Source organism: Anguilla anguilla, chromosome 2, assembly GCF_013347855.1.
Source record: "Anguilla anguilla isolate fAngAng1 chromosome 2, fAngAng1.pri, whole genome shotgun sequence".
NCBI lineage: Eukaryota > Metazoa > Chordata > Actinopteri > Anguilliformes > Anguillidae > Anguilla > Anguilla anguilla.
Window position 1 is genome coordinate 39,521,229 of NC_049202.1, and position 287,298 is coordinate 39,808,526.

At 42.3% G+C, this 287,298-nt stretch overlaps 14 protein-coding genes and 3 long non-coding RNA genes across 27 annotated transcripts; 10 read left to right on the plus strand and 7 right to left on the minus strand.

Annotated features, from left to right (window-relative positions):
• The first annotated feature begins 5,969 nt into the window (after window positions 1–5,969).
• On the plus strand, window positions 5,970–23,531 carry LOC118220885 (LIM domain-containing protein 2-like). The gene is made up of 4 exons (XM_035405295.1): window positions 5,970–6,156; window positions 19,107–19,151; window positions 19,552–19,688; window positions 20,005–23,531. Exons 1-4 carry the CDS (start codon window positions 6,154–6,156, stop codon window positions 20,156–20,158), a joined length of 339 nt encoding a protein of 112 aa, XP_035261186.1. The 5' UTR covers window positions 5,970–6,153; the 3' UTR covers window positions 20,159–23,531.
• Window positions 23,532–26,816: 3,285 nt separating this feature from the next.
• Window positions 26,817–31,950, plus strand: LOC118218158 (translational activator of cytochrome c oxidase 1). Of its 3 annotated transcripts, none has more exons than XM_035400599.1 (6): window positions 26,817–26,954; window positions 28,256–28,568; window positions 28,711–28,817; window positions 29,294–29,427; window positions 29,742–29,904; window positions 30,677–31,950. In XM_035400599.1, the coding sequence occupies exons 2-6, from the start codon at window positions 28,274–28,276 to the stop codon at window positions 30,884–30,886; spliced, it is 909 nt and encodes a 302-aa protein (XP_035256490.1). In that variant the 5' UTR covers window positions 26,817–26,954; window positions 28,256–28,273; the 3' UTR covers window positions 30,887–31,950. The 3 variants fall into 3 exon arrangements, with proteins under 3 accessions (XP_035256490.1, XP_035256499.1, XP_035256508.1); XM_035400608.1 differs by having other exon boundaries at window positions 26,895–27,059; XM_035400617.1 differs by lacking the exon at window positions 26,817–26,954 and adding an exon at window positions 27,080–27,944.
• A 726-nt stretch (window positions 31,951–32,676) lies between these two features.
• On the plus strand, window positions 32,677–58,176 carry map3k3 (mitogen-activated protein kinase kinase kinase 3). Of its 2 annotated transcripts, XM_035405394.1 has the most exons (18): window positions 32,677–34,523; window positions 38,238–38,318; window positions 40,101–40,176; window positions 40,255–40,378; window positions 41,221–41,261; window positions 42,743–42,842; window positions 42,966–43,079; window positions 43,899–44,019; window positions 44,883–45,016; window positions 46,862–46,935; window positions 47,341–47,408; window positions 47,531–47,626; window positions 47,892–48,059; window positions 48,776–48,924; window positions 50,997–51,128; window positions 53,321–53,450; window positions 53,625–53,802; window positions 55,298–58,176. In XM_035405394.1, exons 2-18 carry the CDS (start codon window positions 38,315–38,317, stop codon window positions 55,524–55,526), a joined length of 1,938 nt encoding a protein of 645 aa, XP_035261285.1. In that variant the 5' UTR covers window positions 32,677–34,523; window positions 38,238–38,314; the 3' UTR covers window positions 55,527–58,176. The 2 variants fall into 2 exon arrangements, with proteins under 2 accessions (XP_035261285.1, XP_035261287.1); XM_035405396.1 differs by lacking the exon at window positions 40,255–40,378 and having other exon boundaries at window positions 40,101–40,222.
• Window positions 58,177–66,013: 7,837 nt separating this feature from the next.
• gfap (glial fibrillary acidic protein) lies at window positions 66,014–76,273 on the plus strand. Its single transcript, XM_035405248.1, has 9 exons — window positions 66,014–66,518; window positions 70,005–70,065; window positions 70,199–70,294; window positions 70,467–70,628; window positions 71,212–71,337; window positions 71,715–71,935; window positions 72,582–72,625; window positions 73,242–73,327; window positions 74,442–76,273. The coding sequence occupies exons 1-9, from the start codon at window positions 66,034–66,036 to the stop codon at window positions 74,481–74,483; spliced, it is 1,323 nt and encodes a 440-aa protein (XP_035261139.1). The 5' UTR covers window positions 66,014–66,033; the 3' UTR covers window positions 74,484–76,273.
• On the minus strand, window positions 74,126–82,374 carry LOC118220872. The gene is made up of 3 exons (XR_004764023.1): window positions 81,245–82,374; window positions 79,029–79,100; window positions 74,126–78,083 (listed from the first exon to the last, which is right to left on the minus strand). It is a non-coding gene; the product is annotated as an uncharacterized LOC118220872 (long non-coding RNA).
• Window positions 80,639–135,785, plus strand: LOC118220870 (potassium voltage-gated channel subfamily H member 6-like). Of its 3 annotated transcripts, none has more exons than XM_035405245.1 (16): window positions 80,639–81,278; window positions 91,436–91,666; window positions 95,351–95,503; window positions 95,835–95,947; window positions 98,348–98,645; window positions 99,541–99,734; window positions 120,700–121,125; window positions 124,089–124,488; window positions 125,836–126,035; window positions 129,213–129,465; window positions 130,836–131,029; window positions 131,325–131,424; window positions 132,261–132,560; window positions 132,962–133,142; window positions 133,395–133,596; window positions 134,111–135,785. In XM_035405245.1, exons 1-16 carry the CDS (start codon window positions 81,203–81,205, stop codon window positions 134,390–134,392), a joined length of 3,603 nt encoding a protein of 1,200 aa, XP_035261136.1. In that variant the 5' UTR covers window positions 80,639–81,202; the 3' UTR covers window positions 134,393–135,785. The 3 variants fall into 3 exon arrangements, with proteins under 3 accessions (XP_035261136.1, XP_035261137.1, XP_035261138.1); XM_035405246.1 differs by having other exon boundaries at window positions 80,640–81,278; window positions 132,261–132,545; XM_035405247.1 differs by lacking the exon at window positions 80,639–81,278 and adding an exon at window positions 87,316–87,512.
• On the minus strand, window positions 116,927–117,617 carry LOC118220873. Its single transcript, XR_004764024.1, has 2 exons — window positions 117,534–117,617; window positions 116,927–116,993 (listed from the first exon to the last, which is right to left on the minus strand). It is a non-coding gene; the product is annotated as an uncharacterized LOC118220873 (long non-coding RNA).
• A 1,056-nt stretch (window positions 135,786–136,841) lies between the features above and the next one.
• On the minus strand, window positions 136,842–142,356 carry dcaf7 (ddb1 and cul4 associated factor 7). The gene is made up of 7 exons (XM_035406451.1): window positions 141,301–142,356; window positions 140,626–140,784; window positions 140,383–140,494; window positions 140,115–140,233; window positions 139,655–139,864; window positions 139,399–139,516; window positions 136,842–139,190 (listed from the first exon to the last, which is right to left on the minus strand). The coding sequence occupies exons 1-7, from the start codon at window positions 141,436–141,438 to the stop codon at window positions 139,018–139,020; spliced, it is 1,029 nt and encodes a 342-aa protein (XP_035262342.1). The 5' UTR covers window positions 141,439–142,356; the 3' UTR covers window positions 136,842–139,017.
• Window positions 142,357–145,870: 3,514 nt separating this feature from the next.
• Window positions 145,871–153,866, plus strand: ccdc47 (coiled-coil domain containing 47). Its single transcript, XM_035404160.1, has 13 exons — window positions 145,871–146,005; window positions 148,413–148,696; window positions 148,955–149,047; window positions 149,367–149,541; window positions 149,931–150,052; window positions 150,508–150,573; window positions 150,669–150,770; window positions 151,199–151,309; window positions 151,527–151,612; window positions 151,713–151,771; window positions 152,224–152,333; window positions 152,443–152,610; window positions 153,410–153,866. The coding sequence occupies exons 2-13, from the start codon at window positions 148,421–148,423 to the stop codon at window positions 153,488–153,490; spliced, it is 1,449 nt and encodes a 482-aa protein (XP_035260051.1). The 5' UTR covers window positions 145,871–146,005; window positions 148,413–148,420; the 3' UTR covers window positions 153,491–153,866.
• Window positions 153,867–154,936: 1,070 nt separating this feature from the next.
• erbb2 (erb-b2 receptor tyrosine kinase 2) lies at window positions 154,937–184,428 on the minus strand. Its single transcript, XM_035404159.1, has 27 exons — window positions 184,100–184,428; window positions 171,796–171,947; window positions 171,484–171,652; window positions 171,141–171,278; window positions 170,961–171,029; window positions 170,349–170,461; window positions 169,934–170,075; window positions 168,423–168,551; window positions 168,194–168,320; window positions 167,546–167,619; window positions 166,593–166,683; window positions 166,247–166,449; window positions 165,814–165,946; window positions 165,160–165,250; window positions 164,914–165,068; window positions 164,497–164,544; window positions 164,215–164,353; window positions 163,822–163,944; window positions 163,617–163,715; window positions 162,172–162,357; window positions 161,845–162,000; window positions 161,513–161,588; window positions 161,197–161,343; window positions 160,380–160,477; window positions 160,099–160,284; window positions 158,750–159,104; window positions 154,937–158,591 (listed from the first exon to the last, which is right to left on the minus strand). Exons 1-27 carry the CDS (start codon window positions 184,170–184,172, stop codon window positions 158,245–158,247), a joined length of 3,819 nt encoding a protein of 1,272 aa, XP_035260050.1. The 5' UTR covers window positions 184,173–184,428; the 3' UTR covers window positions 154,937–158,244.
• Window positions 184,429–187,156: 2,728 nt separating this feature from the next.
• On the minus strand, window positions 187,157–197,671 carry pgap3 (post-GPI attachment to proteins phospholipase 3). Of its 2 annotated transcripts, XM_035406228.1 has the most exons (8): window positions 197,219–197,665; window positions 195,796–195,893; window positions 194,807–194,959; window positions 194,478–194,540; window positions 191,067–191,128; window positions 190,645–190,781; window positions 190,270–190,474; window positions 187,157–189,955 (listed from the first exon to the last, which is right to left on the minus strand). In XM_035406228.1, exons 1-8 carry the CDS (start codon window positions 197,424–197,426, stop codon window positions 189,892–189,894), a joined length of 990 nt encoding a protein of 329 aa, XP_035262119.1. In that variant the 5' UTR covers window positions 197,427–197,665; the 3' UTR covers window positions 187,157–189,891. The 2 variants fall into 2 exon arrangements, with proteins under 2 accessions (XP_035262119.1, XP_035262120.1); XM_035406229.1 differs by lacking the exons at window positions 187,157–189,955; window positions 190,270–190,474; window positions 190,645–190,781; window positions 191,067–191,128 and adding an exon at window positions 191,366–193,333 and having other exon boundaries at window positions 197,219–197,671.
• Window positions 197,672–216,304: 18,633 nt separating this feature from the next.
• Window positions 216,305–230,816, plus strand: LOC118221781 (3 beta-hydroxysteroid dehydrogenase type 7-like). The gene is made up of 6 exons (XM_035407152.1): window positions 216,305–216,611; window positions 220,386–220,541; window positions 223,015–223,123; window positions 228,051–228,150; window positions 229,481–229,643; window positions 230,292–230,816. Exons 1-6 carry the CDS (start codon window positions 216,455–216,457, stop codon window positions 230,702–230,704), a joined length of 1,098 nt encoding a protein of 365 aa, XP_035263043.1. The 5' UTR covers window positions 216,305–216,454; the 3' UTR covers window positions 230,705–230,816.
• Window positions 230,817–232,965: 2,149 nt separating this feature from the next.
• Window positions 232,966–251,938, plus strand: LOC118219809 (TBC1 domain family member 10A-like). Of its 2 annotated transcripts, none has more exons than XM_035403250.1 (10): window positions 232,966–233,505; window positions 234,662–235,701; window positions 239,307–239,409; window positions 239,947–240,054; window positions 241,044–241,150; window positions 241,269–241,383; window positions 241,498–241,563; window positions 241,729–241,918; window positions 246,022–246,176; window positions 246,538–251,938. In XM_035403250.1, the coding sequence occupies exons 2-10, from the start codon at window positions 234,680–234,682 to the stop codon at window positions 247,444–247,446; spliced, it is 2,775 nt and encodes a 924-aa protein (XP_035259141.1). In that variant the 5' UTR covers window positions 232,966–233,505; window positions 234,662–234,679; the 3' UTR covers window positions 247,447–251,938. The 2 variants fall into 2 exon arrangements, with proteins under 2 accessions (XP_035259141.1, XP_035259140.1); XM_035403249.1 differs by having other exon boundaries at window positions 232,967–233,505; window positions 234,658–235,701.
• Window positions 251,939–252,251: 313 nt separating this feature from the next.
• On the minus strand, window positions 252,252–256,756 carry LOC118219812 (myosin regulatory light chain 2, skeletal muscle isoform type 2). The gene is made up of 7 exons (XM_035403253.1): window positions 256,607–256,756; window positions 255,528–255,623; window positions 254,044–254,119; window positions 253,759–253,863; window positions 253,543–253,621; window positions 253,212–253,260; window positions 252,252–253,063 (listed from the first exon to the last, which is right to left on the minus strand). The coding sequence occupies exons 1-7, from the start codon at window positions 256,607–256,609 to the stop codon at window positions 252,962–252,964; spliced, it is 510 nt and encodes a 169-aa protein (XP_035259144.1). The 5' UTR covers window positions 256,610–256,756; the 3' UTR covers window positions 252,252–252,961.
• Window positions 256,757–258,171: 1,415 nt separating this feature from the next.
• Window positions 258,172–261,514, plus strand: LOC118219813. The gene is made up of 2 exons (XR_004763847.1): window positions 258,172–258,486; window positions 261,275–261,514. It is a non-coding gene; the product is annotated as an uncharacterized LOC118219813 (long non-coding RNA).
• zgc:153733 (uncharacterized protein LOC556313 homolog) lies at window positions 259,786–264,328 on the minus strand. Of its 2 annotated transcripts, none has more exons than XM_035403252.1 (4): window positions 264,002–264,328; window positions 263,034–263,143; window positions 261,376–261,679; window positions 259,786–261,268 (listed from the first exon to the last, which is right to left on the minus strand). In XM_035403252.1, the coding sequence occupies exons 2-4, from the start codon at window positions 263,112–263,114 to the stop codon at window positions 260,838–260,840; spliced, it is 816 nt and encodes a 271-aa protein (XP_035259143.1). In that variant the 5' UTR covers window positions 263,115–263,143; window positions 264,002–264,328; the 3' UTR covers window positions 259,786–260,837. The 2 variants fall into 2 exon arrangements, with proteins under 2 accessions (XP_035259143.1, XP_035259142.1); XM_035403251.1 differs by having other exon boundaries at window positions 264,023–264,327.
• A 4,560-nt stretch (window positions 264,329–268,888) lies between these two features.
• Window positions 268,889–282,746, plus strand: LOC118221276. 3 transcript variants are annotated; one of them, XM_035406196.1, is made up of 7 exons: window positions 268,889–269,074; window positions 269,662–269,781; window positions 273,592–276,855; window positions 278,032–278,161; window positions 279,788–279,900; window positions 281,231–281,299; window positions 281,707–282,746. In XM_035406196.1, the coding sequence occupies exons 3-7, from the start codon at window positions 273,650–273,652 to the stop codon at window positions 282,023–282,025; spliced, it is 3,837 nt and encodes a 1,278-aa protein (XP_035262087.1). In that variant the 5' UTR covers window positions 268,889–269,074; window positions 269,662–269,781; window positions 273,592–273,649; the 3' UTR covers window positions 282,026–282,746. The 3 variants fall into 3 exon arrangements, with proteins under 3 accessions (XP_035262087.1, XP_035262088.1, XP_035262089.1); XM_035406197.1 differs by lacking the exon at window positions 268,889–269,074 and adding an exon at window positions 269,126–269,418; XM_035406198.1 differs by lacking the exons at window positions 268,889–269,074; window positions 269,662–269,781 and adding an exon at window positions 270,236–270,332.
• Window positions 282,747–287,298: the final 4,552 nt, after the last annotated feature.

Here is a 287,298-nt window from a genome sequence, read left to right on the forward strand (position 1 = left end):
CAGAACCTTTCAATATCCTCAATATCTTTAGGTCTGCACTAATGGAGCCTTCTTCAGTTAAGAGCACAAGTTTTGTATAGCATTTAAGTCTGAGATGGCCATGGCAAAGAACCGAAGCACAAAACCACTTGCAATGATTTTGAGGTATACTAGGGCTCATTGTCTTGTTGGAAGTTTTACCTACAGCGAAGCTGTATTATTATTGTCTACTGGTATGTCCAACCATTTATGTCATTTTTTTAAACATTATCTGATTTGTGGAGGTCAACAACCATTTGTCTCTTGACATTTTTTTGCTTACCCCATGGTAATATAGTTGATGCGTGTTCTCATTTTTATACCCTAGGGAAACAGGAAGCGATAAAAGGCCACAATAAAGTTCCTTAAGCTGAGATTTCTTTAAATTATCAGGATTTTATTGTCAATTTAACTTTGTTAGATTTTATTTGGGGTACAATAATTTTGACATCTAGATTTTTGAGACAAGAAAACAGTACTACTCAACAGAACAGCATTTAAAAAAAATAATAATTGCATATATAATCAAAGTAGTCTATAATAGTCCCGTGTGTGAGCATAAAATATAGCTTATTATCTGCGCTAATGTTATGAAGCCATTTTCTCATTTTCATTAAGGGCACTAATAGTTCTGGGCCTGACTCTCTATATTGTTTCATACGGTGGCCGACAAGTCTTTTACAATATTATAATACATTTGGCCTTAGTCTTTTACAATATTATAAAAGAGCAACAGATTTGTTTCTGAAGCAGCACGTTTCTCCTGATAGAAATGTTTTGGGCCGTTGCAGGGCCTTTGCCCTTGTCGGCCACCGTAGTTTTAGGTATAAAGTTAGTTATGTAGTAATTCTGTCCATCTGAATATTGTGAAAAACAATGTATATATGAGATTATTTCGTACTATATTCGTGTTATTATTAGCCCCTTCCATAAACCCTTAAAGCTTAATGCAGTAATTGATCACTACCAGAAAAGAGGGGAAAGAACAGGAAAGACTGCCTTTGATTATGTTGCCCTCCTGTGGTGAACCAGAATATGGCAGCATTTATCTGAACTACTGACTGCTGAATGTTTCAAATCCACTTTTAAAAGCGTGGATGAATTTACCCTCATGTGGTAAAAGCATGAAAAGTGTCAGACTACAGCCCTAGTACTGAGGATTCCTACTTGCAATTTAAATTGGGCCCCATAGATCACTGTGTCACTGAGAAATGGGCATACTTTTTTTTCCCACCACATCTATGCTTAAAGTGTTAGTGGCTGCACCATGAGGAAAAGAAAATGAAAGTAAAACCAGAAAGAAAAATTGCAAACAGTTCCATTGTCACGTCTCTCGTTTGGTTCAGTACCTTTTGGGTCATTATCTTTTCTTCGTTAGTCTTTGTTTTCAAAGGGGGAACGGGTAATTTTGTCAGATTTTTCTCTGCCATTCTGGTTTTGTTTTCTAGACATACTATCTCAGCGGTATCTCTGCTTTGACAGTGCTGGGAGCTGCCCTGATTGGCCTCCTTGCAAACAGCTGTCCTGATTGGTTGCTAAGATTCAGGCACGATAATATTTAGTGCGGCTGATTTCATCGTGCTGACTTGTCCAGGCTATGGTGACCTCCTGTCTTGACTACTGCAACTCCCTCCTTGCAAGCCTGCCAGGTTGTGCCTACAGTCACTACAGATGATTCAGAATGCTGCTGTCTGACTTGTCTTCAACCTTCCTAAGTTCTATCACATCACTCCCCTGCTGAGGTCACTCCACTGGCTACCAGTTGCTGCCAGGATCAGGTTCAAAGTCCTGACACTGCAGCCAACAGGACAGCCCCCACCTACTTACAGGACATGATTCAATCCCACACACCAGCTCGACCACTCTGCTCTTCTGCAGCAGGGCAACTTGAACTCCCTGCCATCCGGGTGAATGGTTCTTGCTCATCCCTACCACGAGGCTTCTTCACCCTAGCTCCCCAGTGGTGGAACGAACTCCCTGTTCCTCTACAAACCACTTCCTCATTGCCCATCTTCTGCCGTGGTCTGAAGACTCATCTGTTCAGACTATACCTGGATTAAAATCTACTTTGTTCCTATAGCACTTTCATGTTACACATGTAACTCCAGTAACACTCATGTTACATGATTCTCCATCCAGCATTTTATTGTCATTTGTATCATTATCTGGATGTTGTAGCTTGTCATGCTTCCTAGTTTGACTTTGCATGGGTTAGGTCAGAGAGTAATGTTTACTGTGCGAACTGGACTTAATGTGTTCATGGCTATGAATAACTGTGACAAAATTAGTATTGTACCTTGTTATGGCCCGGCTCTTGGCCACAACAAAAATGGAGACACACACAATATAAGGGAAAAATTATCAAGAATTTTATTGTTTAAAAGTATATAACTAAACAAAATGCAATGGGAAGTGGCAATAAGTAAATCAGTAATGTAAGTGAGTGGATGCAATTGGAAGTATGGTGAGGTGGGTGTTGTATGGTGGAAAATAAAAAATACGGTACGGAATAAGGTACTTGGGAGAGAGGAGCCCCCACTCTGTGAGACAGGTAGGCTTTTTAAGGCTATAGGGCAGGAAACCCAGGCCAGGTGTCCTGGATCATCCTGATTGTTCTCTGGCCCCACCCACCAGTTACCTGCTTGGATACAGAATATAATTAAGTTTCACACAGGCCCTGACAGACAAAGCCAGAGGGCCGTCACATACCTTATCAGACCTGTGTTTTGTAGTTGTTTCAATGACCTTTGGTATGCACATCACTTTGGATAAAATAAATAAATAAAATGTAAAAAATAAAAATGTAAATAGGGTACACACATTAGAGGGCTCTGAAAATGCTTAATTTTCATTTTCATTTCAGCCACAACTGCAATCCCTGAAATATAATGGGCTGTCAATTGTAAAGTCGGTAGAGGGAAAATAAGGCCACATTATGTCAGAAATAGCCACGTTATGTCATGGCCTTCTCAGTCACCACTTCTGAATATATTGATTGAGTGACAGATTGATTTACTCTTGTGTGGAGGAGTGATGTTTAATTCCTCATGCACAAATCCAAAGACTGGTAGATGCTACTCCATGAAATATGAAGGCCATTCTGGCCACACACAGTGGACCTACACCCCATTAAATAAAAGATTCTGAACCTCAAAAGTGTGATTCATAGCAGCCATTTTGTGAGACAAGGATGCTTTTAGACAATTCAAATGAGAGGTAATTCTATCGCCAGATTGAGAACTTTGAGAGGACACGGGGAATAGCTGAGCTGTGGCCCCCTGCTGGACTACCTCACATGTACACACTGTGCTGATTATGGCAGGATCACCCTGAGTATGGCAGGATCCAGTATGGCAGGATCCAGTCCACTCAGGAGTGCTCCCAGTTATTGTGACCCTGACATCAGCCAGACCTGACAATTCCTGTCATGTCCAATGAACAGAGAGCTCTTACTGGCTAAACACTACACCTACATCAACAGGCTTACTTATCATTGGCCTAAAAGAGACCAACATCTGCAGTTTCAATATCAAAGGCTGACCCTCTGACCCACCAGTGGAACCTTGCTTATCATGGCCTCCACTTCTGGGAGATCTGCGGCTGCCATCCCAGCCTCTGCATCCAGTCCACTGATGCTGGGAGCCAGTGGCATAATGGGATTTATAACCTTCCCATTAATAACCTGGCTGCTGAGTCCATATTCCAAGAGGAGGTTAAAGGGCTAGATTCAGATTCCTGCGGAAACAGAATGAACAGCGACTGAACAAGAAGCCATCCACAGGCACAGCCGTTCTCCTGACGCACTGACCACCTTGCACACTCTTGGTGTGTTAGCATGGCAGTAACCAATAAAAACAGGGGACTGTGTGTACTTCCTTGCTTGGTATCATTTACTGTGGTGCCATGCAAATCTTAGATCATATCTCTTTCAATGATACAATTTCCTTCTATTGTGTTGTATTTTACCCCCCCTCTCCTCAGAATACAGAAATATATCTGTTTGCAAATGATCTATGAAAGACTGAAATGCCATCTCGGAGTTAAATAACTGATTATCAATTGTGTCATGATGATTCCAGCTGCTCCTTTTATCTCATATATGTTTCTTGGGAGCAATAAAACACCCCCCCCCCCATGTTCATTGAAAATCTTTTGGGTTATATTAATGTAATTATATGTATCTCTGTGAAAGGTCCCTAATCAAAAGCTATAATTATAACTATGGCAGATATGCATCGTCATGACAATTGTCTGGGAATATGTGGTCATTTTTTCTGTGCAGTTTGTGGAGAGGAAAATTGAGAAAATCCAGACACACTTTTGTTTGTCAAGATTTTGTACACTGTAACACAGTATAACCATTGTTCCAAAAAATAAAAATCTTCTGAAATGGTATGGTAGTCAGTACTGATACAACACTTGACCATTTCCCTACCCCCACACTGGAATTTGCAGAACCTCTCCAGATGGTAGACCTTTCTCATACTCACTGATGACCCCTTATTCCCAGCACACACACACACGCCGACACATCCACAGACATACACACACACATGCATGCACACTCACACGCACACATGCACCCATGCATATGTGCACACACATACATACATACACTGACATACACCCACGGTCACACGCTCTTGTTTGAAAGGAGCACTGTCTACATCTGGTTTCAATGAGAGGATGCAAGGGTCAGGTCACCCCTGTCCTTATGGACTGCAGAGTAGCAGCTACTGGCACAAAGTTGCAGAACTCCATCTTCCTTAGGGTCGATTCCAGGATCTCTTGGTATATATAGCAGCCAAAGCACTAAAGCACAATGAGTGCTGTTCTTTTGCTTTCGCTTATACATGAGGTTGAGTCATGTTCACTGATTAGTTTACTTTCTATTCTCTTTTCCACAGCTTGTGGTCTGTTTTTGATCACTCAGATTTATGGAGGCTGAATTTCAGGGTGGAAAATCTGGAAGGATGAAATAAAATATTGCTGTTCTTCAAACCATCAGCATCAATAATTATATGTATATAATAAATATCAGCATTATGTATAATGGAACACAGATACAACAAGAAAGAAAAACTGAGACTAGAGAGACTTGGTTCATTGTTTATAATACAGCCAGACTTTATAACAGGGACTAAGAATACATAAACCCTGAATTGGATTAAATTGTCATGCAGGAATTAAGGATTTTGCGCTATTAAACCCATCAGGTCTGTCAGGATTTTCCCAACATCTGAAATCTCTATAATTTCCCATTGTATGTATGATAAAAAGGTAGCTGTACTGCTCGCACAAAATGATACAATTAAATTGGGTCACAAGTCAGAAAAACACAATCTGTCTGAATTCTTACTTTAAAATATGGATGACATTACATTATAACATGTAAAATGTACTGAGACACATTTGTGTCTTTCCTTACTTATTTGGGCCTTACAGCTAAAACAACAACAATAACAACAATATGAACGACAACAATATAATAATGTGTTGTAGTTATTATTATTATTATTATTACTATTACTGTGGTTGTAGTTGCTGTTGTTGTTCTAACGCATTAAGAAATCTTTGCGTGAACCCTTATTTAAATGAAAGTAGTCTACATGATTCATAGTCGGCCTTCATGCGTGCATTTTAAATAACGGTAATTCGAGGTAATAATTACTTGTAATGACAACCTAATACATCTGCCAAATTAGATCTGTGCCCTAATTTGGCTCCTTTCAAAACGATCGTTAAATAAACTTGTATATATCCACATGAAGCTAAAAGGTAACGTTTTACCACCCGAAACATGACCGTGCGCACGGAAAGAACCGAGCCTCTTGTAATTACTGCTGGTACCGCTGTCGACGTACGAGGGCACAGATTGCAAATTCGGGTGAGGTAGGAGGAGGAGAAAGGGGCTGTGACTGTGGCCAATCGCGTACAACATCCTGCTGATTAAAAAGGAGAAGAAAAAAACCCAGAGAGAAAGAACAAGCCTAAGAAGCCGGTTGGCACACAGACAGAAGTACAATCCCCCTTCATAGCCGTATTGTAAGTGCGGACGAGAAAGCCATCGACGAAAGCACATTGAGCTGACGCGTGGACCGTGCTTCTTTTTTAACCGTTGACAACAATACACAGATGGTGAGTCGCTCCTTTCTTGTTTGTTTCTACGCGAATAGTACAGTCAGTGAACCATCTACCCCCCTTGCCTCCTTTGCTTTTTTGTGAAAGGGGATGGTGTGCATGCATTCGGTTGGAAATCATTGTAGCTAGCTATTGTATTATGTTTTCGGTGTATAATAAACCCATGTCTGTCGAGGAAAAATGTATTCAGTACAGAAAGCGCGAAACAATATCTGCTTTGAATGCATTTAAATAAGTTGGCTCAAAGCAAAACGTCCATGTTTATGTACCTTCTTGGTCTTAAGGTATATCCTAATAAATTGTGTTTTATTCTCGAAGCTCATTTTGTATTTAAAGAGTTGCTTTTGGTAGACAAAACAGAAATTGCTGGTGGAAGCGTGCATTGCCAATTGGAGCTTCCGCTTCTATTAGCTTTGACTTGCGGAATGGAGTATGTGGTCCGTGTGATGCTGTGATGTACTTGCATTGTGGGGCTATTAGCTTATACTACCTGAGCCTGAGGATGACCGGTGTCAAAGCAGCTGCATCGTTAACGCCGGTCCCCCAGGTGGTTCGCCGTATTGAGCTCTGTCGTGAAAGGTGACACAAAGGCCATGCATTATTTAATCATTCATGCTGAACACCGCTCTACAAAGAGCCTGACATCTTTTCTCCTGAGCTATGTCCGTTACATAAACGGCTGGCGGAAATTTACTGAGGAGGGTCTCGCTAGCTAAAGCAAGTCTGAATATAATTGGGTCTGAAGACAGCGATAATAACACCAGCCTTAGACTATATCATCGAAAGTAAAGTAAATCGGCTGTTGCTGTGGGCTATGTTGTTCACGAATTCGAATCTTTACGCAGAGTCAACAAACTCATCAGCAAGATTGTATTTTTGGATATGATTCGTGTGCGCGATTTGCATCCCGCGTTAAACGGAGTGTTGTACAATACAGTTGCATGGTTTTCCCTGACTACTGTGTAATTTAAAATATGTACAACGATCTTTAATCCATGTAGGATGATTATTTGAGGATTGTACTCATTGCCAGGTGACAAGCAGCCAACTGAGCCTTAGTCTGTATGGATTTGATGTGGATTTAAAAACCATAATAATGACCTGTGACTTTGTCTTCCTCTCAATTCAGACACTAGCAGTTGGTATAAACACCTCACAGACACCTTAATTTGGCCAACTTCACAGTGACAGGCCTCCGTTCCACTCAGGCAGAGTCACTAGTGAACAAATTACAATAGAATGGAAAACAGCAAACTTTACAACCTAGTTTCCCAATTCGGCTTGCTTATGGCGCTATTTTTCTCTGTGTGTCAGTGGAGCTAGCAGTCAACGTGAACATTTGGACGAACAACAAGGCCAAATTCTTGTTTAACCTGTTTTCACTATTTGTCATAAAGCACTGTTCTCGGTAATTACAGTTTTTGCACATTACATTGAGCTCCCATTTCTTGCTGAGTGCTGAGATGGAGGACGTTTCCTGCATGGTGACTGGTCGGTGCTGAAGTTCACTGCAGCCGGGCTGCATATTAACATGTTGGTTTATAGCCTACATGAAGCATAAACTTGGATAATTTGTTTCATCATCATTTTTGTGTGCAGCAGCGTAGCATGTTGGTTAAGCAGCTTGGCTTGTGACTCAGATGTTGCAGGTTTTAGTCTTCGATGGGAGACTCTTGTTGTTCCCCTTGACAAGGTACTTAACTTGATTGCTTCTGTAAACTTTTAGTTGTATGAACGGGTAATGCGTTTTTAAAAAGCAGCTTAAATTCCTCTGGAATGGGCATCTGCTAAGCAAGTAAATAATGGAGTGCAATGTTTGCAAAGCCACCTTCTGTTTCTGTGTGAAGCGAAGGCTAATAATAATTGTAATTGTTCAAAAGAAGCTGCTTGAACAAGGTCTGCCTGGATGTTTAACAGGCATACAGGGACTGTGTGGCAAAGGGCACAAGGGCATTCCCACCGTACAGCCACCATATTCCCCGCCAATCGTCTGGCGGAGTAAGTCTAATTTTGTGTCGTGTTCAGCTAAACAAATGCACGATGCAAAGTAGGATTCATAGTATTAGTATTTCCTCGGGTGAGCTGGCAGGCTAAAGTTAAGGAAAAGCAGCTCATCAGTAGTTTAATGTTGTTCATGTAGTTCCTGTGCACGTAAGCACGAACATGCGCACACACACACACACACACACACACACACACACACACACACACACACACACACAATTACTGTTGCAAAGGGACAAACCTTCCTACTCAGACTAACACACATTCATGGCTTTGAGCAACTAACCAGCAAGGCTTTAGTCCCTGCTCAGCCAGCCAACACTCTTTTTCTTCCACTCAAATATCAGCCAGGAGGTTTTGCTCTCTCTCTCTCTTTGTGGTGAAGTCACTGGCCAGTGTCTTACTCCTAGAGAGTGATATTAAATTTAAGAAAAGCTCAGAATTTCAGCAATGGGGACAACCTTCATACAGCCAAAGGCATAGAATTTTATGGGGAGAAAGAACTTCAGATGTTTTGTGGCAAACAGGTTTACAAAGTGGCTAGTTTATTTTGGGGAAAGGCACTCCGACTGCACAAGTGAAAAGTATCTCCCTTGTAAATATATCAGCGCAGGTAGTCTAGTCTTGTTAAAGCCCCTTGACATTATAATTGCACTATAAACATAATATCGTATGCATATCATTCTGTGCACATCCATTTTGTTGTAATGATATAGGCCTAATCCCTTCAGCAATGTGAATGTAGTAACCTCTGCACTTTCTGTAACAATGTTTTGTCTATGAGTCATTATGAGCTGAGTGAAAACAATTTGACTGTAATGCAAATGTACAAGGACATGTACCTTATAAAAAATAAAATATTTGTGCAGCAAAGTTCTTGGAAAAAGCAAAGTTTTTTCCAGCATACTTTCCTCTCAGTGTGTTGTACATTTATTTCGGCTTCCTGCATACACACTTGGAACTTCCACTAGGCACCATTTAATTGTGTGGAGGTTCTGTACTGTCATAATGCGGTTACTGTACGCCTTTGAAAACCCTATTTAAAAGGGAAGCTCTGTTCCAGGTCAATAATATTATGTTTGCCAGTAAATATTGACGGATCTGTAAATTCATACGTCCTTGCTGGGAAAGCTCAGTGTATTATATATGCAGCATTGTTTTTCAGCCCTACATCTCACACTCCATTGCAGACTCACTTCTGCATATTCCGGAAAATTTGTTTTATTTCATTCTTTAGACCCTTTAATGTTGGTGTCCGTGTTGTGTATGCATGTGTGTGTCTTGAATAGTTACTAAAAAATTAAAGGCATTGTATATGTTTGTTTGTGCTGCAGGTTGTTGCCAGTAATTAAATTTTGACATTGAATAAAGAATTGCATGCAATTGTATCAAGTTGCTAGCTAGCAAATAGGCTAACACAGGTCCTTGCTATGAACACCGATTGAGGCTTAAAGCACACACATCTGTGGACTGGGTCAGGCTGTATCATTAGCCCACTGACTGGAGGTTCATTGTGGTGAGTCAAACCTTGGGTTTCTTCTGCATCCCCTACTCTTTTCTCCAGAAGAGTTTTTAAAAATTATACTTATAAAAATCTGTTTGAAGAGGGGCCTCGGCCAGAATGGAAAATTGCGGACCAATTTTTTAAAAATTGGTACCACAAGAAATGGGTTTATAGCATCCAGGGCAGGTGTGTTTATAGGCAAAATTATGAATTTGTCAGTGATAATGCAAAACAGAAGTAGATTTGCATTTCATATTCAGATTTTCAAGCATTCAGATATGACTGTATACTTGTTCATATGTCATCAAACATGAACATATTGACAGTGACCAGACTTATCCTGTAGGCGTGTTCATTTTCCCACTGCTTGCATAAAAATGTGTTTGCCAGTTGCAGCAGTTGCTGTAATAAAATATACGCCCGCCCCCCACCCCCCCCCCACCCCCCAGTCTGGATGATTATTTAGTCTTCCAGCCTCCCAAGAAGGTTAAAGTACAGGAAAGAACAGACTGGCTTTAGTTTTAGATTCCAGCATCTCATGCCAGATCACCCCTACTGGAGCTCTGCGTGCACAGCCTGTGTTTGTGGCACAGAGTGAAGGCTGTGTGTCCAGTCCTGCTGTCTTTCACCAGTAGGGGGTGCTATCCTGTATTGTGAGAGGATAATGTCCTGCCGGGTAAATGGGGAGAGGTTCCTCGTGTATTTATCAGGAGACATTCCTTTAGCCTGGCCGTGGGTCGGACAGGATGGAGCACGTTGTCCTTAAATCATCTTAAATCATGGCCCTGAGACAGCTATGGTTGTGAAATACAAAGCAGTGAGAGATAGCATCAGTATTTCTGCTCATGGCTGTTTTCAAATTTCACATTAGAAAATCAGAACTGCTGCTTGCTGTGTTTTTACGGGTTTTAAGTCAACACTCTGTCAATGACAACCTCTGTTAAATATTACCTTTTGGAAGACGACCGATGGCTATTATGCTTTTGAGCAGCTAATGTTCTGTCTTGCTTTTTGATTTGGCTCACTGCTGGCATTCTTTCATGCTTTTGTGTGCTCGTAGTTTATTGTTCCTTCTGAGATTTGCAGCCACACTGCACAGTACAGGTTGATCAAAACCAACAGTGATGGTATGAGGTTCTTACTTTTCATTTACAACTCTGGTTGACTTCCCAAACCTGCATTTCAGACTGGCTGTGCAGCTGTTTTTTCAGTCTCTGCAGCATAATCTCTGTGCAGTTTCATATTCTTTGGCTTGGCCATGTCACATTCTCAATGGGCACATCAACTTGCTTGGCAGGAAATTGCATTTAAAGTAAAGAAATCGTTTGAAGACAGTTGTGGTTATAGTGTTTAATAGAGAATAAGCACAATGACATGACACATGTTCAGTGAACTTATACTATGCAGCCATACTTGGTCTTAATTCAAGATATGCTTTAATCAGTTTTCTTTTCTCAAAGAATTAGTGTCCCTTTTTCAGACTGTAAGTGGGGTTACCTCATACTAGCAGGCTGTTTTGAATTACTGACTCAAAACTTTATGTTCTGGCCTAAAAACAAGGAAAACATTTGTTGGCTCCAGTGACCTTATTCGCCATGTATAATCATCATCTTGAATCTTAAAACTCTTTTGGTTTTCGTTTGTTTTCATTACCTCCGTTTTAAATTGTATTCATAGCTGTGTAGTATAGCTGTGAATACCCTTTATTATGGACAGGGCAAACTTTATTTTCAGGCCAGGTCCATTGAATGCACTGGAGTCTGAACATAAAAGCATCCTGATTCTGTTGGATTTAACACGCTCTTTGTACTGAACATGGTGTGTGTGGATCACTGGCCCCACTCAATGTGACCGGGCACACTTTAATATACCTGGGCCACGCAATACTTTCAGAGGGGCTTAGTGCAGCCAATTCCCTTAGACTCTTAAGCTGATTCACAAGCCCTACGATCTGAATTACCAAGAGATGATCCTGCTACCATCCCCCCCTGCTCTCCTCTGCTGTGTGTCTCTGCATGTTGACCCCCTGGCTCTGGCTCCCGGTGTGTTCCTGCCAGTGAGGAGGAGCACGATCGCATCTCCAGCGACGTGTCAGGACACTGACGACTCGGGGCAGATTCCTCTCGCACCCTCTCCCGTTTCTTCACAGGCCGGGGGGGAGTGTAAATATCTCGAGGGCATGTTTTTCTTGCTGCTAACTGCACCTCTCGGTGGAATGCGATGTGGGTATCGGAGGAATGTTCAGGTGAAGCGACGTTGTTTGCAGTCCGCGTGCTGTCGGAACAGGAGGAGCTATGAGCTCGTCCAACCCTTCTTATGTTTCCTGTTTCTGCCTGAGGACCCGAGGACCACGCGCTTTATTCAAATGATCAACATCAGCCGTGGGCTAAGAGATATTCACTGGTATCGTAACCACGGTGCTCCTCAGCGTTTGACGTACTGGCGGAGAGTGGCTTTGAACTTGCCGTCTGAGAGGCATAACAGGCCAGCGAATGCCTGGCGTTCCGGTCATTGATCTCGGAGGCCCTCAGCCAGGTGTGAAGAACGGCGTTACTGTAAAACAAACCACTACAGCATATGTTTCCTGTGAACACTACCACTTAAGTTAATTTTGAACACTGCCATTTATGTTCACTTTGAACACTGCCAATTAAGTTCAGGTGGCTCTGTCGAGAGGCATTGGAAAATGTTGATGTGATTCTAAAAGCAGGAGTCACCGTATTGGAGAATGATTCTTTCTCGTGCCTCCTGTTGCCCTGTCTTGTGGCAAAGCCCTGTTATCACAGTGGCTGGTCAACTGGTTTGTATCATTTTTTTCAGATTTTGCAATGATACACATTTTAGTGTCCTGAATTTCTGGGAGGAATGCTGTTTTTGCAATGAACCGAACCGCCATTTACAAAGTCACCTGCTCCGCCATCTGTGTCAATGAGTCTGCTGGCAGCAGCTTACTCTTAATCAATGGCCATACCCACCCGCAGATTAAACTGGCAAGATGATTCATTATTATTTTATGCTAACTGATGAATCAAATTAAAACCCGGTGGAAATATTCTCTTCTTCAGTGCTGAGGACAGCAAAACATAGGGGATTGCGGCTTGTGTTTTGAAAGTAATTTTATTCTCAAGCATGTGTTCATTTGTAATGACCAGTTTTTTTCTTTCTGGTGTAATATGTGTGTATTGCTTTTATTTTTTTAACTGTTTGTTTTACTGGAAGTGATATGTTGGATGTACTGGAATTCCTACACTGCATTCTGGTAGGGCTGTGGCACTAAACTTTGGGTGAGATTTTCCTCAGTAAAAACATTAGCGCCTGTTTAAGTGCTTGGGCCAGTCAGGGGTCAGTCATGAATGCCCTGTGAGGGAAAGCTACTCATACATTAGGGGCAGTTGCATCACTTGAACTCTTCGTTGTTTCTTAGAGTTTATGATTGGCATGGGGAGGGTAAAATTGTTTTCTAATTGTTAAACTCTGATGAGTGTCCCAGAGGACTAGGATTACCCATCCTTAAGTTATCAGTACTGCTGTTGGCCTGTCTGGGCAGTACATTTCAGACTTATTCTAAACTAAGGGTAGGACATTCTTCAGTTTTCTGTAAATGATTACAGACTAATTTGTCTTTGCGTTTACTTTTTTGTGCCCAAAGCTCATTTTATAGCAGCAGACCCATTGAAAGATGTCGCAGAACACTGTTTCTGGTGTAGGCTAGCCTGCATGACAACGCTGCTTGGAAGGGGGACAAGGGACGGGGGCTGGAGGGGCTGGGGAGTGTGGTGGTGGTGGTGGTGGTAGGAGCAATGGTGGTTGTGGGATGGGGGGTGGGGTGGGCCTGAAGCACAAGATGTAGGCTATATATGCTTTGACCGGTTGCTATGGCAATCAGTTTTGAAAGATGCAAAAAAAAAAAAAAAAAAAAAAAACGACTTCCGATTTTCTGATTGCATTTTTTCTAAACGTTTAAGATTCGTTCCCACGTCTGGGCCCATGTAGCCTAAGCACTCTGTTTGACCAGCTTGATGTCCATGCGAGTGGAGTTGCTCTGTGCTCATTCTGCTTTCATAGCTCTTGCAGAGCAGTAGGTGAGATTTGTCCCAGCAATGGCATTACAGGATCTTCCCTCATATTCTCCAGGGGAGGGAAAGTTTAAACCTGAATCAGAGGAGTGGTGAGACTGAGCCAATCAAAGTGTGTAATTCAAAAGTATATGTCCATCTATTTCTGTGATTCCTCACAGGAACAGTTTCAGTCTCATAACACGGTTAGAATCAGGAAAAAAAAATCTATCCTTGAAGTCAAGAATTCAAGGTGTTTCACATAGAATGCTGAGACAGTCATTGGGTATATAAAATGTGGCCTTCTACATTTGAAGTTGGTATCTGAATACAACCTGTGGATTTTCAATTTCAGGGGGCACAATTTTGGTATATTTTAAAATTTTCTTTTTTAAAAAAAAATTTTTTTTTTTAAACTTAAAAAAAAAAAAATTTTTTACCCAGGGTAGGTTCGCTGAGCGCGGATGCTCATTTGCAAGAACGCCCTGCTTCACACTCATACACATTCACACTTGGGAGCTGCCCAGTACAACCACAATCCTCTGTTTGTTGGCCACTGAGCAGCTCCACCAACGAGTGATCTGGTCATGTGTATTTTATTTAAAATTATATTCTGTGTGAGCACTGAGAATTGCTCTATTTCAATATATGTGATCGTGTCATCAAAAGTTGCTGTACCAAATTCAATCTCGCATGAATCAAAAATCCAGTGAAGTTTTTCGATGTTCTGGAGTTTTGACTTATGGGAGTGGTGATGCGCCTCTCGGAGGAGTCTTGGTAGCGGAAATGCACTGTGCCTGGGCCTGGACCATCCCATGCCACACCTCTCCCCTTTAGGCATGTCCGGTGCGCCCATCGCCCCACCACCCCCCGGCCCCCCTCACACGTTCATATCCAGTCTCCAGTCATCGGCAAACCCCATTAAGCCTCTTATATGGCCCCACATTGCAGATAACACTCGTGCTCTCGACTTCCTGTTGGGGCTCCAGGGAACCACACAGGAAGTCAGATTCGTTATCGTAACTGTCAGCCGTCTACACGATACCGCGACGCAGCTACGAGCGTGCTTGTACAAATAAGGCAAAGAGAGAAATACTGTGAGTTGGCACCAGCCAGAACGGGACATTGCTGTGTGTGTGTCTATATATCCATGCACATGCTTGTTTCAGAAGAACCAAATGACAGCTGTTATTTAACCATGAAGCAACTTTACATTTCAACCCCGTTTGCATTTGTGTGTTGAAATGGCCTCGTCCTGTTTCATAAGGCAGTACTGTGCGTCCTCATTTCTCAAGGAAAAGCAAGTTCACAAATTTGCATGATGCAACTTGCGAAGCATGTTGAATTTTTTAAATGTTGTTTGGTGATTACTTTCAAAATGCATTACAGTATTGGGGAGCGCCCTTGTGACCAAGTATGGAATGCTGTCTCATGGACATAATTAAACCAGATGTTACTTGTGATCATGCATTTTTTTTTTAATTATGTTTTTGCATAATCATTACTGTTCTTCACAGTAGGCCTTGTGATAGGAGTCACACATTTTCTGTAAAACTGTAAAACTAACTACTCACGGTGGTCAGAGTCACAGGAAATGGGTGACTACACTTCTGCTTGCAGTATCTGTACTCTTCTTTTCCACATCTACAGGAAGCCGTAGTTCTCGAAAACGGTTGAGTCCTCGTTCATCTCTTACATTCTCACAATTACCTGTGCCACATATGGAACTAAAAGGCTCACCGTTCCCCTGAAGTAACTCAAACTCACACGCAACACCGGACATGCGGTCAAGTTATTGGTGTCAGATTTGAGCATGGTTTAAGTCTGTTTCATCATCTCTAATTTTGAAAGACTGTGCACCTGCCTGCCACTACTGGGATAAAATAAGAAGCACAAAGATCATGTTAACAATTGTAATCATTGTAGGTAGGTAGGTAGGTAGGTAGTTTATTTATTTTTTTAAAAGCGAGTGGACAGTCTGAATTTTGTCCCTTTACTCAGATGGGCGGAAAGCAGAGCAGGTTACTGATGGAGATGGGATGGCGGTACCAGTGCCATGACGGTGAATCAACCGTCTGACCAGGCACATGGGAGGTGGTTTGTATGTGGCTTGAGAGTGTGCCGCCCCCCCAGTCTGCACCGCACGTTCTGTGCCGTGCGGCCTTCCCCGTGTTTTTCGCTCTGTGACATTTGCTTAATGCGGTCGTGAAAGCCGTGAGCAGCGGCAGCTGATGTCTTCTCCTCGCAGCTCGTTTTGCATGTGGGGGGTGGGGCGGGGGGGTGTTGTCTGCGACTCAGACTCCCTTGGGGGTGCTGTCCTCGCAACTGTCAAACATGGTCAAGTTGGACCGCAAATGGCTAACGGCATAGAAAGAGGGGAGGGGGGGGAGGGGGGGAGGGGCAAGACTATCTTAGGGCGAAGTCAGGAAGTGGCCGAAGCTCCCCTCTAAATGAAATACGACTCCAAATAAGGAGCGTTTGGAACGTTCTGGAAAGAGACGGTGTAATTGCAGCGGAGCCGAGGCCCTCAGGAGGATGAAGCGGTTCCCCCGGGGGGCCGGGTCGCGCTGACGCACAAGCTAGCCGCGATCCTCGCCTCGCCGTCTCCAGGGAGGGCCCATCTGTCCCCGGCGACACGTTCCCCGACGCGGCGGCCGACTAGGCCACCGCTAATCGCGCTCCCGCCCCTAATCCCCACGGCCCTCCCGCCCGCTCCGTATGTCTCCCCCGCCGCGTCCCGGCTGCAGCCGACGCTTCTGACGTGGGGACTGTGTGAGATGAGCCCGAACGTGTGCAAGAAATGGGGTGGGGCGGCGGGGTTTGGGTTAAGCCCAAAAAAATCACCTTTTTGATGGCTACTGAATGGCCCGCCGCTTTAGATTTTATATAGTTTTTTAATGTTGTTGACTATTTAAGAGTGTGTGGTGTGATTAAAGAACAGTGTTTTGTTTATGGTTTATGTAGTCCTTTTTTTTTCTCCCAAAGACCTCCATTCTCTCTAGAGAATGTGCCCATTGAGTCTTAAGTGATGGTCTGTTTTTTTTTCAGTTACAAAACAATTTTCAGTTTCGGGTGAAGTCTCAGTTCTCCAGCAATGTGCATTTTCCCTTTGATGGCAGGAGAAACCACCCACTCTCAGCAAAGGGTCTTCTTTGTCAAGCCTGTCAAAATTTGAATCATTGGTCACATTTGATGTAGTTCCCTAGTGTCAGAGTGCAGTCCAGATTCTCAGACCTTTTCTCAGACTTTTTTTTCTTTTATTTGTTTTCATATGAGGCTTGCCAATATCTCACATGAAGGTAGATAAATTCTTTGAGAGGTTTTGTGTTGAGAGACAAGAGTGTGTCCCAGCCCAGAAAGGAGAGGTGCAGCGAGCTCAGAAACAGTGTGTGTGAACAGTATGTGTGTTTGAGTTGCCTCGTTTGCTTGTGTGTGCATGTAACTATAGAACACATACTGTACGTAGAACTGAAGTGACAGAGAGTTCAATGACTGTGCTGATGGAGGAAAATTAACCAACATAATTCTGCTTGCATGTCAAGTTTCTAGTAAGTATGGTATTCTGACGTGTTATGGCCTGCTAGTTCATCATTTCCAGGCTGAAGCTTTCAGTGGCCTGAAAATAATAAAGGAAGCTTACAATGAGGCATGAGCAGCCTGGTTTCACACAAACGGTGCACTGTGTGAATGAGTGCATGTGCGGCAGGCGTGCGTCTGCGTGTACGTGCACCTGCGTGTGTGCATTTGCGCGCAGGCGTACGTGCGGTGGAGAGACGGCTCCATAACTTCATCTTCAGGGCATCGCTGTCAGCCTCATATCAGGGTTCCATAAGCTGTTGCCATGGCAATTTCTGTGTGAGTGTCAGCTTCTTGTTCTCAACTTGAGTTATTGAACACTGATCGATGACTGAAGAGCGAGAGAGCCGGTATCGGTTGCGTAATTATTTATTTCTATCGTTTGACCGATGATACCGATGCCATGCGTGTAAGTAAGTGTGCCTGCGTGTCTGTGACTGTGGCTGTGCAATGAAGCACCAGCTCCATCAAGAACAGCTTGCATTCCCAGACAGCTGGCTGTTGGGTGAGCTGCAGTCTTGCCGAGGCGTGCAGAAATCCTGGTGATGCAAGAACCAGATGGAGCATTCAGAGAGAGACTGGACTGTAATAATGGTGCAGATGGAGGTCTGGATAGGGCCTATATTTTTTAAAATGTTGCTCTTTCCCATTTTATTGCACCTCTCTGCCTTTTACAATCTAAACACAGCCCAATTTTTTATGTAACAAGGCAGACAGGGAGGGGGGAGAGGAACTGAAACGAGTGTGGGGGGGGGGGGGGGGGGGGGGGGGAGGCGGCTGGCTGTCACAGGACTTGGAGTAGAGGAATCGCCAACCTCAGGGATTTTATTTGGAAAGCAATTTCAGTTGACTACAACTCGCTCCAAGCCATTCTCCAAACTGACGTTTACTTCAAGGAACAAAATAAACGGCCTGCTTCCTTTTCGGATCCTAAGCTGCTGGGAACGGACTCGCGGTCTCCACAAATAAAACTGAAACTGTGATGAGAAGGAAGTGCAGTCGTCCAGACCTCGAAGCCCTTCAGCCCGTGCCCGTGTGATGTTATTCCATACCTCTGCTGTTGAGTGGCTCAGTCAGTCCCTGTGTGGATTGGGGGTGGTGGGGTGGGGGGTGGGGGGGGGCAGAGGGGGCAGCGGGGGCAGCGGGGGGGCTGCTCCTGAAGCACAGCAGTGCAGCTCCTTATTCCCCTGCCGCCCACGGGCCAGGAGCACACAAGCTCGCTCCCCTGACCCCCTTTAGATCACCTTTGTTTCTTTCTTTGGATTTACTTTTGGGATAGTGATATAGCTATTGCTGGGCAATTATTGGTTATCTGTCTAGTGGCGTTTTGTTTTCTTACTATAGTATTTGTTGTTTGTTAGGGTAGCATGACACATTGATTCTAAATGGGCCTCTGTGCCTTCTTGGTGATATCACATTTTTGTGTTCAAGAGACCAGCACTTCTGTATGGCACTCTGGATAAGAGACCTGCTAAGTGAATGTAATATAATGCACTGATTGGTTAATCTAAATGATGTTACCTTTTCACCAGTGTCCTTTTCAGAGGATGGTTTCTGTTCACATTGTTGCCCTAGGTCTTTGTCAACTGCATAAAATGGGTTTGTGCTTTTCTGTCACACTGGCCGAAATTGTGTGTCACCCCCTTAACACCATACTGTGGTCAGCCGTGTGTGAGCTGTAGCACTGTGCTTAAATATGACAGGAAGAGGAGGGCATCTCTCTCGCTTGTACTGCTCTCTCCAGCTGGTGCCCATGTGACAGGAAGTAGCTTTGGGTCCCAACATTCACATTCATTTCCTTACTGCAGGACACCAGCACGACCCCTGAAGACAAACCGGTGCAGCGCTCCAAGGTAAATGCCCTTCCTCTTCTGTTGCCCTTGCCACCTCCCCCACTTCTCCCCCTATCCTCTCTCCTGCTTTTTCCCCCTCTCCTCTTTCTCCACTACTCATCTCTCGGTAACGCTTAGATAGTTGGCATGCTTAAAGGTCAGGCACATCAACAATTGTTAAATATTTACTTAAATGTCTGTTTCATGCAACAAAGCCATTTCCATTCTCTTTCCACAATGTTTCCTCAATCATGAATTTAACACAGGACCCCTGGAGACGTGTATTATTATTTGTTATTGTTGAGCACCATTTCCTTGTGAGACATTCTGTCCTCCCTGCTAAGTGCCTTTATGTGTGTGTGTGTGTGTGCGTGCGTACATGTGTTTGCGCGTGCCCTCTGTGGTACGTTCTGTGGTACAGTCGTTCGGCTTTAAGGTCCAGAGGGAGCAGTGTTCATCCTGTGAGAAGACGGTCTATCCCATGGAGAGGCTTGTGGCAGACAAGCAGGTCTTCCACACAACCTGCTTCTGCTGCAAGCACTGCAACACAAAGCTCAGGTGGGAGGCTGAGGTTCTGTCCTGAAGCACCCTCTCACCCACACAACCTTCACTCAGCCAGGTCACGTGCTCGATCCTGAAGTGTACTTCATTAGCTTGCCATCTCAGCGTGGCGAACATGTCAGACAGTGCAGTTGTTTTGATGGTAATTGGAAGGCGGCGAAACTGCTTCATGAATGTAACTTGCCAGACTTGTCCACAATTAAGATGGCTTTAAAAGAAGGGCTCACGTTTTGTGTGAACATCACAATTAAGAAGATTGTGGAAAGGAGTCCCTGGTCCTTCCTGTCCTTACACTATTTCCTCTTCTCCACAGCCTGGGGTCCTATGCAGCCTTGGAGGGAGAGTTCTACTGCAAGCCGCACTTCCAGCAGCTGTTCAAGAGCAAAGGGAACTACGACGAGGGCTTCGGTCGTAAGCAGCACAAGGAGCTGTGGACCAACAAGGAGCCTGAGACCAAAACTGCATAACCATGCCTGCCTCTCTGCCCCAGCCCCCCCGCGCCCCCCACCCGCCCCCCACCCCCGCACAACCGACACGCAACCAACACCTGCACACTTCACATTCCAGCACGAGGGGGCACTCTTCGCTTCAAAGGACTGGTCATCTGCTTTCAGTTTGTAGCTTGCTGAAATCAGGCTTTCATTTCTTAATTTGGGTTTTGTTGCACAATTAAGTTTTTTTTATTTAGCATTTTGTTAGAACAATACATGAACAAACTAACCTATTAAATGGCTTCCTTTTATCTTTTATTTTTTGAAATTATATTTTTTAAATCGTATAACAATAGTGTCAGATACTATTGACTATTATATATTTATCCACCCCCAAAAGTCATTTGAATGCTCAGGTAAATTTATTGTTGGGGCATCAGTTTATTGGTGAGCATACATTAGAATATTACCTGCAGCAATTGTGTTTTTATTGCGAGAAAAAATTGCTTTATTACAGATTTCAGCGCAATTTCTTGTTTTATACTCTCTTAACGGACTGTTTTATGTTTTTTAAAGGATAATTCTTAATCAGCCAATAAATGAAATAAGACAGGGTCTTCTGTGTAACAAAGTGTGCAGGGTACCTTTTTGGCAGGGTATAATCTGTGAAACTACAGGGTACTCTCTACATATCTCACAAATCTACTGAAAGACCTGGCTTGGTGCGCTTGGTGGGAATACTTGTCTAACTGTAGGTAAATGTGCTCGAGTGCGGGAGGGGAGTGGGTTAAACGGGTTCGCCCTCAGCGGTTTTGTTTTTAGCGTTTGTTCGCGTGCGATCCAGACGTCTGTACAGCCGACCCCGTCTGCCGCTGGCTCTCTGTATCTTTGCCGTAGTCAATCCAACTCTGCCTCCTCCGTCTAGTCTACATTTCTGCGTCATCTTTCAGGGATTTTCCGTGTAGCTGTTCTCGACTTGAGCTTGATTTTCAGTGCTGTCTTAGGGTTTGTGTATCTGAGGTTGAGTGTTGCATGCTTGGTGGAATGAGAGCAATGCTGGGGCTGTGGAGTCATATTTTTGCACAGGAGAAGTGTCACACTGATCTCAGCATGCAGCAGTAGCTCATGCTCAGTGAATGTACGTAATGAACTCTGCTGTACCAATGTCTTAAAGCGGGACCACTTGAAATGTTTAGCAAGGTAGAAAATAATATCCTCTTGTCAATGTACTAACCTGTATTGTTCTTTATTATCATACTGATCTCCATCTAAACGTTCAACAAACATCAATGTTTAAACTGAGATACACAGATTATCATGTTACTGTGTGTATTTCACTAACATCCTTCCCATTACACATCCTATTGATTTTATTCTTACTGGAACAGGTATGTTAGCTTGTCAAGGTACAAACTTGGTTTTATAGTACAAATGTGAATGGGGTGATCCAAGTACGGAATTGTAACCACACCTGGGTGTACAGGAGTACTTCATTGACATTCCTAGCCGGAAAAAGGAAACGGTTGATCCCTTTCTACCTCAGATTTTGCAAACCAGTGCTCAGGAATTAGGCCTGGTTCAGGATGTGGCTGGAGCGCGGTCTCGGTATCAGCAGGTTTCCGAAAGTGTTCCGTTTCAAAAATGACAACTACAAATGTTTTGTGTTGTGAAGCGGAAGTAGAGAGGACCAAGTTCCTTATTTGGTTTGCCCCATGTCACCATCTATGTGATTAGTCAGTCAAGATGCTGGGAATTTGGCACAGACTGTAAGAGTCTGAGAGAATGTACACCGTGAGTTAGAAATTCAGTTGATATACGAGTCAGGGGGCTAAATGCATTGTGCTGATGTCATTACATAAGCTGAAACATAGGTTGTGCACTCGCGCACAGCAGCCTCTGTGCTGTTATAGTCAGTATTGGGACAGGGACCTGCCCTTGCTAGTGCAAACAGGATCAACATTTTTTTTGTGGTTCAATGTTGGAAATTTAATAACTAGCCCCGTGGCTGTGAAGAGCAGTTCTTCTCCTTTTCACACTTGCATTATGAATATACTGGCTTATCTGACAAATTGGCCCTGGTTTAAAAGTCAGTGTTACTAGCCTGGTGGTGTCAAATATATAAATTATATATTATAAACATTTTTTAAACATGAGACCAGAATATGTGACACCTTAACAACTGCATTTATGCAGTTAATAAGGTGGATATCTAGCCTTTAAAGTGTCCCTTCAGTCTTCAGGATGAGACGTTCCACTGTGTCTAGTCTATTTGTGCAGGATTCCCTCTGAAAGAGCGTTGGAAGCTTGGAGACACGATGGAACATTTTACTCTGTGCAGATTCCTATTTTATTAACAAAGTTAGTCCTTTCTGCTTAGAAGAAAATACATTGCTAAGACTTAAAACATGAACATTGCAGGCCTTAGATGTAACATGCCTAATGTACAGAGTCATTTTGTTCAGACCTCTGACCTGTGTGAGAGTGCTCTTTGCATAGTTTATTTCTTTAAAAAAATATATCCCTATATTTTCCAACACCTGCTTTAAGATTGTAGGCCTTATCCAGGAACAAGAAAAAAAAACAAAACACAGATCAAGCTCTTCGCAGTCAGGCATACAAAATGGCTGTGTTTGTATAGACGTTCTTAATGTGACTGCCCATTTCCCTTAATAGTATGCAGTCATTTCAGGCTATCCCCTGATTCTCCTGACCATTTCCTATCACACTCCAGTGTCCATCCCCTGGTTTTCATTCCCTCAGAATGTACACTGCAGTATGATGTACACTTTACATAATTGTGTTGTCTTGCATGTGAATTTCCCCTTTTTTAAAAACTTGTATTAGCCTCTGAACTAACTTGTGTTTTTAGAATTCGCTAAATAATTGAGGGGCCATGAGATTTCTGTTGGATTGGAAAGAGCCATGCACAAAAAGTTGTATCATCATCACCAGTAGAAGGTGAAAACCTTACTCTCTCTTTAGTACCGCAGTACCTAGTGTACTGCATGGTCCCTGTACATGCACACTCTTTGAATACTTTTTCAAATATTGGTGAAAAATTGCATTCAGAGTTGCATCTTGTTTGCGTATAAAGACTTACTAAAGATGCAGAAAGTCAGTGTTTTCAGTGAGGATGAGGAGAGATGTGTCATCATTTTATTGTGTAAACCTTCTATAAACTTGACGTGTGGAATGATGTTGTGGCCTTATAGCACAAGGGTGTTTCTGTTTTTTCTTTTGTATTTTCTTTTGTTTTTATACTTTTTGTATTCTCAAGTTGAATTGTGTAGAAAGAAGTAATGAAATGTGAACAAGATGTGCAAATTTGTTTCATCCAAATGATGTCCTTTGAGTTCAAAAAGTTTTCCTTTTTTACATGCATTTGAAAAAATAAAAATGATTCTGCTGACTTGCTTCTCTTTAATGACTTGAGTATTTCCAGCTGTGATTGTAGGTCCCTGACATTTAGTTTTTGCAGGACTGTACAGAAAAACAGTTGTATTGAAATTAAATCAAAATGATTGGATGGTGCATACATGTGCGCATGTTATACTATGCAGTGGATGTGAACATTTTTATCAGTTCTGGAATCCAGATGAAATAGCTTGCACATTATTCAACCCCATCCAGTGACTAAAGTGAATAGAATTATTCAAATCTTCAGTGCTATAACGAATTATGGTTGAAAGAAGCTGAATATCTGCAAAACCTGCAAAGAAAAGTCTAAAAATTTGATTGGGACGGTAGAAGTTTCGCCTTGGTGGGGCATGCCCCATACTTACACAGCATCAGAGCTCTTAAGAACATTAACATCTGTACCTTCTGATCTCATGTGAAAACACAGAATTCAGATACTTTACATGTCCACACAATAAAGCTCCAAACAGGATTTTGTCATTACAAATGCTGCAGTCCCACAATCAATAAATTCTCCCCATTGAATATTTTGGTATGTCTGCCAATAACAACATTTGATTTATACCAGAATGTTGAATACATATGTTTAGGAAAAGTCATGAAGAGGGAGCCTCATGGTTTTCATGACCGTAGGTTCATCAATTTTCTTAAAGTGACAACAGTCTCAAACTGACCACTGTGGCATTTCTAGTGTTAACTATATTTTAACTAGGCTACTGTAGTTGAAATTGCAAGCACCACATTTTGAAATTAATGTTAGCTAGGCCTATAGATCACCTAGCAACATATAAATAATTATCAGGTCTATCATGTATACAACAACCGATTGAAAACTCTTACTGTAATCCTTTTAAAAAATATGACACACTTTCAAAAAAAAAAAAGACTGAATTTGCACTTATGTGTTTCTTTGGGCTTGAATGTATGTGTGTCTGTATGTATGTATGTGCATGTCTCTTTTAATTATCTTATGGTTCATAAATGTATATAAAATATCATTGTCAGTTACTCATTACACAATACAAAAAATTATAACTCAACAAAAAACATTTTCAACATACAAAAATGCCAAGTTACTCACGCATACGATGCACTGCACTTAAAACCTGCTAAATATAGGCCTGCTGTTCAAAGTATTGATATCAAAATGAGGCCAAGTTGCAACAAACAATATTGGCTATCTTAGGTCACACAAATTAAACAAGCTTTAATCCAAAGCAGTACAACAGAATGTTTTTTAAATGATTTAATTTTGATTTAGACAGTGACAGTGTACGCATGAGTAACTTAACATTTTTGTATGTTGAAACAGTTTTTTGTTGAGATTGCATATACGAGTCTTTCTGAAGACTTCACCAAGCTTGGTCAAGTTTGTTGGGTATCTTTGATGGACAGCAATTTTTCGCAATCAGATTGAGGCATTCATTTTTTGATAAGTTACTCCAGTTGTGATTTCGGTCATTGTCCTGCAGAAAAGTGACCACCCCATCCCCAGTTTTTGGGTCTTTACCAGACTAAAGCAGGTTTCCTTTAGGATTTTCCTGCACTTTTCCATTTTCCCCTCGATTCTAATGGGTATTATAGTCTCAGGTGCTCAGACACTTCCTCATAACATCCTGCAGCCATCAAAATACTTGATATTAGGGAGGATGATGACTGGGTATACTATGGTGAGTTTTTGCCATATGTAAGGCTTTGCATTTTGACCCAGAAATTTAAACTTTGTCTCATTAAGCTCAGTATCTGAGCTTTTTGTCAGTAATATCAGCCTGCTTACCATTGCTTTACAGGCCAGCTTTGTGGAGTGGCCGTGATGTTAACTCACATTCTCCCATTGACTTTGTAGTTCTTCTGGGGATGTCATTAATCCCAGGATGGCTCCCCTGTCCAGCTACCCGGTTTGATTATTCAGGAGGGACAGCCTGACACAGCCAGTGTGCAGATGGAGGATTTAGTGGAGAGATGAACAAAGAGACTAAAATATATTATTTTTTATTTTTATGTCCTTCTTGTGGCAGCGTGCCTTTTATCCCTCGTTTGCATTCTTTGCCTTTGCCTTGGCCGTGTGGAATAGATTTTGTACTTCGTGAATATCCAATTTAAAAAATGAAACGAAGCTTTACCAGGTGGTGAGTAATTTTGCAATTTTGCCATTTTGCCGGTCAGCAAGCTGTCATTGATCTTTTGACCATAAAAAGCAATTACATTTCCATCTCCTCCTTCAGTTGCTTAAAGGGGAACTTTTGGGAGGACAGATTTTGAATATGCCTTAGGTTTTGGAATTCCATATTTGCAGCAAGTGAGGACAGAGCTTTGCGCATGTGTATAGATGATGTACAGTCACAAAGCATGTCCCCTGAAACCAAGAAATCAGGCCAGGAAAGCAATAGAACCTGTCCAAACCTGAGTAGCGAGAGGGTACTGTGAAACTATTTTGGGGGAGTGGCAATAAGCCACCAGCTACATAGAACAATACTTGTGTGAGCTGATTATTCTTGCTGTTGCTGAAAATTCTCCAGAAGTGCCCCAGAGCAAAGGTGTGAAGAAAGGGTTGAGAACTGAATGCAGACATAGAAGAATGCCAAGTTCTATGATTTTTGCATGCCAAAATTGAGTTACGTTTTAATGATGTGGCAGTCACAGACTGAGTTTCTGTGAGACGATTTTTCCAGAATAAGCAATATACATTCCATTGGATATTCATTGTAACAACAGTATCTGCTTAAGTCCCCACCTAGAATTTGAATAAGAAACCTCCCGGCTTATGACTGATGCAAACTGCTTTACCACTGCGCAGCTACACTGTTACCGTACTTACAGATGTAAGGATGGCTTATGCTAGCATATGTTTAAAAAAATGTATTTACAAAACTACAAAGCAATTAGTCTTTCTGCCATCAGCGATGTCTTGTTTGAAAATCAACAGTCGGCTTGACCCGACCCGAGTGGATTGAATTTCCATCAGTAGATGGCGCTATGCCCATTTGGTGAAATGTAGGCTAATTTGATGTTTCCCAAGTAATTTCAAATGTGACAGAAAATAGCAGAAAACTGGCTGGATTGGTATTCATATTCCATAAAAACGTGATAATTATAAATAATAATTACAGTATACCCTATACATTTTGAAATATAATAAATAATTATACGCTATCCATGTGCATCATTTTAAGAGGTCGTTTGGAAAATACCCCCCCCCCCCCCCAAATAATGTTATATGTTGATAAAAGTTTGACAAATTTAACTTTATTACCATGAGGCGTTTCAAAAAAATTCTCATGTAAATGTTGTCATGTACATTAGTTATTTCCGAAAACTGGGAACAATTAAAATGTCGCACAAGTTGCTGACGGACTACTTAAGCGACGCACCCTACAAGAACGGAGCATGTTTCTCATTTAAGTTTTGTGAAATAGTGAGTTTGAAGATATCGATCAGCTGTTTATTCACAAGAACAAGTGCATCTGAATACTTTGAATTCATTTTTAATGCTAAATTTCACCCGTGGCTGGTTAACATTGTGCGTTTGCTTGTCAATTAGCAGTATAGCTACCTAGCATGACGCTGACCTCTATGAAACGAACTAGCCTACCCAGATAGCCAGTTCGTCCAGAAGTTGTACGATGGTCGTTTACATTCTAGCTACATTAAACATAATTGTGTTACTGTTAGTCAACTTTTAGGCGTAACCCTTGTTGGCTAGTTAGTAGTACTTTACTAAAATATTGTTACTAGTAGTATATGTATCGTCAGTGCGGGTTGTACAGGTGCATGGCTAGTTAGCCGTCTTGCTACCTTAGCAATATTGTGAACAGTGCCTGCATTTATAACACACTTATTATATTCCGAGTTTGTCTCGGAAAGTCCGACTATTATTTAGTGGGTGAAACTATGGTTGAGCGAGAGGATGCAGCTAGCTAAATGTAAACAAACTGTCATTCTGGTTACGATATGCTACTTTTGATATTGAAGTAAAATGGTTTTGACAGAAAAATAATCGAAACCGGTTGCATTGCACATGCTTTCTAGGTACACAGTGTGCTTATTCTGCTATATTGCAAACAATCACATATAAACAAGGTTTTATTGATCAGATTAAAGACTGAGTTAACCCGTATGCACCTAAGTAGGTGGTTGGACAAGTGCTTAAATTCTTTCGTGTTAAGAGAGGAAATATTCCCTCTAAACATGAAAAGCACCTAATTAAGAAGAGATAGCAGCTTGTTAAAATTCTGGAATTGAAATTGTGGTTGGACAAAAATACACAGAGATCCCACATGCCAGGGTTTGGGAACCACTGTTTTAGCTGACTCAGGGGTCTGCAGCCCTGGTCCAGAATGGCCACAAGCTCTGTTGGTTTTGTTTTCACCTTAAAATCAGCACACATCTAGACCCAAGTAACCAGGTGAAATGAGTTAACTGTGTAATCAACTGCTGTATTTGATTAATTAAGTGCTGAGTAACAGAGAAAACCAGGATAACCTGTGACTCTCCAGGACCAGGGTTGCAGACCCCTGAGCTGACTTATTAACTGACAGTACGCCTATACCGCATGGAAGTGAAAGAGCACCATTTCAATCAACGGACTGGCCATCTAAATAGCTGTTAAAGGCTATTTTTATCACTGCTGTCACGTTGCTTTAGTATTTTTTAGTATTAGTTAGCTAGCATATTGGCAAATGCTGAAACAAATTAATGTTCTTTTGTTGTTTGTAGGGGCTGTAGCACGGAGTGATGGCTGGGGGAGTGGTGTTTTTACGGGGTCTCTTACCCCGGTACTGTCGTTGGGTTACCTTTGGCAATGTGTTGCTACATCCACAAATAAGCTCAGTTCACCCCCCAGTGGCTGTAATATTGGGACAGTTTTCTCAAAGGACTCTCCAACCATGCTGTGCCATACACCACTGTTCGGTGATGTGTGCTGGCCACAATAAGTGGTCCAAGGTGAAGAACGTGAAAGGACCCAAAGATGCCGCCCGCAGTCGAATGTTCATGAAGTATTCAATGATGATCAGGGTAGCTGTGAGAGGTAAGCATGCAGGAGCACCTGTTAGCTCTGGTTAGCGCACCTTATATTTGCAGAGCATTACAGACCTGTATACCCACTCCTCAGTCTATTGGAGTTTAATTGGTGCCAAATTGTGTGCTAAATATTGTTGTTTGTTTACCAGAAGGAGGACCTAATCCTAACTTCAATGTCCAGTTGGCAAACCTCATAGAACAGTGCCGGGGCAAGAACATGCCAAAAGCTTCCATTGACGCAGCCATTAAGGGGGCGGTAAGTAAGGCTGCCACTTTTCAAACATAAAAATATCAAGCATTTTTCAATAAAAATGCAAAATTGTCTTAATTTGGAAATTTTCTTTATCTTGACGTTAGTGCTATTTCAGTTGGTCAAATTGTCTGTGTATTTTGTATTATTAAATTCATGCCCAATATTAAATAGTGTACTGAAAGGTAATCAATATATGATCTATTTTATCATGGTGCATTAAAGGCAAGTGATTCTCATTTGAAACTGAATTATAATGCATTAAACCACAACACGTGGTTGAAAACTGGACATTTTGGGTTCTAAAACCAGACACGTGAATTTAAAAACTGTCTGGGCTGAACCATGTATTTGCTCAAGGCCTTAATAGAGTGTTGACCATACTGTATATTGTCCTGAAAAGTTCATGACTTGGTGTGAAACTGGGCTCTGTAGCTCTTAGTTGTTCTGTGTCTTGTCTCACTCTTCTTCCTTCCTCTCAGGAAAAGTCAAAAGCAGGATCATACTCTTTGTACGAGGCCCGGGGACCTGGTGGCTCCTCGATGCTTATTGAGGTTCTAACTGACAACAACACACGGACCCATCAGGCACTCAAATACTTGCTACAAAAGCACGGGTCAGTGCAGCAGAAATCAGTCCCTGCCATAGATGCCATCACTCTAAGACTGTCTGCTCAGTGCACCAAGGCTTTAGTTCTGAGTGAGCTAATTGTGACTCAAGTCAGGGTTGTCCTGTGTGATTTGGACATTCTAGTTTTAGGTTCAGTCAGTGCTAAAGATTTGAATCATACATGGATTACCCGTCATGACATGGCTGTGAAAGATTTTATTCTCAAATGCAACAGGAAACCCATTTGAATATCATGAATCCTGACATTAATGATCATTAGTGAATTGGAATGTATGTATCTGTCTTTCTGAACAACTGCAGAGGAATGATGTGCGATGGAGCACGGCACAGTTTTGAGCAGAAGGGCGTGGTGCTGGCGCCGCGAGAAGGCGTGTCTATGGACCGCGCTCTGGAGCTGGCCATTGAGGCTGGGGCAGAGGACGTGCAGGAGACTGAGGATGAGGATGAGAAGCCTTTGCTACAGGTCAGACATAGGTCACTTCAAGCGGTACAAGGATTTAATAAGATATACAAACAAGATCTAATAAAAATGAGAAATTAGGAAAAATCATTGCAAATCATTATTACTGTTTTTAATACTCAGGATGTGTAGAGCACCTTGTGGCTATCTCAACAGCATTCATAGACTACTGTGTAACTCCTCTCTCCAGTGTAGCACAATGTATCCGCTTTAATATGTGTACAATATGCAGCATCAAAAATATTTTTAAAAATGTTTAAAATTCTGGCAGTTAAGGCTTTACTTGTGTGGTTACTTTCCTGTCAATTAAAAAAGAACTAAAATATGACACTGCACTGGATATCATCAACTGTTTATTTTAGCAGATAGATATATAGTGTTTATTAGTTTGCACACTAATATAAATTAGCTTCTGCAATTAATAATGGTTCACATCTGCTTCTCAATTTTTTCATAATGAGTAGTGAAGGTATAGCATGTGCCTTTACTAGTGTTTACCTCATGCAGAAATTCAAATACTCAAGCTGCTCCCTGCTGTTTTCTGATTGGCTCATTTGTCTTCCGATCTTACGACACAACACAAGACTCTGCATGTCAAAAACAGGGGAAGCTGTGCAAAGCTTTGTCCATTTGTGACATAACTGTCATGGCATCTTTGGAATATTTTCTGCGCTTACCGTGTTGTTGCCTGCGGTTAGCTTTGAGAGGTCTTAAATGTGCGTGTGTTTGATGTGCAGCCCTTGCTCAGTTTTGACGCTTGTCCATCTCTTCTCAGTTTGTCTGTAAGGTGTCAGATTTGCGGGAGGTGCGAAGCGCGCTGGAGGCTCTGGGCCTTCCCACGATCTCGGCCAGCCGGGAGTACGTGTCCCACAGCCCCGCCCTGCTGCCCCTGGCCCAGCTGGAGGATGCCTCGCGCCTGCTGGATGTACTGAGCGACAATCCCGACGTGATCCGAGTGTGGGACAACATTCAAGCACAGGACTGATGGAAACATGACTGTCTGTCTTCCAGGACTCTGAGGCTAAGAGACAGGAGCAGCCAAGCCCTGAGAGCTCATTATTAACCAGGCTCATAGTTTTCTGCTTCAAACGCGGCAACTGTCTAAATCTGCCTGAACAAATCACTGTTTCTCATGCAACAACTTGGAGCCAGTGGTCATAACTACTTGATTTCTATGTTGAATCTTAATGTTGAAGCAAACATGGTTTGATTTGTAATTAACAGGCTTTGTATTTATTGCACTGTCTGACTCCATGCTAGACCATGTGGAGAGCTGCTTGTTTTACATTTGCATGGCCATGGCCTAAGCCAAGGATTCCAAACGGTGCATTCCTGGGAGTCCATTAAAGTGTCCCAGAGGATCTTCAGCAAAATAGAAAAATTATTATTTTCTGTTTTAAGAATATTGTTTATATGATAATATATTTAGACATCCAGATGAAATAAACATTTATTATGGTTTACTCATTTTTGGTAATATTGTAATCTTCATATCTATAAATAGTTAGCATTAAAGGACAAGTATTAGGTATTCATATTGTAGTAAACAGAAACATAAATTGTGCAGTTCCATGATATAAGGACAACATGATTTACAAAGGCTTCTGTGTTGCTGTGTACTAGGGTGGTACATTGCCACTACGTTCCTGCCTATGGACGGTGTTGGATAAAGGTGTCAAATATTAATTGCATTATTGAAGTGGAGTCCTCAGCTAATAAGTTGTTAATTAAGGGGTCTTGGGAAAATAATTATTAACATGCAACCTATTACATAACAATTAATCGATATGTTTAACTATCAAAAATCTACAGTCAAATGCAAAATGAATTGGGATGGTGGCACAACTTGTGTTTTGGCTCTGTACTCCAGCACATTGGATTTGTAAAAAAACAATGAATATGACGTTAAAGTGCAGACTGTCGGCTTTACTTTTAGATAATTTATAACCATATTGGTTGATCTATGTAGGAATTATACCCCTTGTAAACATAGTCTGGCATTTTAAGGGAGCAAAAGTAATTGAACAAATTAAAATAATCTGAAACTCATCATATTTAGTGCTTGGTTGCAAATCCTTTCCTGGTGACTGCCTGGGTATCTTCCCTGGTGATGCTCTGGCTGGCCTGTACTGCAGGCATCTACAGTTCCTATTTGTTTCTGGGGCATTTTGCCATCAGTCTTGTCTTCAGCAAGTGAAACATGTTCAGTTGGATTCAGGATGGGTGATTGAATTGGCCAGTCAGTTACATTCCATGTTTTGCCTCTGGAAAACCCCTTGTCCCAGTACTTTTCAATGTCTCCGTACTTTTGCATTTAACGGTAATAATGCGGTTTATTTCTCTATTTTTAAATTATACAACAGTGTTCATTGTCATTGTTCATCTGGTTGGTGAACGTGAATTAAATTGTAATCACCTTGTATCGTTTCAGCAGCTCATACACAGTAGGTACAGTATAAACGCTGGGGGTGAAAACATTTTGTTTCTATGAGAAATACGTCACGAATGTGCGTGCCTGTCTAGTGAATGCTGCCATAGATGTGCAATGACTAGACTGGATATTCTCATTTAAAGTTACAATGCAAGAGCCTAAAGAAACAACAGATTGTTTTCTTTGTCTCAGGTAGTAATCGATGTTTTATAAAAACCCGTCATCTAGTTGATATCAATGTGTCCGCTTAGAAAGCGATTCTGAATACAGGCTGTTAGACAATTTTTTCTATATCTGTGCTTGTCGTCTCTGCGCGAGACCGCTACAAAGCGCGTAATTGGCTCAATGCGCGTTACCTTCAGCAAGAAATCTGCAGAGAAGCTGCGCGCCCCCTTTACGAGTTCGTTGTGGTTTCGCATTCTCGCTGCAAACAATGTGAAGTTGTGTTATTCGGTGCTTTTTTAATTGGACAAAAAGGAAGACGAGACGTCGCTGGGAAAACTGCGCTACGTTCGCTTACGTTGGAGTGTTATTTGGATTTATTTCGGAAACTGACGGATGGATTCCGGTGGCTAACGTTTTTTCAGTCAGGAAATTCACTGCGTTAAACTTAATTTTACTTTCCACTGTTGAGCATCAGGATCAAACCTTTTCGGAATGTTGCTTCCCGTGTCCTTCTTGTGAGTTTATCTACCTTGCTAACATTAAAAAATTGCGGGTGTGTCCAACTCCTGTTGAGTTTCAGCCTAGGCGAGTTTCGTGTCAGTGTATACAAGACAGGACCAGAAAAGGGGGGGAAGTTAAGTAATGGAACCGTCAAAGTTTCTGTGCGATGCTTTGTTTACTTAAGTTTCCGATTCTAATTTATGTATGAATAATATAGAAAATAGTTTGGAGTATTCTCACATTTTAAAACAACCCGATTGTTTTTACCCCCTCGTAAACTGGAGAGACGGTGGTTGAAAGTATTTTCTGAAAGATTTGGAGAAACTCCGTTCCTGCTGGTATAGCCTATAGCTATGTCAGTTAAGCGTTATATGACGTTTTAAATGTATTTTATTTTTATGACTTTTGCTAACTTGGGCTGTTGCTGTAATAAGTAGCATAGGTAATCATAGCCCATTTAGTATGCATTTTCCATAAGCTATTTATTAAAATATACTTGGTAGTGACTGCGATTAGCTTTATGCATAAGGATATGTAGGCTATAGCCTATATTGCCTGAATATCCTTTGTAATTAAATAATAACTTTAGTTGTATTTTCAGCACGAAGCTGATTGGGTTTTAGTCTGTAATAAATTAAGCCTGACATTTGATTTACACTTTGAAATAATTATCTATAGTTAAAAACATTTTTGTTGGGAATAGCCTATTTTGAAAACTGCTCATGTGTTCGGATAGAAGTGAAACAATAACAGTTTCGTGAGAAGTGGGGAAGAGACAGAAAAAAATCTGCAAACTTAGCAGGAAAAGAGGCCATCGAAATCACGGAAACCGCTTCGTCCGTTCCCTCGAGTGTACAGTTACAGATGGATTTCATAAAAGCCCCGCTGTTACTGCTACACCTTTTGTGTTAACTTTCTTTTATTATTTACATCGTTTGCCCTGGTCATCGAATGCAGCTCCGATTATTCACATTGTTTCCATTAGATAGCCTACGTTGTTTTGACTCGTTGCCAGCAAACGTGCTTGGATATTGCCAGTGGACATGTTTCCGTTTTTCAGTTTTCTGATCAACCTTAAGTTTTCCTAGTGAGTGAAATCTGGCACGTGTTTTTCTATTTATGAAGCATTTTATATCCTTATAAAGCATTAATTAAAATCGAGAATTGGCTATGTTTCCTTAGACGTCTTTGAATGCATAATGAGCCATCGTAATCTCGAGACAATCTGCATTTCAATTTAGAATCAATTGATTTTGTCTGCTTTCTTGCTCCTACGTAACACTGACTTCGACAGACACTGGAAGTGTTATGTCGCTGGAACCCATCTTTGTCGTACAATGGCCTCTTTGGCATCTAATTTTTGGAGTTATTGCCAAATGTTAATGTCGAATAAGCCCAGCAAGGATTATAACTGAGAATGCGCGTCCGGAGTTAGCAGGATTCTCTCATTTGCTCAACACCTCAGTTGACGTGAAGACAAAAAGGCACACAGAGAAGAGGTCAACGACCCCTCTACCTGCAACAGGTAAGAGCAATAATGCATAATACATTTCACAATTTCCTAGAGGTCGGTTGTCTAAAAATAACCTGTGAAAGATTAGCAAGAACCACCAGAAAAAAACACTGCTGTAATTAAATTGTATTGCTATCAATGATTAACTTTTAAAGGCATTTTGAAATAATAAAAAAAATGGAAATGAATCTGCATTGATGTAGCTCTGTGTTCTGACTCAGAACACTGGACACTCAGACCCTCAGTCCTGCACAGATCTACTTAAATTATGATATAAAACAGCCCTTTACATGTCTGGTCCCCCATCTATTCGTGCTGTAGACAGAGAACATGCAAGATGATGTAGTGAAGAGAGGCAGGATTGAGATGGTAGGGGGATGGGTTGATAACTGAATGCACATGGTACGAACAGCTCCTCTGAGGAGAGCTGTAAGTGAAGTGGGCAGGAGAAGGTGGGTGGGTGGTTGGGGGGGGAGGGGGGGCAGAAATAGGTTTTGGGTTGGGAAAAGAAGGCATAGACTAAACAGCTTATGAAGGAAAAGAAACTCAGTCTATTTTACAGGCCTTGGAAATGTGAGACAAGGAAAACAACAGGGCACAGCTGACTGGGCTGGTGGTGTTCCGCCGTTCTCCTTGGCACATTCCAAACATTCCTAAGGGAAGGTTATTAAAATCAGGGCAGGAGGGAGGGAGGGAGCGAGAGAGCACTCAATATTTAATGCGGAGGGATTTATTGGGCAGCCAAGTCGTCACACCTCCACATTATGACCACGGCGCTCAAAGGTCAGAGGACCTGTAATAATCTTCTGCCTCAGAAGCCTCGTGTTGTTAATGTCAGAAAAGGAAGGCACTTGTTTCTCTCCTCGTGCTCCCACGTGCATGAGCGTGGATTTGATGGACCTTTCTGTCATTCCCCAGCTACCTGCTGGGTACCCACTAGTGTACTGACTCTGAGCATAGTCTGACAAGACTCTGGCATGCATCCCTCCTCGTGTGTCCCCTGCTACACCTGACCTTTGGCTGCGGCGCTTCGTTTCGCAGTCGAACAGAAAGGCCAGGTTCTGAATGACTCCTCCTCCGACTGCTGTTGCGCCTGTGTGGTCAGAAGGAGTTGGAAGTGCCTCAGTGCAGATTATACCATTGGGGAGCATATTACTGTTTGTTTGCTTGGGTCGTTTCCTTTGGCACAGAACTTATCACGTTGAATTCCAGCCTGCGACTCCGCGTCAAGTTAATTTACCAGCGAGCGGAGGAGTTTGCTTTCGAAAGTCTTCGGTTTTATGACGCGATACACGTGTAGTTGGTTAAAGTCCACAGAAAACAAGTTGAACCAAATGATTTGTAATCAGATCAGGCCCCACTCGCGCTGGATTTGTGCATTACAAGAAGGCCCTGGTCCTGATTAATTGATTAGCTCAATTGAATTGTGTTTTTTTTTTTTTCAGCACTGTTGACATTTTTAGATTGTGTAGCATCTGAGAGGGTGACTCATAGTTAATAGTCCTCATTAAATTTCAATTGCACCAGTTATTCTAGAAAAGAACTGCCTCTCAATTCATGGCCTGTAGACATGGACTTTTTTTTTTTTTTGTAAGAGGAAAGTCCATCTTCAAATAAAATAGTGACTTTTTCATCAAAATGTTTGATGAAAATGTTTTTGTTTCCAGTTTTATTGTTTACAAGTTATCACTTTAATGTTAGCCTGCATGATAAACATTTTTGTAAATTCATATATAGTCCTAAATATTGAACTGGACCAACAGCCCCGACTAAATGTATTCGCAATCCAAAGAAAATATTATTTTGAGCTGTTCATCATGATACATTCAAGTCCAGTAAATTTAGTTTCATAATGACATCAACAGAAAAATACCTGTTTCTCAATATTAAGTCTATGTTTATTTCATTGCAAAGTTAGAAGCTGTTGTCGGTTGTAGTGGATATAAATGTGCTCCACTTCTGAAAGTTCTCATTTTTTTTGACAGCTGAAGCACACCACCTCCATCCTATAGGTGCAGGCCTTCTTTTGGCTTAGAAAATGTAGGCTACTTGTAGCGGGTTGTCTAGTTCAAGCTGTTCCACTGCTGAAACCCACTCTGCATTGTGATTTTGAAATTTGATATCGAGGATGAAACGTGCTGCTCCTCACACACTTTGGGGAACAGACTAACTTTGGCTTGTGTGGCTGTTGAGACTGTGGAGTGGCGCTTATGTAATTATGACTGTAAATGAGGAGATTTTGTGCATTCACTATTGGATCAAGATGGTTTGGACACCAATATAACTCTTCCACTCACTGGTGATGTCTAATTTTTGTAGGTACTCAGCAAGGCACCTTGCTGATCAGCATGATTTCTTTGACATCTTTTCCTCTTCTTTCAACCTGGTGTATGATGAATTTAAAACTGTGGGTTTCTAAGGAGTATGTGTGCACAGCCTAACCATTTAGGCTACTATTTGAGAGTTTGCAAGCCAGTGCAATATTCTGACCACAAGAAAGGGTAGCCTATATATAGTTGAATGGATAGCTATTAGAAGTTATTGTCCTTTTAGGCATGAATAAGAACGAAAGTAAAATGTTTAGGAAATTAAAAATAAAGTGAACCATTTGCAACATGATACTAATAATGTGATCTGCACAGCAAGGTATAGTACTTAATCGCTCCAGGATACAAATGACTGAAGATAGAATTATGACACACAAGGTGTCCTGCTGAAGAAAACATTGCACTCCTGATGAAGCTAGACAGTTTCCAGAATGGCATTCACTACTTTAGACAGCCAGCCAGATACTTTTATGCGGTCGAGAGCAGTCAGCTATCAATTAAAAGAAGTATCCCAAACTTTAGGGGGTGAGAGAGAACTTTGAAGGACCACTGTACAGTAACTGATACAGTAGATTTCTGCTTCCAGTGGAAGCTTCTGTGGGATTGATTGCTTCTTGCTCACCCTCCTGAGCCTTGGTTCCTACTTGGCGAACGCAAAGGTGTTTTAAATGCCTTTAATTTTTTCTTCTTTTTGTTGTGTAAAACAAAATCCAGCTGAAATATTTAAAAACTTTCAGGTTTACATGTTTCCGTATTTCTTGTTTTTCCATAAGACTTTTAAATGTACAATTAGACAAATACAGTAATATGTTATTCTTTCATTTGGGGAAGTACTGTCTTGATCATTTTGCATGTTAATATGTGAAAATGCATATTTAAAGTTTGAATAATGTGTTTGCCGTAAGGTTCATGAATATTTTCATAATTGCATTAGGCCTACATTGTGCTTTAGAGTTTATGAATATATGGTGATTGGTACCATAAATAAATCTGGTTCTGCTTGTGGGATGTGTTGCAATCATTTGCAGAATAGCTCCCATTGCAAGAACCTCAATTTTTCTACATCAAACTCATTATGGTTCAGGATCCTTGTTTTGGGAATGAACAGTCAGGTACACAGTCTGTGTACCTCCAAATATATGTGTGCCAACTGCAGGTAGGCAGGTCAGAAATATATTATTTCAAGTTATGTGCAGTAGTCATGTTTGAACTGAGGTTGGTTGTTTTTTCATCATGGCATGGCATCATGTGCATCTTGTGGTAATACTCCTTTGTCTTGAGCAATCCCTGCTGCTTTTAATGTAATTACTGAAACTATTGGTGGTGATGCTGACGATGAATTTGGTCCTGACGGAACTTATTCTTGTGTTAACTTGTATTAATTGGTTTTGTTCCTCAGTTCGTTGATGGGTTGCATTCAAGAGCGGAGCTCCTGAAGTTTTCCACAGTTCGGGAAGGTCGACACACTCCACCAAAATGAGTAAGTTCACCACGGCCGTGTGAGTGGACGCGTTGTAATTTGGTCTCAGCAGTCTTTGGTCTCCGTGTACACTGGACAGCATCGCCTGTCGGAAGTCATGTGACGAGGAGTGCACACGAAGCTGTGAAACCGCGATGAGAGCCGTTAGCAAGTACGCTACCTTTGTCACATGTTTTCACTCTACCTGTGGCCCTGTGAATGTGAGAATGTGTGAATTTTTTGTTTTGTTTTTTCTTAATTTTGGGATCATGTCTGTTAACTTTCAAATAGTGTGCTGACGTAGGGTTTTCTGTTGATTTGATGGTGATGGCATCAGGTTTACTAACAATTAGCCGGACTCCACGAATCCCTCTGGCGATATCAGCCCTGAGCAGAGAAATCTGACAGGAGTCATGTGACCTCCTCTGCTTACTGTCAAATGGGTTTCTGCAACCAGTCCTGGGGGGCGGGGCGGGGGGGGGCAGCTCCCTCCAAAGGCTGGAGTGGATAGGATTACTGTGTGCTGGAAGGCTTTTTTTTCCCCCTCGGCAACGACACCGTGTGATGTCTATCCAAATTACACAAGTGAAATATTTTCCCTTCTTCACAAGTGAAAGCGGGCCTCTCGATCAAAGGTGGGAATCAAAATTTAAAAACATACCAGAAGTAAATCTGCGTACTCGGCCCCTGTTACCAAACAGATCCACTCTTCTGAATACCGTCTCCTATGATGTTCTCGGACGCACCGCGGGTCTTGTTTGTAAAATGTTCTGAAGCTGTTCTGAAGGTAAATAGCCACCTTCATTTACAGAGAGAGTAGGTGGTGGGGAGCCCCCCCCCCCCCCCCCCCCCCTTCCTGACCTCTCCATGTCTCTCAGCAACAAGCCCGGTGCTGTTCGCCTGTCCTCTTCAGCACCTATACCAACAAGCGGCCTGGTATGCGCTAGTTCCTGAATGACTCAGTAACAGAAACAAACCACAAGCAAGGAGAGAAGGCCTTTCCTTTTTTCTCCCCTCGTTTTCCTGTCTGGCGTGCACAAGATGATTCAGAGAATATGCGCAGAGATTTGAGCGAGTTTTACTCTGTGGATGGGGGGGGTGCAGGGGGTGTGGGGGCTGGGGGTGGGGGTCATCTCAGAGTGGGCTGTCCTTTCTTTGGCCCTTAAAGTTTGCCGGGTCTGAGCTGGTCATGTAGGGCTTTCTCCGTGGCCAAAAATAGGTTCCAGTGCTTAAGCCACAGAAAATGTGCCTTTATTAAAAGTTTCCATGACAAATCTGAGAGCGGAGGGAACTTCTAAAAATTCTTCCCTGGTTGCTTTAGGGACACTGGCAGCTGGCTCGGACTGCGGTCTGGCTTGGAAAGAGACATTAAATCGAGGGGAATAGAGAAAATGTTGGTCTTCTTAAAAAGCCAAATGAGGTGTTAAATGGAGGAGGGGGGTGGGGGAGTCATATTAGAAATGAATATTTATTGGATATACCCATCCTTTATTAATCAGCCTTGTCAGGGTAATTGTCTGTGAACTTTCCATTTTAATATTCACATTTCCTTTTTACAGATTACTTTTAAATAAAAAATATCTTGCATGGGCATTGTTTTTTTTAACAAAAACGCAACTTTGAAAGGTACAGAATCTCGTTTTTTTGGGGAAATTTTCAGTACAGTACATCGTTATTACGCTTCATCCTCTCTCTTTGTTTCTTTGCCTCATCCCGTTTTCATCCTTCCATCTCCCACCCTCTGCCGTCTCTGCTCTTCCTTCCCCCCCCCCTCTGTTCTCTGCCTGGCTCTCTGCCCTCCAGACGAGCGGCAGGCGCTCCACTCCATCATGAAGGACCTGGTGGCGCTGCAGATGACCCGGCGCCAGCCCCTGCCCGGGTACGACACGGGCAAGCCCAAGACTGCCAGCCCCACCAACCGACAGGTGAGCCCCGCCCTGCGCCAGCCCCTGCCCGGGTACGACACGGGCAAGCCCAAGACTGCCAGCCCCACCAACCGACAGGTGAGCCCCGCCCTGCGCCAGCCCCTGCCCGGGTACGACACGGGCAAGCCCAAGACTGCCAGCCCCACCAACCGACAGGTGAGCCCCGCCCTGCCCCGCCCCGCCCCGCCAAGTCTGGCCCCGCCCCATCACTGTTTACCCCGCCCCACCCGGCCCTGCCCCATCGCACTCTGCGCCGCCCAGCCCCGCCCCACAGCAGCATTACAGGTCCTGCTGAGACACGGTACGGAGGATGCAGAGCGATCTTGGTTCATTGTTGCCTCTCTGGGAAGAATTAACCTGCACTTAATACTTATGTATGTCATGGACCGTGTATGTCCGTGTATGTCATGGACCGTGTATATCATGGACCGTGTATGTCATGGACCGTGTATGTCCGTGTATGTCATGGACCGTGTATATCCGTGTATGTCATGGACCGTGTATATCCGTGTATGTCATGGACCGTGTATGTCCGTGTATGTCATGGACCGTGTATGTCATGGACCGCGTATGTCATGGACCATTTTCACCCGGCAGTTCAGGTATGTTTGTGGAGAAGTGTTTTTCACTGCTAAGGTAAGGAACTAGGCAGGATTCGTTGGCCACAAAATCCCTTGAATTCGCTACCAACTGGGTTGTCTCTGTGAAAGAACACGGAAATCACAGTTGGCCAAACCGGTTAGATAAAGGTTAAGTCGAATAAGAGATGAGCTGGGGTTGCCGCTGATCCCCCCGCTGTAGGTCAGTAGCGCCGCGGCGCTGGTCTTGAGCTCGTTCATTGGCTGGGGAGCGGCGGCTGGGTTTCCGCGCGGTCGTGCTGGGTTCAGACCAGGCCACGCGTTCGTGGAGCGCTCGCTGAACCAGGCTTGCGGCCCGTGCCGTGCCTCGTCTCATTGGGCCGGGGTTGACCTCTTTTTTTCCCTCTCGTCTCCCTTCAGGATGATGTCAGAATCAAGTTTGAGTTCAGCGGGGAAAGAAGGTGGGCATTTTTACCTCTGAACTTTGCTTTTCATTTGTATGTGTGCTTGTGCGCGTGTGTGTGTGCGTGTGTGTGTGACGGGGAGTGTGCAGTGCGCTCCGGCTGGCCCCTCTCTGCGCAGAGGGCTGTGGTTTGGCTGTGGCTTTCTGCGTAGCCCACAGCAGTGCGAGGTGTGATGGGAAGAAGCCGTCTCTCTCACGCGCTCTTGTGCGTGTGCGCCAGTACACGCGTGAAAAAGAGCAGAATGGTAGTAGGGTGCAATTATCTGGATTGTAAGTTGCCTCGCCACAAAAACATAAATTATCACAGCATGCGCACAAACCAGCGGGTATTGAAACGGAGCGAAGAAAACAAACCACTATTGCAGCATTTGCTTGTGGAGCCACTCAAGTTTCTTGTATTGCTATGTTTTTCTACAATAGTGTAAAGAAATATGGCCCACATGAGGTTTTTTGAAAGTGAGGGTTTTTTTTACTACAGTTTTTCTGCTTTCAGTTTTTCCAATTTCAATTTCCCCTTCCTGTTTTCCCCTTGATATTCACTCAGGACTGCTGCAAAAAATATTATTTAATTAAAAGAAGAGTACGTAAAGAATTTATAACCACCCCGACCTCACTGTCTTGCTTCGTTTTGTTGGCAAGCGCCAAAAATGGGCCTAACTGTTGTTGTCATTTTGTAAGGCTGTGTAGAACTTTGTTTTATATGAATTAAAATCATTAGAATTTACTGTAAAGGGTTCTGTTGTAGTGGGTATTGCTTTGAACCGTTTCATGGTTGATGTATAATGGTTAATGTTTGTGTTTCAGTAGTAACTACGTTCTAATGTATGAGATATTATATGCTGTTAGAGACTTCAACATTTCTAAGTGAACCATTTTTATAAAAATTTTGTGTTTGTATTTTTTGGGGCTATGTATACTTAAATCTCACCGTTTGTGCCAAGCAAGGCTATTTACTGGAATAATGGATTGTATAAGTATTTTAAAATAATGTTATCATGGTGTATTTTGAAGGAAACACATTTATATTGTTATTGAGTGAGAATTTGTGCAGTAGTGTTTTGATTTTTAACAGGTAGGCCGTATGATTGGATAGATTGTAATACTTCTTGAGTTTATTTTCAGTATAGTCAGTTTCCTGTTATTGTATATTGAACTGCATGAAGCACTTTATTTTTTCACACCATGCAGCTGGTTGAGTTTTAATCCCATTGGCTTGCCTTGTTCCTGTTATGTGCATGCTGTGGTTAAGTGCATCAAGTCACAAAAGCCCTGATGAAGTTATGAGAAGTCTACTTGCATTAGAATATGCAGTATCTTTTATTATGGAGTACTGGAGTACTCAAGCATTGTTAGTGCCCGTGTGACAGTTTATGTTTGTGGCTCTTACTCCTCTGTAATTCTGTTTTTCTTGTCGTCCCTTCTTTCTGCCCGTTTCTGTCTCTTTGCTGTCTCTGCTTCCCTCGTCTATCTCTGACCCAGGATCCTGATGTTTGGACGGCCGGTGCAGTTCGATGAGGTCAAGCAGAAAGTGAAGACCGTGTTTGGCCAGCAGCTGGACCTGCACTACATGAACAATGAGGTACTTTTTTTTTTGTTTTTTGTTTTTTTTTACCGTTTTGGCGGTCGACGGCCACGTTACCGTGGCCACGGTGCGGTTGGCGAACCGAGCACGTCTGACCCCCCTCTCCTCCACCCCGCGCAGCTGTCCATCCCCCTGCGCAGCCAGGACGACCTGGACAAGGCCATCGACCTGCTGGACCGCAGCTCCAACATGAAGAGCATCAAGATCCTGCTGCTGACCCAGGAGCACAACAACGTGAGTGCCTGTGGCGTTGTGCCCACACGCGGCTGCGCTCTCCCCCCTCCCGCCCACGCGCGCGTCCGTGCCCCGGTTCGCACGCCGCCCCCCCCCGGCCGCCTCCCTCGGCCCGCGAGAGGGGGAAGACGCGGCTCCGGGGGCCGGTCACGTGAGCCTCATTGTTCTCCCGGCCGGGGCCCCGCTGCTCCACGTGTCGCTCTTTTTTAGCCCTGCTTTCCAATACAGGAAGCAGAGTGGAGGGCCCGGGCTGTTGTTCTGGGTGGAAGGGGTGGGGGGGGGGGCAGCATGGTGCCTGTCCTGTCTGTACGTCCCCTCATGCACCCCCCCTCCTCCCCCCCACCCCCGGTCCTCTTGACTTCTCCTAATAGCACAGAGTGCAAGGAAATGCTAACACTTGGTATTACTGTGCATGTTTCACTTCAATCTGTGCACACATTGGTCTACAATTAGCTGATTCTGGACATTCACTCCTTTCCAGTGTTCTCCTTTGGCCCGCTATTGTGTGATTATTGAAGTTTTTGTGGAGGACCAGCTGTGGATGGATGGAGTATTCCAACCCTGCCTTTATGTTTATGTTTGATGAGTTCAGTGAGAGCGGTGTCCAAATACACAGTGAATACATCAGAAAAGTCAAAATCGTATGCAAGTCTTTAAGACTCGAAGGCAGGTCATTTGGCGGAGGCTGTACAATGTAATGTACAATGTAAAATTAATAAATGGTAAACACTGCAAGCTGTTGCAGCAGTGTGAAGTTGTACAGGTGTGTCTACGTAAGGCTAAGGACTGAGAGCTTCCTGTGTCTCTGTGGGTCTCCAGGCCCCCTCCCCCTCCCATGGCACTGTCTGCAAGCAGGTGCGCATTAAGGCCTCTCAGTCCACTGGTGATGTCAACACGGCCTACCAGTCCTCCGAGCCCAGGGGGCGCCATCTCTCCAGCAGTAAGTGTTCACGGCACCTTCTCGAGCCGCCTCTCTCCTGATTGTTGATCTCATCTCCCATCTCAATCTTGGCACTGAAAGGTGCTCCTTGGGTGGCCTAAGTTAATGCCACTATTAATTTTCTGAAAATAGTCAAACTTTTTTGACTTCTTTCCCTCCATCTCTGTCTCTTTTGCACTCTCTCCCTCTCTCTCTGGCTTTCTCTCCTTCTCTCTCTCTCTGGCTGTTGTTCCTCTGGCTTCCTCTGATACACAGAGCAGCGGGTCCTCTTCCTTTTCCTGTCCACCATCACTGGCCTGCTCCACAATAGCCTCCTGGAGAGTAGCCAATCAGATTGTGATATGCTATTAGCTAGTCGACCCTATAGCCTGCTTCAGGAATGAAGGAGGGGGGGGGGGGAGGTGAGGGTAGGGGAGTGGAGAAAGTGAAAATTCTCCATTTACTGTAGTTAGGAAGGTTGCCCAGTTTTAAATGACTTTTCAGAAATGCATTAATCATAAGTCCCGGACTGCTGTTGGAGCGCGGTCAGGAATGTACTAATGTTGACGACGGCAACAAAGTTAGCCGTGGATTCCCTCCCCCGATCCGGGCGCCTGATTTCAGGGGTCTGAAGGCTGCAGCCTCGCAGGAAATGGACACTGCGCCAAATATGTACAGCAGGGTTTTCGGGGGCTTTCCTGCAGAAAGTAGACCTTTCAGGTCCTCGCAAACTGTTTGTTTGATTCTGCGAAAATGGTGCTCGCATTATTTCTACCGGCTGAAGGAAAATTTGCTGTTAGGTGTTCTTCCCTTCGGGTCTGCCTGGCGATGCCTGTCGTCCGTAACCCCCCCTTCACGCGCGCTCTCTCTCCCCCCCCCGCCAGGCTCCCAGAACACGGGGCGCAGCTCCCCGCCCCCCGGCTACGTGCCCGAGCGGCAGCAGCGCATCGCCCGCCAGGGCTCCTACACCAGCATCAACAGCGAGGGCGAGTTCATCCCCGAGACCAGCGACCAGTGTGTGAGTCTCGCCGCCGGGGCTCCCCCCGCACAGCGAGGACATTCCCTCACCCCGCCGACCCCGCTGATGTACCCGGTCCGCTTGGAACATGCCCTTCGGCAAAAAAAAAAAAAACATGCTCTTTTGCAAAATGCGTGTAAACCTGTGGTCAGTGGTCCTAAATTATATGGAATACCTACTTGAAAATAGACAGAACTATTAAAATCCTTTTTTTTTTAAATGAATGTATTGGTTGCATGGGTAAAAAAAATGGATAGCAAATAATGTAGGAGCTCTTAAGAAGCACTAGCGTCCAAACACGCTATCGGTTATCAGCCATTATGGAGGGGCTTCATTTCTTCCAGTGAGGTTATTATCTGTTTGTCCTTTTTGTGCTGTTAACATTACTCACACCTGACGTGGCATTGATGCCGTAAGTGTAGCTGAGTCCCCATGTTGAGGATGGCGGTAAGCATGCAGGTAGAGCACGTCCCAGTGGTGCACTGCGCCCACTACATTGTGTGTGGGATGTGCTGAGAAGGCAATGCAGCTGAGGCACTTTTAGTATTTAATGATGCTATTGCACACAGTGCTGGGGGAAATTGGGCTTGCAATTGCTCTTTGATGAGTTTCAGGTGCACTGAAACTGTGACTGTGCATCAGCCAATCAGGAGGCTTTCCACACCTTCCATTAAGTGAGCCCTCATGCCAACACCTACACATTGTTATAGACAAGGATGCCTCGGGTGTGCTTTTGAACTCAGAAGTTTTTTTTTTACCGCAGCACATGGAGTTCATGCAAGGGCACAAGCTGCATATTTTACTTCCTCACTTGTGCAAACATCTGAATGGCATTAAATGGCCAATAAACGATAACCTTTCATCTTCTTTTGCAGCGTCGCAAATGTTACTTAAATATTTATACCGGCCCACTCAATTCTGTGATACCGCTGGAGAGAACTGCGCTGGCTGTATTTACACAGCCCACGATACGTTCAAAATGCATTATTCAAATGCGTTCTTCTGTGTCATGCATGTCACCTAAATACCAAAGGTAGTACATCTGTTCATACAAAGTAATGCAGAAGCAACAAAAGCTCATGAGCAGAACTTCAGGCTTGCACTCCGGACGGGTCACTTACTGTAGCTCCCTCGAGCTAGCGGTACTTGAATACCTGAAATGCTTTGAGTAAATATCCAGTTGCCCATATGGATAATCTATGGCTTGTGTGTTACGTAGATCACCTTGAAAGGAGCTGACGAAAGGTGACACAGTTTTAAAGAATATCCAGAGGCAAATCACAGCAACACAAAACCGCGGAGGGAAAGAGCTTAATCAGTGTTGTAGTTTTTTTTTTTTTTTTCTCCCCCCCCCCCCCCCCATGCATGGCCGCTCAGCTTTTTCCTGTGCTTCCTGTGTCTAATGCAGGGCTGCAGATCCTATCTGTGACTGGCTGGAAATAGTGCACAGGCAAACCAACAGCGCAGGGAGAGAGAGAGACAGAGCCAGTCACCCCTCCCCCCTCAACTAACACACTTCCAGTCACATGACTTGCCCTCCCATCCCCCCCCCCACCCCCAAAACAGCCTAGTTATGTTTCCCTGTATATTTCAGGGGGAGAGTGAACAAGGTGATACTGTTAGCCAAGTTCCCCAAAGTTTTTGCATTGTTTCTATAGTAGCTGTGTGCAAACTTTGCCACATATTGCCGAATTGTGGTAGAGTTCTCAACTGTCAGCCATTGGGGAGGATGCCAAAATATTGTTTCATTATTTGTTCGGACACAATATAGATGATTAATTTTTCAGAAATGAGTGGGTAGAGGAAAATGATAAATATAATAATAATATTTGCCCTTCCCTTCAGGTGCTGGAGCCATGGAGCAGTGCGGAGAACTCTGTGTCAGGCAGCTGCCAGTCGCTCGACAGCAACTCGGACAGGTGAGCCGCTGGTGGGAGACGGATGCTCAGAGGGTAAACACAATTAAATAATGAGCCAATCACAGTGTGGCTCAGGCAGACCCAGAGCAGTGCGATTGGACGGGTGATGGAAGCAAGGGTTGTGTAGGTGGGGCGTAACGGACACACACAAGTGAAACTGATGAAAATGGCAGAACTAGACTGAAAAAGGCAAAAAAAAAAAAAGACGTGATCCCAGAAGTGAAACCAGCAGGTGAGTCTGCAGCAAGTCTGATATAGAGACAGACATAGAGGCTGTACAATAGAGATTGGGGGGGGGAGATGCAGTGCATCAGGGTAATGCTGCACGGTACAGAGGGACCAATAGCAGAAGCAGGGTGTCACACAGGCATGGTCGCACAGACGCTCCGCTCTGTTTCTTCACAGCCCCTCCTTCAGGAAATCCCGGATGCACAGGGCCAAGAGTTACCCGGACAACCGTCAGGAGTGTTCAGGTGGGTGCGGGAGAAGCTCGCACGGGACCGTTTTTGCGCGGGACGCCACGGCCCCCGGCCCGCAGACACGCGACCCAAAGTAACCCTCCCCCCCCCCCCCCCCCCCCCCCCCCCCCCCGCAGACCGTGAGAACCACATCTACGAAAAGGTGGTGGCCAAAGGAGGAACGTATCCGCGCAGGTACCATGTGTCCCTGCAGCACAAAGATCACAGCGAAGGTAGGCGGGATTCGGCTGCGCTGCGCTCCCATTGGTTCTCTATGCACTTGGCCATAATGACCTCATTCTACTGGTAAATGATAAAAGGCTGTTCTTCTATTGTGTCTTCCATGGATCTCAAAGCACCGCAAGTTTTAAATGCAGCTCTCATTAGAGAGTACGACAGTATGAAAGACGTGTCTGTGCACTTATGACTTGTACAATGAGGAATTGGGGACCTTTGACCTTTGAACTACGCCCCCTGACGTGTGCCGTCTCTCGGCAGGCCGGCGGACCTTCCCGCGGATCCGGCGGGCGCAGGGGAACCTCTTCACCCTGGTGCCGTCGCGGCGGGCCCTGAACGACAGCGAGGAGAGCCTGGGCTCGGGCTGGCAGCTGGCGGACGCGCAGGGCCGACTGCGCCCGCAGGACCGCGGCAGCGTGCCCCACAAGTGTGAGTCTACCCCCCGCCAGTCTACCCCCCCCCCACCCCCCCCTACCCCCACCCCGCCCCGCGGACACAGCGGCCTGGGAGGCCAGCCAAACTCCCGTCAGTCACAACGCGCCGCCCTTGCGCCGAGGTTCACTCGAGTTTAAATCGGGCGGCCGGGCGGACAATAGACGGCCCTGCCACGGGACGCGGCTCCACAAAAGCAGAACATCCACTCAGCCGTTTGCTGCGCCCCTACAATGGTGCCATTCGAACATCGGGCCGCGTGTTTTTTTTTTTTCCGTAGACCGGAGGTTGTTGGCATATTGCAGTTTGAATTTGTGACGTTGCCTTGAATGTCTACTCCCTCACCCCGTCATGCTACCGTTTAAAACTGTACAAAAGTACATCCTGGTCTTTACCTTGTTCAAAAAAATGTGAAGAGTCTTAACACTATGACTGTATTTTATCAGAAAGTACATATTTCTTCAAGAAATGTTCTCAAAATGATCTGAATACACATTTGGGAACAATAAGAATAGAAAAACAATACTTTTAGAAAATCACCGGAAAAGGTGGTTTGGCAAGAATGTGTAATTTAGTAAACTATTCATATATCAAAATCTGAATAAAGATGTTGGTTTAGTGGTTACCCCAATATTAGATAATCACGTAGTAATTTTAGCATGAATCGGTAGGGTTCTGTCTGCATGTTTCTGAATGACCATTTCCCCCCCCAGCCCCCAGTGCCCCTTTAACATGGAGGCGGGGCAAGCTCCTGGGGCAGGGCGCCTTTGGGAGGGTCTACCTGTGCTACGACGTGGACACCGGGCGAGAGCTCGCCGCCAAGCAGGTGCAGTTCGACCCCGACAGCCCGGAGACCAGCAAGGTGAGTAAAGCCAGGACGGAGCTGTGCTGAGGTTGTGTAGAACGCAGGCGTATGGGTGTGCTTCAGCTAGCCCTTTGGGCTAACATTCCTCACTCATACTGAATCTAATTTAATGGCATCAAATGCTAGCCTATAGCAGACAGGTCATTTCCTTCCCGTCGATTGTTCCTGTAACAGTCTAGTTTAACGGCGTGCAGCCTTGCGTTTGTACCGGGGGGGGGAGGGGCTTGGCCGGCTGGCTGTCGTAATCCCAGTGGTGGCCGTAAGAGTGACGTCTGAACTTATACAATCAGGTCATGCGAGTGAGCGCGCTCGAAACAGCCCTGTCCCGCACATAAGTGTGTTTATCCTCTAGCTGGTTTCGGGCAGAGCTGATTTCTGTGTTGCTTTTTTCTTCAAAGCTGTTTCCTGTCTACTACTGAGAAAAGGCGCATTGTCACTTCCTGTGTCAGAGTAAAGAGAGGGGGGGGGGGGGGGGGGGGGGGGGGGAAGGGGGTGGCAGCGGAGGGGCTTGAAAGAAAACTTGCTCCCCATCCATCTTTCCACCCCCCTTTTGATGATTATCTGACCCTGCTTTATCTGAGCAGCGACGCTGCGTGTGCGCGGAGTTTGGATTGGGCGCACGTACACATGTGAATTGAGTTCTCTCGACGCGAGTCTGACGCTCAGAGGTGAATGGGCCTGTTTGAGAAATGCTTGTAGGCGCAATAATGTACTTTCTGCTGGGGTGCCTGCTTGTCTAACTGTCTTTATAATCAACCACACGATGAGCCCTCCGCTCACAATCACAATTAAGACCGTCCCGTCTGGAGCTATTAGTCTTCACTTAACAAAGGGAAGACCATTGTGCAAGCAGGCATATTGCTGTTTTATAGTGCTATGTTCTCTATCTGTCTGTACACAGAGGATATCCTCATGTAAATTTGGCTCTGTCTAGTTTTATTTTTAGCCTACGGTGTGCTTTTCGTTTAATTTCTATTGTTTGGGTGATTTATCCGCAAAAATGGAACTTGTATGTTTGAAAGTAGTTCAACTGGGAAACAAGAAAATATGACATGACTTGAATAGCATTTATAATATCTGGGTGAAAACATATTTTAGAAAATATGGCTCCCCTTGGTATTGCAGTTACCTCTTCGATGCACATCTCAAACCTCTACCACAAAATGATGGGTATTTCGTAGATGACATAGGTTTACATGTTCTGTGAGCTGTATCTGTGATGAAGAAACCAATTTACTGTGGGAAGATGGAAATTACTGACAGCAAGCTAGTTGCGTCGGAATGGGTTTATTTTCATTTTGCTAGCAGGGTAACAGAACTTGTGAGGTAACAGTATGATGTGGCAGGCTTTTCATCTGTGTTATAAAAAGTTTAATTTTTAGAAGTCTCCAAATTCATTCCATATTTTACACTTTGTTGTTAAAAAAAACAAAGTTTGGGCCTCCTTTAGCAGCTGCGTAGTGAAGCAAAAATCCCATACAAATTCGCTTACTGTACCCTGCAGCTCTGACATAGCCGTGTGAATGCTGTCTCTGAAATTACCTTCTTTCTCATTTTACCTTCTGCCTTACGGGGATGATATGGCTTTTAAGCTGCTGAATATATTGAACGTGGTGAGTTCTTCAATAAACCGCAATTTCTAAAGTGAAAATCATGAGTTCTGCTGATTTCATTTAAATGGTCTCAAGGGAATCTGTATTATCACACACCTTCAGTAAGATGTTAGACTTCATACCCATGAGTTTGATGGCTTGCAGTATAAATACATTCTGTATTTACCTTGTTACCAATTCAGAAATGAAAATTGTTAATTGCATTAACTCTTGCATTAAACTTTCCAAGATCACAATTGTTCCTCTTAATTTGTGGAAAGTAATATATTTAACAAAATTGTTAAAAACAGAGAATGCTTTTTTAATAGTTATTTTTTGGTTTTAAAAAAAGGACTAATCAAAATGACCTCAGTGTTGCTGTGTCATTGGGCTCCTGACTGTAACTTGACTATGTCCTTGTAGACAGACTTGTGTGTGTGTCTGTAGTTGTCACAGTCTGCTGTCCTCTGCCTGCAGGAGGTGAGTGCTCTGGAGTGCGAGATCCAGCTGCTGAAGAACCTCCACCACGAGCGCATCGTGCAGTACTACGGCTGCCTGCGGGACCACAACGAGAAAACCCTCACCATCTTCATGGAGTACATGCCCGGGGTAGGTTTCCCTGCGGCACGTCAGACGGGCCTGTTAGGGGGACAGGCTGTGGGCCTGAGTCTGAGTCGCCATGGGGCAGCTTCTTGGATGGGTCTACAGAGAGGGAGATGAAGGGGAAGGTGTTTGTGCATCTGATTGTGTATTGGAGAGACCTTATGCAGCGGACTTCTACCATTGCATACACGTGATGCCTTAAACATTTAAAAAGATAGTAGAATATGGGCTCCCACCTGAAAATGTATGTTAAACTTTCCTGCAAAAAGGTACTGTAGAAAATCAAACTTGAGAATGGCTTTCCAAAACTGAGGTGCTCTGCCTACAATCTACATCCTTCCCCATCCAGGATCTGTCCATCACCCCTGGGAGGACAACGGTGTCTGAGAATATTGAAACTATAAGTCGGAGTTCACTTATTCACTAGTCCCCTTTGTGTCCCCCTCCCTAAAAGTGTCCTCCTCTCCATCTCTCCTCTCGTCTCTCTGTCTTGGTTCCACAGTGGTGTGATGAGTCCACCACTACAATCAGGACAGCAGAGCCACTGCCCATCTTCTGCCACAGACTAAAACACACCTATTTAAACTGCACCTTGGCTCACCTCATGCTAAGCTCACATTTCACATGGGTTTATTAGCCATACATATGCTAAATGTGAAACTATATTCCCTAAGCCATTTGCTTCCTAGTAATTCTGCCTTCTGTATTTCCCTCTAAGACCTAATATAGCGTCTAACTTCATAGTGTAAGTTTATTTATTAGCTGCTACTGTCATTTGTGACCCTAATCGCTTGGCATCAGTGCTGGTCAGTGCATGCATTTATGAATGTCACTTTGGATAAGAATGCCACTTTGCTGAATGCCTACATTCTTATGTAACTTACATGGCCTAGATCTGTTTTCAGTACTTTATTTCATTTGTGTGTTTTAATGAGGCCTAATGATTCAGACATAGCCCTCGATGTAGGCATCAGCCTGTATGTTATTATAAACGTCAGACACCAGGTGGCACAATTTAGCAGATTCTGAAATTATTTTTGCTGCTGCAAGACCGCAATGCTCATGGTTGCAATTTGCCTGTATGGTTTGAGACCATATGAAAGGGTCTTTAAAACGTGCTGTGGTGTTTGAGCTGCCAACCTGGAACAACTCTATGATATTGCTTCAGTACCCTCACTTGTAAAACTATGAGCCTGACTGTCTCCTCTTTCCAGTGTGATGAAACCCCATTAAACCAATGGTCAGTTACTATTCCTCAGTTTCTGCGGAAAAACATGTAGGAGTTATTACAACTGTAGGCAGCAGTTCAGAGCCAAAATTGGATCCAAAATAGGCATTGGCCACACTTCTCAAGTTCATAACTTTCTAGCTACCATAACGGCTGTTTTGCCTGAAAAGCCATTTGGATTACTTCACTCAAGAATTAAAATGAAATGTCAGCCAACTATTGAATGAAACAAGACTTGCCGCTAAAACGCTGTGATCTTCGTCCATGGCCATGCCAGCTGAACGCTGCCAGAATCCTGGAGTCACTATATTTTCTTCCCATTTTTCATAAACTCAGACATTTCTGCTTATGGTGAAAAAAAAAATGCTGAATTGTCCATAAACAATATGTATGTCTGATAAACTTTCCCTTTAAGCATCTCATGGTCCTCCCTTTCAGAAAATAAAGGGCCTATCATCAACTTTTTTCACACACCCCATTGCCAGGCAAAGAAACATCTTGAATCGAAGCTCCAGTTTTCAAAGTTTTTGAGCAAAGGCACAGTGGCATTGAAGCATGAAAGCGTAATGAATACTGAATCTGTTGCACAGTTAATTCAAAAACCAGTTGGTTCTTCATATTAGTGAATGATAAGGTTCTCATTCACTTGAGATCTAGCCGCCTTAAACTATCATTGCTGTTAATGAAAAATCAAGCTTGCTAATTATCAACAGTGTTAACACTGTGCAGTGGAAGCTTTATAGCTGTGTAAACTGCAATGCGGTTGAGGTGCTCATTATCAAGTTACTGACATGCAGTCACCTTCAGAATTCCAAAACGATGTTGTCTTCACAAAGCGTCTTGAGTATGCTATGCAGGCAAGAAAAGTTGTCAGTCTCTGCTAAAGCAGTTTACCCACGTTACTACTCTAACCCAAAATATCTCTTGCCGTGTCTTTTCATGTAATACATAAACTGTTCACTCTTTACAGGGGTCAGTAAAGGACCAGTTGAAGGCCTATGGAGCTTTGACAGAAAACGTGACCCGGAAGTACACCCGGCAGATACTGGAGGGCATGTCCTACCTACACAGCAACATGATAGTGCACCGGGACATTAAAGGTACAGTAACACCTATCATCAGGGCCAGCACACAGGGTTGGATTGATGCTGATCCTGGCCTGTTCTAACAGATAAGGAATATTCTGTACCAACGTACATCTTGGGCACACATGAAATGCAGGATTGCAGTTCTGGGCGTACATGCTGAATTCTTTCTGGTCTTGTAAACCCCAGGTGCCAACATACTGCGGGACTCTGCTGGGAACGTGAAGCTGGGAGACTTTGGAGCCAGCAAGAGGCTTCAGACCATCTGCATGTCAGGCACCGGCATCCGCTCCGTCACCGGCACCCCCTACTGGATGAGCCCGGAAGTGATCAGCGGGGAGGGCTATGGCCGCAAGGCAGACGTGTGGTAAGGGAACTGATCTGAAAGCATCCGACTGCATTGTGACCAGAGCAATGAATCTGAATAATGCGGAGCTAGAGCCATTTTATCTTTACCATTTAGGCATCAGATAGACTCTCCTAGTCCACAGGAATCTACATTACCTTGAGTTAAAAAGCAACTTTTCCTCTTTGTGAGAGCATTCCATAACAGTTAATATTCTTTCCAAGTCCTTCAAACTAATTTATATGTTAGCTAGTTGTTTAGATGCTGCAAAGTGAAGGAAACAATGATAATTTGTTTAATGTTTATTGATGTGATAGTGTAATGTGGTAATGTTTAGTTATATTTTTTGCAGGGGAAGAAACTTTAATGTAGACATATTAGCACTGTCATGTTAGACATAATGCTTTGAGTGTATACTGAGGTGTACAGAGCCTCAGTGCAGCTGGCCTGTAAGTTCAGCTTCAGATGTGAGCGCGTCCATTCCAAATATTATTAGAATTCAGTACGTTTGGTAGCGTGTACCAGGAAGTCCCATATTGGGTAAACGGCACAAGTCGTATACCGGAAGAAGTGGGAACATTACGTAAAGTGGGAAATGTCAGGGTTACATTAGTCTACCTTGGTTTATTGCTGTTAATAAAACTTCAGCGCTAGAACGTGAAATGTCAGACTGATGGTATGATATCAAATAAAACATTAACTATGAAGGGATAAGAGGCTTATGCTAAAGAATGTCGCCATGTACTTTTGAACTGTTCCTTAGATATCCTTTACTTTTGCTGTGGACATCTGTTCTCCTCTGGCACAACCGTACAGACAGCAGTGAAGCACACTGCGCTTTTGTACGCTGTACTTTTGTGTAATTGAGCACAGTCACATGCCGAAGAGCTGGAATGTAAAGGCCGAGAAAAAAGTCATATTTTAATAGAAAGTGGAAAAGAGCTCCGTGTGCCGACGCAAGAGCTCTGAAAGTGGGAGGGTTCCACCTGCCGCCCAGGGGTTCCCCTCTGCAGCGCGATTGGAGAACGTCCCATCAGGCGAGGGACGCGATTGGCCGAGGGCCAGCCAGCCCCTTGCAGCCTCGCCAGCTCTTTCAGGGTCTGGAATGTTCCGAGTTCCTGTCTTCCCCAGGGGCAGTAGAGCGGGGGGAGAGTGGAGGGGGGGGGGGGAAAGCGCTCAGGAGCAGGCCCCCGCAGTCCCCCTCGCTCTCACCGCACTGCCGCGGGTGTCCCGCGGCCAGCACAAACACGCTGCAGTTGTCCGTAGCGCACAGAGGAAAGTTTCCACCAAAACAGCCGCCGTGATATCCTGAAATGAAAAACCGCCCGATCTCCGCTTCCATCTTCTTGTGTAAGCTGGGGAGCCCCGTTCCCACGGACTTGGAGTCCGATTGTTCCCTCAGCGTTTTATGGGCTTCTTTTGCTAGTTTAAACTCTGTGGCTGTTGGTGTAACGTGTTTGCGTGTCCCCCCCCCCCCCCCTCTCTCTTTCCCCCTCCCCTCCTCCCGGGCTTGCAGGAGTCTGGGCTGCACTGTGGTGGAGATGCTGACGGAAAAGCCCCCCTGGGCGGAGTACGAAGCCATGGCGGCCATTTTCAAGATCGCCACGCAGCCCACCAACCCCGTGCTGCCGTCCCACACCTCGGACCACACCCGCGACTTCGTGCGCCGCATCTTCGTGGAGGCCAAGCACCGGCCGAGCGCCGAGGAGCTGCTGCGACACCCCTTCTCTCAGATCCTGTGCTGAGGCTCGGGACTCTCGCCTGTGACGCTCAAACCCCCCCCTGCCCCTCCCCCTCCCCCTCCCCAGGAACCACCGCAGCCACGCCTGCGCCGCTTCGCCACCGGAGAACAGGGGAGCGAAACCCGGCGGCGAAAGAGACACCGTGCGTCTCCAGCTGTCCACACAAGGGGGCACCGTGAACTTTCGCAAGCGGCGAGAAGCAGGTTGACAAACTTTACGTGCCAGAAGGGAGCAGTTGTGGCCCATTTGTCCCGGAAAGGCTGGATCGTGTCTGCTTTTGACAGACTCCCTTTGTGGTTTTCGAGGATGGCCCTTGCTCCCCTGTCCGTTTAAGTGCCTTAGTTACCCACAGATCCTTGCTGCTGGGGATGCGCTCGATTGAGGTGACAGCATCTGCAAGGTGGACGGTGTACATATGTACATATTTATATTTGTCGCTTTTCGTATGTATAAAATGGCTAAAGTCCCAAAGCTAGCTGTTTGGCTTCAGCTCTGTGGCCCAGGTGGGCTCAGTCAGTGTTGCCAGGTGTGCGGATACATACGCAGTCTCCGTTATGTCCTCCCGTCCTCTCACCAGTCAGAGACTTCCCTCGCTGCTGACACAGCTTTGCACTCCAATATGGCAGCCCTCTGAAATAATCTACGGATATACTAAACGTCGTTTCTTCTTTTTATTCATTCCTTTATTTTTTTTTGTTTTTATTCCTTTTCATTTATTTATTTTGTTACAATTGGCAACTCAAGTAGGATGAGACCCAAAGTAGGATCAAAGTAGGATTTTTCACCTCAGTCTCCCAAGTCTTTCACTTGTGTGCTATCCTGACCCCTGTATGACACGTGAGCACCCGACTGCATCGTCCTGAAGGTGGGGCTGTGGTTACTGTGGTGTACTGCGTTCAGCAAGCAGCAGAGGCAGGGGTCCTGAGACCTTGCCTACCACAGCCTTACAGCGGATGGATGACCGTGCCTTAAACCCCTTTTCTGTTCGGCATTCCTCTATCACAAAGAAAGACTAGAGGGGGCTGGGCCTGCTCGCCCCCTTGCAGTCCTCTGCTTTGTTTCTTCCTTCCTAAGCTCTCGGGAGTAAGGTTTTCTCCGCAGTCTTAAGTGCCGAAGAGTCTCACAGAAAGACGAGAGAGGGAAGCAGAGAGCACATTCTCTCCCCTGACGACCAAATGACCGGGAAAGGTGATCAAATACAGAGTCACGTTAAATGAGTGTTTGCTCTGTACCGAGAGGTTTTCTTTAAGGAAAAATAAGTGTTTTGAGTAGGCGCTTCAGAAAGCCACCTATGTACTGTCCATTTGATGGAAAGGGCTAGTTTATTGAGACTAGCCCCTCTCGTATCAACACTCCATTAACTTTATTTTGTTTTCCGTGTGTGTGTGTGCCTGTGTGTACATGTGTGTGTGTGTGTGTTATTTTGGTTTGAAATGCACTTTTTTGAGTAAATGAATGTTTCCCTTTTTTCATTCTTGTTTTTTCTGTTTCAGTCTTTTATCATTTAATGTGAAGTTTCATTTATTTATCTCCCCTTGTTCATTAAGTGGATTTTTTTTGCTATAAATATACATGTCTAAATATATTTTTTATATATTGACTCTAGACTGTTTTAAATCTAATGATGCCTCTAGAAAATGACAGAGAAATGAAATTGTTGAAGCAGCTGGTTTTGCAGAGATTCCACCATGGATTTATTAACAGTATAAAGGTCCAGGTGAGAACACACTCTGAATATCCTGTTCACTCTGTGTTGTGCACATATGCCATGGGTCAGTTATAATGGGTCTACTCAGCCCTGTAGGACTATATTTCTATATTGTCTACAGTCTTTTTTTTCACCCACTTCTCTCGCCCTTCTCTTGTTTGAACCATTTTAGCTCCCAATTTTTGAGTGCTGGCTAAAAGATGGAAAATAGATTATATTTTTCCAGAACCAAAAATCAAGTTTTGTTCAGAGCATTTCATTGGCAATACAGATGCTGTAATTCCTTGCGATTAGGGAGTCTCTGCTCTGTACAGTAGTAATGGCCAATTGATTCAGCAATACTTACCCTAAAACCAGAAGGATGTGGGCTCAAATCCTAACTATGTAATATCGGAGATTTCTTTTAATAGAGACCCACCACCACTCTACTTAAGTGTTATTAAAAGGGGACAAGAGTTCAGAAGTTGAACCGTGCAGAACCGTACAGGCAAAACCTGAATCTGCGGTCGAGTCCCCCGCCACAGTTTCCGACGGAGCTGAGCCAATCGGGAGATTTCAGAGTGTGCTTCCTTCCACCCGGCGTGACGATTTTGTTTAGCCCAGGGCTTGTGTGACGGAGCCCCTCCCACTCGGAGGCCAGAGTTACAGGGGCGGAGCAATGCGTCTGTCTCTGGGCTGAGACGCATCATCCCCTGGATAAAACTAATGTTGTGTGGCTGCTACATTCAAGGGCAAATGATCAGTATTACAGATGTTCCAGTGAAATCAAACCAAAGGAATGCCTTTTTTGCACAAGAAACCCTGGGGTAATCAAAAGAATATGAACCAGTAGTTTATAATGTAATATGAATATATGTATATATAATATGTATATCGACTGGGGACTTGCAGTGCAAAGTCCGGTGTATCAAATTTATTTACAATAAAAATGAATTATATGTTTATCAACATTGTCATCTATATTTTTCTTAATGTTAAATTATTGGGTTGTTTCTTCTGTCCAGTTACCTGTGTATCCTACACCAGTGTTTCTCAAACTTGGTCCTGGGGACCCCTGTGTATGCTGGTTTTTATTCCAACTACAATTGCAATCTCAGAATTTTAACAAGCTGTTCATTTTTCTTAATTATGTGCTTTTATGTTTCGAGTGATTACTTGACCTCAGGCTACGTTATGTCAGCAATAACTATGCATTCCTCGAAGAATACAAGTCATATATTCACGTTATGCTTATTGTGCTACAGACAGGCGTCAAATTAAAGGAAAAATCTGAGGAGAAACATAACAAATGCAGATGCTTCTATTCAGGTGGACTGCATGATACAATTAAGCAGTTTACATCCTATCATGCTCTGTGGCATGTATAAAAATGCTGAGCAGGCCCAGTTGACCTCGATTTTGGGTCAAGATGACAAGAGGAAAAGATCTAAGTGACTTTAAAAGAGGGTTCATTCGATGACCGTGATGCTCATGAGTTAGTCTGCGATATGTAAGGAAAAACAGAAGAGCAACACTTCCGCAAGTGACTGAGAACGTCAATGCAGGACATGTTCAGACTGTGTCAGTAAGAATAGTCCTTCGACAACTACATAGAGAGAGATATTATAGCAGGGTTGCAGTGCATAAACCCCTCATTACGAAGATGAATGCACTTTTGAGGGGTCACTGAATGGTTTAATGAGTATGAAATTATGTGAATCATATGCTATGGCCTTTACAGTCACCAGATCTCAAACCAATTGAACGCCTATGGGAGATTTTGGACCATCATGTTAGATGGTGCTCTCCACCACCATCATCAAAACACCAAATGAGAGAATATCTTTTGGAAGAATGGTGTTCCGTTCCTCCATTAGAGTTCCAGAGACTTGTAGAATCTATGCCAAAGCGCATTGAAGCTGTTCTGGCAGCTTGTGATGGCCCTACGCCTTAATAAGAAGACACTTTGTTGGTTTTTCCTTTAATTTGTCACCCATCTATATATTGCCGTTAATAACGTAAGAAGTTTAAAAATTAAACTTATACATTTAGAAAATCATAAAGTTTTAACTTTTCAAATTAAACACTAAACTCCTAATTGGTGAAAGTGTGGACATGTGGACACTAAAACAAACCATTTGGTAGATAATGAAGAATTCAAAGACAAATCAAATAAGCCAAATTATGTTGTTAAGTTTAAGGTAAAAATATGAAAAACGTGGATGTGTTAACCTTAATTGAGCCAGAGATTGGCTGTTACAAAAAAGCAGAAGAATGCACAGGGGTCCCCAGGACCAAGTTTGAGAACTACCACTCTATTCCTCTGTGACTCAGCTTGGAGCATTTTCCCGGTTGTTCTGCCATTGCTTCCAGCACTTTGACTTTCCTGTAAATGGCCCAGTGTGGGCTTCAGCGTCTCTTTTGAAACTCAACGGATATTTCGGACAGTTTTTGTAAAGCCCTGGGCATGAGGGCCAGATTATTCACAAAGGCACTGGAGTTTAGGCTCTACAGGGCCAGGCCTGTGTAGCTTTGATGGGAAAGACTGTTCCCTCTTGAGCTGGAGAGGTGAATTGCCTTTCTGAACTGCATCTACTGTTCTCAGTGCAACCCAACTAGAATTTAGAATTCTTCCACAGCTGCACAGCTAAATATCAAGACGCTAATGTCACTAGCAGCAAGTTCTAACCTGTGGGTAGAACAAAGCCACAATAGGATGTTGGCTAGTATGTTCTATTTCATCCTGGACAGGAGCAGTTATTCTATACGTGCCATTTCATCCTTCTTTACTGCCATAGGTTGTGCTTAACACTGAGAATCTTCTGCCTCACGTGAGGTTGAGAACTTACACCAACAAAGTCACACATGACCTAAGAGGAGGTAAGCTATAGAAGAACTATCGCTGTCATTCAAACAACTACTTTGCATCTTTGCACTATGCATTAGCAACCTTAGCTCATTGCTAGTAGTCTTCACCTCACATTAGAACAGCCAATTTCACTCTCCTAGGCTACAACGAGACTCAGGGTCCCCACCCCATAGAGCTCAGACACTTGCCAATACTGGGGAACTCGTCACCCCAGGACTATCACTGTCACAGATACGAGTTATTAACCTCACTCGCTAGCTGTTTAGTAGTCAGACCTGCATTCAGCTCTCCCTGCCTCTAACTTGTGGGCTGCTGTTGTTGCTCTCCGGATTTGTGCCCCCACGGGCACAACCTGTAGGGCCCTATGGCTCTCCATCAAGGACACTTTCAATCACCAGCCTGCCCCAGCAGCCACCTCAAGCTGCAGCGTCTTGTCGATAGGTAGGATCACCATCACCCAAGCAGCTTTGGGCCTGGTTGCCACAGGTCTTCAAAGGTGTGTTGAACTGCATATTTGCTCATAAGGTCATTATGACTATATAAAGTAAACCTTTTCAGGTAGCTCAGTGACAACAAGAAACTGCATTACATGTACAAAGTATGATCCTCCTGACCGTTTGGGGCCCTATGCAAAATTTTGTTTTGACCCCTCCAACCTCCAAACTAGCGATCATGGACCAGGGAGGAGGGGGCAGGTGTATGGAGTTTGCAATTCTCTCTTGGGCCCCATCAAGTGACAGGGTCCCATTCCCCCACTTATGTGTGGGCCTGCTCACTGTGGTGATTTTTGGAAAGATGTGAATACAATTAAGGTTGTGTATTGTGTAATATGGTAGATTGTGTTTTCAACCGTGTTTGAAATAAACTATAGGCAGTTGTACTCACAGGACAGAGAAAGAATGAGAAATTCCTTTGTGTGTGAGGATTTGCAGGGTTCACATTATGGATGACAACGGTTTGAATGTGCCAAGGGAGTCTGGGCTTTGTAGTCAAGCAGTCGGTTTCCAAGTCTGTACCGACAGTGAATGAAAGTACATCACTATGAATAGAGCTTATTGTGGGGAAGGAAAGAAAGAAAGAAGAAACTTGCTTGATTCCTTTTTACTGTCTGAAGCTCATAAAAAAGAGCAGAATGAAGGCAGAGAGGAAGAATACAGAGTGGGGACAGAGAGAGCAGCATTGACCTGCTAACAAAGAGCTACAGGAAAGCTATAAAAAGGATCCCTTGACGTGACTGCACTAGTGTTAAAGCACAATGTGGTAGTCAATGGCATTACTTTCCACCTTTTGTGTGTTATTAGTATATGCTGGATTGTTAGTTACTTAGTTGCTGGTTAGTTAAGGTCACAGTTGCATAGTTTAACACAGCCTTTTGGAATTTTAACAAATGAAGACATATCTGTTTCATGTTAATTGTTTTGTAGACAGTGAAGCAGTGGCTTTTTTGTAGAGTGTTGAGTCTTATTGTAACCTGGTGATTCAGAGCTTTCAAAAGATGTAAGTGCACCCAAATCCTGTCTCATTCTTTAAGCTGCTGGAAGAGAAACAATGAAAGTTGAAACAAAGTTTGACAGGAGTCACATTCGTTCTTCTACATCTGGCCTATGCTACAGCTTGTGTCAGGTTTTTTTTCCGCATCTCACACCACTGCTGTTGTAATGGCCTGAGGAACTCACACATTCCAAAGAGCCCTGGCAAACTCTTAGCACACTATTCCAGAGTGCAGGAACCTCACAGACTTCCTCCCCATACATGAGATCATCCCCTGGCTTATTCATGCTGATTTGTAGAACAGCTCACTCGTGGGACTCTGAAGCCATTCAGATAAATCAGCAGTGAATCCCAGGAGCAGGGCTCTATACATCCTCTCCACTTTAGGAGGCAGGGCCTCATTTGTCCTGGGGCGCCACAGGTCCCTCGCCTGACTCTTTTGGCCATTCCTCTGCTCGGAGCTGTGGATTCTCTCTTTTGTGTTGTGTCAGTCAACCGGTAAAAGATTCATTTGTTGGTTTCAGCTGCACACCCCGGCCTTACTGTGGGAGAGTTACTCACGGTCTGATGTTGATCGCTGCCAGGGGTTTACCATTAGTGCAGTTGATTATGTAAGTTCTCAGTTTTCTTATTCGCTTTTGATTATGGTTAGTTACATGAGCTGCAGTCTTCCCCAACATAGAGAAAGGAGTCAATTAACCTTGCCTGCTGTGTATAGATTTTCCATGAATATTTCTTGTATCAGGTTGCTTTGGACTACAAGCCCATGATATATTTCACAGCAAAATGTATGCCCATATATTACGAAATCTTGCAATATTTAAAAAATGTATTTTATTTCAGTATATTCAATTAACATAAACCTATGTAATCAGGAGGTGAACAATTGCCTGTATGTCCTACAAAATATGCCAGAGGTCTGTACATTTAACAAGGCTGGCGTGACCAAAGGAGTCACTATTGTTCAATGTAGTGGGAAATAAATGTGGTAATTATGGCATAGCTAACCAGATCAGAGCTCTACGAATCAATCCTTTTGCAAAATCCAAATCTAAAATACATAATAAATTGTGGGTTTGAGGTTGTTCTGCATTTTAGCGTTCAAGGACACGCGAAAAAAAAAGGTGTACAACAGTGGTGTCAAACTCGTGCCATGGAGGGCCGTGTGTATGCAGGTTTTCATTCCAGCCTCAGATCTTGATTATATAATTAGTTAAATTATTTGCTGAATTAGGGATGCAGGTTTGTGCACAATGGTGACCCGACGTCTATGGTGACCCGCATTGTCTAAATAAAAATTTTCTTATATTCTGTGCTTCAATGCAGTTAAACGCATATGGCTGAATGAGTAATTGGACTCAATTAAGGCAGCATTAATTGGTTGGAATGAAAACCTGCATACACACGGCCCTCCATGGCACGAGTTTGACACCACTGGTGTACAAGAAACTGATGTGGCTTGCTCGGCAGAGTGACTCTATGCACCTGACGCTCACTCCCCTGGTTGACAGGGTGACTCTGTCTGTTCCTGGGGACTGTTGGTTTGGCGATGTCAGTCCTGCCTGAGTCCAGTAATTAGTGCTGACTGGCAGGGTGCTGGACAGCCTCATTGTGGCTGGTGCACTTTGGGCCAGGCTCTGATGAGTCACCCGGCCTGTCTGTCTGTTCCAATTAGGTTCCTGGTATTCTCCACTCCCTCTGATGGGAAAACTAGACAACAACAACAACAACAACCGGGACAACAGTAGGACCCACCTTTTGTTCACAGCAGTCCTGAGGGGTCTGGTTCACCGTGACGCCCCAGAGTAAACAACCATTCACACAATGGAAGCTTTGTAAGACTGACAGGGATGGGGGGACGATGGCATATGCTCAGTGAGACACATGGATGTGTTTGTGTATGTCTGCCTTTTTACTTGGGTAAAGCCTTTGTTGGCATGCATGCAGAGAGCATGCAACACCTCCTGAGTGAAATTTTAAGACTGTCTTGAATTGTTTTACAGAAGTGGGGCTAAAGGGCACAAGAATGGGCATGTATGGGTGGATCAGAATTCTACCTGTGCTTACCCAGAAGCCTTTGCTCTATACTTTACTCCATTACAGGCATTACTCCATGGGATGTGCTGTGGTAGACATAGTCTGGTGTTCTCTGCAGACGGCCTGGTAGAGCTAAGAGATCAGCTCTTTGATCCTTCTTTGAAATAATGAGAGAGAAGAACTTGGACTGGACGGTGGTGACTGAATCCGAGTAGACTATTTGAAGTCTGAACACTGCAGCCTGGCAGAACCAACCGCCAGCACTTCTGCCAGAGCAATTGAATCAGCAGTTCAAATGCAGGGACCGGCATTGGGAATTCTCGCCTGTGTTTAAGTTCTTTCTTATGCTCTGCCCACCCAGCCTTCTTGCAGCTGACTTGAAGGCTTGAAAGGGGTAAAAGGGCGTCTTGGCTCCCCTTCAGAGACGCAGCCTTGGGCCCCAGGGTGAGATGAGTGCAATGGTACCTCAGTTCCCACTCCCCCGCTTTACGTCCATCAGACTCCCCCAGTCCCAGATGCTTCTCCTTCAGAAGGGATCGCCGCAGAGACCAGATCTGAGGCAACCACTGCAGCACCCCCAAAAATCCATTGGTGTCCCTATAATGATAAGGCCATATTTTTAATCCCTGGGGCTTTAAAAAGCAAACAACTGTAGTTTCCGTGATTTAGCTTCCTGTTGCAATTACGAGGGATTTAATTTGCTTTTCTTTTCTGAACACAGACCTCCACCCCCACCACACACACACACACACACACACACACACACACACAATGTAAAAGGTCTTATTTACTATCTCCTAATCTGCCAAGTTCCCATTTAGACACATGGAGGGTTTGACTATACATACAAGAGTCTCTTATTGGTCAGACATCATGGTTGGTTTAACAGGATGGCAGGGGTAATGGTAAATGGACTGCATTTATATAGCGCTTTTATCCAAAGCGCTTTACAATTGATGCCTCTCATTCGCCAGAGCAGTTAGGGGTTAGGTGTCTTGCTCAAGGACACTTCGACACGCCCAGGGCGGGGTTTGAACCGGCAACCCTCCGACTGCCAGACAATCGGTCTTACCTCCTGAGCTATGTCGGGGTGAACAGGACAAGCAATGAGAGGACTCAAGTAGAGACGAGAAGAGGGACGGTAATGTGTGAACATGGAAACTGACTTAAGCCTGGCTGGGGAGCAGTGAGTGAGATGGGTAGACTTTAAAGGGCCTGTGTGTTCCCTCAGACAGGGACACACTGATCTCTCAGATCAGTAAAAGACATGCAACAGTCACAGAGGTGAACACTAGTTTCAATGACTGTCCCTTAAACAGAGGTAAAGAGCTTGACATTTTTGCACATTGTCCTCAACACTAACATTCTTGTGAAGTGCTGTTATTGGGCTTTTGTACAGATATGCTATGCTTTCTCTATATAATACACATGGCTTTCATAACATGTCATTGGCAGTTTTGTATCCCTCTGATTGCAGGCACAGGAGCCATAAATTCAGACAACATTAATGTTATTTAAAAACATATGATCTTAATTTCACTGAGGATTTAGGACAAGACCTCTACACAATTTGTTGCTGAAAATCAGCTAGGCTTTTTTTTAGGATCATGGGCTATTGATCAGTCCTCTAATCAATTTACCCCACCTGGTCAGTAGCAGAAGCCTCATTGGCCATTTGCCACAGCTAATAGTAAAATGGTGATGCTGATGTTCCCACCAAGTAAGGATGGGTTTTCCATTAATGGCGCTTCGTCCCCTTTGTGGCTTTGTTATGTTGACAAAACTCTGGCCTCCATTTTCACAGAGGTTAAACTGGTGCACAAGTCTTGTTATATAATCATTTCTACAACACAGAAGGGAAAAGTTGTACTTCGGATGTTTGCCGCTGGCAGATATTTTATGGACACTAAACTAGAGGAATTAATCTTTTGTGCCCCATTCACCTGTGTCTCTTGTACAGCATTACACCCTTATTCCATTATTACAAACCTGACTCGATGTAAATGAATGTGCTTGTTCTAATTCTCATTAAAATACATACTTAAGTGTGCATCACAAGCTGTGAGCACTGTTTATCCATGAATTTGTTGTTGTTGATGGCAGTTCTATTTTATTTTTAAATATTTGAATATTATTTGAATATTTGAATATTTATATTTCTATAAGTGCATGTAAAGAGTTCTACCCTTGTTTTGTGTGTGTGAGTGCATGTGTGTGTGTGTGTGTGTGTGTGTGTGCGTCTTATTCACATACAAGTGGGACAGAGCCAGGAGACATTTGGGACTGTGTGTACGAGCACGAACAATCCCTGGCACATAGAATCAGAGTTCCCCCCGCCCCCCTGCCCTCCCCATGGCTGGCCCAGACTCCAGGGTGGTCTCTCCCTATAAAAGCTCCTGGCGCCCCATCAGCCCTCGTTCCTTAGCATGGAGAGCCAGAGAGTGCTGTCGTCCTACAGGAAGCGTTTCGGGGTCCAGGGGACCAGCCCTGGGGGGCGCATCAGCATGTCCTCCAGCCGCTACACGTTCCACAGCACCCCCCGGGTCTCACGCCTCTCCGCGGGTGCCTTCGTGCTGGCCACCGGGGCCCCCGACAGGCTGGACTTCTCGGCCGACTCGCTGCTGAAGGCGCAGTACCGCGAGACGCGCACCAATGAGAAGGTGGAGATGATGGGGCTGAACGACCGCTTCGCCAGCTACATCGAGAAGGTGCGCTTCCTGGAGCAGCAGAACAAGGTGCTGGTGGCTGAGCTTAACCAGCTGAGGGGCAAGGAGCCCACCCGCCTGGGCGACATCTACCAGGAGGAGCTCCGCGAGCTCCGCGGTCAGGTGGACGGGCTCAGCACAGGCAAGGCCCGTCTGGAGATCGAGAGGGACAACCTGGCTGCAGACCTGGCCCTGCTCAAGCAGAAGTAAGTGAGCGTATGCGTGTATGTGCAGCATAATGATAGGCCTTCCACGTTGGAATGTAGTCTCTCAGTTTTATTCTTTCCAAAATTATTACAATTGAAGCCTCCTCTTCTTGTTTGTAACTGAAGCATGGGCAACATATACAAAGTTAGAGCTTTGACTAGCTGCAGCAGTTCTAGCTAGGTTGATTTGAAGTTTAGGCAGTTGAACTGTTCATTTATAATGGTAATTAGAAGATGTGAATGGAGGATTTTCAGCAGCTGTGCTGTTGACATTGTGAAGGAGGGCCCCTGAGAATATTGTGGCGCAGTTCCTCTGTATGCATGCTGTGCATTGGCCATTCATGTCACACACACACACACACACACACACACACACACACAGGGCATGGTGACAAAGGGCCAATGAGGAGGGGCCAGGCTGTCTCCAGGCTAGAAACCACCATAAATTAACAATAGCAACAACCAGCTTTAACTTATTGTTATAGCCCAAGATTTAAAAAAACAGGATTTCCCAGCAAGCAGTTTAATATTTGCATTTATTGATTTATCAGTTCTGAAGTAGAGTAGGTTTTTGTTTTCCTTTCAAGTAACATACCAGAAAATATGTTGAGTAAGTAGGGGTTTTGCTTATGAGGCCAGTATAAACCTTCAGTTTAGATTATCTAGTTGCTTGAGTCATCAAATAGGAGTGAGCTGTGCTGCTGTTTCTCCAAAAAAACATTCTTTTTTATATACACCTTAATGAATAAAACAGATACACATGTGACTTAAATTGTTGTGACAGTAACATGCTGACCATGTATTTAATTGGAAAAACAGATTAGTTTAATGGGGGATGTGCTTTGACTGAATATTTGCATCTTCTTCTTGTTACCTTGAATTTAAAATTTACCGTTTGAATGAATACAAATAAATGCCTTGGAAGCCTATTGTTTGTTATTGGTTTCTACAAAATAATATTAACACAATTGTCATATGTGTATTTCTGATACAGGTGAAACATGTCTTTCTTGACATAGATATATGTACATAGGTATGTATGCTAATATTATTCAATTCTCATGGTAGATATTTTGAGGAATGGGAAGATGCCAGGCTAATTACATTTTTGATGCATAATATTCTCGTTTTTTCCTTCTTTCATAACGCATTATGAAAAAAGCTCAACTGAACTTCAAATGACCATGAAAATATAATTAATTTCAGACTGTCTTACAGTTGAATAGATATGTTCAAAAAGGTTTATGTTTGCAGTGATTTTACTGAACTCTTAAGAGCCAGAAGGCCATAATGGGGCCTGCAGTTGTAGGTGGCACTCTGGGGAGACAAGCAGTCTAAGCCGAGCTTTATGGAGTTTGACTTTAAAGCATGTTTTGATGACTCAAGGGACAGTCCATGTCAGGCTAAAATGCTCTGCTTCTAAGTGTCATATAATTTTACAAGGGGAGGGGAGCTTATGTAAAAACACAAAGAACACTCCATGTAAAGCCAGTGTGAGGCGTGTGAGGTGCATATGGCTGCCTTAACACAGAAGTCACAGTCCTTTTCAGAGTTTTAGGGTCTGGATTTGGCTATCTGCCATAAACTTTGACACTTTAAATGAACAGAGTTGACACTTGACTGGGTTACCCACAGCAAGGTGTGCGGTATTGTATATACTCAATGGATATGAGGTGTAGATGATTGCTGTGTTGTATTAGTGTTGTGTGTGCCTTGTGGTCATGAGGGGGATTTTCATAACATTCATGTAGTATTGTAACACTACTATACTTATAAGGTGTAATAGCAGAAGATATTTTATCAATCCCAGCACTGAAAATTTGTGACACCTGGATCCTATCGACCTAACAAAGCATAGCATCCACCAAACACCAATAAAACCATGTTGTTTGTGAATCATTGAATGCTTTAAGTATTACACAGTCATAGTAAAAAAAGTAATTTTTTAGCCATAAAAAATCTTCAGAATTGTTACTGTAAAATATTCGTATTGGGGAAATGAAAGTATAAGGAGAGGGGCCCAGAATTTGAGTTCAAATCAAAAGTTCACATCCCAGTAAGGAAATGCAAGCTATTTCAGTTTAGTTTTCATCCTTATCAAAAACCCATTCGCACCTGTAGCTGAAATGTGACGTTATTCAAGCAGACAGATGGCGTGGGAATGATCCACTGCACAATGGAGGACTGGAGTCTTTGTCCAGGCAGCTGTTGAGTTCACCATGGTTGTTCTGGGGTTGTTCTTGGTGTGGGGCAGTAATAATAGAGATCCTAGTGACACTGCACTTTGAATGGGCTGCTCTGCTTTCGAAGAGATAGAGGGAATTGAAGTATGCATGGTTTTAAGACATGCTTATCCAGAACCTGTGATTACACATCATAATCAAGGAATCTGTGCTTGATGCTTTGATGTCCGTTGCCCCCGCCCCCCCCCCCCCCCCCACTGTTGGCTATATATATATATATATATAAATGAACAGAGGGACAAAATATGGTATGATCAGACTACTCTGTGGCCTTATGTCAGGCTCCTGCAAAGAATCTGATCCCTGCAGGTGGGCTTCTGGGTATAAAAAAGATGCTAGTCAATAAGGTCTGTCAGCCAGGACAGCTTTACAACTTTATAGCTTTACAATCCTGAAAACGCTGTTTTTGTGCCCTGAGGCAAACAAAGAGCTCATTCAACCGATCTAAGTCCAGCTTCTGTTTGCCTCGCTGTATCAACCCTCTCATGTCTAAATGACCGTCTGGAAGTGGCCGAGAAACCATAACACAACCTTTACAGCCAGCTGCCTTCACCATTGTGTCCTCCTTGTTGAAAATCAGAGACTGCTGCATTTTATTAGTCAAAGGTGGGATGTCAGAAAGCACTAGTTTATTATGACACAAAATATAACGTCATCAAAATATAACATCATCATAATAAACTATGATATAAATGTTCATGTACTACAGTTATATGAACACTTATCTTTGCATTGGAAAAACATCTTCACTTGTATATTCATTTGCATACCAGAGGTAATGAGTGGCCAACACTCTTCTCTTTGACTGCAGATGAGAGCACATCACTTCACATGTCGCATCGAATCTCTTGTACATGGCCCTTCACCTTCCTCTGATCCATGTCCAGCTCACTTGTGACTCATGGGTATATGCCTGAGGCTTCTTTCTCTTCTCTTCTCTCTTCAGAGTGACAGAGTGCTTATTGGCTTGATATAGTCAGGGGGAAGCCTTGGGAGGAAACATCAGAAAGGAAACAAGCAGCAAAGAACTGGTTATGGTCTAGAACTGTATGCATGTGCATGTGCATGTGCATGTGCACAGGCAAAGGAAAAACTGGTAGTTTTTAGTGCTTATGAGGAGCTGGATGATTTCATTTTCAGAGCCCCCTAGAGAAGGATGCATCTTGGAAATGTGGCCAGACCAGAAAATAACCTGTCATCTGTGTTTCTTTCACACCACTCTGGTCTCGTCTCTCATCCTCAGACTTCAGGATGAGATCAACCTGCGCCTGGATGCTGAAAACAACCTCAACAGCTTTCGACAGGCGAGTCATACTTAAAGAGCTCCTTACCTTGCTGACAGGAAATAAACACCTGTGTGTGCATGCATAAGATGCTTAACACTACCTTCCTCCCTCATAACCTTGTATCTCTTTCTCTCTCTCTCTGTTTCTGTAGGATGTAGATGAGGCAGCGATGAATCGTGTCCAGTTGGAGAGGAAGATTGACAGCCTTCAGGACGAGATCAACTTCCTGAAGAAGATCCATGACGAGGTGAGTCATGTCTCTATGGAAACCTCCCTGCCTCCCTAATTGGCCTTTCCATCTACAGCACTGAGCCTGAGGCAGGTAGAGTGCATGACATGGAAACATGATTCTGCTCATGTGTAAAGACATGTGCTGCAACAGGATGTGCAGTCAGGCCCCATTGTTTTGCGCATGACAGGAGCTGCGTGAGCTCCAGGAGCAGCTCATGGCCCAGCAGGTGCATGTGGACATGGACGTGTCCAAACCCGACCTGACGGCGGCCCTCAAAGATATCCGGGTCCAGTACGAGGCCGTGGCTGCCTCTAATATGCACGAGACAGAGGAACTGTACCGATCTAAGGTTAGACACTCCAATACCAACATCACCCCTGTACACACATAGCAGCTCACACATATACACATACATTTATACCATGAACACTTACACACAGACACATACATACTGTACATACATGCATATGTCCATTCATACAGAGATACATACCACATGCACTTACACATAGATACATATCACACACACACAAAACACATACACATAAATTGACACCGCATACACTCTCTCGCATGCACGTGCACACACAGACACAAACACACACATATACCTAATACATACATTTATGCACGCAGACATACTGTATTTACACACACAACAAATGCACAAACTGAATTCTCATCTTATCCCAGTTCCTCAGTTGTCCCATACTGGTTGCCCAACCTCCTGTTCCCTCTCCCATGGTCCCTCTTCCTCTGTTTGGCCTCACACATTACCCTTCCTCCAAACTGGCTAGATATTATACACAAGGCCCTTTACAGAACTAGGGCATATCAGTCACCCATGTTTCTCATTGTTATAATTTACATTCTGTACTTTGGGACGCAGAAGAGAAGAAAACAGCACTGCCTTAATAAATGATCCTGTCCAGTTCGCAGATTTAACTGATGCGGCCAATCGTAATGGAGAAGCTCTGAGACTGGCAAAGCAGGAAGCGAATGAGTATCGCAGGCAGGTCCAAGTCCTGACCTGTGATCTGGAAGCCCTCCGTGGAACTGTAAGTCTGTCCTAACATCAGTTATTGAATGACCATGTTAGAACATGTTTCTAATTTAATAAGAAATTTTCCAAAACAATAGAGACTTGAGAATTAAGGCATCTTTACACTAGGAAGAAAATACATTGGGAATCTATATTCAGCAAGAAGCATATCCCACACCTGTTTTGACACTGAATGCAAGGGCTTGTCAGTGTGTTGAATGTTAACTGAATTCACAGAACACCACAGTGAACTGGTGTCAACAACTGAGATCGAATGAAGGACAGGGAGAGTGACAAAAAAAATCTGCACATCTGTCACTGAGCAAAGCTGAGCTTCCCTTTCTGTTTGCCCCTATGCCCCCATCTCTCCATCTCTTTTGATACTCTGGGCAGAATGAGTCCCTGGAGCGGCAGCTGCGTGAGATGGAGGACCGCTTCACTATGGAGACAGCCGGCTACCATGACAACGTGGGACGTCTGGAGGAGGAGAGCCAGGCCCTGAAGGAGGAGATGGCGCGCCACCTGCAGGAATACCAGGACCTTCTGAACGTCAAGCTCGCCCTGGACGTGGAGATCGCCACCTACCGCAAGCTGCTGGAGGGAGAGGAGAGCCGGTGAGGAGAGGGAGGACATGTGGGGAGGAATGATAAAGCAATGGAGGCGGTAAAGGGGGAGGGGAGGTGGGGGTGGGGGGGGTGGGGGTCGGTGGGGAGTGGGGGGTCAGAATGCCACGCACTGGACACAGGAAGTTGCACAAGGAGCTCAGTCCAGAAGTAAATGGGAGGTAGGAGGAGAAAGATCAGACAGATGGCAGACAGACAGACAAGAGAGGAGGCAGGGATGATAGATGGGAAGCGAGATGAGGAGAGAAGATGTGAATGAAAGAAAGCCAAGACAGAAAGAAAGTGATGGTGAGAAATGAGGATAGTATGATAGCGAAGAGAGCACTGAGGTTAGAGAGCAGAAGGGGCAAGTAGGTTTTAGACAATGGAAAACAGAAGAAAACAAGACAGGATAACATATAGAAAAAGAACATTAGGCTATTAGCTTACACAGTGGGAACTAGATACGAACTGTACAGCCATCGGCACTCCATGGCTGTAGCATATTGCGGGAGATGTAGAGGTGACATATGCTTTGCATGCGGAGAAAGAGCTGGGTGAAGTGGGGAGCAGATGGTCTTACTTCATTGTTATTCAAGGGGGAGAGGGACTGAGTATGGAATGCTGTTTAAATGACTGAGCTCCATTTCTTTCTCAGCATCACTGTCCCAGTACAGAGCTTCTCCAATCTCCAGATCAGAGGTGAGACATATATGGCCACATCCATCCTGCTATATAACTACTCCACCAGGGGGCATCAGAATACAAATGAGTATCTTTACTTTTCAAACTACTTCTTTGCACCGTTCTGTGAACTCAGTAACAACCACGACAGAGACAACCGGTTGCTTCAGTACTCTAGCATGTACACTTTAAAAAATGACAATTTTCCAAAAAGCCCTAATTTGTTTGCATATCTACAAACATTAACATAAAAACTGGTATTGAACCTTTTCCCCTATATAACAGCTTTTTTCCGCAAAGTAAACAGCTCTTTTGTTACTGCCATGTCAAATAATGCTTGCCACTGTAAAATAAAAAGTTCTGAAACATTTTTAAAAAATACAACTTTAATATCTTATAATTATGTAATGTTTTACACATTTTTAACCTACCCATGTCTGGCACAGTGTCCTACACATATGGCATTCAGGTTCCTTGAAGATGTAATTTCAGGTTCTCAGTGGATTATTTGATTTGATCACTTGCTCAAACAGCACACCTCCACATGCTCAGCTGACATTCTCCATGCACGGGAAATCAGGTATCACACTCACATGGGGCTACACCAAAGCCTGATAATCCCTTTCTGTCACAGAATCCAGTATGGACACCAAGCTGTCCCCTGAAGCCCTGGTCAAGAGGAGCATTCTGGTGCGAACTGTAGAGACCAGAGATGGGGAGGTACGTCAACTGGGCCACTTTCTTGAAATCCTTAGACCCCCGTCCATGATGGTCACCTGCATAGCAATCCCTCCATACATGTTTCAAAATAACATCAGTGACCCTCTGTCAAACACAACATTGGACAAACCTAATATTTCTTTCAAACCCACCGTGTGTACAGACAAACAGACAGACACACACACACATTGTAAATTTGTTACAGGCATCTTTGATTTAAACTCTTCTTCATGCACTAATCTGCAGTAGGGTCTTTACTGATATTAAGTACATGTATGCCATATCGTATGATGTTGATAACTAGCCTTTTTCTCTTGATTGATTTTTGATACAATATTGTGTAAGTATATTTTTCTGTACTAACTAAATCTATGATAATCTGAAACTCATTTTTCAGTAAGGACCCAAAATGTCCACATTGTTCCACCAGAGGTCGCCATAAGCCTACACAGTCGTTAGATTGAGTTTTAACCGGGCGGCAACTGTATGCACCAGACATGGAGAAAGGAGACAGTTTGTCATCCAGTTGTATAACAAAACTAAACCCTGTTGGAAATTTGACTATACATGTCCTGGGTATTAGCAGTTCTCAGAACTGAGATCTTCCAGCCCTCTCTTATGCGGTTTGGCTCATATGTTTTTACAATCTGGTGGAAATGTGTGATTGGCACATTTATAAATTATTTGTTTAAAACAATTTCTTTGCAATGGTCAGTGATACATTGATTTCATATGGCAGATATGCTGATGCTGAAATTGTGCATCTGACAGTTACATAATCCAGTGCTCGTGTTTGAGTATTCTCACTGACTCGTTTATTCCATATTAGCTTGAATAAAACTACAGGCTGAGGTAAATAATGAAAGCTGTAGAGCTTGGGATATGCATGTTGACAAGGTGTTTGTGCTCTCTCATTCCCCAATAAATTCTATGCATGCACAGGCACAAGAACATACATGCACACACGTAAATATTCAACATACATGAATACATGCACGGATACAGGCATGCACGCACATACGTACACACACACACACACACGCGCACACACACACACACACCTTCCTCATAATCCATCTTATTTATACACCGGCCATGTTTGCTTGTGTTTCAGATCATTAAGGAGTCCATGGCGGAGAGGAAGGACATGCCCTGATTCCTGGAGCACGGCGCGTGCCGCAGCTAACCCTCAGACGCTTCCCCGTAACACCAGACTGCTGTGACCTTCGCTGACCCGCTCCATCCCACCAATCATTCTGTCCGCTGATCTTCCTCCTCACCTGGGACCTTGATGATATCTCCACATCACGCACCCCTAACCTTCATCAAATTAGCCCCCATTTGGCACAGACACAGATGTGCACACACAGTTGCGGGCACACACAAAAACAGAATTTTCCGGAATGCCCCACAGCACAGCATTAATGGGGGAGGTTTATGTGAGGGCAGTGAGACTCAATTCCTGGGGGCAGCATGGCGAGGCAAGAAGGGCTTCGTGTTGAGCTGCCCCACTTCAGCAGGTGGCGAGTCGGATGGCGGCGATGGACGGTTCAGCCCATGCTGGGGAGCAGGCTAATGTAATAGGATTTTTTTACTTAATAAGCAGTGAGACAGGAACGGTGCCCAAACGAACCTCCGGCACCGACGGAGACTGGCATTAAACTTTGTAACCTGCACGTGTTTGTCAGTAGGTTGAAGTAGGGCTCAGGTAGGTGTTACTCCCTCACAGTTCACTTCCTATCTATTCTACCACTTTGTAGGATGAAAGGTGTAATTGAGTTTTGCTTGGTCCCAGGTCTTCACCCATTCCACCGGAAAAATCCCCTTCTCCAAAAACCCAGCTGTCACCCCTCAATCTTCTCCATCATTGCATCCCCTTCTTCCTCTTTCAGGCAGGTCAGGTCATTCTGTTTCTCTGTTCTCTGTCTCTGTGTGTCTTTTTCGTCTCTGAGAAAAACTCACTTGGGAGAGGGCGGAGTGATTTGTCTTGTGGAGAGCAGTAAACCCATGCTATTAACATCTATACAGTGGCAGCTCAGGAGCCTGGCGTAGGAGGATGGGAATTATGGAGCTGTGCTGACTAACAGAACTTTAAATGTAAGGGTGATGCCCCTGATGCCGACACCCCCTTTCCAGGCTTCCTAGCCTCTGGGTGAGTGCACAGTAGGTCCTTAAAAAGACTGTCCTCACACTGACGCAAACATTTTGAAGGCATCAGAGATAGGGGAATTCCTAGTAACAGGGCTCACGAGAGAGAAATTTTCCAAGGAAGTGAATGGTCGGGACAGTCCTGACGAGGGACGGCCTGGTTCCTTTGCAGGCGTGGTGTGTGCTGAACATGGGTGTTTATGTTCACAGGGATTACAGTCCAAGCACCAGTCCAGCCCTGAGCTAATGACTGAGCTCACTCAGGCCCATTAGTGCTGAGAGTGCCGAGGTAGCATGCTGTTCCATCACACAGGAGTGCAGTACGTCATCCTGCAGCAGGGTGCTCAGTGGAGGTTGATCTTGGTTTGGTAGGCGCTATGAACCTCCACCTCCGGTGCACCTCACGGAAAGTCAGAAAAAGATAAATAAGGGCTGAGCCACATATAGTTTCTCTTCACTGATTATACGTAGGATGTTTTTCTGCCTGAAGTTAGCTTTGTACTTTTTTTAAGCTAATCACACCTTCTGAGATGACTGTTTCTCTTTCTCTTATTTCCTCGACCTCAACCGTTCTGGCGTCACATCCCCTTCTGCAATTCACTCAGTCACAGCAATCTGACCCAGTGCCTTTACCCAACTCTAGGTTATTTTAGACTTCTGCACCTTCTAGCAAAGTTCAACAGAATCCAACTAATGTGTTTTAAAAACAGTAACAAACAGACCATTATACCATTCTTATTCTTAGGTGTGACAGCATTATAACCAATTAAACACAATAAAGCAACATGATGCAATTGATCTCTATATTGTACAAAATTCCTTGAATTTTTTTGTCTTTACCCAAATAGAATTGGTTTCATCGTCCCTCTTTCTAGTATTCACTGCAAGCAGAGCAAAGAACACTCTTGTACGAGCACAGCATACACCATGTGACATACACCATACATACAAACATAAAAATGTGTTATCTTTGAAAACACAACTATAATAAGAGTATTTCACAAAGTGGGATTCATGACTTAGTCGCATAACTTTTGCCAGTACCATGGAACAACTCTGGTTCAGTGCTATTCAAATGATAGGTACAGGGATAAATAAGTAGTTAGTCCTGAGGATATACTGTAGCTACATTTATATTTATCATTTTCTTGCTAACAACATGTATATTTATATTGAATGTTGTCTTGTACCTTTGTACAGTTTTTTACAGTAGATAAACCTTACCTGCTGACAGCCTTTTTGAACTGTAGGCAACAAGGTCAGTCTGTTCACTTCAATAGCTTCTGTCACTGTCAGCTGATTACAGCCTTTCAAAACCTGATAGACACCTGGTACTGGGTAAAATTAATATGAACATTATCAGACCTCACATATATTCCTTATATTCATTCCTCCACAGTGATTTACAGTGCCCCAATGTAAGAGTCAAAACATGGAGGGTTGTTAAACTTGCTGTGGCAACCATACACCTTCAAAGCTTACTACAATCATTTAATGGCCTATTTTGTAGAAAAACAAACATTGTTTTATAGATACTTATGTCAATTTTCAGGAGTTTTCATGGGCAAGGCAAACCATCCTTGCGTGTATGGGTGCTTGTTTTGTTCTGTTTAAAGGTAATCAATAATTCATAATATATTTAGGAAGTGTCCAGACCAGGCATGAAAGTTGGCTAGTATCACAACACCTGGCTGCACCCATTGTGGGTCACGGAAATCAAGGATAACAACACAAGCGCTCAGTGAATAATTAAAATGTTATTATGATTGCCCTTGCTGAAAATGACACGCACTGAGACCCACATGACAGAACTCATCAGATCTCTGCCTTCTGTGTCTCAGATGACAAGTACACACTAACCCCCGGAAAACAAAATAAGCCCACACTTCCAATGTTTTAACTGAAACTAGACATAACAATTTGTCAAAGACAAAACAAGGATCCATTTATGTTCTACCCTTCAGCTACTTCTTTCTTAGACAATAGATGTTTAGTTTACTGGCTGCCAGTATATGAGCAGATAGGAGCGTTCATGAGGATATTTTCAGGTAGGAGAACTTTGTATTAATGAGGCTTTAGAGAAGATAAAAACTGACAGGTGGCCTTGGACATAGACCTATGTCCTCGCTCTCTCATTGGTGACTACGGTGTCCTGTATGTACACCTAAGTGCTGTCATAAAAGGAACAGCAGCCACATTGACGCTTGAGATCTGGGCTGTAGCCATGGGCCCCATGTAGTCATGGCTACCAGTACAAGGCCATAATGCCTTGCAAGGATTTAACGATAGTGGGAGAAAATTACAAGTTTTAACATATACGTACGTCAACAGATTTTTGAAAATTCTAATTATTGATGGATGAATAATGGCAATTAGAAAACAGTATCAAACTATACAAATTAATTAGAAACTAATGCACAGTAGTTAAAAAAACAATGTGTGTATATGCGTGTGGAACTGCATGCTTGCCTGTGATAAGCTAAGTAATGTGTCACAATACTACTGACTCTGACCTTAATGATGAAGCTCTATACAGAGTTTTGATGTCTGGCCCACCAAGTCTTCCTCCTTGGTAATCTCCCTAGACAGAGTGTAGGAGTCTGCATCACTGAGAAGTAAGAGTAAGTAGAGCAAAGCATTGGATGGAGCCTCCCAGAATGGCCCTGGGCCAGCTGCACCTCTACCCTTGTAATTCACATAGTACAAGCCTCAGCACTTCTATTATCTAAAGAATAAATTGTGCTGTAATTACTATCATTATAAAAGGTAGCAGCGTTTCCTCTCCAGAACATTTTTCTCTAAGTGTCTATGCACATAAACCATATATAATAAAATGGCACAATTAATCATTTCAGCCAGGTAAACAGCGTTCGCAGAATATGACAGCACTTTTGCTGCTCACTCTTGAGCCCTATGCAGTGACAGGGCCCCTGAAAGCCTTCCCATTTCCCCCCATTATGTGCAGGCCTGTACATACTTGTGCATCTAAATGATTTTTTGTTGGAGGAGAATGTGTGGTTTCCATGCTGTTCAATTTAAGATGTTTTCTCTAACCATAACCTAATAAAACTATGTTTATGCAGAAGGCCTAAATTAAAGTAGCAATACTAATCTTATTTTACTGTCATCGCTGATGAGACGGAGTACAGGTAACTGTTGTATGCACACAGCATAATTTTGTATCAGAAACTATTTTCTTCAGGGTTTTTAGCCTTAAGGCCTCTTGTCAGGAGGGTGTGCTGAGAGTAAGCCAACAGAAGAGGCTGTAAGACTGCAGCAGATCATAGGGTCAACTACAGAGGTGAGCATGTGTCGAAATGAAGGACTTTGTTTCCTGAATACAGCCAAACAACCAGTATGACCACAAGCTATCTGCACAAACCTGCTACGCTGGAGCATCACCAAGTCATCAATAAATTTAACAGAAAGATCTCAGCAGCTGATGAAACTGAATCCCACCTCCTCCTTAGCAGGGAATCGAAATCCCTCCCCTCGATACATACGGGGAGAGACTAGTGCTAGGCCAAACATAACACTTCCTTATCTCATTTACTTTTCATCGATTAATGGCACCTCTTCTTGGCTTCTGTGTTCTTCCACTGCTGCTCGCCCACTGTGGGGATTCCTGGGGGTCAATCCACCAAATAAGTATACAAATCACCAGCAGTAAAAGCAAGTAAACAGTTCTCTAAAAATATAATTTAAAGTGATGGCCATGGAATTCTCCTTTAAATAGTGAACAAAAATAAAATATCTCTTTTGTATTCTCTTCTTGAAAATGAACGTTTAATCATCTGAGCACAATTATCAGAATACAAAAATAGCCTCTTAAATTTTTTTATTTCTATTTTTAAAGTACTGTACCAGTATGTACAGTATACATTAATACATTTTAAATGTAATTTACTGAGCCATATTTGTATAACATACAATAGCATTATTAAAGGCACCCTTAAATGTGTTATAAGATAGATATGTTATATGTTATACATCCAGCTTTCCATCTCTACCCCCCTCCCTGCAGGTCTAAATCAACAGTTCAGGAGTCACTGTTCTAATGGACGCTTTCTTGTTTGGAGCCATATATACCTGTGTCTTTCTACCCCTTTTATTATGTTCTGAGTGCTGGAAAGCATTACTGATGGTGGAAAATACATTGTAAAATGTAGATCATTGTTGCCATCTGAAACTGTTCTGTAGTTCTACTTTACTCAGCATAGGCCCCGAACCTTCAGAACCTACAATGGCCCCCTCGCATCCCAGGGCAAACACACAACAACAAAATAGTTAGTTTGACTGGATTCTTGTATACATATTCTGCTCCTGGCCAATATACTATTTGCATTAATCAGACTATTTCTGATGACTTTCAAAGCAGAAAACAAAAGAAAAAAGTAACTTCCGTCTAACTCACATAGCTATATTAATGTGAAGAGTGAGTATAGGGCTACCAACTGAATAATCCATCTGTTTTTTCAAGAGATTTTTCTGCAGGTCACGTAAGATAAATTACCAAAAGGAATGATACATTTACGGTATCATTAATGTTGGCGGGCGGGCGAGTCACAAAAATGTATTTTATCTTCTCATAAATCCTGTCAGCCTAGCACTAATACTACAGCCACAATCAGCAATTGTTGACAAAAATCATTAAACTGAGACTGTAGACTACATCCATTTGACTGTAGCATAGCAGGATTAGCATAGCCTATCTTGTTTTTATTGAGAGAAAATTAACACTCTCATAAATGTATAGCCTAAGCTAGCTAAACCAAGGCCCCCACTAATTCTCACTAGCCAAATAGTTGTTCTTTTTAGGGCTACCATTTACTATCACTCAGCACCCACCCTACTGATAATGGAAAAATAAAATTAAGCGCTTTTCAAAACCTATTAATAGGCTACGTATGGACTGGTTGCAGGCTAAATGGACATTAGCCTAATTGAACTTTAAAACATGCATTATCATCAACAAAAATCACATTTTATTAAAAGTGTCTATAAATCCAAGTTTCAAACGAACAATAGGTTCACAGTATAATAATGACCCACGCAAGCATGCTTAACGTGGGCCATTTCTTCTAAACACCTAGGTTTGTTAGCAAGAAACAAACGACGCAAGTGTTGAGTGGGAGAGGTGCTTGTGACGAATTAAATAAAACATCCAAGAGGGCAACAGCTCATGCCGCAGAGACCACTTCGAGCGGGGCGTTCTGTGTTACGCAGAGGAGTGTGACAGTGCCTCTGCTTTCCGTCAAGTCAAACAGTCGTGCCTGCTGATGGACTCTGGAAACTAGGAGGGGAAGCTCAGCTTTTGCGTTAATACGGTGTCCCATGAACACAGATGCTCGCTGTTTAAATCTGACTTTAGACTTTGTTAATTTACTTTAGTTTTACATAAAATGCTGAAGCCTAGTTAATAATCGGAACACGATGTGGTTACAACAGACACAATAACATTGTTAGTATTTCCCCACAATATAGTTAGGCAGCCTATATATCGACTTCCATTTCGCAGAATTTCATCTTTTCTCTCAGCTCGCGCAGGAGTACAGTCGTTTTAACATCGCCTTGGCAACCGGGGAGCGCTGAGATATTTATCGTCGCTCAACAATATCTTAAAGCAGTATACGATACTGTATTCCTCAGAACACTGGTTTCATAGTTATCTGAAACAAGCGGAATTATTAATGCGTGGAAGAAGACAGTTCGTTTTCCCTCGTCAAAATGCCAGTGAGAAGGGGTCATGTAGCGCCCCAGAACACTTACCTGGATACAATTATCAGAAAATTCGACGGCCAAAGTAAGTGCTGACTCTTTAACGTACCTAACGTTTCTCAGATCTATTCCACGTTGTTTAATCGGCAGGTTTTTACGTGTATGGGACGCGCAGGTAAATTACACATTTTAGGCGTGGAAGTGTAAGGCTACAGAGTAGGGTAGCCTACTCAGTTCTGTTTCAGATTCGTAGTTTTCTTGCTTTTCAAAACTTGTAGCTTTTCAAAAATAACGATAAGCAATTTACGACAGCAAAACTTCTTTCAGATGCATTTCCTATAATAGGTAAACCATGGTGTATTTTAGTGCATTTATGTTGGATGTTAAAATGAGTTTCTCAAGTATCGTTTACAGGTCTGCTGATGCACTCGCTTTTATGAAAACAATTTAGGCCGAGCATTTCAGATTAGGATCATAATAAATATTTTTTATTTATCATTGCCGTTTTTTAAGTATCCAAGCAAATAATTGATTTGCTAGTCCATACAGAAAATGTTAAGCTTGTGTAATTATAGTTATACTTATATCTGGAAAAGAAATGCAATTGTTGTGATTTATTATTTATAATTGGATGACATGTTTAAACAATGAAGCAACGAAGAGTATAGAACTTGATTTGAAGTTAATTCGCAATACTTGTTTGCCAGACAGGCCCAGTCCAATCTAAGAATAATCCCAGCACAAGTGACTATCCAATTAGGAATATTGCTGAAGATCAGATCTTGTAAAATGTGTTGTTTATATGATTAGGCCAAGTGTGGCTTGACAATGTTAGTGGAAAATGCATGGGGAGGGATGAAAGAAGAGAGAAAAATGGAGGAAGAGAAGGGGAAAAGAACTAGAGAGGCAGGGAGAGAAATATGTTGTGTACCTCAGTTTTCTCATTTTATTGGAAGGGAGCTAGATGTCCTTTGGGAAATGCATGTGTGTGCCTCTGCATGGATGAGCATCTGCATGGACTCTTTGCTCCGTCCATCATAGCTTGTGTGTAGAGCATATAAATAACACGAATCGTGAATCATGTTACCTTATGTGTGCCACTGAAAAGAAGTATCCAGGATCCTCATCAGTCGTCAAAGTTAGTGAAGTGTACTTTTGTTTAAATGTCTCTTGACAAGAGGACACTGGCGTTTCAGTTGAAAGATAATTATCCTCCATTAGGCAATCAGCAGTTGCTTTATCGTGCCATAGCTTAATTTGAGAACAGACCATTTTTTTCCCTTCTTTTCACTGGTTGGTTTCAGGCGGCTAATTTTGTGTTGTGAAATTTGTAACTTAAAATGTGTGCTTTCTTACAGCAGTTTATTTGTACAACAACACAGATCTATTGATACACTATAGGCTCTCACCTGGGTTATTAGAGGCAGAGAAGAATACACAAAAAATACATGATACAATGTCTCAATAGCAGATGTCTTGACATTTAGGATGCTGTCACACTGTACTGCTTACAAATTTCGTACATTTGTCATATGTAAGGAACCTCTCATTTCATGTATCACAAAGGTTTAGACAGCATCAGACAAATAGTAACCCAATCACAGATTAAATAGAATGCTGTAAATGGTCCTCTGGTTATAGTCCACAGTACACATGCTTAGCTGTAAATAAGGTGCAGCAGTCTGGTTTTAGTCTAGTTCATTCTGAAATGATGAAATGATTTCATTCTGAATGAGCTCTAAAGGAAGATGACTCTAAAACAGTTGAAAGAATCCCCCGTTTCCCCAGTTTAAATAATATTCTTCCTTCAACACTGAGGTATCCCCTTTAACCTGTACATCTCTCCTTTGCTGTGAGTCTCACTTCTCTCAAGGCCCCACAAGACTTCTCTTAGAGTCCACAGCTCTCATAGCCCTGTCCACTATGATGGGTCCACAGCTCTCATAACTAGAGCCCGACCGATGCCAGATTTTTGGGTCCGATGCCGATCCCGATTTTGGAGAGTCCTAGCCCACCGATTACCGATGTTTTGACCGATATTTTGTCAAAAAGTGCAACATTTTCAAATCAATTTGAAAAATTTATGTTTTATCAAAGTTTCTATATTTGAGAACATTTAACTTATAAGCAAACAAATAAATAAAAATAAACACACAAAGAACTTTCTGATAGATAAAAAAATGTAAAAGATTATATTAAATTAAATATACATATTAACACCATCTTCAGGTGGTGTGAATTCAAAATAACTCCACACGTTACTTTTACTCCTTTCTTTTCCAGCCATCTATAAAAAAATTAATTAAAACATTTTTTTTCCAAAAATTTTTTTTTTTTAAAGTTTTCCAGTTCCAAACATGTATTTTTATGAATATTATTATTATTGTTGTTGTTGTTATTAATTTGTTATTATCATTTCTTAGTATCTATTGTCAGTAAATGAATTATGTTTTCTTATTTCATTCCGACTACATGATCTCAAAGAGTAAGACTTTATCTAGCGGAGCTAATGAGTGAATAAAGTGTAACGTTAGATGAAACTAAATTGACTGTATGTAACGTGACGTTACGTAACGTAACGGCTTGTCCATAAGAATTCGGTGGTGAAAAAAACTACAATGCGCTTTCGTGCAGGTTACCGCGCTAAGTGTTGGTTGATTCACTTCTCCAACAGCAATCCTTCTCTCATGTTATCACGACAAAGCTAGATAACATGGCTTAAAATTATCCACGTTAGAAGCGTTTTATCGGCGTTTTTACTGTCTGGTTAGCTTGCTACGATGACGCGTGACTAGATGACACGTGACTAGATGACACACTCGCTTGCAATAACGCGTTGGCTATTGACACAGCAGCATATAGTAGCTAATATCATTACCTCAGATAAAAAACAAATGTGTGATGCATTCAATCACCATTTTATTTTGGCTGGTTATTTATTTGAGAATACAGCGATGTCCTCTGGAAATGTAGGCCTAGATCCTACGCTGCTTATGTGCTCACTGCCACTTCATAAAGGCTTGCTAGCCAGCTCGCTTGCTAAAGTGAACCAAATATGTTAGCTAGCACGGTCGCTCGAAAATGAGGATTGATAAACATAGTGGTCGTATAAACGCATTTAATTAAAAACTTTCACTAAATATACATACCTTTATTGCGACAATCGAATTTGTGCAGACAAGTCTTGCAGTGGAGAATACTGGATGAGGCACGAGTGACAAACGTCTTATTACAGAAGTAGCGCGTCAGCTGCTGCAGTTCACACTTGTATTAGAGCTCCCTCTACTGGATAATTCTAGTAAATAGCTATTACAACGTTTGAACAGGCAAGTACAGATAAATAATCAATGTTTTTTTTGTTTATTATACTTATTTAAAAATCGGGACACATCGGCTACATAACTGCCGATCCCGATGTTGTCAAAAAAGTCAAATAATGGCCGATATATCGGCCAAACCGATATATCGGTTGGGCTCTACTCATAACCCTGTCCATTATGGTGAGTCCACAGCTCTCATAACCCTGTCCATTATGATGAGTCCACAGCTCTCATAACCCTGTCCATTATGATGAGTCCACAGCTCTCATAACCCTGTCCATTATGATGAGTCCACAGCTCTCATAACCCTGTCCATTATGATGAGTCCACAGCTCTCATAACCCTGTCCATTGTGATGAGTCCACAGCTCTCATAACCCTGTCCATTATGATGAGTCCACAGCTCTCATAACCCTGTCCATTATGATGAGTCCACAGCTCTCATAACCCTGTCCATTATGATGAGTCCACAGCTCTCATAACCCTGTCCATTATGATGAGTCCACAGCTCTCATAACCCTGTCCATTGTGATGAGTCCACAGCTCTCAGAGTCATAACCCTGTCCATTATGAGTCCACAGCTCTCATAACCCTGTCCATTGTGATGAGTCCACAGCTCTCATAACCCTGTCCACTATGATGAGTCCACAGCTCTCAGAGTCATAACCCTGTCCATTATGATGAGTCCACAGCTCTCAGAGTCATAACCCTGTCCATTATGATGAGTCCACAGCTCTCATAACCCTGTCCACTATGAGTCCACAGCTCTCATAACCCTGTCCATTATGATGAGTCCACAACTCTCATAACCCTGTCCATTATGATGAGTCCACAGCTCTCATAACCCTGTCCATTGTGATGAGTCCACAGCTCTCAGAGTCATAACCCTGTCCATTATGATGAGTCCACAGCTCTCAGAGTCATAACCCTGTCCATTATGATGAGTCCACAGCTCTCATAACCCTGTCCACTATGAGTCCACAGCTCTCATAACCCTGTCCATTATGATGAGTCCACAACTCTCATAACCCTATCCACTATGAGTCCACAGCTCTCATAACCCTATCCACTATGAGTCCACAGCTCTCATAACCCTGTCCATTGTGATGAGTCCACAGCTCTCATAACCCTGTCCATTATGATGAGTCCACAGCTCTCATAACCCTGTCCATTATGATGAGTCCACAGCTCTCATAACCCTGTCCATTATGATGAGTCCACAGCTCTCAGAGTCATAACCCTGTCCATTATGACAAGTCCACAGCTCTCAGAGTCATAACCCTGTCCATTATGACGAGTCCACAGCTCTCATAACCCTATCCGTTGTTGCGGGTTCACACTTGTCAGTGCATACTATGCATCATTTTGAGCTGTATACCCCTGTATTTCTCTGCTCCTGATTTTTATGCAGTGTGTAGACAAACTGACTATGGAAGGAGCAGGTTAAAAATAGCTGCACCATGCTCTGTTTCAGCTGATGGTGAGGGGCTGAAAAAAGAAACCCCTGGCAAGCTTGCTTTTCCAAGTCAAGATTGCTATTATCACAATTGTTGCCTGCAACTGTCACCATTACAGAGTGAGATATTGTTGGGAATTTTAATTAAAAACCAGCTTGTAATATTTGCAATGTTATACGTTACATTACAGTCCCTTTTCAGACACTCTTATCCAGAGCGACATATAAAACTGGAGAACATCAGTTGTAGTTTCAGGAATACGAAAGTGTGATATCACCAAGAAGGCACAGAAGACCTATTTATAAACAATGAGTGTAAAGTTGACCAAACAGACAACAATTTGCACCATAAACATCAGTAAATACTACCATGCAAATAATCAGTGACCACTTTGTAAGGTGCATCTTGTAGGTGTCCATGCATCCATCTTGAACCAACAGGTCAGACTCATGTCATTCACATCATCACGCTGGAAAGACTGATCACATGGTGACTGAGTTCATGTAGGTTATAAATGTGAATTCCCTTCTCGGTACCTGTCTGTTATCTGATGGACAGGATGTCTAGAAGATGTGCGGCCGGCACAGTCTGTAAGGGCACCTCAGCCTAGCTAACCCCGCCGGGGACAGAAAGAGCTAAGGCCTGCAGGTGCAAAGGAACATGCGAGAGATGCAATCACTCTCTCTTTGCCCGTGATCAGTGGATTCTAACTCAAAGTGAACGCTTTATCCTGCAAGTAAGCTAAAGGAACTGATCCATGTAGACAAATCGGCAACATAGCAACAAGAAAATTCATGTAGCCTATGGACCTTCCTGCGACAGCGAACCATGGCTTCCACCTCCAGGAACAACAAAAATCCTTTCGTCATACCAGCAAAAAGGAAAACCAAACAGAGACTAGAGACGGCCTGATCCAAGGATGCTCTCCAAGCCAAAGTTTCCTTGGAAAAACCAGCAAGCGTCTGCTCACACGGACCCATCTGCGCTACATTAGTAAGACTGACAAACATTCAGGCATTAGCTTAGGAAACTAATGTGTGTTCTTTATTTTCAATGATGGATGTTATCGATTGTATGTAATGTTGTGTTTAGATTATATCACATTGCTTGCTAGTTAGCTACAAAACCTAGCCTCGCATAGCTAACGTATATACTGTATTACTACCACAACTCGTTAGATAGATGGTTGTATATTTAGAAATGGTCCGATAAACAAAAAGTATCCAGTGAGCAGCAGTTCTGTGGGTGAAAACATCTTGTTAATGAGAGAGGTCAGAGGAGAATGGGTGGACTCATTCAAGCTAACAGAAAAGCCACAAATGCTCAAACAGCTGTTTACAACAGTGGTGTGCAGAAGGACATCTCCTGAACACAGCACATTGAACCTTGAAGCAGATGGGCTACAGAAGCAGAAAACCATGCCAGGTTCCACTCCTGCCCGCTAAGAACAAGAAGATGACCCTGCAGTAGGCACATGATCACCAAAGCCGGATGACCGAATATTGGAAAAACGTGGACTGGTCTGGTCTGGAATCTGCAACATGTAGGTGGTTGGGTCAGAATTTCACGTAAACAGCTATTTCTGTTACATTATCCCAAAAGTAAATCCAAAAAGAAAGAAAGAAGATAGCTCAAGAAGGTCAGGGGAGCCATAGTGTAGTCTGAAGAGGTGGGTCTTCAGTCTGCGTCAGATGATGGGTGGGATTTCTGCTGTCCTGAGTTCAGTGGGAAGCTCATTGCATTACTGGGGTCCAGAACAGATGTGATAAATCAGCAGTTGAGGGAGATGAGAAAGGAAGTGACATGGCCAGGTCTGGGGAGGTTGTAGATCAGGTGAGCTGAGCAGCAGCACAGTGGATTTACCGCAAAGGTTAGAAGGCAGGGGGACCAAAGAGGAGGGAATTACATCTAACGTAATTAATTCTCTGAAAGATTCAAAGGGATCTACCTATGTAGCCTCAGGAGATGGACAGTGCATTAGGTTTTGCTTTGAGGCATACGGCAGCTATTTGGTGATATCAGTGAACACCTACTTTTATCAGATTGACCTTTTGGGGGTGTGGACCCCCATAAGAGTGAGTGAGCTTTGGACAGGAGATGATGGAGGCACAGTTTCGGCACACGTATGTGAGCTACCAGGAAAGTAACATTGAAGTAAGTGGGGAGACTACTCCACATTACTGCTGCTATCATCAAATAAGCACACGACCATATTATTTTACAGCCTGCATCCATGTGAACATGTCTTTTTGTGTCAGGAAGATAAAAGGGCCAAATGTAAGTTTGACAGCAAAAATGATGATTGCAGGGATGATTCAGGTGGGGAGTCCTTTTTTCCTCCTGTGTGAAATGCTGTGTGAGCTGGAATGGAAAACAGCTGGCTTCCTTATCAGCTGTATGTTTGTACCTCAGTATCATGCCAGGGTGCTTTTTCATGCTTCACACAGGATGCACAGACATGCTTTATTTAGTGTAAGGCAAACATTTGCACCACTTCTCAAAACAGCAACATGCACACAACGCATACCAACATCTACACTACAACCCAAAACAGTGTATAATAAGAGAGGGGAAACCAATTTATGCATATTGTGTCTTAAAAACTTGGTTTTCAAACCACAAGTCACTCTTTTGTGGCATTTTACTCATTTGAATTAGAAAGCTTCTTACTCTTGCAGGCAAAACCAGTACTTTGCGATTGTGTTGGAAATGTGGATGGAATTTAAACATTGCCCAGGCCTTCTTGGTGGTCAAGTAAAGATAACGACTCTTTCATGCTGTCACAGTTGCAACATGATCCGTTATGCATTCTGCACAGTTGTCACTTCAATGACAAAAGCCCTCAATTTCTCAGTTAAATAGTGAGGTGTTCCAAACCCCTCAGGCTGTACTGTGAATCAAAATTCCATGACAGCTGAGACTTAAGAGTAACTAGTCATAGCCCTAATTTGAAATGTTTCCCCTAACTGTAATTGACTCTGACTTTTACTATGAGTCTGAATCAAACTGAAGCCCTGACTCTCACTCTGACTCAGACGTAAGTTATGTCTTTGGTAATAGCTATGCTACGTTTTTCTGCCTGTGCAGTTATTCAACCCCTCGCTGCTTACAGCGTGGAAGGCGTATCGCTGAGATCTCTTTCATATTGGTGCAGATCGACACTCAGCTCAGTAGGCAGGAAACAGCAGTACTTGCTTGCATATCATAGCTGTCAGTGTACACCCTCACCACTTCCTGTATAGTCCTACTCTGTTGACTGGACATGGCTATGAGCCAGGGGACTGCCTGCTGCTGGTCATTAAGATGAAGGGGCCAAACTCATTAACACACTCACACACGCACTTGCACACTCAAATAATCATCCTCCTGGCTCGTTGTCTTTATCATCGCACCTGCTAGCACTTGATCAGTAAGATAACCTTGTTTGGTTTTTGTTGTTTTTATTGAATTTCCATAACTCATAAACCAGACTCATAAAACATAGGCTACATATATTTCCACACCCTCCCACACAATCCATCGTCACTTAATTAGGTTGTAGTTTGTTAGAAGCATGGAGTGCGTTTCATAGTAGCACCTTCGTGACATCACAGCACTGTGGACTGGGATGAGATGAATGCTTAAACCTAGTGCATAACATCCTCACCCACCAATGGGCTTCTGGCTCTGCTTCACAGTGGGTCTGCTGTCAGCCCTGCATTTCTCTTAGATACGAGCTGTCAATTGTTTTTTTAATTAACTGCTTTGTTATGATCCCTCATGATTCTCTGGTTCCTGCTATCAGGCAGTGCCATATACTCTGTATGTGTTGCTTCATTAGGGTAATATGCAATATGCTTCCTGCTTCTTTCTTTACAAGGTATGCAGCAGTGATAGCCTGGCACAGTGATTACAGTAAACGGGAAGACTTTTCAGACATTTGCCTTGACATACTTGAGTCCCAGAGCTGAGATTTCAGCATTTGTTTTGGGTTGGGTTTTAAAGGCTGAAAGACATTGTGATCCAGATAATTTCTTGGTTATCCAGCCTGAGCCTTATTGAAGTTTATGCGTAGCTATTGCATCTTTCAGAATTTAAAAAGTGATCTTGAATTGCAGGATGGAAGATTTTGGCATCTGAATAATTTTGGATCCAGATTACAGTATCTAGATCATTCTGGATCTGGCTCATTTCGATCCATTAGATGTTTTGAAAAGGCCCAGCTGAATATGGATTCCTGAGGGGGCGGGGGAGGTGAAGGGGGGTGGAGGGGGTGGAAGGAAGAATTGAGGTAACTGGAGGTCAAAATGTCCCATGCAACAAAATAGAAATTCTTGCCAAAATTTGAGTATTCTCAAGCTGTGTGGAGTCAGATTTTCAGTCAAGTTTCGTGCTGATTTTAATTGAGCAGTCAAGCATCCAATCACAAGATGGTAATGCGGGTCTAACTGAGAGTAAAAACTATCTGAGGAGCAGTCTGATTGCTGTCCATAGGCCTTAGTCTAGGGCTTAGTGAAAATCTAGCCCTTCCCTTGTATGTCTTGGTACAGTCTCTTAGGGTAGAATAAGAATGGTGGATAAACAGTACTTATGGTGGTTTTGCTTCATTGTGTTATACTTACTATTCTGTACCCATGCCCTTGTATTTGTAGCTCAATTTACACACAAGAATCTTTTGTTTAAATCATAGGTATTAAATAAATAGTAGCTTTTCCTATTTTGAAAAAATCATATACAGAGTCTGAGCTAAATACTACAACATTTTAATATGAAATGTTTAAAGAAATGTTTTATTTTGGCTTTTGAAAGTAGCAGTCCACTTGGATTGAGTTTACACTGGCATTAGCCTATAGAGTGTTCTTTGTTGGCTTGTTGGGCACTGTCCAGTGTAGGCTGATACCTGGATGGTTAGTCACACTCACCACTTATGTCAGAGCCACCATCTTCTCTACTGCCTCTGTGGCTCCCTGAGTGGAACGGGGAGTAGCTGCTTAGCAACAGTGTAATCAGTAAATAGCATCCCTACCGCCTGTGTGTGTGTGTGTGTCTCAGAGCTAATACCACACCAATTTTCCGACAACATATTATACTACAGTGTACCCTTTCACTTTTCAAATTTTTAATTGGTGACAAAGATTTTAATCTTTTTGTCAATCCCTATAGCCTGCTCTTGCAGTGAATCTCAGTCGTGGGCATCCACTTTAAGTTTTGGCATTCATTTTGATAGGACTCCAAATTGTTGTTAGGAGGTGTAGCCTAAATTATGTTGATCTTTATTTGACGCCTCTTAACAATGATCTGCTACGTGTCATCTGGGGGCTGTGCTGCAGTCACAGAAGTTGGGTTTTTACCGTCAAGCCTTGAGCGATGGCTCCTTACCCAGAATTCATTGTGTTGTGTCATCCCTCATCCCTTATGGGTGTTTATTTTATCCCACTCTTTCTCTGCCCTCACTTGGCCATTTTCCTTGTTTTCCTCTTTCCGCAGACCGCAAGTTCCTGATCGCGAACGCGCAGATGAAGAACTGTGGCATCATTTACTGCAATGAGGGCTTCTGCCAAATGTTTGGCTTCTCGCGGGCTGAGATCATGCAGCAGCCCTGCACCTGCCAGTTCCTGGTGGGACCGGGCACCATGAAGGGGGCCCTGGCACAGGTGGCCCAGGCCCTGCTGGGCTCTGAGGAAAGTAAAGTGGAGATCCTCTACTACGCTAAGGAAGGTACAGCAAAAACTGTCCCCCCTTACTGCAGACTTCCTCCAAACAAAACCCCCTCACTGCAGACAGACCCCCTCCAAACAAAACCCCCTTACTGCAGACAGACTCCCTCTAAACAAAACACCCTCACTGCAGACAGACCCTTTCTAAACAAAACCCCCTCACTGCAGACAGACCCTTTCTAAACAAAACCCCCTCACTGCAGACAGACCTTCAAACAAAACCCCCTCACTGCAGACAGACCTCCTCCAAACAAAACCCCCTCACTGCAGACAGACCTCCTCCAAACAAAACCCCCTCACTGCAGACAGACCTCCTCCAAATAAAACCACCTCACTGCAGACAGACCACATCCAAACAAAACCCTCTCACTGCAGACAGACCTCCTCCAAATAAAACCCCCTCACTGCAGACAGACCTCCTCCAAATAAAACCACCTCACTGCAGACAGACCACATCCAAACAAAACCCTCTCACTGCAGACAGAATCCCAATTATGGAGAAAGGACAAGATTCACTTGGTGCTTGTCCCTTGTGATTGAAGTGCAAATTTTGTCTGTGGAGAAGAAATTCACTTTTGTGTTTATTTGTTAAGGACTGTCTGTAGGTACAGTCATTGGACAAGAGCATATATGATGTAGGCTGGAATCAATCAGAATGTTTATAATGACAAATGATTTTGACGTTGGCTGTGAAGGACTTCTTTACATAAATGAAGGAATGGATTCTGCATATGACAGAAGCCTGAAGAGATGGACCTCTAGAGATGTCAGTTAGAGGGGAGAGTTAGGAGAAAGGTGCAGAAAGGTGAGCTACCAGCAGCTTTCAACTGAGAGGCTGACATGCAGGCAACTTCAGTGTTTTTCTTCCTCATTATGAGGTTGTCTATTCACCCGCTGTCTTCATCCATTTAGTAATGGAATGTAAATGTTAGGTGAGTCCTCCTAAGGATATATTTTGCCTTTAGTTGCACGCTCAGGGATTTATTGTCTTAGTGGAGATAAAATCCCTGATCATGTAAGGACAGTGAAAATTGAAAAATCCTCTTGGGACCAATCTGTAAATGATGTGGCACTCTTGCATCAGCCGAAGAGGCCTGTGTTTATTTCCTCTCAGTTCTCTCCTGTGCCTTGTGACTGATACAAGGGAATAAAGGGAGAAGGCATAGGAAGTCAAAGCTCACTGTACTGTACTGTCCACAGTCTGAACCTCCTCCCCCTCCCTGAACCACACGTGTGCACCCACACACACGCACGCACACACAAACACAGACACACACACACACAGACACACACATACACTACTGGCTGATGTGAATGACTTTCTGTTTTTGCAATGGGCTTCACAGTGAGAGAGTCCTTTTGTTCTGGTTTGGTTGACTTGGCACAAGTTTCCATTCTGACAGATGAGCATCAGGGTTGCACGGTTGCCCGTTGTTATGGAAATTTAATTAGTGTGACAATTCTCTTTCATAGCACACCTGTTTACAGTCCTTTGTATCTCTAGGCACATGCATGAACATGCACATGCACACAGACAGCCATGCCCTCAAACATAAATACAAATATAAATGCACACACACGCGCATGCACGTACATGCACACGCGCGCGCACACACACACACACACACACACATTTGTTAATTAATTTTATTTTTGAGACCAGACTAGCTGAACATATAATAAAGTATGCCACTTTTTCCATTACAGTCTGCATGTTTCCATGGTTCCTGAATTTGCCTGTTACATTTCTCCAAATTATACCTAAATATGGAAAGCAGAAAACCCACAGGACCAAACTGTGTTTGCTTATGAGTTCAAACAGCGTTATGTTCAGTTTCATTTCAGTTTTTTCTTTCTGCTGGTTTCTTTTGTAACATCTATGAAAATAAATGGAACAGAGTGAATTTAGTAAAAGTCAGGTGCAGCTATACTAAAGGTGTTTCCATGGCCAAATAACCAACACCTAATTAGCACCAGTAAATGGCAAGGGATTATGATTCATGTGGATAAAGAACAGAATAAGAGGTTCCTCCCGGATAGGATGCTATTTTTAACCTGTTAATAGGAGAGATGAGCCAGGGTGTGAGCAGGACTGACTTGCTCTGATCAGTGTGATAGAAGTCACTAAATGGTCTTCCCATTGCTCTGGCCTTTTCCTGCTGTTAGTCCTGCTCACCCTGTTACTGTATCTGTCCTGATAGGACTGTTTTAGTTTTACCCATGTCTCAGGGCCACTGGTGTTGCTTAAACCCATCTGTAATAATTGTAAATTGGAATAATTATTTGATATTTAACCTGCTTCTTTTTTTGAGGCTGTCCTCAGAGTCTTCAGATCAAACTTGACAGTCACCACCTGAAGCTTTTGCATACTAAAGCTGCTGAGTTTAGTGAAACTCAGCTCTGTGCATGCCAAACATTTGGCTTGGTTTGCTTAAGACACAGCTAAATATTTTAGCCTCAAGCTTAAGGTTTGTGCATTTAGACTTAAAGCCAAAGTTCACATCTGTGATGATGGAAATGAAAGCATCAGTCTGAGTTTTAAAACATTTAAAATTTTGGGGTTGCATAACCAGCTCCCACCTTAATTTGTAATATCTGCAACCGCAGCCACGTTTGTGTGTAGACCCCACAGGGAACTCAGGAGAGTTTAGAGAACCATGGTCTGAAACACGTGGTGTCACTGCTGCTTTTTGTTATGCTGCTGGCTACATCTAGGTTTGCATAGAGTGGAGTCGGAGGAATACCTGTCATGTGCGGCTTTGACATGCAGTCTAGGGGCGCCCTAATGGGAGTCACTGAAGAGCAATGAAGTGCGGTCTCCCAACCGACTAATCCCTCCCGTGCCCTGGGTGACGCAATCATCAATTACTTATCGCCCCATGGTGCAGCCACTTTGGGCACTCGATTTGATTTGAGGCTGTGAGGCTCATCTATGCACCACAGTGTGGTGCTTTAACTGAACGAGCCATCCAGCAGCTCTGTTTTGAAGTGTTTATTGTTGGAGACAGCAGAGTGGCTTGATATGAAAGCCTGCACCTGTCCCTGTTGGATTCTACTTGTATTTGAAGTGCTCTTTGCTGTATTTTCCTGTTTGAAGTTCTCTGTGATGCTGTCAAACTGGATTTCACAGCCCCCTGTCCCTCTCTGCTTGACCATGGCAGTCTCTTTCTGAATCATCCGTCTCTCACTCTCTCTCTCTCTCTCTGTTCCTGTCATTCACTACTGACTGTGGTTGACACTCCTTCGAGCACTGCATCTGATTTTCCCTTGAAGGACAAGATCCAAAACACTTTTAAAGACTGTCAATGTTTGAAAAACTTCTCTAAAGAAAGTTGAAACGAGAGGAGCAGTGGAAGAGCAGTGTGCTGCTCACCACACAGGTCCACAGGCATGCAGTCACACAGCGTTTTAAGTGTACCATCTTCTCTTGCCTGATTGACCGCAGTTACTGTCACATAGTCACCTCCTAAGCCCTATTTTTAGCCTGGAAAAACTCATTCGAAACTACAGCTCAGTGTAGGCAGGAGTGAATGTGGAGTAGCTACATGACAATGCATTCAGCTTTTGAAAGGGCCATTGTGGCCAATGCACAGAATAGACCGTGTGTCTTAATAAGAGGTTATAACGTGGTACATTTTGTGTATGTAAAAAGGAGGGGTGACTCAATGTGTGTCTCTCACCACAGGGACCTGCCTGCCCTGCCGCGTACATGTGGTTCCAGTGAAGAACGAGGACGGCGCCGTCATCATGTTCATCCTCAACTTTGAGGAGCTACTGGAAACCTCACACAAGAAGGGCGGACTCAGACAAAGGCTAGCCCAGGGCTGGATCAGGGCAGGTGTGTGTGTTTGTGTGTGTTTGTGTGTCTATGTGTGCGTGTGTGTGTGTGTGTGTGTGTGTGAGTGTGTGTGTGTTTGTGTGTGTGAGATAGATAGAGAGAGAGCGAGATGTCAGTCGATGTCAGTGTGTATCACTTTCAGAGGTTATTTGCACAACAAAATCCTGTTAAATCTGACTACATTCATTAATCCAGCAGAGGATTGTGACTTTGACTGCTGTGTGGAGGGGTTTTGAATGTTATGCAAATTCCCCCAGTTAAAATAACACAGGCTTATGTTGAAGTGACAAAGACAGTCTGATGTCGGTGTCCTGGGCTCATGGTCTTTCAGGTCAGAGCCGAGGGGCGAGGCTGAAGCTGCCCTCCCTGCACACCATCGCCCTCCAGCGCCAGCCCTCCATATCCAAGGACCAGTTCGAGGGTGTGGTGGTAGAGCACTTGCAGGTGACTGAGCCTTTTGACCAAGTGAACCTCATCCACAGAAGCATGTGACATGCGGATTTGAAAATACATATGTGTAACACAGCATGTTCCCTCTCATTTTAAAACATACTGAGCAAAGCTTCAGCACTGTTAGCCACTGGTGGGGGTGGTTGAATTTCAGTTTAAAAACATTCCTAATTTCAGTAGAAAATATAGTAATGTCTATGCTACATCTTTATACTGAAAAGGTGGCCAGTGAGCATTACATTTGCCCTCAGGTAGTCTCAAACATTCGATCAATCAATCAAGTATTATATTGTACACTTCAAAAGAATTTGTTCCAATACACTTCACAGTATGCCCCGTACTAACCCCCACAAAGCAAGCCAGAGGTGACAGTGGCAAGGCAAAACTTCCTTGACGGCATTTAGGAACAAACTTGGGAGGAACCAGACACAATAGGGGGAGCCCGTGCTCCTCTGGCTGGCACACTTGTCTGATGTGTGAGACTTGAGGTCTATGTAACAGAAATCTGTAACACTCTCATACTTTTCCAAACTCTTTAAACTGTTTCACTGTAAGTACTATACTTCAAAATATCACAACATGTCCAATTCGCTTGAAACTTTGTTTTATTGAATTTAGTTGTCTGTGAAAATTTGTATGACTCATTACAAATTTTTTGGGCCTTCAGAAGGGCACCATAAATGCCACAGAGCCAAGGTCAATGTACACATAGGGCACATTCCAAAGAGTAGCGGCTAGGGTATCACGGCAAATATTCTGTTGATTGCATAGACAAAACATCAACAGGTCACTATGACTACTTGGAAATTCCATGGAAAATCTTTTCTAAATTAAAATCACTTAAGGACTTTAGCAACATACAGTGAGCTCCATATTCTCTGGGAAAACAACATTTTAAAAAATTATTTGGCTCTGTAACCCACAATTGTAGATTTGTAATCAAACAATTCACAAGTGGTTTGACGATAACAGACCAAAAGTGTATGAAAATGCTGTTAAATGAAAGCTGAGAATGTGAACTTTAATGTGAAATTATTGATTACAATAGCTAGCTCTGCTGAACTTAAATCACTAGTGCTTTATCTCTAACTAAAATTTTCTTGTCTATCTTGGTACTAACTAATGTTGTCTTCCAACTGTAACATTATGTAGCTATCTATAGGTAGCTCTCTACTCAAATTAAACTACAATGCTCATTCTATTTAATTGAACCTCACCTACAAAACTACTGTGATGGAAGTAAGTAGAATTAATTGAGGTTAGCATACATGCGGTTGCTCTGGTCACTTGCCAGTTAGTTCCTGTAGAATGCAAGGTTTAATCTCCAAAACATTGAGGTTTACTCTCATACTATGGTGGCTTGGGAGGCTCTAAGGCTGAGTTGGGTTGGCACTACTTTGACCAACCCAGTGCCCAAGTGTTTATGATCAGTACGTAATTCTTCTGTGCCATTTGCTGTAACTCCTCGGCTGAAGGCTAGCACAGTAAATCTGTTCAGTGAATTTGTTGCTTTAAAACCCCGTTTGCAGATTGTTTTTACACGGCGTGAAATTTCAGGTGGTTTTACCCCCGGTCAGTTTGATTGCGCATGTGCACAGTTTGAGGGAGGCTGGTTTACAGAGCATGCCTTTAAAAAAGAGCAGCAGAAAAGGCAGCCCAGCTGAAGGTTAGTTTGATAAATATGACTTTAACAATGGCAGCACACGAGAGGCCGAAAGCCTGCACGCAGGATAAAGAGAGTTTACAAACCTCGGGTGACAGCCGCAGAATAAAGCGCTGTTCAGTCAGGGCTACTGCCGTAGATAGTTGTCTGGGTTTCTGCCCCTCTGTTCAGGTGAGATAACAGCAGCCCCCCACCCCCCCATCCCCCCAGCTCGGCCTGCCGTGCAGGTGCCATCCAGCAGTGCTCGGGTCACATGACTACACGTTCGCATAAAACCTAGAGAGGCCTGACAGCAGCGCTTCCGCCTGTGGTCAGTCAGTGGGGCCCCCTTGCCTGCTGCACAGCCCAAGGCAGATTCCATCTAAGCTGTGCTGTCACTTCCTCTTTTTCACCTGCCAATAAGATTATTTAGTGCCTGTCAGTATTACCGTTTAATGAAAATGAGTAATTCAATATCGGGCTGGGCCAATGGTACTAATGTCCAGCATTCATTTCATAGCGTAGTGTCTTGCATGGGCATTTAAAAATATCCGAAGTCCGCTTCAATGCTTATTATTCTTTTTATATGATTGCAGTGTATAACATTGTTTGATAAACTGGGGGTTAATGAACGATAGCTGTGAACTACACAGCCTTAGATGTCTATAGCTATTTGGTTGAGTTCTCTTGTAATGATTGATTGATGCAGGGTGCTAGAGCCACATGCATGATCTCCACTCTCCGCCTCTTAGCCCAGCAATGACCAGGTGCCCTTGAAGGATTTCCACATCCCGTCCAAGGAGAGCTGCATGCAGTCTGAGACGGAGGCCCTGATCGAGCAGGGCCGATCCTCGCGTCCCATTGGGCACTCTTCTCCAAAATGGCACCCCGAGCGCCTGGACCCAGACAGACCCTTCCACGGGGACGGCCTGCCCTGGAGCCGGTCCCGGGACAGCCTGCGGACCCTTCGCCGCGCCTCCTCGCTCGATGACATCGACAGCATGAGGACGGACTGGTGCGGCCGGGGTGGGGACCCGCGCCTGAACAGCAGTGAGTCTGTCTGTGCGAGAGTCTATCTTCATGCCCGCCCATTCACCTGTTTCTGCTTTAATCCTTCGTTCAACTCTAACAGAGATCCTGTTCAGTGTAATTTTTTAATCCATGGTGAAATTAAACTTATAGTCAGTGTCATATGTGATATTATATATGTGATATTCACTCCTGTCATGCTTTTCATTGTGGTTGTCCTGCACTATTCTGACCCTTGGAAGATTTTGAACATCAAGTCAAAACCAGTGCAGAATCGCAAATCAACTGCAGCTGTCTGAACGAGGCACCCTAAGGTCTTCAGCTATGTGCAAGATTAAGTTTAGACCCTTGGAGGTTATTTCGGGAAAGCTATTATAATCAGATGACTTTTTGCTTCCTCTTTACATCTGCTATGGCAACAGCCAGACTTCAGTGAGAGAAAAAGAGCGAGAGAGAGAGAGAAAACAGTCATGATGCATCAGTCAATGGCTTAGTAACCATGGCATTTATGACTACCTGTGAAGTGAAGTTTGAAATTGCTGAGCCTCTATTTAAATTAGCGGTTGTGGAATATTTGTATTTGGCTTACAAGTTACGACTAGGACAAAACAAGAATCCATAAAACTTAATTTCTAATGCTGAAATTGCATTGGGTAATTAAAAACAGCAAAGTTGTTTTTTGTTTCTGTGGTAAATCAGACAGAAAATGCTAATAACTGTATGAGTTGTGAGGTTATGTATTTTTAGTGGTTCATTTATTTTGCTTGATTTCAAGTCTTCTCAAACAGCTGTGAACAATTATTTGTTGAATACAAAATAATTAACAAAGTACACCACACACAATTATCGCATTTGGATTATCAATGTAGCTCTCCCCTGAATCCCTCTCTGATTAATCGCGTGGGTTTGGCCGTAGACCTAAAGCACAACTTGCTGAACTCCACCTCCGACTCGGACCTGATGAAGTACCGCACCATCAGTCGGATCCCGCAGATCACGCTCACGTTCGGGTCTGACCGCCTCCGCCCGCCCTCGCCCACCGAGATCGAGATCATCGCGCCCAGCAAGGTGAAGGACCGCACACAGAACGTTACGGAAAAGGTGACTCAGGTAGGACCCCTCAGATTGTGAGGTCATGTCAGCCTTTCTCTTATGTATTGCTGTGTTCAAACTGGTGCCGGTTGCTGCGCTAGGTGAATTAACGATTATGACCTCACAGTTAGTTTTAATCTGATAGTGGAATGTGTTGGACTTGACGCAGTGTCAAGCTTGGCTTTAGGACATCATGGCAGGCCATTTGCATGAGGTCAATGACTCCCCCGAGCCGTGCAGAATGGTAGAGAGTGTTGTGTAACAGCTGCTGTGCTCTTATGCAAAGTGTTTGTGTTTACGTCAAATAAATCTTTGTGTTTACAAAATTTCACAAAGAGTAACTGGAAATGTGCATTACAGCAGCAGACTAAACAGGGAACCAGTGGTTACACAAGTCTCATATACACCATGATGTTCTTTTTTTTTAGTTTTAGTTGTGTTTTCATTTTGATAGAGGTCAGCTGTATCATCTGTAAGTCAAAGAATCCAATGTATTGGCGTAGTGACCTAGATCCACTGCATTATTTTTGTGTGGATAACTGGCCTGTTTTTTTATGCATTTGGAGTGTTTTGTTTGCATGGATGAAGTGCTTTCTGTGCTTCATGGTGACTAATATCTGTAGGTTGCATTGGCTGTTAGCTGTGGGTGCCGCAGTAAGCTGAATATGGTGCTGAGAGTCCCTTATTGACACGCTAAGCAGATGGGAGGCACTATGGTCGCCTTACCAGTGGAAAAATCATTACGGGCCAACAGATGCTGTTACCACCCCTGGTTCGGGAGGGATTGTGTGCTGCTATCCAAATCCATGACTGCTGTGGCCTACAGCACAACGTTCTGGACTCATGCCAGTCAAGTGTGTCGTGTTATAACAGGGAACACTTCAAACAGTGCTTCGCATTCACTGAACAGTCCAAACAGTCGGGTCACTGTTGAGCGAACATTTGTTGAGATTTGAGAGGGAGGCAGTGTATTTCAGTTGGGTTAAAAAAACTTGTAGTACGCAGTTAGGATATCTGGGTCAGTTGACGTAGATGTAGCATTCAAGGCTTCTGGGGCAGGGGAGGCTCTTGGTGGTCAGATGGAATGCCAGCACGGTTCACCAACACAGTCAAGGTCCTTTCCCCCCAGAGAGATACACACATCCTGCTAGTGTAGTCACAACAGCATAGGGGACAGATGCCTGGGTTCACTTTATCTTCAGCACACTCTTTTTTTCTCCCTTTGCTGCCCTATCTTCTGCCTCTCCTTCTCTCTTCTCATCTCTCACTTCTCATCTGTCTGGCTCCCTGTCCTGATTCAATCAGTCAAATTTTGTATGACTAAAATCAATCACAATTTATTCGATACAGCACTCAATGAAATAAATGTCTCGGAGCATTTCACAAAGCATCAAAGCATCTCATCAGAATGGATATTACTTGAAAGGAAGCGCGGTGGTCCCTTCATAACAGAAGTTAAATCTCCTTGGGTGTTAAGTGGTAGAAACAATTTGATGTGACCAGCTACGTTAGATGTAAGACAGGCAATGTTAACAGTGACACAGTAAGGTATTCCTTTTTTTATTTGCTCTTTTGAAAAGTGATAAAAAATGCTGGCAGTCTCATCCCATGAAACATTCGATTTCAGCGTTGGCATGCCCCCATGGTCTGGTATTGACTCCTGAATGTGCCAGTGTGGACAGAAGCCAGCCACCCGCAGGGAGATACATTGTACACTGTAGCATCATCCAGGAGGGAAGGTGTCAGTTGGCTTCCTTCTGCAGCATGTAAGAGTGACTCCTTTGGTCAGTCGGGTACCAGAAGTCTCCCTGTGCCAACTGCACATGAAAAGTATTCCTCTGGTGCAAGGGGCCAGCAATGAATCAGACGAATCATTACTTTGTTTATATATGGTGTAGTCGTATGCCTAAGAACTGATTCATAAAATATGAGGCCAGCAAGTATTTGTCCATTGGGTTTATGTCGAAGAATCACACTTCATCATAAATGACAAGACTGCATCTATAAAAATCTTCAGTCACTGTCGAAATATCACCATTGCATACAGTAAGCAAAAAAAAGACATTTCTCTGAGGCTGAAATGTGCCACAAATTGTATTAATAAAGTTTTGGCAAAGAATTGTTATTTTCATGCCAGCATTATTGAAGACTAAGCTATTAATGTTGGCTACTTGTACAGTAAATAACAATTTCTACTTTTTTCCACCCATAAAAATACATTAATGTCTATCTCCGCTTATTATAATCTGTAAACTTAAATCTACAGTCTCCGATATGATGCTGTTTGTACATATACATACATAGCACATACAAAAACAAATCAAAACTATGGCTTGCCAACAAATCATTTCTGCTGTGAAAAAGACTACAGTTTTGAATACTGCAAGAAATGATGATGTCATCTGTAGGCAACTGACCATTAGCAAATTTATGATTGACACTGCAGTCCGCCAGTCCCTGTTTAGAAACAGTTTCTTCCTCCAACATCTAGCTCTGACACTGCAAAATCATTGTTGCTAGCTAGCCGATCTTGCAGTAATTCAGTCAAGCTGACTCCATCTTTTTTTGTTGTACATAGCAACAGTAGCTAAGGTGGGTGGGAATTGTGGATATTTTGCTAAGGTCAATTGGTTTAAAAAAAGGTTATCACAACACACTAATGGAACACAAAAAGGGACATGCTACATGTGCTACCTCTGACCACTGAATGTGAAAATAAGCCATAGCCTATTATGTGGGAGACGTCCGTCATTCGTGGCAACATTATGCAGCGTTAATATAAACATCGTCTAATGTCTGTCTGGAAGCTTCTACATATTAATTTAAAGACATAGCAGCATTAGGGATTATGGTTTGATTTATGCTGTGCTACATTTCACCGGCTCAGGCTAAAAATACCAAAATGTCCTACAGTGCTCCTTTTCTACCGCAAGGAATTGCGTGTCTGGAACAGTTGTTTGCGTTAGATCTTAATTATGTTCATGTTCATGTGATGAGTCGTATGTTTCTGTGAATATGTACACACTTTATGCACACATTCTGATCATTGCCAACACTATCATTGATAAATGAGGCCCAATGACTGCGCTGCTCAGCTAGTGAACTGCAAACTAGAAACAGTGACTGACAGGCGAATGCGTGCTTGTCGCACTCTCCCGAATTGGAGGAGGAAGTTGCGCCGATAAGACAGGCCTACAAGTATGACTGAGCATTTCAAGTTGTTAGAAAAGAGAAAAAGAGATTTCCTCCCAGCCCCATCATGGCTACCAAAGATAAACTTTAAAACTTTAAGCCCCGCTGCCTATTTTGGCACATCACAGAGCTGAACCATCTTCTAAATAAGCTGACCTGGAGAAAATGCACACAGTTTACACTGTTATCGGTTACTGCCAGCACAGGAAAGCGGACATGTCTATGAAGCAGACCAGTGTCTCTGTGCCATTCAGAGGCTTAGTCATCTAAGATAAATCCAGAACGGCTCTCCAGCAACGGAGGACCTGTGAAGAAGAACAAAAAAGAGAGGCAAGCTCTCAAGAAAGCAAGTGGCTTAGAGAGACTGTACGAGAAAGCATGTGTAATCTGCTTGTATGTTTTTCATAAATGTGGACATATTTGATGATTGATTGTGTCGAACGTATCTGTTCTTTACCAGCCTCTGGAGTAAGGCTCAACAAACATATATGTAGAGGATTTAGAAGTAATACTTATCTTGGTTATTTCAGACTTATCTGTAAGAGAGAATTCTCAAGTTTATCCAGGCCTAGTGGAGTGAGTGATCATGTTCTTATCTCAGAGGTTCACTGTTTGGGTTTTTTATTTAATATCTTTTTTTTTCATTGATGAGACAAACAAAGTCATTATTACAAGGTAGGAATCAGCCAGGATGGGTCTGATTTGTTCTTTCCAAGTTGATGTGCTCTTCCTAGCCTCAATAAGGTCCAAAAAGTAAGATGACCTTGAGGAAGAGAGTGATCTTTTGTATTTTGCAAGACAGCTCTTGCAAAATACAAAGGAAGGAAGGAGGAAAACTTAAAACATAGCAGCTCTCCATTAGCACTTCATTTTTCAATGCGATTGTTTTAGCAGACAGCATTTCTCATTGTGCCAGGAAGCAGGCCTATTCATTTTTTGAAGATGTATATTCCAGCATGTCTATCTGGTTCTACAGACCTTTTAGCTATAAAGGCCTCTACACAATACTCTATACATAGCTGGAATTTGCATTTTCAACATGTTTTAGCAGACAGCATTTCTTATTGTACAAGGGTGGTCTTATTATTTTTTCAGAATACAGTACTATGCAAAATTCAGAGACCACTCTTTCTTTTATTTACTTGCCAGTGAAAATAGCCATTAAGTGCAAGTGCAGAATATAATGCAGCTAATATATATTTAGCACAAAATTACATACCATCCTCCTCAACTATGTACAATATAATCTTTCAGTATTTAGTGTGTCCACCCTTTGCCTTCATTACAGCTTCCATTAATTTCAGTAGACTAGACTGCTTCTTGTAAACACCTCCAAAATTCAGTCGTAGTAGTCTGTTGCATTTTCTGCTTCTCTCAATCCATGTAGTCCCAAACACACTCAGGTCTGGGGTGGCCAGTCCATTTATTCTGATAACACCACCAGCTTGATCTTCTTAGCATTGTACTTGGTGTCATTACCTTGCTGTAAAATGAATTTGCCCCCAGTCAAGCGTTGTCCAGAGGATGTTGCATGATATGTTAAGATTTGTTTTATTTCTTAAAGTACGTACTGCCTTCTCTTTAGAAAATATCAAATTTAGACTAATCATTACATAAAACCTTACTCCACATCTCAAGTGTCCAGTTTCAGTGTACTAGTGCATATTTTCTTCTCTTTTGTTATTTCCTTTTTCTGTGGTGGCTTTTTGACAGCTACACATCCTTTCAGACCCACAGCATTGAGTTGTTTATCACAGTGGAAGAAATGACAGAAAAAGCTGTTGATTTAGTCAGATCTGAAGCAACCTTGAAGCTTGATCTTTTATCCTGTCTCTCAAAGATAAAAAAATTAAAAAAAACATTTGGCCACTGTCTTTGTGATGGTGTTAGTTTCAGTGATCTACCAGTTCTTGCATGGTTGTTAGGAGTCCCATTTTCTTTGTATCTTTTAAACTCCTGTTTTGGAAACTTTTTTTATTTTCCTTTGCCATTCACCTTCCTTATGCAGCTGAATTATTTTAGATCTAATCTCATGTCCTTTAGCCATTTTATACACACAAAAGAAATCTGCAAGGCAGCTAAAGTGTGTTTAAGTTCTAACATAACCTCATTGACACTTTCGGTAACAACATTTTTTGGGAGAGTACAGCTGTAACTTGTTTGTTGATAGGAAGGATGGAAGACATGTGGTCAGCCTGTTTAAACCTTCAAAATAGCTTGTAACCTTCAAGTACAACTATTTGCTACAGTAGCCTACAAACATGAACCTGACATTGCGGTTTGTGTCGATACATTCATTAATGTAACTGCCAACATTCGATCAAAGTAAACATCTCAGTATATAAAAATAATTTACTGCAGTTCCAGAATCCCGATGTGTCCGATGTCTGAAAATACAGAGTACTAATTCACCTAGATAATTAGGGCGGTCAAAAAATATTTGAAGTTCGAAAAATATTCGAAAATCTTTTTTTTTTTTTTTTTTTAAAGTTCGAACCTAAATTTGAGCATTCGAATATTAGTTTTGGATCCCGCGTTTTGTAATTAACATGAATGTAGGCTTTAATTTCAGACGGCGAATCATGTTCATGCACGCAAAGTTCATTTCCTGTGCTAACGTTACTTCCTCTGTCAACAAAAAACGTTTTGCCCTGGACCCAGAGCAAGTGGATCGTCTGCTTTTCCTTGCCAATAACCTCCGGTGATACTTTCAGCTCCATGGACACCTAACGTTACTGGTCAGCTAGCCTCGCGAGCCAGCCTCTTTTTTCACTTCGTTCAACAGATCTGGTCAGCTAACACTTTAGGCTAAATAATGTTCCCATGGCAGGCTATGTTTCCTTTCTGTTCTGAAGAGTTTGATAAAAAACTCTAACTAATTACAAAAGCTAATATTCGAACTCAATTTCATGGCACTTTTGACAGCCTTACTAGCTATACTGTGACCGCCTACATTGCCGGTTCATTCCATCTCACACTGACTATTTCAGAAACTTTTCTGTAGATTAGTGAAACAGATGTCGCTTCATATTTTTGTTATTGCTTTCCAATGTTCAGAGTTCACACTTAAAAACAATTGTTTTCCAATGTAACATCTGATATCAAATTTGTTGTTAATAAATACTTTCTTTGGAAAGGGTTGGTTCAATAAATGGATTAATGCATATCCGCGCACTGAAATAATGGTAGCTGCCATGCTTATTTATGTTTTGAGACATGCTCATTTGTGAAATAGGTAAAATAAGTAAAAATACCTAGGTCTAGTGATTGTGTATGTGAATAGATGCTGAACTGAGTACACATTGAACTTTTTAAACTAGTATTTTTCCTCTGTTGACGAATTGTCTTACAAAAATAAATGTCTGTTCAAAACTGCTAGATTTGAAAATTATCTCAAAGTTTGACAAGAAGCACCAAGCAGGGACAGTAATCAGCATAAGTATGAGCTGAGTCAGATTCAGCTCCTCTAGCTCAGATGAAGGAGAGAGAACTGAGGGCTTTGTGCTGAAATGTCAGTCTGTCCCAGTGATGGTAGCAAGGCAAGCTCTGCAATGGGTGAAGTGAGCTTAGCCTAGAATAGCTTTCTGGTGATGCTTTTGGCGGAGGCACATCTTCACCTTGTATGAAGATTTATTGCATTAATTCATTTATTAAACACTGCTTGCTTTTATAGCCAGGAGCCAAATGTTTTGCCTTTCCATTTGTTTTTTTTTTGTTTGTTTTTTTTCTTGTTATTTTGTTTTATGGTGTTCGGAACACCTTCAGTAAACACTCCACGTCTTCACTGTCATCAAAACGTCAATGCAAAGGCCACAGGCGAGGTCACAAAAGTCTAACATCCGCAATTAACCACAAGGGGTGGAGAGAGTCTCGGTGCGGCTAATTGAATTATTCAGGCTGAGACTAGTTCGAGCGTTATCAGGGCCAGCAGGCGCCATTGTATCCTAGACCCGTGGCCTAGCAGGTGCTCTGTGTGTGTCATCGCTCTCCTCTGGAGATGGATTCTCCCGTAGAGAGCCTCCAGCTCTCTGCCCCCTGTCAGTTAAGAGCCCATGTCTCAACGGATCTCATCTCCCACACCCGCCATAATGAAGAAACAGAACGTGCGGGGTTTCAACATGTAAAAATACGAATCGCTTCAATTTGAGCAGCGTGTCAGTGACACAGCGGAGCGCAGTATCTGTCCAATTTTAATTGGGATATTGGAGGCATTTCACTGGGGAGTTGGAGCGGGCCTTTTTGATGTGGTTTAAGGGTGTGCAGTATCCCTGTGTGTGCACTAGATAGCAGCCTCTCCCTGCCAGGCAGCGGTCCTCACCGTCCACTCCTGTTGCTCCGCGTCTCTCTTTGGCGATGCAGACTCTAGGGGGCAGCAACTGTGCCAAGGCCTGCCAATGGCTGATATTCAGTTGTGTTATTGCAACTGGAAGAATCCATATTTATTTTACTGATGCTATAATAATGCATACAAGGGTTTCAACAATAACGAGATTTGCCGGCTAAGTTCTAGTCTTATTGATTAATCGTTAACAAAAATAGTTTCCTCGCAGACAAAAAAAATTTCCATTGCAGAAGTTAATAAACTGATTAACACGCCTTCTCAAGAGATTATGTAACTGACAGATGTTTCAAAGAGTAATAATAAAAAAGTATTTGCTATTGTCACTCAGTTCCAGTGTAAAGGCTTCAACATATAATATTTTAATCATATTTTAAAGTGAATATTGCTCGGTAATGAGGTTACACTGCGTGCATGACACTCTTATTTTGTGACTGAAAGTTACGATTTGTGTTGGGTTTGCCCTTTTTTGCACATATTATGTTGTAGATCATTTAGCTAAATACCTGGAAGACATATAGTTTGTGCATCAACATACTCTCCACCCTCAACCCCCCTCATTAATAATGTCGGCTTGATTCTTGGTTTATCATCATTTCAAACATCTTATTATTACAGACCCTCAATGCTCACTACATTTGGTCTGGTAGCCTAACTCGAGGCATGTTTTCCCTGTTGCTGACAGCATTATTCCCACTGATACTCCCACCCTCACACTGCTTTTTGTGTTGGGCAAATTCCAGCCGGATCAAGGAGCATCCCCATATGCTGTGCCACTGCCCATTACTTCCCACAAAATAGGACCTAGCTGTCTCAATACTGAATTTACTAAAAAAATATGTCAATAACTGTATCAGTTAGATAGAGAAAATTAGATGTTAGTGGGTGGTATGTCTTTTGGTTCAGAGAATGATTCAGAATTGCCTAAACATACTCTTAAGATAGGAACGTACCCTCATGAGTATTTTAATCTGTCTAGGAATCTAGTGCTCTAAATATCTGCTCTGACTCACAAACCAGATATTTTGCTGTAGGTAGTAGTTCAGTTTATTTATTTAGTGTTTATCTGATAGGGACAGATCCATGCAAACATAGATTAGTATAATAATAAAAAATCAAATGCAATGCGGTACACCATTTGTAGCATATGGTTATTTCCAGTGCTTGTCCCATGATGGGTTTTTCAAACATTCATATATACAACGCGGAATAGAAATCGTAAATTACAAATACTACAGTGTTGTTAAAATTGTGTAAAGCTATCATATATATCTGTCATATCAAATAAAAGCCTGCCAATACAGGAGCATGTATGATTATATGACTGATTGTATTTTAAAAATTGCTTCAGTTTGAATGTAAAATTCTCAAAATTATGCTCAGTTTTAAACTGTGCAAGTGAAGAATTCCAAATAGTGACTTCCTTAATAGAAAAGGCTAAAAGAAGTCCTCCAATATGGATGCAGACATTTAAAAATAAGTTTGACATTGGCAAAGTTATAAATATTTAAAACACTGAGTTTTTTTTATTTAGAATGTGGCAATGGTGAAAACTTGTTGGTTTTTTGTCCAGTTGTTGCACAATTATAGTGCCTTTCAATGGTTTGATCACTGGGAGGCATACTTGCGACCAAGAGGTTACACAATAACTGAGATTCAAAAAAATCATTGAGTGCATGCATAAATTTGCTGTATTGAATTGCAAACCATTTCTGATTAGCCTAAGTGGGTAAAAAAAAGTTAACTTTTAGGGTTGTACAATCAGGCAGGTGTTCTTTTTGTTGTGCATTTTTAAGGGGTATTTTGTCATCAAAGGAATTAAGGCATGATACCAAAGAGGAAGTATTTTCATTAAAACTGCAGTATGTGTATGTTCCATACACAGTTGTATGGAACATGGTGGAGGATTTGTGGACAACCTGAGACCTGAACCTGAGAGAAACTAAAGGTTACCATGCTCTCTATGTTAAGGTACATTTTTTAGTTCTATATGTCCGTATGAGAGAGTGGCTGTTGTCAGCTGGGCTTTGGCACTGTGGGGTACCTCCTTTATGGAAGCCTTTTTGCGGAATATTATTGGATTATGGAAGTGTTGTATAGGGTTTGCAAATGGACTGGAATTCCTTACAGAGAAGATGAGTGATCTTGTCAGTTAGTGTTGAAATTACATTATTCCGCTAGCAAGATGAGAAGTATTTCTGACTGATCTGTATCTGAAGAGGCAGAGGAAGATAGTGATGACACTGAGGGCTCTTGCTGCTTGCAGACTTCCTGGTGCGATTGTTCCCAGTGCAGTTTCATGACTACCCACCAGGAGGAAATCTGATAGCAGGAGCTGCATTTGTGATAACAGGTATAACTCTGGTTTCATCACTGCCATTCCTTTGATTCTGTGGTTCGCTACCATATGGTTATTATTTTCCTAAATAGACTGCAAAAATGGGAAATCAGTGTCTACCAAAATATAAAACACTTCTCAGCTGACAGTATATGCTGACGTTTGCTACATCTCTGTTTGCTTTTGCGTTCACTGTCAAATGTAACCAGATTCAGAAAATTTCTTTTCAATACAAAATATGTAATTGAAATTTTGAAGTGCAATCCAGTGGACCAACTACAGATACCTACCAATAGTTTTCCCAACTGTCAGTTACAGGTAACTGGAGAAGGCATCGGTGTATGGGAACCTGATTTTATTATGGTCTGCTTACATTAATTGCTATATGTATCTATGTATTTATTATATGTGTGTTATATGTATATACTGTATGTATCTATGTAGTTATGTATCTATGTGAAGCCGCAAAGCAAAGCTGTGAAAACAAATTTCTCCTGAGGGACAATGAAGTATTGTATTGTATTGTATTATAGATCAAAATACGAAGAAAGAACTCTGCTACTGTCTGAAATGTGCTATCAGTATTAGAGCCATCTGTACCTAGCTAAGGCACATTCTTCAGTCTTCTTATTTCCTCTACTTAATGGCTGTGTTCATAAGTAAAACACATAATTTCCCTTCCAGCCCTCCAGTACTGATTACCTTCTATGTTAATGCAATTTATGTAATTTAATCTGCATACAATGCTTCCTCAGTGACTGTGAATTGACATGACCCTGTGGACTGTACAGGTCTGGGGGGCAGACTGGGCTGTAATTCAAAGTTTGTGGGTTCAAATCCCACCTGCGTTGCTGCTGGTGTACAGTTGAGCAAGGTACTTAACTTAAATTGCTCCAGTAAATATCCATATCCATAAATGGATTGTATGTAAATACATAATCTGTGTCAGTCGCTCTGGATAAGCACATCTGACTCTGATCGTGGACTTGCTCTGTGCCTATGGCAACTGCGCATGAAGTGTACTCATGACATAATGACTATGCAGCACAGCTTGTGGACTGTAGATTGATAAGAAACGCCATCTGGCTTCAGAGAAAGGCGAGTACTCTGCATTGTCCTGAATTGAGGGAGGTAATTGCAGCAATGCAATGGGCCTATAAATCCAGATTAAAAATTTGTGGTTACAAATTGTTTCCCAGAATGTGGACAGGTATACCTATCTTTATATAAAGTCTTTATATATAAAGTTGTGTACATTTATAAATCAGGGCTTATACAAAAATGGATAAACATTATCCATTTTTTTTCTCTTTTTTTCTTAGTATGATGTACTTTTTCTCTTTTTTCCTTAGTATGATGTATTAATTTTGGAGGACACAAATCGATGTAAGTGAACTGGAATCGGTGGAAGCACCTGCTCTCAGGGTCTGTGACAGAGGAAAGTGCAGTGATCTGCCAGTGTAGAGGGGCGGGCCATGTCATCCTCAGAGATGGTTCATTACTGCGCTCCCCCCTAATTCTTACCTCACCGCCCTGGCTTAATGGAAGTGGAAGGAGCCAGACAGCATGCACGATCTGTTCTCTCTCTCTTTCTCTCTCTCTCTATCTCTCTCTATCTCTCTAGCGGTCTCCATCTCTGTCTCTCTCTCTCTCACTCTCTATTTCTCTCTAGCGCTCTCTCTCTGTCTCTCTCTTCCTCGCTCTCTTTATCTCTCTCATGGTCTCTCCTCTCTCTCTCTCTCTGTCTCTGTCTCTCTCTCTCTCTCTGTCTGTCTCTCCATCTCTCTCTCCGTCGCTCTCTCTCTCCCTCTCTCCCCCTCTCTCTCGCTTCAGCTGTGACTGAGCCGCTGCCCACCGGTGCAGGAGCTCAGCTGCTCCTCGTTTCTGCTCCATTAAGGAGCCCGTATCTCTGTCCCTCCATCTCTGTCACAGCGTAATAGTGGCACCCGGCCCCACTCCGCTCGGAAGAATCATGGCCCCCGTCGAAATGAGGAGACGCGCCGTTCGCCCCCGAGTCCAGACCCACCGTATTAGGAAGCGCCGATTCCTTTCCATTACTCGCCATTTCCCTCAAATTTCCTGTCGCTGGCCTGTCGTGTCACCTACTAGATATAAATGAATTTCGCCGCCACGTCATTGCACTGAAGGCGCCGATGCTGAACAGGAGTTAGCCGCAAATTTATAGAGCGTTGAAGTCAGCGGCCTTTTCATTTGTTTCCCGCTGCACGATTCCCCCAGGTGTCCTCAAGGCTCGGGTAGTGATGGATGTTTAAATCGGGATGGATGCCTATCTGAGTGAATGCGGTGGGCACTTCTGTGTCAGTCTGGCTAGGATGAGTCAGGCTTATGTGGTTCAGGCTGCTTTTGTAAGTAAGATGCTAATGCTTTGGTAACGTGGTTCTTATGCATTGACATTTTTATTCCGACATACAAGGTGAATGACAATCGTGCAGTTTATGCAGCCTTTTCTTAACATGAATTGTCCTCCTTGGTTTTTTCAGTCTTCATTGCCCTTTGAAAAAAAACAAAAAACTGAAAAAGACTGGAGAAATATTCCCCTTAGACTCAGCAATTCATTTTTGTACCCTGTAGGGGACACGAGTCTCTGGTCTTCATCTCGAGAACCATATATTCTGTTATGCTGAAACCTACAGTACCTGGGATATGCTAAAACCTCTTCTTCTGCCTGTTCTCAGGAGGGCACGATTGACCTTTTTGTTACTGATTCGTGTCCATAAGCGCTTAGCACGTTCTGTGATGAGACGGCCCGCTGGCATCACGTGAAGGCCACGGGAGGGAAGGTGTACTGAAAGTGTTACAGAAAGGTGGCAGTGCTTTTTTTTTCTGATGATGAGATCATGGTTAAGTACTGCCCGAATGCGAGCGTGTGCATTTGTGTGCTGCGCACCTTATCCAGATACAACACTCCTATCGCCTATTTACTGCTGAGCCGGTGAGCCAGTGCATATGCATTAGGATGTTTACACACAATTTCAGTTTTGTGGAGATAGAGTATTTGTATATTTGTGTGTAGTTCATGTGTTTGTGTGTCCACAGGTGTGTGCCTATATGTAATATATGAGTTGTAATACTTAATGTGTGTGTCCAAGAAGGGCTAGACAGAATTTGGGGGGGGGGGGGGGTGCGGCTGAGGAGGGGGGCGGCGTTTGCCAGCATGATTCCTCTCGCTCTGCCAGCTCGCTCCCACTCTCTCTCTGAGATGCACCATTAGCTTCAAACAGAAACTTGTAGGTATTTTGTCTGTCTGCTTTCTCACCCCCACCCCAGTCTCTCTGAGGACTGAGTACTCATTGCTCATACACACCTTTACGCCTGGAATGATGCTTTGGTAAGAGTAAGAGACACAGAGGCTGCTGCATTCATTGTGCTCTCTGTTGAATTTGTCTGTGCTGACCTGGGTTATGTACCATTTCCCGATGAAACCAGAGTCATCGCGTGTGGATTGAGTGTTGAGCAGTGGTTAGGTATTGTGGCAAAAAACCTAAGGACAGTACAAAGTTCTTTTGGTTGTGTAGTTTAGGGACACCAATGAAAAAAAGTTAAATGGTGGATTATCATTATTAAAATGAGGGGTTTGTTTTTGTGATTATTGGTGTAGTAGCACTGTTTAAAGGGCCCATAATGATCCTTGTTGACAGTGAGTTGCATTGCATTAGAATATTCTACATATGGTGACAGATTTTAAAGCATATGATTTTTCATTTGAAATTACTGACTATAAGCAGTTGGCCACTAACCTTTTATTGAGAAGGGCTCTGAATTTGAAAAATGAAACTCCATTAAACTTTACATTTCACCCACAATTAGGCATTTAAATGTGCCTGTTGATTTTTTATTTTGAATATTAACGTGTCTACACTTACTTTTTCCATTTCGATGGATCTGGCAACAGTAGTTTAGGCTCTTGCTCTTTTGCTTTTGACATGCAAGTTCCTGTTTGAATATTTATCAAAATTGTGGCAACCCACACCACCAGTGGAAAATAGCATGTAGAGGAGCAATTACAGAATGCAAACACATTGAATCCATATTGTTACAAAAATGCCATTATGATAAGGTGTCCAATATGGCAGTTTTTAGTGTGAAAAAATGAAGTATTCACACTTAAGTAAAGTGATCTCTGCGATCAGCTATCCAGATTACTAGTATTATTGTATGCAGGAACAAAGCACATTGACAGCACTCAATCCATCATAAGCCTTGAATATCTTCCCAAGAAGTCTTGTTTGCAACTAAAACATTTATGGGGACCAACAGATACTGTTAAGCATCATTTGTGATTATAAAGCTATCAGGTATGAAAGGTCAGTATGTGTGATTATGAAAAACCCAGATCACAATTCAGCTTCCTGTAATCCATCTGAAGCACTGACAAGTGAATTGTGGGAGTAAACTAGACTTGGTCCATTGTGTGCTATGAACAGTTACAGCAGTAGATGGTCTGCAATGTATTTTTCAAATTGTGACCATCAGTGTTCTCAGTAGGGGTCAGTCCTGGCTGACCTCAGTTTGACCTCCCACTCTTTTTCCCCTGGAACAGTCTGGGGGGTTGGGCCCCTCACACAGGCCCCTCACCCGGGGTGAGTGAGAGGTCACAACGACTGCAATGGCCAGGGTGAGATGGGAGGGTGTGGTGGGATGAAGCCTTTGACTTCAGCAGGGAGAAGAGCGCTGACCCAGTGGGGAAAGCACAGGGCCCGGGAACGGTGGACGGGTCCACGCTCCCCTGCACCTCCGAAACTCTCCGTATGCTAATCAGCACTCTGCGGTGACAGCGCAATGAAATCCAGTGGGTGGTGGACACGGATGCAGACAAGGCGGAAGACTTGCTCACTTCACTCCACTGACTCCTTTCAGCAGCTGAGGACATGTCTGACACAGACGGGGGAGGAGAAGAGCAGAGAGTGGGGCTGTAGTGAGATGACACGGTCGGTGCTATTTTTCGGGTTCGGTCACGCCCCGTCCAACTCCAGCGGCCCGCTCCAGCATCACGTGGTTACCGTGGTAACAAAAGCTTCCACAGATGAAAAAAAGTTGCATTGCAAAAATCTTAAAATCTTGCTTCAGTCCTGCCAGCTGAGAATCCTTGGAAATATCCACTGTGTGTTATGGCCAAAAATAATACAGTTTGTGCCAGTTAGGAATCTGGGTGTTCTTTAGTTTCTTTTAGGAGCTGCTCATCTCTGCTCAAGATTTTTCGGATGGACTTTGGACGCTTTTGACCAGTAACCTAAACTACAGGCTCTCTTTCTGTCCTCGGCTGCGAATGAAAACGGGTCCCGAAAAAAAACGGCGATGGCTTTTTTTGGACTTGCCTGTAAATTGGTGTGATTAGCGTCCCTGGCCGCTCGCGGAGCGGAAGTGTCACACGGAGCACCAGGTGCGCCGCTGATAGCCGTATAAAAAAGGGCAGGAGGCGCGGGGAGGAGACGGGGAGAGAGCGGCAGAACGGGAGAGCCGTCCTCTAGCGCGCGCGTGCGTGTCGGTCCGGTCTCCTCAGAGGAAGGGGGCGAGCGGCCGGCGGCGAGCCGCGGAGAAGGGGGAGAGGGAGGGCAGCGCGCGGGTCCCGGGTCCTGGGCCATTCCGCCACGGAGGGACACGCCGGGGGCTGCTCCCGTCTCCCGGACATCAGACATGCAGGCTCTAATCATGATTCCGGTCAGTGCTCAACTTCAGACTGCTACCCACAGCGTGCTGTGTTTCATGACTGAACTGTTTGCTGTAAAAGAAGCGTGTGTTATTTAGTTTAAGATTTGCGTTATGCTCGAGAGAAAAAAAGTTGAGATGGTCTTGTTGCAAAGAAATATCTGCTTGGGCTAGCTTGAGTCTTTGATTTTGGTATTGGATTAAGCTAATTCTTGAACTGAAGTGAAGTTGTGTGAGATGATTAGCATTTGGGATGTTGGTGACAACAGTGTTAGATGATGTTGGAGTACAAATACTAAAAGGGAAACAGTTGTTCAACTTAATTGTACTGACTAATTTAATTGTATTCAAATTTGGTCCAAAAAACCACCCACATAAGGACAGCTCTGTAAAAATGTACATATTTTGTTGTATAATCAATTGTAGGAATCATAAGTAACAATTGCATATTTGCTCAGATTTGCTCAAAAACTTTGAATCAGTGTAAAATATTTTCTAAATGAGAATGAATCCCTTGTATGAATTCACTCCAAAGGAAAAATGCTTCTCTTGTAAAGAAAATGTACTAGGATAATTATACTTAGCCTTGTAGATAATTGGACTCACTGTGACACTTGCATTGTATTTATTTTTAGAAATACATTTATTTTTCCTCTATTGTGTCATATACTTAATTATTTTTTTTAAATCTGACTTTTGATATTCTTTCATGAACTATTGACCAGATTTTAATTCCAAACAATAATATAGTCATTCAGAAGATTTATTTACAAAAACGGACAACTGGAAAAAATACAAAAAATACACAGTGTTGTTATGCATTGAATAATGCAAACTAAACAAGTTTATACCCGTAAATACAGATAGCAATGTCTGTGCTTAGGAAGGGCTCAACAATCAACGTTTGGTGTAATAACGATTATTCAGAAAATAAGGGGTGGTCTCTTAATTTTTTCCAGAGATCACCATAATATACATTGAAATGTGATAAATGTTGAGACTAACATACATTAGTTCTTCACGTATTCACACACACACACACACACACACACACGGACTGTAATTACCCCACTGCAAATTAAGGCTGACTGATCTGTGACATCGTTAGGAGAACGGAAACCTGGTGGGAGTTTTGTGGTTGCTCCTGCTGTGGATGGGGGAAGCCTGCTGGAAGCTGTAAATAGGCGCTAGAAATCGCTGGTTACACACTGAGCACATAGGGGCCTCCACAGGGGAATGAGAGGACAGAGCGCGCGGCGGGGAATGGCGGCTCCAGCCACAGCTCCGCGCGTGAAGTGGCGCTCTCCTGTGGGGCCTGCTGGCCTTCTTCGCTCTTGTCTGTGAAGTACCCTGCGTGACCTTCTCACTTGAACAGCCTGTCTCAGGAGTCGCTTTTGTTCAGACCCCTCCCCAAGGAGACCAGGGTGTTACATGGCATGCATCAGAATGGAGCTGTGTGTCTGTGTCACACACACACACACACATACTGTATACACACCTTCTTAGAGCCAGGCACAGATTTCATCCCTAGAAAAAAAAAGGAAAACAAGTTTTTGTTGTATTTCTAAGGATATGAAAAATGTAGTTTTTAAAGGAGTCACACCCTCCTTTTCAAAGTATACCTTCATGCGTCTAATGTGCCTCTGTTCCTTCAGTCTTCTGCTGTTTTATTTCTGTCATTCTTCTCAGTTTTTGTGTGTCCGGGGCAGGAATCTCTTTAATGGCATCGTGTTCCATCTCCCTGCGGGGGCAGAAAAGACTTCAGACGCAGCACACGGCAAAAAGAGAGCGCTAAGCAAATATAAACAGACTGTAAGCCATCCTTGAAAAATGCTACGTCTCTGTGGTAAAATATGCCATTTTCACTTTGATGTTTAGTATTCATTCAGGATTCTAAACAATTGTTTTTTTAACTTAAGCATCATATCCCTGTAAAAACAGGACATAAACATTCATTCAGGCCCTTGGCATAGCGACTGCAAGGGAGATTTAAAATATATGCTAGAAATGTAAAGAATTGAAAGTCTTTTATTATCTACCTTTTTTTGTCTGAATATGAAGACTTCTCATTCATATAGTATTGTAAATATAAAGGTGTATTGTAATTATTACGGGTGGTCGGTCACAGCCACAACATAGTGGAGACACATAATATGTTTTATAAAAATGGATAACAATTTATTAACAAAATATGGAAAAAACGTTTTGGTTTTTTTTAAACAAACAAAAACAATCAGGGTACATAAACAAGTGTCAGCCCAACAATTAACTATGAAAATACCTGGTCCTAGAGCTAGAAGCCTCTCCTGGTGGCAACCCAAGCCACTTTCTGGAACACGGACGGGTGCTTCTAATTAACAGGTCACCCTTTTGGCCTCACTTCGACCTGTAAGTCACCTGTGAGAGAACCGAACAGGAGAAAACCAAACAGGAGCGGCAGCCAACCGTAAAATAATATTGGAATGGCAGGCAGGTACTACCCTATACCTATTCAGCATAGAGTGCTTTACCTTTTTGGGTTTCCCACAGAAATAACGACAATGACCACAGAAACTCACTCCTTATAAATATCAACCTCTATACTGTTTAACCCTGTGTAAACCCAGAATTCAGGTTTCACACAGTAACCAGTATTTTCTGTTTCTTTGTTTTGTTTTTATGCTCCTATTTCTTCCACTTCTTCATAACACTAGAAAGTTATTCTCATGAAAAAGATTTGGTGTGTGCAGTGTGACCCATTTACCACGCCATAGTCTTAACATATGAACATTCACTTACATATTTCTCACCAAGTTCCACATTGATGTAGCAATGGATAAAATTATGTCTGATAAAAGAATGCTCAATATGCACAAAGTCCAAATGATAACATTTTGATAAAATAATTAAAGGAGTACCATGGTGATTTTCACACTTTCTCGGTTTTATGTGCTATTTGCACAAGAGGCATTGAAGAAACACAATGAGTAAAGTATTAAATATGTCCGTTCTGTATTTTTGGAGAAATATGCGTTTTAAATGTATCGTCCTATTTTCAACCGGTTGAGAAAGTTGTCAACTTGGTGCGTCACGAACACAGTAACCACTCCCCTTTCCACGCCCCGTAAACCCATGGATAACTCGAGACCCATAGTTTGCGCCTCTGGTTTACAGGCAAGACAATGCAAATATTTGACTAACGTTCACTTAAATTAGAGTGCCTTTTAAGGACTATTAGATTATTTCTGGTTATATTCATTTAGCTAGCTAGCTAACGTTAGGTAGCTAGGTAGTTTGCTTTCATAAGGCAATGTTATCGATAACGTTAGCTAGCTAGTTTGCTTTTATGAGGACGTTATAGTTGTGCTTTTATCTTAACTTGGCTAGCTAGATAGCAAAAATTATAATTGGATATAAGTCAATGTCCTTACCTTAGCTATCTATCGATACTTGATATACTACTAAGCTAGCTAGCTTGTGAGAAGTCTCCCAAAAACAGCGCGTATCATGTGGGTAGCTATGGTAACGGGGCACGGTCTGTCAATCACAGAGACTGTAAAAAATGGTCAATCATAGCTAACTGACAGTTCTCATTACCATGCCCAGACGGTTCGGGTGAACTTTTATAGTGGGAAATTCAGGCTTAGAAAAATACGTTTTAAAGTACATTGAAATGACTGAATAATAAAAAGATTATGCACATTTGTTTTGTTGTTGCCTAAAGACAACTGGGAAGTGTCACGTTCAACCACCATGTTACTCCTTTAATAGCCAAACATTAGGTAGGCTAATTTGTTTTGTGTCCCCTTTTAAATGGTATGCAGTTTGACCTGACCAGTATTTTTAGTATTTTTACTGACAGAAAAGTTGTCTGTGCTTGGTAAAATATCCTGGCACAGTGTACAGACGTTAACTACTGTTGGCTGTGCATTTTCCTCAATGTATTATTATAATAATTATACAGTGCCGTGAAAAAGTATTTCCCCCCTTCCTGATTATCGCTATTATTGCATATTTGCCACACTGAATCATTTCAGATCTTTATACTAATATTAGACAAAGGGAACCTGAGTAAACGCAAAACATTTTTTGAATGAATTAATTGAAATTAAATAGATTTTTAAAAATTATTATCATTTATTTAGTGAAAAAAGTTATGAAACACCCATATCACAAATGTTCAAAAATAATTGCTTATAATAATTACAGGTTGCACCACCTTTAGCAGAAATAACTGCAACCAAATGCTTCTTATATTTTAATATCCATCTTTCACATGCTGCAGAGAAATTTTAACCCACTGTTCTTTTCAGAACTACTTTTATCCTAACAAATTGGTAGGTTTTCAAGCATGAACTGCTTGTTTCAGATCCTGCCACAGCATGTCAATTGGGTTCAAGTCAGGACTTTGGCTCAGCCAATCAAAAACTTTCATTTTGTTTCTTTTCAACCATTCAGATGTGGAATTGCTTTTGTGTTCTGGATCATTGTCTTGCTGCATAACCGAATTACATATCAGTTTCAGCTCACACACAGATGGCTAGACATTCTCCTTTTTTCTGGTACATTCCTTCAATAATGGCCAGTCGTCCAGGTCCCGAGGCAGCAAAGCATGAGCTGTTGATGTGCCCTTGGAGAAATTCTCTCAGGTCGACCACTCCTGCGAAAATTCACCACTGTTCCAAGTTTCACTGTGGTCGCAGAGCTTTAGACATGGCTTTGTAATTCTTTTCACACTGATATATTTCAAAAACTTTTTTCCTCATCTCTTCTGTAGTATTCTTTGATTGTGGCGTATTGTGCTTGTTGAAACTTTGTAGTGACTACTTCACTCTGATGGTAAGGTTCAACATGAGTAAGGTTTAAATACATTTTTTCAAATACCTTTTCATGGCAATGTACTTTCAGATTTTTCTATCCAACTTGGCTATATTTTGCCTTAGAGTTTTCTATTTTTCAGGCCTGGTCTGCTATCCTCTGAGGCAGTGCACTGTGGGGTATATCTGTGCTGGCTCAGCTGCTTCTGTTTTTGCAGAAGTCTTTGCTCCACATGGGACAATGTGTTAATTGAAGCCCAGCATAGGAGCAGATGATGTTGGCTTGCATTTGTGGTGCTGGAAATCCACGCTGCATTATTCTCGGTCCTGAAATTCTCTCAAAAGCCACAGGAGACTTTCCCTGCTGCACAGTGCCCTCATTTCCTGTCATTTTTGTGATTGGTTAATTTAGTTGTGGAATGCCCATATTGCCCAGGGGAAGTAATCTGCCTAGCTACCATTTATTCTAGTGCCTTGACAAACAAAAGTGTGTGGGACAGACCCTCTACCCCAAGCTTTGGGCACCATGGTCAGGTTATGGTGTTGATTTCCTTCTGGTTGGAAGTCCCTCAAAGGACAGGGCCATATCTGAACAGTGCATACATGGTTCATTGGTGGGTTTTTAAAGATGTTTTTCTGATGTCCCCCTAGGTGCTGTCCCTGGGAGCGGACGTGCTGCCAGAGTACAAGCTGCAGGCGCCGCGGATTCACAAGTGGACCATCCTGCACTACAGCCCGTTCAAAGCCGTGTGGGACTGGATCATCCTGCTGCTGGTTCTGTACACCGCCGTCTTCACGCCCTACTCGGCCGCCTTCCTCCTCAACGAGCAGGAGGACGAGCGGCGCCGCACCTGCGGCTACACCTGCAACCCGCTCAACGTGGTGGACCTCATCGTCGACATCATGTTCATCGTCGACATCCTCATCAACTTCCGCACCACCTACGTCAACCACAACGACGAGGTGGTCAGCCACCCGGGACGCATCGCCGTGCACTACTTCAAGGGCTGGTTCCTCATCGACATCGTCGCCGCCATCCCCTTTGACCTGCTTATCTTCCGCTCAGGCTCGGATGAGGTAGGGAGAGTCCGTATCTGATCTGCAACGTGCTATTATAGTGGACATTGACTTATTGCATCAAATGTGCCATTTGAGAGAATTTATGTAACTAAGTATGGGGTCTGTGAGGTAGTATGTGCATGTGGCATTGATAAATCTTATGGTTAACTGAAGAAGAGGAAAAATCTTTAGATTTACTTAAAACTATTTAGGAAAATTTGGGTAGCATTGCTTTGGAATACAGCTTGTTTAATTTATGTGAGGTGAGATAGCCAATGTTGTTTCTTGTAACTTGGCCTAATTTTGACATGAATACTTTTAATGGCAGGCCTAGATTTTGCCAATTTGAATTAATGACTTATTGATAATGCTTTTTATTTGTGCGTAACTTGGCATTTTGTTACGTTGAAATATGTATCCAAGACCAGACATGTGGCACAGTCTGTGGGGCAGCGACTATTGAGCCCCACCAGCACGGTCCGGGTTTTGGTCCCTATCGTGGTGCATTCTGGGCTGGCATTCACTCTGTGTGTTACCCGCTCTGCTTTCTCCCTGAGTAAAGCAAAAATATGGAAGGAGAATGGACCTCTCTTCTCTCCTTTAAATAAATAAATATATCAATAAATAAGGGCATCTATGTTGCAGCTTAAATTTAGAAAAAAAGGGTGCTGGTCATGAGCAAGAACATATGTTAAAGGCAAAAGCAACATGATGGAATTCCCTCAGAGAACACAATTTGTTTGGTAAGCCAGGAGGTGAATGGAGGCAGGGTAGCAGCTGGCTTGTTGAATCCCAGTCCCTGCCCAGACCTCTCACTTAGGCCATAGTCAAAGCCAGTCTCCGGATAAAAGGGCAGAACGGACACATGCTGGAGCTAGTGATGCAGCAGCAATGGCAGCGGTGACTACAGAGCCCTGCCGCCCACTGAGTACCCCTCAAAGTGACAGCCTGTGAGATCAGCTTTTCTGGCAGAAAGGTCCCAAACTCACTTCTAATGGCAGACAAAATTAGCTGGAGATCATCTCTTCCAAAGGTCACACGGGCCCCACGGAACGGGTAACAGCCGTGGGTGGCAAAGTCACAAGAGGTCACCCGTCAAAATGATCTAAAAGCTAAACTGATAACCTAAATGTGGCCCCCATCTGGTTGTATTCGGTTCGGCCGCAATGGTCGTCTCCTGCACACAGGTTGTCCTGACGATGATTTTCCTGGCTGTCACTCACTGAGCTGCATAATACCCATGGCAATCGGTCGATTAGCAAGTTGCGGGTGGAATCCAGGGAACACGGTGTTGATGTCGCTGTGTCATTTCAGCAGTCGGAGCTGGGTAAGAAGACTGTATGGGACTTGACATTGTCTGAAGTAATCCTCATGGAGCGGAGTGTTATTTATGGGATGCGTCGGGACAGCTTGTGTGGGATGCAGTCTGGCTGTGTTGTCTGAGTCCCGCTCCAGGGAGGCTTGGACCTAGCAGGGTATCTGGTCTCTGTCTGGAGAGTGTCTGCTAGCTTTTTTTCTGACAGTTCTGAGTTCAGCTGTCCCCTTAAGATTAAAGGAGGCTCTGCCTTTACTGAGAAGAAATGGTAATCTCAGGGCTGTAATAAGAAATTCAGCAGAAATTGCTCTCAGTAGAAATTTTCCATCTATCTATCCCTCAACCTCACTGATGCCAGAACTCTTATACATGCATTCATATCTGCTTAGATTAACGCAGGGCAGTTTTCACCTGCCTCCCATCCAAAACTCTCCGGTATGTCCCAAACTCAGCTAAAAGGCTTCTTGCACACCAAGAAATTGCTCACAAGAAAGTCTGCTACACTGGCTTGCTATCGCATCATGTATACCTTACGAACATTCAAAGATCTTCATGGGAGGAGCTCATGCTGGGCTGCTGGCCACAGTCAGCACTGGCACAGTCTGGAATCCAGACTGTACCATGGAGCCCATCCATGCATTAGAACCACCCACCAATCCTTGTGTATTTTTTTCAATTTGTTCAGATGGAAGAAAGCAGAGAGAGATGGGATCACAGTGCAGAAAGTGGCATGGCAGGGAATCGAGCCCCTGTCTGCATGAAGGGAGTCATACATAAACCTGAAGTTCCCAGATGAACTCATTTTACACTGCTCTGTTATTACATATTTTGAGTAAAAGGATTTTTGGTCAAAACAATATAATGAATTCCTGTGTATTAATTTAATCAAATTATATTTTGAGGCAGAGGCAGTCTGCTGTCATGCGTTTTATTTTGAAATAAGCTATTATCAGTGCATGCAAGCATAAAATGATTCAGAACGAGGTGACGCTTCGCATTGCTGATAGGAAAAATGGAAAATTACAGCTTTACAAGCTCTGCAGTTGAGTGCAATTTTGAGGTGGAAGATTAATCTCAATGGGAGAAGACAGCGTTTACTTGCAGCAGTGTACGTCTGTTCATTCTACTACTGGCAATGCACTCAGATGCACTCAGGAAATGACAGCAAAGAACAGGTTACACTGGGAAGGACAAATGATCCAGAACATTTTCCAGATGACTTAGTAACTATCAAAGACATTCTTTCAAGAGTTAATAAAGATTTGTAGTTAATTATTGCTATAGCACCCAGGTGACACATTTTCTCAAAGGCATCAAGAACAGATTGCAATCCCGTGTAAGGATGGTGAGTTGTCATGTCACTTCTGTAGGTGATTCCAATTACAGACTGCCTAGCGGGGCATTCTCTTATGCAAAGTGACTTTTTATTCAGATGTCCTCAAAAATCTTTATAGTGATGAATATCGCCTTTGGGCTAAAACACAATGTTCTCTGCAGTGGGTCTTAAAAGGCCGGGGTGGGGGGGGGGGGAGGTTAGCCTAAATGCCGTCTGAAACATAAGGATGCAGTCTTTATGCTTCCATCATTTTGCTTATGTGCTGTAATGTAAAACAGCCTGTAAGGATTTATAGTTATTCAGTCCCCTTTGTTTTTCCCCACCTCCCAGCCTCAGACGACCACACTGATTGGCCTGCTGAAAACGGCCCGGCTGCTGCGATTGGTGCGCGTGGCGCGGAAGCTTGACCGGTACTCAGAATATGGGGCGGCGGTGCTCTTCCTGCTCATGTGCACCTTCGCCCTGATCGCTCACTGGCTGGCCTGCATCTGGTACGCCATCGGCAATGTGGAGAGGCCTTACATGAAGATCGGCTGGCTGGACAACCTGGCCGACCAGATCGGCAAGCGCTACAACGACAGCGACTCCAGCTCCGGCCCCTCCATCAAGGACAAGTACGTGACGGCGCTCTACTTCACCTTCAGCAGCCTGACCAGCGTGGGCTTCGGCAACGTCTCGCCCAACACCAACTCCGAGAAGATCTTCTCCATCTGCGTCATGCTCATTGGCTGTGAGTCTTTCTCCAGGGCCAACACAAGCCCCTCCACAACCGCCAACATCTACCAAGTTACATGTATTTATTGAACCATATTAGGGCTGTCAACAAATATTCGAAGTTCGAAAACTAATCGAAAATCTTTCTTTTTTTTAAAGTTCGAACCTAAATTTGAGCTTTCGAATATTCGTTTTGGATCCCGCGTATTGTAATTAACATGCAGGCTTTAATTTCATGCGGCGAATCATGTTCATGCATGCAAAGTTAACATGCAGGCTTTAATTTCATGCAGCGAATCATGTTCATGCACGCAAAGTTCATTTCCTGTGCTAACATTACTTCCTCTGTCAACAAAAAACGATATGCCCTGGACCCAGGGCAAGTGGATCGTCTGGTTTTCCTTGCCAATAACCTCCGGTGATACTTTCAGCTCTAACGTTACTGGTCAGCTAGCCTCGCGAGCCAGTCTCTTTTTTCACTTCGTTCAACAGATCTGGTCAGCTAACAATTTAGGCTAAATAATGTTTCCATGGCAGGCTATGTTTCCTTTCTTTTCTGGAGATTTTGATAAAATTGGATGATGAAAGAAGTTAAACAAACTAAACGGAGTAAGTAATTTATGTTGTTTTAGGCTACAGGTATTAGCCGTTTGAATAGTTTTTGTGTTAAGAAATAAACGGCTTTCCTATAAACAATCATTTCCCGATGATTAATAAATGCCGATGTGTGACAAATTACATCCACGCGAAAGTGCTTTATTCATTTGCGCATTCGGCTATAGAAACTGCAGGGGGCTCATTTATAAAATGAACTTGCGTGCATACGTCAAGTGAAGACCTGACGTAGAGCGATGACCGTTTCCGCGGTAAAATCGAGTCATGTTGAAATTTTTTAAATCACTACTTTGACGTGATTTTCTACGCACGCCTCACACAGTTGATCTAAAATACGTTTTGTAAATGAGGCCCAGATGTAGTAACTTAGTGTGAAAGTTCACCGATGTCCTCTATTCTACTGCCCGCTCGTGGAAAATAAGGCGTAGGCCAGTTTAGAGGGAGCGTCACGTGCATATTGCGCCCGACAATAAGCAGCTTATTTTTGTGAATTATAGGCAAATGATATTCGAATATATTCGAACTCTAACTAATTACAAAAGCTAATATTCAAACTCAATTTCATGGCACTTTTGACAGCCTTAAACCATATGCAAAGTTGCATGGGAAAACTTCATTGGGGAGCACATTCATATGGATGTGGTGTGTATGTCTAAGTTTGCTTGTTCACCCAGTGTTGTGAGTGCTCTGCTTGTGTGGAGTTGTATGGGATTTAATAGCTCCTGCTCCCATCTGGCCCCTCTCTCAGCGCTGATGTACGCCAGCATCTTCGGGAACGTGTCGGCCATCATCCAGCGGCTGTACTCGGGCACGGCGCGCTACCACACCCAGATGCTGCGGGTCAAAGAGTTCATCCGCTTCCACCAGATCCCCGGGGGCCTGCGCCAGCGCCTGGAGGAGTACTTCCAGCACGCCTGGTCCTACACCAACGGCATCGACATGAACGCTGTGAGTCCCAGCACATAGGAACATCCTCACTTAGACATACGATATCCACATGAAAGCTGTGAGTACCAGATCACACAAACATGCTCACTTTGATCTACGATATCAACATGAACACTGTGAGTCCCAGCACACACAGACACACTTAGACATGCGATATCAACATGAACACTGAGTACCAGCACACAGAAACACGCTTACTTATACCTACAATATCAACATGAACTCTGTGAGCCCCAGCACACAAACACACTCACTTAGACCTACGATATCCACGTGAACACTGTGATACACCCACAGGAACACTACCTCACTGCCAGGTAGAAATGCGTAAGAAAGCAGCTGAATATGTTCTGTGTTAAGGGAGGGGATGTAAATAGAATTAGGCACACATACTGTACAAAACTTCTTAGCACTCATGGAAATTGCTCTGTGTTTGGCCTAAGGAACAATAAGAAAATGGTGGTAAAATCAGCAAAATGTTTTTCTTTCAACATTCAAACTATGCCTAATACGCTAAAGTAATTGTATTCACCATGTCGATGCAGTTGCACACAGTGAGAATCATTATTAGAACTGGGTTCAGGTTTGTTATTAGTATTATTGATTAAATGGTTAATCTTTAACATTTCAAATGGGATAACCAATACAGTTTTACAATCTTTTTCATACAATTCAATGAAGGGCCAAATCGAGGAGGAAAATGAAAGGGACTATAGTGAAAGTGGATGGCAGGTGACATGAATTCAAAGAGTGCCTGCCATCAGACCCTTCCTGATTTAAATGGAACAGGGATTGACTGCCGGGGTCTATTCAGAGCAGGCTCTCTGAACACTCGCCATCCCTCCTACAACAGAAGTCGTGTTGTGACTGGCGGCCATGTGCCATCATCGACTAACCCTCTCTGGCCTCTCTGACCATTAACCTCAGCGACACTGTTCCTGAACCTCACTGACCCCTTTCCCCCCACCCCTGCCACACACACACACAAGCACACACACACAGAGGCACATACATGTATACTGCTCTGTGTCTGGACTCACACTACATCCTGAGTTGATCCTGAATGTTCCCAGGAACATTGTGGTTCTTTACTTCATACTGTGATGTCATGGAAAGCTCCAGGGTGTGCGTCTCTTCTCTATTCGGTGAATGTCTGTGTAGTCTGCATCACAGACAAATGTATCTGGTTCACAGAAGACTGTCATCTCTAATAGCTTCATCTTTTTTAGCCTAGGCCTGAAAATCCTAAAAGGACTTTTCCACACATAGAGATGCCAGTATAATACAACATACATTTACATACTGTCTCCTGAACATGGCCTATAAGTTAAAGGCTAAAAAAAACAGTTGTTACAAACATAAGTGACAGACTTCCATGTATGGCACGTGCTTCATGATTAAGTACAATCATGCATAAAATGTATATAACATGCTATACAGTGTAAATTGGTGTTAGGTTCACATGATCTATATCATCAGCTGTTCAGTATCCATATATCCACAGGCCAAACACATGACTTCGGTAATTGTTTTAATTGGTATAAAGGACAACATAATCACCCTCCCACAACACCATTGATGTAATGTTTGATGCCTGCATGTGATTGGCTTCAGGGCAGAAGCAAGAACACCCTTGAGAAAAAGGTTACTCTCCACTTCCAGAATTTTAGAACCAGTGCATGGACTACAGGTGTTCTTTTTCACACGATGAGCTGTGCTTGGAACTCCCCCCGTCCCCCCACCTTTAGAGGTGTGACCCCTGGGTGTCTGACGTAAGGGATGGATGCAGGCAGTCGTCCTTACAGTCACGCTTCCTCTCGGACCCATCACTAGCGCACAGGCTAATGGAAGAGGGCGTTTGGAAGTGCGGGGCTGGTCTGTCAATTCCATGTAAGCGGAGCCCATCACAGCCCAGTGCATCTCCTGCACTCTCCATACGTTGGCGTAATTGGGCGCTGGGCCGTGACTTCCGATAGCATTGGCCCGGGGGGCAAATCCAGTGGAGCGGTGGCTTGGCGCGCGGATATTTAGCTGCTAGCTGTGCCGCTCCTGGGTGCTGCTGCTGCTGCTGTCCCTGTGCCAGATCACTCACTCAAGAGGGAGTGCTACATGTCACCATGACCAGAACTTGCTGACATGTATCTGTGTGTGTGGAGCCTCATAGCTCTTCACAGCCTGGCTGACACACAGGCTTTTATACTTCAATGTATTTACCATTATAATATGCTCTTAGTCAGTGGACCTCAAACGTAGTCCTGGGGACCTTTGCGAATGTTGGTTTTTATTACAGTCAATCTCTTGCTCAGTTAAGGTTGCTGAACACATGCTTATGTTCTTTCGTAATTTTTTTCCTTAAACTTATTAACACAATGCAGATTCAGCTTATAATCGTTTGCTTTATCTTTGAATTTTTTATTATCTACCTAATGGTTAGATTTAGTGGCCAGGTGTCCACACTTTCACTAAATAGAGGTCTGTTGTGTCAACTGTCTTTAATTTGATCAGTTAAAAAATTATGTTCCTCTTTATGTAATTGTTTCCAATATAGCACAATAAGCACAATGTGTATGTGACTTGAAAAGTGGTTGCTCGGTTTTACTTTGTTTTATCTCTTATTTCAGTTTGTTGTTTTAGTTTAATGTTTTCTTTCCCGGAACCCGTGAGGTGGAAGGGTGAAGATGTTCATTTATTTTATTTCGTGTTTGTGTGGGTGCGCTCTCTCTCTCTCTCTTCATGCGGCAACCAACGGTGTTTCCCAGAACTGCCGCATCTCCCTCCCAGGGGTGTCATGCTGGCGTGTGACGCATACATAGCTATTTCTGACATAATGTGGCTTAAAAGGATAAATAATCCCTCAAATTATGAAGTGTCTAATTAAGAAAAATTGTGATTTTACGAAAATTGTGGGATTACAATTGTAGTTGGAAGGAAAACCAGCATACACAGGGGTCCCCCAGGACCAACTTTGAAAACCAATGCTCTTAGCACACATTGATTAATGCACATGTAATTAATATTACTTATGAGCCAGCTCATTGTCAGTTTGCTTGCTTTCTGTCTTCTCTTTTCTTCCCATTTTCTCCCTTTAGCCTTGAAATTGATTCCTTGATCTTTGATCCCTCTCTCAACTCTGTCCTCCGTCTCTCCATCTTTCTTTTTCTCTCTGTCTCTCCGTAGGTGTTGAAGGGATTCCCAGAGTGCTTGCAAGCAGACATCTGCCTGCACCTGAACCGCAGCCTGCTGCAGAACTGCAAGGCGTTCCACGGGGCCAGCAAGGGCTGCCTGCGCGCCCTGGCCATGCGCTTCAAGACCACCCACGCCCCGCCCGGCGACACCCTGGTGCACTACGGCGACGTGCTCACCGCGCTCTACTTCATCTCGCGTGGCTCCATCGAGATCCTGCGCGAGGATGTGGTGGTGGCCATATTGGGTGAACATCCCCCTCGTGTATTTCTCTCTGCTCTTGTCTCCAGGGCTCTTTAGCAGTGCTCAGCAGGTCAGAGGTGCAGAGTAAAGCACATTAAAACGCAGGTTAGGCTAATCCATGCCTGGAGGACTGGTGTACAGGCAGGTTTTGCTTCCACCAATAACCATGACTCACTCCTTTGCTGTGGGATTCACGTGTTTAACAATAAAATGTCAGATCACGTATGTAATTTCGATGGACTCGCTAAATCATTAAAAGCAGACATTGGTATAAAATCCAGAAACAGATATGGCTTTTCTTACCCACCCCTGTTCTTTGAAGCAGTCTACTGCTTTTGAAAAAAAAAAAAACATTTAGAAGTAGATTCATATATAAATCGCTATGATAGCTAAAAAATAACCGTCAGCCGATGCTAGCTAATGTTTAAGTAGAAAAAAGTAGCCAGATTAAATATGGTCTTTGAATATCAATTAGGTAAACTAGTCATAATCTACTTATAAATCAACATAATATATAAAATAACATAATATAGTCATATAACCATTACGTTTATGTAAAATAAATAAAATAAAACTAGCTAACGTTACCTTTACCTCATCTTCAGGTGACCTATTACAGCAGTTGAGAGATTGATTGAATTGCGCAAGCTTCATCGACTGAAAACGTGAAATGGAAGATAGTTTGGTGTAATCTGAAAAGGGGGGGGGGGGTTACACCCTCGACTAAGCCCCAGGAACTTGACCGTAATGAATTTACATTTAAACTGTAACTGCAATGAATTATTTCAAAATATGAACTGAAGATGTACCCATCCTGCAAAAAGCTCATTTGGTATGGACACTATTTGGGATGTACAGAACCATCTCGGAAGGGGTTCCCAAAATTTCATACCCATGAAAAGCTTTTTTGAAGTGGAAGTGAAAATGAAAATGGCGGGCTGAAAAGCACTAACATATCACCAAAAGATAATAATGCTTAAAAAATAACATACCCAAGTGATGGACTATAGGTCACTTATTGTTAACCTCTTTCGATTATGAGATATCAAGCCCACTATTGAGGTACATGACCCAAGGGACATGTGTGGCAAATTTCTTGATTTTATGAGGTCATTTACATGCCTTTTAATTCAATCGGCAACCAAATAGGCAGCCATTTTGAGTTTGTTCTTACTTAACTTACTTACTTCCTTACTTGTTTACATTTTTTTTTTTTTTTTTTTTTGGGAACATCTGGAATATCTTTGAATCACCCAAGGGACATCGGTACCCTTTTTCATGCTTTCATCTGCCTTTTTATCAGCTTTTTTCACATAATTCCCCTGGCTACCTGTGCTTTGACCCTGTCCCTCCTCCTCCCGCACCCCCCTGTAGGTAAGAATGATATCTTCGGGGAGCCCCTCAGTCTGTACGCGCGACCCGGCAAGTCCAATGCAGACGTGCGGGCGCTGACCTACTGTGATCTCCACAAGATCCACAGGGATGACCTGCTGGAGGTGCTGGATATGTACCCAGACTTCTCTGATAACTTCTGGATCAACCTGGAGATCACTTTCAACCTGCGAGATGTGAGTGCCACTGTCCTGGAGATGACCATTCATTCATAGTGCTCTGTACTTAGTGTAATCATACAACCTCATGCACACACACACACACACACATGCACACATCCAGTCATGACAAACAAGAGCAAATGATTCCTCTTTGTATTGCTAGACTTTGTATTGCTACAGGCAAAAACACATGAAGCCCACACATTCAAACATTGCTCCCATTATACATGATCGTGCACACTTTGAACTACGGTTGTGAGTCTGTATGGCTATCTCAGGCTGTTGAGTTACTGAGGCTGATGTGTACCAGGTAGATGGAATCTTCCAGTCGGTGCCCAGTGAAGACTCTGAATGTGGTTACCGGCGGCCAAGGAGAAAGAGAAACTCCCTGCACCGCCGCAACCGGCCCGGTGAGTGATGTGGGCAAACACATCCCAGTCTATAAGACAGTTATAACCCACACTCTACCGATTATTATCTACACTCTACCGATTATTACCCCCACTCTACCAATTATTATCTACACTCTACCAATTATTACCCACACTCTACCAATTATTATCCACACTCTACCAATCATTATCCACACTCTACCCATTATCACCCACACTCTACTAATTATTACCCACACTCTACCAATTATTATCTACACTCTACCAATTATTACCCACACTCTACCAATTATTACCCACACTCTACCAATTATTATCTACACTCTGCCAATTATTACTTACACTCTACCAATTATTACCCACACTCTACTAATTATTACCCACACTCTACCAATTATTATCCACACTCTACCAATTATTATCCACACTCTACCAATTACTACCCACACTCTACCAATTATTACCCACACTCTACCAATTACTACCCACACTCTACCAATTACTACCCACACTCTACCCATTATTACCCACACTCTACCAATCATTATCCACACTGACAGTTATTATATACACTCTACCATAGTGTAGAACACAAGAACAATATTATAATTAAAAAGATCATTATAATACCTATTACTTTCCATGTCTGATCATGTAGAACATATTGTACCTGAACTATGATTAATTATGAACTTCCCACACACTTCCAAAATCCAAAATGAATCATACCTGGTTCTTGCAATTATGTTAAAGTGCTACAAATTCATGCCAAATGAAAATACCAGGCTTTGCACTGTACTAAAGCAAATACGTATTGTGCGGTTCTCAATGATGATCCTGCTCATGTACTGTAGATGGGATGGATCGGGAAGAACCCTACTCCAACCAGCCTTGCCCTACCATGGCAAACCACCAGGGGGCATCACTTGGTCCACAGTGGGATGAGCTCTGCAGCACTGGCAGTTCCTGCTCTCAGTCCAGCCAGGAAGAAATGAAGCCCCTGGCCCACAGCCCCGCTGAGCTGTACCCGCCTGGAGGTGACAGCTGTGACTACCCCCCCACTGTGGTCAGCCTGCTGCCCCCTAGCAGTGCCACAGCAGGCACGGGGGGCCCCATGGAACGAAATGGCACCTATACAGGTACTGGTGAGAGAGGTGCGTACGTGTATGTGTGGTATGTGTGTGTGCGTACGTGTGTGTGCGTGTGTGTGTGTGTGTGCATCAGACCTGGGTCAAAATACGTATTTGTTTTGGATTCAAATACTTTTCTGTGCTCTGTTGACCTTGCCTGGTGTAATTGAGCCTGCCAATATGACCAGAAGGCAGGGTTTGCACTTTTTGAGAGTATTTCATTGGTTCCAATACATCAGACAAGATCAGTAAAGCGTAGAAAAGTATTTGAATCCAAAACAAATACGTATTTGACCCAGGTCTGGTGTGCGCATGTGTGTACGTGTGTGTGTGTGTGTGTGTGCGTACGTGTGTGTGTGTGTGTGTGTTGCAGTTGATACCTCTTCTGAGTTTCAGTTACACTTCCTCTCCCCCTCCCTCTACAGTGGCCGCTCTGAACATGCCGAGTCTGTACAGGTTCTGTCCCGACCGCCGGTCCAGTCAGTTCTCAGAGAGCACGCGCCGCTCCTCCTCCGTCAGGGCCACCTATCACCCGCCCCCCTGCGCAGAGGACCGGCCCAGCGAGCTGGAGTCCCGCCTCGAGCTGCTCCAGTCCCAGCTCAACAGGTAAGGGGGTGCGGTCAGGGTAACGGACAGTTCTGCCGAAGACTGTGGGAGAGGTGTGACTGAGAGGGAGGTGGAGTAACGGAGTAGACAAGATGGAGTAGAGAAAAGTAGACAAGATGGTAGACAAGATGGAGTAGAGAAAAGAGTAAATATCCAGTTTAGACAAAAAAACAGCAAAGCCTTTCCAGTAAGAATGAAAGGAGAGAGGTAAATGGAGGAGTGTGGCCCAGCTGCAGTCTCCCCCCTCCCCAGGCTGGAGACCAGGATGACGGCCGACATCAACATGATCCTGCAGCTGCTGCAGAGGCAGGCGGCCCCGGTGCCCCCCGCGTACTGCGCCGTGTCGCCCGGCTCCCGCCGCCCGCGCCCCACGCACCCGCCCCGCCCGCGCAGCCCCGGCACACAGGCCCCCGTCACGCCGGCGCGGACGCACAGCCGGCCCTCGCCCCCGCAGGTACGCCCCCCCCAGCGGGAATGAGCAGGGGAAACAGGGGGGGAGATACAGCGCAGCCTCAGCTGGCACTGAGGAGGACAGCAAAGATAAGGACCTCAGTTAACCCCCTGTTGTTAATTTCCATTTGAATAATTGAAAATCCTTATGTCAGTGTTTCTAATCTTCTATATGGCATACACTGTAAGAAGTGGATAGGCATGCCTTTGAAGAGGCTTTTTGGAATGTTTTTTTTTTTCTTCAAAATTCTAAGTCAGTGTTCTAGAACTCCGTTGCTTTCAAATACCAGTAGTGAGTGTTACATCAGCATGTTAGGTTAAGAGCATTCTAATGACATATCTGTGATGTTACACTTTAAAGGATTAAGGCCTGTCAGGGATGACAAAAGCACTGTTGTTGTATTTGACAGTTTGTGTAAAGAATGCGCAGACACAGAGGAGCCTGTTGTAGTCGTGTTTGTGTTAGAGACTGTCCAAAGTGCTTACTCTTCCTCCCCCTCTGCCTTTTGACCTGGCAGAGCGTGGAAGCTCCCGATCCCGACAGGCTCAACACGGACTCCAGGCGCTCCGTGTTCAGCGGCGTCCGCCTGGCCATGCCCCCTGACCAGGTCACGCCCCTTTCGCCTGAGACGCGCGCGGCCACGCCCTGCCTGAGGCCGTCCCCGGTCCTCGTCTCCGCGGGCGCGGGCGGACTGAGCGGCGGCCTGCGCTCCCCCTCGCTCCCCGAGAACCTGGAGACCCCCGCGGGGCCTGCTGACATACAGAGACACATCTCAGACCCAGTTCTGCCTGGCAGCTAGAGCCCCCCACCTCACTCAGCTCTGTCCAGTGGCACTAAGCCACGCACACATATTAGGACAGGAGCACGGCCACGCAGCTGGCCACCGGGTACCCATCGACCACCTCTGCGTCTCGGCCGCCCTCCTCTCTCTCCTTTCCAGCACGCACCCCATGGCCTGTGGGAGAACAGCGGCTTATCTACCTGGAGAACACAAGAGCACCTCCAGCTTCTCCTGAAGCCAGTGCAGAACGACGTATGGAAGTATTAGGAACTTTCTCTTAGCCGTACACAAGCCATGCCCTGTCTCTGTTGCCTACTGGACAGGAAAATATAAGCACAACCAAACTCCCATCGCCCCCGTGGCTTTGAAACATAGCTGGCTCTGTACACCTTTGCATATGTTGTGTTTTTGTGACTACGCACCTTCTCTGAGGAGATTTGAATCGTGTCTGAAAAGTAACGACACACATTTGCCAGGGCACACAGATTTTAATGATACCGTCAGTGGACTGTTAGTCTGTGGCCATACACCGTACAGTCTCAGCTGTGATGGGGCATAGATCAGGTCTGAATATGTGGGTGGACAGTGCACAGTTTAAGGGGGCTGTGAGGAGACATATATAGGCGCAACATGTGAAAAGGGTCACACAACTCCCCCCCCGCCCCCCCCCCCCCCCCCCGCCCCAAGCACCAATAATGGATGTGAGCTTGTCAGAGGACAGGATGAGTCTACGCACAAGCAGTAACTAACAGATGCCCCCAGATGCTCAGCTGTAGACATTTTCCAGTTAGGTACCATATCTATGTTTTTTTAAAAACTCTATTATGATCATTTTAAAGTAGATGCCTAAATCTGCACTTTTCATGCATTTTATGTCCACCAACAAGACAATGAAAGCTTGGGACTGGTTGCATGAGCATACCATAAGAGTTTAATTTGCACCCGGGTACAGGCATACCCACAGGTACAGATTCAGTTAGACTACAACCCTACCGGTACTCTATAATCAAGCAGCGATTTTCGTCAGATTTCAAAGAACAGTTGTCTAACCTCTGCCAAATGAAATTGTTGGCGCAATTTTGTATTGTAATTTATTTTGTCTTTCTGCAACCTTAACGTAATGAGGGGTGACGGGTGTGGTCTGGACACACAAGCACATGTAGCATACTTGAGCGTCTGGCGTTTCCACTGCTGTAAATCTTAGAGAAGCAACGTGGTGTTTTTAGGACATTTAGGACTGCTTGTTTCCAACGCGACTCCTTTATTGATGTGTTTGCATAGGCAGGTGAATGTAACAAGACATGAACCCTTCATTGTTTTGAAATTTTAAAAGGTTTCGTAAAGCATGAAGAATTATTTTTTTAGATTGAAGTGACCGATAAGCATTTCAATTAAAGTGTTTCAATTCTGTTTTCAGTCTCTTAAATATTTTTAAAAGGGCTTTTCTGTAGGAATGCAGTGAGTAAACAGATCATCCATCCATCCAACAGTACATTTATTCCAGGTTCAGCAAAGATAAGTATGTACGAATGTAGGTAATTAACTGACCAAGCTGGCATTGATGAAGGTCTTCTGAGTGAAAGCTTTAGCTATATTTAACTGACTTGTACTCAGTCCCAGTTTGCTGAAGTGACTTGTGTTCATGTCTGTAGAAACTTGTAGAAGCTCTGTAGAAGCTCTGCATCTTATGGGAATTCCAATTAACAGGTTCAGCAGGTGGTTACATAACCAGTCACATAACATTCAAATCACCCTGTGTGTCTGTTTTTGTGTTGTGCTAATACTGTATTAAGCTTGTGAATAAGACCTGTTGGACTGCAGTTTCAGCCAAGAAATTTCTGCACCAATTTCTGGCAGCAATTTCTAGTAGAATCACTCCCTATTGTCAGTATCAGTGCATGTGGATGCAAATTACACAAGGCAGAAATTGTGTACCAGCGCCCCCGTGTGGGCATGTAAATGTGCTGCAGACTGAAGCACACCAGACAACTGAGATCCCCAAGCCTCCTGTGAACTGCACAGGAAATCCTCTGGTGACATCCTCAAGACAAAAAAGAATACTCTTATGAACAAAGAATACATTATGTGTATTCTGTAATGTTTACAGCTGGAACATTTGGCCAGTGGCATTTTATACCAAGCTCCCCCATCTGTATATTAGCAATGACATCAGTGTGTTTATAATACCAACACAAAACTGGGAAGAAACAATATAAATACCCTACTTATTTAGGAGAGCATTTTCATGTGGGCTTTAATCTCTTGAACCTTTGAACCTTTTCAGAGCAGTGCTGTCCTTCAGTAGAACACTACATAATTTAATCCACTTGCAAAAATGAGAACATACATCAGCAGTAAGTTTATTAGAAACATTCAGTGGGCGCTCATTTCCCTTCTCCACAGCAACAACCTGTTGGGAGAAAACAGTAACGGAAAATCATTCAGAAGCTACAAAACACAGGCGGTCTTACGTAAGAAAAAAATGTCATTTATTTGTCATAGTAAATAGTTGTCACAAGTTATTAAATCACACTGCTGCAGAGAACTCACAAATGGGACAGAGATGGTGGTGAGGAGCAAAGACTGGGAGCTGAGATAGGTGCTGTAGATCAAATAGGACCACAGGACTGTCCAAACCCCAAGGAACTAAACTAGGGCCTTAGGATACAGTGTCCTTTAATTTTGGGGTCTGAAGTACTGAAGGTCCAAAAAAAAACCCAGGGTAGACTGTGCCTTATTGCACATTTAACCTTCAGAGTAGGTCAGATTAATCCAAGAATGGAACGATTTCAGCTGTCCTCTTCCTCAGAAGTACGACCAGGCCACGAGCACCTTGTGAAATGGTACTGCAGTTTTTTTTGCTGTGACCACTGTACCAGACTGCAAAGTTTAACTTCCACCTCACAAGAAACAAATACTTTGCAACTGCACATTTACAATAGTGTGCCAATCATAACCTGTTCTGCAGTCAGCTTTCTCCCTGCCGAGTTCCACAGCCATGCAGGGCTACAAGCTTATACACAGTAAGTAATAATATTCTACACACGATGACAAAAAGGGTTATATAGGGGAAAAAAATAACATGGACTGCCCAAATATGTCTATCGAGATTTCAGGAAAAAGAGAAAGAGAATTTATATTTATATATATATTTATTTCCCACTACAAACATGCTAAATTGTTCACCTTTAAATATTGAGCACAAGACGGGTGAGGACACAACACCAAGGAAAAACAAAAGGAAAAGTATGTGATTTGCAGCACTTGTCACAGGCGGGGCTAAGGGGCTTTCATGGTCCATGTGTCCAGCGTAAAGCCCCCCTTAGACCGCCATTTTAAACTCCGGCCCATCTAGGACTTAGTGCTGTGTCCTCTCCTTCATGGTGGCGAGCGAGAAGGACGCCAGGCTTCATCAGACGTCACGCATACTGGACTCCATTCCTCCGCTCACCGTCGGCGATGCCACACCCTCTCCAGTCCACACCTCCTACTGGTCAAAACCCCCCTCTTCAGCCCTTCCCCCCAGGGAGCCTGGGAAGTAGGGCCGAGTGACAGGGCAGTGGGGATGTATGTGGCTCCGCTCACACTGTGAACACTTCTGACACAGTGTGCTTCCAGTTTTCATTAAAGTTGTCTCACCCAAAAATGTCCAACTTATTAGTTCCAAGAAAACTGTTTAATTAGAAGGCTAACGATCTAGCCTCAGCGATCTAGCTAACACCCGACTGAAATGCCACTCAAAAATACACGTATCAACTCACAAAGCAGTCAGACTTCCACTCTTTCTTTAGTAGCCATTGTCAATTCTAGCCCCCACCAACATGTTTACCAAAAACTGCATCCTTAGTTGCTTGCCTTCACATACCATCAGTTTTCTATGGAATGAGAGCCCAGTTTTATCATTTTGAACCCCACTCCCCCACCCCCCAGCATTTTGACAGAATGTGTCACACACATTAACTCAACATAAATAAAAGAAAATGACTAGGTACGTATCACAGTTTACTACATGTGGAACTATGCGATTACACACATAGGTAGAACTGACTTGCTCTGTAATTTTATTCTCTTTTGTCTAATCCACATAAACTGTCCACAGACGTCAGATCCGTGAGGTTAAAGGGAGTAACATCTAAATCTCTCCAGCCGCACGTGATCAGTGTGGAGTATAAAATTTTCTAGGGAAGATCCGACTTCATAGTTACAAAACGGTGCTGACGTATAAAAGCTGCTATGCAGGGAATCCAAGGCTGAGAGACGAGCCGTAACAGTAACGCGAGTCGTCCTTCAGCGGCAGCTCTCAACTACTGAGAACCCCACAAATAGCCTGTAGACCCCCTTTCAGTCACTCTCAAATGCATATATGAAACTCACATTCACAACAACAGCAATAAAACCTTCCACGCACCATTATGACTGAGCCAGTACATCCTGTGTGACGCCAACACCAGCACCTAAAATTATGTTCCCACTCTCACCAGTGAGCGCTGAGAAACGGGTGATAAAGAGTCTTTTTGCCCTTTTTCCTCTCACACATTTATCCGTTGTCTTTGTCCTGGCCTCAACTGCCTTCATCCACCTTTCCCCACCCCGTCCCGACCCCACCCATGCCCCCCCTTCCCTGTTCTCCCGTCGCCTGGAAGCTACACCCTCAGGATCTCCAGGCAGTTGTTGTAGCAGATGGCGATCCAGTCGGGCTGCGTGGAGGCCCACTGCACGTTGTTGATCTCCCCCTCGGCGGTGTAGGCCAGGATGGGGTCCTCGATGGCCCGCGGCATCTGCTGGATGTCCCAGATCAGCGCCTGGTGGTCGTCCGCTGCGGAGGAGACAAACTAGCATCAGCGCACACAGCACCGTAAAAATCATCCTCACGCGAAAGCATCAAAGGGTGCAACTAAGTAACCACAACAACCTTCCTTCACTGATGGAAGGGCACTGTATCAGGTATCAGCGTGCTGGGGTTCTGATCCATTATCATATGGTGATACTGACACTGCGGGTGAGGTGAGCCAGCTGCACCTTACCTGCGGTACAGATGTGGCAGGAAGAGTGGGGCGCCCAGGCGATGCCGTTGACGCAGGCGCGGTGGTTGTTGAGCCTGGCGACCGGCGTGCAGGGCACACGCACGTCCAGGATCACCACCTGCGATGGAGAAGAGGAGTTAGAAAAGAGCGTCGCTTCCGACAGCGTGAGGAGGCAAGAAGGTCAGAGGGACACTGGGCGAGAGGGTCTGAGGGGCTCGGGGTCGAGAGGGTCAGAGGGGCTCGGGGGGGGACTCGCCTCCATGCCGTCCATGGCCATGGTGGCCAGGTAGTTGGGGTCCTGCTTGTTCCAGCACAGCCGCAGGAGGGGGTGGTGTTGGGGGTCCTCGTAGATGATGGTGCTGTGCTCCAGGTGCCTCAGGTCGAACATGCGCACCGAGCCGTCGGCCCCCACCGACGCGAACATGTCCCGGCCGCCGCCCGCCCGGCTGAACGCGATGTCGTACACCTGCACAGGAGCGGACACACGGTTACATTACCGCACACAGAGTGCGGCACCCACCAAAACGTAAAAAGTGCCAGGAAATCTGTTCACTGCCCTCACATCCACTGTAGCTTCCTCCCACATTTCTTCACTACCCCACTGGGACTTAATGGTTTAGGCTAACTGAAGCGCCTCTCCCCGCTGTGGCTTAGCCCATCGGGTCAAACAGCACTCTGACTCTACCCTGCCCCCAGGAACGCCGCGGCTCCCTCACCTCCTTGTCGTGCGCGATGAGCTGGGTCTTCACGTGGCCGGACACGAGGTTGACCCGCCCCAGCACCTGGCCCGTCTCCAGCCCCCAGATGGTGCAGGTCGTGTCGATGCTGGAGGTGCCTGCAGAGAGACGTCGCGAGAAAGTTAAACCCGAGAATGTCCGTACGGCTCTTCACAGCACACTTACTATTTCACTTCCGTGGCTGAATGTGCAACTCGTCCAACAGAGGAGACGGGCCTGTGGCTGTCCGGAGGGCGGCATCGCTCACCTAGCAGGTTGGGGTCCACCTCGTTCCAGTCGAAGGACGTGAGCGGGGCGCAGAAGTCGGAGTTCTTGTTGTTGTTGAGCAGGCACTCCAGACGGGTCTCAGTATCACTGACCTAAAGGAGAAAGTGGAAGTCATTTTGCCAGGAAGAAGAGCAAGAGAACTTGCAACGCACGCACAATGCTGGACAAGTCGACACCTTGTTGCAGCGTGGCTTCGGTGCACAGGCGGCAGAGACACACTTACCCTCCAGATACGCAGGTAGTCTCCGCTGGTGGCCAGGAGGTCAGGGTACACCCCTTTTGTGTCAGGGATCCACATGATTTTAGTTGTGGGGTAAGGATGGTCAAAGGTGTTCCTGCAGACAAATTCTGAGCTCTCCTCCTCCAGACCCACTAGCTGCACCTGAAACCACACACAGGGAAACAGTCGGTCTAAAGTTTATCACACTTAACACTTCTGCATAACCCAGGACCATAGTGTTTCCACTACATTTCCCCAAGTATAAATACACTTTAACCATTTTATTTTATGCATACTTCGGTAACTTAATCTCGGCTTAAATGAGTACGAGTCTGTAAGGCCGGGAATGTTCCTATTTTAAAAAGCAGCATCGTTTGGGGGTGCGGGGTTCTAGTTAAATGCCGTAAACACTAATTCATAAGAAAAACACTTCGTAAGAAATTTTGGAAGTATTGTTTCGCTACTTTTAAATGTCAATCCGCTGTCTTATTGTATGGTAATAACACTGTTCTAGAAGTGACGGAGAGGAGCGTAGGTTGTTTCAGTTCTCCAAAGCGAATCGACCAGCTCTCCCCAGAAAAGTTGGTGAAATAATTTCAAGCATGTAGCTCGCTGTCTAGATAACAAATTCCTTCTATCTGAAGGATAGAAATTACACTGACTTGGTAACTTACTCACCTTATTATTGTACTCTTCCACAAAGCTGCCTAGCGCCAGGCGGAAGCGTTTGTCGGGCCGAACACTCCAGTTCATCGCATACACAGTCCATGGCGCCTCGTATTTATAGATCTCTTTTCGCTTGCCGTGGAGTGACATAGCTGCGACGCTCAATAACCAAACCGACTATAACTAATTATTGTAAACGAAAATTATATATTTCTCCAACTGCATACAGCTTACCAGCTCGTTGCTATTACTAAATTGACCTTAGCTATAACAACCATACACATAATAGCTAACGCTAGCAAGTAATCAAAGAAAATAAAAGGCTAACGAGGTATGTTTTATTTTGAACAAGCTAGCTAACATAGTTAAACAAAACCAGCATGGCAGTGATTCATACAGCTAGTTACTTAGCTAAGACAGCTAGCTAACAAGCTTGGTAATAGTGAACACCCGCGGCCCCAGAAAGGCAATATCCTGGCTGTACAACTTAAAATCTCTAACGACGTCGTACAATTTGTTTTTGCTGAGCTGCGGACCCAGCTCCATTCAATTTCACGGGATAACGTTAGGTAGCTAACTAGGTAGCAAAACAAGCTAGCAAATCACCAAACGTTTAGTACCGCAATTCGTAACAAAAACAAACCTATGCGTGATTTTATAGTAGCAATGGGTTTAAACTGATTTAGACAGCTTGCTATAGACCAAGTTATGATCCTGTCCGCCCAGTAAAGTTACAGAAGTACAATTTCAGCTGAGACCATAGCACAAAGCAACGTTCTTCTTTGACTCATTCGCTCCGCCGAGGCTTCGCGGTATTCCTTTGTCGCAAAAACTGATGGCGGTGATGCGCGCCTCTCCCGCTTGGTGAACGGATTTGCCCCCTACAAAAGTATGTACAGATGTCCAAGTCATACAATTGGAAATCAATTTAAATCCTTTTAATTGTGTAGTTAGCAAGTTACAGTTGGCGGGGACCATATATTTCACACGCTATTAGTACACAACCTTCCCAAATTCAACCTTACTGGTACTTTCAGCTAGTTGAGGAAATATGATACACTCAAAGAACATGCTACCACTATTCGTCAGAGACGGTGTTGGATTTTAAATATTTTATTGGACAAAACAAGTGTCAATCATTTCATTGGCGCGGTACATTTTAATATCAATGTTACGATTGGTTCATCAAGCAATCAACCATTGAGGGGACTGGCAAAATACAGTTCTGTGGCGAAAACCCACAACGACTACCAGGGAGACGGAACTCAATTTGAAATGTATTACCTGGCTACTGACGAGAGACTTAAGTCAGACACCTGAAGAAACAAACAAACTAGCAAACAAATGAATAAGTCATCTTGGCATTGATGGAGATGCTTGGCCTACTAGCTCATCTAGCCTACAAAACTGTGGTAATGTAATAAAATCATAAGAAATGGGATGTTAAGGTGAAAGATAGCTTAGAAAATGCACGCTCATCCTCTTCAAGACATTACATTACATTACATTACAGGCATTTGGCAGACGCTCTTATCCAGAGCGACGTACAACAAAGTGTATAACCATAACCAGGAATAAGTATGACGAAACCCCTAGAGAGAAGTACCGGTCCAAGTGCAGGGAACAACCGCATAGTTCAACTTGGATCCTGATGGTTAAACTGATTAACACTAACAACGAGAACGGCAACAACGCAATCTATGGAAAAAATACAAGTAGTCGTTAAGACAGTTAATGCACCTAGTCACCTACGAAACAGCTGCCTAGTTACAACCCTAAGTTTAGTCATTTACAGGGGGGAAGGGAGGGAGGGGGAGAGGTGCAGCCTGAAGAGGTGAGTCTTCAGTCGTCGTTTGAAATGGGTCAGTGTCTCAGCTGTTCTGACCTCCACAGGGAGGTCATTCCACCATCGTGGGGCCAGAACAGACAGGAGACGTGTTCTGGAAACAGGTGACGTGTTCTGGAAGACAAACCTTCACCTATCAGATAAACATCTCTGTGTAAACTTTACAAGCCAATGTGATTTCTAGCTTACGAATACCTCTTAATGAACGTTTACTCTCTTCTTTTGCTCATTAAATATATTAAACTCTCAGTGACTTTCTCTTTGACAAAAATTAAGTCTTCAGTGTGAGAAAAGAGAATATGCATGGATGCATCCATCAGGCCTTTGTCTTAAAAAAAAAAAAAAAACAACTTCTTGCTCATAACAAATCCCTCAATATAATACATGCCCAAATAAATCTTACTCCATTTGAATTCAGCAACACACGTTTAACTATTTACTCTTTCAGAAGATATCTTTCCCAGTAGGGTCTGATTGCTTATCAAGTAGGTATGGAAGTCTATTGCAGACATAGGAGCCCACTCTGTCTTAATGATCGCTAGCTATTGAGCAAGATGCTCCTTAAACAACAGGCAAACGCAGGACACTGCAGTGTTGCCTAGTAACGACATGTGCACTGTCAAGTTACGTCATAAGCATGCACATTGGGAATTATAGTTTAAATTAGTTAAATAACTAGTTTATGCAACATACACAATATTATAATATTTATTTATATACCGTTAATAAAACAAATGGACCAAAAGAGATCCATATCCAGATGGATATTTTCAGTCCCAAACAGAGGACATGTCCTGAATAAAGAAGACTTCTGGCTAGCCTAAATAACATAAGATACAAGCAGTCACTACTCACCACCTATTCGGCCCAGCTGTTAGTCCAGCAGCTACATCTCACTTCTCCTCTTCTCCATTGGCTACCACAGCTTGTATCAAATTGAAGACTTTGGTGCTTGCCTACCAGGCTCTCAAGGATACAGCACTTCCATACCAACAATCCATCATGAACACAGCATGCACAAGTAGGAGCACTGTATCCTACTCAGCAATGTAGTTGTATTACTGCGTGTTGTACTGTCTAATTACCAAGGCCATGCATCAATTTTGGTCTCATCTGTCCACAAGACCTTTTTCTAGAACACTGCAGGCTCTTTTAGGTACTTCTGAGCAAACTGTAACCTGGTAATCCTGTTTTTTTAGATAACTAGTGGTTTGAAACAGAGTAGCCACTGCAATTTTGTTTGTATGGACAGTAATCACTGATACATCCATGTCTGCCCCCTGAAGAGTGTTTCTGAGCTGTTGGACAGGTGTTTGGTGAGAATTCTTATGTCATCATCTGTAGAGGTTTTTGTTGAAGAAATAATCCTTCATTGAAGAAATAATCCCAACAAACAGAGACTGCACTTTAATGCATAATATCATAGAGAGAAGGGTAGGCTTTCTGAATGTTCTCTAAAGCATACAGAGTTTCATGCCGCTTATATAGTATAACAGATGTGGCTTGTTTTGCATAATGGAATTACAGCAGGGACAGTTTGTCAAATACTTGACAGAGTTCGCAAGGCGTGTTTTCTGTCAGTGGTTCCAACACAAATTTTTGACACAAGATAAGAGAACTGTCTTCCTGGGTGGCCACATTTGGCAATATGTCCAGACTATTCAGGGATAGTGTGGGCAGGCAACAAGGTCTTTGCCTGTTATTAGATAACAAATGAAGCATATACAGAGCATGTGTAAATTTTTCTCCAACAGTCTTCCTTAGCCTACCAGGCTCTTTGTGATTACTGAGCTCACCAGTGCTTTCTTTCTTCTTAATGATGTTCCAAACAGTTTTTGGTAAGTAGAAGGTTTAGCACATTTTCATAATTTCTCAAACTTATAATGTCTTCCTTGACAATCAAAAGCCTAGAATCAAGACTAGATACTGAAAGCTCTTATACCTGCACCATTAAACACACCTGATTAATCAGAAACACACATGAAGCCATTTGTTGAGGCCACGTAATTAGATTTTGTTCCTGGGCGTTATAGTTCAAAAGACAACACCTTCATTCATATTTCCAAACCTACTAAATACTGCACCAATGACCACAAAAATGCTCAGCTACATGTAACTTGTTGCAACGAAGACATTCAAAAGCGCTTTTAGTCGCATATTTAACGTTGCCTATCGGTTGATCATGAGGACAACCATTTAAAAATCGCTCCATAGGGGCACAATTGTGCCAATGCTTGGACCCCTCCCAACTCCGCTTGCGGCTTTAATTTCTTAATATAATTTATGTAGGCCTAAATTAGTAATTTTCCTGTATGTGGGCTACTACATCTGAAGTTCCCCCTGGAAGAAAAGGTTTAGATAGATATTCAACCAATTTTTTGATCTGCTAACAACCTTTTAGAGTTGTGAATAATTTTTTTATTATTATTAAAAAAGAATGCTTATGAGCTAAAAAGAACCCTATAAAATGTACATTTTTTGGGCTTTGAGGCCACACAATGACGAAACTAAAGTGCGTTTTTATCAGATTGAACTGCAGCGAATATCTAGAAAACTCGTCACATTTCAGAAAATGGATCTGGATGGACAGGTACTACTCTGTGGAAGGGGAACCATTCCTTACTTCCAGTTTTGGGTAAACTGCCATTTAACGAGGAAATTAGGTAACATCATGAATATGTAGTTTAACAACAATGACGTCAGACGCCCCTTACGCATTTACGTAGTGTGCTGCCGTGATCTCGCGCAGCCTGATATACGAGAAACGGCACGAGCTAACGTTAGGTAGTAACGCTGGCAAACTAGCTAGCTAGTTTGAGTAGTAACTGAACATAGGAAATTATCAAACAAGCACAAGGAAGCGTACAAAAGGTAATTACACATATCATGGGAATTAGCGATGCTTGAATATAATAGATCCGGGAGCAGTCAACTAAGTTAACTAGATAACGCTTGCTGTTTTCGCAACACAGTGAAACGCACCCTAGCTAGAGCTAGCTGTATCGTTAGCTATTTCGTCGCCGGGGTTGGTGTGAGGCAGGGCATCTAGCTAAGTAGATCATGCTGATTAGTGAGCGTCATATGTACAATACTCAGCCGATGTTAACGTACGATATATGTGCCTTTGGTCGTTTAATATGCACCGCAAAGTATAAGTAAAAGTAACTAACTGTTTCAAAACTATGCCAGGACTATCCAGAATACCGGTGTGGCACTTCCTAATCAAAATCAGCATTTATCCCTAGTTAATGTAATCGGTTCAACTGAATTTAGCCAAGTGACGATAAGCAGATAACGTTAAACACAACGTGATGAAGGAATCTGAAGGGTTGGCTATAGTTCAGTAACGTTTCCTATTTTTGGTAGTAACGTTAACTAAGGTATATGTTGACTAGCTGAACGTTAGCCATGGTGAAACGTTATTGTTCATTGGCTAAAGTTAAATTGAAGCTGATTCTAGTCAGTTAGCTAGCTAACGTAACGTATGGTAATGTCTTGTTAGAGGTACGTTAAATAAACGAGTTAAAAACAAACAAAATTATTGTTTACAAAGTAACACCACCTTCTGTGTAGCTAACATTAGCAATCAGTGTTCAGCGTTAAGGATGGGAGCCAAGCAGTCTTGATTCAACTTGTCCTCTCTGGAAAGGTTAACGTTACCGGTTCCCGCATGCGCATTAATGGTTAACCTTTGCGGGTTACTAAGGGTATTTGTGTAGCTCGTAAAGATTCCTTTTGAAACCATATTGTATTCAGCACAGATCCATTCAATTGAAATTCACGCGTACCTTATAACACACAAAGAACCATTTTCACTCTAAGTGGGTTTTATGTTGGTTTCACATAGGAGTCAGTGTATACTTGCATGCCTGGATAGCTAGCTCGTAGCTGACGTTTTCAAGTATGTGATACTTCACACTAGTTGATTTTATAGGCTCCTGGAGGCTATTTGTGAGGCAATGTTAAAATATCAATTAGAACACATCTGTATTGTGCATACAGAACATATGCAGCAATGCAAACCTATAGTACATGGGTGGGTAGCTAACCCAGTAACTGAAGAGTTGCAGTGCATGCTGGTTCAGTGATGCCCATGATTTTGTCAATCAGTTAAAGCAGTTGATTACACACTTAACTCACCTTGCATAGTTTTTCAGGGCTAAATGAGTTGTTGATTTCAAGCGATAGAAAAACTAGTATAAACCTGCAGGGCTCCAGACTAATTTTTCAACTTCTGGCACCTCTAGCTTTTGGTGGTGCAATCACAGATTTTTCTTGTGCAACATTTTGCCATGGAATTTCACATTTAAGTTATTTTGCTACATTTTTAGTGGTCTGTGTGTCGATTTGTTGTTACGATGTACATAAAAGGCATTAAAAGCGGAAATAATGTACAACATTTCATTAAAGTGTAGTTTAGTATAACTGGTGCCGGTAACTTTTTCAGTTCATGAAATTTGGTCACACCTAAACATTAGCCACACAAAAGGGTATTTAACTCTGTCCTTTTTTCTGTTCCATCACATTTGCTATGTAGTCACAGCACATGCATGTTACTGTTAAAGCAGGAATAACTTAAAGCGGATCATCTGACTGGTGTTATCTCTGGCCGGGGAGACACAGGTGGAGCAAGTACTGTAGGCCCAAAATCAGTAGATTTTATCCCGAAAAAACAAGTCTATTGTACGCTTCATTTTATGTAGCTTTTGCTACTGATAGTGATGCTATCTTCCATCACAGTTAACCTGCAGTGTGCGATGTGTTGGTTAACTGTGATGTAGTCTAATGATGGGCATTCCGGTCCCTTTTAGTGAGTCAGATTGTTTGGCTCAGTTCACCAATAAGAGCCAGCTCTTTTGGCTCCCAAAAGGCTCTTTGTTCAGCAGCACTTCAAATTGTTCTAAATAAACCAGAATTAGGAATAGATATTCGGCACATAATTTCAGTTGTTCAATGTAATCTTACTCTACCTTCCAATTACCAAAGTAACATTAGTTTGTCATAAAACCTATTTAAATAAATGTAAGAACAGGAAGAAGCTGTTACACATGTACATTGAAAATAGGGCATTTTTATGTATTTAAATAAATCACGCAATAGATTTGTCTTGCTGATGTGACCAATGAAAATGTTTAGTGGCTCTAGGCAAGTTTTTACTCACATATGCAAGTAAAATGGTCACACTCTGGATCCTTGCCTTGGTTACACCTGTAGTTTATATCACGCTTCTAGTCTCCCTGTCTCAGTACTGAAAGACGCTGCCTCCTCTCTGTCCCAGGTTTGACCATGCGCGGCCTACTCCTCCCTGCATTGATGCTGCTTCTGGCCTTTCCCCTCACCTGGGGCCGGTATGATGATTTTGACGATGGAGAGGAGCTGGCGGAGTTCGACGACAACGACTTTGCGGAGTTTGAAGACATGAGCGAGGATGTGCCCACGGAGGCCGAGACGGCCCCTCCCCCCCGAGCACCCCCCGCCGCCGCCGCCGACCAGGACGATGAGGACGAGGCCACCGTGGAGCTTGAGGACGGCCAGGATGACTTTGAGGATTCGGAGACCCCGGTGAGTGGAAGGGGCTGTTTTGCACATAAAGTAGCTGGGTAGCTCAGGCTGGAAACATTAACATCTATTGACCTGATTTAGTTTCAGGTTGGATATGGAAACCCCATGATTAGATTAACACTGGAAAGTAATCCTGTCAGACTTCTTAGAGCCCCACACACACAGCAAAGAGCTTCTATAGAAGAGCATTTCTGAAAGGCAGAAGTCTGGCACCCTGTTGACATTTCCCATTTTCTTCTGCCCTTCTCTGTCTTGTAGGATGAAGATATGTACAACAAGTATGACGCCGAGGAGTTTGAAGGCTTTGAGAAGTCCAACCCCCCCTTCAAGGATCCCATCAACATCTTGACAGTAAGAAACTCATTTTACCTTCAGAAGCCAGAGGGAGTCTCCACACCCATTATGAGTTTGTTCAAAGAGATTAAAAGCTTTCTTCTAATGCCAAGTTTCTAAAATGGAACAACTGAGGTGCATTGGCCTGATTTGAACCTGAATGAAATACCCTCCCTTTTACAGCTTTTTGCTCTTGAGCTGCTTGCCTTTCTTTCTCAAGGCCTTTCACCGCAGCATGTTGGAAACCACCGCACTCTCTATTTATAATGTGAATTACATGGGCCTTCAGCACTGTGGAGTTAACACTGTCTTTATTTTTGTGGTCTTCCCTGCATAGGTGCCCTCCCATCTGCAGAACAGCTGGGAGAGCTACTACATGGAGATCCTGATGGTTACAGGGCTGCTGGCCTACATCATGAACTACATCATTGGCAAGAACAAGAACAACCGGCTGGCACAGGCCTGGTTCAACTCGCATCGGGAACTGCTGGAGAGCAACTTCGCCCTCGTGGGTAGGACATGCAGGGAGAGGGAGCGCTGGCGTGGGATGGGGCTCAGAATCCTCTGGAAGCTGAGCCTGGTCATTGATGTTCACTGGTTTGCGTAGTGCTCTCCCAAATTGAGGAGTGCATCCATTTTCCTGCTTGGAAGGGTGTTCTTTTAAAATCTGTAGTTAGCTCATGCTCACCTCATTTTGCATAATAATTTTCCTGATATTCGGAATTACTATTGCCAGTGGTTGTAGCACTGTATTTTCCTAGCTGAAGCCACCAGAGGGAGACTAACATGGACCAGAGGCTCTGTGTACTCGGTCTACTACGTTTACATAGCTTCTCTCATGAGGCTGGTTCTCAGGCCAACGTTGTCTGTGCAGCATGACCGATAGCGTGTGTGTTGGCAGGGGACGACGGTACCAGCAAGGATGCAGTTAGCACCGGAAAGCTGAACCAGGAGAATGAACACATCTACAACCTGTGGTGCTCTGGACGCGTGTGCTGCGAAGGCATGCTCATTCAGCTGAAGGTGCCAACCGGACGTTTACCTCCCTCCCTCCTTCTTACTGATCTGTTTGTTTGTACGATGGAACTCCTATGGGGAGGGAAAAGAGATAGCATCTGACTGCAGTGTGAAAAGAAGCAGCTGGCTGGCAGGCGCAAATTTCAGAGGAGAATCACGGATTGCCTTCGCTCTCCCAAGTTGGCAGCAGGGGCCGTATATGAGCATGCTTGTGCGTAGTTCCCAAATTGGGCATTCCAAATTCAGGTTAGGCACGCCAAATTATTATTGGGGGAAAAAAAAAAAAAAAAGATGGCTTCTGATGTGTCGGTGATTAATGTAAATATCAAAGACCCATACCATATTTGTTGCCAGTAGTCTTAATGATGACGGTAATACTGTCTACCTACTGAAGAAAGGATAGGAGCCAGCGGTGAGCCCCAGTCTGTCACTTAGCAGATGTGTGTTCCGCTGTGTTGCAGTTCCTGAAGAGGCAGGACCTGCTGAACGTGCTTGCCAGGATGATGAGGCCCGTCTGCGACCAAGTGGTACGTACGCTCGCCGCGCGCCAATCTGTGCCGCGAACGGATCCCGCGCTGTTTCTCCTCACCCTCTGGTCTTCCGCTTCCCCACGCTCTCGCAGCAAGTCAAAGTCACCCTAAACGACGAGGACATGGACACGTTCGTGTTTGCGGTTGGCACCAAAAAGGCCATGGCGCGAATGCAGAAGGACATGCAGGACTTGGTGAGGCACTGGGAGGGGCTGATGTTGTATGGTCCAGGATGGCTAACGGATTGCATGGGCTGCTCATTCATTCACTGAATGACGTGCAGCATAGAATTCCACTGAATCAAAGACGAGTATATCAAGTTTTGGTGTCAGTTTGATATTAGCCATCCATGTGTATGTACTGTCTGTCCTTAAAATGTTCACAGTAGTTCTGAATGGATGTGGTAATATCCGTTGAATTCACTTGTGTGAAACTGTGTTCAGAAAATATGTCAGGATTAATAGCATGTTTTTGTATGTGAATGCATCAGATCTTTTATTTTGGGGGAAAGTTTAAAACATAGTAATGCTTATTCCCTTTAATTGTGCCACATGCTGTTGGAGCTGCATGAACCCGGAGGTGCCTGTGCAGTATCGGTGTTGTGTGTGTCCTTCGTCCACAGAGCGAGTTCTGCAGCGACAAGCCCAAGTCGGGGGCCAAGTATGGGCTGCCAGAGTACTTGGCCATCCTATCGGAGATGGGAGAGGTGACGGATGGAGTGATGGACAGCAAGGTGAGGACAGGGCCAGTACACAGAAACATGCTTATTACTCAGATAAGACATAATTCTCTCACATTTTATTTGCTGCATGGATGAGACGGTTTAAAGAAAAAAATGGAGAAGGGAAAAATATGCTGTGAATGCAGCATTACATTGCATGGAATAAATAAGACACAGCAGAGCTGTTTGTATCCCCCTGATGTGGAGTTGCTGTATGTTTCTGTTTCAGATGGTTCATTTCCTCACCAATCATGCTGACAAAATCGAGTCCATCCATTTCTCGGACCAATTCTCTGGTCCAAAACTTATGCAAGAGTACGTGAGTCTGTTCCCCCTGGCACCGTTTACTGTTCTGTACCTGCTGAACGAGCGGAGTGTTTGTGACTCTGTTTCCTGTTGCGTTTCTTTCCCTCAGGGAGGGTCAGCCCTTGAAGCTGCCGGAGACTAAAAAAACACTTTTGTTTACATTTAACGGTAAGAGCCAGCTCCCTTTCTGCTTTGAACTTCCATTCACTTAAATTCACTGCATACTTCAGAAAGTACAGTATGTTCAGGGTGTCGGAATAGAATGGTCTTATTTGCAACTTCGTTACTACAGTCATTTGTTTTGGTTCACATTGTTTGCACAGCTCACTTCTTAAGAGGGCAGGTGTTTATGCTGATTTTTGTTCCAATCCCAGTTCAGTACTATTATTGTGTCAGGCCGTGGGAAAACATTTTTGCCAAGGGTACATATTAAGATAAACGATTGGGCTAGTTAAATAAAAGCAGAAGTTGGTATGAAATGCTGTAAGGAATCAGACTTTGTTGTGCACCCTTTTCATACACTAAAAATTGCAGTGTCTGATTTGCTTTTGCTACATTGAGGGAAGTGAGTGAGAGATGCATGTGGGGTTGTTCATAGATGTCCCTCTGTGTGTCTACAGTGCCTGGGATGGGCAACACATCCCCCAAAGACATGGACACACTGCTGCCACTGATGAACATGATCATCTACAGCATTGACAAGGTCAAGAAGTTCCGCCTGAACAGGGAGGTGAGTGAAGCTCCGCGCGCGTTTCTGCGCTTACCCGCCCTTCCCTGAATGCGTGTATGAGCGTTCCGGCACGGTTCCAGAACCTTCCATGTTTGGTCTGCGCTCCCAGGGCAAGCAGAAAGCCGACAAGAACCGGGCCCGCGTGGAGGAGAACTTCCTGAAGCAGACGCACGCCCAGCGCCAGGAGGCCGCGCAGACCCGCCGCGAGGAGAAGAAACGGGCCGAGAAAGAGAGGATCATGAACGAGGAGGACCCCGAGAGACAGCGCCGCCTAGAGGTCAGCTGTTAGCCTCTCTGTCGGTGTTCGACGACCCTTCGCACCCTCGAGTATCTTTACCACCATTGCATTCTGCAGTCACGTAACAGATCAAGTCTCTTTACTAGATGCAACACCCAATATCGGAAAGACATGTTGCAAATGAAAAGCCTGACAAAAAGAGTCCAACTGGTTCACATTATATGCGTCTAAAGTATTTAGTGTCCCTCTGTGGACCATATCAGCATAAGAGACAAATACGGGGGCAAGATGGTACAATATAACCCAATACAGTACGGCCTGTCCTCTACGCTGGGACCTATTAAGGATGGAGATGGCAGAACAGATGGTGCCTAATGAGTTCTTGTTAGCAAGCCGGACATTAAATTGCTCCAAAAATGTTCTGCCTATTAATTTTATGCATTGCTTCTGCAGCTGTGCCATGTGCCTCAGTGATTAGTTAGCAACAGAGGTATACCCATATGGTGAAACTTGTATAAAGAAAGTATTTGAATTTTGAGAACAAAATGCACACAATTCTAGGACGAAAGTACAACTGATGATTCTGAGAAAAGATTTTCACTCTCACAGCAATGCCTATTAAGGGGTACAGCCTCACCCTCAAATCAATAATCCAATCACCTTCGTACTTAACTGTAGATCCTCTATATCAACTGCCGTAGCTATCTTGGTCACCATAATGTTTTAAATGTGTGTTTTCATTTAATGAAGCACAGCATTGTCACAGGCACCTGTGTGTTTCTCATGTGCTGGTGTGACACTAGTTGACCCTCCCACCCTGTACGCGTGCTTATTTCAGGAGGCTGCTCAGCGCAGGGAGCAGAAGAAGATGGAGAAGAAGCAGATGAAGATGAAGCAGATCAAAGTCAAAGCCATGTGAAGCTCAGTCCAAACGGCCCCGGGCCTGTCCTCTCCCTCCCCCTCTCTCACTGCTGCACATCGTTTATCTCCCACAGTAATCCCAGCTCACCGGCTCACCGCACAATACACGCCGTTCGGATCTCAGGCCCTGCGCTGTACACCCATCCCTTCCGTTCTCTCGCTGTCCCTGTACTTCCTCTCTCCACAGTTACTTATGTCTGTGCTTCCCGTTAGGGCTGCACGGTGTATCCAATCACGGTTTTTTAAAGCATAATGAGAGTAACCGCAGCAGGGAATTAGGCTCATTTTTGTCTTTTTTTTTCTCTCTGTAATCATAGCTGCTGGGGTAGTAAACAACCAGAGACCATGTGAAATACTTCCGGGGGGGGGGGGGGGGGGGGGGGGGGAATAATTACTGATATCTATTGGGTGCTGATGACAGCCAATCAGCAGCAAGGCCTTGCAGCTTCCATGTGACTGGAAAAAAAAAACAAATCACATGCTCACATACTAGCAAATAACTGAATGCTGACTGTTTGTCTTATCAACACCCAGTGGAAATCGGCGATGTTCTTTTCCCCCATATTTCACATGCCCTCTGACGTTTGGTTGTTTACTACCGCATTAGGTATGATTTAAGGAAAAAAAAAAAGACAAAAGATTGCCTGTACGCCCAGTGGTGGCGTATATTATTTTAACTATGCTAAAAAAAAAAAAACCTCATGTCGTTGTACATTGTGCAGTCCTACTTCACATACTACACACTCCTTACCTGGCTGGACATCTGTACAGGAAGAAACTGACAGCTGCCACAGCGGCGGGGAGGTCCTAGGGGGCGCTGCAGTGCCCACAGACCAAACCCCTCCTTGCGAACATGGGCCGTCTGTCCTCTGCCTGGGATGTTCCAATCTGAGCCAGTCAGTGTAGGGAGGAGATGCGCATGGCGTCTGTGTGTGGTCTACCATATCATCCTTTCACCCAGCAGGCTTTGCTGGAAAATGGAGAACCTGTGGCCATCTTATTTATGCTGCAGAAGTTCATTTTTCTGGTGATATACGTGGAGTTGTTTTTCTGATGACTGTGCATGAGGAGCATTCGTACGAATCAGGGAGTGGTTGCTCGTTTTTTCAAGAAATTTGGTTAGAAGAGGGATTTCCAAGTTGCTAACTACTGTTTGTTAAAAAAAAAAAAAAAGGTTTTGTAAGATTGTCTTTTTTGTAAGAAGAAAATGTCGATTTGCTTTTGGAGAAGACGGTTGAAAGATCTTCCACCAGTCAGGATGTACTACATTGGTAAGAGAGCTTTAGAATATAATTTTTAAGTTGGTGATGGGCATATCCAAAACGTCCTCCAGGCCAATTGAAAAACTTTATATTAATATCAGAGTAAAGCAAACTGTTCATTATATTCTTGCTTCTAAATTATTGTTCGAGTTATTTAAAAATTCTATACGCATTTATGCAATTGAAAATATTTTAATCGAAATGCAAATCATTGGTAGCTTTCAGAAAACTTGGATGTCTGTATTCCACCAAGAGGCAAACAGAATGAATTTAATAAAATACACTAAAATCTTTATGAATGTTTTGACAGTATTCATTTAATGCACACCCACATCTTACTAAAAGCATGTTCATGGAAAGTTTCTTTACACAAGTACATGTATTAAATACCGTGCATACAAGCCATTTGTTGGACTTCACTTATTGAAATTACTTCATTCTGACACAAACCAAAAGGGCTTTATTTTTAGTATCTTGATGTGGGGAAAAATGACTTGGCTCACTGGTAGGAAAACTTTAAAAACAAAATTAATCCACACAAAACATCCCACACGTATACAATATACATCTTTTAAAAAAGTAAAAAATACAAATGTACAATTTTTAAAAAATCTCAACATAATTCCTTCACCTCTCCCTTGTATCTCACTGGCCTTCACCACTACCCCCTCCCCCGTCGGTTTTTTGCTCTGGGGGCTAAAAGAGGCAGAGATATCACTGACAGTGTCGGACTAGTGTGCTATTTGTGGCCAACACTCTGTGCCAGCAGTCTCAAAGGTGCTTGTGTAAAATATCATGTTGCCACATGGGGCTTGCACAGCACTGGTTTTATTTTTGGACACAATTTCAGGCTGTGTTCTCTTGGGTTTTGTCCCAAATTAATCCATCCCAATGCATCCTCCACATTCTGGATCGAAAAACCAGTATAGGTTTCCAAATTGACAGTTAGTTGGTTTAGGTTAAGTACGGCATGGTTTTCCAGCACTGCCAATGTCTACCCAGTTAGTAAAAAAAGAAGTAGCAGAAGTAGTAGTTACTTGGAATAATTCCAACCTTTGGAAATGTCCCCTTGAGCAAGCGCTGAATATTAGGCAGCTCCACAGCATGCGCACTGCTGTTACCATGCGGAAAACAAAACTCGGGGAATTCAATCTGTCCTCCCCCTCCCCAGCACACTACACTCATTGTTCTAGGCATTGTTAAAGGCAAGCGCTTTAAGCGTACTTAATAAAGATCAATGACAAACCACATCCACGTTTTTTTAGACTCTGAAGTGCATATGGCTGGGCTTCTAAAATTCTGCTCACATTTAGGTCTCATCTGTCTGGTCCCCGAGGTCAGGTTACAAAAAAAAAAAACTGCTAAAAGAAGCATGGTAATTACACATTACATATCGATATATCGGCTTTGGCATAAAATGCCCTATTTTAAATCAGCCATTTTTATCTTGAGTGCTGTTAAAAGGAAGATGAACAGAGCGCTGGTCTCTTAAACTGTCGCAGCCATATTGTACATACGCAAAGCACCGAGGCATCTGACATTCCCGACATGCCATACCCTTTCATTTGACTACGTTGTCCCTCTGTGTATTGTTCCAATCTTCACGCTGGCAGATCTGCCGCTTTAAAGCTGCTACACAGAAGCTCTATGAGGTTGTCGGTCGGGTGGCAGCGACCTCGCTTCCGTTGTGAACAATGGCACTATTCACATGGCACAACTGCCTTCAGCTACATCAATTTAAATGACAATCCCTCTCTTTAAATCTAGAGTTGAAAATTAACAAGTGGTTTCGCACTCTTGAGGAAAGTACGTGAACCTTCAAAATGATCTTCCTTGTGTTAATTTTCAGCTGATGTCTACGTGAATTGTGTGTAGTCTCTAGGTTTCTATTTTACACCCCATGAGCATTTTTACCAATTAGTCCCGGGAAGGAACTACACAGAATCTTGGCTCAAGGGTACAACAGCAGTATTACCATACAGCAGTCGGTTGTAATGAACTGAAGACAAAAGGATAAGTTGTGTCCACCAAACTAGCCCACTGGAACACAGGGCTTCTCTGAGAATAGTTTATGCGATTGGCGTTCAGTCCACATCACATTATCAGTGGTTTTCATTTTCAATTGTTTTTCATTAGGCTTTTTGAAAACGAAAGTACAATTACGTAGAAAAAAAAATTAAATCCCACTCAGCTGGCTTGCAAAGCCAAGTTGCTGCTGTGAAGAGAACTGTATTAACACATGACATTCTAACAAAGTTGCAGTGACATTAAACCAGCATTATCAGTTATTTTACACCGCTAAAAAAAGCCCTTGTTACTGCGGGTACACACAGGCTCAGGCTCCCTCCATTTTGGTTAGTACCGCTTTAAACACTTGTAAATAATACACCAAGTCGTACTGCAGGACTCTGCCCTCTGATGCATAATCTCGATTCATCACGTACCAGCAGGAACCAGATAGTTCTTAAAGACACTTTCTTTCTGGCAAGGACAGAAAGTTAGATGGTCTCTAAGCATTCGTTTGTTAATGACTGCACACTAGTTTTGTCTTGTCAAGTCGAAAACCCCAGATTATAGGTTATTTGTCTGCCAAAATAACCAACTGCAAGACTACACACTCACACACACACACACACACACACACATACATACACACACATATATATATTCCTGTATATATAGACGTGACTCAAACATTGCTAGCAACTGCTCTTCACTGTTCATCTTAATTTTCCAGTGTAAATATTTGGGTTGCAGTCAATAATAATAATCACAAAGTTTTGTCTAGTTTCTCTGACATCCCAGAATTAGTACAGTGGGATACATTGGGGAAACATTGCTACAAACAAATATGTTTATTTCATGAGCAAACTTTGTATTATGGTTCCCAGAGGCAGAAGTTTCCATCTTGTCTTCTGCTGAAAGTCTGTCCTGTATCGAATGCATACAAAAGCTGATTCTTTACAAGCTGCCTCAAGCTGTCCATGGAATTCCTCATGGAAATGCTACATTGTGTTATGTGATGAAGGGGGGTGGGGAGGGGGCTCGCGGGAGCTTGGGTAGCAACGCACAAGACACAACACGTGTGGCCTGTCTCTGTGCCCAAGTTGCCACAGTCCAGGTATTACCTCACAGGTTAAGGCTGTGGTGTTCCCCTTAGTCAAGCAGTGGCTTTCTCTCTTCTGTCTCAGCTTCGGTGGTGACAGGGTGAAGTTAGATGGTCTTGCCTGGCCTGCTAGCTCAAGGGAAGGTGGAGGCTGGGATAGAAATACGGCCTGATCAGAGTTGTCCATCCCCCCCAAACCTCAGTGAACCAAAAGGTGGGAAGAGAGGGCACAAGTGTAAAGGCAGAGAGGCATGGAGTTGGAAGAGAAGAGAACCCCGGAGCCCGCGGTAACAGAACAGTCGTCCTCTCAGCTCTCTTTCGCACACACATCTTTCGCTCTTCTTTCTCTCGCACTCTCACTCATCTCTGATCGCTCGGGTGCACTCAAGAGTGTTCTCTCTGTCCACTCCAGGTGTCCGCCAGCCCCAGGTATTCTGGGTTCTCAGCCGTGGGTGTGATGAAGCCATTGGCCAGCCTTGCGACGGGCGGTTCCCCCTGCTCTGTCCCCCCGCCCCCTGCACCAGCCTTGCCCCCCAGGTCCAGGTAGTATGGGTTATCGAAGGCAGGCGATATGCTGCTCATCGGGACCAAGTACTCTGGGTTCTCCACGCTACTTCCCGGCCCCAAACCGTTGGGTAGGCGCCGCACACTCCCAGACACCTTTCGAGGCAGGGTGCTGGGACGGTCTGCCATCCCGGTTCTGCCGTCTGGAACCCCCTGGTTTACGTACTCTGGGGAGAAGGGAAGGACCAGAAAGGCGAGGATTACAAACCATTCCCTTCACCCAGTACGCTGTGACACGTTGCCGCTACAGGATGACACACTCAATCTCAGTGTGTGCAGGTCCTGGTCTCATTAAAAACAAAATGGCAGACTGCAGGGGACTCACCAGGCTGCGTACGCGCTCCCCTCGGGAGGGTGTGTGGAAGTGGCGGAGCCGGCCCGTCAGTCTCCAGGTCGCTGTCGTTCCCATTGGCCAGTGTGGGATCCTCGCAATATCGGCCCGGACTGCTGGGAGGGCCAGGGCCCTCTGTCCCCGCATCCAGGAACACGGAGTCCGACTGGCCCCCAGCCGAGCGGTGGGATATGCTGCGGGCCAGGGCAGGGTACTGGGGCACCCACGGGCCGTTCCCAGACGCTCCTATGGGCAGAGTGGGGTACTGACTCCGCCCCAGGGTGCTGACTGATGCGTACATGCTCCTCCCCCCTGCCGAGGTCTCACCATCCAGGACCTGATCTGCACTCTGAAGGGACAAAATGGCAAAGATGATCATTTGGTCCTTTATACAGCAGCAACACCAATAGGTTCTTTCTTAGTTTTGTCAACTTTACTATGATAATTTGTCTGACAGTGTCCCTCCCTGATGTCTCAAATAGTTGTCTGCATAAGTCCTACCCATACCATCCCCCCTCCAGCATTATTCTATGCAGGTCTAATAATAGCTAATTTTTAAGTATGAAGTTTAATGACTTTGGAGGAGACCAAAGGATCACATAACTTCAAATTATATTAATATCCTAAAAAGTAACTGTACTGCACAGGTTATTTATACTTTCAAATCTAGTTCACTTGATGCATAATCTGTTTGTGACGTAGCTTCTTATTTATTTTGGTTTGATTTGCACCTTGAAAATTCAGTTGCACTGCAATTATTTAGGCAGATCTTACATTACCGCTGCATATGTGAGTACATAAGAAACATGCAGAGAACTAGGATACTGCTTTATAAGCCTAGAAATGCTCTCAGCCTACCAAGAGCTGCAGGTACCAAGCAACTATGGAGAATCCTTTGCACTCCAGAATACATCTTTTATTTATCGTGTTCTTGTGCATTTTCTCAGCTGACTGCTGAATGTTTCTGCAGCCCATCATCGCAAAAAGCAATTGATCTCATCTGTGAACCTCAGCATAATCCCTGATACTAATTTCCTTTACATGGCTAGATCATTGGCGCAGGACATGGAAGAAACAAGCTAGTGATGCCCTTAAGGTAAGTGTTTCTACCTGAATGACACAAAGCTGCAGTCAATTTGGAGTCAACCTAAGGTAATTTGCAGCTGAATCCTGTCTACTTTCTGGAGTGCACTTAAGTGTGAAAGACTGCACCTAATCAAACCTGTCAAAAGAATCCAAACTTAAGCAGTAAAAAGTAAAAAGCGTGGCCATTAATATCCTGTTCAGTCAAAGTGTGTGGAAAGTCCCCATCCGGTGTCCCGGGCGGTGTGTGCGGTGGTTACCCTGTGCGAGTGGTGTCTGGACGGGCCGTTCCCGGGTCCCTCCCCCTGCGGCCTGAAGAAGCCCGGCTGGGGCACCAGGTACTCCTCGGCGTCCAGCAGCTCGCCCACGCCGGCCCCGTCTTCCTCCAGCAGCATGCGGAAGAAGCGGCTGTCCACGTGATTGGACACGCTCATCTGCTCGTCGTTCTGAACGAGAGGGGAAACGGACACAGTCACGCATTCGCAGGCACGGACAGAGGCGCGGGCAGCGGGCAGAGGGGTCAGCTGAAGATGGGGCGGACCTGGATCACCACGTATCGGGGCGGGTCTCTGGCCATGGCGGTGAACTCCGTCACCAGCTCGCGGAACCTTGGCCGGCTGTCAGGATCAATCATCCAGCCTGCGGATGACGCACAAACCAGAAAGAGAGAGAGAGGTAGGGACTTCAGCGATAAAGCCTTCCAAAGGTACTGAAGTGCAACTCATAGCCAAACAAACCTATTGCCTGTACTTCATACCGAGTTGTGGTTTTATCCTTTTTTTGCTAACCTGTGGGTTGAACTTGGTGTATATTGTAGTACACCTGTTGGTAAAATCGCTCACGATGCAATTTCTGTGGCTACAGTAAACTACTGATATCGTACTGTAGTAAATCTATTCTGGGCTAAAAAGTGTTTCAATTTGTGATACTCCTATAATCAACAAAAAAGAAGCCATAGATGTTTGAAAAACACATCTGGGATTTCACTTCATTTATTTCCCAAATGTGTTACTGTTAAAATATAGATGAACACATTTTTGAGTATTTTTAAAGTATTTTTAAAGTATTTATAAGTGAATACATTTTGTGTCATAAGAATTTTTTGCAACATTTTAGGAAATGGCACTGTAGGTTCATGTTTTTCAGCAACTGACAAAAGTTTTTTTTTTCCCAATTCTGAGCAGATTTACAATAGAATTTAGTTCACTGATTCTTATCAAATATTACACTCAACTAACAGGAGCAGTCACGACCCCAGCAGGTGACAGTGACTAGACTGACTGTGGAACTGCGGAATGCTGCAGCGCTGTTATGTAAATGTGAAGGACAGCTCCTCCCCATCCTGTCCTGATACTCACACTTGACCATAATCATGTAGACATCAATGGTGCAGGTGAATGGCTGAGACAGCCTCTCGCCTCCTTCAAGGAGTTCTGGAATTTCCCGGGCTGGGATTGTGTCGTAGGGTTTGAGCCCGAACGTCATCAGCTCCCACACTGTCACGCCTGAGGACGTTGAAGACACATCACTTAGAACCAGTCTCAGGCTCCCAGCCATGCATGCATCAGAAAACACATGGATTAAGCCAAAAACACTCCACACTCTGTCAAAGAGCAGGTACTAATCAGAATCCAATACAGTTAATCCAAAACATAGATGCACACAGCAACTGACCATAACTCCAGACATCACTCTGATGTGTAAACTTCCTGTGAAGAATTGACTCCAGAGCCATCCACTTAATGGGCACCTGTAAACACACGCTGTATCACTACAAGTCAATTATACTGAACATTATACTAGTTCTAGCTGACCAACATGCATAAGATGAGAGTGGGATATGAATGCCAAAAAGGCTAAAAAAATCTGACATTTTGTAAATGTTAAACCACAATATTACACATGGAATAGCAGCACATGAAAACCCAAAACTAAAAACATAGAAGTAACAAAAAAAAACACAGAAAGTAACAAAGTGAAAAAACAGAAAAGGCCTATTTTCAAACCTTGCCCCCATCGGCATGGTACTCGGTCTCATCGATGTCCAGCAACCGTGCGAGGCCAAAGTCCGTGATCTTGACGTGGTTGGGGTTCTTCACCAAGACATTGCGAGCTGCCAGGTCCCGGTGAACAAGCCGCACATCCTCCAGATAGCTCATCCCCTATGAGTGCATGTACGCATATATAATAAATATCACATTCACACATATAACTATGATATTAACACAGGCCTTCTCACTCCTGATCATCTGCACCTCACTGTGAACCCTGATGAACTAGAATTAATCACTGAGTAGTGACCTCCTCTGGTTCTGGATGGAAGCAGGTCTCACCTTGGCGATCTGCACGCACCAGTTGAGCAGGGACTGGGAGCCGATGCGCCCCTTGTTCTCACGCACGTAGTCCAGCAGGCAGCCATAGGGCATAAGCTGAGTGACCAGCTGCACTGTGGAGGTCAGGCAGATGCCCAGGAGCCGGCACACATAGGGACTGGCCACACCTGCCATTACATAGGCTTCCTGGAGGGAAGAGTCACGAATCCTGTACATCAGTATACATTAGGATTGGAAACACTGTTAACTAATGAGTTTAATTTAAAAAATAAACACTGATTAACTGAGTTACCCATTTTGACCATGAAAAGCTAACTACTGGTTTGTTTTGCTGGAACAGACATAAGTTAAATATCAGTGAGATTTTGAAGTTTTTTAGTTACACTCCATGGCCAAAAGTATTTAGACACCCACACATCACACTCATATGCACTTGTTGACCATCTCATTCCAAAGCCATGGACATAAACATGGAGTTGGTTCTCCCATTGCTGCTTCAATAGCTGCCACTCTTCTTGGAAGGATTTCCACCAGACTTTGGAATTGCAGGGATTTGCTTCGATTCAGCCACAAGAGCATTAATGAGGTTGGGCACTGATGTTGGGCAATAAGGCCTGGCTCGCAGTCGGCGTTCCAATTAAACCCAAAGGTGTGTGATAGGGTTGAGGTCAGGGCTCTGTGCAGGCCAGTCAAATTCTTCCACAGCAAACTCTACATACCATTTCTTTATGGACCTTGCTTTGTGCATGGGGGCATTGTCAAGCATAAACAAGAAAGTGCCTTCCCCAAATTGTCACCAAAGTTGGAAGCACACAATTCTCTAGAATGTCACTGTATTGCAGTGCTGTAGCATTTCCCTTCACTGGAACTAAGGGGCCTAGCCCAAACCATGAAAAACAGCCCCAGACCATTATTCCTCCTCAACCAAACTTTACAGTTGGCACTATGCATTCAGACAGATAGTGTTCTCCTGGCATTCGCCAAACCCAGATTTGTCCGTCAGACTGCCAGACAGTGAAGGGTGATTCATCACTCCAGAGAACATGTTTCCACTGCTCCGGAGTCCAATGACGGTGTGCTTTGCGCCATTCCAGCCAACGCTTGGCATTGCGCATGGTGATATTAGGCTTGTGTGTGCCTGCTTGGCCATGGAAATCCATTTCATGAAGCTTTTGACGAACAGTTCTTGTGCTGACGTTGCTTACAGAGGTGGTCTGGAACTCAGTAGTGAGTCTCGCAACTGACAACTGGTTAAAAACATGTTTGGGCTCATTTCACACTTACCAACCTGCACCATGAGCAACTGTCATCACACATGCAAAAGATTCAAGGTTCAACTGAATGATGAACTAAATTCCGGCCCATAATTGTTAAGTCTGAAGGACAAATGTAGGGTGTGTCGCATATGGGCGGAGGTTTTTCAGGATGAAGGGCTGGAGACTTACATCCAGGATCTCCTTGTTGGCCTTGGGTGAGGTGTTCTCTCGCAACACCTTGATGGCCACCGGGATCTTCACATTCTCCCCATCAGGTGCCCACACACCCTGTAACAAGTGAGAGAGAGGACATAATTAGTCCATGTGCTGCTTTGCGAATGACACACTATGTACAGGTGTGTGTCAATTTTCAGGGACACCTCTCAGTACTGACCTTGTACACGGTTCCGAAGGCCCCGGAGCCAAGCACCCGCAGCTTCTTCAGCTCGGTCTCCTTCAGGATGCGCATTTGGGCCTGGTTGGGCATGGCACCGCTGGGCGTAAGCGGCTCCACCAGCTGAGCACGGGCAGGAGGGTTGGGTTACTCTTTCTACAGAATGCTTCATGCTAACATTCTAACACACATGATTCAAGAGCATCTCCTCTGTAGCTTCTACGTCAATGCTCAAGTGACAGAAATGCTTTGGTTGGCCTGAAAAAAAAGGATTACTCCAAGCCGAGAATAACAACTTCCTGCCCTCCTCATCTCCACCCTCCCTCCAAACCCCTGTCCTCCTCTGCCCTTCTGCTGCCACCCTCTCTTTTCCACTTCTCCCTCTTTCTGCACCTCGTGCTCCTGCAGGATCCTCCTCATAGTCTCCTTCCTCCTCAGGTGTCTCTGTCTGCGCAGGTAGAACACCAGCAGTGCCACCAGAATGAGGAAGAGCATGACTCCGCCCACCGCCGCTGCAATAGAGGTCGCCGGCCTATCACGGGCAGAGAGAAAGCAATGCTATCACATCAGTGGCTGAATAGTTCACTGGAATTTAACAGACCAGATAGAGTAATAAGCTCAGTATAACTGCACATTTCTACTTCTAAAGGTGGTCACTGTGGAGAATGCCCTTACCCTGTCTTCTGGTCAAGAGGACAGCCCTTCTCATCCATCAGAGTGCACCTAAAATCAAACCACATGAGTGTCATTGAGCTTAGCTTGGATTAGCCTGAACACAAGTAATGGTGGGAATGCATCAATCGTCTGTCTGTTCCCTGAATAGGTTTCATAGATCTATGACAGCATTAAAATAATTCTGTGCTCTCCAGTGTGCAAATACACAAACGCAGGAACAATCTTCGAGATAAGAATAATGAAGATACCCAATAAGCATGGACGCGTGAAAACCTCCGGCCGCCTCATAATTTAACAGCGTGTTCCGCTGTCCAGAAGGTGTAGTCATGCTGAAGCGAAAGTACTTAAGCACCTGGGTGTGACTACCCGCTATTCACTGTGTGCCTGAGTGGGGACAGGAGGAGGCTCTGTACTCACGAGTGTGTACAGTTGGTGCCACAGAGCTGGCAGTGCCCTGTGGCATTGGCATATTTCCAGATGGTGTGGTGCTCCTCCTTCACGCCGCTGGGGCAGCGTGGGACGCACACCTCTCCGTCCTGGAAATGAAGGCACTCCCTGCACTGGTGCGCCCCCTGCAGGCCAGAAACAAAACAGCAACAGGCATGACTTGCCTGGCCTTCCTCGCGTGATAACCAGCGCGGAAACACGTTCTTGATTTCTCACCGGGCCGTCGCAGGATGCTGAGCCATTCATTGGGCGGCACTCAGGGTGGCAGGAGACGCAGCGAGATCCATCGATGTACTCCCGCTCAGACCTGCGCAGTGCAAAGAATGTTCCGCTCCATTACCGCACTCAGCTCTACGGCTGCAGCACACACTGCATTCGCCACAACCCGTGATATGACCAACCGAGTCCTTTTTTTTAGTGGTTATATCACTTAAACTGTCAAAACAGTGGTAGTGGGGTACGTCCATATCATTTTATCGTGACATAAAATCTGACAGGAGCAGACGTACTGCTGACCGGTTGAAGATGAACAAACACAGATAAATGCCCTTATTTGTTATTAGTGGAGCATGAAGCACGTACAGCCTCCCTTTCTGTGGGCATGGTGCCGTCTTTTACGTCATTTATACTCGGTTGGCTTCACACTCGATATCTTTGGAGGAAATTCCATGGGTAGCGGTTACCATCTTGATTTTCTGCTGTGATGCAATCAGTGCTTGCACTGGCTGGATGTGCATGGCCCAGTGTGAGGGTGAAGGAGACAGACTGCAGTGAGCGTCTGTATACACCTGTGTCTGTTCCCCTCCCCCTGGCCATTTTCTCTACCTCTCCTCCATTCTCTCCCACTGTCCTCCTCTCCTTCTCTCTCACCCCTGCATAACGTTGCACTCCTCCACACATTCTGTCCCTCGCTGGTACTTCACACAGGACACGCACTGGCTCTGGCCAGGTCCCCAGCAGCTCTCATTCGCACACTGGGCGTGACAGACACGCCCCTCTGCATCTGTGAGAGATGGCAGGGGGGTCACAAAGGATGGAAAAAAAATAAAATAAATGATGCCGTGACCCACATAGAGTGTAGCAAGAAGTCACACACAGACCCAGAAAAAATGACAGTCACAAAGACAGAACTTCTAATCAACAACTATGCCCAACTCCAATTATACTCATATTGATATAAAGCTCACACGCGCACACACGCGCACACACACGCGCGCACACTCACGCACACTATTGCACAGTCACGCACACTCATGCGCACACACACACACACACACACACACACACAGAGCTGGTGCCGTACCACACTCCTGCGGGCTGCGGTTATCGGTGCCAATGAGGTGTAGGCCCTGGGCAGGGTACAGGAGCGTGCTCCAGGGCAGCGATTTGATGTAGCAGAGGCGGGGGTTGCCGTGCACAAGCACCAGGCCCCCGCTCACGCTGCGCAAGGAGCGCAGGCCCAGAGACTCGATCTCCAGCGACTGCAGGCCCAGAGAGAACACACCCCTGCGCACAGGTGAGATGGGGGTTTGGGGAGGAGGAACAGTTTGGTGGGGTAAGGAATGGCAAAGAAGAGAGTAACATTGAAGATTATCATTAACTTTTACAGCCCCTATTAAACGAGGCCTCAGTGACCCAGACAGTCTCACCTGTACAGCATTCTTCCCCTGATCACCTCCAGGTTCTCAAACACGCTCAGGTCAGTCCAGTTACTTGGCCAAGCCTCTATGTACACATACCCTGACACAGCCAGACAGAACACAGGCACAGTTACACAAATACTGGCATAAATGCACTGGTACAGTGTTTCCCATACAATTAATATATTTGGGACGCCCAACTAGACTTCCCCCTGCCCAAAAATACTTTTTGGTATTTAGTTGCTTATTTCTCGAAGCAACACACTATACTTTTGTATTCGTTATTTTTTCTTTCAAATGCCCAAGTGACATACAGTCGACTCCCCCCTCCCTCTCATAGTCTGCATATGTAGAGCAGGGCAGGGTGGACAATGCCTGAACGCTAACATAATTAGAAGGACCGTATCTCTGCTAGGTAGCAAAATATTTGAAGTTTTTCCAAATTTGTAAAATTTAGCCGTTGTTAGCCATCGTTTCTTCAAAAGAACGTGTCCTCTGCCCCAACCAAGACTGCAAAGTTATCAACATTATTTGGATTAATGTTAGCTAGGATTTAGCAATGTTTGTGATTATATTATCATCCAAATAATTCTGATAGCATAAAGGTTTGTCTGATTTAACTGAGACCATTACTGCAAAACTTGTTTTAGTTTGGTTTCTTTTGCATTCTGTTCATTCTCCCTGTCGCCAGTACAACTTGACGTGAAAAGTGCCATACAGATTTTATTTTCATCTGGAGACACAACTAAAATAAAAATAAATAAATAAAACTGCCCTAACACAAAATATAAATAAATAATGTGCCCAAACACAAAATGTGAACTCTTATCAAAATGTAATACTTAATAGTTACAATACAATTTAATAAACAGTACAGACAATCCACCCCCCCCCCCCCCCCCACCCTGAATCAACTGCCACAAATATTTGATAGTGTAGAACAAAGTATCTTAGAAAGGTACCGGTTATTTCACGCAGGCTTTTAAACACATCGAGCTTGCTGGGATCCAGCGCTGAGGTGTTGGTGGCTGGATCTCTGCAACAAAGACCAATCACAAAAGAAAAATAGTGTTTAGTATGCTGTAAATACAGGATTTAGGGAAGTTCACTTCAAGGAGAAAGTGATTGAAATCACTGTAATGGATCCTTTTAAGGTCTTCTAAACTTGACTGAAAGCAGTTCATACGAACGCATTCCACATTGACCGTTTAAACCTAGTATCTTCCTAGCATCGTTAGCTACATTTCCAGTGGAATGTCACATAAAATCTAAGTGAGACCTGTCTGTGTTTTACACTCAGTGACCATTTAATTAAACCTTTTGCATTTTTAAGACATTTTTGTCTGCAACTGTGACTGTTTCCATTTTCCTTACATTTAGGGGGGTAATCTTGCCACTTTCTACTTTGTGATTTAAATAATGCCAGCTTTCATGTTTATTCCAAGTCACGCAAAATTGCGATTCAACAAAAATATTTCATAAATATTTCAACTGCTCTAAGTTCTAACATCTACACTGCACTAATTATTAGTGGGAGAGAATTCATGGGTAGGGAGAGGTGGAGATGGAGGTGTATGTTGGGGTACGAGTGCTTGGTTGCAGGCCCTCACCCCACGAAGGTCTCAGGGAGGAACGCCAGGCTTCCAAAGATCTTCTTGCAGCCAGAGAAGAGGTCGATATTTGAGGAGTTGACTGCAAGAACACCTTGCAGATTACCCATCCCTAAACCATAACACACTGATACCAGAAAAAGGGAGAAAGAAGGGGGGTCAGAGTCAGTTCACATGGACATAGGGAGCTGAAGTAATGTTCAAGAAACACGTGCGCACACATACACACCTTTGGGACAATCTCCATCACACTTCTCACACTTCTGGGTCTCCTGGCCATTAGGCTGGATGACGATGACCTCTTGGTTGGCTTTGGGGCACACCATGGTGCAGGCCACCTCCATGGCCAAGTAGTTATCTAATATTCATTAAAAATGGTTAAAGGAGAAAAGTCAGAGGGAGAACAAAAGACATGTATTCTCTCATTGGGGAAAAGGAGAAAAAAGAAACGGTAAATACTGAGCCATCTGTTTGGAGTAGTGAGGAAGCTATTCTACAGTATTGTTTAAAAAATTGTCTGTAGAGGCAGATTAGCATTCTTTCAAAACACTGCACTACAAACCATGTTTATACTCAACATAATAAAAATCTACAACAAAAAAGGAAAACATCATGCAAAATTAATGAATATTAAAAAAAAATATGGCATGTAGTCTGTGAAACACTGTAGATTGCGCAGACTAAATAGAAAAAAATGAAAGATTTCTTCACACAATGGTGTGCAGTGAGGACAGGCCACAGCCCAACATTGTTCAATATCTGCATCAATCGGTTTTGGTGGTGTTACAAGATCTTCAGCTCCTAGCAACACTCTAAATGTTTAGTTATATATTAATAATATGACTCACTGACAATCATAACTTTAGCCTGACTATCAATTCATTAAAGGAAAAGGCTGCAGAACTTTCTAGGAAATCAAAAGATTACACATTATACACATTTCACATTATAATTTGGACAAAATATTTTGATAGCATTAGCCAGGCTATTGCACTACACAGAAGTGTACTATAGTGCCCACTCTTGGGTTAACAAATTCTACAGAATTCTGTGAAAACACCCTGAAAATACATAGAAGTACTTCTAACAGCTCAAGGAGGGCTAGGTTAGGCAAATACATTGCTCTTGTTCAAATCCACAATAGGGAATTTAATTTTAAAGAGCATGGCCTAAAAATAAGTCCAACAGCCTTTTTATAGAACAAAACTTTCAAAAAGCCAGGAGCTTGACTCACAAATGCGTCGAGCTGACCACAGTGAAAAATGTTAATGCTGAAGAACATCCAAACAAATATTCTGACAAAGTACAGACTCAGCGAGCACAGCCTGGCCACAGAGACTAGCCAAAACATGCAGACCTGGCTGTACAGAGGCCCGGCTGTGCTTACAGCATCAACATGATGCAGAGGCAGAGCTCCACTTCCTTCCAAATGATGGAAAATAGACATAACTAGAAAATAGGCATTAACAGTTTTTCCAGTTAAAACAGTTTTACCCCAATTACAAACTCTTCAAGAAAAAAATGAGTAGCAAAATACAACCTTCTGCTTCTTTGGTGTACCTTCTCTTTTTCGCGAACATTTTATGGACCAAAAATATTTATGTAAAGTTTGATTGTTTACTACCTTACATAATGTTGATGTTTTATAAAACTTTGTAAATGTATAGATATACGTCATGCCAACAAAGGATTTTTGAACGTAACTGAGAAATAGAGCGAGAAAGGTAGAGAAAAACTCACGTGGGCATTCCTTCACACAGGTGGCACCGAAGCTAAACTTTTTGTCCTTGTTCGGTCTGGACTGGTAGGTTGCAGAGTTATAGATGTTAGGCAGTGGGCAGTTGTCCTTGCATTGTCCACTGTCATTGAAGTGACGACAGGCCTAGATCAAAGGGGAAGAGATCGGATTTTGTTTGTGTTTCTCCACAGAAAGAGAAATATAACATTATATTACTGTCCACCCTGGAACATCAAGATCAGACTGGGGCAGAGTTTTCATCCATGCACAGGTGTGTGTGTGTGTGTGTGTGTGTGTGCGTGCGTGTATGTGAGTGTGGGTGAAGGTGTGTTTGTGTGTGTATCTCTCTATGTATCACATAAGTCCACCAGTCTGTCTGAATGTGCGCAGACTCAGTATCTGCGATGGCGTCCTCACCAGACAGTCGGTGTCCTTGGGCCCAGTGCAGCCAGCTGCACACTGCTTGTGGCAGCAGTCGTTGGGCAGCGGGCCCTTACAGCGCAGGCACCCAGAGGCGCAGTTATGGGTCACTGCAGGGAGAGAAGTGCTGCAGTCACAGATCTGCTAACAAGGCCAGACCGTGTGCCGCAGTCTGGAGGGCAACTCACGCTCAGCCAATATACCAATCCCCCATGCAAGCAGGGATTCAAATCCCTGACAAGGCACTTCCTGTACTGTGATCCCATTTCTATCGGTAACATTATCTGTGTTCCCCCTGTCTGAATAAAGCGAAAAAAATACTGTCTGCTCTCCTTTAAAAAAGAAATCTGGTAACAACAGTGATTCTTTACCATATAAAGACAGAGGACATATATATGTATATACACCAGTGGTGCATTTGTCCTGTGTTACAGTGAAATCTGAAACACATGGACAAAAACACAATCAGGAAAAAATGGCCAGCCAGACAGACAGACAGCCAGGTAAGGGTGAGGACAGGTAGACGCATATGCAGGTTAACAGACAGAAAGATACACAGGCAGAGAAACCTGTATGTCGTATGACAGCCGTATGGCCCATGAGACTCACAGGTCTGACAGTCCTCATTGGTCGGGCCCCAGCAGCCTCGGGACCCACATTCAGAGGCGCAGGCTTTGCCTGAGAAACAGAGAGAGAATCAGACTGACTGCACGCTGACACTGCTACAGAGAGCGAATGCGCATCATCACCACATCGCTCCACAGCTCTACACCGCAGATCTACACTCACAGCTTGGCGCTCTCTTCTGCAGGAGCAGGTGTCTCTGGGTGTTCTGTTCATCCAGGGTATCATTCCACAGGATCTTCTCAGGGTCTGGGAAGCACAGGTGGGGGTTCTCCCAAATGTACACCCCGCCCAGCAGGATCTCTGTAGGCCAACCAGAGACGCGGCGATCACTGACAGCACATCATTAAATCCAAAATTGTCCTCTGCCCACAATTCACTGGGTGCGACGCTCACCACCTTGCACCCACTCCTCGTCCTGTCCCCATGGCCACCCGGCCTCTCCTCCCTCCTCCCTCCTCCCTCGTCCCTCCACCCCCACCCTCCACCCTCCCCGTGGCTCCCTCACCGGTCAGGCTCCTCATGCGCAGCTGGCTCAGTCCGGTGTTGCCCACCACGGCCAGGGCGTAGCTGGAGTTGTACAGCTGACTGCCCCTGATGATGCGCAGGCTGTCCAGGGGCACTGCGGTCAAGGACACGTGGGCAATGAGGACATAGCCCTGCACCTCCACAATCCCCTGCACAGACAGAAGCAGGACTCCATCAGAGAAGCCACAAGGAGAAAGCAGATGAAGTGGGTGACGGGTAGAGAGCAGAAGGGTATGGCCAAGGGCCTAAACGAAACACCAGAGCAAACAGACAGGCCCGGTGGCGCACTTGCCTGGAGGAAGCTAAGGTCTGGTGCCCCCTGTAGGTGTGTAATTTCCAGATTGCCATGCACCACCTGGCATCCGCTGTAGAGCAGCCGGAGCATCTCATAGTGGTTTTCCAGGCTGGACGGTAGTGCCAGCTTCATGTCCGTGCCTAGGCACACTGCAAGAGCGAGACAGACAGCAAACGATGGCTTTAAAGAGGTTACCCTCAAAACTCAACCTCTGTTAGGCAGTCAAAAAACATCCCCCCAATTACAGGAATGCTATTTATACACTTTATCCTGCCATGAAACAATGCTATGAACAGAGAAAAACAGAACCTTGGTGAAATGTACAAATTAGAGAAGAGTAAGATGAAAAACTGAAATGTCTGGCAGTACCCTCTCATCACTGCTTCTGGAGAGCAGAGTGGCCAGGGACCACACAGACACACATTCTCACCTAGTGACCAAACATGGGTTATAATTACTTCCTCACTCGTTTCCTGTTGGCTTCCGGTAATTCCCTCAGCTGGCATGCTCCAAATATACACTTCTGCCCTCTCTTCTTCCTGTGCTATCACTTTCTCTCCTTCTTTGGAGAGGTGCTCAGAGATGCATATAAAAAGGTAAGGAATATATTCCTCTGGACATTCCCATTCTGGTTTTCTTACAATGAACATGACCAATATAATATAATGCTAAATGATTCAGTTAATGTAAAAATGTAGCTTATACTGTACCGATACCAATATATTGCAATTACTGCAGAGTGAATTATTTGAGTATTTATAATTAAATATCTAAAAAATGACAGCACTTACATACATAGCCCCCCCCCCCGCCCCATTTCAGGGCAACATAATGTTTGGGACATATGAATGATATGAAAATTAAAGCTGTCATTTTTATTACTTTGTTGCATATCCTTTGCATGCCTTGACTGCTTGAAGTTGTCCAGTGACCATGCTATGCTCTTCTGTACATCGCTTTGCATAAAAGCATCTGCTAAATAAATGCAATGTAAGTCTGTGACCCATAGACCTCACCAGGTGCTGCGTATTTTCTCTGATGATGTTTTAACAGGCCTGAACTGTAGTCATCTTCAGCCCCTGTTTGTTTTGGGGGCTAGTTGCTTTAGGTTTTCTCTTCAGCATATGGAATGTAGTTCAATTAGATTCATATCAGGCGAATGACTCGGCCAGTCAAGAATTTTCCAGTTTTTTGCTTCAGGAGTATGTTTTGGATCATCCTCTTGCTGTAGGATGAAGTGCCATCCAATGAGTTTGGAGGCATTTGCTTAAACTTGAGCAGATAAGGTGCTTCTGTACACTTCAAAATTCATTCTGATGCTGCTGCCAGCAATTACATCATCACTGACAACACGTGAGCTACTATCTGTGGCAGCCGTACGTGCCCAAACCATAACACCCCCACCACAGATGAGGGAGGTGCTTTGGATCATGCGTAGCTCCTTTTGGTCTCCACACTTTGCTCTGGTCATCACTCTGACACAAGTGGATCTTGATCTCATCTGTCCACAAGACCTTTTTCCAGAACTCTACAGGCTCTTTTAGGTATTTCTTAGCAAACTGTAACCTGGCTATCCTGTTTTTGCAACTAGCAAGAGGATTGTAGCCTCTGTAATCCAGTGCGTGAAGTATTCTGCAGACAGTAGTTACTGACACATCCATGCCGGTCTCCTGAAGAGTGACGTGTCAGATACGTGTTTGGCCTCAGCCTCATAATGGCTTTCTTGACTTTCATTGGCACAACTCTGGTTCTCATATTGACAAACACCAAAAACAGATTCCAAAGGCAATAAAAAGCTGAGAATCAAGACTAGATACTGAAAGCTCTCTTACACCTGCACTAAGGAAACGAATGAACACACCTGACTAATCAGAAACACCTGTGAAGCATTTGTCTCAAACATTATGGTGCCCTGAAATGAGAGAGCTATGTATAAAAACTGCTGTAATTTCTACATGGTAAAACCAAATTGAATTGTATGTATTAAAATCCCCTAAAATAAAAGCTGAGAATGTGCATTTTAACCACCTAAGAACTGTTTGATTACAAATCCAAGAATGTGGAGTACAGAGCCAAATCAAGAAAAAATATGTCCCAAACATTATAGAGCTCACACTATATACACATCAAAAGCCAAATTACTCACATGAGCATATAATCTATACTTCTCCCTCAACACACTCCCAAAATGTGCATAGAAAATTGCATACAAAACAGTTTCCTGCATACATAATTATGTAGGCTATATGGAAATGCTGCCAAGCTATAACGAAGCATTCAACAAAATCTCCACAGAACAAGTAAATCCTTTCAATATTGTTGACTGACACTTACCAACAATACATAAAATACTCACATTTAAAGTATATTTTTTTGTATTTTTCCTGATAGCATTACATTTATTGACACTAATAATTTCAATACGTATGAGGGTAAATTACTTTATGTGCTATAATTTTTTCTAATAGCCTTACTAGCACAAGCATAGCACTGATCCAACATGAGTATCCAGTATGTTGGTGTCATTTGATTTCTCTTGTCATATAACATACAAATATACTGTATATGCTTTGTGAGGAGAAATGCATGCAATAGTTTTTGCTGATCCCAGCCAAGACTGTACACACTGATCACACACAGACACTCGCACAGTCAGGGTACCATGCTTCTCCAAAGTACCCTACAGTCTTGCGACTATTTACATGCTAAAGGCCAAGCAGCACCACAGGATACAAGTAGCACGAATCAGAGCAGAGGCATATCTCTCAATGGTAATACATTATAGCAGTGGGGTATAATTTTAATAACATAATGAAGGAAATTATATCTTCATTATATATTAACGAAAGAAATGATATCTTATTTAAATACATGATATTCTTTAGTTATGCCATTTCTTTATAATTCTTTTCAATCAACATCCACATTTTTTCAACTCTGGGTAGGGGATTTAACCCCTTCATTCTATTTGTATCCATTCCATTTTTAGTGAATTTTTCAGTGTATCTGGTCACACAACATACTATTTGAAAGTGGTTCTATCGCTATAAACTACTTTACAATTTTCTTGCCACAACAGTTCCTTATTTTGTAACATGGGGAGGCAAAACAGGATTGGGGGGGCCTCACCTTCTATGCATTTAGGAAATCCACAGACAACATGAATCACTGTAAAGTCAATATCCCTATCAGCTAATGGCAAGCAATTACAATGATGACTGAGAAGCATTTTTGCCAATGAAATTAAGTTTCTAACAGTGTATAGGCTTGCATAAAACGACATGCATTGTTTCTCCTGTGTAAACAAACCATAACTTTTTCAATACACATGTTGAGAACCTCACGCCCCAGCAAAAAAGCTCTTGAAACTTTACACCTAATAAGGCAATAATACAATGCCTAAGGCTATACAGAAGACTTGGTATTTGGAGGCCTTGGAAGAAGTCATTTGTCTAAGTGAATATTTCTTAAAACAGTAAAAACAGCTTTGACTCCACAGCAGAGGGCATGTTCAGTTAAGAACTTGATCCCATTGTATATCAGTGAGCATGTAAATACATTCTCAAAATATTTTTTATTATCATGCAACACACTTATGGATAATGAGTAGGCCTGTTGGTTATTTCACTAAATGCAATAAATGTACCTCAATCAGTGGATTAGTAAACTAGATAGATAATAGTTTTTTTCTGCAATCTTCCAGACCTTGCAGCAAGAGATGGCAAGGGGAGAGTAAGGATGGGGGGGTGCGGGTGGGGAGGGGATGACAGACATGTGAAAAGGGAGCTAATTTTAGGACACTTCTTCCAGAAGCATATAGTATGCAATATATATACACTTTTAAAGAGCCATGGTATCATTTGGTAACCAAGTGCCCTTTTTGAAAACCTACCAAGACATAGCTCAGAAAAAACAATGCAGAATATTCATTTTTGGTGGTATTGTCATCATATTTATACTTGGATTTGTCCAGTGTTGTGGCTGTGGCTCCATTGTGTTTCTAAGCTGACCAGGCACAACCACAAACAAGTGTATTCACTCAAAAACATATTTTAGGTGAAAAAACTGCCACTTCCACTGTGTTTGAGCTTTTGTTACTTTGTTTCAGTAATATTTATAGTAATTCTGACTCCTGGAAAACTCCCAAGGGTTACCTTTCAGACAACACTGACATTATACCTGCAGTCAAAGGGGTTCAATAACAGTAACCATTTTATTTTGGGCATGTCATTTGTAGTCTTCTATTTAAAAAGGGGGCACTAAAAAGGGGGATACAGCGAAACTAAAAACAAAAAAAAAAACTTCTTCATGGATCTGTAAGAACTGAAAAAAACAGGATGAAGCGAACCTCACTACAACTGCATGGAGTAAGTGAAAAGCTGAAACAGTCTCTCTTTTACCTCCCCTCTTTCACTTCCTCTCTAAACCCCTCCCAGTCTTCTTTTTCCCTCCGAAGTTCTCAGAGGGAAGTCTGTGTGCGTGTGTTGTGTCCATTGTGCCCCAGAGGCCTTGCCTCTCATAGACAGGCCCCCCTTCCCCTCCTTCTTTCCCTCTAAGATGTGCACAAGTGCTGGCCTTATGCATGTCACTGTGTCACAAAGGGACCGCGCTGACACTCATGCACACACAGACAGGCACGCTAATGCGCTGTGGACACCATTGCTGCCCACTGTATCCTAGCAACTTGGATCTCTATGCCAAGCCGTTTCTGTAGCAACCAATCAGTGGAAAAAAGAAAATGTCACACTGGCCAGTTAACATTAAAATTAACTCAGGACTATCTTCACCTGGCATCTTGCACTCCTCTTATCACAAACTCCTCTCAGCACAGTTTTCAGCCCATTAAGGCCTCCATTCCTTCACTCTGCAAAATGAATGCCCCTGGTTAGCTTAGTTTTTAACATATTAGTTTACATGACAGGGTCAATTCACATAACATTTCTGTAAATGTGCCTCGGTTAGCCAGGAAGTCTAACTTTAATCTGTAGAACTGGGGAGAACATGCAAACCCCATGCAGAGAGGATCTGGACGGGCTCTAACCCAGAGCTTCCTTCTTGCAACGCAACAGTGTTAACCACCATGCCACCTGTTGTTCAATAATAAATGGTGCTATAACAGCCATTTCAAATATGACAACCCCACTCATTCTCGTATCTTCTGGGTGAAGCAGCAGGCTATAGACCCTTCCTGAGGAACAGAAGTCAAGGTGATTAATACTTTATTATCCCATGAAAGAAAATTCCCTTTTTTGCCATTTCCATGACTTATATATAATCACAATATGAAAGCAGGAAACACACATCAAAACGGCATTAAGTTAATGCTCTACTTCCACTGCAGGGTTGAATACTGATTTACTCTGGTTGGCTCCTTCATTCTGTATCCTGAACTGTGCTGTTCCCACTCTCCAGCCAAATTTAAATTGCAGAACAGGACAACATCAGTTCCTCCGGGTCCTGTTATGAACATACGCATCCACAGGCTAATCTCTGATGACCTGATATATATATATATATATATAACGAATGCAGCTGCTTCCATACAGGTGTACTGCACGATACAATTAAGCCTATCATCCTATCATACTCTGTGGCGTGTATAAAAATTCTGAGCAGGCCCAGTTGACCTCGATATGGCAAGAGGAGAAGATGTAAGGGACTTTGAAAAAGGGTTCATTATTGGAGCACAGACAGCAAGATCTTCAGTCACAAAGACCGCTCAACTGGCTAGTGTTTCAATAGGAACAGTGACTAAAGTGACATCTGCATTTAGATCTATGGGAAAGACATCAGGAAATAGGGTCGGAAATTGTGGTCAAAAGCGGACATTCAATAACCGTGATACTCGTGCATTAGTGTGATATGTAAGGAAAAACAGAAGACCAAATCAACGCAGGATGTGATCAGACTGTGTCAGCAAGAACAGTCAGTCGACAACTACATAGAGAGGTATATTATAGTAGGGTTGCAGTGCATAAACCCCTCATTGCAAAGACAAATGCACATTTGAGAGTTCAGTGATGCAAAAACCATAGGCATTGGTCCACAGAGATGTGGAAAAAAGTGATATACTCTTCACTATTCTTGACAAGTGGGCAAGTGCATACATCAAGAGAAAGGTACAGGCCTGAATGCTTGACCCCTACAGTGAAGGGTCTGTGTGTGATTACCTTTATTCTATGATGAAACATTTCTATCCTGATGGCAGTGGTCTCCTCCAGGAGGACAAAGTGACCCCTTGTGCCCTATCTACAGGGCACAAGGGGTCACTGAATGGTTTGATGAGTATGAAAATTATGTGAATCATATGCTATGGCCTTCGCATTCACCAGATCTCAACCCACTTGAACACGTATGCAAGATTTTGTACAGAAGTATTAGACAGCGCTCTCCACCACCATCATCAAAACAACAAACGAGGGAATATCATTTGGAAGAATGTTGTTACATCTTAGCTTACTTAACTGTAACCGGGCTATCCTGTTTTTGCAGCTTACAAGTGGTTTGCTTCTTGCAGTGTAGCCTCTGTATTTCTGTTTGTGAGGTGTTCCGTGGATAGTAGTTACTGCACATCCACACCTGCCTCCTGAAGTGTATCTCTGAACTGTTGGACAGCTGTTTCTGGATTTTTCTTCGTTATGGTGAGAATTCTTTGGTTATCAACATGACATGACTTTGATTTCACTAACTAGTCGTTTCATTTACTACACATTATTGAAAAGTAATCGCTATATTCTGTAGTTGCCCCCACCGAGGCAGCGCACAGCAGGCAGCGGGCTGAGAGCTGACCGTTCCCGTCTATCACTCAGGGAAACTCTCGCATCGAGGAGGAGGTGCGAGAGCTAGCGAGACACAAGCCTTGTGTGACAGCTGGATTTCTTTCAAACCCCCGCAACTTATACATCAAAATCAAGCTTAGAATCTGCAGTTTTTAGCTGTATGTGTTAATTTCCTCCATTAAAAATAATGAAAAAATATTGAAAAAACCGACGTTTTACCTTGTATTTCAGTCAATATTAATCAATTTAAGATGTAACATGCTGTATGTAGTCAGTCATAGGTCTTGGCTATAATGAACACGAAATCAATTAATGGTAACAGTTGTCACCAAGGGAAAATATGAGCACATCAGATGGTTTGCAGTCTATCCAAACTTAGTCCAGTAGGGGAGAATAAATAAAAATAAAACAGGCAAAAAAAATGTAGGCTATTACTGTTATGTAATTAGTGTTGTAAAGTAGTAATTCACGTTTCCCTAGCGAACTGCAGTAACGTTAACACATCAAGAAATGCGAACGCAGCATCATTGAAATTTAAGATTATTCCCTGTTTCCATATATCTTTACTGTAAATAGTTTCTATTTACAATGCAAAACAGAATCTTTCGATTTACAAAACATTTTTTTTTGTTACTGATTGTTCAATGTACCCCAGGTAAAGGGGGGGGGGGGGTGCTGGGGTTCAGACAGTTCATAAAACTTAGTTTAGTTAAAAATAAAAAGAGAGAGAGATAAAAAGTACAGTATGAGGATTTGGATATGTCATAATTAATTATATGCCATTGCATTGCCAATGAATATTAGGTTAGAAAATACAACATTTGCCTGATTTAACGTGACTTTCGGTATAAACCATGCCCACTTCCGGTCTTCTATCTGAATACAGATACAGATACAGATAATTTTGTTGGTTGAACAGATACAGATACAGATAATGACGTCTCTGCACACCCCTAATATATGTATATATATATATATATATATATATATATATACACATATGTGCTTCTTAGCAGATACATTAATCCAGAGTGACATGGAGTATGTAGCCCCCAGGGATCTAACCTACAGCCTTGAACAGAGGCATAGGCTGACATAGGGTTAGAAAGCATGTCATGTCTTCAGTCAGCAGGAGCTGGCTAAGGGGGTTGGGTATGGAACGTCATGTCCCTCTCTGCAGAGCACACGTTTGCAGGTTTCTCTGCCGCACCTGCCCATGGCCGGCTGCCAAGCAGGAAGCTGCTTGGGTTTTAGCTCTGACTGACACGGCTGGATTTCTTGGCTGCCGATGCTTATGCCTCTGTCGTTGTAAAACTGCGTAAGCTCTAGTACTTAGGTTACCTCAGCCCACAACACCCACACAACTCAAACAAAAACTATCCACCCTAGCCTTGAACTGAAATACCTCCTGTAACCACCCCCACAATCACACAGCTCTTCACCCCCTACCTCCAGAACAAGGCATGCACATGCACACATCCACTCACATACATACACACAACACACTTCAAGCACACGTGCACACGCACACACACACACACACACACAGGTACACATGCACACACACACGCACACACACACACACACACGTGTGCACACCACACTCCAAACACACACATGCAGACACACACGTGTACACACACATACACACATACGTGCACACACACACATACAAAGACATGCACACGTTCACATCTACAACTAAGTTGCCCTGTCCTCCAAACAAGGTTCCTTTCCTCCTCTCACTTCAGAACAAACAAGTATTGCTCAACGGACAGGACAAACAGGATCTGCACCAGACATTCACTCACTCGTGCAGTGTTCATAGAGATATTCACCACGCATGGACAGGCAATCCATACACACAGTACTATACTCAGTGTATTGCACCCCCATTTCAACCTTCCCATCTGCCGGTAAGACTGTTCCCATGGTGTGCGCTACAAGCTGATAAGAGCCTTGGTACAGATACACATCAAATGTTAACTGTTGAACTTTGGAATGTTTGCCCTGCCAATTCCTTGCAAAGTTCTGTCTTTGTGTCTGCTGGCAGAATTTGTGCGTGCAAAAGAGAGAGAGAAAAAAATAAAAAGAAAGTGAGAGAGAGAGAGAGAGAGAGAGAGAGAGAGACCTTTGGACTTCAGCTTATTTGACTTCAACAGTGCTTTAGATAACAACTTGTTTGAGTGGTGTTAGTGCATGGGTTCTGGAATGGAAAATCAATTAAAACAATAAAAACAAATCACAAAATAAATCTTCTCCAAAGCATGCATAACCAGGATTGTGATTTCTTCCTACATCTTCTCTTACCAGTAGTGCACGCACACACACACACACACAAGCAAAAAAGCTTTTTTCTCTTGTCTATTTAATATCTATACCTAAAGAGAGGAAACACAAGCATTAAAAATAACCCTGCTCCCCCTTCATGTACCTTCATGGTGACATGAATTGCAACTGTACCTATCTCTGAATTTTTAATTGTACAAGTTAAATAAAAGGTAGGGAAATCAATGTCATGTCCGAAAAACTGCACCATGTTTTACTTTGTGAATGTGTTATTATGTCAGTTTCCGTATACAAATGCATATGGTTTGGGATTTACTGGGAGCTGGGAGTATATTTGATCAGAAGGCGAACTTGGCTGAAATCAAACCACAGCCAAACCGGACACAGTATGCAAGCATGTACTTATTTGGACTCTGAACTGTTTGTTCGGTGACCCTCCAAGCCAGTTGGAGGGGTGGCATGGGGTGCAAATTCACATTCTGCCGTTATGATAACCATAGAAACACAGAAGTGACAACGTTTGCCGCACCAAACACAGAAAACAATAATGGCGGTAGTGAAGGAAAATAAACTTCAACAGACGGACACTGACTATTTTAAAGTCGCTTTCGTTTATTTAGGGCAGCACAAAAGAAAAAAAACAAAGAGAAGATGATATGTTCTCCAATTCAGTCAGACAAGGACGCGTTACACAACCAATGCAACTCGTGATATTTTAGACCAATTGCTAGAAATCTCCGCATTTTCATCAGTGCACAATCATGACTAGTTCAGCCAGCAGGGACGCACGTACTGCAGTGGCCAAAGTAATTGCGGAGCTTTGTTTTCTCCACAAACGCGTCATTTTAGGCATCATTTAGTTCATATGAACTAGCCAAAATTTGTTAGTATACTCCCAGCTTTAAGGCATCAACTTCCCCAGTATGACTTCAGCTGTCCATCCCCATAGCAATTCAGGTTCTGCCACACATTATCCAGCTCATGGGCAGTTCCCAGACAAAGTTCACATTTGATATCATTTATAATAGATGTAATTATGAGATTGTGTCCACACGAGAATAGTACAGCTCAAGCAACTTCCGGGAGGGTGTGAGGATTAGTACATGAGCACTGAATGGATTTCTACCTTAATAGGGCCAGTGAAATTTCAATAACAGTACCAAGCTGTGGTGATTGTGTAGCACAGCAACACTGTACCATCGACTACAACATAATCTGACTACAACATAATGCTACACCTAAATAAAATGGTCCCCTGCTGAGGAAGGCATGTTACCTTGGACAATGGGCCAAATACCTTTCAGTGAGTTTTTTTTTAAAGTCACGTCCCTGTACACTTCATCAGAAAGGAAATCTGATAGACACATTTGGGGCGAAAGCAGCAGGATAAACAATTGTTTGTAAAGAGGAGTTGATTATAGGAAAATGGAAACTCATATAAGAGCTTATGAGAAGCTATGTGTTTTCAGTGTTGAATGACAAATGGTTCTGTCATATATGAATCATATATAACTAATTTGTTCAATCTTATTAAACAGCTAAGAATTCTCAATGATCATGCATTTTCAGTTTGAGGTTTTAAAAACCTTCACCTAATGACAGAAGCTTTACCCAATTTGGATAAGATATAGGGGATGCATTCACTTTATGGCTGAATTAATCTCTAGCTTGATTAAGATATTTAATGTCCATTGGATTTGGAATGCAAATATTCTGTTAACAGAGAATATGTAAACTGATCAACTGCTGACTGAAGATGATTATTAAAGAAATTGGCCTAAACGAAATAAAGTATTATCAATCCCCTGTGGTTAATCTCCAAGTCCTCTGCTTTTCTCTGTCTCTTGTAATATTTTTCCAAGCCTCTGTTCTAGGCAATTATTTGGCCTACTTATCAGATAACAAATAGGCCTAAGTGATGCTATATAATTATCAGACTCCTTTGACTAAATTAAAACAGTAAACATCTCCAGGATAGAGCCTACAGATTAGTAAAATTTGCAAATGGAGTACGTAAAAATTAAACGGAAGGACAGGAAAGAGAAAATCTGGAAACACAGTCTACCCTCTACCGATTGATACAATATTTGTGCATTGGTAACTAAAATGCAAGACGCCCCCTTAAACACACAAGCAGAGTAGCTGAGGAATTGCGAAAACTGTTCACATTTCTTTTAATCGTCTACAGGTTATTTTAACTTGTACCATTAGTTACACACAGGCTATAAAATGCAACAGAAAGTTTTGGTTACGTTCCAGTTTCCAAAAACAAAAATGAAACCAGGGATTTAATATTTATTTTCGTAAATAATAAAAACAATCTTTAAGTTAATAAAGAAAACCACATTTCCAAATACTGCACTAACCAAAATATAGGCCTATAGTAGTCTTCATCTGCCAAACCAAATCTATCATAGCGACATCCGCATTGACCCACTTTAATGTAAAGGTGAAAGTAATAGCCTCCAATAACATAGCTTTAAGAAAACACACCGATATGTAGGCCTATCTATCATCTGTAAATGGACTGAACTTGTTAATAGATGTATGCTTTTATAACTGATTTAGCATACACGTTTTTGTGATTTCGTGCGTGCGTGCGAGTTATTTCAAACCATAGCTTTTATTTCAGGGTCATCATTAAAATGTGGTTATTGACAATGTCTTCACTTCTTTTCGACAAAAACCTACAGAGCACGGCAAAAGCTTGCACAGTATTTCTTCTGTTGTATATTGTTGGAATGAAGACAGCTGTTCAGCTGGATGATTTTGTTTACGGTCAGAACTAGTCTTGCAGTAGCTCCAGTTATAGCTTTCATGCTGTTGTCAATGAAAGTTGCAAATCAGGTTTTCATTTTCTTTTGGTTAGGTTGGTAAATTAGTTCAAATTCCACATTCATATCTTTCACAACTGCTGAAACATACAGGATGGCTCCAAAAAAAACCACTAGAATTTTAATAATTGTAAAAACATACGATCACTTTTTCTTTAAAAATAATTTAGTTACTAAAAAAACTTACAACCCCGAAAACAGCGCGACGAGCTGTATAGAAGTGTAATGGAATGTAAGTTATTGTCGTAGCACTACGTAGTGCCATTGGTTAAGTCTAAACCCTACAAATCTTACGACCTGTCTGAGCTTGACTTCGTTGATTCCTGGTACAACGTCCCATTATATCAGATTCCTGGTTAGCTTTGGATAGAGGGATAGAAAAGTTTCAATGTGACCCACCTTCTCTGCCCAATACGCTCTCAACTCCAACCAGCACGGCCCCGAGAAAGAGCAAACTTCTCGCCGTCTCCATCGTTTGTGCCGCAAACCACTACTCCATAGTGACCGATGTAACTTGATTCCCAATACGAAGCGTTTTAAAACTATATTCCAGCAGTTATTCTTTACTTTTGTATACTTGTATATAAATCCGAACAACTTCCTCGCGGAGATTCACAACCTCAGCTTTGCCTGTGGTTTGGCAGTAGAGCGTAGCATAACGCAAAGCGCGCTCCCGTCACAGGCCTGGGTGGGGAGTGGCAGTTGGAGGCAGATTGACTCTCAGCCCTCCTCAGTCTAGTCAAAAAGTCATTAAGTCTGGAAGGGACACCACGTATTCCTGAGTCATTATTTTTCACTAGTTTTGCGTACGGTATTTTCGCGTGAAACGTTAATCTGAACGGCAAACACTGGGTAGTTTGGAAAGTAGTAGTTTAACTTGTAAGATAATTTAGTTGTTTTATACTTTGGCCTAGGCCTACACAAAATACAAAATTCTTTTTTTTTTAATTCCCCCTGACATTATTAAGACGCCTATGTCGTTGATACGTGCACATAGGCCTACATATTAATAGTCTAGTTGTGTTTTACACTGTTCTCAGCTCCACAGTCCCAACTGATGAGAGCGAAGAGGAAGAATAATCATCTCTATTCATAAGGAACCCCGACTCCAATGTGCCAGCAGCCCACCCCTTGTGCATACCCGGGTCATAGTACAACCCACGGTTTATGACTCTCAGGCCAGGGTGAAAGCCTACTGAATGTGCTCCCGGAATCAAAACAACGTCTTCTGCATGTGTTTGCGCAATCTGTTTTAGGTTTTTGGCGAAACCGCCAGCCTCCTTTGGCCCATGAGAATGAACTCACAGAAACAACTAGGCTACAGTTTTCAACACGTGCAATTGAATGAATTGATATTTACATAATATTTTTGTTTTTTTATTGTTTGTTTGTTAGACTAAAAAAAATTCCAGATAGGAGGTCTGGGGCCAACATCCCTGACATTACACATTACAACAACATGCTGCCTTTCCACCCTTGAAATGTATCTATTATATGAAATTCCATTCAATGCAGTATTTTCTTTCTTTATACCACAAAGGATATTCAACAGTGAAATAATGAATTGATGATACAGTGTTTTACCCACAGCCGTGTACCCCAAAGTCCTCATTTGTACTCCAAACCGCCATGTACCTCAAAGTCCTCATTTTGACGATGCCAGTGCTGTGGCAAGGAGCCCTGTGAGACGATGCATCATTGGCCATAGTAGCAATGGGATGGGGTAGATTGCAGTTCGTTGGATATTGTGTAATACCAATGCCCTAGTGTGGTCATGTGCCTGGGCATTCATAGAACCAAAAAAAGAATAGTGGCTACATCTGAAATATTGCAACAAGTTATAGAGAGCAACTGAAGCCAGTGCAGAAAGTGATAACATCATCCTCTGGAAAAGCACTGTGAATGCTTTGATAGGAAATCTTGGTCTTTTGCTGAGTAGACTTTTTCAATTTCTGTTTTCACAGAATGACAAGCTTGTGCAGCTGTTAGAACCCTGAAGCTCATTGTTTGAACAGCTAATCTATAACTATGACTGCAACCTGAGAACTAGATGGAGAGCATAGCATCAACAGAAAGCAGGAAATAGGCATGTGCCTATGATATAGGGCACCTGCGTCACATTTCAGCTCAGCAAAGTACATACTGTACAAATAAAGCTACTATAAGGACCAACATTTATGTAGGGTAAATTTTTCATTAAATAAGTGCATCACCAAATGATATTACCATAAACCAGTGTTCGGTTGTGTTTGGTTTGGGTCAAATTGACCTGAAACTTTTATTAAAATAAGAATGGCCCTTGAGAGATGTATTTCATAATCACTGATTAAACCAGTGTAAGTTTGGTTCTTGTTTTGTGTTTCTATTTGTTGTTCATCATCTCTATTTGTTTAATGTCATTTTACCCTTGTGATTTCTTTGAATATAAATATCTAAATATGTAAAATAATCGAATGTCGATTCAAAACAATAAATATCAATAATCCATTGCATGAAAACATTGTTTTATCTAAATTTTTCACATATGAACATGATTTATGCCTCCCATACCTTCAATATAGTGGATTTTGTTTTCTTCTCAAAAATTTAATGACACTTTCATTGTTTTAAATGTGATCTAGCAGTGACAAATGGCATATTGTTTTTGTTTTTTTGTTTTTTTTTTTGGAATTGAGATAATATATTGAGTTTTTTTTCTAAGTCTGATTTCTAAGTTCTCTCTGTGCAGTTCCAACTACATATGATCAGCAACCGGTTGGTTAGTCAGTCAACTCTTGGGTGTTAATGGCATATTGGATCACAACTCTTATTCACAGACTATCCAAATGTTTCATTGAGTTAATTGTGAAGTGTGATGCAAACAAATCTTATTGATTAATCAAAGGTTCTGTTTCATGCTGCCTATATTTCTAAGTCTTTTAATGGCATTTATTTTTAATCTAGCAGGACATATCTCTGCAGTGCTTGGAGAGTATTCTTGAGGACCGCATTCATATGTTTTAAGATAACTGCATGCTTTTCTGATTTTGTTGATATAATTACATAAATTTATTTATATTCTCATAGATTCACATTTTTGTCCCATTAAGGTAAGTCTCACAGTACCTATTTAGAAAGGATGGCTTACTTGGACAGTGTTGCTACACAGTGTATCTAAACTGCCATTCAGGGAAAGAGCCTTTAGCCTCTAAATTCTGGGCTGACTTGTGTGAAATGCGGCCTTCAGTCTTGAGTCTTCGACGGTGTTCATAGTCTTTGAAATTGCGTTGGATGTTGAGATCTTCAGAAGCTCACGGGCAGGCGAGAGATGCCAGGTAGCTGGGCTGTAACAGTGACTGCCCTGGTCTCTACAGTCTATTTCCAGCTCAAGTCAATCCAATGAATCAGAACATGCATTTTTGCCATTTCTTTGTGTTGACCCAATAGCCATGCAAGGAAATAAATTTTACGAGCCACTTTTAAATAACAGAGGACACTTTATTTGTTCAATTCTTAAAGCTTTGAAACAACCACATGGTGTCATACAGGAGAAGAATGCATTTGGCAAGGAGAGTTACAGTGTACAGGGCCGCAGGCAGGGGGCACCACTGAGCCAGAGGTGTCTGGTCATGCTGGCCGGCCGTGAGGGGGAGAGGAGTCTCTGAGGGATTCTCAGCACTGCTGCACCAGGGGAATTCCTGTACATCCGAGTGACATCACACACCACTCTGGGGACAGGGCACCAATCAAAAAAGCAACAAACATTTTTTGTACATTTCCAAATACTTTAGGACCGAGTGACTGTGACACTTCCTAGTTACACTACTGTGGTTTGATTATTAGACTCTCCCAAGATCAAACAAGGGAATTATGACAGGATCCCATCTACTGTTAACACCCAACACCAAAAGAGGTTCTGCCGGGCTATTTTTCTTAATCATAGAGGATGGCAAGCTAACTGATGGAATATCATGCAGAAGGGTAAACATACTATAAGCCAGAAGCAGACTGCCAGAGAATAAAAAACTCTCTGAGACTTGTCTGAGGCAGATATAATACACTGTCACCATTCCTCAATCCCTTGTCACCCCTCCCCCCCACATATCTCTTCTCTCTCAGGCTCTCAGTGAAGCTATATTTACCCATGGTCACTCTTTCATAGCTGGGGCACTCACTCACCAACACTCACTCACTTCTGTCGCATGCTTTCATACACACTAAAGTCCACAGAATCTTGGGATACATCTTGCAGTTGGCTTCAGTTTTTGCCATTATGCTGTACAGATTATTCCCCGCATATCAACATGCTCTGCTGTATTCACAGATCAGAATGTCATCTGAACACCCCCCCCCCCAACACAGATGACATGCATCCAAGGACAGCCGCACACAGCAAGACATAAGTGCACATGAGTCAACTATTAGACAACCTCAGTGAACTAGCACACTAACACACCAGTAATTTTCTCCTATGTGCTCATCTGGTGGCAACTCTCAAAACAAGAACGTGTTTCTATTCCTAACTTCACTGATGTCAAACTTAAAAATGTAGAAAAACCAAAGAAAATGGCACTTCTGCCAAAAGAAAGGTGAAGACAATGCAGGAATATCCTACACAAATGTCTAAATCATTTGTGCAAATGACAAATGACAAAACTGCCTGGTTTCCTCTCTCTCTCTCGCTCTCTCTCTCGCTCTCTCACACACACACACACACACACACAGACACACCTCCTACCAAGACCATCAGGCACAAACGTGTTTGACAGGGCAGGACTTAAAATATGAGGTAAAACTGGTCAGTGACAGACAGCATCATACTACAGGTATGTGGCACACAATGAACGCACACAAAGTAAACATATATGCTGCAAAGTGCAAAAAAAGGTCTATTGGCCTCCCTCACCCACTCCACATAACTTGCTCACACAGTTGGTATCCCTGACCTCCAAACCAGACCAGTTCTCATTACAGCAGCCTTTTTGTTTCCCTTTCTGTCTCAACTCCATTCCTCCCTTGACTTTTCAGTTTCCTTCTAAATGTCTTCTCTCGGGTCCTTTCAAATTTGTGCCCCAACACCTGTAAATGTATGTCTCTCCTTTTTCGTAGGAACAGAAAGGCCGTCCAGGTGAATGTGAATTAAATGAATAGATTTGTTAACCCCTCACCCACCACTCCGAAGAACTAAAAAACAAACAGAGCAAATCAGTGAATAAAGCACAAATGGTCATAAGCATTAAAACAATAATCACAACAAACATTAGAATAATGAAACCAAAACCATTCAAAAAAAAAAAAAGAAAGAAAAAAAAGGCAGCAATAGAATTCAAGCAAAAGTAGGTTGCTCACCCTATATTGGCAATATGACAGTGGGTGATTTCAGAACACAAGATTGATGGCTGCCCTCTACTGTCTGCATTCAGAAGTGCAGCTCAAGGACCAAATAAGGCCAAATTCCAGCACCCCAGTCTATTTCACTTGGAAATCCACGCTTAAAAAGTACTCCTATCCAAAATAGCTATTTTTTGATACTTCACCTCAATCCACTCCTTTCCCTTCCTCTCTAGCTTACCTAAGAAACAAATCCAGGTATCCTTATTATAAAATATGGGCAAGCAATTTGAACAATTATACATGGGAGAGCAACTGAGCATGTTTTTGAATGCTAAACCCTCCACTGCATACAGTAAATACTGGTCATCTGCTATCCACAAAAGTCACCCTCATGTTGACATTTCTGCATAGTGGATCATCAATGCCATAATTGTAGCACCCAATCAGTTTAGAGCATTGTAAAATCCTTTCCAACCGAGACAGTTATACATCCGGTCTGCCTCTTTTGGCTGAATGCAGATGAGAGCGAGACCAGAAAGCGATGCAGTCCACTGGGATCAGACAGTCTCTGTGCATCTGGAAAACTGTGCAGAGAGAAATCAAATAACAACCATTTGAAAAACACTGTGTGGCTAACCGGGGCTCTGTTGGACCCGTCTCTACAAGGCAAAGCTTAGTGAATGCAATGTTTCAATAAAGCCAAAATACATACAAATCTCAAAACAAGAAATAAAATGAATTGTACACCCATGGAATGCAATACACAGCAGAGAAAAGTGCAGGTTGCGATGAAGACTGAGCTCTGTCCCCTTCTGGTGCCAGCTGCCCTGATTTGAGGAGTGCACAGGAAGAGGGGGGGTTGTGTGGCTGGGCTCTTCCTACTCCAGCTTGACCCCAGTCTTCTCTGTGTTGAGTAGGTGCAGGCTGTCATCTATTAAGAAACTGAGGTGAAGAGGAAGAGAGGTAAAAAAGGGTCATTGAGACAGAGTAGATATTACGCGCACACACACACACACACACATTTTATTTCTTTATTTAGGTCCACATTTATAAAATACATCATAAGGGCCCAAATATATTTCAGTTGCTGTCTGATGTCTTTCACATGAGTAACAGAAAGCATACCAGTAGGGATAATGAACATCTTTCATCTTTAGAGCAAAGGCACGCGTGCTTGCACCTGCAGCTAGGCTCCAGCCGCCATCTTGCACACACACACACATACACACACACACTGTCAGTGCTGGGCCCCTCACCTATAGAAGAGGAAGTGGACGGGCACGGTGCTGAGGTGCCAGACAGCGTGAGCGTCCAGCACCCATAAGAGTGGGGGGAAGTCCAGCAGCTCCAGCAGGGCCAGGCCATGCAGCAGCAGCACCACCGCCCCGCACTTCCACCAGTATGGGAGCGTGCGCCGGTTTTGCCAGCACCAGCACAGCCACCACAGCAGGTTCACCATTCCTGGGAGAGTGCAGGAGAGGGAAAATCAAGAAGAAAACCACTGAGAACCACAGCTACAAACAGGCGTGCACATGAGCGCAAACACATATGGACATAAGGCAGTACCGTAATCAAAAAGAGCCAAAGTCTACCTTCCCCCATTACTTCCACATTATCTCCCACATTCTTACCAATGGTGGCGTTGGCAGCCATGTTGTAGCCATAGTCAAAACTGACAAAGGTGAGATAGGAAACATGGGAGGTGAAGACTAGGATGAGCAGCACTCCCACTACGCTGGACACCCCCGGCCTGCGTAGCCCTAATGTCCTAAGGGAGCGAACAGGAGGAACAAATTAAAAGGAAAGGAGAAGAAAAGAGCTAAAAGCATGACAGTTATATATCAGGGCTTCATTAGCACTAAACAAGCGATATCCATCACACAGCAAACAGGTCTTCCAGAGGGCACATAACAAGGAGCGTAATATGCCCAAACTTTAAATCTAAAACTAAAAAAGGATCCACCAGCTAGAACATCAATTATAAAAAAAAACTGGCACTGGTTACAACAAAGCATTCAAACATTATTAATAGACAGGTATGATCACTGCTTACCTAACACAGCACAAGTAGATGGAGTAGAGAATGACTGCAGAGGCGCAGAAGTAGTCCATTTTCTGCACAGGAACAGAGACGCACAACTGACTCAAACATAACATGGCCATGCAGTGTTAATTATTAGCAGCATCGCCACACTCCACCAGCTCATGGCTGCACAACCATTTTGACCTTAAATACTTGATCATTCTTTGCCAGGAGGAACCGAAGGAAATTACACAAAGGACATGGATAAAAGTGAAAAGGATTTTTTTTCAAAAAGGGAATAGATATTTCAGGTTTTTTTCATTCATGCCTGGTTGGGCAAGTTGGTAATACTTTTCTAATAACATTTAGCTAACATATGCATTTCCTGGCATCATCAAATATTTTAAAAATGAACAATTAATTGAAAAAGCATACATGAAGAGTAATTGAATGAAGAGTAATTGAATGAAGCATTCAATTGTGATATTTAATCTACTACAAATAATAAATATTTATGTAAATACAAGAAAATCTTGGAGATAAGAAACCCTTCTGGAATGGGGGCCATTCGTAAGCCTGCAATGTTTGTAACTCAAAGTCAAAATAGCTTAACCTACATCAACTTTGAATCATTTATTGAAATAGTGCATAGTATTAATCTTGCTTTTTTTAGCCTAGCCTTTTAATCTAGAATTTTTAATATAAGTATCTTTTAAAGTTAAATAACCATAATCAAACTAATAAAAGCAAGATCTCAAAAGAGCATTATGTTCTTTCTAGTTGGGTTTTGAAAGCTGCAACATACTGTAAGATGGAGCTAATAGGTTAATAAATAGTGGGACAACTGCTAGCAAAACCTCTACCCATCTTGCATTCTCAAAAATGAAAACATAATAAACAAACTTCTGTCATAAAAAGCTCAGCAAATGTGTCAATTACAAGGAGACCTACAATTTTGAAAAATAAAAGCATGTGAATGAGACGTAACAAAGTCCTAAGCAGGCATTGGATGGTTCTTGCCATAGTAATAAAAGAATACTCAAAGGAACATTGAAAGGGAGCAGCACTCTATGAACTTGGAGGCAGCTTCCAATTACCCAGTTCAACTTAAACTCCTTCTAGCACTTTAAATTAATAAATTAATCAGGCAATGTGTCCATAAACATGACAAATCACGTTTTATAGTATAGTGCCATGAACAAGAATTTGCCTCCTTCCTGATTTCCTCTATTATTACATATTTATCAAACAGAATAGTTTTAGTTTCTGTAATATCAGACAAAGGGAAACTGAGTAAACATAAAACAGTTTCAAATTTATCATTTCATTTCTTTAATGAAAAAAGTTATCAAAGATCCATATCACCCATGTGAAAAAGTAATTTCCCCCTTAGTTAATCAACCAATTAACCAAATTTAATTGATAATTACATTCAGCTGATTGAACACAGCCAGGCTTGACTGCAACCACACTCATACTGAACCCTGCCATCAGAGTGAAGTTGCCATCAAGTTTCTACAAGCACGCTATGCCACAAAGGAAATTCCAGAAGAGATGATAAAAAAGTTATTGAAATACATCAGTCTGGAAAGGTTTACAAAGCCATTTCTAAGGCTCAGAGACTCCACCAAACGACAGAGAGAGCCATTATCTACAAATGGAGAACACTTGAAACAGTGTTTAATCTTCGCAGGAGTGGCCGGCCTGCCAAAGTTTATCCAAGGCTGCAGCATCAACTCATCCACAAAGTCAGAAAAGACCCCAGAGGATCTTCCAAAGAACTGCAGGCCTCTCTAACTTCAGCTAAGGACTGTCTCCATGACTCCACAATAAGAAAGACCCAGGGTAAAAATGGGGTTCATGGGAGAGTAGCAAGGCAGAAACCACTGCTAACCAAAAGAAAGATCAATGCTCAATGTCTCACATTTGCAAAAACGCACATGGATGATCCCCAAGCATTTTGAGTTTATGTTCCATGGACAAATGAGACAAAAGCGGAACTTTCTGGATGACACAGGTCCCAATATGTCTACCATAAGGCAAATACCACATTTCACAGTAAGAACATCATACCAACAGTCAAACATGGGGGTGGCAGTGTGACAGTGTGGGGATGCTTTGTTGCCTCAGGACCTGGATGATTTTCCAGTATTGAAGGAACCATGAATTCTGCTCCATGCCAGAAAATTGAAAAGGAGAATGTCCAGTCATCTGTCCTTGAGCTGTAGCTGAGACGTGACTGGGTTATGCAGCAAGACAATGATCCAAAACACAAAAGCAATTCCACATCTGAGTGGCTGAAAAGAAACAAAATGAAAGTTTCAGAGTGGCCGAGTCAAAGTTCAAGACTTGAACCCAATATGCTGTGGCAGGACCTGAAACAAGCAGTTCATCCTCAAGAATTTGTATGAATTAAAGTAGTTCTGTAAAGAAGAGTGGGCTAAAATTACTCCCCAGTGATGTGAAAAATGGAGATAAAATTATAGAAAGTTTTTGGTTGCAGTTATTGCAGGTTTTGGAACCAGTTATTAAGCTTAAGTGGGAAAAAACTTTTTTACATGGGTGATATGGGTGCTTGATAACTTTTTTCATTAAATAAATGAAATAATAACTTTAATAATGTTTTATGCTTACTCAGGTTCCCTTTGTCTAATATTACATTTTGTCTAAAATTCTGAAACCATTCAGCACATCAAATATGCAACAATAAGAAAGGGGAAATCAGGAAAGGGGCAAATACTTTTTCATGGCTGTATACAGGAAAAGGTACAGTTTTTTCCTTTTCTTTACACAGCTGGAATTTCCAGCTAACCACCCAAGATTGAATCTAGCTGGAACCAGCTTTTGCTCTAGTTAGATACCACCTGGAATTTAATGACTGTCTGTTGTCTGCACCAAGCTGGCCCACCAGCTGGAAATGGTTCTGCCAGCATGGTTGCTGTCTCTGTATCATCTTGTTGCCAGGTTGACCATCTCCAAAACCAGCTTAAAACCAGACTGGGACCATGCTGGAATTTCCACCAGGGTATGCCACTTCATTGGACACTAGCTCCCAATTAATTTATTTTAGATGGGCCCCACGTGCAGTTAGGCTATAGAGAGACATTTTCCATTTTTATTGGTGTAAAGTGTGGTCTCATTAACCAAAGTAACACCTGCTTCGTAACTTTTTTATTTTTTCCTTACCACACACAACTTGGCTTCCTGGCTTGCTTAGTGCTGCTAAACAGAGATTTCAAGGAATAAAAATTGTGAAACAAGATCAGGGAAGTGGCTTGGCAGTTTTACTTGTCAGACACCTAGTTTTGACTTCCGTGGACAAGAGTTACTGTCAAAGCCTCTATTTGTTTCCTTAAACTCTTTTGTCAGTTAAATGAAAGTGTCGTATTACACATTTTGCAGCAATTGCCTAATCATGTTTATAAAGCCCGTCTGAATTACCTCTGTGAGATAAGTGTCCCGGGTGTGGAACACTGTAGACCAGAACCAGGCATTCAAAGAGACCTGTGAGGCAGACAAAAAATAGGAAATGCTGGGAAATAATAATCACATTCTCACTCAAGCAATGCTCCCATACCCAATTTACTCTTGATGTAGCCTACTCCTTACTCTTTTTCCACATCCTTGAAAAAGAGTAAGGAGTCCTCCCATGTACATCCTCCTGTTATTTTCGACCCTCACAAGCATACACAGACATATGCACGCACACATGTGCAGGCACCGTACATACACAAGCACACAAGCACACACGGTCACACGCACGCACGCACCAAGGAGAAGGCGTTGATGGTGTGGTACATGGGGCTCTGGCGTGGCACAGTGCTGCGGTAACGCAGTAACATTAGCAGGCAGGCCAGGCCGTTCAGCAGTGAGGCCAGGGCAGACGCCGGCTCCTCAAAACACAGGAAGCGCACAAACGGCCACTGAGAGAGAAGGAGGAGGAGGAGGAGGAAGAAGAAGAGAAAGCGTTAATACAGTCAGAAAAAATCTCATTTATTTATTCAGTCAATGCTGCTTATTCATGAAGTGCATGAACTTGCAGAAAACTGTCAACTTTTTGTTTTTTTTCCCTCACTCTGTGCAGTTTTTCCAAAAGTTGGATGAATATCACTTTGAAATAATTAAATTTCAATATAAATACAATACCTGTGTTCTTGACCAGTGTTGAGCAGATTGAAGCTAATGCCACAGTACCGAAAAACCTTTAATTATTCCTTTTTTGGGGGGAATAAAACCTGTCTTATCTCTAGCAATGGGCTTTCAAATGTGACTTAGGGGCTGTGAAAAGCCATTGTTATTATAATTCAAAGTATTTACAAAATGGACAAACAGAGTCTAGGGTCTTTTTCTAGTAAGCTCATGATTTCAGTTTTGGCTCATTTTTGCGAGGTTACCACTTGAATGCATACAACTAGATAGAGAGAGATATGCACATTCTAAGCAGCAAGTAGCAGGCCATTAAAAGATTGAATACAATGTATTTAAGGGATGATCCTCCAACCTTCAACATATGGAGAAGTTCCCATTTTATTTTAAGAGTAGGATGTTAAGACCTTTTAATGTCCATCACTGAAAATACAATAATACTGTCAAAAAAGTGAAATGTCTTTAGTGAACCTATCAGAAGTAACAGCACACACAGGCAAGTTTTTCCCCAATCAATAATAAGGCCAGATGCTAAAATGGGAAGACAGTCATGAGAAAGGGAAAGGGGAAGCATGCATTTCCACTTTTAAGAAATTCAGAGAAACTTTCACACCTTGCCATGAAATTGAGGCACTCTGTACCCTTCGGCCTGGTACAACCCCACTGTGGTCCACATGCACTGGTAGCGGCAGTCATCGCGACACGTCCAGCCTGTCCAGGGAACAGCTATAATCACCCACTCATACACATATGCATTGACACACCAATATAAAACCAGGGAAAACATTTGTGATGCAGAAGATATTGATAAGCATGTATAGCCTACATTGGCACAGACAAACATACAAAGGCACCAACATCTATTAACACCGGTAGTGTACGCATTGAGACGCTGAGGCGCTTATGCATCAGAGCTCTGAGATGTTAATTTTTGATCTTACTCAGACAATGAATATCCTATGCGGACACACAATGACACCTGAAACAACTAACACACTACACCTGTCAAACAGTACCATATATACAGTACCAAACTTGTATTCAGAAGACAACGAGTCGCAAGCAATGGGGACATGACTTATCAGGAAGCCCTGGTAGTACTGACAAATCGGGACTGGATGCACTAATAATTTGAAGTGAGAGGTTCAGGCCAGCTTTTCACATTTGATCAGCTCATCCAAATAAACAGCCCACTGTCCAAAGCGACACATCCAACTTGCAAGCAGCTAGGCCTGCATCATTGCACTGTATTCCATGACTTTTTGTTCAAAAGGAATATCCACCAGCACCCAATACACCGCAACACTGCAACCATTATATAAACTGGACACATCAATGTTTGGATGAGTAAACTGTACAAATTCATGTTTTGATGAGGTTAACTAGTCTAAAATGTTGATACATGTCAGTATAAGGAGCAGGTCGTATTGACACCCAAAGCTGTGATAATCGTCATAAAGTGCACAATCATTGTAAGGTTAAGGTAAGCAAGCTAAAAACGTACGTACTATGTGGAGGGAGTGTATTAACATTCTTTTCGGAAACCACGGAATCTGATTGCCCCGAAAGTAAAACACTGTGCAGCACAAAAAGTTGTCAACATAAATCTGCTGACAGCCAATTTGCTATATCATTGACGTTGTATCGAGTTCGACAGCTAACTTTGTTCGCAAGAAAAAAGTTCATCCTCGACGCTTCCTATCTGGTCTGTTGGCAAGCTCATGAATAAGTTACAGAGACGTGCAACAACGCCTTCTGGGCAATGTCGTTTTTGCATTCGACCATACTGCCATCTAGTTAGCTTGCCAGCCATTTTTATTATGCATGCATCCAGCGAATTATATGCATTAGGTTGTAAACTGACAAACTGGTTTTAACAAACACTCCGCAAAATTTAAAAACAAGACTCGGGTTGTTAGCCCAGCAAGCTATGTGGCCATCATTCAGATTCCTGTAATTAAAGGTAGCGCAGACAGCAAGAACAGCTAGCTGGCTAATGTTAGATACCTCCAAATAACAGCGGCCTGATATCTCACCTGTTAGTGCCATATAACGTGGCTGAATGGACTGAAACCCTCTCAGTCGAGCCCCGGTGCAGTTTGTTCGGACACACTGCTTCACACAGTCTCTGTAAACCGGCTCCTTGTCGCCCTGAGACGCAATGACAGCGGCCGGGAACAGCAACAAAATGATGCTTGACAAGACGAAGTATGCAGCCGGACGAGATGGCAAGAACGAGGCCATGATCACTGTAGACCCGTCGTAGGCGGTACTGAAGCGAAGGCACAACAAGGCCGAATCGGCACCTCAGGCCATCGAGACCCAACAAGAAAACTCTTTCACCAGGACATTTCTTTTATTTTAATCGTACCGAGCACCTCTCTGGGTAGCCCGGTACAGTGGTAAATCGTACTCGCTCCTCCCCTTTAGCCAAACACCTGATCGTTACTAGGAAGCACCAATGAACTGTGGGAAGCACAAACGACCCGGAAATTGGAGTTGGTACCCAGTCAAAGATGGTGGATGAAATAACAAGATGCACATGTTATAATTTGACTGGCTAGCTACGTTGAGACTGAGCAGTGTTAATGTATGAATCTTATATGAATATTGAAGCAGCAGGGAAACCTGATTAAGGATGATGTAAACAAACAAGATAAGAGAGCAAAGTTGGTGTCAAATAAGATTTCAACTCTATTTTTCTTATTAGAATCGAATATAAAGCAAAAACAACAATTAATAATGGAAAACATAATAGCTAAACAATGGAGTTATTTAAACAGTTGATGTATTTCTCCCATTGTAAAGCTGAGAGGTTCTGGAAATTGTCCATATCTGCAGTTATTAGGTTAATAGTGTCATGGAGCCATTGTGACAGTTTCTACACCATATTTTACAGAGTGAGGAGGTGCAGAAAAGCATGTACTTTGTGTATTGTTGGCGTTTGTTAAGTTGTTTTTGACTTTTGCAGCTATATTTTTTTCTTGTAACAGTACAAATAGTACTGGACAACATGCAGTAAGTACAGTGTCATGTCATGAAAGGAAATTAAGTAAACAAGCATCTGGATTAGAGACTACAAATAAATCAGTTAGTATTTCAAATAAAACACCAAGCAGGAGGCAGTAGATGGCAGCAAAAGACAGCTGTTGCTCATGAAATCCAAATGAAAAGGGGGATATTTAAAACTGACATTTTATAGAAAGAGAGCCATAATGTGGCATATTGGTGGCTAGGTGGTGATCCACCAAGCTAACTCACAGGCTAACTCATGTCGTTATACTCTGGCTAGTTTGCATAATTCTGGTTTTCCTGCCTCACTTCTTACTCCTTTTTGCCCTGAGGCGATCTTACCTTACCAGCTTAGACTTCCTTGACTAAAACTCCCATCCAGATCCAGGTTGTGCGGTGCTTTGCACTGAAAATTTTAAAGGGCCTGCTACAAAGAGCCTGACCTGAACCTAACCAGATATAAATTAGGACCCAACCGTACCCAAACTCTTGGGTTCAGGTTGGGTTTTATTGGGTTTGGGTGACAATTACAAGCTCTAGGTCCATGACCCATCACTGGAGATGGAGTTTGGCCTTATACACCACATCAGAGATATGCCAAAGGATAGGGCAGGGGCCTGCCAGCAGTGGCCCAAGCTTAGGCGACTGGCTCTTCCTCCAGCGGGGGTTGTATGCCCACACCTCCTTCCCAGGCTAGTACACCCGTCTGGTGCAGCAAGAGTTCTAATTCATGTTCTGCGGGATTCCTGAGTTAGCTAGATGGTCATGAGCTAGCTGGTGGGCTCAGTCCAGATGGCCACTCAGCATTGGTGAAGTGATGTAGTCGCAATGGCAGATTGGGGCACTAGCTCATGCTCCCATTGCTTCTCTCTCTCCTTCTCCTCTGAGCAGTCACAATGATGACATGAGCTGCTGGCACAGAGGTGGTGGGAGAGGCCATTGGCATTGCTGTGTTTCTTCCCTTGGCAGTGTTTGAGTGTGAAGTTGAAGTGGGCTATCTGACCTTGAAAAGCCTCTGGAGAGCCACAAGGTCAGCGTGTATGTGGAACTTCTGCCTGGTACACTCTGAAGCCAGGTAACACAATTGTTCTGCTCTGCCTTGTGTAGCACTGTGCTGTGCTGGCTGGGACAGGAAACTGTCAACGCCCACATCACTTATGTCAGTTTCCAAGATGAAGGGCTTGGGAGGGTTGAACAGGGCAAAAATGGGGGAGTGACCAGGGCGATGCAGATGTGGTCAAAGGCCTGCTGACACTCTGTCCTGCAATGAAGTGCCGGTAGTAGGACAAGGGGCCCAGGAAGCTGCAGACCTTCAGTGATGATAGGGTGGGCCAGTTCTTCATTGTTTTCACCTTAGCCGGATTGACGGTGACACCGTCCTTCCCCTCGACATAGTCCATGCAGCTGGGATCCGTTCAGAACAGCTGGCATTTAGTAGGGTTGTGCCAGAGGTTGGCCTTGCTGCTGCACTGCAGCACTGTATGGAGGTTGGCTAGTACTACTTTGAAGCTTGAGGCATGGACCAACATGTCATCTATCTGCACAATGCAGACTGCTGCCTTGCTGGGTCTTCTCTATCAGCCAATCGAACATTGCCTGGTTTTAATAAGTCAGAACGGATGACAATTAATTCCCTTAGAGTAGACCCTTTCCAATTGTAAATGCTGTCTTTGGGTGGGCTAATCCTGTGAGTGGGACCTGCCAGTTGCCACTGCAGTGGTTGAACTAGCTGAACCATGTGGAGCCCCCAAAGCTGTCCAGGGCATCATTGATTTGAGGGCAGGGCGTACGAGTTCTTCTAGGTCACTGGAAGCTAGTTAGCTACTGGGATAGCCACTGCTGCAATATTATCTGATCCGAAATCAGAAATGAAGGATGATAACGCAAGAGTGTGTCAGTACTGTAATTATGCCACTTGCGGTGTTTACACCAGTTCCGTTTGCTTAACCTCTTGCACTACAGTGAATCTTTCCATAGGTTACATTTGTTATGAAGTTTCATTTTACTTCAGCAAGACATCATTTGTATACATTACAATCACTTGATGTTATTCTTCATGCCATGCATAGCAATTTCTGAAATAATGTGGCTTGAGAGGGTAAATAATTCCTTTTAACATGAAAAACACCTAATTAAGAAAAATTAACAGCTTGTTAAAATTCTGAGATTGCAATTGTGGTTGGAACGAAAACCAGCATACACAGTGTGCCCCCAGGACCAGGGTTGAAAACCACTGCATTACATACATTCTGACATGAGCCATGATTTCTTTATTTTAAGGAGTGAATTCACTTTCTCACACTACAGCAATGGCAGGTGCCACACTGCAAGAAATCCATGCACCGGGGCTGAATAGGGGCCAGCTGGCATTCCAACCATTGGGGCAACAATAGAGGATGAAGGAATACACCAACTGGAAGGTCCTCTGACAAACTGCATAATCAGTATGCCAGCAGCATGCTTAAGCCAGGGATAGTCTCACAGCTTTTTTTAACCTCTGCAAACGCCCATCTGCTTGGAAAGCCAGAACTCAAGATTGCGCCTTCTATCCACAGGGCCCTGGGGCAGGCACACCAGAATCTGCTGTTTTAATGAAGTGCATATTGTCGCATGTTGTCTCTAAGGAAAGATGCTTCAGTGTTCTTGGATTACAATCTTCCTAATATAATCAACCTAACTCAAGATGGTATAATAATCAGTTTATTTTGATAATTTAACCAAAGAAAAGAGACAATGAAAAGCAGAATAAAATATATGCCAGACCTGACTACACACATTAACTGTTTCCGCTTCTTTATCTTCCTCCAGTGTTAAAGGAGCTTGGTTTGTACCTGGCCCAGCTTGCCCTAGGCCTGAGGCCAGTAACACAAGCATTTGAATGCTGGATCAAAATACCAATGCTTTCCTTGCCTGGTCTAATTCTGTGGTAACCTGATATTGTAAATCCTGACTGAATTAGATTCATCCTATGGAATTATTTGTATGACCACTGCAGACCATTCATAGTTGGCTAATTCCATAGTCCAGGTTTGAACAAATCAAGCCCAGTCTGCATTCATGTCATGTCTCATGGATGGATGGATCCAATCAAGAGCAATGTTAACATATAATTGTATTCCTGTGATATATCCTCCTGTTTTCTTTAAAAGAAGTTATTATTTATAGCTTCATATTCATTTTATTTGGAAGAATACAAAGGTGTCCACTTAGATATTTAGATATATAAATAGATGGAATGTTAGATATATAGTAAAATCAAAGCATTAAAATTGCTCCTATTACATAGGTCAGATGTATTTCACAACAATGATTATTGATACACTGTGTTTATGTACATTTTATGAGGAACACAATGAACACTTTCTTTTATTTATGCTAATATCACTTGTGTATAACTTGTCAAAGCATATACAAACAACCCACTAGAAAAAGTAAAATACATTGTCATTTAATTTACTTTGTTGAAAAGCCTATCACAATTAATTGGTAATCATGTGTTGAAGGTGTCATTCTAGCCTATTACATTCTAATGGACAGTATGTTGACAAAATTCCTGTAATCCAACTTTTCTTTCTCAAAAACAACTTGGCCTATACTTGAAGAAACACAGGTTCAGCTGAATGAAATTCTATATATCCTATGGCTGTTTCAAGATAAATCTGGAATAAACCTTGGAATATGTCTATCACTTTTTGTCTCCACAACATTTAAGTTTGCCCATACTTTCCAGATAAAGTAGGGGTGTCACACAACCACTAGCCATTGGGCCAATCAAGAGAGGAATGGCTATATTACATGCAAACTCAATTTCTGAGATAGGCATTAATGATTTAAATGCGTAAGCAGCCACTGGTGGAAGGTATGTTAACAGAGTTACTACTACATTTTTGGTGATTGTTTGGATGGCCTTTTGCTTAACATGGTGAATATCTCCACTCCCAGGACCCGACTTCTTCAAAACTTTGAGAATGCAAAAGCTACAGAGCACGAGGATCAGGAGGACAATGCAATATGTGATAATGCTTGCGGTACTGTTCATGAAACCATAATAAGTAATGATCATGATACCATATGCTATGGTACAAACCCAGACACTGGCTGAGAGCAGCACTCTGTTTTTGAGACTCTTGCTGGCCATGTAGGTGATTGGGTACGCAACAGCCAAGTACCAGTCCATGCTCATAAAAGCCATAAATAGTGGTCGCCCACTCACGGTGAAACAGAACATAAAATCGCCAAATTTGTCAATTGCACTATTGTGCCAGATTAAGTAACTGAGTATACTGGAAGGGAGGGAGATGTTGAAGAGAATGTCCATGATGGTAAGGTTGAAGATGAAGACATCATTGGTGAGATTTCTGGAGCCTCTTTTGTAACCGCGTAGCAGTTCACACATTATTGCCAGACTGGATGGTAAACCCAGCAGGAAAACGGCTGTAGAGAAAGCTCCCCAAACCAGAGCGCCTGTGGGATGCTCGGTACAGTAGTAGTCCTGTTCTCCATTATTACTGGAGTTACAGCTCGAATTAGACAATGGAAGCTCCATCTCTGATCCTTTATCCCAACATTGAGGTTATGTCCTAAAGGAAACAAAGTTTGGGAAATGGGCAGCATATTACAGAGCGTTTGCATTGCACACAAATATGCAGATTTTCACAGTGCTGGTTTCGGAACCACAGAAAAAAAGAATCATGTTAATTATTACATTAGACTGCATACTAATCCATGTACAATTTCCACACAAAATATCAAGCAAGCCTGATCTTTATAATTCTAGTGAAAAAATAAAATAGAATTGATATTTTTTATCTCAACAAATAATATTCAAAAACTGAGAGTTGATTCTGTTCATTCAACTGGATGTGTAAAACCAGACTGAAACAGGTTAATCATTTTGACACAAAGTACATGATAGAAATTTTACTGCGTTCACAAAGAAATGGCAGTCAAATATTTTCCATTAAAATATGGCTAAAAAAGCAACCGAGAAAATGAAATAATTTTAACAGTGTTTTTCTATGCCAACCCTGACCCATTATTTTCCCACAAGAAACATTGTAAAGTATAAGAGGGCCAGCAAATATGAAACATCTGCCACATACCTTCCATCAAGATGAATGCTTGCACTGACAGAATTCTCTTGTGACTTAAAAGAGCCTCTGGTCTATACATATGCATGAGTTGGTGAATCCCAGAGCATCTCTGAGACCACGTCATAACTTTATACCACACCTATTTAGATTAGCCAAAGCCTGTATCAAAGTACTACCAGAGGTGCAATTTTGATAATTTTCATAGGAAGTATCAGAGGTTAATAATATCTATGGGAATGTCTGCTCAAGATACAGTAGATTTAGGCCATGTGCATGCTGTGGTGACACTTGCACAGGTGAGTGAGCTAGAAACAAATTAGTTCTCTAATTTAGTGTTTACAAAGCTGTGAATATGTAGTCAAAAGAATATATAGTCTTTATGTCATGTTAAAATACTGCTATTTGTATTCTATAAAATAAGTTTTTACACTACTTTTATTTTGTACATCCAGTGGTAATATTTGTGTCACATTGCTGGAACACAATTTCGCTGTATCAGTGACTAAAACATATTTAGCCAATTTATGAGTCAGATATTTTTAGAATGTAGGTAGTCTTTGGTATGAAGCATTGACCTGAGCCAGTCATTCAGCACCAAGGTGCTCTTTAAGTCTACCAGTTTGGCTATGCCAACATCAAAGTGTCTGCTGGGAGGCAGGAGGATGTGAATCCTGAAAATACATCAATCAGGTACACTTACAGTTAAGGCCAAAAGTTTACATACATGTAGGCTAAAGATATTCAAACTCAGTTTTTCACAACTCCGCACTTTTCATGTTACCATACATTTCTTTTGGCAAGTCAATTAGGGCATCTACTTTGTTCACGTCAGAGGTCATTTTAAAACAATCGATTAGAGACAGATTCATTTCATCTTTAATTGAGTATATCAGAATTCCAATGGGTCAATAGTTTACATACACCAAGTTGACTGTCTCAATAGTCTGGAAGATTCTAGAAATTGATGTAACAACTTTTTAGAAGCTTCTGATTGGTCAATTGTCATAATTAGGAGTTAATTGGCACATGTGGCTGCATTTAAGGACCTACCTTTAGAGTCACTGCCTTTTTGCCCTTGATACCATGGGAAAATCCAAGCAACTCAGCTAAGACCTCAGAAATAAAAACTGTGGACCTCCACAAGTCTGGTTCCTCCTTAGGAGCAATTTACAAAAAACTGAAGGTACCATGAGCATCTGTACAAACGATTGTATGCAAATATAAAAATCTTGGGACCACACAGACACTGCATCGTTCTGGAAGGAGGCACAAATTAACTCCCAGGGCTGAACAAACTTTGGTCCAAAAGGTTCAACTGAACCCCAAGACAACAACAAAGGAACTGGTGAAGGAGTTGGAGGCATCAGGTACCAAAGTATCTACATCCACCATTAAGAAAATCATCATCATGGCCTGGAAGGCTGTCGTGCAAAGAAGAAGCCCCTACTCCAAGACTGGCATAAAAAAGCCAGACTGAAGTTTGCAGGTGATTACCAGAATGAAGACCTAGCCTTTTGGAGGACAGTTCTGTGGTCAGATTAAACAAAAATTGAACTGTTTGGCCATAATGATCAGCGCTATGTATGGAGGGAAAAGGGTCAGGCTTTTAATCCGAAGAACACCATCCCAATTGTGAAGCATCATTTTGTTGGGGTGTTTTGCTGGAAAAGGGACTGGTGCACTTCAGAAAAAAGATGGCATCATGAGGAAGGAGGATTATCTAGAAATACTGAACCAACAACTCAAGACATCAGCTATAAATTAAAAACTTGGTCGCAACTGGGTCTTCCAGCGGAACAATGATCCTAAGCATACCTCCAAAGTTGTAACAAAATGGCTTTAATATAACAAAGTGAAAGTATTGGAGTGGCCAACACAAAGCTCTGACCTGAATCTCACAGGAAATTTGGACTGAACTGGAAAAGCATGTCCGAGCAAGGAGGCCCAAGACCTGACTGAGTTACACCAGTTCTGTCAATCGGAATGGGCAAAAAGTCCAGCATAATATTGTGAGAAGCTTGTGGAAGGCTACCCCAAGCATTTGATTCAAGTTAAGCAATTAAAAGGCAATGCCACCAAATACTAACAACATGTTTGTAAACTTTTTACCCACTGAAAATCTGATATAGTACATAAAAGCTGAAATAAATCTGTCTTGATTTTGATTTTGAAATGACCTCTTATGGTAATAAAGTAGATACCCTAATTGACTTAACACAGGAAATGTATACATGGTAACATGAAATGTGTGGAGTTGTGAAAAATGTGAGTTTGAATGTCTTTAGCCTAGGTGTACATAAACTTTTGGCCTCAACTGTACCTTGTCATGGGATGGTGTTGTGTGGCTGTGCTGGCTGCAGGTGCAATCAAACAGTCTCCTACTCTGTGGCAGCTGTGGTGTGTTTAAATGTATGTAACTAAGTGATAAGCTTTCCCAGTTATTTTGTACCCACTGTCAGAGATGAAGCAATGTGGCAATTGGCAGAAAAACATCTGCACTTAGATCTGTACACCAGTATGCAATGCACAGTGCTTTACAACTAGGAGTTGTTTTTTCAATATGCTGAATTGATTTGAGGATATTAAATTACTGTAAACATTTGTATTGTTCATTTGTGAATGTGCAATTCCGGGGAAGTACTGGATCCGATATTTGTTGTTGCACTGTGACTGTGTCTCAGTATAGATTGGTTCATGCCTATTTTCTGCTCTCTGCAGGCTAGCACAAGAGTCATTTGAATAGCAGCTGTGGCAGTTGGTGAGCTGAAAATTAGTTGGGCAGAAAACTTCCCCTTAAACTGATTATTTGTCTCAATCTGTTTTCAGTCATTTTCCTAGATTTTCAGCGCAAAAATTAATTCACAAAATATTCAATACCATCAGATAAAGCCATCTCTCTTCAATTTGGTAATTTAGCAAGTAATAAAATTATTTTGATTTGCATTTCAAAATTGTGCACATTTTAGCAACACTATTTGTGAATAGGCCTATATGCACGCCTCTTCCTTCTTCACAGTCACACTCAGACAATTTGCATGGCAAAGATCTGTAATGCACAGATTTTAAACAATCTTGAAGTGCAGGTTTTGTTATTGCTGGTCATGCTGAAAGCTAACGTGGTGGTTAACATGGTGGTGTATCTTCTTTCTTTAAGTGTACTTAGCGATTAAAACTAGTTTTTCTAAATTGAATTTATCCTTTAATCTCCCTAACACGATGTAAAAATTCTGTGTGTTACTTGCCAATTGATTAGTCAGATCATTGGCACGCTTGTTATTCAAGGAAAATTAATTTCGGGGCCAATGACCAGTTTAAAGGAAAGTATTCCGCCTCACCAATTTTCAACTCACCAACCACTGCTGAATAGCAGGGACATGGACACAGAGCTGTCTGTAACCTTCACAGAGCTTGTTGCCTCCTCACACCTTGCCCTCTGATGTAAATCATGTGTAAATCCAGCAGCATAGGCATACTGTATGTCACACTAGAAATGCAGGTGCTTCGTCTTGAGCCCCCAGATTTGCATGCAGTCTTAAATTTTTCCAGCTTATCTGCTTAAACTGATAGATAATGAACCCTCATTCAAAGTCACTTAAATCTTTTCTTCTTGCCAGATTGATCCAAAATTGAGATCAACTGGGCCTACTCAGCATTTTTATACATGCCACAGTGTATGATAGGATGTTAATTTCTAAATTGTATCATGCTGTACACCTGTATGGAAGCATCTACATTTGTTATGTTTCTCCACTCATTTATTTAGAGTTTTCCTTTAATTTGTCACCCGTCTGTACATTATGCAAAGCAGCTGGGTGCCATCACCAGGTGCAGCTCGTATCAGAGCTGTTTACATGGTGTTAGCTAAAAAAGTATTTAAAGGAATATACAGATTTATTTTGCATTGCAAAACTGTATGCATGAAGGCTTTGTCCACTCCCCTTGCCACAAAGTTTCATGCATTCCTATGTATAATGAAGTATGTACCGTATGTGCTTACTGAACTATATTTACTTGATTTAGACCACAAACCTCCAAATGCCCTGATACCAGCCATTGTAAAGCAGACAATTATGTTTTAAAAAACCCAGAAGTATTTAACTGGAGTCGTGTCTTCCTGGCTGCTCCCATCATGCATGCTTATACTAGCAGTTAATGTGTAAATGCTGCTGGAAAATCTGGGGCACAATGCCACCATAGTTATACATTGACATGATCTGTGTTGCTTTTTCAGGTATACTTTCCCAGCATATTGTGGGAAATTCCCTCATAACGTTCATCCTCATTCGTAAAAAACAAAAAACAAAAAAAAAAAAAAAACAAATAAGGTCCATTTAGCCCTGCCAAGCATGGTTATGCAATTAGTTGCGATGTTTAATGTATTCATTTTGTGATTCCAAATAAGCGAAAAAAAATTATCTGAACAACTTCAGTGGAAACCCTGCGCTGGACCCATGCAGACTGAAGACTTGCCTCCTCAGATTATCCTTTCTTTATTCCTCTTCCTTCCCTTGGATTTCCTTTTGAATAATGTTATATGTATAGCTGCGTCAGAGAGTATTTAATTGCACATTTTTGGGTTACAATACCAATTGTTTGTTAGGTTAATATTACTCTTTGTGATTGTAAATGGGCTTCTTGGTAATACCGCATTTTTGTATTCCTGAAAGTAACACTGATGTTCTCTGTTACTATTCATGACTCTGGATACGAGTGCCTGGCAAATGATTTCAATGTGACATAATGTAAAAATTTATGTATTCATCTTCCTGTCTTCAGTATTTCCCAAGCTTTTACTCTTGTCTTGTTCTCCCAGGAAATAGAGACCCTCACACTCTCCTCTCTAATTGCTTTGTTCTGTCTGCCCATAAAATTCAAGTGATGTCCCATGAGACTAGAGACAGAAACTTAACCAGCAGATCCACAACTCCACAGCTTCTGTACTTGTTGTATAAGCACTGTTCTGAGTCTGACTGTAGTTAATAATGCAGACTCACGAATATTACCAGAGGACCATTACTGCACTATCCACAGACTGACGCTGTTAAATCCCATATCAGTTGAATCTCATTGTCTTGATGTTGTAGCGTGTAATGCTTCCTAGTTTGTCTTAACATAGGTTAGGTCAGAATAATATTCAGTGTGTGAACTACACTTAATGTGTTCATGGCTATGAATAACTGTACAAAATGAGTATTGTACCTTATCAGACATGTGTTTGTAGTTGTTCCAATGACCTTTGGTATGCACTTATTGTCACTTTGGATAAAGCATCTGCCAAATAAATGTAATGTAATCTATTTCCATGTTCAATAATTCACAGATTAATTATTATTAATTCATGGTGAATTATTTACACTATTATTTAATATATTTAATGGTCTATGGATTTTTTGTGTCAGGCTGGCAATTTATATTGATTCACTAGGCTTATATCATACATATGTTGACATCTACAGTAATTTCTGCTTGCATTTATACATTAAGATTAGTAATATTATGATGGACGCCACCTGAGGTAACATAATTAAATATAAGTGCTAAGAGATTGACTCAGATGGAGCAAATAGTTGCATTCTTTTCCCGAAGTTCTTTGATGCTTTGTGGTGCCGTCACATTAGCCCTGGGCAATAAGTATATAAAACATAGATTTTACAATTATGACATACATATTTCAAAATCTGGTAACAAGGAACCCATGTAAAAAAGTCCTATTAACCATACTGGTAACTATATTGTTAACATAACAATATAGGGGCGACATAGCTCAGGAGGCAAGAGCGATTGTCTGGCAGTCGGAGGGTTGCCAGTTCAAACCCCGGCCTGGGTGTGTCGAAGTGTCCTTGAGCAAGACAACTAACCCCTAACTGTTCTGGCGAATGAGAGGCATCAATTGTAAAGCGCTATATAAATGCAGTCCATTTAACAACAACTTTTATGTTTTCAGTGACACCTAATTCCAAATTGAATGAGTGGCTCATTTGCTCATATCTATTTACATCTTATAGATTTCAGAGAAAGGTTATAGTCTGTACTGATATGCTTCAACATGAAAATTAATGTCAATACATACTTTAATGACATAAATATAAATATAAATAAATATAATGACATACATGAGGGGACAATTCCCCAAGTTTATGCTAAAAAAAGTGGGTGCATATAGTCCAAAGAAGGGAGGGATTCTTTTTATGATGACCTGGGGTCTGACTGTAGGGTGTTGGTAATTACTGTGATTTGATACTGCTGGAAAAATATTTTCAAGAGCTTCAGCCCATAATCTTCTCCACCAAAGCAGAGAGTGGGCATTCTCTGGGGTATGGGAGGTGTATTTTACAGTTTAATGTCAATTACATCCAAATGACATCAGCCTACATCCAAGAAACATGTGAAAAGTGTCTACTTGATCTACTTAGACTGTGAAAGTGCTTTAACTAAATCTGAAGACTTGAGATGGGCTTAATTGGAGGCTGGGGTGAAAACGGATAGTGGTTGGTGACTGTGTGCTATTGGTGGGAGAAGACAATGGAAGTGAGTGGAGAGTAGTTCTGATGTGTCATCAGGGTGGGATGGTTATTAAAGTTCACCCCTACGCCATAAAAATGCCTTACCAACACCTCCTGGTAAGCATGATCATACTGACCCCACACAGGTCCAAGAGGATTGCAACATAGAGCTGTGGGGCTATATGGCCTAGGGAGCTATAGACTGATGTGTGTACAAAGCAACATGTATTCATCTTATTGGCTACTTCCCCATCTATATTTTATAACTTCGGCGTGCTGTGCAATCATCCCTTTGGCAACACGGCCCTCTAGTGGCCAAGACAAAAAACAACAATGGATTTCATAACAGCTTTATCAATCAGGATCCAATAATGAGGAAAACAGGATTATTTAAGACACAACTATGCCAAGTTCTTCTCTTAAAGAGTACTGTAGGGACATCAAACATCTGTCAGAAGGCAAGTGATTGGAAAATACAAATAGGAATTTTCCAATTTCTTGAGCATACAATATAGCTCCTTACTTGTATTGTTAATTTTAAACATTCATTTAGGGAATCATTTTGGAGGATGCATGGGCTATTTTTGGCACATTGGGCCATAATACACACACGCACACACACACACACAAACACACACATACACACGCACATATAACAAGATAGTTTTAAAATATCAAAATGCCTTTACTTTCATTAAAACATCTGCAATGGCTGTTTGTCATGCTTGTCACAATCCAGACTTCATCGACGGAGGCAGAAAGAAAGAATTTTCTGTCTGCAGACAATTCCATAGCATACAAAGTCAGAAATCACTTGAATGCAGTGTCCATCGATACACTCTGCTTCTTGAAAGCACACTTCCGAAGGAAAAAAGAAGTCATGTGTGTCCCACTGAACAAGATCCATTTTGTTTTAATAAGAGATATATCCACTTTAGGCTATTTATTATTGTCCATAGCCTTTTTTAGGCTATTTATTATTTATTTATTTAGTAATTTATATGTGGTTAAATATAGTTAGTCTATATTTAGTAGTAATTATAGGCCATTGTGTTATATTATTTTTGCACAGGCCTATCTCAAATGTTTTAATGGCTATAGCCTATTTATTTGGCCGCAATGCAAGAGCAAATAGGCATTGTCTTTAAATTTGATTTGTGAAACAAACAGTATCAATATTGTTCTGTTGATGCCTTTAATGTTTTACACCTGTTTATAGTGCTGAAAAGTTAAATAAAGAAACGTTCTGTCATGTGAACTTTGAGTTACTGTTTACTTTATAGTGCATTTGAAGTGGCTAAGATTGCACATAAACTTGAAAGCAGTCAAAACGGTAAAATAATAATAATGCTTGGAAAACACCAGAGGGATCACTTGGTTTAACAAATTTAGTTTGTTTTTCCATTAAGAATTGTTAAACATTAATTCCATGAGGCTGTTTTCGCAGCAGACAGATCACAGGCAATGAACTTCTGCCAAAGTTCAAGCTGCATTTGAAGTTAATATTATGTGCATTTTAATATAATAGCATAACAAATTGTGTTCTCTTGCCTTGGTGACACCAAATACATAAAAGCTGTCATATTGGGATCTCATAGGTTTATTCATGTTTTTCTTTGTTTTATCCAGGACAATGTGCACCTATTCCCGGGAGATAAAATGTTTTATTTTCAGGAAGTATATTAATCTGTTGTGAGGAGCTGGCTATAAAGGGACATCCACCAACATTCATGGGCCCACAGACATGCCACTGCTTCCCTTTCACCTCTCAGCCACTGAATTAGACATGTTCACCCATACAGGCCCATGCCCAGGGACACCGCAAAAAATAAAAAATAAAAAAAAAGAACTACATGAGCTGTGTGTGGAGGAGGGGAGAGGGGGAAGGTTGGCATTATCATGGGAATGCTGTGGGTTCTGACTCATAGGGCCTCCTATTCAAACAAGCATCCTTTGCCTTACGGAGGCTGTGTTGTCGGCACGCTGGCCATACTAACAAAGGAGGCCAGCCGAGGTACTGACCCGTTGCCTAGTAACATGACAATTGCTTCAGTTAGGGACAGAATTGGCTGGATGCCAATTCTAGTGGAAATCCTGTACTCCACTAGCTCAGTCTCTGACCATTCTGTTTGGCAAGTGTGACATACTGTCGTGATGCTCAAGATGATAGGAAAATTGAAGCAAGTTTGTATAATATTGTCCCAGTGTCATAGCATGTCATAAAATTGTATCTAAATAGAGGACCTCTGCTGTGGGTAGAATTTATTTGCCACAATTTGAGCTCATCAGTTCCATCCCTGAAGGACTGAGCTAACGGCTAGAATGGATTTTGAGGAGAGTGTTGCTGCTATTGCTAATGAGGCAATTAACGGCAGCGTGAGTGAAGGGGTCACAGAGAGGCATGGACGCAGACGCATTCCACAGCCATTCCACAGTTTGGATTACGCAGCAGGTGAGGATCAAGACTGCTGGACGACCAGCTCCACAGATAATCATGCTCAAAAATGCTAATTCTAGTGATACATTCATTCCCATCTAGAACCTGTAGTGATTAGATGTGTCTTTCCCTCTCGTTGACCTGGCCCCTTTTTTTATTCATCCTTTGTGTTGTAATATGATATATAAGGAATAAACCACAAAGGGCTGTCCCGTTATTGGAAAATAATGTAGGGTCGCTTAACCAGCCCCGAAGTAGGCTACAATATTTTCCAATAATGGGACAGAGGGGTTTATTCCACTTAAACAACGGGTTACCAACACTATATATGGTTACTTTTATATTTATTGATTTTTATCGATTTAATCAGCTGAAAGTTAAATATTCTTCTGCGGGCGTTTGGGCAGATTATTTTGCCATTGTCAAGCAAAACTCTGGTTGGTAGTTCCATTTGCACCGTTGTTAAGCAAAAACCTCTGGTCGTTATTTCTATGAAAACAATTATTCTATCAAGAAAAAATAGTTCCTTCTCGTTTTATACCATACAGTAAGGACCAATTTTGGTCATTTTTGTCATTACATTATTTAATAAAACTGCAAGAAATTCATCTCCCTAGCACTGTCTTACTTTTTAAATGGTGTGGTCGCGCAACAACAATGTAACAACAATTCAAAAGCGAAAGAATAACGTTGCTGTTTAAACTGCTTTAAAATGCTGGGTTTTTGTAGCACATTGATTTTAGAACTGTTAAAAGGCAGAGGTGTCCCTTTACTGAGAAATAATGCCCACCCTTAGACCAATCAGAATCGAGTATTCAGGCAATGATAAATGGTAATATGATATTTGTTCCTTATGGAAGATGGAGATAAACTTTGGGTGCATTACTTACCTTAGTTGTATAGTAAGTTAGCATTAGGTTGCTAGTTGGATTATTGCTACATTTGAACATATTAACATAACATAACTTGAGCATAAGAAAGTAGAGATAAGTAGCCAAATAGTGTAAAATAACATGATGCCATGGGTTGGTTTTCTTCCTGTCCTCCCCAATTTTTTGAGTCACCAGCCGCCACTGCATCACATGCACTGTATGAATTCATAGCATCAGTTATGAGCCATAACACAGTATCCATAACACAGCTTAGTACCTTTTTCTGGCACAGTGTTAAAGAGACACTGTAGCACAGAGGTACGGAAAGAATAAATGGGAGAGAATGTAATTAAGACTGAGCTCCACTAGAGAGGCATTTCTGAGCTTCATGTGAGGAGATATTCAACTAAACTCTATTTTTTTTTTCTAGTGTACATTTTTCAGGGACATTCCAGTTCACTACTTACCTGTTTCACAAATTACTCAAACCATACTGTTCAAGGTCATTGTGGATCTTTGACTTAAATCTCAAAATCAAAGCCAGGTCAATTTTCCCCCAGTGTGTAGTTGTGATTGCCTTGAACAGATTATCTTTTCAGTCTAAAGAAGAGGCGTAGTCGGCCAGAAATGCTGAACTGTTGCTGCAGTGCATCATAAAATAAAACGGCTATGTTCTATTTTCAGTTCTGCCAGTGATGCTCTTTGCCGCTTCATTGCTTCAAGATATGTGGCACAATATCTTTACAACCAGCAATTCTGGCTACATGACCATAGAGATATTTTTAAATGGGCTCTAATGCTTACTAACATAAAATTGACGTGGGGGTTATCAAAAACCTGCAGATTTCAGAGGGGTGCACAGTAAAATGTCCAATGTCAATTCTAACAAAGTACATAGGAATCCAATTGGGACCATATGCACTCTGTAAAGAAAAAAGGACGTCTCGCGAACGTGATGAAAAAGTACAAAGTTTATTTCCAATACCGGCAGTGACAAAGCGCACGAATGACACCTTGGATTCAGCAGAGTCAGACTGAACCACAAACCTTTCCAGAGGCTGCTTCTTATTTGTTTTCGAAGCTTTGATCAGGAGTGTTGAATACACATACCAAGACGGATGTAGTCAGTTCTTGTAACACCTATCAATTAGGCCATAGTGTATTGGCTGTCCTGTTGTGATTGAATTAGCACGTCTGTTGACTTGAATAGTTCCCAACCTCTCACTCCCGGTCGCTATTCTACCATTGTACCAATTGTATTGTGATAATGATAAGATCAAGGGAATGTGTGGCCAGCAGACATATTGGCATCAGAGACAGATTTCTTAAAACTCTGTAAGAGTTGATTTAATACTGAACATTTTATTGTGTCTATTCAAAACAACCAAACCTTGTTAATTAACCGTGAGCTAATCTGGAGTAGTTTTAATGAACCTTCTGGGTCCCTCATTTTCTTAAATTTTTTGACCACCTCACAAAATATTAGACATACAATATATAATATGCAGGTTTTAGGAGGCTGTTGGTCCTTGAATTTGCAAGGATTGCCTGTCAGGTTTATAGTCTATAGATTTATAGTTAACCATTATAAGTTCTTTCACTGTCCATGAATAACTGTTTACCTGTGGTTGAGGTGAAGTTGACAGAACATTATTATTAGAACTTGTGTCCAACGGCAGTTTGACTTGGCTAAAAAAGAGATTGCATTTCTTGTTGTGGGACTCACATTGCATCGAATAAAAAAAGTCTCATGATACTTAAGCTCACATGATCAGAAATGCCAACATGCTACTTAGTATATTCAATACACGTGTCTGTGTTTTCACAAATAATGTGACAGTTTGCGCTGTTAAACAATATTATAACCTGCAAAAAAGTTGTTAGTGTATGAAATGGCTACCCTCCAGACCAGGTTGGTTATACTTACAGCAATTACAGTTGAATTCTGTGATCAATTCACTGACAGCTGTTTCTCTTTGTGAGAGTGAATGTACGCCAGCATGTTTGGACTTGTGCCACTGTGTGTGAGTGTGTATATATGTGTAATTTGTCAATGGATTCAAATGTAATTTCAACATCAACGTCACGTTCAAAGTTTGATATTTCATGACAGCTCTCTGTCTAGATAAGATTTAATTCAGCACAAATTGCTGCTGTCCTATAAATACCATTCAAAAGGGCAAGGCCACTGGGGTGATAGTGGCCTTGCCCTTTTGAATGAATGCAAATATATAAGGAGAAGTATTTTAGGCAATGAACGAAATTGAAAGGGCAATGAGAAGACTGCACAGAGCTCTAGGAGCAGTTTACTCTTTGCTGTTAAACTGAATTCTGTTGCAATTAAAACAGAATGCATCAGATGAACTCGACTTTTAACTCAGGAAGGGAATGAGGCACATCAGCCACACACATTTCTTATCTGTAAATGTTACTAAATGTAGTACTTTAGACTCATGATTTGTGCAACACTACATACAGTTGGTCACACAAGCTTTTTAAAGAGAGTGAGACATTTTATCATGCACGTGGCACCTGTTGTAATTTAGGGTGAGAAAGAGACTGCAACTCTACGGCAACAGAAGCAGAGCTAGATTGTCAAAAGCAGACCGCCATTTAGTTATGTCTAGCCCCTCAAAAGACATATCAACCTAATTTCTCTTTACAATGAACTTTAAACTTGTTTATCTATTATCTAGAGCTGTTTCTGCATATTTCAAGGTCAAGCCACATCTGTGATTAGATATGTAGTGCAAATGAGTTCAAAACTTCTCCACATGAGGTTAAATAGCTTTTCCCAAAGATTGTAAATTAATATTTAAGTACAATATTTGTTGATGTCAATAAAATTTAAGAAGTATCTCTAAGCACATATTCATTTATTCATGTTTGGACAGCCATTTGACCCAATGTAGCATGTTCCTACTAAAACCAAAAAATACACAAAGTTGATTTTACACAAAATAGCCTATAAAAGTATACACAATACTTTAAATCACATAAATGAAGAGATGTAAATCCAGTGTACACTTATAATTGTCTGTTCTTTGTCCGTGTTGTCTAATTTGCATGACAATTAGAACAACCAAAAACAGAAAAGAAATGTCTTATTTTACGTCGGTTTCAAAGCAGGGCAAAATGCAATTGGGCTTGCCTAGAGTCACGGCATCCAATGATACAGCAGCTCTTAGTCCTATTTAGTAACCTAGCTGACGACGCAGTGCAGCTGGTGTCGTGACCCGAGGCAGCGAGCGGAGAGGAACTGCAAAGAACATTCAGGGAACGTAAAATAATTAAACAAACGATTTAACACATCACGACTTAAAACTATCAAGGGCATTCTGCGACCGGGAAAGAAATGTCTGCAAAACCAGGTCAAATATATTTAGTGACTGGGGGTTGTGGTTTTCTTGGTCAGCACCTACTCCGAGTGCTTTTGGAAAAAGAAGATAATGTGAGGGAAATTCGGCTTTTTGACAAATACGCCAATCGAAGCTTGCGAGATTATAGCACAGGTGAGCTTACTTTCTGCTGAGAATCTATCCAGATACCTATTCAGATATGCACGTATCGATAAATTGCCTACATTATATATAACCTAACTTCGCACTGCAAAAAGCCGACACAGCTTTGTGTGCGCGAAAATGACTTGTTTTCTTGATAGTGGGAAAAGCTGGCAATTCTAAAGAACGTTTTTATGTACATCCATTTTAACAGTTAGCGCCTTGTTATACACAGCTCATTGATTCAATTGACGTGAGTATTTTAACTTTCATTAATAAAATAGATCATTGCGCAGTTTTCTGTCAATATTTATATAACTCAAATGTAAATATCGCGCTCTCGCTTCTTTCTCTTAAATTCAAATTCAAGTAGCTTTATTGGCATTAAATACACATGTAATTATTGCCAAAGCATGCACACCAATTAGTTAAATCAGAATCTAATAATAATAAGGGAGGTGCCTTGAGGGAGGAAAAGAAGAAGAGCCACTGGCTCACAGATGGCGCAGGGGCGAGTACCTGTTAAGGTGAGCCGGTTGCGATAACCCTTATCGTATTTTGTATATAATTAGGGCTGCAACTAACAAGAATATTGATCATTGATTAATCTGGCGATTATTTTTCCGATTTACTGATTAGTTGGATTATGGAATGTTCACTTTTATTTCTGGGAATATTCAAAAAATGAACAAATTGCAAGTATTGCTCGTCGTGAACAATGCTTTCTTTGAAACAACTAAAGTTATAAGACAAAAACATGCATGTATGCTATAAAGCACCTGTGCATAATAATGAAGGTTTTTATGAAGTGTCAAAATTTGAAAAATTGATTTCATAGAAAGCCATGTGGGCCTTCTTTTAATGCATTCACCCCTGGGCCAAAGTTCACCGATGCACTGACTTTTAGTCCAAGGTAATCATAGCTTAGTGTGTGTTCTAGGGCGGTGTTCCCTAGAGTAAAGAAGTATTTGCTTTCCTAATCTTTGTAGTTTAAAAATGTATTGTCATGGCCTAGTTCTGACGGTATTGCTCCAGCAGATTCAAGTTCTGCTGTGGTTCGGTGGTGACATTAGGACCAGGTCACTGCAGAGAGTAAGAATTTAATTTCCATGTTATGCAGAGCGAGGCCAGGTACCGAAGACTGTTCCAGTAACACTGCTAAATCATTGATATAGATCATGAAAAATGTTGGACTGCAGCCCTGCGTTACTCCACACCCTTGTGAGAAGAAATGTGTTATTTTTTGCCAAGTTTTATTCTGTACTTGTTTATTTATATATTGATTTAATTGGGTCATACATTTTACTCCCTACACCACTTTGCAGGATTTTATGATATAGACCTTTGTACAAGATTGATTGTGAAGTCAATGAAGCATGCAAAAATATCTATTTTATTTTTTGGTATACATGTTCATTAAGATGTGTAGGGTGTAAATATGGTCAGTTGTGTGGTGTTTTGGAAGAACGTCTCTTACTCAAGACACTGTGTTCTGTAAGGAAGGCCTGTATTCACCGGGCATTAAGAATACTGCAGAAAACCCAAGATTACTGCTTACACGGATGCCTCTGTGTTTATTGCAATCAAGTGAATTGAGTAACTTACGTAAGGCCTTCTGCAGCTCAGGGGTGCTGTATTTAAGCATTTCTGTTCTGATACTGTCAGGACCACAGGCTTTTCTAAGTTATAGTTTTTGAATTATTTCAGTTCTTATTTAGTTGTCCGGTGGATTCTGGTTGTCCTTGATTGTTGATTCAAATATTTTCATTTTTTCTTAAAGGCATACTATGCTGGGTTTTTTTAGCCTTGCTCTGGTCCTGTGTTTACAATTAAAGTAGTCTCCTTCATTGTCTTTAACCCTGTCGACTCACCCCATTCTTCCATGCTGCCAGAAGCCATTTGAGGGCTGTGTTTCTGTATTCCTGGACTGTCCAGTTCTTTTTAGGCACGCATTGATTTAACAAGGGTCTGAAAGCAGGGTTTGTGTCTAACACTGAAGACACTAATGAAAGGGGGGGGGGGGGTCCATGTCGTGATAGCATAGTCAATCACACTTGTCTCAAGAGCTGAACAGTAAGTGAACCCGCCTAAGGAGTCCCCTCTGATCCTACCATTTAGAATGTACAGGTCTAAGGGTCAACAGAGATGCTCTAGATATCTACAATTTCTGTTCTGAGCACAGTCGGGGCTTTCTCTCTGTATTGTTGGTGATATGAGGTGCAAAGGTTTTTGTCCAAATACAGTGAGCTCCATAATGTTTGGGACAAATACATTTTTTTTATTTGGCTCTGTACTCCACAGTTTAAAATGTGTAATCAAACAATTCACCTATGGTTAAAGTGCAGAGTCTCAGCTTTTAGTAAAGGGGTATGCATTTTGGTTTCATAATGTAGAAATGACTGCACTTCCTATACCTAGTCCCTTCAGTTTAGGGCACCATAATGTTTTGGACAAATGGCATTACAGGCATTTCTGATGAGTCAGGTGTGTTCAATTGCTTTCTTAGTGCAGATATAAAAGAGCTTTCAGTATCCCATCTTGATTCTATGCTTTTGATGGCTTTTGCCTTCTGTTAAAGCCATTACTCAACATCAAGACCAAAGTTGTGCCCTGACAGATCAGAGACCTCTCTTCAGGAGGCAGACGTAGATGTGTCCGTTTTTGTGAAGTGGTGTCCTATCCAATATATTTGCCACAATATAAGAATTAAATCGTGCCTTTTTCCTCCTTGCAGATGGAATATTTAACCTCATTTGTTAACCAAACTAAGGATAAATAGTTTCGACAGAAAGGCAGCCAAATAAAAGATGGGGAAACTAGTAACGCCCGGTAGGCTAGGTAGCTAGCTGCTTTGTTACTAGGTTCCCGCATTTCATAGGTAGTTTCCTTATATTGTATTTGGCTGCATTTCTGACCCAACAATGTATCCTTAGTTTGGCAAATGAGACTTAATTCTTCTATCATGGTGGAGCTGCTCTCTTTAGGTTCTCCTTTATGCTGGCCTGCTGAAAGAGTCTCATTCTCCTCCTGGAACTCTTTCACCTCTGCCATTATTTCATTTACAACAGCCCTTCCCTCCCTCTCCATCTGGCAAACCTCATCTCCTGGCTGTGGGAGGGGCTGTGTTCAGACATGAGCTGTGTTCCGGCCATGGAGAACTCCTGGAACTCTGCAAAGTCCTGCTCCATCAGGGCCGGGCTGAATGTGTTCCATGTAGCTGGGAGCATAGCAGCAGTACTGGGGGAAACAGGGTTTGCTGGTGTTGGCTGCCAGTGGTTTGTCCTGTTGTTCTGACTGGATATTGTTAGGGTTGGTAGCTGCAGGTTTTCCTTTTAGAGGAAGGAGATCATCCTCAGAGGAGTCCAGGCTGGCCCCACTGCCCTGAATTAGAACTGCACGGTTACGGTACTCATTTGTACAAGAATAATATCGCTGAACAACATATTGTAAACCATTTGTTTGGACCATTGCTAATGTAAAATGCTTATCCCACAATGCTAAAATGTATATACAGAAATTTACATTATTTTTATATGCAATAAAATCTCTCTCTCTCTCTCTCTCTCTCTCTCTCTCTCTCTCTCTCTCTCTCTCTCTCGCGCGCTCTCTCTCGCGCTCGCGCTCTCTCTCGCTCTCTCTCTCTCTCTCTCTCTCTCTCTCTCTCTCTCTCTCTCTCTCTCTCTCTCTCTCTCTCTCTCTCTCTCTCTCTCTCTCTCTCTCTCTCTCTCTCTCTCTCTCTCTCTCTCTCTCTCTCTCTCTCTCTCTCTCTCTCTCTCTCTCTCTCAGCGCGGGTGAAGGTGGTGGTGACACAAGGGGACATAACAGACTACTCCAGCGTGCTGGCAGCAGCCCAGGGTGTAGACCTGGTCATCCACACTGCCAGTCTGGTAGATGTGTGGCACAGGGTTCCTGAAAAGGCTATCCACGCTGTCAATGTACAAGGTGAGACTGGCAGAGGCAAGAGGAAGGGCAGTAATAATGGGATTTAAAGGAAACTGATGTGGTTTTAGTACTTTTTTGCGTTCACAAACGGCTGAGAAACATTTAAAAATGATTCTTGCAAAAAAAAAAAAAAGCTTCTAAAAGCCTGTGCCGAAATTGGCTAGCTTTCCCCCTTTGCCAAAAGCCAGAATTTCAGTTGGCGGGGTTAACTGGGTTTTTTCTTACAGTGAAATCTTTTCTGTATGTCATATGTAAATGACGCTCTTGCCACTTTTGTGTGGGAAAGGCAAGCTAAGTTGAAAATGCCTAAGCAATACCCCTTCTCTGAATGCGTAGAAAGCAATTTGATTTTCACAAAAATGAAGAGACCTTCAAGAGACATCACTAGGAGCATGTCGATACAACAATATGAGTGTGTAGAGACAACTCTAGGAGTGTGTTGAGGTGCTAGGAGTGTGCAGAGACAACACCAGGAATCTGTAGATATAACACAAGGAGTGGGTTGATAATCTGTGGGGAGGGGTGGATCAAAAAAGACAGGATACAAATATTCTCATGGCACCCAATAGAAAATAAGTAAAATAACAAAATTCATTTTATCATTTACATGTACATCCCTTAATAAATTTTGTTTTTTTCTCATTTGTACACAATTTAAGGAATTTTAGGTGTGCAGTCTTTCATTTATGGAAATGGTTTTATTTATTTTTTTTATTTAACCTTTATTTAACCAGGTTAGTCTCATTGAGATTAGAAATCTCTTTTTCAAGAGAGACCTGGCCAAGAAAGCAGCAGTCGATTACAGACACAACAAAATTTAAACATTTAACATACTATAAAAGCAGACACCTGCATTTTGCATGTGGGGTTGTGCAGCATGCTGAGTGCGCACTGCGGACATGTTTTCAACGGGAACAAAGAGACTAGAATGGAGGGAGGTTTGAAACTAGTGATTAGTTAAACAATGGCACATGGAGCGATGCCAGACAGATGTGTGTGCCTCGAGATCAGTATGCCATGTTATGACTGGTTAGTATTTAAAATAGACCGCAATATAAACCATGCAACATTTTTCCTGTGCCTGATTTATATTAAAACTAACACAGTGGATGGCTTCGAGCCAGTCAAAAAAAATAGGTAAAACACAGAATGCTTATAATAACCATTCAACACATTAACTGTTAGCACACGTACGTACATTTGGTCATAAGGTTGCTACATTCAGTCTGGTGCTAAATTATGCTATATGCCCAGAGTTACAGCCTTACCCCAGGTTCACACTCCAGCAACTCATGTGATGGGTTGCTCAAGTGTACTATGCTGTGGGTGGGGCAAAAACTTCCTCTTGTGTCCTCTAAGGGTAAACCCATACATCATCCAACCTGGCATCACCTGGCATCACTCTCCCTGCCCACAATTGGCTGCTTATAGGCATGTTTTCAATTTTTAAAACAGTGTTTGCTAAATGGATATCGATTGTATATTTTGGAAATCCCCACACAGCAATAATTAATGAGTCCTCCTTAACAGAACAATGTGGGAGGGAATGGGAAAACAAAATTTTAAATTGGAGACAGTTCACACGTCGGATGTTTAATCTGACTGGTTATAGCACAATACTCCCCTTCCTTCTGGTTGCTCCACTGGCTTGCCTCACATCGCCAGCTACCCCAGCATGCCTTGTGGGCACAAAGAATGGGCTCTCATTGAAAATGGAGGCAAATCACTCATTTCCTGGTTTTATTTTTTATAATCATAGAAAGTACAAGGGGCAGTCCCTGCCAACAAAACAAGCATACGAGCAAGTATAAATAATACTGTTCATGCCCTGTTAAATGCAGTGCTACAAATGGGTTGTATGGCTGTAAATGGGTTTTAATGGTTTGCACTCACTATAAACATGCATAATTACATTCCGTGGTTCTTTCAGTTTCCTTCTATTTTGGAATGGAAAACATAGACATGTTGTTTTTGAACAGTTTTTGGTAACTTAGGAAACGCCTTTGTGACTTTGTAAAGTTTTTTCTTTCTTCTCTGATACTCTGAACACTGTAACCAACAGTTGTACTGATGGCTGTGTGAAAATATGAAAACCATATGTCACAGGAACACGTATGATATTATGTATTAGGTATTGGGTACACTGAGTAGTAGACAAGTAGTACAGGTATACTGGTAATGGCTGTTGTTTTACAATTCTTGCCTGTTTTCCTCATCCTGTAAACAGGTCATATTTCAAAACTTATGGAGAGCATGTGCATGACTGTGGTATCTAATAGAATAATGCACTTGGGGAACTATGGATTAATAAAGTAAAACCAAAGTTTGAAGCACTACAACATATTGATTGTATTTGTTCATTTTTTTATTTATTTGTATGTGTATTGGGTAGTTTACTTGTTTGTAGGTGATACGGTTTATTAAAGGATGTCAAAAGTCTCTCTCTTTCTCTCCCACTCTCTCTGTCTCTCAGGTACAGTAAATGTGATCAATGCATGTGTGGAGACTGGAATTCAATACCTGGTGTACACAAGCAGTATGGAGGTTGTTGGACCCAATGTCAAAGGAGACTCTTTTGTCAGGTGATGCACAGAGCCAGACTGTTGACTCACACCCAGTCACATCAGTGTCTCTATCCCTTCAGTCACTGACCTTTTGGCTTCCACTTCTTTTTTCCTGAGATCACATTTCAGTCTTTAATTAGATCATTCCTGGCACAAACAATAAGCGTCAGATTTACTTCGCGTTTTGTGACTATTTTCAGGCGCAGATGGGACAGTCTACCCCAGAAACATGCATTGTATGTATCAATGAGGCACACGTATGGGAGTATTACTTTTCACAAAAATAAATAAATAAATAATTGATTCACAAGTAAATGTAGCTGATCCACAAATAAATTTAACAGATCCACAAATAAATTCAGCGGATTTTCAAATAAATGCAGCTGATCCACACATACACGTAACTGATCCATTAACAAATGTAGCCGATCCAGGAATAAATGTCGCTGGTTCATATTTGTGCATCGCCTGTCGCTTGCATTTGTTTGTGCATTTTTTGACAATCTAAGCGCCATGATTTACAAAAAATCCACAAATAGGTTTTTTTTTAGTCCAGCCAATCAGATTTTAAGACATCCTTTTGCTAACGCCCGCATTACTCCGACCAATCACAGCACGCACACAGTTCAGGATTGTATTGTGGAGTGACAACTGCTCGGTTGAGAAGATTGTTGTAATGGTTATCTCTTTGATCAATGAATGAAGCCTTTGGAGAAGGGAGAAGGGCTGACAAAGTTTGGTGCTGATGAGAAACAGTCAGTGGGTTTACATGTTTTAAAAAGTCGATTTATTGTATTAGTCCGGCTAAAACTGGATTTTTAAAAATCATGTAAACATCTTAGTCCGACTGAAATCGTACGAAGTGAGATTTTTCAAAGTCGGACTAACATACCTAGATAATGCGGTTCGGGGTGAATTTACTATGGCATGTATACGCTTCAGTCGGACTACAATTGGCCTAGGCGTTCTGCACATGTTCCGTAATTTATGCTCACGGTGGCCAAGCGGAATCAATAACGTTTCAGAAAATATATAACTTTAAAACATTTAATTCAATCTTCTACTGGGACTTTTGCCGTTTATTGAGGGTGTGACTGACAATTTCGGTGCCGCTGACTATAATCAAATGTTTTTCACATTTACCGTTCAATTGAGCAAGTAGCCTGCCATTCAAAGTACATTTTTATGGGTTAGTGTTGTCCGATTGTACTTCACGTTAACCTTGTACGGTGATCAATAAAGGCTAACAGCACAGTACCACTTAATTATTGTCGCTTCTATCACCACTGTAATGAACTAAAAAAAAAAAAAAATGCGACAAACGACCTCTTCTGTGAGAAATGCATTGTCGAGCTCACGCGCATACACTGCTGGCGACACTCTGAAGCTCCGTTTTAGTATCATGGTGAAAAAAAAACATTTCTGGGCGGACAAGGAGACCAACTTCATGTTATCGCAACTAAAGGAGTTAAATATCCTAAAATATATGGATGGAAGAAAAACGCGGAATGACGAACTATTCAAAAAAGTTGTGACAAAATTGGAGGAAGCAGGATTTATAAGAAGCCTTAGTCAGACACACCTTGGTCAATGATTAGATTCTTTCCGAGTCATGTATATTGGGACAACGACAATAATCCAATTAAATCTCATCTTTGACCAAATCGAGCTATTAATATAGCTCGATTTCAACTGTGCATGTAAACGTACTGACTGTAACTTATGGTCAACATGGCCACCTGTAAAGACTTGCAACATAACTTCTTATAGTTAGCTTGCTTGCTGTAGGCCCTGCACAAACATTAATTTTAAAGCACAATTATAGAGGGGACCAGTGTCATTATAGGCCTAGATACAACAATTTCCCCACATCCAGTGACGATACACAGTACAATGTTCAGGGTTAAATCAACTCATACAGAGTTTATATGAGTTCACTATGGCCAGAGTGGACTCATATAAACTTTGTATGTGTTGAATTATCACTGGACATTTTGCTGTGTATTCAATGCACTAAGCAGGAGGGTTTTTTTGTTGAACTTTGCAGGCAGACTGCGAATGCCCCAACATAAACTCGACAGCCCGTAAAAGTTTTATGCATGTAAATCTGGCTAGGGCTACCGAGCTACTGCAACAGGAGGGTAGTACAGAAAGAAAATGCATTGTATGGTGAGCTCCATTGTGTTTGGGACAATGGCATATTTTTACATTTTATTTTCCGATTATCTGCTTTTATTAAAGAGTATTGTTATGCATTTTGCTTTCATCATGTAGAAATTGCAGCCCTTTTTATACATAGTCCCCCTACCCCCATTTCAGGGGACCATAATATTTAGGACAGTTGAATTCACAGATGTTTCGGATAAGTCAGGTGTGTTCAATTGCTTCATTAGTGCAGGTATAAGGGAGCTTTCAGTATGTAGTTTCAGTCTTTATTCTAGGCTTTCAATCTCTTTGGAGTCTGTTATTGGTTTTTGTCAACATGAGGACCAGAGTTCTGCCAATAAAAGTCAAGGAAGCCATTATGAGGCTGAGAAATAAGAAAAAACACAGTCAGGGACATAGGCCAAACCTGTCCAGAATCAACTGTTTGGAACATCATTAAGAAGAATGATGAGTCACTGGTGAGCTTAGTAATTGCAAAGGGCTTAGTAGGCTAAGGAAGACTTCTACTATTTATGACCAAAGAATTCTCGCCATAATGAAGAAAAAACCCAGAAAACCTGTCCGACAGATTAGAAACACTCTTCAGGAGGCCGGCTTGGATGTGTCAGTGACCGCTGTCCACAAAAGACTTCTCGAACAGAACTACAAAGGCTACACAGGCAAGATCCAAACCACTAGTTAGCCGCAAAAACAGGGTAGCCAGGTTGCTGTTTGCTAGGAAGTACCTATCAGCACCTGCAGAGTTCTTGAAAAAGGTCTTGTGGCCAGAGGAGGCCAAGATTAACCAAGATGGATATCAGAATGATGGCAAGTGTGGAGGCCAAAAGGAATTGCCCAAGGTCCAATGCACCCCCCTCATCTGTAAAACATGGTGGTGGGGGTGTTATGGTTTGGACATGTATGGCTACCACAGGTACTGGCCCACTTGTCTTCATTGATGATGTAATTGCTGATAGCACCAGCAGAATGAATTCTGAAGTGTACATCTTATCTGCTCCAGTTCAGTCAATTGGCTCAAAATTCATTGGACAGCACTTCAGCCTACAGCGAGACAATGATCCCAAACATACTGCTAATGCAACAGAGGAATTTTTCGAAGACAAAAACTGGAAAATTCTTGACTGACCAAGTCATTCACCCGATCTGAATCTAACTGAAAATGCATTTCATATGCTGAAGAGAACTTCAGGCAACTAGCCCCTGAGACAAGCTGAAGCTGAAGCTGGCTGCAGTAAAGCCCTGGTGGAGTATCACCAGCGAAGATACTCAGTACCTGCAGACATAAAGCAGTTTTTTCATGCAAAGGATATGCAAGAAAGTAATAAATATGACTACTTTCATTTACATACCATTAATATGTCCCAAACATTATTATGCCCTGGAATTGGGGGGGGGGGGGGTGTATAAAAACTGCTGTAATTTCCACATGATGAATTCAGAATGTATGAAAACATCCTTTCATAAAAGCTGGGAATTTGCAATTTAACCACAAGTGAATTGTTTAATTACAAATCTAAAATTGTGGAGTACAGAGCCAAATCAATAAAAGTATGCCTTTGTCCCAGACATTATGGAGCGCACTATATTTCCGCTACATTGCTGAAACATTCAGGATTTACCACATAATGTTACCAGGGACAGACTATTTTCACGTTGTTAGATCCAATGAGTCATTCCAAAGGTCAGTTCACGCTGGGTTCTATAACTGGAGACTTACCCTCCAATATGAAAAGGAGCACAGAGCACACAGACACCTCATTATCTCAGCCTTCCTGCTGGGGAAGGAAGCTGTTTTGAAAAGCAGTTGATATCTAACAGCTGTATCTGCCATAATGAAAAGAGGAGGTGGCTTTTAATGGGAAAAGAGAGGAAATGAATGCTCCCTATAATTATCATGGTGTCAATGAGTCATAGGTCTTCATTGGTCATTTGTGATCATGTTGGCATCATGTGGTTTGCTTTTTGTTTCTCATTGGAATGCAATTGAAGGAGAACTGCTGAAAAGGAGTAGTGAAATAGCTGACTCTTGACCTCCAAATATGGAAACATCATCATGTCAGATGCCAGTGACTGGTTCATCCAGGGTTTGTTGTTGTTTTGCTGTCGGTTGTACTGCCTTCACATTAGCAGTAGTTAATGCCAGCTCAGATACACAGTCATGGCTACACAGGCTGAACCACACCCCTTATACACTTACACACAGATGAACACACACCAATACACACCCAACCCCATTAGTGGCTTTCTGGTCATCTGTTTACTGATGTAATCTATTTTTTCTGATAAGTCTTTTTTGTTCTATTTGCTAAATGCTTCTCAGTATTCCATGTGTCAGAGTTGTTTTGTGTCTGTTATTTTCTATCGGAAATATCTCTAAATGGTGAAAATGAAGGAAAATGTTTTTTTTTTTTTTTTTTGAAAGATGTTCTATTTTTTAATTGCATGCGCAGAGATATGTCTTGAATCCGTGGAGATGTAATGTACTGGGGACAAGACTGTAAAGATTTCAATAAAATAAGCATGAAATGCCATGTAAATGCCATATACGACAAAGGACTTTTACAGGAAGGCGGTGTACTTCTTATATCTTTGTTGTTTGTCTTCTACTGTTGAAACTCAGTTGGCCGCACTGCTCACATGTGTATCTTTCAATTTGAAGTTTATCTTATTCTGTCATCATGTTTTTCTCATTTTCCCTTTCACCCGGTTTGTCATTTTTGCCCAAAACCTTGTTGAAATCTCAGTCTAGAAATAGTAATTTCCCCTCTCTCATGCACAGAGGAAATGAAGAAACCGTGTACAATGTGTGCCATGAGATGCCCTACCCCAAGAGCAAGGCGGAGGCTGAGAAATTGGTTCTAGATGCCAATGGAAAGAAGGTACTCTAAAACAAATGTTGTCAGAGCAGTACATTACTAGTACTGTAGGTTTGTTGCCTTGTTCTGCATGTCAGACAGGACAGAGTAGAATTGGAAGGCCATGTGGATATTTACCTGTAGAAGCTGTTTTATATCTCCCCTTGAATTTGTTTATTAGTATTTTGGGAGTTACTTAGGTAATTTTAGTATTCCAAAAATGTTTGGGTAGGAGCGCTTCCTGGACTCAAATTGAGTGTGTTTGAGGTGCTCTTTGGATGGGATCAAAGAAAACTCTAAGGCACTCTCTTTTTTAACAATTAAAATGCCTTTATTGTTGTGGCATGGTCATATTAAACCTTTAAAAACAAACTCCGACGCGTTTCAGCATCAAGCTTTCGTCAGGGAGTCAAAACAGTTCTCATGTTTTCCACATTTTGAGGGATGGAGTCTGTTTGTGAGACAAAGTGAAGGTAATGAGGCTGAAAAGCTGACTAGCTGGTCTGCTGAAATGAGCAAAAGTTATGTTTGGTTTGTTTTTACTTTATTTTAGTTTATTATTTTTGCCTGGGACCATGAGGGGGAAGGGTGAAGATTTTCCTTTATTTGTTTCACGTCTGTTTGTGGGAGTGGAATACGTGCTCTCTCTGTGGCAATAACACATTGCTCTGAAAACCAGAATTACCCTAGGGTGTTGCTCTGTGCGGACAGTAGTGCTCTGCTATTCGTATAAAGTCCAAAAAATTTATTTGAAAGAGTATTGAGTAATGTCCATAATTAATGTCAAAATGTCATAGTGATCTTCTCCATCATCAATGTCAATACTTGTTTCTCCAAAGAAAGACTTGTTTTTTTTTACATACTACATATTGCTCATTGCATGCTTCATTTTTATACAGTTCATTCTTTGTGCATACATATGATATCAACACGCTACAGCATTTGTAGTTTCACAAATGTAAAATACAAATTAAATGTGAAAGCTCAGCCAAAAATGTGAGTTTACCTGTGTTTATCCAAGATCAGAGCTTCAGCTTCAGGTTTTAAATTTCCATCAACATTCTTTCAATGATGGAACCATCATTTTAAGTAAATACTTAAAAATCTCATCCATACAGTTCAGAAAACAGAATGAATATATGGATTAAGCCAGCCTGCACATTTAAAAGGAGCCAACAATTATATGATATAGAATACAATATAGTTGTTTTTTTTAATTATGGAAAGGTGCTGTGAAAAATTATAGGGCAATGTACAAGGCAGGAGGTTTCGTGCGCAGTACAGAGCAGTTCAATGTCAAAAAATACATCTCTGCTACTCTCTCTCTGTCTGTCTCTCTGTTTCTCCTACCCAGGTTAATGGAGGGGCCAGCCTGTACACCTGTGCCTTGCGCCCCACGGGGATCTATGGAGAGCAGCACCAGTTGATGAGGGACTTCTACCAGATGGGGGTGCGCACAGGGGGCTGGGTGATCCGAGGGGTCCCAAGTAATACAGAACATGGCCGCGTTTATGCAGGTGTGAAAGCAGCCTCACCCACATCACAGTTCCTCTCAGGCAATTCAGTTGAACATTCATTTAAATGTGTGCTATTCATTAATGCAGTTCCTTTGAAGGGACAGTCTGACTTTTTGGGAAATTCACTTTATAGCAATCTTACCCATAGTTAGATGATAAGATTGATGTCAGTTTCATCCCTTAGCAACCAGTACAAAAATATTACAGAATATCTACGAGTTGCATGTAACAGTGTTACCACTATGAATTGCTGCAGATGGAAGCAACATTAGCACTGTTTAGTGAAGTGAGGAAATGCATTGCAAGATGCATTGTGCAAATATCTCAACTGTGGAAATGCAAGGTGTATTTCCATCTCTTCACAGAGCTAGCGTTACTTCCATCTGGAGCATTTCATAGATATAGCACAGTTAGCATGCAGCCCGTAGATATTGTCTAATATTTTAGTACTGGATGTACAGGGATGAAATTGGTCTTACCAATCAATCTTACCATCTAACTATGGATAAGTGAATTTCCCAAATAGTCAGACAAGCAACACTCTGCTTCAGTCTTCGAAAATGTTTTGAAAGATAAATTTTGAGACTTGATCCAGTATAACTGTACCACCAAGTCCTGTATTGACACTGTACTTTCCCACAACCTCAGGCAATGTGGCCTGGATGCATTTGCTGGCGGCGAGGTCCTTGCAAGATCGTCCCCACGTAATGGGAGGAGAAGTATACTTTTGCTATGACGACTCGCCTTACAAGAGCTACGAGGACTTCAACATGCAGTTCCTGTCGCGCTTTAACTTCCGGGAGGTGAAATTGCCGCTGTGGCTGCTTTGGGTTGTGGCATGGCTGAATGACCTGCTGCACTGCCTTCTGAAACCAGTGTGCAGTTACACACCGTTGCTCAATCGCTACACACTGGCTGTGGCCTGCACCTCCTTTACCATTAGCTCTGACAAGGCCTGGCGGCATTTCCAGTATCGCCCACTCTATGACTGGGACCAGGCCCGGGCTCGCACCCAGAGCTGGGTCAACACCTTTCCAGATTCTAGTGCTAAGGATTCTTGACATAGTGGGACATGGCCTCATACATGCGTTTGCATGATTAAGTTCTCTGTAGGGACACTTTCCCACCAATAGCTTGGAGGAAGGCTATGAACTGAGATTTGTTTCTTTTATTCAAAATTTTTTCCCTTTTTATTGTAATAGAGAAAGCAGATCTGTGGAATTTTTGTGGAAGAGTTCAATTTATTCCGCCGTACTTTTGTAAGTAGAAAAATAAATGCAGGCACGTCTTCGTTTCAAAATAGGTAGTTTAATGTAGCAAAGGAACTAGTGGGTCTGTTACCCAAGTACAGATAAACAAAGAACCAACAAATGACGGAGACAGTGAATACTTATACCCTGTTCCTTCAAGGAAACAAAAGGGCCAAACGGTTATCGTTAAACACATCACGGGGAAGGGGGGGGGGGGGGGGGGGGGGGTAATCAGACATTGGGGGGGAAGAAACAAGGTGTGGGGGGAGTTGGACTGAAGTAGGGGGTAGAGGATATCACACAATGGTACTGCATATCAAAGTGAGACAATTTGACTGGGCAAGGGGGTAGAGGATGTAGCACAAAGGGTGTGATTAAAAGGTTAATTTAACGGAGTGTGGTGGTAAACAATCAATGTTATCTGTAACTGGCCCACTACAATGTGAGACACCTCAGAAGGGTAAACTGTGGCTCCCATGTTTTCCAACAAGATCCTTCTCCAGTTTTTCTGCTAATGTTTTCATTTCATAATTTTCATCATCCTTTGTGTTCCTACTTTTCTCCCTTTGTTTGTTTGTATTACCGTGGTTGAATTAAGAGTTTTGAAGAATTCAAAGATAAGTCTCTGTCTTCCAATCAATGAGATGAGATTCAAAATCGTGTCAAGACATTTTACAGGATAATGTCAGGGTAGCAGTCCATCACCAGAAGTTTAATGGAAGTTGGGTGATGCCACAAGCCAGTGACCCAAAATACATGAGCAAATACTTTAAACAGAAGAAAATTCATGTTTTGGCATCACTAAGTCAGAGTCCAGACCTTAACTCAATTGAGATGTGGCATGACCTGAAGAGGGCTGTTCATGCAAGAATTCTGAGAAATATCAATGAATTGAAGGAGTTTTGTAAGGAGCAATGGTCTAAAATTCCTTCTAACCATTGTACAAGTCTGATCAACAGCTATAGGAAACATTTGGTGGAGATTATTGCTGCTAAAGAGGTCCTACCAGTTATTAGATTCACATAGTATTTCCAGCCTGAACTGTGAATGTTTAGACGATGTGTTCAATAAAGGTATGAAAAGTACAACTGATTGTGTGTGCTTAGATTAAGCAGAATGTGTTTGTCTATTATTGTGACTTAAAATAAGATGAAGATTACATTTAATGGGTGCAAAAATCCAGGTAATTCCAAAGGGTTCACACTTTTTCTTGCAACTGTATATAAAGGATTTCCACAAGGGTCAGTATTGGATCTGCTCCTGTTTACTATTTATATAAATAATATCCCATCTGCAGTCAGATTTCCAGGCTTTACAGTTAGCTCTCACTGATATTAAATTAGTACTAAATGCAGACAAGACAAATATATGCTATTCACTAGAATATAGATTCAGGCATTAAGGCCTTAAATGGGTCTCAGATTGTAAGGGTATCATCTTATAAATACTTTGGTTTTTAGGTGGATGATAAACGGTCATTCAAATCACATATTGAGGAGCTTCCTAAATAATTTAAACTTAAGCTAGGTTTATTCTAAAGAAACAAGCCACATGTCTCACAAACTCATAAAATGTGAATTGTTCAGTCAACCTTCATGTCAGTTTTGGACTATGGTGATGTTATTTACATTGAAGTCACTAGATGCATTGTATCATAGTGCCTTAAGATTCATTAGTGGAGATAAATGTTTGATGCATCATTGCAACTTGAATCAGAATGTTGCCTGGTTGTCCCTCACAGACGAGAGAAATTATCACTGCCTGCTTTTTATTTACAAGGCCTTGTTATGGAAACTTCAATCTCATCTTTCATCACTACTACAGTTCAGCATGAGAGCCAACCATGCAAGATCCCAAAAATGGCTCACCTAGCCATTTTTGTACGTTGAAAATGTGTTTTTGTTGATATAATGTATACTATACCAGATAGAAACGTGCACATCGGTATATTTACAATTATAATGAAAAGAAGAATCCCTAGTAGGGATAATTTCACGGATTAGCAGTGTCCCACCAGATAAATTTTCTAGTCACAACATAAGACTGTTACTTTTACGCGTGCAAGACAGGTTATTCGTGGCGCGCTGCCAATTCGTTTGGACCTCTGACTGATCTGATCTGCTTGCATGCAGATGCGAGAGCGCGCATGTTACTGTCATAGGAAATGTGGTCGGAGAGTGGAACCCACTGGTGGAACCCCACAAGTGGCAAAAATCTGACTGACTCAAAAGGGACGGAGTGATAAAAAAAGGATATAAGATACAAACCACTGAACTCGACAAATGAATAAACAAGACTCGATTTCGTAAATAGCAGTGATGGATAGATAGATTACAGCCAGCTAGTTAACCAGCTAGCGAACGATGCGAATTCGAAATGTAGCCAGCCAGTTAGCTAGCAAGCTACCCGGCTAGTTTGCTAGTAGGAGAATAACATTTTCCAGCTTCCCTGTCTTCACTACCCATCACATTTTCTCTTCGCTCTGTTCTTTTCATTCCGCCTCATCTGGAGCAGCCGTGGTATGCTGGTTTGAGCTTGTGATGGAGGGCCCGATGGAGTAACATTCACCGGCTACCGGCCGAAGCAGCACCCTTGTGCATTTGTGCCTGTGGGTGAGTATGATACTAGAGCCGGACGAAGTAGTAAGGGAAGGCCGGGCACTGGCATGAGGGCCTAGTGGGAACGGAGTGGATCAGTAAAGTTGGTCGTACTGTATATTTTCTGTTTTTGAATGAGTGGCATAGATGATGATGACAAATAAGTTATGTAGCCAATTAGGAGTAGTGTAGAAGGATGTGAAAGTGTGATGGCAACATTACCTTGCTAACGCCAAATTACGTGCATAAACGTATGGATAGCTAGGTTGCTAGCTACATTGTTGCTAGCGGAGCTCAATGACAGACCGTAAACATTGGTGCGGTGTCAGATTATTGGCTAGCTCGGTAGCTAGGCTGAATTTAACTAGCGTAGTTGGGTAGTGCCAATCGTTATTGATCGCTACTATTTTTATTTACAAAGTAATGACCGCGGGACAGTGAACCAAGTATTTCCCTGACTGTCGTGTTCTGAAACGGAAAATTTATCAAATTTTGCAGCAAGGATTAAGTGTCAAAATTACAGTATTGGAACATACACGGTAGCTTTAGAAGCCGATTAGTGGCCTGAGCCAGCTCCGATATTTTCTTAGCCATTGCCCATCCGACTCAAAGTTACAGTATACCTCACCTGAAAGCTTAGTCTAATTATCAGTACCAGCATCGAAAAAGTCTAAATTAAGTCATTATTAACCCTTAAATGCTGAAAGTACGGCACAACAAACATAATTTAAATATCGTTACTAATATGGCCAGTTTTGCTACAAGTTGCACTACAATGTTGTAGTACACCATCCATTTCAAGACACCAGTCCCATGTACGGTTTCATAAAGTATTTTTTACATTTTTTGCTGTTTTGCTCTGATTATTTTGGAGTGCTTCTCTACAGGTCAGGGCGTATGAAGTTAAATTGATTTCATTTGTTTAATAAGTAATGACTGAAATTATCCTATCGATCAGTAGAAAGATTATGATAAGGCTGCACCGCTCTTTGAAGGACTTGAACCTTTAATCTATGGAATGTCACACATAAGTAACATGCATGTAGTTAAACTGTCACACATAACACATATGTAGTTGAAATGTATTCAACTTGCTGAATAATATTCTTTATGAAAATAATGTAGTAACCTTCTCCTTCTCTTACTCTCCCCTTGCTTCCTACATAGGCAGTGGCTGCAAGAAACAGTCATGGCTGAAGTCTCTACCCTTACTCCCTCTCCCCCAGGTTTGGGTGATGCCCATATAAATTCATCCTTATCTAATTCATCAGATCTTCAGCCTCCTCCAGTGACCCCCTCAGACCACCCCAAATATACCCCTGTCCCAAAGTCTGGCTTGTATGGCGACCCTCCATTGTTGGCATCCCCTGCAAATGAAACTGAACTTCAGTCAAATGGGAAAAGGTTTTCATCAGTGTCACCTAATTCTACCCCTCAGGAATCGGTTTTGGAAGGTTTAGTCACCTCACCCGCTGAATGCTCTGAAGCACAGAAAGAACAGCCTGTGAGAGAAGACATGGCTGCAGGAGTGTTGTCACCCTCAGTCCTAGGGCAGGAAGCACAATGCACACAGGAGGGGGCGTTAGTAATGACCTTCTGTCAGCCAGATGGGTCAGCTGCAGATAGGCAGGGGGTGGGCGAACAGCACAGCCCTTTCCCCAGTGTTAATCCTCCCCCTAATCTCTACCCAGATGTTGAAGTGAACCAGAACTTTTGTCCTATTGGTCAACCCCAGCCCCTGTGCCCTCCAGCAGCATCAACAGCTCTCCATCCCTCCTTGCTCCCCTCAGACAGTACCTCAAATGCAACTGCAGCCTCAGCAATTGCAAAAGATTCCCCAGAAACAAAATTGGATGATAACCTGAAGCAAAACCCTGACTCTCAAAACAATTCCTCCCCAAAACGGGACCCCCCAAGCAGCCCAAAAAATCTTGAGCCCCCAGTAACCCCCAAGATACAGCATTTTCCCCCAGTTCCAAGCATCCAGGAGTCTCCTGCAACTCTCTCCTTGCCCAATCCGCACCAGAAGCCAGCACCGGACACCCTGAGCTACCTTGAGTCCGCCAGCCTAATGTCAGGGACGCTGGAGTCCCTGTCAGGGCTGGGGGAAGATTGCAGCTCCCTGGGCTCGGACTCCGAAGTCAGCGGACTTGTGTTCAGGCGAACCGACAAGTATGGCTTCCTGGGGGGCTCGCAGTACAGCGAGGGCAGGTGAGCTGGACATGGCATTGGAAATGTTACCGTTACACCAAAACTGGACAGTAACACCAGTTGCCATTAGGAGTAGTGGTAGGATAGGAATGAGAGAACATGTAAATGCTAGAAGGAAAGTAGGGACTTGGTGATGATTTTCAGACATGAATTGGATGCTACAGTATATTGTAAGGGGCAACACCACTACACCAAGCATAATGGATAGGCAGGTGAAAATGATAGAATTACCTTAATGTAGGCTCAAACTATGCAGGTTTATACATTAAACTGGACAAGCATGTTATATTTTTGGCAGACTGGAAGAACAAATATTACAATATTGGTTTATACCCGTTATCATTGATACGGTTTTTCACTTCCTTTGACTCCCTCTCAGTACCTCTTTTCTGCTAAAACAGTGCAGCATGGGTCAGGAGATGAGTTACTACCAGTGCATGAACATGAGAAATATATATCGCATTTGAGAGCTACAAGTGGGTACCTTTTTGTTTTTCTTAAATGCAAGATGTCCTCAAACTCACTACCTATTGATTCGGAACCCACGTCCACTCCTCTGTCAAATCTCTTATATGTTGCTTTGGAAGACCTATTGATGCATAAAAGATAATCATATGCTGATTTACGAGCATCGCATAGATATGTTATTGGGGCAGTCGGTCCGCCTGAGAGGCGGATTGGTCTCACCTGCACCGGCTGGTGGAGAGAGCACACGCACCTGGGCTGCGTTAGCTAATCAGCCCAGGTGCTTAAAGGTGTGCTGCTCTCCAAAGTTCGGGGCTGAGACCGGGAGCTAACACCGAGAGCGCAATTATGATTTTCGTTTTGTTTTATTTTGAGCACTGGAAAAAGAAAGCAATCCTCAGCTGGGATGCTGGGGGAGCTGCACCTGGCCAGGAAAGCGGGTCAGCTACAGAGCAGGCGAACTGAAAAGTTGCTGCTCTGTTTTACTTTCTTTTGTCTTTGTTATTTTAGCTTATTGTTTTAGTTCATTGTTTTTGCCTGTAACCCGTGTGGGGGAAGGGTGAAGTGGTTTGTTTATTTGATTTTGTGTGTGTGTGTGTGCGCTTTCTCTCTTCATGCGACAGAAACGGTGTTCCCCGGTACTGTCGCATTCTCCCTGCCTGGGGTGTCACATTGGCGTGCGACAGTTATATTAGTATGTGTTCATGACCATGTCGCTCAGAGACCTTAGGCTCTGACTCATCACTGAGTGCTACTCCAGTCATTTGCTCACTGTATCGTGCATCAACATGGCTGCTCTCAGGTTACCTCATTACAGTCATTTCCCATCCATCCATCACAGTTGTAATTAAGCGCTCCACCTAACACACATTTGTCTATGTGCCCGTGTGTCAACTGTATTGAGTGTGATGCACAGCGTAATATTCACTGCAGTGGAGTTCAGTTTGTAAACTTAATCATGAGTCACATGAGAATCCCATTTTAAAACCAAGCTCTTTGGGGTTCTGTTTTCGCCAAGTACTGTATTATTTACCAAGTTGGTTAAGAGGGGAGTGTTTTATTTACATGCCTGTTCTTGAATTGCATTGTGCAAGTTCTTTCACCTCTGATCTGTAGGTGGAGTAGGCTCTTGAGTTCTGAGAGATTTCTCCCAAACCATTTGCTGTAGTAAAGATTTCTATCATACCAAGCTGTAGTAGGACAGAAGTAACATGGCAAATGCTGGGGCAGTGTGAAATGCACTGCTTTTCATGATTATTTTCTTATTTATAATTGACTTTGGAGTGAAGCCCACTGCTTCACTCTACTGTGTGATGTGTGGCTGCACACTGTTGATACATTGTTTCGCTATTGTACTGACCTTCACTGTTTCATTGATACTGAACAGTATACAGTAGAACTTCTACTATCTAGCATTCTACTTTCTGGAATGGTCTACTTCCCAGAAATGTTGTTTTTTTTGGTCCGTACATTTTTGCAATTGAACTATGTGATCAGCCAACACAGACCTCTCCAACAGACTCACAGGTGAGGGAATAATTAGTAATATGTAAAATAGAATAAACAAAAAATCTAAAATACATCCTGGCGTGTATCTTCAGACATCCCGTGCTTAAACCAATACGGCACTAGGATAACACTGAATGGAGACCTGCGTTATGATACCTTTTAGAAGCCTGCATGGGCATAATTTTTTTTTTTTCACCCTCTGCAGCTTTTCTTGCCAAACCCGCCCACTCCCGCAGCTGTCCTTGCCCAACCCAACCGCATCCGCAACTTTTATTGCCCAACCCAACCGCATCCGCAACTTTTCTTGCCCAACCCAACCGCATCCGCAACATTTCTTCCCCAACCCAACTGCATCCGCAACTTTTCTTGCCCAACTGCCCATGCCCACCAGCCCTTTTTCTGAAACCCATGCATGCCCGCATGCATATGGGCAGATATTGGCAAATCAAGCTACAGATATATGTAGGCTGTCAATGACACTCGGTTAATTGATAGGTGTGTGGGCATGTGAAGGATGAGTGAGGTAGCATGACCCCTGTCCTGATTTACTGTAGGTAGCCTAATATATTAAATTTGATAATTATGACTGGATGTTTGTCATGGAAGTTGTGGTTGTCACGGAATCCGTAATGTTTGCCTCTTTTTTTGGGCAGTTCTGTGACTTTCCCCATTTTTCCCATTTCTGTTATTTCCTTGTTTTTAGTGCATGTAATTTACATGTAGTTGTTCCTAGTGGCAATCGCCCACTGATTTGTGTTGGAAACATCAAAAACTTGTTATTGTTGTAGTAGCACAAGTTATTTCAATCATTTCCGGCTGCGCAGGATATCTATTAATTAATTTAATATATTGAAGTGCCCCTCCAGATGTATTTTAAAACAGCAAATTACTAAGCTACTGAATAATAAACTACTGAAAATGGCTTAGTAGCATCTCTACACCTTTACCCTCATTGAGAATGCCAGAATTTATAAATATGCAAACTGGAAACTTGAAGGCAAAATCAATTTCTTTGTGAGACCCATTGGTCTCTGCATGAGGTTCTGGAAGCAGTGATCTGTAAAATGTGTGCTACAAACATGGTTTCCCTCTGTGATATCAGGTACATCCATGCAATTTTAATGAACAAATTCCACCCATTTTTGTTTTAGAATGAGCTCCTTTGGTAATGAGTGGAATAAAGATCCTACCTCAGGACTGCTTCCTAAATCTGCACAGTCCGCCATGTTCTGCAACACACCATCACAACAATGTCACTACACACAACTAGTCAGCTTTCTGTGTGCCAAGGTTTCAGTTTGCCACATCGCTCTCCTGCTGTCATGGTTCAGAGTGGACCATGATAGGTTCAACATATTTGTGACATCACAAATTTTGCTTGTACGTGCGTGTTTCCAACTCCGATGTTCAGCCAGCTGGAGGGGCCTTAGAGCAATAAAACAGTAAATCAGCTTTGAAAAACAAAAATATTGTGCTAATATGGCTCCTGTGCTATCTTTGTGGTGTGCTCTTCTAGCAGAATTTTATGCTTTCCAGCACCTCTGATTCTCCGAGGGTGCTGCATAGTAGAGGTGCTCCTGTAAAATCTGCTTGCATGGTTTACACTAAACCTCTCTCCCTCTGCATACCAGTGAAAGAAGTGATGCCAGAGTGGATGTTGCAAGACAGAGAGAGATGAAATGGCTAGACATGTTCAACCACTGGGATAAATGGGTCTTGCATCGCTTCCAAAAGGTATTTTTTTCGCTGTGTGTTTTTCTGGATATCTTTCCAATAATGTCAGAATGTGTTATGTGGACAAAATCTGTTATTTCTGAAATGGCTTATACCAAGTTGAGAACAGTGGCAAAGACGAACATATGCATGCAACACAAAAACACTAAATTAGCTGACCGCAGTGTTACAGTGTCATTCAGTTTGAAGGGCTTACACCCTTGTTATAACTGCTGTGAAGTAATATTGAGGTTAAGAAGTAAGGATAGTGCTATGTTATTTCAACCAGGATTTTGTCAAATTATGGAACATTCACTGTATGGGCAGACCGTGGTCTAGCATAAGATCATTTTCACCATTCTGGAAGTTATCTTCAGTCTATGTTTGTACATTTGCATGTCTGTGTTAATACCGTCACGGGTTTCTGTCTCGTCAGTTTTGTGAACCTATTCAATTAAACAGAACAATTGTGGTGTCTGGATTTCTACTGAAAGGAAAACGTTGGTCCGTGTGTTTCTGTGGGCCATTACCACCAGTCTGCGTTTGTGTGTCCCTCAGGTGAAGTTACGCTGCAGGAAGGGGATCCCCTCCTCTCTCAGGGCGAAGGCCTGGCAGCTGCTGTCTAACAGCAAGGAGCTCCTAGACTCCAACCCTGGCAAGTTTGAGGTACCTGAGCTTGCAGACAAATTCTGCCTTTACATTTAGGCCGACAAATGCGAAACTGAATGCAAGTCAGGATAGGTACATTGAGAATCAATTATGTAAAAGAAAAATAATTCTGAACAGCTCGTTTAATAAACCACGTTATTAACATTAAACAGCACAGACTGAACCTCTAGCCAACACACCTGACAGAGGAGGTATGCAGTAACCCGGTGTGCAGTGAGATGTGCTCTGTGGTGTGTAGGTTTGGCCACAGAAGGGCCGCACTGTAATCCTGTTATCAGGGCTGTAAGCTCGGCTTTCTGCACCCTGCCTCTCGTCTGCATGGAGCTCAGACAGAATGCAGCTGAATCAGTGTGATGTCATATCAGTCATTTTACAATCCATATTTAAGGATTGAAGTTTGTATCTGTAAACATATAAGCTTGTAGATATACTTGTGTGGCTTTATTGCTCTGGTTTGGTATATTGTCCATTTTGTTTGTTGTTTGCAATTGCATGAGAGTTGGTTTGGCATCTTGCCCAAATGTGTATATGTATACAGTATGTACGTTGTATATACTGTAGCTATTTAACTTTTCTTCCCTTTTGTTCGTCCTCTTTTCTTGGTTCAGTGCAGATCTTGTAATCCCCAGAATGTCAGATTGCAAAGTGGTACATGCATTGTAGTGGCATTGTTGTAGATTTGATTGATTGATTGGTTTCTCATTGACTGATTGCAATGGTTGTAAGTTTAAACTAATTGATTGATTGTGATCATTTCTAATGGACTCTTTGTAAGGGGACTGACGTGATGCACCTCTGTATGTTCACCTGTATATATACACCATTTGAGTCGTTCTATACTATGAGGAGCGACGAACCTGATGAAGCGACAGCGAAACACTGAGTATGCAGTTCAAGAAATACCGGCTGTTGCTGGCTTTCATGTTTAATTTGTATCTTGCCGAACCAGCACCTCTTTTTTTCACATGTTTATGTATCTGTTTCAGGAGCTGGAGAGGGAACAGGGAGACCACAAGTGGCTGGACATAATAGAGAAGGACCTGCACAGACAGTTCCCCTTCCATGAGATGTTTGCTGCTCGCGGTGGCCACGGGTAATTAGCCAGCGCAGTATCACCCACAGCGCGTAATGGTCTCCCGTCATTGGGCGCAATGTGCAGAACCCTGCCGCTACGCCTCAAACAGCACTGACCCCCTGTTTGTCCGTCTCAGTCAGCAGGACCTGTATCGCATACTGAAGGCCTACACCGTGTACAGACCTGAGGAGGGCTACTGCCAGGCCCAGGCCCCCGTGGCTGCGGTGCTGCTCATGCACATGCCCGCAGAGGTGAGCGGGGGGGGGCGGGCCGCTTTCATCACGCCCGAATGTGATTGGTGCTCTGCTAGAACGCGTTCCTCCATGCGCGCTGACTTGTGTCCTGTGTCTTTCTTCATCTGCTAGCAAGCCTTCTGGTGTCTGGTACAAATCTGTGAGAAGTACCTGCCTGGATACTACAGCGCTGGTCTGGTGAGGACATGCACTCCCTCCCTCTCTGCTCATTCAGCACGAATGCTGGAACCACACTGGTGGCTCTGTCCCAGTCATTGAAAAGCACTACAGGAACTTGGTTTAACGGACTGGGAGATTGTCTTTGAGCTCGTAGCGCTCATCTCTTTCTTATCTTTCTTGAAGGAAGCTATCCAGCTGGACGGGGAGATCTTCTTCTCCCTCCTGCGGCGCGTCTGCCCCATGGCCTACCGCCACCTGAAGAAGTTCAAGATCGACCCGATCCTGTACATGACGGAGTGGTTCATGTGCATCTTCTCCCGCAGCCTGCCCTGGGCCTGCGTGCTCCGCGTCTGGGACATGTTCTTCTGTGAAGGTGGGGAGGGTTTTTATTTTATTTTATTTTTTGCTGCACATTACATTCATAATGCCTTTGTGAGTAAATATATATTCGTATATGTGGGCTGTAACAATTAACTTATTAACATGTTTATTAGAGCCATTAATCAACTAATGCTTTATCCCAACAGTTATTTAAAGACTGTGAAATAAAGACTGTTAAAGACTGTATTTTGCATATTAAATGCATAATGTGTTGACCATAGAGCAATACAGGCACCAAATAGACTTTAAAAAGGCAATATAAAATTTGTTTTCCAAACAACAGTTCGTTGGAGCAACATCACACCACGTGTAGTATTTACATATTGACATTGACAAGGTAAAATTCAACCTTGCAGATATAGCACCTGGCCTGAAGATCTCTGTGTTTGGTTATGAGCAGGCTCATAATGCAGGGAGGAGGCCAGTTATTCTCAGTGATTCACTGAGTCAGTATTGGGTGGAGGTAAATTCAGTGCTGGTATTTCCAGGAGGTAACTTTTTTGGAAAAATGAATCACTTTATAAGATGAAAGGAGGGTTCAGGTGTGCTAACTTGGGCTACAGAATTTCTTTCAGTAATGCTTATTCAAAGGAGATTTGGTTAATTAATCAAAAAGCCTGTGCAAGGCCTTGTTTCATATTGGATGGAACTTTATGGAAGATGCAGCTGAAATTTTTTTTAATGCTTTGAAATACCAAAAGTTATTAAGACAAAGCAAAATATCAAAAAATGTCAAAATTGGCATATGGAACCAAAATCATTGTTTTTGGCGGTGTTGTCTCCCCTTAAACTGCTTTAGAATGCTGGAGTTTGTAACACATTGATTTTAGAACTGTTAAAAGGCCCAGGTGTCCTTTTACTGAGAAATAGCTTGTTGCGAGGTAAAAAAAAAAAAAAACCTGGACTGGAAGAAAAAAACCTGGACTGGAAGAAAGAAAACCTGGACTGGAAGAAAAAAAACTGGACTGGAAGAAAAAAAAACCTGGACTGGAATTTAAAAAAAAATTGGACTGGAAGAAAAAAAAACCTGGACTGGAAGAAAAAAACCTGGACTGGAAGAAAAAAAAACCTGGACTGGAATTTAAAAAAAACTGGACTGGAAGAAAAAAAAACCTGGACTGGAAGAAAAAAAAACCTGGACTGGAATTTTAAAAAACTGAACTGGAAGAAAAAAAACCTGGACTGGAATTTAAAAAAAACTGGACTGGAAGGGGAAAAAAACTGGACTGGAATTAACAAAAACTGGACTGCAAGAAAAAAAACCTGGACTGGAAGAAAAAAAACTGGACTGGAAGAAAAAAAACTCGGACTGGAAAAAAAACTGGACTGGAAGAAAAATAAACCTAGACTTGATGAAAAAAATACAGAGCTCCCTAAGGGTCATGGTGGGGATTTTTTTTTGAGCTACTTTGCGTTCCCTCGCAAAGCTTTTGCATTACCTCGCAACGTTTGACATTCACAACAGTTACACGCGGGCTACCTTTCCGTGCAACTCTGGTAATTCATCTTGCCCTGGCTCTACATTTTGGACGGTGCAGTGGCATGCGCCCTTTTGTAATGTCTAATGTTGATATAAACAGAATGTCATTGCTTGCAGTGATTTGTTAATGCCGTTTTGTTAACGGTGTTATGTAGGCTAAGGAATAAACACGACGGGCTGTCCCGTTATCGGAAATTATACAACGGCTTGGCTGAATACTCGATTCTGATTGGTCCAAGGGTGGGTGTTATTTCCCAGTAAAGGGACACCTCGGCCTTTTAACAGTTCTAAAATCAATGCGCTACAAAATCCAGCATTCTAGAGCAGTTTAAACAGCAACATTATTCTTTCGCTTTTGAATTGTTGTTCCATCCCCTCCCCTTTACAATATCCAATTTCACAATTTATGGCAACGTTGAATTACATTTCTAGTTACTGTTGCTAGTTTTATTTACGCATCTTGCAAATCGGAATCGTCCCTTATTTGGACAATAGAATAGGCGTTGATTTAATTAATGGCTACGGGACACATTTTTGTGAACGATTGTGTTTATAGTGACCGCTGTTTTGAAGACAATTCAGTAGTCATCTAGCTAGCTAGCTAGCCGGGACAGCAAGCATGCCATGAGACCATTCTGACCTAAAACCAAAAATCTTAATATAGGCTAGGTAACAAGTGAGGCCAAAGCTATTGTAGCGTGACAACGTTCTATCAGGGAGCTGCTCGTAGGCAGTTCGCAACTCAATGAAACTCTATTGAACAAACTAGGAAGTAAGACCATCCTCAGATTCAGACTTCGCCATAGCAAACAGCAGAGAAGCCCATAGACATATATATATATATATATATATATATATATGTATATATATGGAGAAGCCCCCCTGTAGCCTACAGCATCGCTGGTTCGCTCAGGGTAACACATAGCTATTTATATTTATTCCAACGCCTATTTTTTTTAAACTAAACTAAAAGCAACAAACACAATTCAGCTAGCACAAGAACACATATTTACACACGATAATTTACGTATTTACAATTTACAGTCCCACACAAACTATTTACAAAAATCTGCGCGTCGTGCATTCTGGAGCTGCCGGCGCAGCCTGCCGGAACAGCCATATGGTTCTGCTGCACTGAGCATGGTAGTCTAACCGTGCCGGAAATATCGTGCTGGGCACGGTTTGTAAGCGTTCCGTGACAAACCGTTTCCAGGTGGAAACACCATTGGAACCGTTCCTCTTCGTGCTCAGAACCGTTCGGCCCTACGGTGGAAAAGGGGCTTATGGGAACAGCCCCCGGACGTCACACTATCATTAAGCTAGCTGGTATTCAAACCCCGTTTCAGAGGGTTTTCCAATAACGGGACAGCTCGGAGAGGTTTATTCCGCTTGTACAACGGGTTACCAACAATGACTATAGCTATATGGCTACTTTTATATGTATTGATTTTTATAGATTTAATCAGCTGAAAGTGAAATATTCTTCCGCGGGCATTTGGGCATATCATTGTACCGTTGTCAAGCAAAACACTGGTTGGTAGTTCTATTTGCACCGTCGTTAAGCAAAAACCTCTGATCGTTAATTCCATGAAAACAATGATTCTATCAAGAAAAAATAGTTCCTTCTTGTTTAGTTTATACCATGCATACCATACATTTTTTGTCATTACATTATTTAATAAAACTGCATGAAACCATAAGTCAATCAAATTCATCTCCCTAGCACTGTCTTGCTTTTTAAATGGTGTGGTCATGCAGTGTAGACATAACGTCTTTCTAAGACCCTCTGAAACGGGTTTTGAATGCCAGCTCGCTTTATGATAGCTGCTATGTGCTGGAGTTCCAGATTTTCTCTCTCTCTCTCCGAATAATAATGAGCAACTTCGGGTAGAAGGAATATCTGTTTCCATTGCATTATTCGTGCTTTCCCAAATACAGTATTCAGATTTGGATACATCCCTAGTGCATATAGGTGCAACTGTACAAGAAATGTTAACTAAATGTAATGTGACAGGTTGTAGTAGCCAACATGATTTGTTAAAATTTCAGAAAGATCAGTTTAACATTTATTACGTAAGCACAGTAATATTAGTTCTGCATTGGTATTGGCCAATAATGTCTTATTGATTGATTGGTTTTGGCCAGTTAACTCAGTTCTAATTTATCATTATTACCACTGAGATTTTCTATTGGATTGACCGGCATATGCAGGGATACTCTTTGTGCATTCGAATTCTTCACTTGATATTCTGTGACTGATAATAAAGGGCAAGCTCACTGTACACGGTTGCACTTTGTGGCCGGTTACTGGGGTTTTTATATTGCAAACTGCAGCCAAACTTTTGCACGCTTCTGTTGAATCTCACTGCACGGCAATATATTTGGATGAGTGCTTACCATCTAAGCGTGAGATTGCAAGCAGGTTAACTAAAAAAATGTTTAAAATGTTAATAAAGAATACACTGTGTTCACATGATAGGATCAGCAAATTGATGTCTGATTGTCTTACTAGTTCATTCAATTAAGAGGAGAAAAATGTTTTCATTCAATTAAAAGGAAAAAAGTAACTTTTTAAATGGTTGACAGCCCCATGTATGGTCTTTCCTCTGCCTCAGGGGTGAAGGTGGTGTTCCGGGTGGGGCTGGTGCTGCTGAAGCAGATGCTGGGCTCAGTGGAGAAGCTGCGGGAGCTGCAGGGGATGTACGAGACCATGGAGCGACTCCGGAACATTCCGCTGGAAAGCCTGCGGGAGGACCTACTGGTGCAGGAGGTACGTCAGCCGCAGACAGTGTGACAGTCGCCCCAGAGACGCAGTTCAGCATTTTTCAACAATGATAGGCAGAGTGACTCAAGCAGAACGGTTTGCTTTCGGAGATTTCCCAGATGACCGCGGAACCTCAGTACTGGAGTATTAATACGTGGTGCTTGCAGGACTGTGTTGATACATGACCGTGTCAGGGCCGTAACCAGACCAAAAGGTTTATGGTCATCAGACGGACAGGTCACGTGATGAACATTGACCGTAGTACTGTGTTGATTTGTGAACATGTGACTGAAGTGCTGTGTGCATCAGAATTTGAGATTTAATGCTCGACTGCAGTTCTTGACTGCTGACTGTGCCCTGCCTGCAGGTGGTGTCTCTGGGGGTGACGGAGGCCATTATCGAGCGGGAGAGCAGCATCCAGGTGCAGAAGTGGAGGGAGTCCCGGGGGGAGCTCACCCACCAGCCTGGCCGCAGGCTGCACGGTACGCGGGCGATCCACGAGCTGAAGCTCCGCTCCTCCTCCTCCTCCTCCTCCTCCTTCTCCGTCTCGAGACGGGGCAGCTTCTCTTTTCTGGGGGGCGCTGCCCCGTCTCCAGGGCCCCTCAGGGCTTCCTCCAGCCTCCTCTCGCTCCCGGGCTTCCGTAGGTCCAAGGCGGGCAGCTTCCGATCGCAGTCCAAGAAGGGCTCTTTCTCCGGCAGCTCCACGTCGGAACCGGCACCGGCGCAGGGTCCGCAGGGTCCGCAGGGGCCACAGGGTCCGCAGGGGCCACAGGGGCCACAGGGGCCACAGGGGCCGGGCTCTGCTGCGAGCTCCGAGTCCTGCTCCGCTCAGGACCCCGCCCCCGGCCCCGCGCCGAGCCCGGCCGCTCCTCCACCGAGGGGCGAGGCCGCTACCTCAGCGCAGGGTCCGAACCCGCCGCGAAACCCGGCTCCAGCCCGCGCCGTCTCCCCCTCCCCCGCCGCCACGCCCAAACCGCGCGATCCCGGCAAGCCTCCGCCAGCCAGTGCCGCCCCAGGGCCTGCCGTCCGGGCCAGGGAGGTGGGAACAGACAGAGGAGGAGAGGAAGAGGGGAGGAAACAGAAGAAGAGCAAGGAAGAGAAGAAGAAAGAGAAGGAGGAGGAGAAGCGGAGAGCTCGGGAACAAAGGGAGAGAGAGAAGGCGGAAAAGGAGAGGCAGAAGAAGGAGAAGAAGAAGGAGAAAGGAGGGAAGAAAGGTCGAGACGGGGCTGAGACAGAAGGGAAGAGCGGAGCCAAGACTCCAAGAGATGCTAATTGAGCTGGCAGCGGAGCAGAGCTCATCTCCTCATTGACACACAATGAGAAGGGAGAAGAATGAAAGGGCATTATAATGCTGCTTGCACTTCCCATGAAGGTCAGCATTCGTATTGATTTCACATACAAGCTAACATTGGTAACATTTTAACTTGCGTACCCTTATAGCCAATGTCCTATATTTACCTCCCCTTTAGAAACGTATGACCCCACATTCAGGTGGGTGAGATTATTTGTTTAGTCCTTATTAGCCCTGAAAAAGAACTGACTGATTTCTTGGCTTGGCTGGTGCTTTTAGCTGCATGAAGGGCAAGTATTGTGCAACAGCTGACAGATTAGACTGAAAGTCTAAATAGTACACCCATTTATGGGAAATGTTTGGGTACCGTATGCCCTCTACCCCGTATTTCAAGCCTGCCCGTAACTAGGTCTTCTAACTGGAATGCCTTGGCAATTTCATAGAAAAGTATTGCACACAAGCACATAACCCGAAATAGTCATTAATGATGATTATAGTATTGGTTGTTTTGAAAGATGTATTTATTTTGTATTATGTATGAGTGTTTATTATGTTGTTTGGTTTGACTGTTCTCCACCGTCATTTTCAGCATATTTATTTGGACATCCCTGTTTCCTAGCATTTTCAACAATGTGTGTGTGTGCGTGTATATGTGTGTGTGTGTGTGTGTTACTGTGCGCAGTACACTTTGTTGTTGCAAAAAACCACATGACTGCGAGACAGAGGTTATCAAGAGACGGGGTAAAACTGATTTTCATATTGGTGCAGGTACAGATTCATTCAGACTGCTGCTATCCTGAAGCTGTTTCTGAAGTTCAGCATTGTGTATTGTGAGCAGACAATATACGTTTTTTTTGTTTAACATTTTGAAGTCCGTTACGGTCACATTTTTTGCGTGTATTGTACATTAAATGACCAGGGAAATAAAAGGATCCCTGGGCTAAATTTGCATTATCACGTCTTACAGAACAAACTGACTAGAATGACTAGATTAACAAGCCAGTCTTGCTAACCAAGATGTCATAACTCCCCAATTGTTAAATGCAGAGCAGCTAAATTAACAGTGTTGTTACATGTATGATAATATGTATGAAGCAAACAGATCAAGGAACACAATGGCATCTTATCAGGCTATGAAGGATTTCCTTTTTTGTTATTTAAAAATTTTAATATCTTAATGTGATTTTAGCAGGGCTCTTTTTCAGACCATGAGAAGGCCTGCTGTGTGTCTCTGTCTATAGTTTCATGTGGCATAACCATGTCATTGGCACTAGCTGATCTAAGGTATTATGTATTCATATTTTTTAAAATGTTATTTATGTATACCTGGTTTACTGGAATATATACACGTGCATACACAAACACACAACACACTAACAAACACAGACACATTTGTTCATGGTTTCCCCCCTTTTCTACTGAATTTGTAATGCCCTTGCAAACTCTTGCTTCATTACACATTGCAGCCCCTGCAGTTGATTTGTGCTGACTCAAACCCATCCCCACTAGAGCCAGCACAGTCAGCTCTATTATCACCCTGCAGGATTGTTGGCTGTAGTACAGTGTGGTTTCGACACCAAACCATGGAGTTCATCCACGATGAGTCACCCAGCAGTCCTGAGGTCTTATATTTAATGTAGCAGAACATAGTCGGCATGCTTTAGCCCCCACAGCGCCCCAATAACAAATTACTCTCTCTTTATACAATCCGAAACAGTTCAGCAGCATTCGTAATGTAACAAGATTCTTCGAGATTCGGGTTCCCTGTCCTTTCCGAGTACAACCAGAAAGGGGCAGCGTCTATTTTAGTATACAGCTGTCACTGCTTCTGCAGCTGCAGGACTTGTAAGGAGGTATGAGAGTGAATGATCTCACACTGTGGTGCAGTTGAACCTGGCATTCAGGGATAACCTGTCCCAAGTACTATTAAAATACAAATAAGTAATGGGCCGGTGGGTGCCCTTTGGGTTTAGGCACCACACTGTGCTGCACGGATGAGCCCCATGGTTTCAGATGGAATCCAGACCGTGCCTGTGCCAGTACTGCGGCTTGCAGCCCCACAGGGCAATGCGCAAATGCTGATTGCGTTGCCAAGGGCACAAGAGGGCTCAAGTCGGTTAGGGACTCTGCATTCATTGCTATCTAGTGCCCCCTGCTGGCCCATAGTGCTCCCGTGGACTGCATATCAAAGCCATACATGAAATGTCTTCCTTCGAGTCAACCCTGTATGAGCTTAGCTGTGAGCTGTGGTGTGAAAAGAAACAGGCTGGTGACACTGTGTGTTTCAGAGGAGAACCGTTGGTGTCTGCACTCCTCCAAATCAGCAGTGGTGAACATGCATGAACACAGCTGCGGTTGTAAATAGCTAATTGGACATTTCATATTAGGGTGGGAATTGGACATGTTCAGCCCCACATTGGCCACCAATATTTAAAAATAAATAAATGCAAATAATTCACATAATAATAATATGAATCGGAACAAAATTGAGATAAAGGACTTTTACTGTTGAAAACGATTCCATTATGTTAAATAATGTTGACTAGGATTTTTATAGAGAGAGGACGCATGCTGACAGTATTCAGTTAAGATGCTTGTGTAGCCAATGGGGGAGAGATCCCGGAAGTTTGTTCCTGTTTAGCTGACACTCCGAAATGCTATTCCAAAAGCACATAATGTAATTGCTATGGGGGGAAAAGTGGAGAAAAACAAATTGCGCAATAGAAAAACATGTTTACTTTTCCAGAAAAATTGTTGTAATGTGGTTTTATTACATTGCTTCAGCTGAGAAACATCTCACATTGTTATTTTGCTGGTATAAAAGGGAGAGGACGAATATTAATCTATGTGATGTTCAAATGAGGTTATGTTCATATTTGTCATTTGGCTGTTGTTGGACTCTAATCCTAAGGAATGCATTGGGACATGCATTGCAAACCTAACCTCACAAATACATACTATTGTAACTAATGAATTAGTAACTTCTGACCGACTTCAGTCATTCACAAATGTTTGTACCATGTGCATTAGACACCATTTGATCACAAGATGCAGTTGATCAGTAGTGTTAGTTTGTTACTGTAATGCCAGGAGTAATAATATTCTGTACTGTTCATATAGTTCAAACTATGGGGAAAATGGAAGTTGTATGTCAAACAAACTTTGAAAATGGAAGTGTTTACTGTTTTAAAGTTCAGGCCGGTAAAGTTGTTCTAGTGCGTTCATTTTTTGGTGCTCTGCCCATCCACAGCTGCGTTGGCCACGCTCAGCTAACTGCATGTCACATGTTGTAGTAGTAGAGCTTCAGTGAATGTGCTGCACATTCGGTGCACATTTCCTGCCTGACATATGATTCTCACCCCTGCTGTAGGTCCTGTGTAGTCTTGTAAGTCCTCTGTCTGTAAATTGTGTAATTGCTCATCTACAACAACTGACAGTACACTTATTAGCCTAGCCATCTGCATCACGACTCCAAGCCTGGAGGTCCGATTTCTGGTCTTAATACCTCAAACTACATTGCCCAGTCAAACAGATTAATCAAGGATGGCACATGGCTGACTAGATAAGATGCATAATGCAGATTTTAAAGCAATAACAACAATGCCTAATTTATTATCCAAATTGTAAAATGCAGTATTAAAGCCATTAAAATTGTAGTCGGGAAGGCAAATGAGGGAGGAGGAATAGGAAAATTTTCAGGATTGACCAACTCCACCCTGTTCCCTTGAATTGTGATTACACAATCCACAAACCCAAATTTGTGATGACTATGCAAGCCATCCCCAGATGTGACATTTGCTCCCTTGCATGCGATCACCAGCAGAACTCCCTTTCACTGCCAGAGACCTCTGCACCCCCCTCTGCTTTGGGCAAGTCCGCCAACCCTTGGTCTTTAACGCCCCCAGTGGCTGAGGAGATTTGGGCCCAGTGAGTACGCAACACACACACAAAATTAAGTAGACGAAAGTGCGTGCACTCCGGCTGGATTTGTGGAAATGTGGCCTTTTTTGGCAACTGGAAATTTGAATGCAGCTGCAGCCTGATGTATGGCTGGCGTGAGGGCTTTGGTCTTTGAGTGAGGGGACAGCGCAAGCAGCTGGGAGATGCAGGCGAATCGGCACACTGGATGCCCTGTGCGGTCCTGCGGCTGAGGGACTGGAGCAGGCAGAGCGGGGACGGCGCGGACGTTAGCGCCTTGTACGCGGTTTGTCCCGTCTTCCTCTCGCACTCAACTTCTCGTTTTTCCTTTCGACGGTATTTCAAGAATTGGATGTTTTGTCATTGTTGGGTGTATGTTGGATTGTTTTAATGTTTACAAGAAGCTGTGATTTTTTTTTTTGTTCCGGAAACTAAAAAGAAATAAAATGTCATTCCTAAAAGTAAATACAATAAAAAAGCTTCAGGTGGCGTATTTAATTGTTGATATTGACAAAGTATCATGACAATGATAGAAACTAATAATAAATAATATATTGAGTTTCCTTGTTGTTGTGGGTTTTTGTTATTATAACAATGTAAATATAAATAAGAATAATACAGTAACTTCACTGAACAACTGTCTTCATGATTGTTTAAATTCAGTGCTCCTTCTCTTCATCGTCTTCGAACTGTAAACCCTGGTGCCTTTACATATTTTGTTAAGTGCTAGTTCCTGAACCTATCAATGTGTGAATGGGTTCGGTCTACATGGATGGGAACTACAGTCATAAATTGACCTTACACTGATCAATGTTTCTTTTTACACTGCTGTAGCCCTCTCCCTGGCCCACTAACATAAAGAGACACGGCCGTACAAAAGAGTAATTTTATTCAGAGTTAGTCGCTTTTATTTGTTACAGATGTTTCCTGACAAAATGTTGGAAAAGAGAAACATACACAGGGAATTAGGGAAAGAGATGGAAAGGGGGATGCGAGAGGAAGAGGAAAAGACAACGAAGACGGCATGTTTTCTTTCGCCTCTTTTTCTCTCCCTCCCTTTTACAATCTTTCTCACTCTCTTACAAGGCAGCCATCACTTTAAGGAGACTAAACCTCATTCCTTTCTTCTCTTCTCTCTGTCTTCCTTCATCTTCCTCTTTTTTCCCCCAAAAGGAGAGAGAACAAAATTGAAGAGGGAGAAAATGGCTTCTATTATAGAATAAAAATTGAGAGGTCAATTTGCTTCTCTGTATTTACTGTGAATGAAACACAGTGTAGTGCAGGGTCTGGTTAAAGTTTTACTGTTAAACCAACAGGAGGACACAAAGAGAGACTGAGAGAGAGGAGGAGTAGGGACTGGAGAAAGGGAGAGAGATATGTCATAAGATTATTTTTTAAAAATAATCCTATTTCCCCGCAGCCACTCACAAGGAGGCTTACTCACAGCCCTCTAAGCTCTCACGAGTCTCAGTAAAATGAGAAAAGTCTTTATGCGAGCAGGAGAGAGTGAGAGAGCAAACCAAGGGGAAGGAAGTGGGTAAGAAGGGGTGGTGTCAGTGAAGTAGAGAAGGAAGGGGGCGTTTTACTCCTCCTTCTCCTCTCCGTGTGTGATGACGTAGCAGATGTTCTTGTAGTCTACGTTGCCAGCCACATCAGGGGGGAAGGCGGCCCACAGGTTCTTCATCTGGGGAAAGGAGAGCACAGGAAAGGTCAATGGAGAGTATTCACTGAGCCTTGGAAGGCCACAGGCACGGAGGCATCATAGGCCAGGCTTAAATACGATCATGAAGGTACATTTTTTATGAAGAGATTAACTGATAGTGCAGTCTCACCTCCTCTGCGGAGAACCTGTCGCACTGAGTGGTCAGGAGCTCCTCAAGGCTGGACAAATCAAAAAAGTGGGGAGTTAGATTTGGGAAACTACTGCCATCCACATGCTTCAATGTACAAACTAAGTTCTTGGAAAAACTAATGTATTGTTTTCCTGGGGTTAATTTCCAGATGTTTTTTAACTTCTTCCAGAATTAGATACTTGTTAGTCAAAAATGTGCTTTAAGCACTGTACATTTTTTCAAGTGCAGCTACACGGTTATAGATTTCCTGGCAACACGTATTATTGTATATGATAAAGACTATGAGAATGGATATGACTAAAACACTTACAATTGCTTCTTGATGGTGCCAGTACCCTCGGGATCCAGGACCTTGAACGCGCTCACGATAACGTCCTCAGGATCAGCGCCTGATGGGGAGAGAGAGAGAGGGAGAATTGAATACTGTAGAAACACTGCTGACTGTTTTTTGTGGTCAACACAAGAGGTTAAATGCACGTATTGGCCACGCCTTTAGTGTATGAGAGTGTTACTAAAGGACACTCACCCTTCAGCTTCTCGCCGAACATGGTGAGGAAGACGGTGAAGTTGATGGGGCCGCTGGCTTCCTTAATCATGGCTTCCAGCTCCTCATTCTTCACGTTCAGTTGGCCTGGATAAGACGGTTACGTTAGAGTATTCTCCAGTGTACTACAGTGTATCCCTAAGGAATATAAGTATGTCCATAAACACATACCCAACACCAAAATAAATAGTTGTTAATCATTAATGAGTTGTTTTATGAATGAGGCTGCTATGTTTACGCAGAGTTAGAGTGGAAAAAGGTAGTTACCCAGGGAGGCCAGCACGTCCCTCAAGTCGTCCTTGCTGATGATGCCATCTCTGTTCTGGTCAATAATTGTGAAAGCCTAAGAAGGAGAGAGAAATAGAGAGAGAATGTGTGTGTTAGTTTCCTTACTCTGGCTACTCACCATGGTAGTGAATGAGTTATATTAGAATCTAATTATCAGCTGTTCCAACAACTGGTGTTTATTCCTAATCTGTATTATAAATGTGTAAACAGGGAAAAAGGTAATTGAAGGAACACTTTAATGTTTTGAGTGTGCAAACACACCTCATAAAATATTTCTTCCATAAAGAGTCAACAGGTCAATGTCAATGGCTAGTTCATATCCATGTTCAATTCTTCATGAGCACAACTAATCAAGTACAAATTTTGTTAATAACAGAAAAATACATGGCAGCCCAAAAGTTCAATCATGTAAAATGAATATGCAAAATGTATTGGGTAGCTGCAGAGAAATATAGTCTTTGATTTAATGAACTGAAACATACACTGTTGATTGAGAGGTATTGTAAACCAGAACTACTGATTAAAAAATGTGTGCATAAATGACCATGGGAAATATGCCAGTTAGGGCAAAATGTAAAAATAATGTAATGTTATATGTGTGTGTGTGTGTGTGTGTGTGTGTGTGTGTGTGTGGGTAAACCTGCCCCCCCACACCCCTTCCCCACCCACACCGCCCCCTCTTGAGACCTCCCTCTCTCCCTCAAGCTCATGAAACCTAAGATGCCACTCTGGCCTTCTACTTAAAAGGCAGCTGATGACCCTCTGACGTGTTATAACAGTCTCAAGTGCCATGTCAGACATTCCCTCAGAGACATTTAAGGAGCAGGTATCACTTACACCCACCGCCTTCGGCAACCACCACCTCCCTCTCATGTCCTTTCCCCCTCCCGCCTTCTCTCCCCTCCCTTTTAAGTGATCTCTCACTCAGTCATCTCTTTCTGAATAGTGTCAGCCTTCTACAGACGGCATCATTAGCATACTTTAAAATCATTAGCTATCTCTCCTTTTCCAGCTCAGTCTTAGTGCCTCCTGCCCCTCTCCCCCCCCTGCTTTCGCGAGTTATTCTAAGCACCACACATGCTGCCGTGTGAGACTGCTTCACTCAGACTCTAGGAGCGAGTTAAATAAAGGCAAAGGCTGAGTGACAGCTGAGGCAAGAGATGACTGAAATGCTTCAGGAGGTGACAGATATTGTCAGAGTGCTGGAATTTTTGTAAAGTTAAAAGGCATCCCTTTGCTCCATAACCTTCACCAAAGAAGCCTGACGCTAACTGGTGGTCACAACATGAAGTGCTGCTAAGCTTCTTTGCCTCCTTGCAGAGCACTGTTCATTCAGAAAATAAAGTTATAGCAGCCTACATAAACAATTCTACCTGCTTGTGCCTTTTGACCAGCATTTACAGTGGCACGTGGCAAGGTGCAGTAATGTTCTGCAGTGCAATACAGTGGTGAAAAATCCTCACCTCCTTGTACTCCTGAATCTGGCTTTGCTCAAACATGGAGAACACATTGGAGGATCCACCCTCTGCTTGCTGCCTCCTCTTGGCCTTCTTGGGTGCCTGGGGGCAAGACATACAGCACACACATTTATTTAGGAGAACACAGAGGCACATAGTAAGCTGTGAATGGGTGATCAGTAGAAATTCAGAGAACTACACAGAGAACAGACAGATGGGACAGGCAGGGCCAGAGTCACAGAACGGAACACGCAGTATGGGTCACCCTGGAGCAAAACAGTCAATCATTCTCCAAGCTGTTAAGCATTAAAAGGAAAACTTTTTTAGCAACTGAGCAATAGCTCTCAGTATAAAAGTTCATATAAAATATTTTCATATATCATTTTCTTTTCTGCTGATCCTACTTATGACGTTTTTTATAATCGAAACAGATGTGCATATGTCTTCATATTCACAATTTAGTTTTCAACCTGGCAGAATGCCTTTGTGAATTTAGAAACACTATTGTGTCATCCTGTAAAGCCATGATGGACATAGCCATTGAATGTCTCTTCTATGGCTTACTTAGGTCTACCTAGTCTCATCACTCCCTCATTTGACAAACTTCATGAAATGTTTTAATTGACAGCTTCTGGGCCTCTTGCCTTTCTTTTTAAAATAAATATTCCCATTATTACAAGTTTTAATACAAACTACGCCAATACATTGGCAATGAATCAAAATAAAACCAAAGACAAAACCAAAATTTGTTTTTGTTTAAACTAACCAGAAAATTACTCAGCTGTAGTCCTGTCTTTAATCAAGAGTGTAATTCAGGCCTGCTTGCAACACAGATCATTTTGGCATAATTCCAAAGTGAAACAGCTGATTTGTCCACAGAAGTAAAAAATAAATAAAACAAAATTTTAAGAAGCATCTCTTTGATTCTTGATTTCTTCGTGACAATTGAAGGTGATTGCAAATTATTCTAATGATAAGTTGAAGCTTATTCTGGGTTTTAAGTTAATCTTGTTGAGGTTCCTGGCAATGCAGTGTTGCAACATTAAGAACAGCAGCTTATGGAAGGGAGTGCTGGTCTTACTCACCATCTCGAGACGGTATGTAGAGTTTGGTCGATCAAGAAGAAAAGGCCTATGCCAAGCCGCAGACTGATGTGACTGACATGTGAAGGTTGGTCCCCCAGGGGCTTATATACTGACTTGGTGAGACTAACTATAGACACACATCAGGTTTGGCTGGGAAAAAGAGAGAGGAAGATGGAGAGACTAACAGAGTTAGAAAAGGAGGGATAGTGTATCATCTTACAGTTGATCAAAAATAGAAGCTGGGAGTCTTGGAATGAGATGAACTGGATACTGGAGTGCAGGCCACAGTTTGGTGTCATTCATGGACTAATATGGACACACCCAGCATTACGGCCTGTTAGTCTGCCAAAACCCCACCCTTCCTCACTCTTTCTTTACCTTTTTTTGAGCCCAAGGGAGCCCTAAAGTCTTTGTCATTAGTTTTTTTTATCGCAATGCCACTTATTTCATTACCGCGTCATGTCACATCATATCAGGTGTCTACATGTTCATGTCTGCTTTTATGCCTTTAGCCTTTTTGGATTCTTTTTTTTTCAGTGAATTTACAGTGTTTCCAAACCTTTCCCTATGCATTTCACCATGCCATGGTATATCCATATGTGTGCTGAAACTATTTTGGAGTAAATGAAAACCCAATTACAGCATCAAGTGCTGCATAAATTGAACCTGAACTAGACCACTCAATCAATATTACTTTTAAAAAGGTAAATCTGAATGTACTTAATGTTTTTGTCTTTAAGTTGTGAATAATTCGAAATGAAAGTGTTAATGGTGAGCATAATATGATGCTATTCGAAGGCCCCAAAGAGGAGCCATTTTTACCATGAGAATCCAAATTAAAATAGCTTTTAGATACAGCATGCCCAACATAGGTCTGCCCTCTGGCACTCAGCCAGGAGCCCACCCATCCAGTTTCATACAAGATCTCATTAGCCTGCAAATACAGACTGCCCAGGCGCTGAGCTACAGCGTTATGAAAGTTGATGCCCCTTCTCTCACTCACGGTAACTACTGTTCTTCCTATTTGCCTTCCTTTTTGCTTCTCTTAATACACAATTTACTGTTTCCAGTCATTCAAAGTGTTTGTGTTGAATTGACTCCTTCTTCTTATCTCATATTGGTCACTGTTCACTGGTTTCCTGTCTTTATATTTCCTGGGTCTTCTCTTCCCCAAATTTACCATCTAACAACCTTTGCTTTTCACAATGGTAAATATAGCTTCTCACTTTATATCAACTGTTAACTATTCTTAGTAACAATAATTAACAGTTTAATAGTGAGGAAGAACTGTCTCACTCACAATTCACACAACCCAGTCAGATGATGTGCCCTGCCAACCTGTAAATTCATGAATGACATCCCTAAAACATTATATGAAACCTTCTGTCTTAAGGACTGAGGACTTTATGCTTTAACATTGTGCTTTATTAACAGATGGCTAAAATATTACAATGGATTGCATTTATGCAGCATCTTACACAATTTCGAAGCTCTTTACAGTGAATGATGCAGCTCATCCCAGTCCATCAATGTGTACGATGTACCTGTGATGCATGGCAGTCATTCCATACAGCCAGCACAAAGGAGAACCCAGACTTCTAGTGATAAGTGACACAAGATCTTTCATGACCATTGACCTGGATGTGCATTTTCAGAATGCGTAATGAACTTGGGTAGACTGAAACATAAGCAGCAAGAAAAAAAGATCAGAAAGATGCTGCCCTCTGATGGCATTCACTGGAACTGCTGTCTCACAGTTCACACAACCCAGTCCAGTCAGAAGATGTGCTCAGTCAACCCGAAAATCTGTGGGAGGAACCCTTGAAACATTATCAGGAATCATCAATCTTGAGGAGGGAACATACAAGAAACTATATATGGTATTTGTATATATAACTATATAGAGATATTTGTGCATTTCAATACACATTACAGCCACAGATGCCACTGACTATGGGTAGTAAAATGCAAAATGACTGAACAGGGAATGAAAAGGGAAGTTGATCTGTGGTTTCTGAGACTTCATGTTTTATATAGATTAGTAAACTCCAAAATAATATGTTCTGATATAGTTTTCTATTTTTGTCTTTAAAAACAGCATTTACTGTAAGTGCATGACTGATTTTATTTCCCATTTGTTAAATGTGGGTGTCATACTATAGCCAAATATTTGTGGATCACTTTCAGCCATTATCTGAAAACTAGCAAAGGTTTAAGGAAACTCCAGTGAGCTCATAAACTTGTCTAATCTCAAAACCTCAACTGATCTAGTCCAAATGCTCAATCATAATGCATGCTCTTGTTATTTAGTTACTGCTTGATGGGTTTGGGAGTAGAGCTCATGGACAGAACTTCAATCAAGGGTCAGATATTTATATCTTAGTTTCCTTCATAAACTCAGTGTATTGTTAACCCCTCTGTTTGGTTTGGGCCAAACTGTCCCATTTAAAGTTTTAGTAAAAGAAGAATGATACGTTTTAGAAATGTTTTTCTTAACCAGTGACTAAACCAATGTAAATTTGGTTATTGTTTTGTGTTTCTATTTGTTGTTCATCATATGTATTATTTGCTTTGTGTTTTTGCCTATATGGTTTCTTTGAATATAGTAAGACAATTATGAAAAATAATTGAGAATGTCAGTTCAAAAACAATGAATATCAATCTACAGCAAGAAAATAGTTTCATTTTAATTTTTCACAAATTAACATGTATGCCTCCCATGCCTTCATTATAGTGCATTTAATTAACAGCTTCACAAAAAGTGGATGACACTTTCACTGTTAAATGTGATCTAGCAGAGGTAAATGGCAACCATTAACCATATTGAATATTGAAATTGAGATATTTTTGCATAATTTTTATTTCTGTATTGCTTTAAAAACCCAATAATGTCCTGGGTCTACTGTATTTGACCCGGGCAAAGAGTAGCACAGGTGCTAATAAGTAAACAGATCACAAGCGTTTTGTTCATGAATATATTAACAGTCATCACCACTGCTCTGTCAGATGTAGTCAGTAGTACAATGTCTTTAGATGATGTGTATTTGATTACGGACTTGCATACAAATGTGCTTATGGGCAGCTGCCAGTTAAAAACATAATAAAAGGAGGCACACTATTATAGTGAAGTAATCATGCAATTAATGTTCATGATTCAAATGATTAAAGAGACCACTGAGCAATGTAAAATGTCTTCAATCATTTATTCAGGTACAGATATTCTACACACAAATAATTTAACAAAGGTTTTCACAGAAAATTGACAACTTTCCCTATTCCCCATTGTATCATATCACCTGTTGATTGGACATACATTGGACATTACATTTTACAGTATCTTGAGTAACAAGTGTTGACAACTACAGAGGTCCAAAGCACGTTCTACCCAAAGCTGGGTATTTATAGCACTTATACTATATACACTTATACACTTTATATTTTGGTTGGTAAAGCTGCCTTGAAATCAGAACAGTATGGGTTTCAGAGTAAAATGAGATTAAATATTCAGGTCAAATGACCTGAAATTTAGTCACTCTTAACCTCTGCATTAAAAGGACTGGAACAGACTGAAGTTATGAACTAATGTACTATTCTGGGCTAGGGTTTCATACCACAGAACGGTGGAGTCTCTGCCACCATAAACATCAGTCAGCGATAGGGCCCCATGATATGAATATCTGCAGCTAAACATAGGAAGCTAAATATTATACAGCTTACATATTGTATTATTGCAGTCAAATTTAAACCTGAATTACCCAAATCATCTTGACATAGTAGTCTCTGTAATCCCATTATGTAGCCACTTACCATTTTATGATACATGATACATGCAAAGTTCTTGGATGAAAATAGTACACTATTTGAAACTGAATTGTTTAGGAAGCTTGCTAAAACCAGGAGAAACAAGCTTGAGTACAGCAGTTCATAATTATTGTTTCAGTTACCTGTGTCTTCAATAACACACTGAGAACCTACTGGACAACTACAGTAAGGCGCGGTCCCCTGAAAAACCAGCACAACTAATTAAACTCTTCACATGACGTTTGGTAGCAAATAAGATTAAAGCTGAATTCTGATGTTGGTAAAAATGCAAAAAAAAATAAAGACTGGAGGATATAGAAAAAACACAGAAAAATCGCTTTCAAACACTTAAACTGGGTTTAAGAAATTCACTTCAGATTTTAATATTCTTTGACATCATAGACTGTCAGAACATTGTCCAGTTCCTCTCTCACCCAAAATCAATTAGATCACCCTCTAGCTTACCCTCCTCTTCCAGCTTCTTCTGCAGCCAATCAGCTCTCAGCTCCTTCACTTCCTTTCCATAGTGCTCATGCAGTTCACCAAAATTCTTAAAGGGTCCAGACCCCACTAAGGGCCATTCCCCAAGAGGTGGGACAGGGCCAATTATAGGTGTGACATGGGCATTTCTCTTAGGCCAGAGTTTTGGAGACTTCTTAGTAACAGGCTTGGTAGACGTAGGAGGGGCTTGTAGCAAGTAATTTGTGCTATAGCTTCGTCCCTCCCTCACTGCTGGCCTGGGATTTAGGGAGGAGGGGCCTGAGTTCATGGAAATCAGGGATTGGGCCAGTTTATCAGCGTCTGGACCAATTACAGTGGAGTGCTGATAGGTATCACTGGCTAAGGTTTCTCTTCTAATTTCTGCAGAAACAAGAAAGAGAATTGGTGAGAAGAATGGGGTGCAAAGACTTCAAGTCTCCTTGATGGAGTGGCACCATAAGCACCTGCCCACACCGGCTGTTCCTTACCTTCATACTGTGTCTCCAGGTCTCTCACCAGCAAGGACAGGAAGCTGTGATTGGCTGAAAGCAGGGCTTTGATCCAGCTCTCCTGACTCTGCTGGTCTTCAGCCGCAAGCTTATAGGTCCTGAGGCCTGTCCCGCTGAACACCAGCGAAAAAGCAAACTGCTCCTCAGATTCACACAGCTGGACTGAGCATCCTTCTAGAACAATCACTCCAATCAGGTCACGGTCCCCTGGGCGATCTTTGTAGAACAGAAGGTTGCCCTTCAGTGTGAACCAACGCTTCTGATAAGAAGTGTTCCTTTCTCCCTGGATGTAAGATTGACAGGGATTTAGGATTAGGGCACACAGAAAAAAGAATTAAGTAATTACATTAAAGAAAGAAGAGAAGGAAGTGAAGAGAGACTGAAAGGTGCAGGAAAATTAACACAAAATGCAGTCAATAAGTTAGACATCAACTCCAATTTTGTACAATTTCATGGATTACTAAATGGGAAGTGTCAAAATGGATTGGGAAATATAGTTTTGTAACTTGGAATGGATGGCTGTGTTAAAATATGGAAATGTTTTTAATGCCAAAACTGAGGTGTATTTTTACTGTATATAAATCACAATCCGGACCTTTTCAACTTGAAAAAATAAATTGATGATGTTGAGGTGATGAATCATCAGCAGTAGCATAACACAGGGAGGGAATGTTAAATCAGTAGTCCACCCGCCACCTCTTAGCACAATATCAACCCCTCTAGTAGGTCAGACACCCTCAATCTGCTGACACCAGTGCCCTTTGTAGTGCAGTCTTCAGGTGCAATAGCTGCACAGGTGCATTGCCCAATTAAATTAAGCAGCTCCTGGCTGCATACATTTTGGGGGATACACGTATTAACACTGCATGCTCCCAAATTCACAGAGAAGGTAGCAGCGATAGGACAGGCCAATACAATTATCCATTCCAAACTGGGAGGAAAAAAAAATTAGGAATAAGTTACTAGAAACATTTAGCCTGCTAAAACTCCAACATATTATTTCAGGTTATTACAGACAGAACAGGGAATGTTTCATCAAAATCATTCTTACATAATAACTCCATGACTGAAATATGCTCCTTCTTTTAACCTCTGCTCTGCTTTTTAATTACTGTTACACTGCCATCTCATTCCCCATTTAATGTTTGTAACTTGTTTGTCTACGGTCTTGTGAAACTTTGTGTCTTATGTCTTATTGCCCCCCTTGCAAAAGAGATCTTTATCTCAATGTAGTTTTCCTGGTTAAATGGGTTGAATAAAATAAATAAATAAATAAAACTCCTTAAATTAGTAACATTAGCACATTATGCAATCAGGTCTCTAGAACTTTTTCCACTTCTACAGTGGACTGCATATTTCTTTTAATTATTTCATGATTCAGTTCTCTTCATATTCTTCGCTTTGTTTGTTAGGATATCAATTCCTGTCAAGATGTTAACCCTTGAGTCTTCAATATGAGGGTTAACACAATCTACTTCAGACATATTTATATTTTGTTTGTTTTGTTACTTATACAGGAAATGTATCTATTCAGGAGTGTTTACATGCTGATCATTGTCCTATAGAATCCAAAAGAGAATGACGAAGAGACTACAGATTATAGGCATGATTGCATTTTCCATCAGACCTAACAATACCTTCTTATACAGATAACCCTCTTTATCAACAGGTGAGCTGCATGACAAGTAGTGGGTCAGGATCTTCGCATGGAGCTTCATTACAACACCCCCTGCCTAAGGAAAGCCGTCTGCAAAGAGTGAAAGAACTTTGTCCAGAACAAATACACACATGCATGTTTGTACAATTTATGGCAGTACAATACTTTACATCACTACAATATTTCAGTTAGCCATAACTTTAACAGTCACAATGAACACCACCCTAAATTACATTTTCAACCATATAAATTTACAGTGTCTCCCCACAATTATTTTGGAAAATTTGTCCAAAGACACTGAATAGCTACCGGGGCAATTAACAATTCATATTCAAGTTGAAAATGTGCTATGTTCATCATGAAAAGGGTAAACCATGGTTACATTACAGGCATTTAGCAGACACTCTTATCCGATTTACACAACTTTTACATAGCATTACATTGCATCCATTTATACAGCTGGAGATACACTGAAGCAATGCAGGTTGCATCTTGCTCAAGGGTACAATAGCAGTGTCCTATCCGGGAATCAAACCTGTGACCTTTAAGGCCATTTCCCTACCCATTATACTACACTGCTGTCCCCATGGTAGGCTATATTACCTGTAAAAGAACAAATAATATGCCATGCATAACCGTGGCTTAGCCTACACGGAATTAGCGTTTGAAAATATATGCTTTTTCTAAATGTACCCTTTCAATGCAGCCATCTCCTTCGATCGCCCAGTCCATTAACTCGTATACTAGACAACCTTGACAAACATTCCCCGACGTTCGCGTACGACAGGCGCCTTTCCCCCATAAATTATTTTATTTAAATATTACTGAATAATAGAGTTTATCAAAACGTTTAACAGCACCAATAATGTTTTTGGCACAAAATAAAGTTCATGCTGCGATAATTTAAGTTTTAGTGGGCTTTACAAAAGAGAAGAAGCCTACACTTACCTTAGAAAATGTTTTACTTACCGGCAGTTCAGGTAGGCAAAACGTTTTACAAGCTCCCCTGTCTCTCGCCCTCGTATCTATCTGTCTCTCTGCTTCCGCATTTCCGAAAAATACGTTTTAACTCCCAGGAAATGTGTCCGAAAATAAAATGTTTTCAAGCGATGTCCTATCTAGAGTTTGAAGCATGTGCCGAAAACACGTTAATATTTTAACTCCAGTATCAGGTTACTGATAGGTAGGCTATACACACACCTATTGTTGCTGCCTCGATGTTGTGAAACATAAATAACTCGACCCACTTCCTGGTAGGCTAACGTACAAATTGGCATACTGTCCACGTCAACACTACAGAAAATTTCAAATGAAATAAATTTAAATAAATAAATAAATAAATAAATAAATAAATAAATAAATAAATAGCAGGTCCTTGCACACAATGTTCTGTAAGCATTATATGCAATGTAATATGACGGCATGAACATATATGGGTAAGTGACCGTAATGGCCACATATGAAATGCATTTCTATTAGCACATGAATAAGCCCATATGTGCCAGCCTCCTCTTCACCCAATCTAGATGCATTCATCCTCAGATTATTTACTTGAATTTCATACGTATTTTTAAAGGCAAAGACATAATAAGTTAATTAATTAATGTGCAATATCAAAACAATTATAATTTGAGTATTAATGTATTATGTTATTTTAGCATCAGGACATAATAATGGAAATATATGTTTACAATAGGGAGAAGATAATATGTTCGATATCTAACAATTCCAACATTTGATATGATGTTCTTTGTCTTTATTTGCCCCAAAGGGGAGGGGGGATGGGGGTTGGGGTATATGGAGGTATCTGTGTTGGAGCACTAAAACTTACCCCACAAGCTGCATGAGTTCGGACATGATTTGACATGTCTAAAGCTTGTGTAGACTGAGCAGTTGAAGGCTCTACACTTATTAAATAATATATTTTCAAAATAATTTCCTGCCACACTGCATCGTATTCACACACTGTAAAATTACCAGTGTTAAATCAACTTACATTGCTCATATGGTCCCTATTGGACTCATATGTACTCTGTAAGAATTAATGCTGGACATTTTACTGTGCACTGCAGACCTGACCTTACCTTAGTGTGAATGGATATAAGTACAAATTATGTCGGACTTCTCAAACACAGTAGTCTATACAGTGCGGTGAAAACCTACACCCCCAGAAAAGTGTTGTCTTTTTTTACAACACTTTCAGAGGGTGTACTTTTTAAAATTTATTTGGTGATAAGGATATTTTATCTTTATTTTAACACTGATACTTTCAATAATTTATTTAACAAAAATACAATTTCTGCTTTAATACACCCCTAGCTTCAATGGCTGGTGTTGCCCCCTTTAGCAGAAATAACTTCATCTAGTCATTTGTTGTCACTGTCTATCAGTTGCTAGCAGTTAATGGGATGAATTTTTGCACACTTATAGAAGTCTTTCAACTGTGTGATGTTTGAGGGCTTTCTCACATGTACAGCCCGCTGCAATCCTCCTGCATCATTTCAAAAGGATCAAGATCTGGGCTTTGACTAGGGCATTCTATGATCGTCCATTTCTTCTTTCTGAGCCATTCTGTTGGATTTGCTTGAGGGTTTTGGATCATTGTCCTGTTGGAAGATTTACTTTCAGTTTAACTAAAGCTTTTTTGACCTCACATTCTCTGTGAGCCTACTCTCTGTTATTGTGTTGAATCTATGGTTGAATCTGTGATGATGGCAATCTGGCAGGTATCGAGTCAACAAAGCAGACCCAAACCATAATGCCCCCACCACCATGCTTCATGGTTGGTATAAGGTTCTTCTGGTCAAAGGAAGTTTTCGGTTTTTGCCAAATATGTCTGGCATTGCAGCCAAACGAATCTGTCCTGAGCACATTTTTTTGGTATTCCTGTTTTTCACCCAGGTGTTGTCTGGGAAACTTCTGTTGTGAATGTATTCTTTTTCTGTGAGAACAGAGCCGGAGTCAGAGTAAGACGTTCCAGCAATTTTCCGGATCAGGACCTAGCAATACTCCTTACACAGGAACATTGCTGGATTCAATTATCCGGGTCAGGTAGTAGTTTTCCCCATTCACACATAGGTCACCTACCCAGAAATTTCCATGTCAAGTCTGTTCACACATAACATGACTGTTCCAGACTGTTCCGCAAAGCAGGATGTCTACTTGAAGCAATGCAGGACAATTAATGTCAACATTACATTAGTTCATCTTTAAAATAGGCAGATATTTTGCTGAATAATGGCTTTGGCAGAGATGTAAATCCTACCAACACAACACAGTTGAAGAGTGATAGTTTTAGGATAACTTATAGGAACATATTTAGCCAATATAGTATATGTTTGCAATTATCTAACATTAACAATGGAAGCATGGTTTGCCAGCTAAAAAGCAATACTTATTTGCAGAGTTGTTTTTGGTAAAATGCAACAAAAATAATTCTGTTAGCCAAGTTAAATAGCCAGCTATATCTTCCATTGATATGTGGTGTTAGCCAGCTTACTACATTAGGTAAAAAAGCAACTTAAACAGGAAGAGCCGGACACAGATGTTCACCAGGGTAAGATATTGCATAGCACACAAGTAATTTGTGGAGCAATGATGACAATGGTGTTCTTACCAGACACTGTTTATTCCATTCTAAAAATAACCCTCTCAAAATTACACAATGAGCCGCATTGTCTATTCTCTATATGCAAAGTCTCATATTTGTGTAAGAATTGTTGAGAGGGCCGATCCAGTAAAGTATTAACTGCTTGTGCCAGAAACAAGGTCTTACGTAAGAAAGACGTATGCCATGACTCTAGTGTGAACAAAAGCAGCAATTCAATTATGAACACTGCTATTCCCACCGACTTCCTCCAATTCATCCCTTGTGCGACACAAAGCCAATCTTGCGCCGCCCCTGCAGGGCTGCCCAAGTATCATAGACTGCCAGCCACATTCGGCACTGGTACAGGCTGAATTTGATCCCTTTTACTGAGTGAGCTATCCAGCAGCCCTTCCAGAACAGGTTAGGCCGTCCAAGTTACTCTGTGTTCTAATCATTTGCAACTGTTTTGGTGCAACTTTTTCAAATTTTTGCCAAATGATTTGATGAAAATCTCTGTTCATTAAATTGTTGAAATGATTGCAAAGTGTGATCTTTTAGTGTTGTCAGGAGAATTGGTTTACCGTCATCAATATTGTTGAAATAAAGATCAACAAACTTTTCAGGGGTAATCTTACTTTTCCACAGCATTGGAGATTATATTTTGCTATCATGCACCTTGAGTGTTCTGGTACATGATAGCACAGTTGACATAAACCAAATGTAATTTGGCATGCACCCCAGCTCAAGACCTTAATTTTTTATGTCATTGAACATGTATTGTCGTTAGCTCTTCTTCTCTCCTTCTGTAAAAACAACACACAGGAACAACTAATGCTGTAACAGTGTACAAAGTAAAGATATTATTATTGAATCTAATAATTCAAGAGAAGTTCACACATTAGTCTGAACCTGCAACTTCAATCTTAGATTTCAGGTATTTTATCATGGCAAAACTCGCATAGCAGTGTAGAGCAGTAAACTCCCCAATCTATCTGGAATCTCTTTGGAATTGTATGAGAAAATTTAAAGAGAATTCATATCACTTCTTTTACCAGTGTTTGTGGATTCCTTCCCACCCACCTCCACAGGGCAACTTCTTCATACCATGATCCAAGTCTCAGTTGGCCTGTGACCATTTTGAAAAGTCCCATTATGAAATGGAAAAGGTTCGGAAATAAAAATTGCCATTTGGAAATAAGTCATTCAGAAAAGTGTCAGTATGAATTTTAAAAAGCCAATCGGAAATACAACGTGTTATTATGAAATAAAATATAACTTTATTGTGAAAAGAACAGTCATGAGCTGTGAATTATTTAATTATTTTAAGATAAGTCTTTATTTATTTCCATATTTATTTAATAATTTCTTTTATTTTGGCATGTCTAGTCCTCCATAGTTAGCTACTGTAAGACAGACACAGATCTGTTGATCTGTTCTTTTGTCATTTAGACATATCACTTTAAAATGTAAATTTCAAAGGGGGAAAAATGACACCCTTAGGCTTTTACCTTTAAATTTACATATAACCTAACCATGATGAAATTTATCCAGGTCAGGAAAACTGTCATTTTGAAATGTATTGAGTGCTTCTCAGCTATGGTTATGTGGCTCTAACTGACAAAACTTGACAGAACGTGATTTTACTGTGGTGTGAATAAACATAGCTTGCCCATTCTGCAGTGGTGTACCTGTATTGTGCTCCTGAATAGAGTTATGAGATAGGTCACAGTTGTGGTCGGAGATTTTTGCAACAAGACACACAATGTTCAACCTTTATGGCCGCAGTTGGAGTAGCCTACATTCCAGTGAAAGATTATTATCTCAGACAGAATAATCTGGACATCCTGAGGAGCTGGGTCTAATATGCTGTGTGACACATTTGGGGTGCAGAGGAGGGGAGTGGGTTTATGCCTCAATTTACATATAGGAGAACAACAAATTAAGTGATAATATGTAGTATATTGTAACTTCTACATAAATAAAAATGGCCCCAAAACTTCACTCTTGGACAAATGTCTTTTCCCAGACAGCAGCTTGATCTCAAAGAGAGACAGACAGAGCAGAACCTATGATGTCATCTTTCTCCTTTTCAAGCGGGAAACCAGTCCGATTCACAGAATACGACATCCCTCCAAAAATCTAATTGGCCAAAATGAAACATTGTCCCTCCATTCATTGGTTGATTTCTATAAGGAAGCTTAAGGTGGGTTTATTGTGGCTTTACGATTGGTTTAAACTGGTCACAACATGGTGGGGTTATGAAGTGGATTTAACTCTTCGCAACAGAAGATTTTGAAGTTGTGGCGTCGTGGAGAGGGCATTGAAAAGGGGGAAGTGAATAGACAACTAGGTAGTTCGCTAACCTGTAGTGTAATTACTAGCCGACGGCACACACTAAAGTAACTAACACCGAATATTTGTCGCTAATTTAGGTAAGTTAACCGTTTACTTGTATTACGACTAGGTGACAGTGCAGGATGTCATGCTTACCTCTTACATTATTTGGTTTAATTAAATTTAAGTTTGGGTCACATGGCGCTTGAGTATTCTCAGATACAGAAGCCAGCTAATCCATTTCTATGACAACGTTGTAACTTAAATGGATTTTGTTTTAAAATTACAGTATGGTCCAGAATATGTACTACAGCGTCATAAAGCTGTTTTTTCGTTCCAAGACCATAAACTAGCTGACTGACATCCCTAATTAGTCTAGCTGACAGACTGAGGTAGCTAAGTTGTTTATAAAGTTTGGCATTTAAGCCGAGGAAGAAAAGAGGTAAGTTTTATTGTTTTATTTGCTAACCTTTATTTCAGTCTAGCCAGCATGTTAAGTAACACACGCGGCTCTAAATTACAGCATTTTTTCCATGCCATGGTTACTTACTCCCGCTGTGTTGCTTCAAGTAAAGTTTGTTCGCAAGTTAGTTGGGATAGCTTACTCTAGAATGTTTAGCCAATTGTCTGTGTTACGGAAGTTTAGAAAGAGGAAGAAAAATCGATAACTCATTTCCCTTGGTAGCTTTCCGATGGAAGGAGGTGCCAGGGATTTCCCTACGGTTGTACGCACGTTGCACGCTCCATGCACCCCATCTTACCCTGAACAGCTGCACCTTCTCAGAAACGCCTTCGTCTTGTGCAGGTATTTACAATGCTTCTGTCACAGATATAATTTATAGCTATATATAATTTACGGTACTATAAGGTGCTAGAATCATTTTAGAATTTGGGGATCCAAACGTGGAAAAAAGGCAAACAAATGGGTCGGATGTTAGGTGTAATACAGACTGAAACTCTTTCCAGTTTATCCACTTCCGTACATGCCTGCATCATTAATGTGAAATGCATCCTCTGCTCGACTGATTGATTTTTGAAAGTTTTTTTCATAAATAACCAGCAAAAAATAGATGCTCCGAAGGAACCCAGTTCTGTCACGTTATTCTTTGCCGTCCGTTATATTTACTGCAAATCATGATACTGCCTGAATCATAGGACTAAATGTGCCCTGCATGTGTGTAAAGAGTACACAGGCTCTCTTTCTGTGGGCATAGGAAAGAAGGCAGCATATGCAGCAGTGATGGTCTTCAGTGTTCCAGGGGGCAGGAGAGAGAGGAGGATGAGTATAGTAGGGAGAGAGTGCAGATTACCAGGCTGACCTCTTCCCTGACAAAGAGTGAGAGAAACTATAAAACAGTGAGTCTCTGCTGTTTATGTTAGTAATGAAATATAGATTTTACACCCCCCTGGTGCTTTTCCCAATGTTTATGTTCTGTTTTGTGTTTTTTCTTTGCTAAGTTTTATTATACATCCTTTCCAATTCACCAAATGTAGTCTTTATTTGACAGCTTTATAAACTTTTGATATTGAGCAGGGATGGGACGACAAAGTAATGGCACTTCGTTTTCCATATTCAGTGTTTCCCATATAATTGTACAGACCCGGTGGGCTGCTAGGCCAACAAAATGCTTTTTTTTTTAATGCTGAAAATAACACCAAATATCTATTAATTTGGAAATCGGTAATCAGTTGTCTTGGGAGCCTTTGCGGGGCGCTGTTCCAAAATAGGAGTCAACCTCTGTGTTGTTGCCTGGGAAACTTGACGTGATAAGTGTCACTGCAGTGTTCTATGCTGCTGTCAGTCCAACTGAACTGGTCAGTCTCTTTAATTATCCCTGCTGAGAGAAATGAAAGTAAGTTTCGGGTGTTTAAAATTTTCTCATGGAACCACACTGTCAACCCAACGCTTTGCGTCAGTATGTTATATCAAACCAAACGCAAGTGCATCAGCAGTTAAAACACCCAATGTAAAATATATTTATTTGATTTAATTTGGCAATTATTATCAAAGATTTCAATTATCAGTTAAATTGCCAGATTTGTTAATAGGCAGAGCAAACTGTTGGATCAACCTTTATCAAAATGTACAACTTGAAACGAGATGAAATTAAGAAATTACAGAAGTTACAACCAATATTCACGTCTAATGTAAAGACAAGGTTCAACTACTTTATAACAGTTAACAGAGGTTACAGACATGGACAGTCACACTAGAAATTAATGAAAGAAGATATTAAACCGTAGCTTGTTTGTCTCGAAGTAATTCAAGGACAAAATTTAAAAAAACAAATACCGCAGAATATTCCAAAAACCAGAGATGAAATGTAGAATGCCATACCTACAGTAGATGCAGGACTCAGATGCCCACTTCCAACTAATTGTTACAAACTTAGTTTTTTCAAGTTGTTTAAAACAGACTGCTGACTAAATGAAAGCTGCATATTTTATTTAGTGAATGAAAGGAGGGGGGAGGGGGTGTCCATCTACACACAAACACATGTATGCAGACCCACACTCAAACACAGATGCACACATTCACACCTCAAATGCCCCCCCCCAGTTCCTGCTTCTTGTTTCCTACCTTTGAAGTTCCCAAGGGCCCACATGGCAAATGGTGAATTTGAGGTTCTTGACAGTATGTGATGTATTTATTAATGTGTACAACCTCTGGAAACATGTTGCTGTACAAGCTGCTTTGGAGTTAAAATGTATTTTCTTGCTTTAGACTACGGATCCCTGAATCCCCTAATATTCTTTGTCGAGGTCTGTGACTGGGTCAGTTGAAAATATATACCGAAACTGGAAAAAAAAGCAAAAATTCCAATAAATGAATTAACCTTTTAATTAACTGTACAATGGGATCCAAACCATTTCCATAGTCCACTGTTGCTAGAGCGAAATATAATCTATAAAACTGTTTCTGCTTTTCAAGTGCAGTTTTTTTGTGCCTTTTCATTTTCTAGGAAAGTTGTTCTAGATGGGAAGCTAAAGGTGAATGTCAAAGTGAATAGTAGGATTTTATACTGCTGTAGTACTGAAATGGTTGTATTGCTGTTCATTGAGATAGAAGTGCTTTTCTATACAGAAACATTTAACGTTAGCTTTCCTCTCTAACTGGAGAAGCTGCAGAAATATTTTTATGAAGAACAGCAATTAACATGCTCTTGGATTTTGTCATTGTAAAACAAGCTCACAACCAGTAACTAGGTGTTACACAATAAAGGGAGGTGTTGCTGTGGAAATATTGATGTAGAAGGGATCAGCTTCATAAAATAATTTCTCATTCATGTGAATTGCATCTGAGATTGTGTAGGAAGTTTATCACAAAGCCCTTTATATAATATACATATACTGAAGGCATTCATTATGCAACAGTTTTTTTTGCACCCACATTTGCACTGTTCATTTTCACACAAAAAAATTAAAAAATGATGTAATTGCTCTTATGTGATTCACATGATTTATGTATTTTATACTGAACAGGCGATAAGTTAAGTCCCCAGACCCCCCCCCCCCCCCCCCCCCCGTATTAAAGCCTGATGCACAAAATGATGGCCTCATGTTCAACACATAACACATGTATATGTAGTGCCTGTAAATCAAAGTTTCTTATAGAGAAGAAATGTGTGTAATTGAGTTACTACTGTGTTCGCATGACATGAAGCCAGCAGAGTACCTCTATAACAGAGAGATAATAATGGAGATAATACTATATTCAGTGAGCTGCATGTAGCAATCCTTCCAGAACTGAATATGATTTCAATGAGAAATAAACCTTAGACACATTGATAAAGGAAAATGGAGGCCTCATATATGAGATATCAGTGGTGGTGCCTTAGGAAATTTGGCCCAATGATTATTTAACACTTTGATATGATTTTTTAAAAATTTTACCCTCGCATACAGTTCAGTATTTCTGCTTAACAGTGAAACAAGTGTATATCTAAATGATACTGATAACTAGAATTATACTTTTTTGCATAAATGAAGCCTTTCATTGTCTAATTGATTTGTTAAATGACTGCAAAGTATGTGAACATGGTTGTAAAGTCAAAATGAACCATTTGGTGATTGATAACATGAATTGTTACTGTAGCACCTGGCGGTATTTCCCAGTTCGTGGCAGTGTAAATTGTGAACAAGGTATTAGGAACATTAGATGTAGGCATTGCCTAAAATTAAACCCCATGTTCAACATATAAAGTAGCTTAAACAAGTGTCTTGTGCAAGAAATAAGTTGTAGATTTGAGATTCTAGAAAGTAATGAAAATGTTTTGTCTTTTGAAGGAGATTTTACTAAAATGAGCAATCTCTGGGAGATCTTTGTAGTCTCCAAGCTTGAATTACAGAACAAAAATGAAGATAATTAGCCTGTCATTTTGATACCCTTTTCTATATGCGGCGGTTTTATCAGAGTTCACTGAAAGCAGAAAGTGACTTGTTATAAATTATCACTTAATTAAATTGTATTCAGTTGGTAAGTTGTTGATTTCATTGTCTGTGTTCATCAAAAGGTAGTAATAATAATTAAAATTATTATTATTTTAAATAGGTATTTAAATATGGCTTTTCATTTCACAGGAAAAATCTCAATGTGTTTTTGTCTGTGTTGCAGGCAAAAGAGGAAAGGAGCTCCATACCAGTAACAACCCTACGCCCCTACTACGTGCCCAATGGAGGACAGAAATGTTGGAAAGGAGTGGCCTGGACATGGTACTTGCTGGTCGGAAATGGAACTCAAAATTGATGAGCCCCAAAAAAGTTCCCTTCCTGTGAAGCAGTGGATGATCGGTGCAGATCAACAGTCATTAAAATCAAAAGTGGACCGCTTCTCTGAAATTGTTAGAAGTCCAGTTCAATGCCTGAGAACCCATGATGATGTCTCTTCTCCCAATATTGACTTTGCTTTCCAGAATACCACTTTGTATTCCATCAAAGATGACTTCAGCAACAACACTCACAAAAGGCATCCTTCAGAGGAAAAACCTAGGGATTCCACTTCGTCTCAGACTAAGGTTCTTGACAAACACACAAAAACTGAAAATGATTCTGAAAATGTAATTTTTCCTCAGAGTGGGGTAAGGCAAGACTGTAAAGGTTATGAACAAGTAACATTGTTCAGTGAAAGTGAGACAATTGAAGCAGCAGTTCACAGGCTACAGAATTGCATTTCTAACACAGAATTTCAGTTCAGCTCTGTTCCAGTTGAATCTCTGACTAAGATTTCCCTTCCGCACTTCCCCAGTGTCAGCCATGGATCTAGTTTGGACTCAAATGTTCTGTCACCTGAACTTCATAGTGAAGTATCACCTTCCTCCAAATGCAACTCTCACCCATTCTCACCTGGATGTACTCAGGTTTTGTCAGCAGAATTACTTTGGTTTTGTAGCCCCATGGAAAAAAATGTTGAAGGACTGACTGAAATGTGTACTGTAGAATCTTTGCTACATGACAGGGAGAAAGATTTTGGCAAAGGGAGAAACATGGAGGGTGTTAAAGATCTCCCTATCCAGACAAATGCAGAGGAGGAGGAGAGAAGTTTGCCAGCATATTCTGCCAGTGCTGCTCCACTGCCAGGCCTACCTCCCATCACCCCAGTAGACTCATCTTGTGCTTCTTATCCTTCATCTGCAGAAGGTGTTGAAGAATCTAGATCAAGAGAAGACTGTGAAGCAGGGTTCTCTTTCACTTCTGTAATGCCCGGAGAAGCTCTACAGACTCAACACAAAGTATTGCATTCACCAGGATCCCACTATATGAAGGGACCCAATCCTGGAAAAACTGAAGAGGGGGGAGCAGGTATCATGTCTGCAAGACGAAGTGTTAAGCCAGAGGTGAAAACCGTTGAGAAATTTAGAGTTGGATTAAATCTCAGAAAGGGAGCTAAAGAGAAAAAAGCAAAGGAAATGACGGGTGAAAGGGTGAGAGGCCCATTGATTGTTACGAGACCAAAGACAAGGGGAAGGATACCAACAGCAGTCCCTGAGCTGCTTATCAAAGTTCCCTACAGCAGTCTTGATTCTACAAGGAAAGTTGAGAGTAAGACCCAAAACAAAGCCACTTGGATGTCTTGTAAGTGTGGGGCTGTCTCTGAAACTGAATCTGGTAGAGAAATGGAAAAAGATATGAAATCTCCTGAGCAATTTGTGGCAGCACCTGTAATAGGAACGAACATCACTGGGACTCTCTTCAATAAGTCAGCTCTGGATCTCACAAATAATTGTGATTACAGTTGCTTAATTAGAAGTGACGATAAAACCAAAGTAAGTCGGGCGAGGAGAAGTAAGACGATGGATAATGTCGGCTGCGGACTGAATAGTAGTGCTAATGCCCGTTCTAACAGAAAGGGCAAAGCTTTAAGTGAGGTAGAATTGGGATCATCAGCAATAGTGGATGATTGTATGTGGTCTTCAAAGCATTCTACGACTCAGTCTGCTAAGACAACAGGTTGCATAGAGCGGGAAGAGAAAGAGGGTGAAATTAATAATATGTTTGGTGTTAAAGAACTCACAAAAAGGCCTGAGCTAGGAGTCAAAAGCAGAGGACATCAGTTTTATCAGAATAGAAAGAGGATAATAGAGATTCCGTCCGTGGGGAATTCACAGTTTTCAGATGTACAAGTTTCACAAAGTGAGATGACTGGAGAAAGTCTCGGAAATGAGACAAGTGGGCAGAGAAACAAGTTCCAAAGGGGGATGATGCTGCAGAGAGGAAATTATGGTTTTGTTAAGGATGCCAAAGAAGAGGGTAGTCATGAGGATACTGGCAATGAGGTTGCAAAGGGAGATGAGGACGGAATCCTTTGTTCCAGAGACTTCCAAAGAGAATGGGTATCTGAGCAAGATACTAAAAATGTTGGTAAGACCTACCTCAAAGAAGCATGTAAGATCAGGCCTGTATCCATCCAAGGGAAGGGAAGATGTCAAAACAATACCTCCAGCAAGAGCAACACAGTGTCACCCAAAACCCAAGGGCTGATTCAAAGCACTGATAATAAACCTTCAAACATACTTTTGGAGTCTGATGTAGACTGTAAAAATTTAATTCAAGAGTTTACACAAATTTCTTTGCCTATGCCAGCTGACACAAGACCCCTGATCCCAGATCATTGGTCAGGAAAGTCTGTATCAATGCAGAATAACAAAGAAGCTAATGAGGAAGGGGGAACAACTCCCATTTTGTCTATCCATTCTATGGCTACTTTACCCAAGTCTAAAAAAAGGAAAAGTTCAAGAAAGGCAGGCACCCATAGAAGGAAGGACAGGTACAGCAGGACTGGGAAAGATACCCCCATGGTGGTGAAAGAACAACAGAGGAAGGATAATTTGGTGAAAATATCAGGTAGCAGTCCCCTACGATCCTACCTGAAGCGGAGGCACTCTTACCCCGAGATTAACCCTCTCCCTGGCGGCCCTCGGCCTGCCCTCATGTTAGCTTCTTCACCACTTGGCAGACTGCCCTGTTCAGCCCTTCCCCGTCATTCGTCAGTCAAGCGTGCTCGGCGTCACACTGTATGCAGCCTGGAAGTTGAAAGAGAAATTGCACCTCTATGTTTGCGCAAAGAAGTGTATCCTGTTGGGTCGGGAAGGCTGTGCGGAAGTCATTGCCCCAACTTAACTTCCTCTCCCAAAACCCTTGCCTCTTGTTTTTTGGCCAGCCCCCTGGCCTTCCTTTCTAGCAAGCGTCAAAATGGCAGTGGTAATATTGCCTGTAGTTGTGGTAGTAGTCATAACGTCACTTCATCTTCCTCCTGCAGTTTTGCCACTCCCACCCCCTCCTGTCCTGCTACCTCTTCAGTCTGTCATCCCCTATTCCCTGCCAACACTTCCAGTGTTCCCACCGTACACCAAACCTCTGCCTCGGTTTCTTCCTTATGCAGGTAACTATCATATATACTGATTCCACCATATACCTCTACTGTTTTTGAAATGTATGACAATTTATATAGTGCACAAGAGGGACATAAGTTGAATATTCTGTTTTAAAAATATGTATATTCCAGTATTTATTGCAAAATCTATATCAAAATAGCTTCATTATTGATTGCATTGCCATGAAATGCTCTTGGGCTCTTCCTGTAATGTATGGCACAACCACAAGGGGGAGCAAGAAGGCCAGTACACAGGCAAAAGGAGGTATTGTAGCGATGGACTCGAGACCAGGTGGATGTGGAATAACACTTATTCATTGTTTAGTTGACAGAGTTTGCCATCAGACCCAAAATGAGCTTCGCTATCACTAGGGAATGCCCACAGAACTGTATATGGGAATATGGGAATGCCTGAACGCCATCATGCACACACAACATTGCATTGACTGTTAGCATGCATATAGTGTGCAAGGCATTATGGGCAATGGAAGAAACAGCATGGTGGTGCCCGGAACTCAGATCTAGCTAGCTAGCTGCTTTGCTAGTTTTCGCTACGCTATTATATATTATTAATTTTTGGCTACGAAAGTGAGACCTCATCATGTGAATAAATTATACCTCTGATTGTTTGGGTACATAAATAATTTAGATACATTTAAACAATCAGCCTGTCTATTGCAGTGGTTCCCAACCTCAGTCCTATGTGTGCTGATTTTTGTTCCAACCATAGTTGCAATCCCAAAATTTTAACAAGCTGGTAATTTTTAATTAGATGCTTTCCATGTCAACAGGCATTATTTACCCTCTTAAGCCACATTTAGCCAGAAATACCTATACATGCCATGAAGAATAAATAACATTTCATATTGTGTTCACATATTAGAAACTATTTCATAAAAAGAGGTAACAAAATGTTTTAACTGAACAAATTACATTTTTAATTACCTACCAAATAGTTTTATTGGCCATACCTACACCTTTCACCAATTACAAGCAACTTGGAGGAGAAGGCTACAGTATTTGGGTGAGCAGGTGTTCCTAATAAAGTGGCCACTGTGTGTATGATGTCTTCTATGCCATCTCCATTAAAAATAATTGCATTGCCACACATTATATCTGCTGTCATCATATGTGCAGAATTTATATAAATATCTTTTTATTTATCTAAATATTTTTTCCCCCTAGTGTACCATCTCTGAGAATTGATGAACACAAGCTGAAGCAGGAGGATGCAGAGCAGAACAGCTGTTTCAGGCTGGAACTGGATGTCCAGGAGAGATGTGAAGAGAAGTCACTGTCAGACTCTGAAATAAAGGTATTCCAGTCCACCACAATGGCCAAAGAATAACATTGCTTTTAGGTTAATGTTGATACACTATAACATACTGTGATGTTTGTAAAAGTAGCAACTTCCCTGTCGGGTTAAATGCACAGTTCCGAGGTGTGCGAGTAGGGAAATGATGTCAGTTGGACCTATACTGCTTGAAAGTGTTTGAAACTCAGGGTTCTATCTCTATAAACTATTTTACAATGCCAATGTTTTAGCAACAATGGTTTCTTATTTTGTGATGTGGGGAGGCAAAACAGGCTCACCTATGCGTTTTGGAAATCCACGGATGACATGAATCACTCTAAAGTTGGCATCCTTATCTCGGCAAGGGTCCAGCGAACAAAATCCATAGTAGTTGTCAGTCCCAAAAATATACTAACTCAAAGAAACATTGATAGAATGTCCATTGTTTAATTAGGAATTCTCTGGAGGAACTATTGTTGTCCTTTTTGCAGTTGCATACATGCCGAAAGTACTGGGAAATATTTCTAGCTCTGGTTTGTATTGCTTCTCTCGAACACCTACAAGGTTCTCTGACCAGTACTAGTCAAGCAATGCGCAAGCAATGACTCAACATGGATGGCATAGTTACTGCCCAGTACCCAGCCAGCCAGTGGCAATCTATTATAGTGACTGCTGAGAAGTGTTTTAGCCAATGAAATTACATTTCAAATTGTGTATAAGTTGGGCGACATAGCTCAGGAGGTAAGACCAATTGTCTGGCAGTCGGAGGGTTGCCGGTTCAAACCCCGCCCTGGGCATGTCGAAGTGTCCTTGAGCAAGACACCTAACCCCTAACCCCTAACTGCTCTGGCGAATGAGAGGCATCAATTGTAAAGCGCTTTGGATAAAAGCGCTATATAAATGCAGTCCATTTACCATTTACCATTTGTTAGGCTCGCATGAAAGTCAACGCATTGTTTCTCTTGCATAAACAAACCATAAGTTTTTCAATATGCATGCTGAGATCGTTACACATCAGCAAAAAAATTCTTGAGACTTTATGTCCCAAAAATGTTGTTGTTTTACTACAAAAATTTATTTTGCAATACCCAAGTCTCAACTGAAGACTCAGCATTTGGAGGTCTTGGAAGAAATCACTCATCTGAGTGGAAACCTATCTAGACATAGCTTAGGAAGAAGTGGTGTTGTCATCAAGTTTGAATCAGCATGGGCTCTATTCTGTATTCTTTTAATTCATCTATAGTAGCAGGAGAACTCTAAGGAATTTGTGACTGAAGAAGAACCACAAGATTTGGGTGTTCTGTGCTAGATTAACAACATAATTGCTTTCTATTGAATGACCTTTCAAGGAAAAAGATGCCACTAACCACATTTGGGCGAACATTTATTTGGGCCAACTGCTATTACTGCTTTTAGCAAGCACATCTGAGAGGGCAGAGATTTTCCATATTAAGTTTAATGTCAGTGTGAGCTGTGCTTCTCAAGAAAATTTCTGAGTACATTTTTTATATTTATATTTAGTTATTGCATTTCAAGCACCAAGATAGCAGTTGCTATGAACTCAAGTTTTGTATGAATGTAAATGTTTTTTCAGCAGGTTTATAGCAATGTGTTGCTACTGTAATGTGTTTCCCCTCCACTGAGCAGATGGAGAGTATGAAACAACGAGAACGTGGGAAAGTGTCACAGATTAAAATTAGAAAATCTCTCCCAAAACCACCAACCAATCTCACACCCATGGGGCTGCCAAAACCTGTCAGGTAAGTCTCTGCCAGTTTATACTTTCAATTAATTCTAATAATAAAATACTGCTGTCAGATAATAACCTATCACTCTCAGCTTTTTTCTATTTTGCTCAAATACTGAATACCATCTATTCCACAAGAAACTGACGAAGGCCTGTTAAACTCATCCTATGAGCCAGTTAGAACAAGAGCATTGGGTTAATGAACTTAATGACTGCTCATGTTTTCAAAAAATGTCCATTTATCCAAGATAATATATAGCTGAAGTTTTAGGGAGTAGCTTGATTACCCCCTTTTCAAATTGAATCTAATATCTCATTTTTAAATAAAGAACTACTGAATTATGTGCATTCATATATTTTGGATATATTATGGCTTGCTGTACTTGCTAACTAACCAGTACGTGCTACTAGCTTGAGTTAAATAGCTAATGTGAAAGCAGTGTGTTATGCTTCACAGATTGATGATTTATGTTTGGTCTGACATTCATAAATTACGGTAGTTAGTCAAGTTGTGCAAGTAGAGTGATCTTTCTGTAATAAATCAGCGAAGCTGTTCCACAAATGAAATGGCCTTAAAGGTGCTCTTGGAGCCAGTGTAAAGTAGGGATGTGAACAATATGACACATCGTTCATTGTCAGTCACAAGCACGCATGTCAAATCTTAAATGTGTGTCGTTCATAGCCCTATTGTAAAGCTCATTTGCTAGCTAGCAAAGGTTAGTTTTGTGATATTGTTATTAATGCTAATTTGACTAGTCTTTGCTACCTGACAAGCATCATAGCGTCTTAATTGGATTTTTGACAAGTTTAGTTGTCAGTCATTGTAAATCTGAAAAGCTTACTGCCAGTATTCAGGCAGTTTAGCTAATCTCAGCATGCTTACTGTTGGCTAGAGATATGGGACTGAGGTATTTTGTTGCATTCAAAATCAAAGTTGAGGTATTGTCCCTAGCTAGCTAATATTACATTGCATCAATGATTCAATCATATTTCTGACACTTTGATGACCAAACCAGTTTGTTTACTTACCTTTCCTTATGATAGATTGATTTTCACCATCCTGTTAGGTTTTGCTAGGAAGCTAGCTGGACTATGTCTCTGTGTCACTGTCGGTGAGATTCATGTACTGTACACCACTATAAAGCCAAAGTGGCTGAACCCTCTTCAGATTGAACGTACTCTTAAATGCAAGTAACTTTGATGTGGTAATTTTTTATTTAACTGTAATCCTGCCAAATTATGGGCGCTATAAGGTACCCAGGCTAAACAAATAACGTACAAACTGAAACAAATGTAAAACAATGTGAATGTTTTGACTGCTTGATCATGTGTTTATTTGTTAGGTTAAAGAAGAAAGAGTTCAGTTTGGAGGAGATATACACCAACAAGAACTTTCATGAGCCTCCTGATGGGTGAGATGCGAAGACAGTTCAAATTATGCAACGTGTGTTGAGAATGTTGGCAATTGGAATGTTTGCAATGTTGGAAATGGCAATTCTTTTCAGTCAAGATTTTAGAAGATTAGTATATTTTTTTAAAACTATAACAAGAATAGGGGCCATGTGAATATTAAAGAACACCCAATCATATTTCTGACATTATAATGGAATTAAGCATCACATCAATGTTGCATATGATTATTTACACTGTCTTTGTTTTGAAGGGTGCTTTTAGTTTGTCACTGTCAGGGTTGGCATGTTGATGTTTTTGCTGATTCTTTTTCATATTGAACTTTGCACTTGTGTTTGCATTACACATCCTATAGCGTAAGAGGGTCCACTAAATGTTATTCTCCTCTTGTTCTTTCTGTCTTGTTTAGGCGCCTAGAGACCATATTTGAGGTGCCAATTAGCGGGCGTGATGGATCTGTGTCTATAGCCAGCCAGCGAAGAATAAAACGATTCGTAGAGTTTCCGGAGGCAGGCATGCCAAGAAAACCTAGGAGGCCTGTCATCAGAAGTGGAGTTTCACGGAAAGCTGTTGAAAGCTCAAATTTGGCCAGGACTCGTCGAGGGGGATACGATCGCACCAAAGAGGGTGGCATTCTAACTTTACAGGATATTGAGGCAATTCTTTGTTCCAAGCTTGAGCAGTTGGACAGCTGGATTGCGTTGGATGAAGACGGTTTGTCAGTCTGAGTTCCAGTCAAACTTCCACTGGAAGCTACTTAGTTATACTACTAACCAGGATGGCCATACATTTTTATAATTTTGTATGCTGTTTGGCAGATGCTGAAGTTTCTTAATCTCCTGAAACATATATGAGAATTAGATTATAACTTAAATACTTAATTACTGATGGCAGGTCAGATTTCTACTTTTTCTCATGTTTATTTTTGCATCTGGGCATGAACATCCTATCTTGTACCTGAAATTATATATATATATATATATATATAATATTGCATATATATAATTTTGCATATATATATAATGTTGCAGGTTGGGGGTTGTGAACATTCTGGACTAGTGGTTTTGGCTTTAGTTGTACTGAAGAGTCTCGGGTTTATGTACTCTTGCTGGCGAAACATTGCTTCTCCAGTGGCTCTGCTTGGGCACTTTTGGATTTAGCAACACATGGATTCAGATTATGAATATGAAAGGAAATGTATCTGAATCAGAGATTTTGAATATCAAATACGGGGATTCCTGGAGGACACATCCCAAGGGGTTTAACCTGCATCAGTTTTGACTTGGTGCTTTTCTGCAGTGTTCACTTCTTTTGTATTTTCTGGACTGGATTACACTGTTGTGCAGTAAGGCCTTAATTAGGAGTTCAGGTTTGTTATCAATGTGTGCTTTTTATGATGCACTCTGGAACATATAAATATATTAAATAAAAAACAATCTTTAAATGAAACATTTGTTTGGTGGTGTTCATGACATAAACATTTTTGTCACGTCTATATGTTAGGTAAAACCAGTCATGTTGTATTTTACTACTGTGGTCTACAGAAAGTCTGATTTCTGTCAACTTGGATTGATATTAATTTAAGAAAAATATTTAGGGAAAAAATACCTGAACATTTTGGATATTTATTTACAGAACAATTGAGCATACAATACATTATGAAATGGTGACATTCTGTAACTGATAAAACATGAACAGAAGGCTTTTGAGACAGTACAATGAGCAGCAAGTTGCAGAGAAAATGTTAGTTTTGCCAGGAATATGTGTAAGTTTATATGCACTTTTGCATTTGCACTGCAATAAGGAGGTAGGACAGTTTATTCAGAAAGGTATTACGGGGTAGCAAGTTTTAATTAATGCATTGAGAGGGAAATCCAGGTTTTCCTGGTTCAGCTGAATTGCATTCCTGTTGTGTGCATGTGGCGGGGGTGGGGGGGGGGGGGGGGGTTATATCAGGTTGTGTCAGTTTAACAAAAATTCTGTAAGCACTACATTTCCATTTTGTTTTTGGCTGGAAGTGTTTTTTTTATTGTCCTTTAAAATCAGTAAAGTGGTGTTATATGGTGTTACACGTGTCAACTTGTTTGTTCAGTCTCTCACAGAATATTTATGGTTTCTTGCACAATTGACCACTTCAGAATGTGAATAACTTCATTTTTGGAATGGAAAGAAGAAGAATAAAGAAGTTAGATCACTCATAAGATTATCTGAAGTAAACAGGAACAACCAGACAATGTATTTGCATATTGGGATTAGCAGGTAGACCAGGCCTGCCCAACCCTGTTCCTGGCAATACAATGTCCTGTACGTTTTCACTCCCACCCTAGCAAATGCCAAATTAGGGTTGCAAATTAAGTGATTTGTTTTATTCTTTACAATACAAACCCCCCCCCCCCCTTTCATGTCACTTGTTACATGTTGCCCCATCCCAGCACTTTTTCGTAATTTGTATTTGTCCTAATACTGTAGCTTATTCTTCTGCCTAGTTTGTTTTGTAGAGGTTAGGTCAGAATAGTGTTCACTGTGTGAACTGTGTTCTTGGCTAGAAATAGCTGTACAAAATAAGTACCTTACTGAACCTGTGTTTAGCAGTTGTCTATGACCATGAAATGCACTTTTTGTACATCGCTTTGGATAAAAGCGTCTGCCAAATGAATGTAATGTAAATGTAATGTAATGAAAGCAGCTCTACAGTGCTTTTCATCTACTGGGGTGTGCAGGAGAAAAGTAACTATAACAAATAAAGAATCCCTAATCCTAAGAAATCCTGATACCAAAATAGAGAGAATTTTTCTGTTTATATATTCATCTATATGTACACAAACACGTGTTGCAATGAATTTAGACAATTCAAGGTCTACTCTGATAAACCAGAGAAACAAGTGTTACATGCAATCCATTTCTTATTAAATGAAATTACTTGTAGGTGATTCTTTACAGTTATGGGACAAATGAATCAGTCGCAGAAATAGCTTCCTTCTTAATATTTTGGCCCAATGATGATGATAAACTTGGAATGCGGCTGTGGCTGTAAGTGGATCTATAATTACTGTGGTTCGGTAAGTCCTCCGCTGGATCAGAATGGAGAGCATCCCACATCCCTGATCAATGGGGCATGGTCTGTGTAGTGAGCTTTAGGTCTGACTGAACTGTTAAGTCAACATTGTACTGAAATATTTAACATCTCTATGATTAACATTGTACTGAAATATTTAACATCTCTACGATTAACATTGTACTGAAATATTTTTGAAAGAAATGTTGATGGAATTTTTACTGAAATATGAAACGGTCAAACATTTGTCAATATCTGCCCCTTGAGGTAGCTGTTCATTATTACTGTAATTACCAATGGGCTCATTTATCCCCTGTCTCTTCATGAAGTGAAATTTCAGTGTTCTAATCCAAAGATAACTATACTCGTATCCTCTTGTTTGACCAAATTGCAACAGTATATCACAGCAGGCAGTCAGTAGTTAAGTATTCAATTCAAGTATTCAAAGTATAAAAACTCGGTAAAACTAAACTAATTGAGAGCTCAGCTGAAAATACAGTGCAGTGTTCCCCCAGAAACCAGGATTGAGAAACACTTGGTTAGTCTTGTAGGGTGAAGAGATATGATAGCAATGCCATCAGCATTGGGATGAGAATGATGAGTCCTACCCACACTGCAATAGCAATGAGGCTGAGTTTTCTGGCATTATCAGAGTATACTTGGGCCTTTTCCGGGTCTGATTCTCTCCTTTCCTGCACCTGCAGTGATGAAATGATTCACCAGATTAGAGACCAACGATTTCAGTGATTGATGAGCAGAAAAAAGTCATGCGCCTCCCACTCAACAGTTCTTCCCCAGACAACTTGCCGATTCGGATGGTACAAAGATAGAAACATACTATCAAACTTTAAAACGTGAAAGTTGATATGTCAAAGGAAGAAAATATGAGTTTCTAATTCAGAATGGTAGCTACACTAGCCAGACAGAGAGAGGGTGGTTTTTGTGGTGTTAGAACCACCTCTACATATAAGAAATCAGTGGAGGTGGGGGTTTTTTTCCTTCTCATTATTCCTCTCCCTTGGCATGTGTGATTTTTTACTCTGACACACACAAGTCATCAACAGAAATGTGTATCGTGTTCAAATATTCATGATGATCGACTACATATTGGAGTAAATGTTTTGAAATGGGAAATGCATAGATTAGTTTATAGTATACTGTATATATTTTCTCATGAATGAAACCAATTAACCAAGAAACTACCTGATCATACAATCCAACTTTCTGAATGATAATGAGTGGTACAGTCGTATTCATTGAGACATTCCATTCATTCCTGTCTTGCTTACCTTGACGGAGTTAATCAGAGCACTGATGCCAATGCAGGAGATTCCACAGATTATGCTGCCAATGGCCAGCCACCTGTAGTCCCTGACGTGGCTAGCTGAGATGTCACTGTGTGTTCTAGATATGTTTCCCAAGTCTAGACCAGTTTCCAAGGTGACATTCTCTGCTGAGGCAGATTTGGGAATTTTGGCCATCCCTATAGAGGAAGAAAGGTGTGTCATTGAAACAGAAAAAGAGCAGGAAACTGTTCCACCTCCATTTTTGTATCCAGATTATTTTCTGATAATTTTTATTGCCAAAGTTTTTTCCTAATATAATCTCATTACTGTGGTGGCCAGATGCCACTTCTTTTAACGCAACTATATACCAGTGGAACTAAATAGTCATTGGGTCTCATTCACAAAACCTTTCTTCTTACTATTGTTCCTATGAAAAAACTGTGTGGGATTCATGAAACATTGTTCATGAATTGGATGTGAGTACCTGTCCATGTGACTATCATAAGGAAACACCCCAGCAATCCCACAAAGGCATGCTGACTTCAGGGTCGTGTGCAAACATCAGTCATGGCCAGGTTTGACTGCACGCTTGTGGGTCTCTATACATCATTATCAATCATCATCTGCAGTCACTTTTATCCGCAAATGAAATGAATTACTTACCACCAACAAATGTATTATCATGAACCGAAATTAAAATAAGAGTTTTTGAAAACAAAAGCTAAATTCAAACCTGCTCTTAAAACTAAACTGAACTGAAATTTAAATCAAAATAAAAAAATAAAAAAAACTAGTGGAAGTTTGAAATTATTCAGATAGGTTAGTGCAGTTAAATGATTGTTGGAAAACAGGCTTTGGGCAGGATCAATAAATTCAAATAGATTCAAATTTAATTTTAAAATAATTGAATTGCTGATTAAAGGTCCAGGCAACTGGTTTCAAATTGTAGTTGTATTATCCAGAGGTGACAACTGATTGTCTTCTTCATATTTCTTTCAATTTTTTAACTCGGTTATTACCATTCATTAATAAACCCTTTGTAATAAACCCCATTAGACTCTATAGCTTTGATGTGTAAGCTTGAAAGCTATTTCATTGTCGCTAGCTAACGATAGGCCTACTTACCGATCCACCATTTTCTGCGCACTGCAAAACTAACTGTATGGGTTATTGTAATATTGCAGTGCCCGTGGGTTCCAGAAATAAAACCCATTTCTTGTAGGTCTCTTCATTTTTGTGAAGAAAAAAGCAAAGAGATGGGGCAGTGCTTTGCCATTTTCAATTTAGATTGCCTTACCTGCACAAAAATGACAAGAGAATCATTTAAATATTACATGTAGAAAAGATTACACTGGACTTAAAGTTTTTGTTACGCAACTAACACCCAATTAACCCCGCCCATTGAAAACCTGGCATTTAACCAAGAGGGAAAGCAAGCCAATTTCTTTCCGTTTATAGATTTGTTTTTGCAAGAATCATTTAAAAGTATTTCTCGGCTGTTTCTGAATGCAAAAAAAGTATTAAAACAACATATCAGAATTCACAGATTTCAATTTCCTGGACCTTTAAGTAAAAACTATTTCTAAGTTTCCTCCCACATCAGAGAAACAGCACACAAGTTACTAATTAATGTAACGTAGTCTTTCACTTCAATTACATT

Coding starts and splice junctions, on each gene's coding strand:
- LOC118220885 (XM_035405295.1), top strand. Junction 19,152..19,551: donor AACCGGTGCAGCGCTCCAAG/GTAAATGCCCTT, acceptor TCTGTGGTACAG/TCGTTCGGCTTTAAGGTCCA. Junction 19,689..20,004: donor CACTGCAACACAAAGCTCAG/GTGGGAGGCTGA, acceptor TCTTCTCCACAG/CCTGGGGTCCTATGCAGCCT.
- LOC118218158 (XM_035400599.1), top strand. CDS start 28,274: ATGGCTGGGGGAGTGGTGTTTTTACGGGGTCTCTTACCCCGGTACTGT. Junction 28,569..28,710: donor GATCAGGGTAGCTGTGAGAG/GTAAGCATGCAG, acceptor TTTGTTTACCAG/AAGGAGGACCTAATCCTAAC. Junction 28,818..29,293: donor ACGCAGCCATTAAGGGGGCG/GTAAGTAAGGCT, acceptor CCTTCCTCTCAG/GAAAAGTCAAAAGCAGGATC.
- map3k3 (XM_035405394.1), top strand. Junction 40,177..40,254: donor CGGCGCCAGCCCCTGCCCGG/GTACGACACGGG, acceptor GCCCCTGCCCGG/GTACGACACGGGCAAGCCCA. Junction 47,627..47,891: donor GCACAAAGATCACAGCGAAG/GTAGGCGGGATT, acceptor GTCTCTCGGCAG/GCCGGCGGACCTTCCCGCGG.
- gfap (XM_035405248.1), top strand. CDS start 66,034: ATGGAGAGCCAGAGAGTGCTGTCGTCCTACAGGAAGCGTTTCGGGGTC. Junction 70,066..70,198: donor ACCTCAACAGCTTTCGACAG/GCGAGTCATACT, acceptor CTGTTTCTGTAG/GATGTAGATGAGGCAGCGAT. Junction 70,295..70,466: donor TGAAGAAGATCCATGACGAG/GTGAGTCATGTC, acceptor TGCGCATGACAG/GAGCTGCGTGAGCTCCAGGA.
- LOC118220870 (XM_035405245.1), top strand. CDS start 81,203: ATGCCAGTGAGAAGGGGTCATGTAGCGCCCCAGAACACTTACCTGGAT. Junction 81,279..91,435: donor CAGAAAATTCGACGGCCAAA/GTAAGTGCTGAC, acceptor CTCTTTCCGCAG/ACCGCAAGTTCCTGATCGCG. Junction 98,646..99,540: donor GGACCCGCGCCTGAACAGCA/GTGAGTCTGTCT, acceptor GTTTGGCCGTAG/ACCTAAAGCACAACTTGCTG.
- dcaf7 (XM_035406451.1), bottom strand. CDS start 141,438: ATGTCACTCCACGGCAAGCGAAAAGAGATCTATAAATACGAGGCGCCA. Junction 139,865..140,114: donor TCATCGCGCACGACAAGGAG/GTGAGGGAGCCG, acceptor GCTCCTGTGCAG/GTGTACGACATCGCGTTCAG. Junction 139,517..139,654: donor TGGCCATGGACGGCATGGAG/GCGAGTCCCCCC, acceptor TCTCCATCGCAG/GTGGTGATCCTGGACGTGCG.
- ccdc47 (XM_035404160.1), top strand. CDS start 148,421: ATGCGCGGCCTACTCCTCCCTGCATTGATGCTGCTTCTGGCCTTTCCC. Junction 148,697..148,954: donor TTGAGGATTCGGAGACCCCG/GTGAGTGGAAGG, acceptor TCTGTCTTGTAG/GATGAAGATATGTACAACAA. Junction 149,048..149,366: donor ATCCCATCAACATCTTGACA/GTAAGAAACTCA, acceptor TTCCCTGCATAG/GTGCCCTCCCATCTGCAGAA.
- erbb2 (XM_035404159.1), bottom strand. CDS start 184,172: ATGGAGACGGCGAGAAGTTTGCTCTTTCTCGGGGCCGTGCTGGTTGGA. Junction 170,076..170,348: donor CCAAGGACACCGACTGTCTG/GTGAGGACGCCA, acceptor CCTTTGATCTAG/GCCTGTCGTCACTTCAATGA. Junction 166,450..166,592: donor AGGGGAAGAATGCTGTACAG/GTGAGACTGTCT, acceptor ACCTGTGCGCAG/GGGTGTGTTCTCTCTGGGCC.
- pgap3 (XM_035406228.1), bottom strand. CDS start 197,426: ATGGCCTCGTTCTTGCCATCTCGTCCGGCTGCATACTTCGTCTTGTCA. Junction 191,129..194,477: donor GGGACACTTATCTCACAGAG/GTAATTCAGACG, acceptor GTTCCTGTGCAG/AAAATGGACTACTTCTGCGC. Junction 189,956..190,269: donor GTCCACTTCCTCTTCTATAG/GTGAGGGGCCCA, acceptor TCTTCACCTCAG/TTTCTTAATAGATGACAGCC.
- LOC118221781 (XM_035407152.1), top strand. CDS start 216,455: ATGTCTGCAAAACCAGGTCAAATATATTTAGTGACTGGGGGTTGTGGT. Junction 223,124..228,050: donor AAAGGAGACTCTTTTGTCAG/GTGATGCACAGA, acceptor TCTCATGCACAG/AGGAAATGAAGAAACCGTGT. Junction 228,151..229,480: donor TAGATGCCAATGGAAAGAAG/GTACTCTAAAAC, acceptor TCTCCTACCCAG/GTTAATGGAGGGGCCAGCCT.
- LOC118219809 (XM_035403250.1), top strand. CDS start 234,680: ATGGCTGAAGTCTCTACCCTTACTCCCTCTCCCCCAGGTTTGGGTGAT. Junction 235,702..239,306: donor TCGCAGTACAGCGAGGGCAG/GTGAGCTGGACA, acceptor TCTGCATACCAG/TGAAAGAAGTGATGCCAGAG. Junction 241,919..246,021: donor GGACATGTTCTTCTGTGAAG/GTGGGGAGGGTT, acceptor CCTCTGCCTCAG/GGGTGAAGGTGGTGTTCCGG.
- LOC118219812 (XM_035403253.1), bottom strand. Junction 253,864..254,043: donor GGACGTGCTGGCCTCCCTGG/GTAACTACCTTT, acceptor CGTCTTATCCAG/GCCAACTGAACGTGAAGAAT. Junction 253,622..253,758: donor GTTCGGCGAGAAGCTGAAGG/GTGAGTGTCCTT, acceptor TCTCCCCATCAG/GCGCTGATCCTGAGGACGTT.
- zgc:153733 (XM_035403252.1), bottom strand. CDS start 263,114: ATGAAGCTCCATGCGAAGATCCTGACCCACTACTTGTCATGCAGCTCA. Junction 261,680..263,033: donor AGGGTTATCTGTATAAGAAG/GTATTGTTAGGT, acceptor TCTTACATCCAG/GGAGAAAGGAACACTTCTTA. Junction 261,269..261,375: donor CCTGGAGACACAGTATGAAG/GTAAGGAACAGC, acceptor TTGTTTCTGCAG/AAATTAGAAGAGAAACCTTA.
- LOC118221276 (XM_035406196.1), top strand. CDS start 273,650: ATGGAGGACAGAAATGTTGGAAAGGAGTGGCCTGGACATGGTACTTGC. Junction 278,162..279,787: donor TGTCAGACTCTGAAATAAAG/GTATTCCAGTCC, acceptor TCCACTGAGCAG/ATGGAGAGTATGAAACAACG. Junction 281,300..281,706: donor TTTCATGAGCCTCCTGATGG/GTGAGATGCGAA, acceptor TGTCTTGTTTAG/GCGCCTAGAGACCATATTTG.